Source organism: Mustela erminea, chromosome 14 (genome assembly GCF_009829155.1).
Source record: "Mustela erminea isolate mMusErm1 chromosome 14, mMusErm1.Pri, whole genome shotgun sequence".
Classification (NCBI taxonomy): Eukaryota; Metazoa; Chordata; class Mammalia; order Carnivora; family Mustelidae; genus Mustela; species Mustela erminea.
The window spans coordinates 81,217,080-81,487,701 of record NC_045627.1 but is presented as its reverse complement, the minus strand read 5'-3'; the positions used below and the strand labels follow the sequence as shown (position 1 = coordinate 81,487,701).

Sequence of the window (270,622 nt, the reverse complement as noted above, 5' to 3'; positions counted from 1 at the left end):
AGCCCCTGAGCTGGAATGGAACAGGTGGGCAACACGCAGGGACTGATACTTTGGAGTAGGGAAATTGATGTGGAGCAAAGCAACAATGGCCAGCACGCCCCCTTCCATGCCAGACACAGGCAGACTGAAGACCGCTCACATGCCCCATGAGTTCCCATCTACGTCCAGGATCTTGCACCAGTGAATGAGTTATCCTGGGTACACCTGCCTTTGTCAATACAGATTTGCAGGACTGCCTTTAATCAAAGCCCTGATGTCACCTGAGGCTTGTCCTCTGCCACCCAGTCTCTTCCTCCCCTCCTTCCGTACTCCCATCAGCAGCTCTGTCATCTGCCCCAAGGATCTCCTTTTTCATTTACCAAAGCTGGCTTCAAGGGAAAGTTCTAGCCTTCTTCAATATATAAGCCAGGATCCAACACATTGTGGGCTATGCCTCATGGAAGAATTTATAATTTAAGGAAGGCCATTCTTAAAGGGCAGGCAGGTTCTCTCTCCAGTGAAAGGCGACTGAAGATGACATTCTTGGTGTCCTACATCCCACAGAGCAGGCAGCCACTTCCATGGGTTTGGAGGTGGTTGGCTCCAGCAGCCATACAGCTGTGGCTGCATGCCAAATACTAGAGCTCTCCAGAACTGCCATGTTGCCACCCCAGCAGATAAATGAACTGACAAGGGAGAGAAGAAATGAAAGCAGGTCAGATAATATAGCAATCCAGCCAAAGCAGCCGGGTACCAGCTTAGCAGCTCCTTCTGGGTCTTCCTACGACTCCCATGGAATGTGATGGACCCTGGATAAGAGCTTCCAGCACTCTCGGAGATTCAAGCAGTCTTAGAGTCTCACTCGATCATAAGAAATAACATGAACATGTCTATCCGTTGCCTAGACATAGTGAGGACCATAACTGCCATGCCTGAGCCTGATCTTTGAAAAATCACATCAGGATGTAAACACTCAAATGACCACTGCTTCTGCCCCTACCCCCCACCCCCAATGCTTTTGTGACCACATACATTTTCAAAGTGCCACTCTGGGGAAACCTCTCATGCTTTATATTGAGCTTCTGAGCATGTCAAGAAAGTCCCCGTCATCCCTCCATAACCCTGCTTCTGCTCTTGGATATTTGCTTAATCCTCAAATGGTATCGTGCAGTACGATAATCCCATATTGGCCAGACTTTCAGCTATTTCCAAAATCCAAAGCCACCTTTGGAGAACACAACTTTGCAAAAATGTCTTATAACCTCATTTCCATAAGTTACACTTTGTATCTCAATGACAGCTACCTAACCGCTCTAAGAGTGTGACATGGCTCGGGCAGCCAGCACGGTGACCCTCAGCTTTGGAGACCCACAGATCTGGGCTTTCCACTGTGGCTGCCTGGTACAGACTTGCTGACGTGCCTAAAACACCAAGGAGCCAGGAGGAATTTCAGGAGAGGTAATCAAGTTCAACCTGGTCCATGAATGTCTTCCTTAAGAGTTACTAAGTATCTGTCTTCTTGAACACCTCCAGGGATGTAGAACTCACTCACCACTCATTCCATTTCTGGAGAGATCTGGTATTGTTTGTTGGAGGAGAAACAGCCTATATCCATAGGTCCAAATGGTAGTTTATGGACCACATGGAGTGAATTTAACGCCTATTCCTTTACATTACAACAGCCCTTTAATTATTCTACAACTGGAAAGAGAGATGGAGACCCAGAGATGGGGTGGAGTGAATGAGAGGAGAGACAGAGAAAGGTAAAGAGAGACAGAGAAGCTTCTCTTTTCCAAACTAAATATTCTCAGTTCCTTCACCTTTTCAAGTCGTAATATTTATAAGACCTTTGAGGATTTAGCTCTATAGATTTAACACTGAAGTGTATTAAGCCAAATTCTACCTAATGAAAGAAAACTTTCCTGCTTCCAGGAAAGATATAAAGCACACTGAAAATGATTTTAACCCCTCATGTCTTTAGACTAGTTGTAATTCCGTCTAAGGAGAAAAATGTGTGAACTAATGATGTTTTCAGAGGAAAAAATATTCCTTTACTTCTTAAAAGTTGTTAAGTTAAGAAGTTTCTTTCCTAGCAGGATTTTGTCCGTTATTTTCAAATTCATCGTGTGAAAAGTCAGGATATCACTGCCTTTACTTCATCCAAAGACAACCCTCTGTGTGGGATCCCCCTGCAGGATTCTCGCTGACAAAGATGCTGTGGCACAAACTGGGATCCTGAGATATTAATGCAAAAAAACAAATAGAAGATCAAGAAGCCTACACACCTAGGACAGAGTTGGTCCTGCTCCCTTGCTTCCACCCGGGGAGTCAGGGTCAGGGCCAGGGGCACGACCTGAACTCCAGTCTGTCCTTCATAGTCACGCCCCTTTGATGACATGCAGCTGCATCTTGGTTGAAATCGTCTCGTGGTTTTGATTTGTATTTCTGCGATAGCGAGTAATGTTGAACACCTTCCCATGCATGTTTGCACCATTCTGCCATCTTCTTTGGGGAAGAACCTATGCACGTCTTTTGCCAATTTTTAAAAATTGGGTTTTCACTTGTGGTTATTGATGTGAAGCAACTTTCAATATATTCTGAACATTAGTCCCCTGTTAGTTACGCCCTTACAAATATATTCTCTCCATCTGTGCCTTAACTTTGCATTTTCTTAACAGTACCTTCTGCAAAGCACATATTAGTAATCACTGATGGAGCCCAATTTATCGATTTCCTCTTTTATGGTTGTTACTTTTGTGTCCCAAGACATCTCTGCCTACTCCACATCTGTGAAGATTTTCTCCTATGTTCTCTTCTAGAAGCTTTGTGATATTAGCTTTTATATTTAGGTCTATAATCTGCCTTGAATTAATTTTTTGCACATGCCATGAAGTAGAGCTGAGGTTCCTCTTCTCCTTAGGACATTCAGTGGCTCCCTCCTCACATGGAAAGAATACTATCTTTGCACAATGGATGGCCTTGGCGGCTTTGTCGAGAAGTGGCGATTTGCGTGGGCTCCCCTTGATTCTTTTCATTTCCCCACCCATCTCTTCGGGGTCCTGCTCTGCGCTAGCCAAGCCCAAGGGATGTGCACAAATGTTCATAGCAGATTGACTCACTCTAACCAAACACTGAGAACAATGCACCTGCTCATTAGCAAGAGAATGGATAAATTACGGTGTGTTCACGCAATGGACTACTCACTATTCACTGATAAAAATGAAGGAGCTACTGATACATGCAAATACAGGAATCAATCTCAAAGGCATAATTTTGAGCAAAAGAAACCAGACATGAAAGAGAGCATACCATATGATTCCATTTATAAGAGCTTCTAGAACACGCAAAACTGGGCCCTGGCAATAGAAGCAAACTGGTGTTTATCTCTATGTAGAGGCAAGAAAGTGGCACGAGGGGAATTTGCAGGTCTTAGAAATAGTCTGTACTTCACTGAGATGCTGGGTACAAGGGAGCACACATTCGTCAGCCTTCATCCAACTGTGCACTTTCAATCTGTGCATGTATTTCATCGTGTGTACGTTACGACTCGGTTTTTATTTTCTTTTCTTTTCTTTTCTTTTCTTTTCTTTTCTTTTTTTTTTTTAAGAGGAAGAACAAAAGAAAACCAATAGGTCAGAGGATACGGAGGAAATACTCAGTGGGATCCATCAAGCAAACCGGGACAACTCCTTCATTCATCCGAGTATCCTGCCTGCTGCGGGGTCGGATACTTTCAGCAGAACCCGGGGCACCTGGGTGGCTCAGTGGGTTAAGCCTCTGCCTTTGGCTCAGGTCATGGTCTCCAGGTCCTGGGATGGAGCCCCGCATAGTGCTCTCTGCTCAGCAGGGAGCCTGCTTCCTTCTCTCTCTCTGCCTGCCTCTCTGCCTACATGTGATGTCTCTCTGTCAAATAAATAAAATCTTAAAAAAACAAAACAAAACAAAAAACGCCATGGTGGTCTCTCGAAGACCAAAACTGTAGTGTTGCTTCTAGGAAATATTGGGAAGCTGCATCGATGCACCTTGCACGGAGGCACACCGATCGTAGTAGAAGTTGTTGCCCCCACCGCTGACCTGATCGTACCGGTAAGCTTGGTATTTCCTGCCATTCCTTTGGGGAAAACTCTTCATTATTTTTCATTATGTTCAATTAGCCAGCATATAGTACAGCACTAGTTTTTGTCATAGTGTTCAATGATTCACTGGTTGCATGTCACACCCAGTGCTCACCCCAACACCTGCCCTCCTTAATACCCATCACCCGGTTACCCCATCCCCCACCCTCCTCCCTTCTGTAACCTTCATTTGTTTCTTGGGTCTTTCCAAGCTCCTAGCCCTGATATCCAGAAATCTTCCTGCTGGTATCGTCACGGGCTGGCCGCCTTTCTACCTTCAGAGGAAGGCATGGACGGCTCCACGCCACGTCACCTTCATCCTCTCGTGTCAAGGGAAAGCACCCTATTCACCCTGTTCGGTCCTTTTCCCTCCGCACCACCTCTGCCTTGAGAGTGTTGCAAAAACAGGCACCCCGGGAAAGAGAAGTGCTCCCCTTTATGAGCAGGAGCTCCAGGCCATAACCACTCTCCTAGGAATGGCGTCAGCTGTGGCGCCCAGTCAGCCAGGGCTGGGGGAGGAGGTGTCCACACAGGATGCCTGCGGAGGTAGGCAGGGTCTCTGACCCTTATCAGTCCTTGCTGAAGGTTGTCATTTCACCTTCTAGCTGGACTCATGCAGCAATGAGGGTTTTCTTCTTCAAAGACCCCCTTTTGGGGACGCCTGTGTGGCTCGGTTGGTTAAATGTCTGCCTTCAGCTCAGATCATGATCAAGGTTCTGGGATCAAGCCCCATGTTGGGCTCCCTGCTCAGCCTCTCCCTCTGGCCCTTATCCCTGCTTGTGAGTTCGCTTCTTCTCTCTCAAATGAATAAATAAAATCTTAAAAAAAAAAACCAAAACAAAGATCCACTTTTGAAGAGCAAATTCTCCCAAGTGAACTCACACCTTAGGCTGAACAAAGATGTCTTCTCCTTATCAGTCTGCTGTTTACAGCACCCTGCCCCATGCATGGACTCCTGGGACCCTCAGCACCAGCTCCTGTGGGAGATGTTTCATTGTTGTTATTGTTAGAGCCACTTTTTTTTTTTTTTTTTTTTGAAGATGAAACTCAGGCAGTTGCATGACCCACCCAGACCACTGAGACAGGGAGGCACAGAGTAGAAGCCCGGGGCAAGCTTTCCCATAAGAGGTCAGTGCCCTTCGCCGCAGGACATGCCCCTGGCCCGCACTCTCCAGTGCGGGGAGTGGACCTGGAACCCAGGACCAGTGCCCGGGGAAGGGAGGAAGGGTGCGTGGGTTGGGGGATGGGGGCGTAGGTAGCAGGGATTGATGACAGGAAGGAAGGGGTGACCAGTTCCGCGTTCACTTGCCCCACAGGTTGGCTTATCTGTTCTCTGAGAACCTTTTGTATGCCAGGTTCTCAGAATATCCTTGTAGCTAAAACTACTTCAAGTCTTCAAGGCCAGCAGATGAATCAATTATGATTTCTCTAGAAGTGATTGATAGGAAACCCCACTCAAGTGGACCCAGACGATAGTATCCAGAGGGGAACTCTGCGATCAGGCTCAGCTTGATCAGGAACTCAAACAACAGATGAAGCCTCAGTGTCTCTGGCACGATCACTCAGAGCTACTGTTCTATTCTCTATCCTCAGATTCTTCTCTCCTGCGGCTCCAGCTTACAGCCTCTCAGCTTCAAGTTCAGCAGAGATAAAAGAGAAAGTGTGTGTGTGTGTGTGTTTGTGTGTCTCAATAGCTCCCGCAAAAATCCTCACATTGGCTCTGATGGGACCAGTGTGGGTCACATGACCATTGTGGCTAAAGATCTGGGGTGTAATTGGGCTAATTAGGATAACTCTGGGTCATAGACCCATCTCTCAAGCCAAAAGGACTGAAAGTGGAAAAGGAGTAAAGCCTTAAGCTAAAGTCCATTCCTTTGGGTGAACAGATATTGGGAAGGCAAATTTCAAATGCCCACCACACAAGAAGCCCACCACATAGATCTCACTGGAAGATGGTCATCATTAGCACAGGACTGTTCTTCCACTCCCTTGAAAAATAACTGGCACAGCGTAGCTTCTCCATAAGTATCAGTATTTGTCGTGTGGAGTGACATATAAGTGAATGCAGCTTCAAGCATCAGGGGAATCTGCTAACTACGGTATTACATGATTTTGTCTTACTCGTCTCTTCCTTCAGCCAACCCAGATTTAAGGGAAGAGTTGGGTCTATGACTACACCCAGCAGCTACACCTATCTCACCTGTCTGAACATCCATTTGCCCCTTGAGCTTAAAGGAGACAACATGGTATTTTCTGTCATGGTATAGGTGACATCAATGAGTTTCATAAAGATATAGATAGATAGATAGATAGATAGATATGCCCTTCATATATATCAGAGTGCATTTGGGAACCCAGCTTCTAAAAACTTCTTCCCACTCTCTATTCTCCCTCAAAGAAATTAAGGAGAGTCTATGGTAGGGAGAAAATACGTTTACAACTGTGATGGATGGACAGACAGACATGTCAACACAGTGGTCCCAAACAGCATGGGCCTCGGGATTTCCAGAGCTATGGCCCTGTATCTGTACAGTCTTTTCAGACATAGAACCCAAAACTACTTCCTTCCTGAGAGTAAGGTCTGTCTGCCTTATTTGACGTTCTGCCAACTTCTCCACAGGTGACTCCCGAAGCTAGAAAGTTCCCTAATCATGATATATGTGTAATGTTGGGATTGAAGTGATACATGAAACTCCCATAAATTGTTTGTAAAGTTTGGAATATGTGTTTCTTTTCCTATGAGGCTACAGCATTTTTATCTCTCAGAAAGCTGGCATCTTGCCATCACAGGGATGCCGAGAACGAAGCTAACATGGAGGAAAGCAGAGGTAAGATTTGGAAGAACCAAGCACCTCCACCATCTTACGAGGTCTCAAGACAAGCTCTGCCTAACATGGCTAACACTTGGACTTCCCACTCTATGTGGGGCCATCACCTTCCTGGTTTTGTTTATGACAGCTTTATTGGGATTTTTTTTTTTCTGTCATTGAGACCTGATTGAATCTTTATACCCCATCACAGTGTGATGCCATGTGCCAAGGACCACTGGGGGATATGTGGAGACATAGACGGTAGACAGGCCACCAGGATTCCATTAGGAAAGCAAGATCAACACCCACAAAGCAAGAAGCTAATGACTGGGACCTACATTAAATGGTACACACGGGGGAAAAGCATTGAAAGTGGTTATTCTGTCCATCCACGAGTCATAGAATAAAATCCCACTCCAGAGTGACTCCATCCCCCCATGGCCTCTAGTGATCATGTGCGTGATCAGGAATGGTCCGTGCAGGAAAGCAGAAGAGACTGATGTCACCAGCCCGAAGCTGGCCCCTACCCATTTTACCTGAACGTCATCTCCTTATTCAATTCACAGGTCTGTTTTCTAACTTTCCAGGACACAAGATGTTCTGACACTTGAGTAATAAGTGATATTCACAAGATGTTTTCCCCTTCTCCATGCAAAGGATGCTAATGAAAATGGGTGCCATGTCTCCCCTCTTCCCAACCTTTGTCCAAGTGGCAAGGTGACAGCCCTCCCTGCTCGTCAAGTTCCTCATCGTTAGATCTAAACACTGACAACATCTTTAATATACACGGGGAAAAACAACAGGGAGAGGCCCACAACCCAGAAGACTTGCTCTGGTTTTGTCCTGGTAAGCAGAAACAGGCCTATGAAAGACCAAGTTCCCAGCTGTGTCACCAGGTAGGGCAGCTTGAGGGTCCTGTAATCACTAAGAGTCATCTCCAAAGCAGGGCCCTTGGGGACGGGGTGGCCACGGGGTTTTGGCCAGCACCAGTGACCGCTGCCCTGGTGTTTCTATTGCAAACACTCACAGTCCCAAAGACTTACTGGCAATAGACAAAAATTGGGGGAGGTTGGACCTCTATGGGAGAAAGATGCTATAGATTCTACATATCAAATGGCTTGTTTTAAAAAAAAAAAAAGGAAAGAGAAGAGGATTGCACATGATTCTTCCCAGTTTTTACCGAGTCCTACCTGCATGACTTCAACAAAAAAGACACGCTGTTCCCAGGGGAACAGCCTTTTTTTCATTTGTGCCATTTTCAGCCTTTCCTCATTTGTGCCATTAGGAACAATTAATAAATTCACAGAGGGAAAGAGAATAGGACACGCTTTGCAATGAGGCCCATCAGGGACGTGGTTTTGACAAAGCCTTGGAATGGGACAGACCTGGGTTTGAAGCTCAGCTCTGTCCCTCCTTCACTGTGTGACCTTGGGCAAGTGACCTGACCTCTCTGTGCTGCGGTCTTTATAAAATGATTGTGGTCATTACAGCCGCCTCTTGCAGCCTTTGGGGCACCGGGTGAGAAGAAGCACGTAGGTGCTGAGCACAGCGCGGGGCTCGTGGCCAGTGCTGGGAGAACGGAGCGGCGTTTGCTGTGGATGGAAGGAGGCAGGGCTGCCGTCTCCGCAGGCCGCCGGCCCAAGTGTGAGCGTCTCAAACCCGCCTCCGCTTCATGGGCTGCAGTCAAATGGGTGTGGGTTTAAAATAAGTTTTAACCACTTTCAAGGCTGCAATAAGAAAGTACACACACCTGCCTGAGTCACATGCTACATCTTAACACACCCTGGGCTCCTGGGGGGGCTCAGTGGGTTAAGCCGTGTGCGCCTTTGTGTCTGGTCATGATCTTGAGGGTTCTGGGACAGAGCCCCGTGACACTGGGCTCCCTGCTCAATGGAGACCCTGCTTCTCCCTCTCCCTCTGCCCCCTCCACCTTGCCCATGTTCTCTCTCATGCGTATTCTCGTTCTTTCAAATCTTAGAAAAAATAAAATAAATCTTAACACATTGGAGAAAACCAGTGTGTGAACTGCTGCAGCCACATAAGCTCATTTTCATGCAAACTTTGGTGAAAACCCCGTCTTCCATCTGACCTGCGCAGGCAGGTGTCAGGGACTAGGAGTGCTGCACCCTGTGCTGGTTGTTTTACAAATTCTGGCCTCTGCACATTCCTTTGCACCAAATGCACCAATGAGGACACCACTGTCTGCCCCGTGCGTGCCCTGGTCACTTGGCAGCAGTCAGCTGGGCAGTGACAGGTGAATGCACAGGCATTCCCACCATGCAAACTGGACAGACATCTCATCAAGGTAACCCTTGATGAGTAGGTTTCTCATTTTCCAGAAGGTTTCACCCCTTCTTGCTTGACTAAGACTTCTGGAGTGCAAGTGGTATTGGTTCCAAACCTCCGGGTCTTCCCACTGAAACCTGAAACTGGCCCCCACTCCTTGGAGGGCAGGACGAGCAGGAAGGAAGAGGCAGCACGTTTGAGAAGCAAAGGAACTTACATGCCAGCCGTGTCTCGGGAGCTGGGAGAGGAGAAGCTCTCCAGACCGGCCCGCCAGAATCTTAAAAGTTTACCCAGAGGCCCAAACTGAGCTCAGTCACATGTGCCTTTTCTCTCAAGGTTGTGTTCTTGAAAATGGGCCCCACTGGGAGGGCAGCATGCAGAACGCACCTTCCAACGACAGGAGAGGGGATGAGGAGCCTTCTCGATGTCCTGCTCTCCGGCGAACCTGAGGTCACATCCTCTCCATGACCTTCCCCAACAAGTCATTATAAGATCTTGTTAATGACTCAGTTCTGAAAACAAGTACTACACATCTCTCCTGCTTCTGGAAGTTTAACTGAAGAAAAAATACTGTGATTGCACAATGAGATCTTAAGGATTTATGTACTTATCTGAGAGAGAGAGAGCACCAGTGGGGGGAGGAGCAGAGGCAGAGGGATATGCAGACTCAGCACTGAACCCCAGAATCCGATTGCAGGGTTCGATCTCACGACCCTGAGATCAAGACCTGAGCCAAAATCCAGACTTAGATGCTTTACTGACGGAGCCACCCAGGCCCCCACAGACTGAGATCTTAAAAATCCCTTGTTAGTGTTTGTAACTATGTTTCCATGCAGAAAGAGAATTTTGTCTGTCGTGCAATCCAAAAAACACACAGCGTGAGTGGGATGCTGAGGGGAAAAACGAGGCAGCATCTAGCAGTCATAACATCGTTAGTTTGGGTTCCTCTAGAAGCCCACCCCAAAACAAGGGGCTGAGGGCTTGCAGCTTATCTAGGAAGTGATCCCAGGAAGTCCGAGAGAAAGTGAGCACATGGGCTAGAACAGGGAGGACAGCCAATGCAAGGTCGACATCAAGCAGGTGACGCTACGGGCAGTCCTGTTGGGGACTCCAACACAGCTTGGCCCAGAGTTGTCCCCACCCCCACCCGGCCCGGGAGCCAGGGTTCTGCCATCTATCAGTTGGCATCACCCCTGGGACAGCAAGAGGGCATTTCTCGGCACTTCTGGCCTTTTCTGAGCTCTAGCCAAGCAGGCGACGACAGCCAGAGACATCAGCACTGGCTTGCAGGTGTCTGTAGCTGGAAGCCGGGAGACCCGTTACACACCAGATGATGAGTAAGGAGGGTCGGGGGCTGGGACAGGACCTGCTACTTCCCCCTCCACGAGTTTTAATAATGGTTCTGGGTGCTAGACACCTTGCCCACGACATCTCGTGGGATCCTCACGCCAACCTCACCCCTGATTTACAGATGAGAAGACTGAGGCGTACAGAGATTGAATGACGAGCCCCGTGAGGCCATCCCGTATGTCGTAGACCCAGCCCTCAAACCCGGAGCTAACAGACTTGGGAAGCTCTGTCCTTGTCACTCCCCCAAATGTCAGTGATATTCATTCTCATGTACGATGTTCACTACTCAGTTACTCTGTTTTCTATCCCGTGGCAGATGAGACACAGAAAACGCCCCACGCGTCAGCGCTCAGGGAGGTCAGGCAGGGGCAGCCCCGCTGTGGCCTGCTCGGCCTCCCGACGAAGGCCCCACTAAAGTAATCACGTGAAGCTTTAAAAGCTCCTCTTTTAGAAGGAACATGAGCACGTAATGTGGTTGCTGAAAGACTGCCAACAAGCACCCTGAGCAGCGTCCAAGTTCACGATCCGGAAGAGTCGATTTCCATGATCTGGATTATCCAGGCCCCGGCAGAGCTGGGGAAAGGAGTGCTGCTCATTACGGAAGCTCTAAACCAGCTGAATGAGCTCAGAAGAGACTCAGCTGAAGGCCCAAGGGGATGGTTTTGGGGAGGAAGGCTGGTTCGCCTCTTGGATTAGCACAGCCACAGGCCGGGCAGAGGGCAGCTGCGGCGGGCCCACAGCATCTCCGCTGTAGCGGCTGAGGCCAGTTTTTTTAGGGAGAGGCTGAGACCAGATTGAATCAAGAGGGGAGATGCATGAAGAGAAGGCATTTCTTTTTTGTCTTCGAAGCCCTTTTCAAAACCTGAATTTGAAAACAGCCCAGCCTCCTGGGAAGTGCTGCCTGGGGATGGGGAGGCAGGGGCTTCTGTTGGCCAGTTTTAAGGGAGGAATGAGACCAAGGCACCCTGAAGGGGCCAAAACCAGAAGGAAATTGATCCTTTAAGGCAGGAGCTCTGGTCTGACCACCCACCACTGTTCTGGAGAGTTCTACAACTTTGAAAACCTTCGCTTCAAACGGAATAGGTTGACAACCATTCCTTTCCGTCACAGCCTCGGAAACCGGGAGGCATAGAACACTATGATTCTCATCTGATTTCTTGCTCCTACAAATCCATTAGCAGGTGGGAGGGGGAAATCCCTACAGGTTGTTCAGAAACAACCCCACCTCCATGATGCAGATCACTGCTACCTGGTGACTCTCATACCTATGATAGAATAAATCTATGGGAGAGTTAAGCAGCAGATGCCTCCCCCTTGCACACCAAATAAAATTCACCAGGAATTCCTTTCCACTCCACCATGGTTTAGCGGACCGCAAATACACACTGTGAGAAAAGCGAAAACAACACACACACAGGGAGAGACATTTAACGCAAAAGACTGAAGCCGACAATAATATTATTGTCCCCATCCCCATTATTATTATTTTCTGTGGTTTCAAATCCTGCGATGGAATTTTTTTTCATGTAATAGAATTCTTGGAATTCATTCAATTGGGGGGGAAAAAAAAAACCCACCACTGATAGGATTTGTTAAGTGCCTACTTGCAGGGGAAAAGCTGAGAACTTCTAGCCTGAAGGACTTCATAAGAAAACTTGGCCCCAAGTGAAATTATGAAGAGCTTGGCCATAAAGAGTGTCAGCCCATCTCCTGATGAGCGTCTCTCCAGCAACGGACAGTCCCTTGCCAGCTCCGGAATACCAGACCAGACTCAGCAGGGGGAGGTAGAAGAGAGTCATCATTTTTTATTATTAAAACCCCCTGCTGGATGGGAACAGCTCAGTGCTTAACTCATTGAAACTGCACTGTGTATAATCATTGTCTTAAGTAATATCTTCTTTCATTAAGATATAAGTGTTTGTAAACTTAAGTGTAGAAGCATCTGGGAATTGCCATATGCTCAACTCAGTGAAACGACAATGTGTGTGATCTACCTTTCAAGTAAAACCTTCTTTCCTTAAGATATATGTGTTTGTAAACATATGTGTTGAAAGATAGGGGAGAGCTTTGTGATTCACTCATTAAAACTACAGTAAGTATAAAACATAAAAATAAAAAAATAAAATCAGCTGCTGGACAACTGGTAGACCCACATTCAGAGCGATGGTAGCCACAATAGCCAAGAGGTGAAAGGAAGCAAGAATCCACCCAGGGAGGAACGAGTGGGCACAACGAGGGGAGATATTATTCAGCCTCAAAAGGAAGGAAACACTCTACAGCAAGGATGAAGCTAGAGGCCATGAAGTTAAATGAAATGAGCCAACACGAAAGGACTAAGTATTGGGGGACTGTACTCCGATGAGGTCCCTACACTAGTCAAATTGGTGGTGTCAGAGAGTAGAATGGTGGCTGCTGGGGACTGCAGAGGGGAGAAAGGGAAGGAAGTGTTTCATAGGTGTAGAGTCTCAGTGTGGGGAGATGAAAAGCTTCTGGAGTAGATGTTGTGATGACTGTACCGCTGTATGAATATACTTAATGCCACAGAACTGTGCGTGTAGGAAGAATCTAAGTAGTAAATGTTGTGTTATTTGTAGTTACCACAACAAAAATTAAAATGCCCTGTGGGAACAATTTAATCTCTTTACATCAACCCAAGAACCAAGCACAGCAACAATTCCCAGCATTCCCCAAAACTCATCTTGTTCACCATTCTAAATTTTATTTGCATACATTTGCATTCTCATTTGCATGCTCACCTCCTCTTTCCTGTAGCTGACTGGTGTACTTCCTTGACCACTGACTTTTTCTAAGTTGGAAGCCCCAATGGAGCAGACTTTCCACCGGATGTAAGAAGAAAGGGGGAAAATTTAAAACAAAAACAGTTATAATATTCAAACGTTCTTGGCTTCCTACTTTAAAATTTTGGCATAGAAACTCATATTGGGCTAAACTTTTTAATATAGAATAATAAAAGCTCTGATTTTTTTTTTTTTAGTTAAAGATTTTAGGCACACACAACTTCCTGTTAATAACCAATTTATATAATTCCTCATAATACAGAAGAAATTGAAAAGGTCAGTCAGAGAAAGGGACAATGTTTCAAAGTTCTCTAATGTTATAAATTCATTCTTTGTCTTAATGCCATCACCCATATCTAACTGTGGCATCTTTTTCACTTTCTTCCTTTCAAAGGGACTTTGGTGTCAGCCATGAATTACACAGAAGATCCTAAAACAATAAAAGCGAAGGAATAGCTCCCTTTAAAAAGAGACAGAAACAAGATTTTCAAAAGCGTGCCCCATGAAGTACCTTTAACAGAATCTCTAATGTGCTTATTGCAGAAACAAAGGCCCTACTGACTCAGAATTTCAGGGAATGCTGGCGCTGGGTCCACTTTTTATTAAATAAGCCCCAGAGATAATTAAGCGAAGGTCTGACGGAGGCAAGATGGCAGATAAGACAAAGCTCATTTGTGGTCCGGAGGATCTCATGTCCAGACTGTCCAGGTGTGGAGCAAACATGCCCCAACTCCCCGCTTCCAGTGTCTGAGAGTCTCCCACTGGTTGGCTTTGAGGGGGACAATAGATCACTGCTCCCTCAGGACCCAGTTAATGAGGGCCAAAAAACCCATGACCCAACCTAGCACTAGAGCTTCAGTTTGGGGAGATGGGAAGGTTCTGGAGAGGATGCTGGGGTCCACGGCCCTCCTTCAGCTTCTCTGACCTCGCCTCTGTGGGGGTTGCCCTGACCGAAGCTGCTGCCGTTCACACCCGGTTCAACCAGAGTCCCCACTCCAGGTCCACTGGAGTGTCTGGACTAGGGTGGGCCAACAGGTCTTCATCTGGAGTCTAAATATCAGGGGTTGTTTGTGGATACCTTGAAGGCTGTGGCCAGGGGAAGGCGGAGTCAGGACCGGCCTCCCTGGATTTGCAATGTCTGACATGGGTTGAGAGGGGCAGGACAGCCTCAGATTTCCAGTAACCCCTTCTCTGGGGCTGAATTGCTTTAAGACGATGCTTTTCACACCTCTGTGAATTATTTGCTGATTTATGTAATTACAAGTACTTATATAGCACTTTTGTGATCAAGACAATCTCCTAAGTGCTTTATAAATATTAATTCATTTCATCCTTATAACAACACTGAAGCTGAGACTATTTTTATCCTCATTTAGAACCAAAGCAACTGAGGCCCAGAGACGTTCAGAACTTTGCCCACAGTCACACAGCTGGTAAGTGGCAGTTCTAGTTCAAGCCACGGCAGTCTGTCACCATAACTGGCGCCAAGCTATTTAAATACAGTATAGATGGGGCACCTGGGTGGCTCAGTGGGTTAAAGCCTCTGCCTTCAGCTCAGGTCATGATCCCAGAGTCCTGGGATCGAGCCCCACATCGGGCTCTCTGCTCGGCAGGGAGCCTGCTTTCCTCTGTCTGCCTGCCTCTCTGCCTCCTTGTGATCTCTGTCTGTCAAATAAATGAATAAAATATTTAAAAAAAAAATAAAAAATAAATAAATACAGTATAGATGAGTAAATGGCAAAAGAAAGTACATCCATAAAAACAGTGTATTAAATTCTGGTTACTGTGGCCTGTCCTCGGGCTTCCTCTCTCTTGGTTGCAGGATGAGATGAAGGAGCAGTTTTTGAAAGTGTCCAAGGAAATAGTAGAAAAATGGAGCTTCCACACTGACATCACCAGAACTGAAAGAGATTTGTAAAATGAGTAACTTTCTTACTTCGTGGATCAATGCTATTTAATGCCATAAAAGGTACAATTAGGGTTCCTTTCAGGAAAAGAACCTATTGACAAATTTTTGCTTTGTGCTTAGCACACCCAGGCTAGGAGTAGCTAAGGGCAGGGTTTTTTCTTTTCCCCTCACAGTTTAAACCTCTTCTTGACAATCATGTGTGTTATTAACTCACTGAAAAGACCTAAAATTTTTTGTGCAAAATGATACCCCAGCCCTAGTCACATGATTGCAGAATCTCTGCAAGTTGGGTCCAAACTGACAAAGTCCTTATAATCGAGTATTTCCGGTCAACACACAGTCATGGGCTGATATTGCTCTAGGACGATGGTTCTCAACACATGGTCTCTGGGCTAACAGGCTCAGCATCACCTGAGGACATGTGAGAAATGCACATTTTCGGGCCCACCCCAGATCTACTGAATCTAAAACTGTGGACTAGAGCCCAGTGATCTGTGGCAAGCGCTCTAGATTTGAGAAGACCGGACTAGAAAGGAACAGGCAAACACAGTGCACACCACAGTAAAAACTGCATGTCCACTCCCTGCCATCAGTTAGCCTTCCAAGAGCCTACCTGGGACCAAATGCTGGCTCTGCAATTTACTGCCTATGGGGCCTTGGGCAAGTCAATGAACCTCTTGAAATCTCAGTTTCCACATCTGCAAAATGGGCATACTGAGATTAATCTCTTAGGTGTTACCTGGACTAAATGGGGAGAGTACACTTAGAACGCTGACCCGGGAAGAACGTTTAAGCTATGTCCACACTAGTGCTATTCCTGCCATTGTCTTTATGGGTAGGGTAGCATTTGATAAGCAATATTTTATTTTATTTTTTAAATTATAGGTGAAGTTTTAAGATTCTTAAGATTTTTTAAAAAGATTTATTAGCTTGAGAGAGACAGAGAGAGAGTGAGCACAAGAGGGAATAGCAGGCAGAGAAAGAAGCAGACTTCCCGCTGAGCAGGGAGCCAGAAGCAGATTCGGGCTCAGTCCCAGGACCCTGGGATCATGACATGAGCCAAAGGCAGACGTGTAAGTGACTGAGCCACCCAGGTGTCCTGATAAGCAATATTTTAAAAGGATTATGTCCTCAATAGGAATTCTAAGACAAAAAGAGTTATTCCAGTTCTACAGGTCAGAGGGTACCCAGGCAAAGGGTGTAGACCAAGTCCATCTTGTTCAAAATATGCCTCTGCCTGGCCAAACCCCTCTTCTCATGGCCCTACTGTTATCCTAGAGCATCACTCCTTGGCTTTGAAGATCCCTAGAATGTAGAGATGACCCTTTCAATAGATACTTGCAGCCAGATCCTTCTCGAACTCTCTTTGGAGAGAGTGAGTGGGGGAGCCCATGGGGTAGGAAGGAGAAGAGTTTGGACTGGGACAGGGATGAAGAAGGGGGATGGGGCCCTTCCCAGGCAGACCCCCTCTGCCTCCACCCACAACCTCCCCAACCTCCTCACCTTTGCCCTTCCAGAGCCACCTTGATCTGGCCTTTCAAACGTGATACTCTCCTGTTCCTGGACACACACCGTTCCCTTATGTCCTCCCAAGCAGGCTGAAATTTTCTGGCCAAAACTGTACTAAAACCAAAGGAGAGAGAAAAGGTGGGAGAAAAAGGAAAATAAACATGATCGAATCAGAGAAAAAACTACAAACCCCAGAAAACCAGCTCAACAAGCTCACCAAGTACCTGCTGATTGGTTTCTTTCCATTAAAATGAACTCTCTGGGCTGCCTAAAGACAGATATCATCGACTGAAGAGAGCCCAGTTAATGGAAAGAGTCTTTTTCTATGTCATCTGAATTTCTGACCCAAACCACCATCACTTCATTTTTCTTCCAACTTGCTCCTTTGGGCTAAGTCAACCAGTGGCAAGTAAAGTTGGGACACTTTGCACAGAGGTGACTGGAACCATATCTGAAGGATGAGAAAGATACATCAGACAAAGGACAATCATAACTAACCATAGCTGAGTACTATGTGCCAGGAACTATGCTGAGCGCGGTACACCTGTCACCTCCCTTAATCCTCACAACAAACTGACAAGGCAATGCTAATAAAATGGTTATTGTTAACGAGCACTCCCCACATGCCAAGCAGTGTCCTAGGCCCTTTACAGGTCTTCAGGAATTTAATTATTATTACAACTAGAAGGGCTACTCAGTATTGTGCCCATCTTTCAGATGAGGAAATTGAGACATAAAGAAATTCAGCATTGGGCCCAATAGCACACAGAGGTGAATGCAGAGGAGGGAGTCGAACCCTGAGACTCTGACTTGAAAATCCACCCTCCCAAGCCCTGTGTTTCCAGGAAGAGGGAGCACGTAGGCCTGAAGATAAACAATATCCAGGGAGGGCCAGGAAGCAGGTATCAGCTGGAAGTTTCATTAAGTGCTAGGAAAATGTTGTGGTTTGGAGGCCAGGAAATTGATCTGCATTAGACAAAAAAGGGCTGGAACTTGAGGTCTGCTGCTGGTGCTGAAAAAGAACTCTGTCTCAGATGAGAAAAAAGAATTGAGGAGTGAAGAAGATGAGCTGTTCTACCCAGAGCACAAGAGTCCTGGTTGCAAAGAACAGAAAGCAAAGTTGGCTAACCTAATAAGTAGTTCTTTGGATGGATTATATCACATTGACAGAAGAGATAAAGAACCAGTCTCAGAAAGAAAGAAAGAAAAAAAGAAACAAAGAAAGAAGTGCAAAAACAAATGAGAAAGAAGCAACAGAAAATACACCGTCACACCCAAAGGATGGTCTGGATTATCCTTGGACCCTCAACTGCACCTTGTCCCTCACCAAGCTACCATTGATTGAGAGTTACCTCAAAGTGTCCCTTCATCGGTGTGTCGCAACTTCAGGGGAAGGTATCCGATTGGCTGAGTCTAGGCCAGGGACAAGCCCTCTTTTGACTTCTACATCTCTGGCAGAATCTTTTCTGCCACTGAGATTCACACAATGCCCTCCCTTCCCCTCCCAAATCCATAACACCCACAACAGCTGCTGAGGCCGCCTGGAACAAGCGTGCCACTGTGCCAGGTCGGCCGAGGTCCTGACGACTCGCTAGCCTGGGTGCCAAAGCATAAAAACAGCTAGCAAGGTATCCAGGTGAGCAGGGCACCAACAAGCCTCTTTCGGGAGATAGTTTAGCATTAAAGATATCTCCTCTTGAATCATCAGGGAAATGCAAATCAAAACCACAAGGAGGTATTGCCTTACACCTGTCAGAATGGTGAGCATCAAAAAGACAAGAAATTACACACGTTGGCAAGAATGTGACAAAAGGGGAACCCTCGAGCTGGGGATGCAAATTGGCACAACCAATGGAGATGCAAATTGATGGAGGTTCCTCAAAATATTAAAATTGGAAATCCAGTAATCCACTCCTGTATTTACCAAAAGTTAAAAAAGATATATCCACCCCTATGCTTAGTGCAGCATTATTTACACTAGCCAAGGTATGGAAGTGACCCAAGTGCCTACTGATAGACGAGTGGATACGGAAGAGGTGGTATATATGCAAGGGAGTAAGACTCAGCCGTCGGAAGGAATCAGACTTGCCATTTGCACAACACGGATGGCCCTGGAGGGTATCATACTAAGTAAAGTAAGTCAGACGGAGGAAGACAAACACTACATGACTTCACTCATATGTGGAATCGAAACAACAAGCCAACAAACCAACAGAAACAGAACCATAAGTATAGAGAACGAACTGGTAGTTGCCAGAGAGGTGGGGGGTGGGAGAATGGGCCAAATGGACAAGGGCAGATGGGAATTACCGGCTTCCAGTTATGGAAAAAATTAGTCACGGAGACAAAAGGTACAACATAGGGAGTATAGTCCATGCATTGTTGCATCCAATGGTAACAGATGGGAGCTGCGCTCAGGGTGAACACTGAATAATGTAGAGTGGTCCAATCACTGTGTTGTATACCTGATACTAATGTCAATAATACTTGAAAAAAAAAAAGACATCCACTCTTGAAGTCTTTTTCCTTGGGGTCAGTGTCACCAGCCTTGTGTAAAGGCCTCCTCTACTCAGGAGGATTCTGAGAACTTGAGGTCCAAATCCCATCCAGATATGTAAGTGATGGCGGTCCTGCGGCCAGTAATGATGGTTGAATGCTCCTGGAGGCTGGAAACTTCTCCACCTGGTGACTGCCTTAGGCATACCCCTCTTAGCATGACCAATGCTCAGGAGAACCATGCAGGAAAGTATGCTCAAGAGAGGGAAATTCATAACTGTCTGCTGACCTCCTATCCACAGTAGACATCACCATGAACATCGAATGTTTTTTCCATCTAAGCAAAAGATGGACTTGCATCCAAATGTCCCAGCCTACGCTGGTGCCAACCTGGAAATCTCACTGTGGAATCTTGCGAGATGCACATTGCTAAGTTCCAGAAGTTCCCACTGTTGCAGAGTCCTGTTCCTGCATATTTCCAGCTTGACACTGGAGGATCACACAGTGAATCATGAAGCAGAACTCTATGCACATACAGGTGCCTAAGAAATTCAGCGGCTGAGAGGAAGGCACAACGTGCACATGGTTGGGAGAGAACAACGACCGCCGTGAAGGTGAACCAACAGCTGACTGGAGGGTACAACAAAAGGAAACTTTTAATGGGGAAGTTTAAAAACCTCCAGAAAATTATAAAGGCAATCATTTGATTTAATTCTTTGCATTTGAATAACTCTGCATGAGAAATACTTTTAAACATTTATAAAATTATGATGCTAAAATTAATGTTTAGCTATTACAGAAATGCTTATAATCATCTGGCAATCGTGCATAATTAAATAGCGATTTCAAACGTTACTGGATCTGGCCCCATTCAGTGAAACTGTCAAAAGAGAACGTGTAAAATTTGCTGGAGGAAACGTTTGTTGGCTGTAAGCCCTCTTGTGGCCACAAAGGACAGTACAACCAAGGACTTAACCACCCCTCCACCCCACCCCACCCCACCCCAGTCCCGGAGGAGTTGGGGTTCAGAGTCTTAAGGTGAAGCCTGACTCCTTCACCAGGCCAGGACTTCTGATTCTAAGGAAAATGCTGGGCAGTAAGCAAATGTTCCTCTCTTTCTAGTGCCTTCAAGGACATTGGGACAGAGCCCAAACCTCCCCACGCCGCCACTGTTACTGGGTAACAGCACGTTTGTGGAGCTTAAAGTTGCACTGATGGATGGTATCCTTTGATCTGAAAGAAAGCACCATCATTCACACAAAATGCTGAACCCGAGGCTCCCGGAGACACCGCGACTTGCCCAGGGTCTTTCCTTCTTCCGACCTGATTTTAAATGTCTTCCCTGACCACCTTACATAAAGTCACACCACCACCCACCCATACCAGCTACTGTCAAACACTCCAACCTCTTGACCGTCACTTCTCAAATGGGGGCAAATTATCCTGTCCATATCCTGGTCATGTGTGTACTCTACGTCTTCCATGCTGCAACAGAAAGTCTCAGGGGTCCAGATCTGTCCCTTTTACCTGTGGCCCTGTAGGCTTGGTGCTCAATAGTATCTGTGGGACCATGGGCGATGGGACTGGTGAAGCATGTGGCTGAGACACAAGTCCAGATCAGTGTACTCCAGACTCACTGGAGAAACACATTCTCCCTTGGGGCTTCTTGGCTTGGTGCAAGCTCCTGGGCCTCCCACTTGGATCAGCCTGAAGACCCCTCACACTCCGTGTTGAAAGGTTAAAGTCTACATTTTGTCCAAAAAACACATTCCTCCACCATTACTCAGCAATTGGGATGGGAGGTACCACCCTCCAGTCTGCTGTACAAGCAAAAACTAGGGATCCCAGCATGACCTGTCTGCATTGGAACAGCTCCTTCCTCTCAGCCTTATCTACCAGACCCCAAGTCCTGCAACTTCCACCTCCCAGGGCACCCACCTAAATACCACCCCCTGCTTTTCAGCCCAGGCCACACCACCTTGCTCAGGTTGTCATCATGATTCATCTGCATCAGCGCAGAAGCCTGCCATCTGTCCAGCCCAGCTCCAGACTGCAGCCAGAAGGTGCTTCCAAAATGGCAGAGCCACTCCTGTCCCAGTCACTTGGAACCCTCTGGGGATTCCCGGTTGCTTTTAGAAGGAACAAAATGGCTAGTATGACCCCTTTGGTGGTCTGTATGATCTGGCCCCTGCTACTTCTCTATCCTCCTCTCTACACCTGCTCTAGCCTTACAGACCTTCCAGAGAGCTCCTCCCTGCCAGCCACAACAGTAGACCCTTCCAGGGAGATCATCTTATTAAATTCTCTCAACACCTCTGCAAGGGAGAGGTGTTTTTTTTTTTGTTTTTTTTTTTTTTTTACAGTTGAAGCGGGCTCAGAGAAGCCCAGGTGACTTGCTTAGGGTCCCAAGACCTCCTGGTTTGAAATTCCTCGCTCCTTCTATCTCAGCCTGCTGCTCCCCACCCTCATGACTGCCATTGGCAATGTTTGTTAAGGACCTACTGTGTGCAGAACACCTTACAAGATGGATTCCAGGGCCCTCTCTCCACTGAGAAAGTCACAAAGCACCCTTGTTCACACATGGTTAGCAAAATGCTAACTGGAGCCTCCAGAAACTTGACTCCCCAGCATCCAGCACATAGTAGGTGCTCAGTAAACATTTGTTAAGTGAGTGACTGTCCATGCTCTTGTCCCTACTTCATACCCTCTGTCAGCAAGTACGGTTGGTTATGTTTCTAGAGCCATCCATCTTGTAAAAGGTAAAGCATCAGAAAATTTGAGCTTTACTCATCTTTTCTTCTGGATCTTCAGGCTCCCATGGGTCTAGAAAAGTTTTGTTTGTCTGTTTGTTTTCATCTCTCCAAGTAGAACACTGATCCCAACATCATGCAAGTCTTACCTGGCTGGCACATTCTACTGCGATGCCAATAAAAGCTGTGGGTGAAAATGCTAGATGTAAGTCACGCACAGATTTTGTCCCAACATTGCAAATGACAGGGTCTTTAGGTTTGATCTTTTTTGGGGTTGGAATATAGACCTGAGCTCTTGCAAAGCCCCAATAAGGCAATGGTTTCAGGGATGGGGGTGCAGAGGCAGCCCCCCAGTAGGAGGTACGTTCCAGGCAGCTGTTCATCCCGTTATAGGAGTTGTCCACACTGGTTGCCATGGCAACCTTGCCCTTCAAATTTGGAAAGTTTCATGAGCAAGATCACCCTTTTTATGAAAAAAAAAAAAAAAAAAAAAAACAGGCCAACTCAGCCCCTAGAGGAGTGTGCTTTCTTTGGAGGACTTCTCTCGTAAAGCCAGGAGCGAGATAAAAAGACTCTGAAGACTAGTAAATATGAGCAGGAAAATAGGAAAACCACATTCACCTTTGCCCTGGGAAGCAGCTGGTTCAAAATATATATATATTGAATATATGAAGAAAGGAATATATTTTTAAATAAAATTGATTTCTCTTATAAGTAAATATAATCTAGATATAGATGTGTTTAATTGTACCATAAAAATGCCTAGAAAAATAAAGTGTCTCTGAAGGATGGATTTTCCAGTGTACTGTAAATTGTCATTAGAACATCAACACTGACTAGTGGGGAAAGCTTGAGATTTCAGTCTGGGAGCATACACCATTAGTAAGCTATTTTTTTTTCCCCATTTGAGGATGGTCGTAATAAATCAGACAGTCTATGTTTAACATTAGTTTGAAAAAAGCTAAAGTGCTAAACCAAAACTCACAGTGTTTCTTTAACCGATCTCAACAGATCTTTATGTTTTTGCTAATCTGGGCCCTATTTCTCTTCTACATGGATGTTTAATATTCCTCTTCTGCTGCCTTAGGCAATCACATCCACACAAAGGCTCAGACCAGGGCGAAGTTTGTACAGCGGGTATGTTTATGGGCACTTGGCGACACATGTTTCTCCGGAGGTGAGCACAACATCAGGACACCAGTCACAGGGGGCACAGCCCAGGCCTTGCTGATAAAAGAAGAGATTGCCCCCCCACCCCCACCCCTACCCCCGCGCTGCCAAAAAGAAGCAATGGAGCCCTGAGCACTGAGTTTGCTTCAGAGCAAATGACTTCACTGGGAGTCCTATGGGAAATGGAAGGTTTCTTTGGAAACCCTTCTAGGCTTATCTGGTAGAAATGTCCATTGTCACTCTTTCTGTATGGGATCCGCAGAAATTCCTTCTTCCAGACAGCTTGGTTTCTTGGTAGGAATGACTGACTGTACCAGGTGCCATGTGTGATCTTCAAATCCTGTCCAGACTAAAGTGTCAACCCACCTGCCCCACTCTCCCACAGGTAAGGATGCCAAAGATGATACTGATTTGCTTCTTTTCTAGAGGCTGGAGTGAATAGAAATGGGCAGACGGTAACAAGAGCAGAACCGCCTCTAGCCCATTTATGTCATCTCGTCCTTTCTTCGCACATTCATTACTCCTTTATTTATCTATGCATTTCCCGAATACCTATAGAGTGATATGCTATATACTAGGCACTGGGATGTCATGGTGAATGGGCCCCAGACCTGACCTCTCACCTTTGTTCTCCATTATCCCATCATATAGGCTCTGTTCTTATGCACCATGCTCCTGTCCCTGGACATTTGCCCTTACTGTTTCCTCTGCCGAAAATGATCTTCTCCTCTTTGTAGAGCTCATGCCTCCCCTATCCTTCTAGCCTCAGTTCACAAGTCTCCTTTACAGAGAGGCCTCCCCTAACTGCTCTAAGAGAAATCCCGCCTCCCCTGCCCATCCTACGTATATTTCCCTTATAGCTGATGTGACTTTATTCTGATGTTTTTAAAGACAGTTCTTTGTCTTCTTGCCTGATGGATCCCCAGCCCGTGGCACGCTGCCTAGCGTATAATAAGACAGAATAGAATTTATTTAGCCCTTACTATATACCAGTTGCCCTTCGAAGTGTTTCACATGCACTCGCCCAATTAACCATCCCTATATGTTACAAAGCGGGTACTAATAGAGGCATAGAGAAGCTGCATAACCTGGTCATACTATACGGGGTAGTAAGAGACAAGGTTGATTTTTGAACCCAAGAAGTTTGATTCCAGTGTCTGTGCTCTTAAACCCTACACTAGACCGGCACTCGATTTGTCAGTCAGCCCTTTGAATGAATGAGTGAATAAAGACGTAAGAATGAATGAATGAGGGACGCCTAAGTGGCTCAGTCATTAAGCTTCTGCCTTCGGCTTGGGTCATGATCCCAGGGTCCTGGGATCGAGCCCTACATCGGGCTCCCTGCTCAGCGGGAAGCCTGCTTCTCCCTCTCCCACGCCCCCTGTTTGTGTTTCTCCCTGTGTGTGTCTCTCTCTCTCGCTGTCGAATGAATAAGTAAATAAATAAATCTTTTTAAAAAATGAATGAATGAATGAATGAGTCTAGGATGGACTCCAAACAGGAAACAAATCATTATTTAACACCCACATAAATACAAGGAGGGACAGGCTACGATGTGAGCATGGAATAAAGAGCTCGAGCCCAATTTGGAGCCTCAGAGAGACCTGCCTGAAGAAGCCACACTTATTTAAGCAACAGTGTGGAGGGGGTGCGGGAGTTAGCGGGAGAAGGGGGTCCTTCCTTCATCAGGTGATGTGCCGGCAATCCCGGAAATAAGGCGCACTGAACACCGGTGCCTCAAGGTTCAGAAGAGCATCCCTTAGGGATGTTGTGGACAAACAGGCCACATACCAAGATAGGAGCAAAAATTAGTACGTTTTCTTAAAAGCAATGTGCAGAATCCATGCTCTCTATAAGCAACTTGCAGAATTTAAAGTATACCCTCTTTTCAACCCAACAACTGCAATTTAACTGTCTTTCTTACCAATATACTTGGCCAGCTGTAGAGAGGCATGCGTATAAGAAAGGTAGCTATGCAAATTGCCCCAAACTGAATAATGCCAAACAAATATTTATCAATAGGGAAATGGGCTAAATACATTTTGGTGTGGAATATTCTGGAACCATTTTTTTAATGATTTTAATCAAGATGCGATGACATGTAAAGATCCACAAGACATTATGCCAAGTGAAAAAAAGGCCCAGTGACCCTTCACTGTGTCAAGAATTATCCTATTTACATGTTTTTCAAAAAGGGAAGAAGCTACACACGTGTACACGCAATACACATGTACACACACACATATAAATAAATGTTTTGAATTATTGGGGATGTTGTGAAAGAACACTCAGCTAATTCTGATTCGTGATATTTGGGAGGAGAAGTAAAACGACGACACTGACCCACACTGCCGGAAACACCACCAGCCCGGAGCTCCATCTGGGCCATCTTCCTGGAGTCTCCAGCCTGCCCTGGTCTGCTTCTCCTCCCACTCAGGTCAGTGGTTCTTGGATTCTGACTCTTGGCTTACTCCTGACTTGGCGTTTGAGCTTCATCCAAGGTTCAGGATGCCTGCCTGCACACCCAACATTCAACCTTGGGACTACTTTCAACCAAATAATGTACTTTGTTTTCCTTGTCCACAGGCTTCTTAACCTCACCTGAAGCAAGGTAAAATCCCATCCCTTGGTCTCACAGCTGAAAAGAATCTCAGCAGATCTGTAGACCAGATAAGGGCAGTCATAGCATCACCCTAACAGGATTATGCTCAAGCTTAAGGCTGAAATTTCCCCCTACTCTGTGGTGCCCACAACACTGCCCATGTTATTTTTGTTTGTTTTCTTTCCAGGATTCTAAAATAGATTAGCTCAGCATGTAAGAGGGCGAAGTCATTTTTGCTTGGTTGAATTTGTGGTGGCATCAATAAAATAATGTCTTAACTCACAGGATGCTTGGGCAAACCACAATTGGTTCTCAGATTCGCCCTTCCCCGGTGTCCTGACCAGTGTCCTAACCCCTGGCCTCCTCATCTGTCCCAGCAGCAACTGTGACCTGCACCTGCTACTCTGTGCCCGGCCCATGTGGACAGCAAAGAGAGAGCAAGAGAGCACAGCCTGGGAGGGAGGACAGAAGCATTTCCCATTTCAGCTCAGTAAGCTCTTCAAGCCTCATGGCAGCTATAAACCACATTAAAGCCTGGAGGACAAGCCAGTGAGACAGAGAACTTGCCATCTTAGGGCTTCTGGGCAGTGTAGGAGACTGACATGGGAACACACCATCTCAGTACTCTCTGGTGAGTGATAAAAATAGTCAGAGGCATAGGGAAAGAAATATAAAAATGAGGGGCCCTCAGTGAGCCAGAAGAGTCTGGGAAGGCTTCCTGGAGGAGACAGATGGATGAGCAAGGGTATCGAGGCAGAGCTGTGGATGCCAAGAGAAAAAGCATGAGTCAGTGCATGGAGATTTGAAACGAGCAGACGGGCCTGGCTCAAGCATGAGGGTTGATGGATGTGGCCATGAACAGAGATGACACAATAGAGGCAGGTGGGGTCCGGCATGGAGACGCAGACCCCCAACTCACACCATTTCCATAGCATTCCAGCATGTCAACTGGTGTTTTAGCACTGACCCTCTAAAGCACTGAGTAGTATTTTAGCATCCTATGTTGTATTGAAAGGTGATGGGGAAGTGGTGCCTGGGTGGCTCAGTCCATTAAGCATCGGCTTTGCTCAGGTCATGATCTCAGGGTCATGGATGGAGCCCCACATCAGGCTCTCTGTTCAGCGGGGAGCCTGCTTCTCCCTCTCCCTCTACTGCTCCCCCTGCTTGTGCCCTCTCTCTGTCAAATAAATAAATAGAATCTTTAAATGAATGAATGAACAAATGAATGAATCAATGTATGTATGTATGTGTTCAAGGAGGGAGCTATCACATTTGTTAAACATTGTTTAAAACTGTACCTGACCCCTGTCGACATTCTCTTCTAGAATAAAATGACCCACTTTGAGAAAGTTCTAGGTAATGAGCACCAGGAGGCTTGCTTGTCAGGGGTCAGCTCCTGGACACGCCCGGCCTGGCTAACAAAAGGGGGTAAATGCCAGGCTTGGAGATGTGCCCTGAAGGGTTTCTCTTCCTTCTGCATAGTCTCGTGTTTGGGATGCGGGAACGCAAAGGCGATCTGCCTCTTTCTCCAAATGAGAGAACAACCAGTCGTTCCCTGATGTTAGAACTGAGCGATAGGGCTGGGTATTGGCACGCGGCGTTCTGACAGATACTGGTAAGACAGACAGTTTTCCAGCTTGCGGTGGTCATTCTAAGTCCCACCGCGTGGGATTTGAAAGCCGGATGATGCCGTGCCCTGCTCACTTCAAACAGGCATGCGCAAAAACCTTAGTGCGGTTTTTTGATACAGAAAAATAGAATAAAAAATAATAATCCAGGGTCCCATGGCCTGTAAATTTATTCTATTATCTCAGTTTATTTATTTGGGCTTGAGTTTTTTAAATTCAGGTTTATTAAGGTATAATCTATAATCAGTAAAGTGTACACTGTTACGGTTTCACTTACTTGTGGAGCATAAGGAATAACACGGAGGACTCGGGGAGATGGAGAGGAGAATGAATTGGTGAAAATCGAAAGGGGAGATGAACCGTGAGAGACTGTGGACTCTGAGAAACAATCTGAGGGTTTTGGAGGGGAGGGGGGCGGGTGAGCCTGGTTGTGGGGATTAAGCAGGGCACTCATTGCATGGAGCACTGGGTGTGATGCATAAACAATGAATCTTGGAACTCTGAAAAAAAATAAAATTAAAAAAAAAATGTACACTGTTTGGGGTGTGTGGTTCAGTGCATTTAGTAAGGCTCTGGAACCATGGTGGAGATACAGAACGCTTTCAGCACCCCCAGAAAGTTCCCTCCTGCCTTCTGTGGGTCACCCTCCTCCATCCCCAGTCTCTGGCAATCACCCATCCGGTTCCTACCCCTGCAGGGGTATTGCCCCAATTCTTCAGAAATAATGTAAGAATCAAGTAAGAAATTTCAAAATATTACAGAAAAGTATGAAAGGAGAAATAAAGAGCAATTTAAGAAATCTTTCCCTCTTTTTTTTTGTGAAGGTACGGGACTTGGGAGGAAAAATGAAAGCCTATATTTTTTTGTCAGTTAATTTTATTTTACTGTGATTAGAAAATATAATCTTATACTTTTGACCAAATGCAATTTATGGAGATTTTCTCTATGACCGGGTATATGGTTAATTTTTATAAATGTAGAAAAACTACTTAACCATAAGGAGTCTCCATCAGTGGATATGCCCATGTATATTATTATAATTATTAATCTCATTTATAATTTAGTCATTCTACTTTATTAGTATTAACTAATTATATATTAATTACAACTGTTGGATCTTCTATTTAATTTAGTTTTTTTCATCATGATAAGTATATTCTTCAATCTCCAACACCTATTTCACCCCTTCACCTCCCTGCTGGTAACCATCACTTTGTTCTCTCTAGTTAAAAGCCTGTTTCTTGGTTTGCCTCTCTTGCTCTTTTCTCCTTTTGCTTGTTATTTTTTTTTCTTCTTAAATTCCACACATGAGTGAGATTCTACAGTATTTGTCTTTTTTCTGACTGACCTATTTCACTTCTCATGATATTCTCTAGCTGTATCCATGTTTATGCTCATGGCAAGATTTCATTCTTTTTATGGCTGAATAATATTCCATTGTGTGTGTGTGTGTGTGTGTGTGTGTGTGTGTGTGTGTGTGTGTGTATAAATATATAAATACCACCTCTTCTTTATCCATTCATCTACTGATGGACACTTGGGCTGCTTCCATAGTTTGGCTGTTGCAAATAATGCTGCAATAAACACAGGGTTGCATGTATCCCTTTGAATTAGGAAATACTCAGTAGGGAAATTACCAGATCATAGGGTGGTACTATTTTTAATTTTTCAAGGAAATTCTGTACTGTTTTCCACAGAGGCTGCACCAGTTTGCATTCCTACTGACAGCGCAAGGGGGTTCCTTTTTCTCCACATCCTCACCAACCTTGTTGTTTCTTGTGTTTGGGGGTTTAACCATTCTGACAGGTGTGAAGTTTTGATTTACCTTTCCTTGATGGTGAGTGATACATCTTTTCATGTGTCTTCTAGCCATCTGTCTATCTTCTTTGAAGAAATGTCTGTATGTCTTCTGCCCATGGTTTAATTAGATTATTTTGGGGGCTACTGAGTTGTATCAGTTCTTTATATATTTTGGATACTAACCCTTTATTGGATATGTCATTTGTAAACATCTTCTCCCATTCAGTAGGTTGCCTTTTGGTTTTGTTGATTGTTTCCTTTCTTAATTATAACTTTCAGATCTTTTAAATTCTTAAATATTTTTCTCTGTATCTCCTAATCCTTAAACTAGGCTACTGTATCAAAAAGACCCCAAAATATACAATGACTCAACTACATAGAAGCTTATTCCTCACTCTCATATAATGTACTGGTCACAAGATGATTCAAGGACCCTGCTCTTTCCACCTTAAGATTTCTCCATCTCCTAAGGCCTCATCACTGTTTTGGGGGAGGAGGGGACAGAGTGAGCTTCTTAAAAGCTGGCCCCGAAATGTTTTATATCCCACTGGCTAGAACTGTCATATAGCCATATCTAGTTACAAAGGAAGCTGGGAAATGTAGTCCAGTTTTGTACTTATGAAGTAGAGAAGACCAAAGATTCTGATGAGCAGCTAGCAATCTCAAAACCAATTTTGTATGTTAATGGGTATGAGCTAAACTCTCTTTCCTGATTCTATATATTTCTCTGTAGTCCCTACCCTTTATTCTTTACATAATTTGACACTTTGTTATTTGGTACATGTGCTGGATTCTTATGGCTGATGTAACAAATGCCTACAAGTGTAGGCACTTAAACAACATACATGTATTATCTTACAGTTCTGGGGCCTGAAGACTCACCCTATGGAACCAAGGAATTGGCAGGGCAGCATTTTTCTGGAGGCTCGAGGGCAGAACCTGCTTCCTTGCCTTCCTGGCTCCAGAGGCTGCCCACATTCCTTGGCTTGTGGCCCTCTTCCACCTTCGAAGCCAGAAACTCCACCATTCACACCATATCCCATTCTCTTTCTCCGTTGCCTCCCTCTTCCACTGAGGATGATTTGTGATTACGCTGGGCCCATGGGGATAATCCAGGATAACCTCCCTATCTCGAGATCCTCAACTTCAACCCATCTAGAAAGTCCCTTCTGTCAGGGTCACATTTTTACAGGTGCTAGGAATGATACATGACCATCTGCAGGGGACGGTGGGGGGTGGGAGGGCATTATTCTGCCTCCCACACAACCTGAAGATCTAGATGTATGATCGTTATGGTCTCATTGGGGATAATATCCTTTATAACAAAGTGCTACTTTTGCCTGATTTTAATCCTTGGCTTTGAATTCACCTTCATGTGATGTGAGTACCATTTGCTAACATTTGCTCCATATGCTTTCATCCAGCCCTTTGCGTTAAACATCATGGAATCACCTATTTTGGATGACTTTCATTCAGGATTCAAATTCTTCAAAGACTGAGAGGTTTTCATCTTTTTGTCAACTTCTTTCACAGTTGCTGATACTATGTTTGCCCCCTTTTTGCTGACGTCTGTCACAACACACTTTGTTTCTTCAGCTCTTCTCAAAAATAATTGGGGCTCAGTTATTGTCCCATTGCAATATGGGCCCCCAAAAGGCTGGGACCAAGTCTGGCATGCTGACCACCAACTCGCCCCAGGACCCAGCACAGCACCAGCCACAGTAGGTGCTCAGAGACCTATGTCTATGAACGAATGCCTGGCCCTAGGTAAAGGACCTACCTACGTAAGGACCCTACCTTCTCTCCAAAACTGCTTTTGGTGACTCTCCCATTTCCCCACCTACAGACCCATATGTATATCCAGAGCCAAGCTTATAGCTTCACACACTCAACACCCCTTTGCAATTCTGTCATTGGAAGACATTCCTCCCCCTGAAACCAGAGTGATGGCAATCTGCTCCCCCCACTCCCCGACCCTAGCATTCCCCCGGGGCCAGGGATGGCAGCCCAGTCAGCCAAGATTATTTTTTACTTCCTCTAAACAACAGGACTGAAGCCAGGACTAAAGGTTTTAGAGAATCTGAACTTTGCCACCTAAAAGCCCTTCCTCATGTAACTTTCCAGAGGAACTCTGTTGTTACAAATGTAACAACATTTTAAAGAGATTTGGCATTTCTTGCCACATGAGGATACATAAAGTGAATTAATTATTTAGTTATTTTTCTGTAAAGCAGCTCAGAAATACCTTTGAGGCGGCTGTGTTTAATTCTGCTAAAGGATTAGCACTCTGCCTAATTTCTCCCTTTCATATTTTACTAACTTTTTTCCTGCTATGTTTACTCCATTAAAGTCCATAACAGCATAAAAGATGAAAGAATTCATTCAATTGTTTTAAAATGCTAATATCACCAAGCCTGTGGTGGCTGTTCAAGGTGATTTCTCCTTTAATGAGGAAATGACTTGGTAAATTTCTGACTCCCAATGTAAACTGTTCAGTTCACAGCCTCAATAATTTATGTTAATTTGATCAACAATAGCTTTCACAGCAAACCTTAAAAACCTGCATTTCCTATATTGCTGGCAACAAGGAACCAACTTGGTGTACCTAAGTCAAGCATTTACTCTCCTCTGAAAGACAGAGTGTAGTCATCATAAGGTGGTAGAAACCATGAGATGGTAAAAGTTTCATGTACACAAAAACCTATGGGGAAGCAGAAATGATAGAGTAGAAAGAAATTCATGGTAGCAAAATAAGCAGGAGGGATTGTCACCAAGAGCGTTGAGCCTCAGACAGGGGAGAAGTGAACTGCCTCCTTTTTTTTATTTTTTCCGACTTTTCTTTCTTTCTTTTTTTTTTTTAAGATTTTATTTATTTGACAGGCAGAGATCACAGGTAGGCGGAGAGGCAGGCAGAGAGAAAGGAAGGGAAGCAGGCCCCCTACTGAGCAGAGAGCCTGATGTGGGACTCAATCCCAGGACCCTGGGAACATGACCTGAACTGAAGGCAGAGGCTTTAACACACTGAGCCACCCAGGCACCCTGCAGAACTGCCTCCTTGAATTGGGGAGTATAATAATGTGGACTTGACAATGAATGAAAATGTCTTTCTGGTCCCCATGAGGATTGATCTAATTGGGAAGTATACTTACAATCGTTCCTGTTACTGGGGGCAACCCTAATGTGTCCTGACAAGCAAAAGACCCATTCCAGTGGCAGGTATGGCTGGCTCAGGGCAAACATACCAATACTGGGAAGCAGAACAACTCACATGGCATGTGCAGCCAAGGGGAAGTCTGTGTCTGTAGGCAGAGAACAGCATATCTCAACGGTCCTGATGGGAAACAGTCTTCATCATGCGTTCAACAAGTGGCATCAGGCATGGCACGGGCAGGGATGCTTGCAGGGACACAGACATTACAAAGAGGCAACCCCACCCCCTGGGCCCTGCTGGGAGTAGAGCAGTGAGGAACACAGACTCTTGGCCCTCACACAGCTTGCAAGCCAGTGGGCGTCAGAGAGAGTACACAAGTTAACAAATCACGAATGGTACTGATTAGATTGTGCTCAGCCCTGGGAAGAAAAGCACAACGTAAAGATTACAGAGGGTCTGCTCAGTTCCGTGTTGTTGCTGTAACTGATGAGAAGAAAGGCAAGAGAAATGTATCCAAAATTAAATTTCCTTACAGCTTGCAGCCAACTGATAGATACCTGAAACATACACAGCATGATATTCCTGGAGGAACTCATAGCTGCCTTAATGCCTTCATTCTTGTGTTTTATTAAGACGAAGAGTAATCTTACCTTAACAGCAGCTAGCCCCTCAAGGTCCTAGAAGCCTTGCTTCCAAATTCCTGAGAGACTTAACACTATCCCTAACCCCCACTAATTAAAAAGTGTATAATCAGTCACTCCTCACAATCCCAGAGCAGCTCTTTCTGCCCATGGGTCCTGTCTCCGTGCTATAATAAAGTCACCTTTCTGCACCAAAAACCTCTCAAGAATTCTCTCCTGGCTGTTCGCTCTCAGACCCCAACTTCAAATCACATCATAGGAAAGGAAAACAAATTTAGTGTCTTACATAAACACAAATTTATTTTCTTACATTTCACGGGGTGGAGTGGGGAGCAGCCCGAAAAGCTCAGCGTCGGCAGGGGTGTACCCCGTCCAGAGGCTCTGGGGAAGGATCCATTTCCTGGGTTCCTGATTCTGTCCTCTGCAACACAGCGTCTCTCTCTCTCTCCTCTCTGCTGGCTCCCTCTCCCATTCCCTCATTCCATTGCCTTTCCTCACTCTGATCTTCCTGCCTCCCTCTTAGAAGGATTCCATGCTGGTTTCACTGGCCCAGCCAAACAATTCAGGATAGTATCTCCATCTCAATATCCTTAATTTCATCACAAAAGTCTTTTTGCCATGCGAGGTCAATATTCACAGGGTCTGGGGATTACGATGTTCCATGTTTAGGGGACCACTGTTCCTTCTATCACAGAGAGGACCTTTCTGAGGAGGTAATGCTTGAGCACAGGGTCTGAGACAAGAGAAAGCCTGGCATGTTCCAGAGCAAAGAGCCGTGGGAACAGAGCTTGGCTGAAGAGGGGTCAGGAAATAATACGGAGCCAGGGAAGTGGAGGGGCTGGGCTGAGCTGCTTGGATATTACTCAGCCAGGGAAGGGCAACTATGCAAGGATTGTAAGTCCCATGATCTGGTTTATGCATTTGAAAGATCAAGATCTTCCGGCTTTTCTGGGTAGAATAGCCACATGGGGCAACAGTAGAAGCGAAGAAAGAGAGAGAGGCTCCCACAATATCGCAGGTGCGAGGTGAGAGTGGCTTAGACCGGGGTGCTGCTGGTGTAGGGGATCCGGACCCAAGGGGTTTGGGATGCAATTTGAAGACGAAGAAGAGCCTGAGCAAAGATTCCAGGGTAAGTAGCTTACTAGGGAGCTGGATCCCATGAAGCACAGTGAGAGTGCGAGCAAGAGACAGGGAAGGGAAGACCGTCCACAGAGGGCGCGTGCGTTAGCGGCTGCAGACGCTGGGGTTCCAGCCGGCTGGGGTTGCTGCGAATCAGAACTGCTCCATGGAGGGAGAGCACTCCACTCCCTCCCAGCCCCTACTGCCTGACAGCTTCTCAGCTCTTCCAGATGCCCCCACACCCATGACCCAAGAACCCCCTTGGGCAGAGAACCAGGAAGATGTTGGCCTGAAAGAGAACTGTCCCCAGTGGCCTCCATAGTGGGCCAAGGAGAACGGTGGGACACCCAAGTCCCCGTTACTCTCAGATCTTTGCGTCTTCCAGAAAGGACAGGGCAGAGGACGGAGATTGGTAGACTGAGGGAGGTGGGTGGTTCCTGTCTATTTTCTCAGTGAAAGAACGGAAGTCATCAGCTAAGGAAGTGGACAGGGTCAGATGTTAGAGCGCTGAGGAAAGCACGAGTGTGGCATCGTCATGGACAATTACGGGAAGGTGGGCTTACCAAGAACACACAGCACGCGGTGGAGCAGTGCCAAGATCGCCATTAAAGTCCGGGATCTTCTCCCAGCCCCTCTCAGGGCCTCGCGTGTCCGCAGACAAGCGGTCCGCTTTGATCAGGGCTGGGAGAGTGGCAGGGGTGACTGGACAAGGGCAGAGTGGGGACCGGGAAGGTAACGTTTATGCTGCACCATTAGGAGGAAACCAGGTTTTGTGGGGTCTGAGACATAAACACTTCCGGGCACCCTCTTTATGAAAAAGCCTACAATATCACAAAAATAAAATTAAAAACAAAAGTGAATATTTTTTAAGAATGAGAAAATAAATCATAATTTTAACATCATAAAATCCAGAAAAGTAATGTGATTTGTTCTTTTTTTTTTTTAAAGATTTTATCTATTTATTTGACAGAGAGAGATCACATGTAGGCAGAGAGGCAGAGAGAGAGGAGGAAGCAGGCTCCTTGCGGGGCAGAGAGCCTGATGTGGGGCTCGATCCCAGTACCCTGAGATCATGAGCTGAGCCGAAGGCAGAGGCTTTAACCCACTGAGACACACAGACGCCCCACATGATTTGTTCTTAATTAGCTGCCTGATAAAACTTGTATTACTTCTTCCCTGCCTTTTTTTATTTTTTCCTACTCATATGACAGTAACTTTGTGTTATCTTCTATACAGAGAATAAAAAGATAATTCTGCCTTTCCTCTACAAGGCTGATTTGTACTTGTTTTTTGTTTTTTGGTTTTTTTTTTCTTACTGATATCTGAGGAAAGAAAGCGTGTAACTTCACGCAGATATCTACTACTTACAGTACTTCACGGAGCTCCAGCTGAGTTAATGTGAAAAATGGGGTGAACCTTTTGTCTTAATCCGCCAGCCCACCTACTGACTTCTCCATCTGTCCATTCCCATCCAGCCCCACCCACCTGTCTGGCTATCCACCCACTCACCCACCCATCCAGCCACGCCCCCAGGCCCCCCGCTGCCCACTCTGCACGTGTCCACCTGTAGGCCCGCCCACCTGCCTACTACTCACCCGTCTACTTCCCCTCCATTTATCTCATTTTTTTAAAGATTTACTGATTTTTTTATTTGAGGGGGGAAGAGGGTTCACAGAGGGAGAGCGAGAGGAAGAATATCTCAAGCCGACTCCCCACTGATCTCAGAGCCCAACACAGGCTCCACCTCACAATGCTGAGATCACGACCGGAGCCTGAGATCATGACCTGAGCCAAAACCAAGAGTCAGACACTCAACCTACTGAGCCACCCAGGCGCCCCCACCCCTCCATTTAAATCCTCATTAAGCATCTGATAGATATAAGACAGGAACCTTAGCGTTTCATTTAGACAACTGAAGCCTTTCAAACGTTTTCATTCCCATTTGCATTTTCCCAGTTTCTCTCTATCAGGATGTATTTTATGCATGTAAATCCCTTGTCTCGTCTATAATCTCATCTTCAAGACCACAATTCAAGCCATGGCTCTCCCCACAGAGGCCCCTTCTCCTCCATGCTATTTGCATTGCTTGCACATGACTAATTAATTTCTCTAATCAAAATAATCCTCCTCCCGACACTGTCAGTGCTGGGCAAGAACATATCATGAGCACTGTGGTGTCATTTTCTAAAATTTAATAAGGAAATGATAGCTGGGGATTTATAATTTTTTCAACAGTGGAGACATTAGCCCAGGGAGAGATGGATGAATAAAATCCAGTTCAGTAGCTAATAAAAGACCAAAAAAAACCCACAAAAAGCAAAAAACAAAACCCCAAATGCATGAAGGAAAGAACGGTTGGAAATGTGCACTGAGCCTGTGCTCACTTCAGAATAGAGTTTAGAGAAAGGATAATCATAGTTGACATTTATGGAGTTCTTACTAAGTGCCAGGTTCTTTGCATGACTTAATTTAACTGAATTACCATTGCACCAAACGATAAATTTAGCTGTTACCCCATTTTGAAGATGGGAGAACTGAGAGGTCTTGGCTCAGTGTGGGAGCCAGGCTTAGGCAGTGCAGGTGGCATCAGCAGCAGGGCAGCCCGGCTCTGGAGCCCAGGCTGTAGCCTCACGCTCCTAGTCTTTCATGTGTGGAGGAACCCAAAAAGGTGAGGCATAAGTGGAAACCAGATGGCCAGTGGACACAGCAAAGCCTGCAAGGCAAGGGCTCCAGGAGCCAGTCTCCTTCCAGCCGTTAGCTTGTTGTGTGATCTTGGATAGCTCCCTTTCTCCTTTGGTCCTCATAAAATGAGAAGACTGAGTGGATGATCTCCCCTGTCTATTCCTGACTAAAGCCTGGGCTATCTACATCCCGCACTATAGAACTCATTGATGACATTAGGCCAAAGTTCCTGCAGTTATTCAAGCAACCAGAATTAACCAGAGCAAGGACTGCAAGTAGAAACATCAATCTATCAGCCATGAAACAGGGTCTGGGCAATTCTGTGTCCAGAGAGAGTACCAGGGAAAATCCCAGCAATTGGAAACCGTGACCCACGGCCCCTTGATGCCATTGCCAGGGGGATTTGCACCGCTGCACCCTCCTTCACATGCATCAGCTTACAGAGAGGCACGTAACAAGCATCCAGCAAAGACAAGACCAGAGTCATGGACTTCTGCATTCAACAAACACATACTGTACAACTATTGTGTGCCCAGTAGGGCCCATGTTGCTGGAGGCACCAGATGATTAGAGCCGAGACAGGAGGCAGACAACCCAACTTAGAGAACCCCAAGTTATCCTACATTGGGAGCATGCACAAAAGGTTTTGAGGGCATGGACTGAGAGCCCTTAATCCATGTTCTCCCCAGTCCTGCTGGCTTCTTGCAGTTCCTAGAACTTGCCCTGCTCCTTCGTTTGGCCTTGCCAGCTTCTGAAATGCCCTTCCCCTGCTCTAGGGCCAACTGGCTCCCACTTGTCCTCCAGGGGTCAGATTACAGGGCCCCTACGGAAGGAGGTCTTCTGTCAACTTCCCTACCTGCGAGTTCCTCTGTCCTACCCCATCTTAGCATCTGGTTATCTTTTTATAACCTACCTCTGTTTAAATAATTGTGTTTGCTTACTTACTTATTATTATTATTATTTTAATCTTGGGTCCTCACTAAACTCTAAGTTCCAGGAAGACAGATGCTAGGGCTGCTAAGCCGACTGTGGTACCCCAGTGCCCTAGCAAGTGCCCAGCACATCATTTCAAATGTTTTTGAATGAATAGATGTCTGGGGCAGGGGAGACTTTACAGGAGAGACATCAGAAGGAAGAGGGTCCCCAGGTGTGTCAAGCGAGGCCAGGGTTGTTCAGGAGATCAGCAGGTGCAAAGGCACTCGGGTAGGATCAAGAAGGGCGATCCTAGGACACTGCCTGATGGGCGATGAGAGTCTGCTCCCACCTTCAGCTTATGGATCTAAACCTTGAAAGTGTCTGCTCTTCCATTTCTTCTTTGGCAAAATGTTGAATCAGTGAGCAGACAGAACTGCTCAGTCTAAAATAAAGCAAGGCTGATAGAAACAAGGACATGATGCAAATTATAGCTTATCAGATCCAGAAGGTGAGAGGGAACCTCACGGTTGGTGAAGCCACACATGAAAATGAATCATGATTTGTCTCCAGATTATTCTATTTAAAAAAAAGGATAGACTACATGTATCTTGGTATACTTCCTAAAAGAACTGAAAGACAATCATTATCACATTAGTCTAATTTATGCTTGCTAATAGGCCCATTGTGTCATTCCCATGAGATCAACTGCAGGCAGCAGGCCAGGCCTGGTTAGCAGGAGCCTCTGTGTGTCCTCCCTTCCAACCCAGTCATCAACTACCTTCCTCCCATCTCTTCCTGAATTCACTCATAAGATTGGGACAACGGAAGTATGAGCCTGCCCTTGGGATTTCCTCAGAGTCTCAGTATCACACAAATTTGGTTTTGTCATCTTCCAGGCTCCCCCCAAATGCATATCCTAGTCCGTTCCCTCTGTGTTCCACATTCCCATAGACAGTATGCTCTGGGCTTCCAGTTGTGAGAGAAAGAGAGAGGAAATTAGCCAGTGCTAGATGGCAAGGATGCCATGTTCTGACCAGATTAATTCCAGACCTGCTCATCACAGGGCTGGTGGCACATGCACACTCCAGAGGGATTAATGATGATTAGACACCTTCCTTATGGAGTGGAAATGGAGAAGTGGCAATTACTTGGTGTTTATGCCTTCTCAAATGAGACGAATGAGCACAGCCTTCCTCACAGAAAAGCCTACACCTCTGAGTGTTAGCCACAACCTAGGATTCCAGCAGCTGTCAGCTCTATTACTGACCAACCTAATGGAAGCAATGGCTCAAGGCCGGCTGGAGACTGTAGTGGGTCTACAGCTGCTGGAACTAACTGGATGGGGATATCATTCGGGGAAGCCACCACATCATATCCCAGAGATTTCTTTGTCATAAGACAGAGGCAAAATCATGCTGTGAAATGCCCTTGACTGGGTACGATGAAGAGTTTCTGTTGAAATAAAATGTTTTTCGTTGCCTTGCTACAGCCAGCTTTGGAATCCACTGCTGAGCAACAGGATTCTTCCCACTGACTACACTTTAATTTTTTTAAACTAGCAATGTTCCTCCAAAGGGAAGCTACACGTTGGAATCAACTAGAAACTTCTCAGTGATGAGGTATTTCATTAACACCCTGTCCCCATCGTTTTGAAGTGGCCTCTGTCTCAGGTCTCCTGGGCCCCCTTGACAGAGTAAAAACACTCTGTAGCTCCTGGGGACAGCTACTCTACAGCTACTTGACACAAGTGACAACCATGTTCCTTGAATTCGGGGAAGATGTGGGATTTCTTCCTGCACGCTTGTGAGGTACTGCAGTAAACAGCTCCTTGGACAAATACTTCAGGTCCAAGAAGTTCGTTTTCCACCAAGAAGGCAGTCAGGGGACATCAAGGCTCTGCTCCATTGTCACCCTTGTCACAGATTAGATGGAATAATGACTCTGCTTCACAGTGATACTAATGCAAACAGCTCCACTGAGTCTCTAGAAAGTCCAAAACCCATCTAGGAGCGTAGATGCTTCCTCCGGGAACCAACTCCGCTAACATCAGTAATTTGCAGGCAGTAAGCACACAGCAGATTATTGTTCAAAATCATACCTGTTCGCTCTCCCTTACCCTCTTGGACAAGTACTTCAGTTTCTACTATCGAAACAACTGCATAAAACAAAGGTGAAGAGTTCTATAATTTGGTCTATAAAAATGAACTGGACCAGGTCTTCCATAAACCAGAGCCCCAGACTAACCAGCTTTGCTCGTTCCTAAATGCGGTGGTCAGCCTGTCCCATGTCACACTGTCCTGGGGGTGCATTAAAGCCAGAGGTCTGCTGGCTTGTTTCCCACCCAGGGGCTCAGCTTGGGATTACTCCCCAGAGGACTGACCTACAAACTGGAGAAGGTGAGATGCTGAGAAAGGTTTCGGTAAAAAAGGACCACTCCTCTCCCTGCTACTTCCTGTCCTCTGTAAAGATAAGCATCACCAACTTTTCTTGCACATCCTTTGGTTAAAATATTAAAGCAACTGTATCTATTTGCATATGCTTTTAAAATAATCAATTAGAGTTAGGTTCTTTATATATGCTGTTCTCGGATTTTCCCTTAATAGGTTTTAATGATCATTTCAAATCACATAGATCTCTATTTCTTATTTATAGCATAGTTCTTTTTTATCATGATAAAATATACATGAAATTTACCCTTTTAAGGGTACAGTTGAGTGGCCTTAAGGACATTCAAACTGTCGGATGCATAACCATAGGCAACATCACTACTATCCATTTCCAGAACTTTTCATCATTCCAGACTGAAACTCCACACTCATTAAATACTAACTCCTTTCTCCCTCCCACCAGAGCATGGTAACCTCCATTCTAGTTCCTGTCTCAATGAATCTTTCTATTTCAGGTACCGCACACACAGGGATTTCATACAATATTGATCCTTTTGTATCTGGCTTATTTCATTACTTCATGTAATGTTTTCAAGGCTCACCCCTGTTGTGGCTGCTCCTTTTTATGACTGAATAATATTCCGCTGTGTGGACATACTCATCATTGGATGGACACTTGGGTTACTTTCATCTTCTGACTATTCCTAGACAAGTGCTGTTGAATCCCTGTTTTACATTCTTCGAGATACATGGCTAGAAGTAGAAGACCTGGATCATATGGTAATTGAGGAATTGTCAGGCCATTTTCCACAGCAGCTGCACAATTTTGCATTTCCACAAGAAATGAGCAAGTGTTCCAATTTCCCCACATCGTCACCAATACCTGTCATTTTCCCTCTTTTTTTCAAGCCATTGTTGTCCTAAAGGGGAAGGAAGTGGTATCTCACTCCAGTTTTGATCTGCATTTCCCTAACGATTAGTGATATTAAATATCTGTTTGTGTGTGTATTGGGCATCCATATATCTTTGGAGGAATGTCTACTCAATTAGCAATAATCGATCCTCAGATAAACCTCATTGGTTATGATACTGCCAATGTGCAGAGCTGGAGGAATGTCTACTCAAGTCCTTGGCCCATCTTTTTAATTGGGCTGTTTGTTCTTTTTTGTTGTTGGGTGATATCTATTTTTAAGTAAATTTTCGGTTGAGGTATTACATTTATAAAACACCAAAACCATCAATGCAGAGCTTGATGAATTTTCAAAGGGAGCACATGCAAATAATTACCACCTATGCCAAGAAACAGACTCTACCATGTCTCACCCCGCTCATTACCTGGCCCCCACCTGGATTTCTATCACTCATTTGGTTTTACGGGATTTTGCACTTCAGACACCTGGAATCATGTGGTGTGTACTACTACACTGTCTTTTATGTCTGGCTTCATTACTTCAACATCACGTCTGTAAGATTTACTTAGGTTGTGGCATAGAGAAGTAGTTTGTTTTCATCACTGCGTAGCTTTCCAATAATCTGATGATAATCACAATAATCTGTGATTCCACAATTCATTGACCCAGTCTACAATGTTTGGATATTTGCATCGGTTTCCACTAGGGCTATTATAAATGGAGCTGTTGGGAACATTCTTTTGTTTTATTTAAAGATTTTATTTATTTATTTGACACAGATAGAGAGATCACAAGTAGGCAGAGAGGCAGGCAGAGAGAGGGGGAAGCAGGCTCCCTGCCGAGCAGAGAGCCCGATGTGGGGCTCGCTCCCAAGACCCTGAGATCATGACCTGAGCTGAAGGCAGAGGCTTTAAGCCACTGAGCCACCCTGAGGCGCCCCTGTCTTTTGTTGATTATATGATGCAAGTCTGTGGCAATACACACAGAAGTAGACCTGGAGGGCTATATTGGCAAACATTTGTTCATTCTTACTAGTTCCAAGTTATAGAATTATGTTTCCAGCTCAAATTAAGTTATTTTAGTTTAAAACATTAAAAAAGCCCTTGTACCAAGTTATACTCCATAGAGCAGTCCAGTTACCCCAGAATAGTCTCCCAATTAATTTTAGTAATTCGTTGTATTGATGTACGTAATAAAATTACCCAGTTTCCTACCAAACAACCTGTAGGCTGTGTATTGGAGTTCTCCAGGGAAACAGAACCAACAGGAGATACACAGAAAGAGATTGAGTATGAGGGTTTGGCTCATGCAATCCTACGGAGACAGAGACGTCCCACCATCTGCTGTCTGCAAACCAGAGGCCCAGGGAGGAAAGCTTGTGGTCTGTTTCCAACCTGAATCTGAAGGCCCGAGAACCAGGAGAGTCAATGGCGTAAGTCCTGGTCTGAGTCCAAAGACCCAACAACCAGGAGTGCCAATGTCTGAGGGCAGGAGATGGATGAGCCAGGTGATGTGGAGAGCAAGTCCATCTTTCCTCCACCTTGTGCCTCTACTCAGGCTCTCACCAGGCTGGACGTTGCCCCTCCACTTTGATGGGATCCATCTTTACTCAGTCTGCCGATTCCAGTGCCATTCTTTTCTGGAAACCCCCTCACAGACACACCCAGAAATAATTTTTCACCAGCTATCTGGGCATCCCTTAGTCTACTCGTGTTGACCCATAAAATTAGTTACTTTTTTTCTAGTGTTTCCATTACAAACAGTGCTACAGTGAGCATCCTTACACATACAAATTAGCACAGTTTTGCAAGCACGATCATAGGTTAGACATGTACCAGCGTAGGAACTCGCCTACGCTGTACAGGACCCTGTCGCTGCACAAAACATTTTGACAGATGTGAGAGACGGTCCCCCTGAGAGGCTGCACACATTTCCACTCCCATCAACAACTCTCAGCTTGACTGCCACACACCGCCTCCCTCCCCTGTCCCCAACACCTAATTTAATTTCTTTCCAATTCAATGCATGAACAATGGCCCTCTTTGTTGCTCTGATTTGCATTCTTTAATTATGGAGTGAGGTTCTCACTTTCATTTTTAAACTGTCACTGAGTCAGTGACAGGAGGCAGCAGCCTCTTCATGCAAGGCACAGGGCAAATCTGACTCCAAGTTAGCTGTTGGAGGGACCAACCTTTGGGCTATAAAGTCTCCCCATAGTGTGTTGTCACTTCTGCCCCTGCTGCCCCTGCCATTATAACGGCTCTTCCAGGGCCAGGAGCAATTTGGGGCTTCAGGGGAGCACAGGGCGGCACAGAGGACTTAAGATTCCAGAAACCTCCCCTCTCACAGTTCTGGAAGCCAGAAGTCCAGAAGCAAGGTGTTGGCAAGAACGCCCTCTCTCTAAGACTCAAGGGAGAACCTGTCCCATGCCTTTCTCGTAGCTTCTCCGACACCAGCGCTCCTTGGCGCTCCCTCATTTGCCATTGCGTAGCCAAACTCCCTGCCTCCATGGCTGCCACACGGCGCCCTTCGTGTGTGTGACTGTGTCTAAATTTGCCTCTTCTTATGCAGACCCCAGTCACGTCGGATTAGGACTCACTCCGATGGTCTCATCTCACCTTGATGACATCGGCAAAGACCCTATTTCCAAATAAGATCGCAATGACAGGTGCGGGGTGTTAGGGTGTTTGGGGAAACACAATGCAGCCCATAATAGTGACCTAAATCTGGAAACTTGCCTCTAACATCTCCCCTTTCCAATCCATTCTTTCCCCTTGCCGCCCAAGCCATCTTTCTAAATTACAGGCCCTGTACTCCCACTCCCTTCCCTCGGGAACCTGTCACAGCTGTGGCCACCTGCAGAGTCAGTTCGAAACTCCTTAGCACAGGAAGACCTCCACTGTCTGGCCCTTTCTAACTTCTGCCTCCTCTCTCATTGCTTCCCCATCATGTGCCCTGCATCCCAGCAGCCCCTTCCACCTGCCTTTCCCCAAACCTACCCTGCACTTTGACTTTGATTTCTGTGCCCAGAATATCTTTCCCTCATCCACTCCACATCCTGAACTCTTATTCACCCCACACACCCCCAGCAAGTGCCACCTCCTCCAGGAAGCCTGCCCAATCCTCCCTGTAAGTGAATCCCTTCTCCCCTGTAATTCAGGACCTACTACTTACATCACTTCATTCTGCCTCTAGTCAGGTCTCAGTATGTGTGTCCTCCCTGCCAGATCATTTTTCAAGCCATGACACAGTAGCTCACGTAGGTCTCCCCACTTTTGCTCACCCCATGCTGAGGACAGATCCATATCTCGTATCCCAAGAGCCAAACATAGCACAGTAGGTTCTTGGCATGGAGTGTCTGTTCAATCAATTAATTCCTTGACTGCTGGAACCAGAACCAGGCTCATCGCTTGCTGGAGATCTGACTTAGTCCCGAGCTCAGATAAGGTTGCAAATATTAGGCACCAAGCACCGTGCCCTGCAAGGAATGGTGGCTCTTGATCCTGTTATTTTTTACCAAAAGGAGAGTGAACTTGGCTTTGACCTGGTCTAGATGAAATTGCATTTCTTCCAGAGGTTGAACTGAGTTCCTCGAGTATGAAAACACGGCAAAGTGGTGATGTTCAATGAGGAGAAATCTTGAAGCTTGTTGGTAGAGTTGAGAATGGCCCAGAATTCAGAAGGAAATTCCTCCGTGGGGACGTGAGCTACAGGGGGACAGGGGCAAGGCCCAGAGAGTTCTGTGAGGAAGGACTCAAGGCCTTCCACATGCTGCCTCCACCCAATCTCCTTTGCCTGCCTGACTTTGTCCCAGTGTTTCCCATCTCAGTGAATGGCTCCACTATTCACCCTGTTTTGTAAGTTGGGACCTCGAATGTCAACCCTAACTTCTCCAACCCTCCATTTCTGAATCCAGACTGCATCCTGTCAAGTTTATCTCTTGAATGCTCTCAGAGGCCCGGGCATTTCCACAATCATCTCAGGCCAACTGCCCACCATCCTTCCCTGGTTCCCTAACTGCTCCCCCATTCCCATTCCTGGTCACACTGCAGCCAAGAGGTGCTTCCAGAATGGAAATCAAGTCACATATAACACACATACTCATACACACACAAACACCCGTTCATAAAACCTTCCAACAGTGGTTTCCCATATGGTACTAGAATAAAAAAGAGAAGTTTCGGGCAGCACCCTCTAGGCGCTGCACAGCCTGTGGGAGGGTCTCCTCCTCAGACGCATCCTGATTTGTTCATCCCTCACTCACTGCCACACTGGCCTTTCCTCAATTTCTGCAGCATGCACGCTCTCTCACCTAAGGTCTTTAAGCTTGCCACTCCATCCTTCTGGAATGTTCTTCTTCCTTGAACCAGGTTAGCCCATCCTCACCCTTCAGATTTCCATTCAAGTACCACTTCCCCAGCAAAGCCTCCCCTGCCCCTTCTGAAAAATCAGTTCTCCCGGTCCAGAAAGAGCAGATCTGAACAGGTTAGAGATGACATACCATCCGTCTCTCCTCTTTAGCACTTTTCGTGGCTTGTATTTTAGTGGTTCGCTCCGTGATTATCGGATGCCTGTTTTTCACGTGCTGCTCTGTAGGCTCCGTAGGACAGGCACGATGTTTCTTCCTCATTACTGTGTTTTCATGACCTGGATGAGTGCCTGGCGTGTAACAGGTGCACAGTAAACATTTGCTGGACGGAGGAGTAGGGAATGAATGAACACACGCCTTTGCATTTGCCCATGTCCCACCGATTGAAATCCCAGCATCCTGCACCAAAGGGCAAGGGGAAGACCATTTGTATTAGGGAACATGTAAAGAGAGAGTTACTGGTCACCCAGCCTTTCACAAAATAATCTCGGTAGGGCCAGAGCTGTGGCTACGAGGACAGTGAGTGAACAAAGCACATGGACGCACCGCCCCGTAGACACTAGTTTAAAACGCTCCCCAAGCAACTTAGATAAAACTGCTCAGTGAAGTTTTCTGCACTGATTTGTCCTTTGGAACTATAAGGGATCTCTGCCAAGAATTATCATTTCCCTTTCAGCACAGGTAGTGTTTCTTCTGAGAAAATTGCCCCATAGGTTTGGCTGCCTCTCTGGGCTGAAGACAGAGAACTGATGTCTACACAACGGGAAAGGACCATGGCTTTCCTCATTCACTCTGCCAAATGGGCGTGTGGCTGGCCGGCTGGCTGCAGTTACTCGTCCGCCTCCAGGAATTCAAGCAGAAGCTGAAAGAAGGCGCTGGCAGGAATGAGGATGGGAACAACATCAAGGGGTGAGGCCCCCACTGGCGGCGCTCTCTCCACACGCCAGGCTCGGTGTAGAACCCCCAGGCATTGTCCTGCGTGGTCCTCACGTACACCCTTCAGATGCGGAGTCACATCTGGTGGCTGACCGAGGAATGAGTGGCTCAAAGAGGTTAAACAACTTGGCCAGAAGCCACATGGAGGAAACCATGGTCCAGGGGCTGAGACCCGAGCGGCAACGCACGCCCTCCTGGACCATAAATGGAGTACATCACAGACCTCCCTCCCCAGCTCTCCCGCCCTCCAGCCTAATCGGTCCTACAGCTAAACACGGCGCACCAAACCCACAGCTGAATGCCAGTGGAGTGGCTAGAAGTCTAGAAACTCTCACAACAGCCCTGTGCAGCATGGCATTATTATCCACTTCCATGGGCAAGAAAACAGAGGCCTGGGGAGGTCAGTAACGTGACAGAGTCACGTCATTACTAATGCCCTCCTGGTATTTGACCCCAAGACTCTGGCTATAGGACTCCTACGCCTTTGACCCCTTTTCCCATAGAACATTCCCCTCTTCTGCCTGTAGCCAGTATCCCTCTCCTCCCTCCTCACGCAGAGTTTCCCAGGAACACCTAAGAACAAGGGACTAGAGAACCTGATGCCTGATTTTCTTAAAGCCATCCCGGTTTCCTTGCACTCGTGGCAGGAGCAGACGGCAACAATTATTTGTCTCTATAGCCAGAGATGCTGAAAACATTGAAACATGAAGTCAGAGACCACTGAGCAAAAGAAAGACATTGTATAGACCTCACCAGTTGGACTTAAATTAATGCTGTAGAGTCTGTTCATTTGGAAACATCAGAAACCCTAACAAGATTCTTTCTCCAAAGCTGCTTTTCCTGTTCTCAGGGCAGCCTTATCCCACCACACAAGCTGAAATCTCCACTGCCGAGAGGCTGAAACAGACTTCCGGATTTCTAAAAGACTCCTTCCCTCCTCAGCAGTTCTAGCAAGAGGTCAGATTTCACAGGAGACCTCCATCAGTCTCCAGGCACTTCAGAGCCCAAGGAGGCGTGGGGATGATGGTTCTTTGCACAGTTTAAATTACATTTGCTGAGAAAGGAGAGTAGCCAAAACACAAGTGAGAAATCCCATCAGTGTTTCCCTGACAGAAGAGCTCTTCCATTATGACTTCAATTATTCCTCCAACATTTCTGATTAAAATATAATCGCTTTCAGGGGGTCCACAGGAGATAGGACTCTGGAAAAGAACTGATTCTCTCTGCACAGAAATAAAAAAGATCTAGGATTTTAAAAGATACGATCTAAAGTTAGGTACATGGTATTTGGGCAGGACCCAACCACATGTAAAATTCTTTGACACACTATACCCCAAAACCTACCCCACAATCAATCAGGAAGGGGGCACATGTGTGCCCACTGCAGCAAACCCCATGAGGGCAGGGATCTTGGTCTAGAGCAGAGGTGGAATTTTTTTTTTTTTTTAGGATTTTATTTATTTAATTGAAAGAGAGCAAGAGAGAGAACACAGAGGGAGAGGGAGAAGCAGACTCTCCACTGAGCAGGGAGCCCAGTACAGGGCTCTATCCAAGGACCTTGGGATCATGACCTGAGCTAAAGGCAGACGCTTAACCAACTGAGTTACCCAGGCACCCCAGAGACTAGCATTTAATTCATGCCTAAGAAGTATTTATTGAGTGATCAAATAAGTAGAGCTGAACCCAAATATCAACCAATAGGGAAATGTTCAATGAGTGAAGGCAGAGCAAGTCTATGGAACAGAGGCGAGAGGCCAATTGTAAGCCTACACGAGCATGTAAGGAGTCTTGGTAAAAGTGCTGGCAGCAAAGTAAATGTCTTGCATTATCACATTTTTTATCAAAATGAAAAGAACAAAAGTCCTGGAAGTGTGTGTGTGTGTGTGTGTGTGTGCGCGCGCGCGCGTGTGTGTGTGTGTGTTGTTCATGGGCATTGCAAAGGGTACGGAAGAATGCACACCAAACTGTTAGCAGTGCTGTATGTAGGGAGCTGGACTAGAAGAGGTGGTTTCTGGAATCCAAGACACCCACTCTTTACTTTATATTCTTGTCTGGGCTAGAATTTTTAGCAATCAGTATCTGTTCATCTTGTAGGTTAAAGAGTGCGTCAACAATACCAAAACCTAAAGTCTGTTGCCTGCGGAGATCTCAGTTGTACAAGCTTCTACGTTGCCGGTACTCTGAAGTTCCCGGCATTGATCTGTCTCTCCAGCACTCGTGGGGTCCCAGGTTGGAATGTCAGCCAGGTTTGGCAGGTGGCCACAGGACAAGATTGGCCTGGCCGGTCACTTTGCATGAAGCATCAGAAGCAAATTATTCCCTGGCTCTAACTTGGAGAAAGTCATGTAGGTTACGTGTCATTGGAGTTTTGAGAGGGAGCTCTGGGGTGACGGACACCAGTGACAGGTCCACAGTAAACACGTTATGCCCAGCAGAGAGGGGCTTACGGTGTCAGTGCAAAGTGCCTACTCACTGGAGGTCCAGAGAGCTGACTGTGCAGGTGGTGGGGGGCCCAAGAGAGCCCTTGAAGGCTGTTGCTGGTGGCTCTCCTGGCTACCCGAAGTCTCCTTTCTTCCTTTGTCTTTTTTTTCATCTTCTTTAAACCCTCCAAAGGGCTTCCTACCCCCTCCCCTGCCGCCTCTGCCCCCAGTCTGCAGGGCTAACGCTACTCTGTTCTGTCCTCTCCAGTGATGTCCCCCAGTTCCATCTTGAGCTCCTCTCTCCAGCCCACGCCTGGCTCAGAAATAAAATACTAGCCCCCCCGGGGCACCTGGCTGGCCCACTTTGTTGTGTTGAATGTTTGCCTTTGGCTCAGGTTGTGATCCTGGGCTCCTGGGGCTCAATCCCAGGAGTCCCAGTGGTCAGATTCCCTGCTCACTGTGGAGTCTCTTTTCTCCCTCTCCTTCTCCCCCTCCCCCTGCTCTCTCTTGCTCACTCTCTTTCAAATAAATAAATAAAATCTTAAAAAACAAAAACAAAAACAAAAACAAAAAACCAGCCCCCTGCTTCCTGCCTCTTAGAACGAAGAACTACCATCTTCTTTTTTGGTTTATTTTTCAGTTTATTACCAATTATGAGGGACAGAGCAGCGATTACAAAAACATGCGCCTAGAGGAATTGTGCAGCATTGCGCTGCAGTTCCAGCATTGGTCATCATCAGAAATACCCAAAAGCTCACAGCAGGCTCCATCCCTAAAGATTCCTGGGGTTGATAGATGACCAGATAAAATTTTCCACATACCCTTAACATTATTTCACACATAGCTTAAATGAGTGAAATCAATGGAAGATATTCTAAATTCACCAAAAAGAAAGCTAAACCAATACTGACAGTCCAATGAATCACATCCAGCGATAACATAAGGAACCGAAAAGAGCAAGAAAAAAAAAAAATGAATGCCACAAAAAAAAGAAAGAAAATTTTTTAAAAGCCTGTACCTTTTTATACCTAAAATTAAGTTAAAATTTTCTGGAAAATATTCCAGAAAATATTCTAATTAAATATTAATTGTACCATCCATTAGTGTATATTGGAGATATAAATCATTGGCTTCCCCCAGAAACCCATAATTCAGTCTTCAATATTTAGAAATTACAGCAGTAAGAAGATAGTAAGATTCTTATCCTGTTATTACATAAAACTGAAAAACACCAAAGACATGAACATATGGGCCAAATGGTAGCCAAAGGAAAAATTCTATTTTTGGCTACAGAAGAACCTAACATAACGGCAGCCTGGGCCGGCCTCTTGCAGTCATGGTTTGAGGAGGCAGCCCGAGGCCCTTCTGGTCTGAGTGCAGTATCCAGTGCAGCCCAGGTGGAGAGCAGAGCTGTCCGGGAGAGGAGACAGGGTCAGGCTGCACCCCTAAGCCATACTCAGGGCAGGGGATGGAAAAATGGCATGAGCTCACGCAGGGTCTATGGGCTTGCAGAGTTTGGGGAGCCAGGAATCTGTGGACCCCAATAAGATCTCAGCCGGGAGGAACTCTGATGGCCTCCCTCCCTGCTCAGACGTCCAGAGTTTCTTTGATCTGCAAGTGATAGACCCACCCTAGTTATATGGAGGAGGGGGGAAGGGGAGCCCATGCCTTCTCTCTCCACATCCACCATTAATATGACTTGGTTCCCGCAATATTACATACAGCACAGTTCAGACTGCCTTCTGGAGTTAGACTCCACAGCTAAAGGGCTCAGTCCCCAGCAAGACAGCTCTCCTTTGGCACACAAGCCACAAGCTCGGGGGTCCGCAGGCCACCTGCACTCTGACCCACGGGCTATGACTGAAACCTTCCTCCATCTCACCATAGCAACAGCAAGGACATATTGATTATGTGACAGTCAGAAATTGTATTAGGTCCTCAACTTTATAAAATAACTTAGGAAATTTATATTAAGGAAACACTGACTCAAATCAGAAACAGCTGAGGATGAAAGATAAAGTGATTGGGTATGATTGAACTATTGAAACAGATTTGTGTGATCTGATAACACAGAAAGCTCCAAGCACACAGCAGCACCATTCTGCCTGGGCACCCAGAGGCAGACGCATATCACACAAGGACAGAAAAATCTCCCCAAATTGCTAAGAGCTGAGGTCAGCACTTTCTTTCTGCTTTTGACTCCTGTTAAAATCATTTATCCCATGGATACTGCTCTGCATAGTGAGTTGATAGAGAAGTAGTATTTTCCTTCTAGAAACAAGTGGACAAAAACCCCTTGGATGCTCAGAATCTTGTTAGGGTTGTGACACACTTCCCCTTTCCCAAGCTCTCAAGTCTGACTGGAAAGAAAAGACCGATGCCCGTAAAGTACCCCTCAGACCCCTGGCTTGTCCAACATTGACCTCTATGATCTCCATCAGACTCAGTAAACAAACGAGCTTTGGGCAGCTTCTTTTTCAATATTCTATTTACATAAGACTATCTACAGTTCCCCTTCATTCTAATTTAGAGGAATAAATATCAGGTCTCCCTTTTTACAACCCCAGTGATTTGTTAGCTCATCGAGAGGTTGGATGGGTGGGAGAGGGAAGGAGTGCATCCTGGAGCAGATCAAAGAAAGTTCCAGTTGCAGGATGGGGGTTGGTGATGGGGGCAAGGCACTATTTCTAGTCTGGCTTTAGGCTGCATGATACTGTTGGTGAGATTTCTCTTCAAACAGATATCCCCTCACGTTTTTCTTTTTGTAGACAGGCTGGTTCTCAGCTGTGCTTATGCACAAAAAGTAAAGCACCTGGAGGAAGCTAAGAGGTTGTGGTTCTCCTCTTGGTTTCATCTGCCACAGTGCTGATCCTTAACCATGAGGTTTAATCAAAAGGACAGTTTCATGCAGTGACTGGCAATCCATGGGCCACACATCTTGCGGGGAAAGGAGCAATTTCAAAGACTCTACAAATGCACATGGCAACAAACACTGCCATTTTTATCTTCATTTAGTTGTAAAAAATAAAATGACACCAGATACATGCCTATAGGTGCCGTTAAGATTAACCCGCTTGACCACTGGGTGTTACATGCAATGAGTCATCGAACACTACACCAAAAACCAGTGATGTACTGTATGTTTATTAACTGAACAAATTTAAAAAAAAAAATACAAACAAAAAACACATAAACGATTCCTTAACTTATCCATTGCATTTTGTCATTATATAGGTGCTCAATTAACAGATTCTGAAAAGCACAACCACCATAGAGTGAAAATCTGTGCAAGTTTTTACCATTAAAATAGGCTGCTCCTCAGTTCCTTAGAAGTTGGGAACTGCTTGTCTAGTCAATTTGTTTGGGTACCTAGTGAGGATGCTTTGCCCCAAACCCTAAATATTTACAGCCAGCAGAGAATTCCATGCACTCCATGACTACTGGCTCAGGGGGATACAAAGTCTAATCAGAAAAGACCCCTAGAGGTGCCTAAGCCAAACAACATTAAGCACAAATGACTCTTTAAACAGTAAGAAGAGTCTCTTTATGAAGCCTATTTTTCCAAGCAAAATGCCCATGGTAGTTCAGCTGGAAGGACGCGGGGGTTAACCATTCATGTCCAGCAAACATGTTCCTGTGCCTTTCCTGAGTGCACTGACTTGTAGGAGGGCTAAGAGTGGGTGTCATAGGCTGAATGCCCCCACACCCCAGATTCTAATGATAAATCTGAACACCCAATATGATAGCATTAGGAAATGGGGTCTTTGGAAGGTGCTTAGGTCATGAGGGTGAAGCTCTCATGAGTAGTTGTTTGTGCCCTTAAAATAGGGACCCTAGGGAGCCCCTTTACCCCTTCTTCCTTTTGAGGACACAGCCAGAGGATGGTCATCTATGAACCAGGAAGCATGTCCTCACTAGATACCAAAGCTGTTGGCACCTTCTTGTTGGACCTCCAGCCTCCAAAGCTGTGAGAAGTAAGTGTTGGTTAAGCCACACAGTCTATGGTATTCTGTTGTAGCAATCTAGACAGACTATGACAACTGGGCTCTGTGCTCAAGGAGTTTCCATCTCCTGGGAAAATGGAAGACTATAAATGATGAGTGTCTACTGCATGTCCCACAGACGAATGTGATTAGCAGTTACCTAGGGAAGAAAGTGGTAAACTCCAACAAGAGAACCACAAAATGATGGACCCCACAAAAGAGAAGGTGAAGAGAGATTTGTAGCTGATGGAGATCAAGGAAGATACCTGAAGAAAGCAAAATTTGATCTGGTCTTCAGAGAAGATGATTTCGTATGGCTGCTGGTGGACAAGAGAGTCGGATCTTAGGCAAAGTATAGCACTGAGACTTGGGATTTATATGCATTTCATGGAACATGGACTTACTGGGTTCCAAAGACAGGTGTAAACGCTAATGGTTTCTTTCCTTCACCCCTTAGTCACTGCGGGCCATGTGCACCCAGAGATGGGATGGGAGCCAAGCCTGGATCAGCCTGTGATCCTAGCATCCCAGCCAATAGCTCTGGTACCACCAGCCTTGTCCGGGCAGAGGGGGGTGTTTTCCAGCTCTGAAGCCCTGCTGTATGCCACACACAGGTGAAGCAGATATCCTCTCTTCTCCACACCATTGTCATGGCTCCCACCCAAAGCCATGCCATGCTCACCCCTCATTGCCCCATTCTCCCCCATAGCCTTTCTCTCCATGGGGCTCAGACAGTCCAGGTCAGACGAGCAGCACCAATGTCAGAGACCAAGCCCAGCCCAATTGTTTTCTCCACACCACACCTTCCCACTCAGCTAAACACACCTGAGAAATGGCCTCCTGGGAGTAGTTTGTCAGAAGGTGGATTCTGGAGAAGTAACTCAGGGCCCTAGACTTGGGGAAAAGAAATGGGAGATACCTGGCCTCACCTTCTAGATTCAGGTTAGTTAAACTTAGTCTGAAAGGTTTTTGTTCAATAGGTTTGGAGGCAGAGTTGTGCACTGATACTTGTTTATCCAAACATCTTTAAATGATGCCACCATACATCCAGAGCCAAGAACCACTACAGGTTCTCCCAAATGCCAGGAGGAAGTCAACATAGTTCGTCATCTCAAGGCCTCTGGGAAAGAAAATAAATATCATAAATACCAAGGACTGGATTTTTTTTTAAAGATTTACTTATTTAAGAAAGAGAGAGAGTGTGTGTGTGTTTGTGTGTGTGTGCGTGTATGAACAAGGGGAGAAGCAGAGGGAGAGAGAGAGAATTGCAAGCAGACACCCTGCTGAGGGTGGAGCCTGACATAGGGCTCAACCTCATGACCCAAGCTGAAGTCAAGAATCAGATGCTTAAACCATCGAACCATGCAAGTGCCCCCAAGGATTGTTTTTAACCAATGAGATGTTGTATTAAATGTGTGCTCAAGACCCAGCAGAGCTTGGGTCCCAGTAACTCCAATCTTTAGACGGTTTTTAACCTGGCACAGGGAGTGGGGAATCTGCAATTATCCCTCTGTGTTTGCCTCTATTTCTGCATCACTTTACCCATTGTTTCAACCACAACGAAGAGTCTGGAAATGGAGACTGGCCACAAAAGACTTCAGCTGCTGGAATAGTACTAACGTGACCCACACGGTAAAAACTTAAATGAAATGTGAACCACCAGCCTATTAGAGCTTTAGTGGATGCTCGGGGTAAAATTCAACCTCTCCACTGTTCCTATTCTAGCCATGTAGTCCGTCAGTCTTCGCTCTGCACACCCTGCCATTGTTTCCCCACGACTTCCGGAGTTGCGATAGCCAACTTCCGGCTGGCACCCATCCGGATCCAGCAAGGCAAAGGAGATGCTCCTTAACACGCTCTCTGAGAGCCTTCCTCAAGGTAATGTTTCACAGACCCCTATTCACCTTCAAAATGGACGAGAAAAACAACCCCATCTGACTATTTCGAATGCTTACGTTTTTTATTATTTTACAAGAAATGGTATTTTAAAATAGTACTCAGAAATTAATATTTTAAAAATCTTACCATCTTATTATTCAGATTTTTACAAATATGCCAACAAAGCATTACCTTGTTCCAAGTGGCTCAAAGAGCCATTAGAAGAAGATCTTGTTCTTTTAACCTTCCTGTAAGTATATTTCTATTATGCTGAAATCTATGTTAATATCATAATGGCTCCACACTGCCAGCTAATGTGATGTATTATGAAGTATGAAGAGCTGAGTAATTTCCATATTATGGGACTCAAATCTATTCTTAATGGGCACCTAAATGTGTATTTATGTATTACCTCACAATAAATCACAGAAATGACCCAGAAGTTTTTAAGCACGTATTTGAAAACTCCTAATAGCTCCAGAAACCTCAATAAATCTTACTGTACAAATTAATATGTAATGTTTCATTTGACTTACACAAGAAAAATGTATTTTAAATGCCTACAAAAAAAAAAAACACATCTATGTATGTCACCTTTGAGTTTATTTGTCAAGAGGAGAAAAGGAAAAAAAATAACATGCATATTCCTGAAAAATCTATTGATTTAATTGCACTTCTCATAAATGAGATGTTTCATCCAAAAAAAGGAGGGAGGAGAATATAATTCGAGGAGAAGTTTTGAGTTAATTATTCCAGATAATTTAAATTAAATTAACACCCATTTGAAATATTCAGATTTTTGGAGCCCATCTGAGGTTTGAATTCCTTATGTAATACAATCACATCAGGTATCTTTGGAGGATCTTCGTCAATCTCTATTCTAGGATTCTTCCAGCTCTTGGCACAACCAATCGTGGCCATAAGATTTTGGTGTTTTCTTTAAGTCTCTACCCAAAAAGGTCTAGATTGCTTTTTCCTCAATGGAAAGAATGAAACTCACTCTGTTGACTGAAAACTAGAAGTCACCCTATAGAAACCGCATCGTAATGAACTGTAACTCGTTAGTTGCAGGTGGACCTTTTCGGTGGCATGGACTTCCTCCCACTCTCTGGGCTTGTTCCTCCTCAGCCAGGGATGCTGGTAAGGTGAACCGTCTTGAGCCCACATTCACACTAGCAGAGGAACCCCCGCTCCATGTCTAAATGGTTTCCATTGACCCTCCCGCTCTACCCTCGGTCTCCTCCACTCTGCACTGTGTGCTAGAGGCCCTCAGTGCCCCTCTTCTATTTGATTCTCTATGACTGCCAGGCAATAGAAGGAGAGAGGAAAGTGACACTGTGTTATCTATGTCCCCTGGCTCACTTGCAGTCTCTGCACTGTGCAGGTCCCTCTACCAAAGGCCACAGTTCTTGCTGGGAGGTCCTCCCCTCCAGCTTCAACTATTCCCACCAGATTCCAACAACTGCCCCTTAACCAAGTCCCCAGGGCCTGTGCCATTCACCTCAGCCAGGTTTTCTCAGTTATCTTGCACATTTTTCAGCAGCAAAAACAACCTGGGTCTTCAGCTCTAGCCCTGTTTTCTTGCAAGGGAAGAAGCTTTATACAGTTGGACACATTTTGGGTTTTCCTCATTTTGTTTCATTTCTACACTAATTTGTAAACATTGATTTTTGCCTGCTTTTCAGGTCAATTTTTTAATTCTGCACTTGTCGAAATAAAGATTCTTGTGTAATTTAAAAAACAGTAATTTAATTATATAATGATGCATATAATTATAATTTTATGTGTTAACTTGTTCAGGCCATAGGATACCCAGATATGTGATTAAACATTATTTTCAGGTGTGTCTGTGAGGATGTTTTCAGAAAAGATCAGCGTTTGAACTGGTGGACTGAATAGAGCGGATAGACCTCCGCAGTGTGGGTGTGCATTATTCAATCCACTGAGGGACTAGGGAAACTATATTTGGAAATAGAGTCTTGGCAGGTGTCGTTAGGTAAGATAAGGAGTAACAGTGTGGACCCTAATGACTGGTATTCTTATAAAAAGAGAAGACACAGACAGATATAGAGGGAAGAGACTATGTGAGGATGGGAGCAGAGGTTGGAGTGACGCATCCACAAGCCAATGACACCAACGACTGTGAGCAACCACCAGAAGTCAGGAGGAGGCATGGAAGGCTTCTTCCTTGGCCTTCAGAGGAAGCATGGCCAGGCCAATGCCTTGATTTTGTACTTCAAGACACCAAAACTGTGAAAGAATACATTTCTGTCACTTTAAGCCACCTAGTTTGTGGCATTTTGTCCCCAGAGCCCTAGGACATGAATGCGGGGGTGAGTGTTTTCCCACCACATGAGCTTGCTGGCATCTCTTAGGACACAAGACTCCCATTCTGTCATATTGTCAGTATGTCAGCCATTTCAGTCCTGCATCAGTAATTGCTGTGTTTCAATAATGTGACTTCTCCCCAAGAATCTCTCCATGTGTCTCTCCACACTCAGTCTTTCCTGCCTCCCTCCTCTCCACCCAAGACCCTTTCCCCACTTTCTGCAAGAGGTCAGAAGAGTCCCACAAGGGAGAAAACCCCCTCCCCAGGTGGGCCCCAGTGGCCCTTTAGGCCATGGACAGCAGATTATGGCAACTGTCACCACACAGGTCACATGTGTCTATGGCCATCATGTTCCCAATGTCTTCATCAAGCCAAGACTGTGATACTTTAAGATGATTTCTATTCTTTTGTCGCCTTTCCCCCACTGAAGCAGTCTCTGTTTCATTGCTTCAGGGGAGGAATACACTAGCAGAAAACCACCAGTCTAAAACTTCTTGGCTTTTGTTTTCCAAATCCTGAGCCCAAAGTTGGACGGAGCTGGCGGAAGAGGTAGTGGGGCTCCACGAAACAGGGTGGGGGGGGGGTCCTCCCGTGGAAGGAGAGCGGCAGGGATCTGGCCTCCCTCTTCCCCCATCCTGAAGAGAGACAGTTGGACCCAGAAAGGACCCCAAAGGATATCCTCAGAAGCATCAAGTGTCCCAGGCTCCCCACAACTCCAGCTTCTAACCCAGCACAGAACAGCCCCTCATTCTGAAGGATGAGCTGCTCAGCAGAGGGACAGACAGTGGCTGGAGAATTTTTCCTTTCCCAGCTCTGGTCATAGGAATCAAGGGATGTGGGGGGAATCCCACAACTGAGATGGGATTCCCCTAGCCTGGCAATATGAGGACTTGGAGCTAAAACTTAGGTTTAAATTTCTAAAACTTCAGTGCTATTTCTTATACACCTGAGTCTATGGTCTAAGCTCTGCTCAGGTTCCCTCTCCACTTCAGGGAATGTTGAAATGGTTGCAGGGCAGGTGAAACTTACAATTAAAGTAAAGGGAAGCTTGCATTTCTTATTCTAAATTAGGCACCATGGAAATAGAGCTTAACAGAAGACGTCTTCCAGAATGTCCCCAGGAGCACTTCCCATAAGAGCCCCATATTGGAAACTTCCCAGTGCCCATCAGAGGCAGAATGGGTAAACAAACCACGGTATTTGCAAAAAAGGAAAGAGTGCCCAGTGATGAGAATGAGTTTTCAACTACACACAATGTGAGTAAGCCTCACAGACAAAATAGCAAGTAAAGGAATCCACAGGATTCCTGTTATTTAAACCACAAAAACCGGCAAATGCATCTGTGCTATTAGGAATCAGGGGCATGGCTGGTCTTGGGAAGAGACAGTGATCAGGAAAAGGCATGAAGGGGCTCCTAGGATGCTGATTAGTGTTTTTGAGAATTCGCTCAGCTGAGCACTTATGATATGGACACTTTGCTGCATGTATATTTCCCTTCAATGTTAAAAAAAAAATTAAGGTAAGGAGAGAGTTTCAGAGAAAGTGGGCAGAGACAGAGAAAACTACGCTGAGACAGATGGAGGCAGACAGGGACAGACAGGGACAGCACTGACAGACATCCCACCCTCTCCAAAACCATGAGGTACGTGGCCATCATTGGGGTATTAAACACACCAGCTAGAGATAAGGGGCTGGGGATGAAAGATACGATGTTTGAAACTACAAGCCCTGAGTTGACATTCCACCTGTTCGTAGGAAAGGTTGGCACGCAACAGGCAACCGCAAGCATTGTCCCCCTTCCCCTCCCTTCTGACCACCTGCTGTCCGTGAGCAATGGCGCTGCGGCTTCGGCATTTCATAATAAGCAGAGCTGTGCAAACTCTCTGAATGAGGAGAGGATTTCTAGAGCCAGAGACAAACATCTGCATTCATTTGTTCCTGAGTGTGGTCAAATATATAGCTTGCAGAGTCTCGGGGGATGGGGGAATGGTGCCGCTCACCCGTAAGTCATAGCAATTTAATGACTGTTACCAATTGCTAAATAATTTTTTTTCGAAAACCGTAATATCACTGGAATCGTGTAGAGGCATATAAAACTGGGCTCAGGGTATCCCCGTTTTGGGAAGGTGGGATATCACAGGCCCTGCCTCCCACTCCTTCTGGACTAACCTGCATCCCATCCAAACCCATACACGGCACAGACTCGCTCACAAAGTCCCTCACCAGGGGTTTCTCAAAGACCTGAGAAATGTTACATGAGCTAGGGACCTACAAGCCCCTGGAGGATAGAGCCATGGGTTATTAATTGCTGGTGTTAATATCCGCCAAAAGTGTATATATTTGGACACAACCCTCAGGACTCCTCAAGCATTTTCCCTCTTGATTTATTCTTCTCCCTTCTGTGAATGCATGTTCCTAATCTGCATTAGCAGTCCTCTAACGACGCCGTGTCAGATCCAAATGTCATCTCATTATTTCTGACACTCACAGAACCCACACCAGTAAAAGCCAATTATAGGCTAAAGAAATCCCAGAAGACCTTGCCCACTGCAACAGCTAATAAGCTTCAGCATCGTTATACTCGGTGGTGGCCCCCTACAACGGAAGTCTGCGCATATCTGTCCTGGGCAGTGGGCCCTTCCATTCACCGGGGGGAGGAGACTAGCGGGGTAGAGCTGGCTGTCTGGATGCTCTGGCAGGAAGCCGCGGGATTCATCAGCAGCCAGACGACGGAAGTGCTCTGTCTTATTCTGGCAGACACGGGAATCGGCTTCAGATCATGGTTCATTGACAGAGTCCACGTGGCTGCCTGGGACCGCATTTCTAGATCCCGCGCAGAGCTCACCAGAGGAGACATGTGCTGAAGACCTGCAAGTCCGGAGTGAAGCAACAGCTATTGCTCTCGGAAGGTCGTCATGGGATGAGGGGAAACCATGGTGAAGTCGGGGTGGGGGGATGGGTTTTGATTTGTTCCTTTTCTCTCCTCAAAACACACCCAAATCTTCTTCCTAAATGTCAACCCGCTAGCCAACAGGACTGTCTCCAAGAGAGAGAAGGATGGCCACAGATGTCATCCCCAGCCTCCTTGGAGGTCCCCCTTCAGCAGAGGGACCCGTGTGGCAGCTTCCCAATTTGGGCAGCAAGCTCCGACTTTCTACCCGGGTCGTACTTCCAGAGGACTGGTTAATGACTCTCCTCTGACCCTCCAACTCTCCGTTCCGGATTCTCTTTTCAGGTTGAAGGACTGACTTGTCACTGGGGACAACAGAGGCAACCAGCAGGAATTCATTTCTTCATAAGTATTTACCCAGAATCTTCCATGGACCAAGCATTAGAGATACAGAAGGAGAAAGACAATGAGTCCCTGTCCTCCTGAGCCTGCACAGCTAGCAAGAGGCTCTGTCACACTTACAACATCCCAGACACTGGGCTAGTGCCCTACGTAAAGGATTTCATTTAATCCCCACAAAACCAATTTTATAACATAGGTACTATTATTACTTTCATTTACAAGCAAGGAAATAGAAGCTTAGTTAGGTTAAGAAATAGGGATGCCAACTCCAGAAGGCATATTCTGACCTACTTTACCATTCAATGCCCTTGAGCAAGAAGATCCCCCAAAATACCCACACAGGATTCCAGTTCAGAAGGCCCACACGGCAAGAACAAGCCAGACCCTGAGCGAGCTTCCCACCTCATGCCCAGAGCTTTTATGTGGCTTCCGTTTCTGAGAAAAACACTACCCCTGGAACAATGCTATTTTGGTACCTGTACAAGCCCTTACTGGGGAACCGTGGATGCATGGTCAAGGCCAGCTGCTGACCAGAGGCACAGCAGGAGAGCCAGGCAGGCCCAGGCCCATGGAGGTGGTGGAGGTTGTTTTAACACACAGAGATACTAAATTATAAACTGAGTTCAAAATATGTTACTTGATCTTTCTCTGTTAATAAATAAATAAGTGGTAGAAGGAGCCAAAAACAATTCCAAGAAGAATGTACAACTGTTGGCGGTGGTTTTCCTCAGAGACGAGGGAGAAGGGGAGTGATTCCACAGAACCCTCCTTGGCCAGTCAGATATTTCATGATACCTGAGTTTTTTAGCAGTGAGGATACACTTTTGTAAGCAGAAAAATAAACAAATGACGCTTCTAAGAAGGCCAGGAATTTACACTGTAGTATTGGCTCATTTAGAAGGCGTCTTCACTTTGGGGTGCCGGGTGGCTCAGGCGGTTAGGCATTGGACTCTTGATTTCAGCTCAGATCATGATCTAACGGTCGTGAGATGGAGCCCCACGTGGGGCTGAACTGAACTGAATGTGGAGCCTGCTTAAGATTCTCTCTCTCCCTCTCCTTCTGCCTCTCCTCACCACCCCCACTCGCAGGCACATGTCTGCACGTTCTCTTTAAAAAAAAAAAAAAAAAAAGGCATCCTTACTGCAAGCACTGTTTGTGCATGGGCAGCCCAATGGCCCAGACCATGCCTTCCACACTCTCTTCCCCCAGCCTTTGCCTGCGTGTATGTTCAGAGAAGAATGCTACATTGGCAATTGCAGTAATGAAGTCCAAGTTCACCCATAACTGATCTCGCCTTATACCTCTTTCCCAACTCAAATCAAGTCTAAACTATTAATCATTCCAGCAGAGCCCAGAAAAAACTGCACATACTGATCTTCTGAATGTTATCACCCACTGCTCAGGAAATATTGAACCCAAAAGAATTGGACAGCAATTTCATTACAATTTAAGAATACCATTTATAACATTTTTTGTGGTCCTATCACAAAGCAATCTGTAAATACATATTATTCAAACTGATATGCTGATGAAAAGGACAGATTTGAGTTTGCCAATATTCTTCTTGGATTGATTTTTACCTTTTTATGTCAAAGAAACTTTGCAAGGAGACAAGTTTTCTTCATTGACAGCATCTGTAAGAGCCAGGAGTGTAACTATACAGCTGGGCCCCATGAGAATTAGTCTTTCCGAAATCAATAAGAAATCCCAGTTCTCAGGTTGTCGTACATGGCAATATCCCATTCTTTTTTATGGCTAAGTAATATTCCATTTGTGTGTGTGTGTGTGTGTGTGTGTGTGTGTACACACACATACAATTCCACTGTGCCATATATACCATATATTCTTTATTTATCCATTCATCTCTTGATGACTACTTGGGTTGCTTTCATATCTTGGTTATTATACATCATGCTGCAATAAACATAGGGGTATACAAAAAAAAAAAAAAGAAATCCCAGTTCTTAGGGATTTCTAGTCCCATTGTATGGTTTGGAACAAAATAAAGACAGATTTCTGTACTAATTTCATCTTTTAGTGAATCAAAACGTTCAAAAAGCACAAAACTGTGGATTGAGCCACATCGAACGATCTGTGTCTTCCCACCCACTGGCCATGTGGACCTCCGCCCTCTGTCCTCAAACTCCCCACCCCATCCGTCCTGCTTCTCCTCAGCCCCGAGGTCGACTTTCACTCTGGGAGGCATTACAGAATATTTGCCACCTCTTAAATAGAATCAATCCACAAATCTTCCCGGATTCAACGCTTTCACAGAGTTTGTATACTCTGAAGTTTCTTTAAAAAAAAAAAAAAAAAGATTTTATTTTTATTTGTTTGACAGAGAGAGACAGCAAGAGAGTGAACGCAAGAAGGGGGAGTGGCAGAGGGAGAAGCAGCCTCCCCACTGAGCAAGGAGCCCGATGTAGGGCTCGATCCCAGGACCCTAAGATCATGACCTGAGCCGAAGGCAGACACTTAAGAACTGAGCCACCCAGGCGCCCCTGAACTTCCATTGTTGAGGGCTCCGTGGAGCTAGGGACTGTTTCTACTGCCTTTGGCCCCTGTGCCCAGGCTGGTGTCCAACCTACACCCTACACTCAGTACTCAACACTAGCAAAGGTGATGCTTTGGCTGCCTCATGCTAAACAGACGTCAGCTTCTCTGGAACGCTATTTCCTCATCTGGAACAGGTATAAAATTAAATAAACACTTTGAATTGCGGGAACATCCAAGGCTGTAGCAGATAGGAAAGCAATTTGTAAGGTATGAACTCATATATGCATTATAGGATGACTCAGGGGCTCAATTCAGAGCAAATCTGAATTTGATCTAAAGAGAAGGAAAAGCATAGTTTTCCAGTTTTAACTCTATATTCTTTCCAATTTATGCAAGCCCAAATAAAGAATCCACTTACATTTATTAACATATCTCTGCCTTATGTGAATTTTAAATCTTAACAGACTATCCATAAGATCTTAACTGCCTTAGCCTACAAATTTTTCCCAGTTGGTCTCTCAGTGTATACATATATAAATAAAATGCCATATATACATATATACATATATAGAGAGATACATATGCATGTATCTACATATGACATCTTATTGGAAAGCTGAGAATAAATAAAAATTAAGACAGAAATGATGTTTTCTTTGGCAAGAAGATTCTTTTTCAAAATTGATGTAATCTGTTCTATTTTTCTTATTCAGAAGTTGCCTTAGGAAACTGTATTTGATATCCCTGCAGAATTTGGGGGCGAGGAGTTAATACTTTAAGTAATCTCTATGCACAACATGAGGCTTGAACTCATGACCTCAACATTAAGAGTTGCATGCTCTACTGACTGAGCCAGCCAGGTGCCCCCTATCCCCACAGAATCTTTAGATCTACTATGAATTAATTTTCTAGAACATTTCTCCCTGTTTTCCCGTGTTCTCTTCTTCTTACTACTTTAACTCAAAAAGCAACAAACATGCCTTCTATATACTTAATTATCCCTGAATTTCAAATTAATGTGAGCACTTTCCAATGCAAAGGCTAAAATCCCAACAGCAACAATGAGTAAGCAGACGGGCTGCTTACGGGGGAAGCACCAGAGAAAACCATGTAACCTACTTTATACACCTTCTCCAGGCAAAATAACTCTAGGTTCTTTACCACATTATTAAAGTTGTAAATTAATCCAGCTTGAGGGGTTGGCCAAGAAGTAACAGCTACGAGAGTGGGAGAGTGGGGGAAGAGATTAGATGAGGAGGAAGAACTGCTGTCCGCTGAGGCGCTGATGCCAGGCCTAGGGAAGGATGCCCACTTCCTGCCACCCGCAACAGGGCTCCCCTCCACTGATTTATTCTAAAGTCCGCCTTCTGATGTCTGATGTTGATGGAGAGTAGACAAAGCAGCATTCCATATGATAGCTGAAAGCCCGTTGGATTGCTTTAGGAACAAGAGATCTTTCTACGGACCTCTGATTTTGCTGTTAACTCGGCCATTTTACCATTTTGGACAGGACACTGCATCTTTTTTGGTTACTGACTATAACAAAGCAGCTCCCCAGCATGAGAACTGTAAATTCAATGGGAATAATAGCAAGTGTACCCATTAGGGGATGTTGGCCTATGGCGTGGCTGATGAGGATTCAACCAAGTGATAGGTACTCTATTCTTTGTAAATGTCAGGTACTTGAGTATTTGCAAATAAAGGTATCTCATGCCCCCTTCTTTTGCAAAGTACATGAACCACTGGCTAGTCTCTAATATAGAGGTAGTGTGGAAACTACTAACCTGCTAACTATTCTTGGGAGCCAGCAGGTTGTCAGTGTTCAGACTTGCCACTTAAGAATGGCTTGTTTAGGGGTGCCTTGGTGGCTCAGTGGGTTAAAGCCTCTCCCTTCAGCTCAGATCATGATCTCAGAGTCTTGGGATCAAGCCCCACATCCGGCTCCCTGCTCATCAGGGAGCCTGCTTCCCTTCCTCTCTCTCTGCCTGCCTCTCTACTTGTGATCTCTGTCAAATACATAAATAAAATCTTAAAAAAAAAAAAAGAATGGTTTATTTACATACCCAGTCCTTCACAATTCCCATAACACTTAAGGAATCTTCATTCATATAGGCAAATTTATATTTTAGCTGTTAAAATGTATGCTCCAATTCCAACATTTCTGGAAACTATGATTAAACACTCACTGTTCACTAAAGCAAGGAAAAAACCTCTGCTTCCAGCCAGGGTACTGGTATTCCCAGACCCTGCATGGGCCTTGAGCGAGTCACCTTTCCTCCCTGAGCCTACACTTCTCCAAAAGTGAATGCTGAAGTTTGATTAGATCTAGGGTATAAATAAGCTTCACTGTAAATCAATCAAAACTCATATTATGCTGAAAAGGATAGTGAATCTGCATCCAAGCCTGGTGGGAGAAAGTGCAGAGACTGACTGGCAGCATCTGAAACAAACAAAAAAAGTCAGAGGGTGGAGAGGCACTACCCTGGAATGACTGCTAAGATCTCTCCAATGTCTAAAATCCATGCAGAATATGAGCTCTGGCATGTACTTTAATGTCACCGGTTCCAGAAATCCAATTCAAGCACAGTCTCTTAGGAAGCAGGGAATGGGGGAGTGATGCTCACCAGATTGTCTCTGGTCATAAGGAGTAGAGAGAGAGAGACAATCCAAGAGATGGGACTGAGAGAGAGCGACAGAGAGCCCTTGCCGAAGGCCATAATACGCCACCCCAAAATGTGCCACTTTGGCATAAGGATTTTTTGAGCTATAGACAACAGAGAAAAAGCAAATGCCACAAAGCTCTGCTCTTCCTCATTCCGTGATTTTGCAATTGCCGGGCTATGCACTCAGCCAAACAATTTCTTGGTCCCTCCGTGTATGAAAAAAATCTTCCACTGGCATCTTGCTACCCTGTGAAACAGCCACAGAACAGTATATGGAAACTGCAGAGAAGGGCCCTCAAACTCCACTGGGAAATCTTGATAAAAAAACATAGACTCCTGGGTTCCATCCCCAGAGAGTCTGATTCCATTTATCTGGGTAAATCTCAGGAACCTATATTTTAAACCAGTTCTTCAGGTTTCTGGAAAGTGGAGAGTAGAGGGGACCACACGTGGGGAAACTTGCAGGGTAATCCATCATGCAGAAATGCTAGGAGCAAAAGACCCCCATTGTCCCTGAAATGAGCTGAGAGTCCTTCCTGATTTGTATCTGATGACATCCATCAAACATGTTAATGCCAGCCACAAATTAACGACTTTTAAGCAATTTGTGTAGGTGGCAGCTCATGTAATCAATCTTAATTCACAAACACTGCTAACTGTCTCCACAAGGGTAATAATGTATCCAACCTCAAACATAAATCTCTCAACAGAAATTAAGTGGGTAGATGTAGGACTCTGGTGGGCATCATTCAATGTCCCAAGAGGTAGCATTAGGTTAACAGGACTGGAGCTGAAAAATCAATCAGACCATCAGTAAAGTGCCTGTCTTGTCCTGTTCAGAGCCACACCCAATTTCAAAGCCAAGGCAGGGACTTGGGGTAGAAACCTCTCCCCTCTGGGAGGCAGGTGTGCTGTGAACCTGGAGACCATCTGGACGGCTGTGATCACTTGCAAAAAAAAAAAAAGGAGCATGGAACTGGAAAAAAGTTAAGTTAATCTCCGTAACTCAGGCAAAGAGCTCGTGCCCTGCTTCAAACAGTGAAAATGATTTTGAAAGATAGAGCCCAGACGTTAAGAGGTCATGGGTTGTCTATCCAACACCCCTTCTTTGGGGAACATCCTTTCTTGCTACCTGATGATCTTGGGTGCTCCACAGCCTCACCTGCTCCATAGTGACAGGGGTAACTCAGGTCTACTTTCCCTGCCCTCCATGATTGGGCACAAAGACAGTCATGTGGTCCAAGCAGAACCAATCACAGTCCTCCCATGATATTTTATACACTTAAGACTGGCTGATAGGAGGACCATGTAAGCTCAGGGATGCCACTGGCCAGTTTAGCTGCTGGGATAGCAAGAACCACCCTGAGAATAAGCAACACAGAGGAAGTAGGGTTGAGAGATTCAAATTCCCAAGGCCATTGTTTGAAAGCCCACATCTATTCCTGAATTCTGTATTAAGTAAAGCTCATATTAATTGTTTAATTGTTTTAAAAAGCACATAAAATATGCCATCTTGACCATTCTGAAGTGTGTAGTTCACTGGCATTAAGTCCATTCACACAGTTGTGCAACTCTTACCACCAACATCTCCAGAACTGAAACGGTGCACATAACACAACTTCCCATCTCCCCCTCCACCCAGCCCTTGGCAGCCACCATTCTATTTCTGTCTGTGGCTCCGACTACTCCAAGAACTCTATGTAAGTGGCATGATCAAGTATTTGTCTTTTCGTAACTGGCTATTTCACAGACCACCATGTCTTTAAGGTTCATCCACGTTGCGGCATGTGTCCGCATTCCCTTCCTTTCCATTTGAGGTTGAATCGTGTTCTATGACTTGCATATACCTGCATTCATCTGTCCATCCATGGACATTGGCCTTGCTTCACCTTTTGGCTATTGTGAATAATGCTGCTATGAACAGGGATGTACAAATATCTTTTTTAGATCCTGCTTTCAATTCTTTTAGGTGTATACTCAGAAGTAGAATTGCTGAATCTTATGATATTTCTATTTTTAATTTTTTGAGGAGTCACCATACCATTTTCTTCCACGGTGGCTGCACCACTTTACATATCCATCAAGAGTGCACCAGGGTTCCAATTTCTCCACATCTCACCAACAGTTGTGTTCTTCTTCTGATAGTAGTCATCCTAGTCTGTGTGAGGTGGTGCCTCATTATGGTTTTGATGTTAATTTCTCTAGTGATTGGTGATATTGAACATCTTGTCATGTGCTTTTGGCCATGTATGTATCTTCTTGGGAGAAATGTCTCTTCAAGTCCTTGGCCCATTTTTTGATTGAGTTGTTTGTTCTTTTATTATTGTTGAATTGTAGGAGTTGCTTATACATCATAGATATTAACCCCTTGTAAGACACATGATTTGCAAATATTTTCTCCCACTCCATATGTTGCCTTTCACTCTGTCAATTATGTTCTTTGATGCAAAAAAATTGTTTATTTTGATATAGTATTATTTATTTTTTCTTTTGTTGCCTTTGCTGTGGTATCATATCCAAGAAATCATTACCAAATCCAACATCATGAAGTTTTCCCTTATGTTTTCTTGTAAAAGCATTACAGTTTTAGCTCTTACATTTAGGTCTTTGATCCCCTTGATTAATTTTTGTATACAGTGTAAGACAAGGATCCAACTTCATCTTTTTGCGCATGGATATCCAGTTTTCTCAACAGTATTTCTTGAAAAGACTTCATTTCCCTCACTGAATGGTCTTAGTAGCTTTGCTGAAAATCATTTGACCATACACATGGGGTTGATTTCTAGGCTCTCTATTCTACTGCACTGGTTTATATGTTTGTCTTTGTACCAGTGCCACACTATTTTGATTATTGAAACTTTGTAAGAAATCAGCTTTGCAAAATGATTTTTTAAAATCAGAATGTGTGAGACTTCCAACTTTGTTCTTCTTCACTACCTCTGACTATTTATTTAAGGTTCCTTGAGATTCCATATGAATTTTAGAATACATTTTTCTAATTTAAAAAAAAAGGTAAAACAAACAAATAAAAACTCACCCTTGGGATTTCAATAGGAATTACACTAAATGTGTAGAGTGCCTGGGGTACTACTGACCTCTGAGCAATATTAAGTCTTTGAATCCATTAACATGGGATGTCTTTCCACTCATCTCTGTCTTCTTTAATTTCCTTCAGCAAAGTTTTGTAGTTTTCAGTTGTACAACTTTCATCTCCTTGGTTCCAAGTTTATTCCTAAGAATTTTATTCTTTTTGGTGGCATTGTAAATGAAATTATTCTCTCCATTTCCTTCATGGGTTGTTCATTAATAGGATACAAAAATGCAACTGATTTTTTAATGTGTTGATTTTTTATCTTGCAGCTTGATTGAACTTGCTTATTACCTGTAACAGGTGTGTGTGGGTGTAATCTGTCTGGTTTTTCTCACATAAACTTATGTTGCCTATAAACAGACACTTTTACTTCTTCCTGTCCAATCTCAATGGCTATTATTTCTTTTTTTGACTAATATTTCTGGCTAGAACTTATAGTTGACTTATGTTAAACAGAAATGGCAAAAGCAAACATCCTTATCTTACTTCTGATCTTAGAGGAAAAGCTCTCAGTCTTTCACAATTATGGTGTAAGCTGTACCCTTTTCATATATTGTCTTTACTAAGTTTAGTTGATTTACTTCTATTCCTAGTTAAGGCTCTCATTTTTTTAAAGATTTTATTTATTTATTTGACAGAGAAACAGATCACAAGTAGGTAGAGAGGGAGACAGAGAGAGAGGAGGAAGCAGGCTCCCCGCTGAGGAGAGAGCCCGATGCGGGGCTCAATCCCAGGACCCCAAGATCAGGACCTGAGCCAAAGACAGAGGATTTATGAGCCACCCAGGCACCTAAGGCCCTCATTTTTTAACTTGAGTAAGTTTTAGTTAGTTCCCTGTTCCTCACAGTCAAAATGTTCTTCACTGAAACAAGTATATTGTAATGTTTGTAAATGCTTGGTACTGGCAACAGTGAGCACACAGGTAGGATATCTTGTCTAGCTCAAATACATTGCAAGGTTAAAGAGTCAACTCCAATCAACATGTGATAGTGTGATTGCTAGGGCTGCAGAAGTGGATTTCTATGTAGGCTGGTGTGTGTTTTGGTTTCTTTCCAGATAGACAAGATCATGGAATTTTCACATCTGTGCATTAACGCACTGTGTACCATCAAAGGAGGTAGAAATGGACCAAGAAACTTCACTACAAAAGGTAGAGCATACAAGTCCCAAAAAGTGAGAGGAAATCTGACCAGTGCTTAGCAACTAGAGGTTTAAGGTATCACTGTAAATGAAAGACCATGTGTGGAATGACCATGTGTCACTCTCACTCCCCAGGCTCCAGAAGCAGAGATGAGTCCACGCTGCTTCTGCAACCCCAGAGCACTTCCTGCCTTCCCGATCCCAAGCACACTCAGTACTTGTGCACCGTGTGAGTTTTAGATGACTAGTTTGATTTCTGGCAAATGAGAGGGTTAAGCCAGGGTGTCACTAAACTTGCCCCATTTGTCACACTTGGAATTTGTGGACAGCATGCTGGCTGCTGATGACAATGACAGAAAAGAACTGAGAACAGCTGGCCCAGGGCTCTGGTGAACACAGCTGGCTGCACACCAAATAGTATTCACTTAACAACCTGGGTTCCAGACACTAAGCTTTTCAAAGCCCATTTGTCCTACTGTCTTCAGATGTATAAGCTACAACCTGGGACAAAAAAGCAGAGTGACATCTTTTATGCACAGAGCTTTTGCCATATTGGTCATCCCCCCTGCTCCCTTGACAATCCCTTTGACTTCTGGTCAACTTCTTCCACCCTGCCCCACAGTGACAGCCCTGCCGCCGAGCAGCCCTCCCTCCTCTATGAATGAAACCCCCTCCAACTTGCTTGTATCTCCACCTAGCGCTTTCTCTATTTCTTTGTGCTGTGCTCAGTTGTGCAACAATGTCTCTCTCAGTCAGTGGGCAGCTCCCAGGCAGCAGAGGCCTCTTTTTATTACCTTTGTATCTATTCAGTCGTCCTCTTCCCCCGCCCCCTCCCCCAAGCCCTGCATGATGCTGACCCATAGTAGAGACATAACCCATGTATATTACATTGAAATAAACGGAATCTCCTATTAAACAAATAAGAGGATTACACACAAACTGCTCATCTGGGGCTTTTAGGGGCCGAGGAGGCTCAGACTGCTGCAAAAAGGTAAAGGAAGGAAGTTCCCTAGAGAAGGGACGTCACAGCCCATGCACAATGGGAGTGACAGTCATGCTGTCCACCACGAAGGTGTGGTATTTCCAGCAGAATGCTTACATCTGCCGGAGAGCCACTTGGAGGTGAAGTGAGTTTTCTACTCACAGTTTCACCCACATCCATCTCCAAGGAAAGCACGGGAGGCTGACTTCTAGATAATTACATGAACTCAGATCATTCCCTTAGCTCTGCAGAACTGGATTCAAAGGGAAAAAAAAAGTTTAAAGGGAATCCTTAAGCATTCATATCCTAGGAAAATTACCCTAAAATAATACATTTCAGCTCAGCCTGAGAGAGACCGGCTGGATGGCAAGACAAGGAGAGCTTTACTGACTCGGGAGCCGCAATCATTCTGAAACTCTCCTGGGTATCAAATCACCCCCAGGGAACTTGGCACTGAGGCAGGATTCTGATGATACTGTACTGGCCAGCCTGGGCAGGTGCATTTTAACAAATACCCCATGATTTGGATGCCAGGGGCCCGTGAAATTGGCTTCGGGAAGCACAACAGCAGGGGACACTCATGGGAACCTCCTATGGTGACACAGCCGTGAGGTGAGTTCACTGCTGGGCTCTGCTCTGAACCAAACTGAGACGTGGGCGGGGCAGTCACCCTCCAGGTCGGAAATATGAACACTCGATCAGGCAGAGATGTGTGGACATGAGGCTGTCCTCTCAGAGGTGAGCAGGGCGAAGCTTCGGGCCTCCTCAGAGCGTAAACCCTGCAGAGTGCGCCCACTCTGTGTAGGAGTACAAAGGTGTCACCTGCCTCGTACTCAATTCCAAAAACCCAGGGATGAGCAAATGGGAGGCAAAATCACCCGGTGGCCAAATGCAGAGTGGGTTTTTCTTCTTTTTTAATTAACACTATTTTATAAATCAGGGGAATTCATTTTAAACATAACTGTCTCCATCTGGTGCATTTTCAGACCTGCTCGAGAGAGTCACTTAATCCTGGGATTTTGCAGACATCCAGTAAAAGTACAGCGAGAGAAGAGGAGGAAGGGGCTTTAGGGAGCCTTCCTGCGATGACTCAGTTTTCTGGGGTGCATATGGTTAGACTTGGATTTACAGCTTCTAATCTCATCTCACCGTACTGGCAAGCCCTGAGCATTGGATAAACACCAAAGAGGTGACTCAGCAACGTACAGAACACTTCTAATCCACAAACAAAAAATACATACACATCCTCAGCTGAACGTTAAGAGATTTTCTAAACTATGGGGTGAGTAGTTGCCATTGCCAAGTTGAAAAATAGTTGGAAACCTTTAGAAGATGAGCTGTCTGAGTTTGAGATTGTTTCACAGACTAGGGGAAGTTTTAATCATATAAGGGTCTCCCTAAAAATACTGAATGAAAATTAAGATTGCAATTGTTGGAGTGGTTTGGTACTTGGGGGTTTGAATTCAAACAGATCTGGGTTCAAATTCACCTTTTTAAAATCTACTCTTCAGCTGTGTGGCCACAGACAAGGCACATAACCTTTCTGAATTTCAATGGCTTCATCTGTAAAATGCGTCTGATAATAGCAGCTATGAAGATTAAATGCAGTAATATAGCCCTAGTGGGGGCAAGTTTGGCGATTTTTCTTCGCTTTTTTCCAATGCTTTTCTTTGAGGACTGGTGCGACGCAAGGACTTCTCGCTGTAAAGTCAAGCCCCAAAGTCTATTCACTTGCTCCCACTGCCCCTGAGGCAGCAGAAGGTTGACTTAAACTCAGCTACTCAGGTGCTGTGATTCGGGAGCAGGAGCAAGAGAAACAAAATGCGGCAAGGCCCAAAATGTCCCAGGCCCAGGGACAATAGCTCACATCCAAAACCCCAGAACCAGTGGGCATCAGGGAATGCTAACCAGGCTGGAATTGTGGTTGACCATTGGTTCTGGCTGCCCAAAGCCCCCTGTTCCAGGCCACACTCCGAGTGTAAGTTTCCAGTTTTCCCATTTTGCCTCCTGATGTCCTGCCCATACATTCCTTTTCTGCTGAAATCAAACAGGGCTGGAGGAGCTGGAGATTGAGAGAATCACCAGTGCTCGATCTTATCAACCACGCCTACATAATAGAATCTCCATAAAAACCCTACCAGCACAGCTTTGGGGAGCTTCTCGGTTGATTTATGCATCCATGAGCTGAGAGAGTGCTGCATCCCAAACTCCATGGGGTCCTCACCCTCTGCTCCCCTCACTCTCTGGCTTTTCATTTGTATCCTTTGTAATAGTCTCTGTAATTGACGGGTAATCATAAATAAAGTCTTTCCCTGGCTTCTGTGAGCGGTTATAGCAAATTATGGAAACTGCAGGGCGGGGGGTGGTCATAGGAATTCCCAGTTTGTAGCCAAGTCAGACGGAAGTGTGGGTCACCTGGGTACCCAGTATTAGCAGTTGGGATCTGAAGTGAGGAGCAGTCTTTTGAGACTGAACCATTAACCTGTGCAGACTGCACTACTCTGAGCAGTGAATGTCAGAATTGAACTAAATTTGAGCACACCCAGTTGGTGTCCCCATAGAATCTGGAGAACTGCTTGGTGTGGAGACCCCACACATTTGCTGTCAGAAGTTTTGTGAGTAGAGAAACAATTTTCATGTAATGCCTCCTACCGAAGAACTCAAAACCCCTAGCAGAAGTCAAAACTCCTGGCTTCCTACCTATTTGCTTTTGACCATACCATATTTCTCTTAAAAAGTGCACAGAAAGTCTAAGAGTTGCCTGCATGGCATCACCATAAAAATGCCTGCCCTCTATTTCTATATCAGAAAGAAAGCCTCGAGGGGAAAAAGAAATCCCAAATTTGCATCTTTGAAGAGAAAGTACGGTATGGAACGGCGTTGTGTTATCTCAGCTATTTTCCTTCCTGATAAAACCGCTCTTCAGAATTTCATCCACATTTTCATATTTGGGTTTAAATGAATTTAAAATTATTTAAATATGAATCCAGTGAGGTCTTTGAAAATTCAGATTCAAATCAGGAAATGTACAAGGAAGATTAGATTATCTGGTGTATAGAAGGCTACCTGAGACTGTATCAACCAGGGTTTTCTAAGGAAACAGAAGGTAGACATAAATATATGTATGTACAGAATTTACAGAGATTTATTTTAAGAAATTGGCTCAAGCAATTGCGAGGTCTGGCAAGTCTGAAATCCATAGGGCCAGCAGGCTGGAAACTCTGGAAGGAACTGATGCTCAACTTTTGAGGCAAAATTTCATCTCTGGGGAACCTCAGATTTTGCTTGTGAGACCTTCAACTGATTGGATGAGGTCCACCCACACTATCAAGGGTAATCTTTACTTAAAGTCACTTCACTGTAGATATTAGCAATGTCCAAAAAACTCCTTCATAGCAACGCTTAGGCTAGCATTTGATTCAGTAACTGGGTGCTATGGCTTAGCCAGGTTAACACATAAAATTAACCATCATCACAGGCTTTGCAGAACACAACAATTCGTTTCAAACCTTTCCCCCATGCCATAATCCCGCAAAGTGAATTATACGGCAAGCTGCACAGATCATAAAAATTAATTTGATTAATCCCATTCTCCATTTCATTCATTTTGCCAACTTGTCATTTTACAACACATTATATCTATCTATATAGACCTATTACATATAAATATATATACATATATATATATATACACACACACACACACACATACACACACACATATATAAAATCTAATACAACATAACTTTCAAATGTGTTTGCTCCATAAGCCTTTTTCTGCTCATTTCCTCCCCAAACTGGGTATATTTTAAGTGAACATTTTAAATTACTTTTTCTCTGGATGATGCCTCTGGGTTCATTACATCTCCCTTTTTTGTTCAAATGATGATATTTAACTTGCATTTTCATTTCAGACCATTATGTAGTTATTGTTTAGAGCCTGGAAAACCAATCTGCTCTCTGCCCATCCCTCCAATGATTTTGCCATATTGAGATGCAAAAGAGAAAAGCTATTTCGTATCGAAGCTGTGACTATAATGCAGCAGGACATTTGATGGCCATTAACCTCTTGCTTAATTACTTTGGCAATTGCGATTCAAGAAAAAAAAAAAAAAAAAACCACGAGACAAGGAAATCCATCCCTGCTTCCCCACAGCAAACATGGGTCCGTCTGCCGGTGTGCAGTACTAGTAAGATTCAAAGCACAGTGAGACTTAATAATAATTTCTGATATTGGGGGAAAGCTTGTTTTTAAAATGAAAAAAACATTCAGTAAAACTACTTGCCTAACCAATCTTCATCTGTTTGTTTTCTCCAGGCTTTATGCCGATCATTCTGGTAGGTAACACCCCGGACAAACTGTAATCCAGAGTGATTTGATTAGCTTTAATAATAACACTTGGCCTTGCTTAGTACTTCTGGAGACTCATTGCAACATTAGGGCATCAATTGCCAAACACCTGCCATCGGGAAAGCCTGGTGACAGCGCTCACCTCTGGACCCTCATAAAGCCAAAGAAATCTCACAGCCTTTTCCGTCTTCACCTTCCAGTTGATTACTGTCCCTCATCCTCCCACCTGGTGACAGGGACACCCTCTTTGGGTCTAGCCAATATTCCACACGCGGACGCTGTCTCAGAAAAAAACAGGACTTCCTTAGATTTTCCAAAACCTGTTTCTCTCCTTTGAACTGGTATCTCTAGAGGTCCTTTGAATCAACATCCAACATTCACTGGTGCAGACACAACCTAAACCTGTATTTACCTGTGATTGACCTTGAAGGAGACCAACCAGTGTGTGTGCCTCAGCTCTCAAGAATGAGCTTGGAATGCTTTTTTGCTTGGTCAGGGAATGCTCCAGATGACTGGAGGCTTGTGGGTGGGTTTTTTTTTTTTGTTTGTAATAATTTGGAATTATGTTTAATTCTTTCCATGCGATCTGGAATCTTTGTAACAAGGCAATATTTAGATTCAGTGATTCATGCAGTGTTTATCCATGGTCTTAAGAAATTAAATAACTGAAAGATGAATTTAAAAACAGAGCCCCACAGAGATCTTTGTAGTAAGTATATACCACCCTAACCAGGACAAATTGCCTCCCTTATATTTTTAAATTTGTTATATTTATTATAAGTTTAGTCCCTTCACCCCGGAGAGAGACGTGACCAAATGAACAGAAGCAAAATACCAGGGAATTAAGTTTTATGACAGACTCAAAAGATAACAGAATTTCCAAATATTTTCTCACAAAATGTTGACACTGTCCTGGGCTGGTCAAAGGCTATAATTAAGATATTTCACTTTGGTAGCTAATGAGCTGCCCACTCTCCTGGAAGCCTTTGAAAGACATAAGGAGTTCTTCATTTGTAGGTATCAGTATATCCATACATAGATCACGTGATCATCAGGATATAGATCATCTGAGCAGTGACTTCAACCCTTTCTAGAATAATCTCTTTAGTACTCAGGGACAAGACACAGACATCCTATTTACAACCAATAAGCTGCTGATTTTCCCCAGTTGAACCAATAGACATGACTAAAGGCAAGTATCAGGTATCACAACAATTCTGCCCAAAGGAGCCCAGCAAATCCAAAACAGGTGAAGGGGAAACACATAGAATCCAGAGTGACTGGGATCGACTTTTCTTTAGGGTTAAATGCAGAGTTCTTAAAAATTGCATGGCCCATCTCCTCCTCAGGGAAAAAAAAAAAAACAAAACAGAAATTGAAATATCAAAGGGAAAGCAGGGCAAACATCATAAGAAATTGGGGAAGGAGGGAGGGGAGGGAACCATGCAATCATCTTTCGCATGCTCACTGGAGGAAATCCAATTTACTTTTTGCAATTTTGAAAATAAAATCCAGGATAACATTAAGGAAGGGGAAAAACATTTTTTTTTAATAAAAGGAAATAAAGAAGGAAGATCCAATGCCCGCCTCAGGACAAGCAGCTGTTTCCCCATGTCCCAGGCTTCAAGTGCCCTGGCGTCAAGCAGGAGCCTTGCTTTCCATCTCCAGACATAAGGAAAGAGAAGAGAAAATAAAAAGATGAAGATTACAAAAACACAAGTAAATGAGAGGGCTGCCCCCATGAGAATCAAATCAAATAAAAGAAAATCTGCACGTTTCCAGACACTAATTTACAGTTTCTATTTAAAATAAGCTAAGATCATGATTAAAGGCAGATTTCCAGAGAGCTTAGCTGATATATTTTGAAGTGTCAAAAATTAGTGAAACTGGCTATTTGGTTAGCAGGGAGGAAAGAAGAAAGAGTTGCAAGGCTGAATCAGGTTTCAAAACTTTAAAAGCTTCAAACCAGCACTGCCTGGGTGGCATAGTCGGTTAAGCATCTGACTCTTGGTTTCCACTCAGGTGCCGATCTCAAATTCATGGGATCCAGCAGGCAGCCTGCTGGAGATCACTCTCTTTCTGCCCACACCCCCCTGACCCACTCACACTTGCTCTAAAATAAATAAATACATCTTAAAAAAAAAAGTCAAACCAGTTTATCTGAGATTAGGGGTCTGTCCACTCCATCACAACAACCCCCACCCCTCATTAGACTTGGCTTTACTCCAAATGCTTGGTTGTTCCTCTCCCTTTGGGTTCAAGTCATGCATGGAAAGGACTTGTCCAGATTAACACCGAGTTTGTACTCATTTGTTATTTACCTACATACTGTGAGCTGCCTAGTTTCAACTGTGTATCAGAGATGTCTTCCAGAAACAAAAAATTAAAACCAGTGACATCAACCACCACAACAAACGATACAAATACTGGTACTGACCATGAACTGACCTAGGAGCTTTCTTTTGGTCAAAGCAAAACTAGAAACATGATGGAAACATAATTCTCATTTGGTCATTTGTCAAATTAAAGGAAGGAAACACACCTGTCATCTCACATTCCTCACTGTCCCTTGTTCTTAGTGACCAGTTAGGTAAAGCCTGACAATGGCATCTCCCTCTTTCTTCCCATCTGTCTTCTCAACTCCCATGTGGCCACTTCAACTCCTTCACTCTTGTGGGAACCCTCTGTCCAAGCCTCCCATCCCAGGGCCTTCTTGTTCCTCTCTCTGCTGGCCAGTCCAACCACCTGATCACATCACTGTCCAATGGACATGCTTTGGGGACTGCTCAGTGTCCCCACCAAGCTTCTGATATTGGGGTACACTTCCCCAGTGCATACAGAGTTGTGCCAAGACTACAGGAAGCCAAGGAACAAACACCAAATATCTTCCAGAAGCTACAATTTGGTCAAAGATTTGGGAGGGAAAACATTTTAATTGTGTATATAACATGGAGTTTACATGTAAGTTACATAAAACTTTAAGTGGAAACCCAAGACTTTAAAATAATGTTATACCTGGATGGCCACTTTGGACTCAGCTTTCAGAATGGATGATGAGGATATTTTAGAGAAAACACTCACTGAAGAGATACGGATAAGACTAAAAGTCCAAACTCTGTTCATGCCTTGTGACACACAAGCTTTGTTCATGGAAATTAATCCAATGGAAATTGCAATCATATGCTGAAAACCTATGCAAAAGGTGATTCCTCTCAGCATTACTTATATTAGGAAAAAGCTGTCATGATTTAAATGATCTCCACTCATGCTGAGTCATACATACAATAGAATACGTTGTCTCATTTTACAAAACGTTGCAGAAATATATAAACTGACATAAAAATATATTTTTATGGGATATATTGTTAAGTACAAATGCTAATCAGAAAGTACTATTTTATCATTCATCATTGAAGAACAAGTATCAAGGTGTAAGATTAGTCTTCCTGGGTTGGAAGACATGGTTGGAAGACATGGTTGGCCATTTTTGTGTTCTTTTTGCTTCTTACTGTTGTTTCTTGTCATGAACATGTATTGCTTTTATAGTAGATAGATATAAATAAAGGAATTTCTTTCTGTGAGAAGGGGAGCTGGGAACTCCAGCTTTTTGAACACTGTATATATCATTCAGGATCTGGTTCCTCCTTATCCCCCTCAGTTTCATCCCCTGCCATGTCGAGCCTGGTCCTTCACCTACCAACAGTGCTTGAGTGACTGTAGCTTTTTCAACAGGAGAAGCTCTCTCATGGCTTTGTTTCCCAAGTGCTTCTGTCTCTGCCCAACATATCCTTCTTTAACTTTGGAGAACAACTTTTCAGATGATAATTTGGCTTCCCAATGGGCCTTCACAGACAGAGAGATCATTCTGGCCATGTAATTCAATTGCATTCCTCCATGTAAATGAGTAAAGACTTTGCTTTTATAAAGCACCTTTTGGGGGTGCCCAAGTGGTTCAGTGGATTAAGCCTCTGCCTTCAGCTCAGATCATGATCTCAGGTTCTTGGGATCAACCCCCGCATTGGGCTCTCTGCTCAATGGGGAGCCTGCTTCTCTCTCTCTCCCTACTTGTGATCTGTTTGTCAAATAAATAAATAAATCACCTTTTGTATGCTTGGTCACCTTGAGTCACCCCAGACAGACAGTCATACCAGCAGTCTCTGCACATTAGAAATTTCTCACTCACACAGCTGATGCCCAGTTTCTCCATCACAGCAAAAGCAGTAAATGTCATCATCTTATGAGCCTTTCTGAACCAGCCCACCAATAGCCTTCATCCCTGGGCAGTAAACCACCCCACTTTCATTCTTTTAGCCAAGCTGGAGCCTCACCTTTCCACTGTCATCATGGAGAACTCAGTAATTCAATCGTTCGATGAGCCGGGGAGCTTCACACCAGCTGTGCCGGTAATGGAACTCTCACCATATGACAGGTCGGTGAGAGAATGGCCGTGTTGAACGATAAGTCCATGTACTTTTCATTCCTTCACTCTAAGTAGAGTTTTGGGCACGGGGTGTCTTCCAGGCAGAGTGTATGTATGTGTGTGTGTGTGTGTGTGCGCACGCGCGCGCGTGCACGCATGTGCATGTGGGTGTCATATTAATAAAGAAAATACAACTTCTGCCCTCATTGTGTCTTATTCAACCCAACACCTTGGCTTCTTCAATGAAGACACTTCTTAGTCTTTAGTCAGCAAGCTGCTGCCAGTTGCAAACCCATATGGGGGTTGGGGAGCAACAGGAACAGATGGTGAACAAGATTCCTGACAAAGCTTTGTTTCAGGGAACAGGCAGAAACTGTCCAACCTCCAGGCTCCCACCCATCCTGGTCAGAAACATTATTTCTCAAGCTTGATCACTCTAATGTGTGATACTAGAGAACAAGTTGGACACTAGGAGCCTGCTGTGAGTAATGATTTCCCACCATACACATGTCTGCTCTTAGTCATCTGCTGGCGTTTCTTTACAAAGCAGTAAAATGTCTGAGGATTTCCTCTTTGCTTTTAGAATGAATTTTTAAATGATCAGAAAGGAAGTCTTTGTTGGCACAGTTTATATTTTGCCACCTTCATGAAGAGAGAAATAGTATCCACAGAAGCCCATATCTCAGGCTAAAAAGACCCAAAGGGAGAAGATGAAACTCAGGGATGAGACACTTCTTTCTGCCAGTTATCCAGACAGATTTGAAGCCTCTGCCCAAACACAGTGATTGCCAAGTGCAACAGTGGACCCCAGATTGCATCAGTGTTAATAGCCTAAGCCACATTTTTTTTGGTCCCACCTGAGTAAGCAGAAGTAATGAATGGTGATTATCATGGAGATATTATGCTTATAGTCTCTTGTCTACAATGCATCCACTTCAAGAAGAATGAGTATTAAAAAAATCCTCAAGCTCAGTAGTAAACATGGAAATGCAAATTAACACTGAGATGTCATTTTTCACCCATAAAAGTATGAATTTTTTTTAAAGATTTATTTATTTATTTTAGAGAGAGAAAGCAAGAATGGGAGGGGCAGAGGGAGAGGGAATTTCAAGCAGACTCTGCTGAGGGTGGAGTCCAATGAGGGGCTCGATCGCACAACCCTGAGATCATGACCTGAGCTAAAACCAAGAGTCAGACCCAACCACTATACCACCCAGGTGCTCCAGAGAGTACAAATGTTTTTAAATGTTATTATTACCCAGGAGTTGACAAGGGTATAGGGAAGCAAGCACTCTGACCCTCCAATGCAGGCAGTGTAAATGAATACAGTTTTTTATAAGACATTGTGTCAGCACACTTTATGAACTTAAAATTTTACATATGTATGAGCTTGAGATCTTTTTTTCCAGCTGAGAAACCAGAAAACACAATCCCTAATGACCTGATCAATAAGGAAACTCATTATGTCACAACACGGGTCCAGTTGTAGAAGGTTTCTGACCATCTTTAGGGCTGGTCCCTTCAGAAACCCCATGATGTCCTCCCAGGCCCAGGTCCTCACCACCCTCCTGCTCTGCCCCCATCAGCTTGTTGGCTCACTTCTACCGTGATCGGTCACAGGATGTCTCCTGCAGCATGTTTTCACACACTAACATCCCAAAGCAAAAATCAAACAAAACCCTGCTTTTTCTTCGATTTCTTTAAAATGTAGTAAGGATACCCCTTACTACAGGATACCCCTAGAAGACTGCCCCCTCTACCCTCTCAGGGGTCTAATCTGGTGGTTCTCAAAATGTGGACCTCAGAAATGCAATCTCTCAGGCCATCCTCGACCTGCTGACTCGGAAGCTCAGGGTGAGGCGGATTCTATTGTTCCAGTTTGAGAACCACTGACCTCAGTCAAGGAACTGACAAGGGGGGTGTAATTACCACCGTTGATCCATTCCCGTGGGCTGGGAGCGGAGTCACCTCTCTGGAGCACAAAGGCCTTCCCTTGCTGACCCCTACCCTACCTGCCCACTTGCGCGATGAGCCCTAACTTGTCGCATTCTGTTTCATTAGCATGTTTTCCAGCTGTGCGGCCAGAAAAGCCAACCCAAGAGGTCTTTAACGATGGGGAGAGTTTACAGATTCATTCATGACAAGGGTAGCACCTAGGGTTAATTCAGATGCTTACCTCTCTAAACTGTAGATAACTTCCTCGTCATTTATATTCCTCTCTGCCTTGCTCGGTGGGGGATGGAGGAGGGAGGGAGAGCCTGTGCCAGTGGTAAATTATATCCATAAATTTTCTGCTATTCCTCCCTTCAAAATAGTGAAGCCCAATTCCCCTCGCCTTGACTGTGGGCTCTGCTGAGGGACACACCTCTAACAGATAGAGTGTAGGAGACATGAGGAGATGTGATTCCCAATACTGTGTCACGAAAGATACCATGGCTTCCTCCTTGCTGTTTTCTCTAGGTCACTGGCTCAGGTGGAAGCCCAGTTGCCATGTTGTCTACCGAGAACTAAGCACCCTAGGGAGAAGTCTACCTAGAACGAAGACCCCCTCCCAATAAATCCTGGGAGTAGATCGTGGGAGTAGATCCTCTTGCCCAGCCCAGTCATGTCTGCAGATAATGCAGCTGACGTGGTGACCACAGCCTTAAGACTCATAAGATATCTCGCTAGAACCATCCAGTAAGCTACTCAATAATCCCTACACACAGGGAAAATGACAATGAAGTGATATTTGAATGTTTTTAGGACAAAAAAACAACAACAACAACCATGCTGGTGTGATTTTTTTATATAGCACGGCACAACTAATAGAAACCCTGAGCACAACGGCTGGGGCTTCTGGGGCTACCCAAGTTTTAGTTTACAGCCTTTCCTTCTTCCCAAGACATGTGTGATTCTCCAACAGGAGTGGGCTCTTTTTATCCTATGCTTTGGGCCTGTTACTGATTCTGGTCCACTGTGTGGCCACCCTCTTCCTCGCCTGTGCTGATTATTTTCTACTTAGACAACCTGACATCTCTTCATGCATCTGATGCCTATAGCCTTGTCTGGCTCTTTGCCATTTTCCTGTTCGCATTTGAACAGGGGTCTACTGGAAAGAGACTGCATCTCACCCTGTAGCACTGACTTCAAGAGTAGAAACTTCCTGCCGTATATCATCATGGGTGAAGGAAAGGTTAGGAAGACCTCATTTGGGGCAAACTTCTCAAACGCCACTCAGAAGAATGGTGAGGACATCTGCTGAGACATCACTATTTTCTGGGAAGTTAGAGCAAATTGACATGATCGTTCCTGCAGGTAACCCAATCCCTCTGACTTAGCTGTGGCTATGACTTCTCTTCTGTCTGGAGTAGAGGTGGCCAATGACTCTAGGCCTTTGTCACTGGAATGTGCCTATAGACTCTTCCATGTGGATGGGTGCCCAGCAAGGTCAGGGTACAGTGGGGGGAATGAAGCCAGCCCACCGGATGCTTAGATACTGCCCTGGAGCCTATCAATTCCAAGAACCATATCGAGGGTGCCCTGAATGAAACTCAGAGCCCAAGACGGTGTTTCCCATGAACCACCAGAAGTACCCATTGAAAAGCACAACTGCTTCCACCCTATCCATGGCCCACTGGTCAATTCTGATGCACCCTAGATTTTTGTTTTCTGGTTTTTTTTTTTTTTTTTTAAGATTTTGTTTATTTATTTGACAGAGATCACAAATAGGCAGAGAAGCAGACAGAGGAAGGGAAGCAGGCTCCCTGCTGAGTAGAGAGCCCTATGTGGGGCTCCATCCCAGGACCCTGGAACCATGACCTGAGCCGAAGGCAGAGGCTTTGACCCACTGAGCCACCCAGGTGCCCTGCATCCTAGTTTTTTAGAACGATTTCTATTTTTTAATCAAGGGATGGTTTACACACAACAAAATGTGCAGATTCTAAGTGTTCCATTCAGTAATTTCTGACAGGTGTGGACACCTGTGAGAGCACCTCCTTAAACAAGAACATTTCTGTCACCCCAGAAAATCCTCTCTTGTTTCTTTTCAATCAACCCCACCCGCAAAAGCCAAGACTATTGAGTTTCTGTGATCCTACAGAATTCTTCCCAGAACTATTGCTTTTGAAACATTTAGGCTAAAAAAATTTTTATCTGTCATTCGAGAGCTCTAAATAAGCCATCTCTGCATGGCAGGGGAGGGGGGTTCAATGGTCCATCTGTGAAGACTGATCCCTTTCCCTAGGAAAGCCAGCCAAAGGGGCCTTTTAGCAATGTAAATACAGGGCCATCTGCATTGGCAATGTGGCTGGAAATGTGACTCCAAGGGGCTGGAACTGCACTGGGAGAATGCTAAAGCTTTCTGCTGGATGCAGGAGTGCAGCTCTCAGGCAGTGCAGGAAAAAAATGTGTCAAGGACAGTGGAGGGGTCCACCCCAAGCCCTTTGGAAAGGGTCCAGCCCAGGGTTAGAGGCTGAGGGGCCCAAAATAGATGGGATTATTTTCACGAGGGACCTTGTGACAGTCTGGACCCAGACAAGCAAGCTCAGGAAAGGTGGCTGTTAAGAGTGCGGCGGCAGGGGGGCGGGGGGGGGCCGGAATGGGATAACTGGGGGATGGGCATTAGGGAGGGCACTGGGGTGTTATCTGAAACTGATGAATCACAAAATTCTACCCCTGAAACTAATAATACCCTGTTAACTAAATTGAATTTAAATTTAAAAAGTCAAGGGAAAAAAATACTATTTGGTGAAAAAAAAAAAAAAGGACAGAGTGTCCTGAGTAAGACAGTGTGGCCCCGTGGGCTGGCTTTGGTCCTCATCACTTGTGTGGCCTTGGGCAAGTGACTTATCTTCATTGAGCTTTGGTTTCTCTCATCTGTAAATGGGGATAATAACCATATGATGTTGATGTTAGGATTAAGTGAGGTAATATAAGTGAAGTGCTTTCCATATATTTACATTATTTTCAGGAAACATAAACAATTTTTAATGTTATTGCTATTATTCTTAAAGCAGTCAAAAATAAAAAAATAAAATAAAAGAATGGCACTTTCCCCATCAAGCTTCCTAACTAACCTTGTGCTGGCATTTACAGATGATTTTGATATCTATACATTTATTTTGTATCTGCCTCGCCCCATTGAACAGATTGTCTTATTAGTTCTAATAGCTGTCCACTTAATTTTCCAGGGTTCTCTAAATATCTATCTCCTGAAAATAAGGACACTTTCATTTTTCCTAATTATTATAATGGGTTTTCCTTCTGCCTTATCACTTTGGTGATTATTAAATTATTTTAATGTTCTTTAGAAAGAATATATTGGTGTTGAATTTGAGGCCAGGCTGAAAATGAATCAATTAGGAACTGAGCAGCTATCCACAGAGTAAACAGCAGAAGCCACATCTAGTTTGGGTGTGATGGGACAACGGCTGGTGGTAACTGAGAAGCAGAAGAATCCCGAGACAGAGTCTAGGTGAGCAAAAGTTGGACTATGGCAAGAGAAGGCAGAGCCAACAGAAACCCCGGCTCTGAATGCTGGTGGTGTCATTGACCACAAAGCCATGAGAAGAGCTCTGTTTTGACTCAATCCTAGTATCTTAAAAAGAGGGGAGAAGGAAATTGAGCACCCATTTCAGTCTATGACAGATCTGTGACTAAGGAGTCAAGACACAGTGGCAAATAGCTTTACTTTCTACTTTTTTTTTTTTTTTCATGATGAGGATCTTTTTTTATTAACATAAAATGTATTATTAGCCCCAGGGGTACAGGTCTGTGAGTCGCCAGGTTTACACACTTCATAGCACTTACCTTCCCCAATGTCCCCACTTACCCCACCACTCTTTCCCTCCCCTCTCCCCCCAGCAACCCTCAGTTTGTTTTGTGAGATTAAGAGTCTCTTATGCTTTGTCTCCCTCCCAATCCCATCTTGTTTCATTTATTCTTTTCCTACCCCCCAAATACCCCATGTTGCCTCTCTACTTCCTCACATCAGGGAGATCATACAATAATTGTCTTTCTCTGATTGACTTATTTTGCTAAGCATAATATGCTCTAGTTCCATACACATCGTAGCAAATGGCAAGATTTCATTTCTTTTGATGGCTGCAAGTATTCCATTGTATATATATACCACATCTTCTTTATCCATTCATCTGTTGATGGACATCTAGGTTCTTTCCATAGTTTGACTATTGTGAACATTGCTGCTATAAACATGCAGGTGCACGTGCCCCTTCGGATCACTACATTTGTATCTTTAGGGTAAATATCCAGTAGTGCAATTGCTGGGCCATAGGGTAGCTCTATTTTCAACTTTTTGAGGAACCTCCATGCTGTTTTCCGGAGTGGTTGCACCAGCTTGCATTCCCACCAACAGTGTAAGGAGGGTTTTTTGTTTGTTTGTTTTTGTTTTTGTTTTTTTAAATTTATTTATTTTCAGCATAACAGTATTCATTATTTTTTCACCACACCCAGTGCTCCATGCAATCCGTGCCCTCTATAATACCCACCACCTGGTACCCCAACTTCCCACCCATCCGCCACTTCAAACCCCTCAGATTGTTTTTCAGAGTCCGTAGTCTCTCATGATTCACCTCCCCTTCCAATTTCCAACTCCCTTCTCCTCTCTAACTCCCCATGTCCTCCATGCTATTTGTTATGCTCCACAAATAAGTGAAACCATATGATAATTGACTCTCTCTGCTTGACTTATTTCACTCAGCATAATCTCTTCCAGTCTCATCCATGTTGCTACAAAAGTTACTATTCATCCTTTCTGATGGAGGCATAATACTCCATAGTGTATATGGACCACATTTTCCTTATCCATTTGTCCGTTGAAGGGCATCTTGGCAGAAATCAGTGGCTTTCTTATACACTAACAATGAAAATACAGAAAGGGAAATTAGAGAATTGATTCCATTTACTATAGCACCAAGAATCATAAGATACCTGGGAATAAACCTAACCAAAGAGGTAAAGGATCTGTAATTGAGGAACTACAGAACACTCATGAAGGAAATTGAAGAAGACACAAAAAAGATGGAAGACCATTCCATGCTCTTGGATCGGAAGAATAAACATTGTTAAAATGTCTATACTGCCTAGAGCAATCTATACTTTTAATGCCATTCTGATCAAAATTCCACCAGTATTCTTCAAAGAGCTAGAGCAAATAATCCAGAAATTTGTATGGAATCAGAAGAGACCCCGAATCACTAAGGAAATGTTGAAAAACAAAAATAAAACTGGGGGCATCACGTTACCTGATTTCAAGCTTTACTACAAAGCTGTGGTCACCAAGACAGCATGGTACTGGCATAAAAACAGACACATAGACCAGTGCAACAGAGTAGAGAGCCCAGATATGGTCCCTCAACTCTATGGTCAATTAATCTTCAACAAAACAGGAAAAAATATACAGTGGAAAAAAGAGTCTCTTCAATAAATGGTGCTGGGAAAACTGGACAGCTATATGTAGAAGAATGAAACTCGACCATTCTCTCACACCGTACACAAAGATAAACTCAAAATGGATAAAAGACCTCAACGTGAGACAGGAATCCATCAGAATCCTCGAGGAGAACATAGGCAGTAATCTCTTCGATATCAGCCACAGCAACTTCTTTCAAGATATGTCTCCAAAGGAAAAGGAAACAAAAGCAAAAATAAACTTTTGGGACTTCATCAAAATCAAAAGCTTCTGCACAGCAAAGGAAACAGTCAAAAAAACAAAGAGGCAACCCACGGAATGGGAGAAGATATTTGCAAATGACAGTACAGACAAAAGGTTGATATCCAGGATCTATAATGAACTCCTCAAACTCAACACACACAAAACAGGCAATCATATCAAAAAATGGGCAGAAGATATGAACAGAGACTTCTCCAATGAAGACATACAAATGGCTATCAGACACATGAAAAAATGTTCATCATCACTAGCCCTCAGGGAGATTCAAATTAAAACCACATTGAGATATCACCCTACACCAGTTAGAATGGCCAAAATTAACAAGACAGGAAACAACATGTGTTGGAGGGGATCTGGAGAAAGGGGAACCCTCTTCCACTGTTGATGGGAATGCAAGTTGGTGCAGCCTCTTTGGAGAACAGTGTGGAGATTCCTCAAGAAATTAAAAATAGAACTTCCCTATGACCCTGCCATTGCACTCCTGGGTATTTACCCCAAAGATACAGATGTAGTGAAAAGAAGGGCCATCTGTATCCCAATGTTTATAGCAGCAATGGCCACGGTCGCCAAACTGTGGAAAGAAACAAGATGCCCTTCAAAGGACGAATGGATAAGGAAAATGTGATCCATATACTTTCTACTTTTAATCCATGGCGTAACACTTCCGCCTAACGACAAGCACAACTTATTTTAAGAATTAAAGTTTGATTTTGGTGATTGCAGTTTGCAAAGCTGTCTTTCTATCCTTTGGAATCTCGGATGCACAAAATCACTGTGATGTGCTTCTCTGAGCCACTTTCATCGGTTTCTCGCGTATTAGCACCAACATCCCCATTTTTATCCTTAATATTTCAAAATTTATTTTGATCCCCTTTACCCAACTCCTAATTCCATTCCCATTCCACTACATGTTCACACTCTGATCGAACATATAACTTTCCTGAATGACCTTATTTACATCTAAAGGCATCCTTAACAATAATTTACTAGTGTGGGTTTTTCCCCCACAAACAAGATTATGCTGGGTATCTCATTTGACTTTTTACTTTTTTCATTCAATACTACATGTTTGAGCTTTATAAATTTTTTTTCTGTTATATATAAGGAGTATTGAAGTTGACAATAAAATGAACACAGAGCAGTCCCCCATTGGCCATTAGATGGCTAGTATCACAGAAACCCAGGGTGACTCCCCAATTCAACCAACCTTTCTTCCTCTGTAAATAACTGTATCCTAAATTCTTGCTTATCCTTTCCTTATCTTTATTAGTTTTGCCATACACATCATATATTCCTGATAATCTATGGTCTGGTTTCTCATGGTTTTCAACTTTACGTAAAGGCAATTACATGCATTTTTATACAACTTTTAAGAATTTGATAGTCTAGGGGCACCTGGGTGGCTCAGTGGGTTAAGCCTTAGCCTTTTGCTCAGGTCATGATCTCAGCGTCTTGGGTTCAAGCCCCGCAGCGGGCTCTCTGCTCTGCAGGGAGCCGGCTACCCCCCCGCCCCCGCCTGCTTCTCTGCCTACTTGTGATCTTTCTCTCTGCCAAGTAAATAAATCTTTAAAAAAAAAAAAAAAAAGAATTCAATAGTCTATGCACAATTCTTTCCTGCAGATGCTTATAACTGCCATGTATTAATTTTCGTAACCCTGCATCATTATTTATCCATTCTTCATCCTCAGACACTTGGACTGTGTCCAGTGTTTGACAAACAAAGCTATAGGGACGTTCCTAAGCAAACAGGCAGGAGCATCTCTATGCCACAAAACGGAATGGCTGGGTTAGAAGTACACACATCTCCGACTTACACTTGATGCCACACTGACGTCCAAAGGGGCTGCAGCAACTGGCAGTCCCCCCGGAACACGATGAGCGTCCCAGTGGCTCCCAGCTTCTCAAAGGCTTGATATGGTCGGACTTAAACTTGTGTCAATGTCATAATTGTAAAATATGGTTTTACTTTAAATTTCCTTGATAACCAATGAACTTGACAATCTTCGTACACATTTTTCAGCCACTGAATGAAGTGAAAGTGACTGTTCAAGTCTTAATCTTTTTTTTCCTGTGGGCTCTTTTTGGGCTTGATTAGTAAATAGACGATTCTTTTTAACTCTTGTAGAGACTCTGGAGATTTTACACATTTGCCACATGTATCAGTCCCTCTTGCTGCTAGCTATATAGCTTATTTCCAACCCTTTGTTATTTCAAGCAATGCTGTGCTAGACATCTCTGTACACGGGTCTTGGTTTGGGAAGAAATATCCCTGAGTGGAACTGCTGGGTCTTTGAGTACGTGCATATTTCATTTCCTTAAAGGCTGACAAAATGCCCTCCAAGAATAGCAGCACCAATTTCCCATCCTCCTACAAGTTATCAAAGGCCCCCATTCATTCTCCTGCATGTTTTTGCCAGCACTGGATGTCATCATCAAGGCAACCCTAGGTAGATACCATCTCCTTTAGTCTGTAAATAATCATGGAAAGTAGAAGATGAAAATGAGCCAGCATGTTTCTAGTACTTTACAATTCGGGAAGCGCTCTCCTCTGTATGACCTACCTCATTTTATGGCCAAATCCCATCACTAATTCCCTTGCAAACCACACTCCAAGCCAGCGTACTTCATTCTCTAAATTCGACATGCTGCATCACACTTCCATGTAAATACAGGTCTCTTGCCAACAGCAAGTACCCAGTCCCACAAATTCCCTAAACCCTGTTCAGTCATGAGCTGGTCTTTATCTCATACTCCCAGGAAGCAGATGAGACCAGAGATCGAGCTCTGTCATCAGGATCTTCAAGAGCAGGACATGGCCCTGTCATCCTCTCCCAAGGGACCCTGCCTCCTCCCCAGCCACCAAAAGTCGGGGATTTTTGAGACATGGAAAGGGGTTTGGATACTTGTCAGCCAAAAATTAGGACACGTTGTCCAGCACAGAGGTTAAAGACATCAGGGCACTCAAGGACACAGGACTCCTGTCTTTTCTCCCCAAACATTACCTTTCCCCTTCTTGTTCTCTCCTTCCAGTGTCTGGTGCTGAGTCTGGGGTAAAGAATGGGCCGCGGGATCACAATCAGTCAGGCATTCCCACCAATGGGAGCTCACTCACGAACTCTTTATTTTTCTGGATCTTTGTGACTGTGTTCCTTCTGTTGGCAATATGTCATCCTAATGATTTTATTTTAACAGTAATGAATGATGACTTCGCTCTGGTAGCATGGCATATGGAATCCCTTTTCAATCCCAAGTGAATCAGTGTTGTAGTAATGAACACCAACTTCATCAATAACATTAGAGAATATAAAATGCTGTTCTCCAGTCATTGGCATCTCTTTCTGTAATCTTTGCACTCCATCATTTTGACTAATATTTTCTAGATTTAGCTGCCTTTTTATTTACAAAATGCTCATGCGTGTCTGCCTGAATTATAACTTCCAGGTTGCAATTTCACGAATGGTTTTCAAGCGCCTGTGTCGGGCCTTGTCACACCCCAGGCCTACTGTTTGGATCGGAGGTAAGCCAGACTCAGAAAAGTCATTTGGTCAAAAGTCTGAAGGATGGAATCAGAATTTTTTCTTAAATTTTTTATTTTTTTATTAACATGTAATGTATTATTAGCCCCAGGGGCACAGGTCTGTGAATCATCAGGTTTACACACTTCACAGCACTCACCATAACACATCCCTTCCCCAATGTCCATAACCCCACCCCCTTCTCCCTAGCCCCCTCCCCCGCCCTAGCAACCCTCAGTTTGTTTCGTGAGATTAAGAGTCTCTTATGGTTTGTCTCCCTCCCGATCCCATCTTGTTTCATTTATTCCTTTCCTACCGCCCAAATCCCCCCATGCTGCCTCTCAATGTCAGGGAGATCATATGATAATTCTCTTTCTCTGATTGACTTATTTCGCTCAGCATAACATCCTCTAGTTGGGATGGAATCAGAATTTTAACCCCGGGTGTAGACCTCAAAATCTAGTGCCCTGTCTCCTGCACTACGTGACAAGTTTGCAAAGTTTTGTTGTTTTTGAAATAGCAGACATTGAATTCCTGACATTTTATTTAATTTTCTTGAGAATCCTAAAGGAATTTGCCATCACTGCATCCGTGATATTTGAGTTCCCGAGGAGTGAGAGGCCAAGCCAACATTTCGTACAGCACCTCATCCCATTACTCAGAGACACAGCCCAGACGCTATGTCAGCCAGCTTCCCCTCTGAGAGGTGTCAGGTTGACAGTCGCCAGAGCCCCCCCCCCAACCCCCGCCCAGCCAGCTGCCTCAACACTGACAGTTTCATTCCCTTTCCCTGTGAGAATCAATACCCAACAAATCTGGTCTCTGGTCTCCAGCTCTACAGTTTTATGTGTGGAGATTTATGCCTTTGGGTATCTGAGGAATCAGTCTAGAATGGATGAGAATACCCCACATTTTCAAGTTACAAATTTTAATCTTTTTTTTTATAAAGATTTTTATTTATTTATTTGACAGACAGAGATCACAGGTAGGCAGAGAGGCAGGCAGAGAGAGAGGAAGGGAAGCAGGCTCCCTGCTGAGCAGAGAGCCCAATGTGGGGCTCCATCCCAGGACTCTGGGATCATGACCTGAGCCAAAGGCAGAGGCTTTAACCCACTGAGCCATCCAGGTGTCCCTCAAATTTTAAACTTCTGATATAAAGTTTGGTTTACAGAGCAGTATTCGATACAGTTTAAGCTAAGCCTACAAAAAACATCAGACTTTATAAGACGATGATGAGTCATTTAAAATAAAAATTCTGGGGACACACTACATAAAGGTCCTGAAATGGTCACTGTAACAAGTATGCGCTCTTACATTTTCTCTTCCAGGCCCCTGGGCCTTTCTGGGAGCAACCCAGCTGCTCCCCGTCCTCATCTGCCATCGCCTGGAAAGCCTCCAGCTCAGAAGTCATGTCTTCACCACCAAAACCTTTCCGACATGCCCACCTGTCCCTCATGATAGCCGCTCCCTGTTCCCACATGACGTTGCCCTCCTGCAGTCATTCCAGTCACTCGTTCCTCCGGCAAATACTCGCAGAGGACCTACCGCATACCGGGCACCCCAGCAACCAATGGACAAAAATGCCTGCCGTGCAGAGGGGACACTTCTGCTGGGGACAACAGACAAAACACAAACACGTGAAGGAAACAGAGTACGCCAGACAGTGATTTGAGCAATGAGGGAAACAGAGCAGGGAAAGTTGGGCCCAGAGCAGGGGAGTGTGGAGGAGGCGCCCAATTTAAACTAGGGGGACAGGGGAGATCTCAGTGAGCAGGTAACCTGTGAGCACAAAGTTGAGGGAGGGAAGGAGCGACCATGCTCCTTCCATTCCAAGCTGAGCAACAGATGGTGACGTGGCTTAGGGCAGGAGGCACATTGAGCTGGAGCAGAGAGAGTGAGCAAGACACCAGGTCCAGAGACCCCGCGGGGGGAAGGATGCAGAGCCTGGCTGGCCATTCGCAAGACGCTGGGTTTGACAACGAGTGAAACAGGGAAACATCCGAGAAAGAAGTGAAGGATGGCTCAGGGCCCATCCCTCCTTACCGCACTGGCGCACACATGCTTATGTCTCTCCCCCGCTTACTGGACTGCGAGATGCCCAGGACAGAAGCTGCCTCTGGATTCCCAATGTGCCACCCAGGCCAGGACCCACGGACAAGAACTGTGTGTTGAGTCTCATGGCTGGCATGAGCGTGTCTCAGTCATGTGTTTTACTAACAAACACGAAGGCAGAGACAAGCTTTTTGACATCACTTGGGGAAAAAATAAGTCAGAGGCCAGGAGAGCGCCTCCACCCAGCCCTCTAGCTTCACCTCTCTGGGTAAGAACTCAGGTGACACCATGAACATTCTCGGCTTCCACGGGTAGACATCAGAAGTGCTGGCTACCAATGAACTCTTTATTCAAGGGCAGGGCGGCAGATGGAACTGACTTCTTGTATTTGTTGAAACAGAAGGGGAGAAATCTGTCTTTTCAGAGTGTTACAATAGGAATTATTTCGTGCCAAGGAATTTCCCCAACCCCTCCTTTCAGCTGAGCAGACACACTGCTTTGGGCCATAGGAGGACTCAAGATGGCTTTCATGCAGTGTGGGGACAGCTTGAGAAGCTACCGGACCAGCCGGAGATGCTCTACTCTGGCAGCCTCGGGTCTCCTGGCAGCAGAGCAGTGGGGATGAGTCCCGCTCTTTCTGGGTGTCAAGCACATCGCTGATCTTGTTCTGTCTGTGCTGCTGATGGTCCCTGCCCCACTCCCTCCCTCCCTAGCCTCCTCCCCAGCTGTCTGTGGGGGGCGGAGCAAAAAAGCCACTGGGAACAACATGGATAAGAGATTCTACAAAGCATGTTCTTCCGAGATGAGTGAGAACAGCCAAAGTGCGGAGTGATTATGGGCAAGACCAGAAGAATGAGAGAAAGCGCTGTTCTTTGTCTGTCACACCCAAACCTGTCTGAGAGGGAGGACCACAGCCAGGACTAAACAGCCAAAGAGCAAAACAAATACATCTCCGGCAGAGCAGGGAGGCAGAAAGGAAATTTTACAATTCCACAAAAAACTGCTTACATTTCAGCAGGTGGGAAAGCTTCATGTCATTTCAAAAAATTGAATTATTTTATGGTTTAATGCCAGTCTTGTTCTGAATTCCATACGCTGGACAGTATGGTAAGGTTTTCGGTGTACACAGTCCCCATAAGAATCCAGCCCCGTCAACAAACTCGGAGGGCTCCTCAAAGCTGAATCTAGATGTAAGAAACAACACCCCTCATCAGGTCTGAATTGGCAAGCTCTGCTGTGTGACAGATCCTACAAGGTGACAAAGAGCAAGCAGCGTCCAGGGCTTGCCAGCAGTGGGAAGCAGGTGTGGGAGTCGCTGCAAGGTGACCAAAGAGCCGTTCTGCCTGGACGGCGGGGGCATCTCCGTGGGCCAGCGGCCGTTATGTGTGCCCGAGCTGTGTAGGAAGCTGTGTCCTGCCTCCAGACGGGCAGGCTGTCTGTCTGGAGAGGCCAGAATGACCACGGGCCCTCGAGGGGGAAGGTCTTCCCAACCTCGATGGAATGCCCACTGAGCAGTGTTTACAGGGTTCCTGCGCTCCTGGACACCTGCCGCATCGCCCTGCCTTTTTTTATGCTCCTTGAACCCGGCATGAGAAATAGGTTGCACTCGGACATCTGCCACCCGCTTGCTCATGAAAGAGGTCACATTTGAGCACAGTGTCTTCCCCATGGAGCCCAGACCAGATCTCAACATTTGCTCAACGCTGCACCGCAGACACCCACAACCTGCCAGCCAACCAGACGTTGGCAGCCTGCGACGCAGAGCCTATCTCTCAGCCTGACTCGAATGCTCAGCTGTTGGAAGGGCAGAACCATGTCTTCGGCATCTCTGCAGCCCAGATGGTACCGAGCCCCCATCTCAGAGACAGAAAGCAATCTAGACTAAGTTTCTCTTCCAGAACTTTAAGCCATGCTCAGCAAACTTCCCCCATGCGTGGGGGACACAGAACCAAATCAGATGTGGGCTACAACCTCTGGAATCTTAGAGTCATTCAATCAACACTTAAGGAAACCAGCTCTGATGAAAGCGGAGATCATCTTTGGGAGACGATCCCAAAGAAACGCTGTGTGGGTCACTCTGAAAGCCTGGAGATGTGGCCCCCCAAATTGGGTTAGTTAAGTAGAAGATGCTATTTTAAACAAATAGCAATTAAAGCGACCTGGTTCCTTGAAGAATTGCCTTCCAGAAGTAATACTGCCAGGCTCTCAGGCATCCTGTCACTCAGTGATAAAAAGGCATCAGGATGACATACATCATGACTAAGCCATTCCTTCTGCATCTGTTTCCCTCATTACCATTGTTAAGAGACGGAACAGGAAAGGCTTCTGCGACTGGGTAATGACTTCTTCTGAATCCTTTCTACCAGTTGTAAGGAGCTAGTCTGACAGTCTGATTTGTTTTCATTTCTCCTTAAACCAACCCAAACAGAAGTTAGGTTGCAATTTTGGAAAATGCCTGAAAACTTTTGGGAGCCTCATTAATAACAGGGTCGATGCCCATGTTTAACTGGGTGCCTCCTGTTCCCGTTGTGGCTGAGGCTGTGGATTTCACAAGACTCAATTACACTGGCTAATGAGGTACATTAATCAGGCCTCAGAGCTCTGGGGACACCAGCGAAGGATCTGTTGACCTTCGGAGCAGGCTGAACCATCACTGTCCTATTTCGTGAGTCAGGTTTCTGATGAAGCTAGGTGTGGTTAGGATGTTAACTCATGCCTTACTAGCCTGAACTAGTTAGTGTTTTGGATCCTACTGGATGAGCTCAATTGTCTCTATTTCTTTAGCACTGATGCTTAGATCAAGCGAGTTAATGTACATGGAGCTTCTGCATGGCAAGCAGCATTGAGGAAATAGAGATCAATAAGCAGGTCACTCACCTGACGGATTCCATGATGTTCCAGCTGCCATCAGTCAGACCCCCGCTCACTCCATCAGCTGCTCAGACGCCTGGAGCACCCAGACTCTTCTTCTCTGAATGAGACCTTCTGGGATCTCCACCAGCTACTTTTGGGCAAGTCTGTGGTTTGGCGAGATTAGGGGAATAAATGTAAGAATTAAATAAATGTATGCATTTCTGTGACCTTAGCCAAGTTGTTTCATCTCTCCAAGTACCAGTGTCCTAATTGATAAAATGAGGACTCCGGGGGTTGGTGGGATTTTTCTAATGAGCTCAGGGTACATTGAGCAGAACAGGGTCTCAACAAATGGTAGTTCTTATTATTCATTAAATATCATTCCTAATCACACTTGAACACTTCTAAAAGACAAATCTGCTTGGTCCATGAACGGACAATGTTTCTTGTCCCCTTGGGATGAGGAAAGTCCTCCTTGAGTGGAAGGAATGGAGGGGATGGGGACAAAGTGACCAGCAAGGCTGGCTCTTCGGGCAGGGAGACAATGCACGAAGATGTAGATAGCAGCAAAGCCTCTTGGGAACATTTTGTGGGATTTAGAGATGTTTTTGTAAAAGACTATCTCCCCGAGTCACCTACTCATGCTGACTCCTGGAAGCAGCATAGACAGAACTCAAACTGCTCGAAAACAGAAAAGAAAACTGTCCCAAAGCAGAAAAGTGCAGGACAAGAGCCATGATCAGGGCTGCCCAGGCAGTAAACAGCCACATCGGACTTTCTGTCTTCTGGTCCGTGTTCTTTCCTCACCACCAGTCACTTCTCCCTTCAAATTTGGGCTAACCTTGGAGAAATCTCCAGAGAGGACAGTTTGGGGAGGCATCGACAACTACCAAGTCAGGCATTCTTCAGAACAGGTGTCACCTTCAGTACCGACAGTACCAACAGGTGTCACCTTCAGTACCAACATCCCCTGGGTGTCAGCCCCTTCACCAAAAGCCTCATTAAACCTCCTCAACTACCCCCAGAGCTGGTACCAGCATATATTCTCCTTTGACCTAAAAGGAAACAGAGCCTCAGGATGGTCAAATGACTTTGACAGCAAGTTTCCTTGCCTCACACAAACTATTCTATACGCTAAGGGGCAAAAAAGGAAGGTGCTCTGAATTGTTTTATAAGACCATGAAACCAAAACTGGTTGAGAAAATATATTACAGTCTAATCTCATTTATGAACACAGAGGCAAAAATGCTAAATAAAGGAGGATTGAATCTGACTCTACCACACACAGAGAAAGAGAGAGAGGCTATGAAAACATTAGGGCCAGATAGAATCTGTCCTATGAAAGCAAGAATGGTTCAAGGTTACAATATCTAGAAATACATTGCATTGTCTGATTAAAGAGGAAAATGAAAGGATCCTCTCAATCGTACTGGGCTATATGGTGATCCCCCAAAAGACAGGTCCTTGCCCTAACCCCAAGCCTGTGAATGTTACTTTATTTGGAAAAAGTCCTTGCATACACAATTATGAGATTTCGAGATGAGGAGATCATCCTGCATTACCAATGATGCATCCTTATTAAAAAAACACAAGGAGAAGACAGAGCAGAAGAGATGGTGATGGTAAAATTGATTCTGTGATTAGACAAATGCAGCTCCTAGCCCAGGCTGCCAAGTTCACTGACAACTACTGCAGATACAAGAGTGGCATGAAATGGATTCTCCCTTACAGCCTGCAGAAGGAACACACCTGCTGATGCTTTCAGATTTCTGGCCACCATAACTGAAGGAGGAGAATGAATTTCTGTTGCTCTGAGTCATCAGGTTTGTGTCACAGCAGCCCCAAGGAAGAAGTACATTCAATAGTATTCAATGAGTTTGTAGAAAATAACTTTCAGAAAACTAGGAATATAAGGGAAAGTCAAGTTACAGATGGGGTAAAGATACTCAAAACACATATCTGTTGTAGAATTAATACTCAAAATGTGGAAAGAATTGCAAGTCAATAAGGAAAAGACCAAAATCCTATTGAAAAAAAGGTACAAAAATGAACGATTCACAGGACAACCCACTCAGTCTCACCTGCAATCAAGAAAATGCAAATTAAAATACTAATGAGATTCTATTTCACACTCATCAAATTGGCTAAAATTTTTGAATGAAAATATCAAGTTGGCAAGTGTGCAGAAAATTAACTTAGCCAGCCTGACTGCTCAACTCTTATACATTCTTATGAGGATCTGCTTAACATGACCTGGCTTCTGAGAACAGAGCCAATGGAATCTTCTTTACATTTTTTCTTAAAGATTTTATTTATTTATTCATGAGAGACAGAGAGAGGCGGGGGCAGAGGGAGAAGCAGGCTCCCCACTGAGCAGGGAGACCCATGTGGGACTTGATCCCAGGAGGCAGGGATCATGACCTGAGCTGAAGGCAGACACTTAACCATCTGAGCCACCCAAGCGCCTCTCTTCTTTAGGCTTTAAGTGAGATGGCATTTTACATACTCTAGACGTGCTATATACCAGCTGTCTAGGTAATTTGTGCACACACTGTGAATTTTGATGCAAGTCCACTTTCCTTCTGCAGGTCAGGAGTTTCAGGAACTATAGCTAGTTATAAAGACAATATGTGCCTACATCGCCAGCCCTCATTAAAATCTCCAGACCTGGAGAGAGGAGTCAAGATGACCGAGAAGTAGCAGGCTGAGACGACATCAGGTAGCAGGAGATGAGCTAGATAGCTTATCAAACCATTGCAAACACCTACAGATCCAATGGGAGATTGAAGAGAAGAAGAACAGCAATTCTAGAAACAGAAAGTCGACCACTTTCTGAAAGATAGGACCGGCGGAGAAGTGAATCCAAAGCAATGGGAAGATAGACCATGGCGGGGGAGGGGCCGGCTCCCAGCAAGCGGCGGAGCAACGGAGCACAAAATCAGGACTTTTAAAAGTCTGTTCTGCTGGGGCGCCTGGGTGGCTCAGTGGGTTAAGCCTCTGTCTTCGGCTCAGGTCATGATCTCGGGGTCCTGGGATCGAGCCCCACATCTGGCTCTCTGCTCAGCAGGGAGCCTGAGTCCCCCTCTCTCTGCCTGCCTCTCTGCCTACTTGTGATCAATCTCTCTGTTAAACAAATAAAATCTTTAAAAAAAAAAAAAAAAAAAAGTCTGTTCTGCTGAGGGACATCGCTCCAGAGGCTAAACCGGGGCGAAGCCCACGCGGGGTCTGCGTAACCCCAGGTCCCGCAGGGTCACAGAATGATCGGGGGTGTCTGAGTCGCAGAGCTCACAGGTATTCCAGCCCGGAAGCCGGCTGCAGAGACAGAGCCAGGAGTGAGCTCCCAACTCGGGGTTACCTTGAACCAGTCACGGTGAGCTCGGAGTGAGGCCGGAGGCCAGGGAGACAGGAGTGATTGAGCGCTTTTCTCTGAGGGCGCACTGAGGAGTGGGGCCGAGCTCTCAGTTCCTCCAGGCCGGAGATTGGGAGGCCGCCATTTGTATTCCCGTCCTCCGGAACTCTATGGAAAGCGCTCAGGGAACAAAAGCTCCCAAAAGCGAACCCGAGCGGATTACTTAGCCCCGCCCCTGATAAGGGTGGTACAATTCTGCCCCGGGCAAAGACACTTGAGAATCGCTACAACAGGCCCCTCCCCCAGAAGATCAACAAGAAATCCAGCCAAGACCAAGTTCACTTATCAAGGAGAACAGCGGAATTCCAGAGGAGGAGAAAGCAACGCATGGAACTCATGGCTTTCTCCCCATGATTCTTTAGTCTTGCAGTTAATTTAATTTTTTTTTAATTTTATTTCTTTTCTTCTGCTAAATTTTTTTAACTTTTACCCTTTCCTTTTTTAACATTTTTTAACTAGTTTATCTTAACAATACCTTTCATTTTTAAAAAATGATCTTTTTTGAACCTTCATTATTATAGTCACATTTTATCCTTCATTGTATCTAACTTTATTTTTTGTATACACACGGGGTTTTTTCCTCTAAAAAATTTGGGGTACAACTTCTTCTAATAGATCAAAAGACACCCTAATTCTAACTCTGGGCTTGTTCTAGTCTCCAGCCTAAGCAAATTCTCTCCATTTTCTTTTTCTTTATTCTCCCAACCAACTTACTTTATCAACTCCTTTTTTAGAAATTTAAAGAAAATGTTTTTACATATTTAGAGGCATATTCCATCCCTTCATTGTGTTTATCCTTATGTATGTTTTTTATTCTTTAAAATTTTGGGGGGTAGTTTCTTCTAAAAGACAAAAATACTCCCAAAATTAAGTGGGTGACCTGGTTCTAGTCACCAGTCTAATATATATATATTTTTTTTCTTTATTATATTTTTTCTTTATTTGTTTGTTGGGGGTTTTTTTATTTTTATTTTTTTCTGAACTTCTTTTTATTCCCTTTCTCCCCCCCCACGATTTGGGGTCTCTTCTGATTTGGTTAAAGCATATTTTCCTGGGGTCTTTGCCACCCTTTTAATATTTTATTTGCTCCTCTATATATTCTTATCTGGAAAAATGACAAGGTGGAAAAACTTACCACAAAAAAAAGAACAAGAGGCAGTACCGAAGGCTAGGGACCTAATCAATACAGACATTGGTAATATGTCAGATCTAGAGTTCAGAATGACGATTCTCAAGGTTCTAGCCAGGCTCAAAAAAGGCATGGAAGATATTAGAGAAACCCTCTCTGGAGATATAAAAGCCCTTTCTGGAGAAATGAAAGAACTAAAATCTAACCAAGTTGAAATTAAAAAAGCTATTAATGAGATGCAATAAAAAATGAAGGCTCTTACTGCTAGGATAAATGAGGCAGAAGAAAGAATTAGTGATATAGAAGACCAAATGGCAGAGAATAAAGAAGCTGAGCAAAAGAGAGACAAACAGCTACTGGACCATGAGGGGAGAATTCAAGAGATAAGTGACACCGTAAGACGAAACAACATTAGAATAATTGGGATTCCAGAAGAAGAAGAAAGAGAGAGGGGGGCAGAAGGTTTATTGGAGAGAATTATTGTAGAGAATTTCCCTAATATGGCAAAGGGAATGAGCATCAAAATCCAGGAGGGGCTGGGACACCTGGGTGGCTCAGTCATTAGGCATCTGCCTTCGGCTCGGGTCATGATCCTGGGGTCCTGGGATCGAGCCCCACAATGGGTTTCCTGCTCAGCGGGAGGCCTGCTTCTCCCTCTCCCACTCCTCCTGCTGTGTTCCCCCTCTTAAAAAAAAAAAAATCCAGGAGGTGCAGAGAACCCCCCCTCAAAATCAACAAGAATAGGTCCACACCCCGTCACCTAATAGTAAAATTTACAAGTCTTAGTGACAAAGAGAAAAATCCTGAAAGCAGCCCAGGAAAAGAAGTCTGTAAAATACAATGGTAAAAATATTAGATTGGCAGCAGACTTATCCACAGAGACCTGGCAGGCCAGAAAGAACTGGCATGATATATTCAGAGCTCTAAACAAGAAAAACATGCAGCCAAGAATAGTATATCCAGCTAGGCTATCATCAAAAATAGAAGGAGAGATAAAAAGCTTCCAGGACAAATAAAAACTGAAAGAATTTGCAAACACGAAACCAGCTCTACAGGAAATATTGAAAGGGGTCCTCTAAGCAAAGAGAGACCCTAAAAGTAGTAGATCAGAAAGGAACAGAGACAATATACAGTAACAGTCACCTTGCAGGCAATACAATGGCACTAAATTCATATCTCTCAATAGTTACCCTGAATGTAAATGGGCTAAATGCCCCAATCAAAAGACACAGGGTATCAGAAGGGATAAAAAAACAAAACCCATCAATATGCTGCCTACAAGAAACTCATTGTAGACCTGAAGACACCTCCAGATTTAAAGTGAGGGGGTGGAAAACAATTTATCATGCTAATGGACATCAGAAGAAAGATGGGGTGGCAATCCTTATAACACATCAATTAGATTTTAAGCCAAAGACTATAATAAGAGATGAGGAAAAACACTATATCATGCTCAAAGGGTCTGTCCAACAAGAAGCTCTAACAGTTTTAAATATCTATGCCCCTAAATGGGAGCACCAACTATATAAACCAATTAATAACAAAATCAAAGAAACACATTGACAATTATATAATAATAGTAGGGGACTTTAACACTCCCCTCAATGAAATGGACAGATCATCCAAGCAAAAGATCAACAAGGAAATAAAGGCCTTAAATGACACACTCAACCAGATGGACATCACAGATATATTCAGAACATTTCATCCCAAAGCAACAGAATACACATTCTTCTCCAGTGCACATGGAACATTCTCCAGAATAGATCACATCCTGGGTCATAAATCAGGTCTCAACTGGTATCAAAAGATTGGGATCATTCCCTGCATATTTTCAGACCACAATGCTCTGAAGCTAGAATTCAATCACAAGAGGAAAGTTGGAAAGAACCCAAATACATGGAGACAAAACAGCATCCTTCTAAAGAATGAGTGGGTCAACCAGGAAATTAAAGAAGAATTGAAAAAATTCATGGAAATAAATGATAATGAAAACACAATGGTTCAAAATTTGTGGGACACAGCAAAGGCAGTCCTGAGAGGAAAATATATAGGGGTACAAGCCTTTCTCAAGAAACAAGAAATGTCTCAAATACACAACCTAACCCTACACCTAAAGGACTGGAGAGAGAACAACAAAGAAAGCCTAAACCCAGCAGGAGAAGAGAAATCATAAAGATCAGAGCAGAAATCAATGAAATAGAAACAAAAACAAACAAACAAACAAAAAAACAATAGAACAAATCAAGGAAACTAGGAGCTGGTTCTTTGAAAGAATTAATAAGATTGATAAATCCCTGGCCAGACTTATCAAAAAGAAAAGAGAAAGGACCCAAATAAATAAAATCATGAATGAAAGAAGAGAGATCACAACCGACACCAAAGAAATACAAACAATTATAAGAACATACTATGAGCAACTCTACACCAACAAATTTGACAATCTGGAAGAAATGGATGCATTCCTAGAGACACATAAACTACCACAACTGAACCAGGAAGAAATAGAAAACCTGAACAGACCCATAACCAGTAAGGAGATTGAAACAGTCATCAATAATCTCCAAACAAACAAAAGCCCAGGGCCAGACAGCTTCCCAGGGGAATTCTACCAAACATTTAAAGAAGAATTCTTATTCTCCTGAGACTGTTCCAGAAAACAGAAATGGAAGGAAAACTTCCAAACTCATTTTATGAGGCCAGCATCACCTTGATCCCAAAACCAGACGAGGATCCCATCAAAAAAGAGAGTTCCAGACCAAGATCCTTGATGAACACAGATGTGAAAATTCTCACCAAAATGCTAGCCAATAGGATCCAATAGTACACTAAAAGGATTACTCACCACGACCAAGTGGGATTTATTCCAGGGCTGCAAGGTTGGTTCAACATCCGCAAATCAACCAATGTGATACAATACATTAATAAAAGAAAGAACAAGAACCATATGATACTCTCAATAAATGCTGAAAAAGCATTTGACAAAGTACAGCATCTTTCTTGATCAAAACTCTTCAAAGTGTAGGAATAGAGGGCACATACCTCAATATTATCAAAGTCGTCTATGAAAAACCCACCACAAATGTCATTCTCAATGGAGTAAAACTGAAAGCTTTTCTGCTAAGGTCAGGAACACAGCAGGGATGTCCATTATCACCACTGCTATTCAACATAGTACTAGAAGTCCTAGCCTCAACAATCAGACAACAAAAAGAAATTAGGGCATCCAAATCGGCAAAGAAGAAGTCAAACTATCACTCTTCGCAGATGATATGATACTATATGTGGAAAACCCAAAAGACTGCTCTCCAAATCTGCTAGAACTTGTACAGGAATTCAGTAAAGTGTCAGGATATAAAATCAATGCACAGAAATCAATTGCATTTCTCTACACCAACAACAAGACAGAAGAAAGAGAAATTAAGTGGTCAATCCCATTTACAATTGCACCCAAAAGCACAAGATACCTAGGAATAAAACCTAACCAAAGAGGCAAAGAATCTATACTCAGAAAACTACAAAGTACTCATGAAAGAAAATGAGGAAGACACAAAGAAATGGAAAAATGTTCCATGCTCCTGGATTGGAAGAACAAATATTGTGAAAATGTCTATGCTACCTAAAGCAATCTGCACATCTAATGCAATACCCATCAAAATCCCACCCATTTTTTTTCCCAAAGAAATAGAACAAATAATCCTAAAATTTCTATGGAACCAGAAAAGACCTCAAATAGCCAAAGGAATATTGAAAAAGAAAGCCGAAGTTGGTGGCATCATAATTCCAGACTTCAAGCTCTATTACAAAGCTGTCATCATCAAGACAGTATGGTACTGGCACAAAAATAGACACATAGATCAATGGAACAGAATAGAGAGCCCAGAAATAGATCCTCAACTCTATGGTCAACTAATCTTTGACAATGCAGGAAAGAATGTCCAATGGAAAGAAGACAGCCTCTTCAATAAATGGTGTTGGGAAAATTGGACAGCCACATGCAGAAAAATGAAATTGGACCATTTCCTTACACGAAAATAGACTCAAAATGGATGAAGGACCTCAATGTGAGAAAGGAATCCATTAAAATCCTTGAGGAGAACACAGCAGCAACCTCTTCCACCTCAGCCCCAGCAACTTCTTCCTAGGAACAACGCCAAAGGCAAGGGAAGCAAGGGCAAAAATGAACTATTGGTATTTCATCAAGATCAAAAGCTTTTGCACAGCAAAGGAAACAGTTAACAAAACCAAAAGACAACTGATAGAATGGGAGAAGATATTTGCAAATGACATATCAGATAAAGGGCTAGTATCCAAAATCTATAAAGAGCTTATCAAACTCAACACCCAAAGAACAAATAATCCAATCAAGAAATGGGCAGAGGACATGAACAGACATTTCTGCAAAGAGGACATCCAGATGTCCAACAGACACATGAAAAAATGCTCCACATCACTCAGCATCAGGGAAATACAAATCAAAACCACAATGAGATACCACCTCATAACAGTCAGAATGGCTAAAATTAACAAGTCAGGAAATGACAGATGCTGGCGAGGATGTGGAGAAAGGGGAACCCTCCTACACTCTTGGTGGGAATGCAAGCTGGTGCAACCACTCTGGAAAACAGCATGGAGGTTCTGCAAAATGTTGAAAATAAAGCTACCCTATGACCCAGCAATTGCAGTACTGGGTATTTACCCTAAAGATACAAACGTAGTGTTCCGAAGGAGCACGTGCACCCGAATGTTTATAGCAGCAATGTCCACAATAGCCAAACTGTGGAAAGAACCTAGCTGTCCATCAACAGATGAATGGATAAAGAAGAAGTGGTATATATATATACAATGGAATACTATGCGGCCATCAAAAGAAATAAAATCTTGCCATTTGCAACAATGTGGATGGAACTAGAGGGTCTTATGCTTAGTGAAGAAAGTCAATCAGAGAAAGACAACTATCATATCATCTCCCTGATATGAGGAAGTGGAGATGCAACATGGGGGTTTTGGGGATAGGAAAAGAATAAATGAAACAAGATGGGGTCAGGAGGGAGACAAACCATAAGTGACTCTTAATCTCACAGAACAAACTGAGGGTTGCTGGGGGGAGGGGGTTGGGAGAGGGAGGTGGGGTTATGGACATTGGGGAGGGTATGTGCTATGGTGAGTGCTGTGAAGTGTGTAAACCTGGCAAATTCACAGACCTGTACCCCTGGGGATAAAAATACATTATATGTTTATTTAAAAATTTTTAAAATTAAATATAAAAAAATAAAAAATAAAATAAAATCTCCAGACCCTTAGGCTCAAGTGAGCTTTCCCAGGACAGACTATGTTTCACAGGTACTGCTGCAGTTAGTTGCCAAACGAATAAGCCTGTCCTATACAACTCACTGGCAGAGGACTTCTGAATCTCATGCCAGGTCTTCCCAGACTTGATTCCACGTGCCCTTTTCCTTTACTGATCCTGCTTTGTATTCTTTTACTATAGTAAGCAATAGCCATAGTAAGAACTATTTCTGAGTTCTGTGAGTCTTTTTAGGAAATCACTGAACCAAGGGGTGATCTTGGGTACCATTGGAGCAGTGAGAATGTGGAGAAACGGGACTTTCACACACAGCTGCTGTGTGTGAATCATTCTGGAGAGCAACGTGACGAGATCAGGGAAGTTTAAGATGTACGTGTGCCAACTCCTAACAACTGTGTATCTATGTTTCTAGTCTAGGAAAAGTCTCCCTCGGGTCATGTAGAAAAATGTTTGCTACAGCACTTTTTTCCTTAAAGTGAACAACTAGAAGCAATTTCAAAAATCCATTGAAAGGAGGATGGAAAAACAAACTGTGATATATTTGTAGATAGCATGGCATTGTAAGTAGCAAAGCATTTCAACTGAATAAATAAGAACTACATCGACATGGATAAGTCTCAAAATACTATATAAAAGAGGGAAGTTTTGAAAAATTCTATGCACAGTAGAATACCGTTTATGCAATGTTTAAAAACATGTAAGATTATCTAACGCATAAGAATGACACTAGCTTCATGACAAAAGTTATTCATTAGAAAGAAGGAAAAACTAGGGTGGGGGAGGGGAAGAGGCAGGGGTTTATAGAGATCGGTAATGTTTTATTTCTTACAAAAAAAAAATCTATAGCAAATATGGCAAAGAAGATTAGTTAAAACTGGAGAGTGAGTTTGCTATATTATCCTATATATGCCGCATCCCATAATAAAAAGATTAGAGTAATAATAACATAAAACTGAAGGGTCGAGTAATTTGGTTAAGATCACAAATTACATTGAACTGAGATATGAGCCCCAGCCCCCAAGCCTGGCTACAAATTTCACCATATGTCTTTTCATTTCAGTGATCTCTTAATTAAAACCCAGGCAAATTAACCTAATCCCATCTATAGTATGCTCATGCAGAGCTCCGAATTAAATTTAAATAAAATCCTCATTTCACATTAAGACTTTATTTGCTGTTTACAACATTTAATTATATTCTGAGTTCTCACAAGCTCTTAATGTGACGGTCCCACACGAATGACAAAGATCTTAGAGATGCGCTTCAGGAGGCAATAAAAACCCTATAGAAGGAAAGGTTAGTAAATCTTTTGAGCCAAGGGGCCTCTTGTTCTTTTAAAATGTTGAAGAAAATAAAATTAAAATCAATATGAAGGTCTTAAAGACATACAGCTTGGTCAGCTGAATGTAAATTAGGAGCTGTTCTTAATTAAGCAATTTGTATATGTGTTGACGGGTTCACGTCATCCTTTAAGAAACATAGTTTTCACTTTGTCACTGAAACATCATGAGACTGAAACCAATGTAGTTTGTATTTAAAGACAAAAAGCCAGAGAAGAAGGATAAAGGTCAAACATCTGAGTTCTCAAAAGGAAATCAACCAGAGATGTAAGGCATTTATGGTGACACCATTTTATAATATATACTTAAAAAGGGGATTGACCAGGTTTAATTAATATTTTTAAGTTTTTTTTCATTAAAACTTGCCAGAAATTATGAGGAAATGTTTTGTTTTGTTTTGTTTTTTCACTATTCCAAGAGTCATTGTATATGCACCACACCCAGAGCTCCATGCAATACGTGCCCTCCTTGGGACGCCTGGGTGGCTCAGTTGGTTAAGCAGCTGCCTTCGGCTCAGGTCATGATCCCAGCGTCCTGGGATCGAGTCCCATATCGGGCTCCTTGCTGAGCAGGGAGCCTGCTTCTCCCTCTGTCTCTGCCTGCCATTCTGTCTGCCTGTGCTTGTTCTCTCCCCCTCTCTCTCTCTGATAAATAAATAAAATCTTTAAAAAAAAAAAAAAAAAAAAAAAAAAAAATACGTGCCCTCCTTAATACCCACCACCAGCTCACCCAAACCCCCCATCCCCCTCCCCTCCAAAACCCTTGGTTTGTTTCTCAGAGTCCACAGTCTCTAATGGGCCATCTCCCCCTCGCATTTCCCCCAATTCACTTTTCCTTTCCTTCTTCTAATGTCCTCCATGTTACTCCTTATGCTCCACAAGTAAGTGAAACCATATAATAACTGACTCTCTCCGCTTGACTTATTTCACTCAGCATAATCTTGAGGAAGTGGTTCTACGTGGTTTTGTTTTGCTTTGTTTTTTTGTCAACACACTTTCAATTCAATTTCACAAAAGTTTCCAAAAGAATTCTTTGTAAGAGAAGCATTTTTCTAGGTTCTATAGAGGTAAGTCCCTTTGGTGTAATAACAGTAAAAACCACTATTACTATTGCTACTCTGTTGGAGACCTCTCCGTGTGTCAGCAGCTCTGCTAGAAGATGTGCACAAGTAGAAGGAAAATGAAATGTATGTGCGTGTGGAGGCAGAGACTAAAGAACATAAGGAGTAGTTAAGGAACTTGTTAAGACCACGCAGCAAACAAATGGAGGCAAGGGTTCAGAGGAAGGAATTTTAGAGTTAGGGATATGGAGAGTAGAGATGTTCTCAGTGATTATAAGGGGACTAGAGAGTATGGGTTTTCTAGTGTTGCATAACAAACTTAGCAGCTTGCTAGAACATGAATGTATTTATTGTCTGACTGTTCTGTGGGTGACAAGTCCAAATGGGTCTTCTAAGCTAAAATCAAGGAATGCAGGGCTGTGTTCCTTCTGGAGGCTCTTGGGGAGAACCTGTTTCCTTGCCTTTTCCAATGCCTGTGTCCTTCTGGTCCCTTTTTCCAACTTCAAAGTCAGCAGCACCCAGTAGAATCCTACTCATATCACATCACTCTGACCCCCGTTGCTGCCTCCTTCTTCCACTCTGAAGGACCCCTGCGATTACACTGGGTTCATCCATACAACACAGGATAGTCTCCCTATCTTACAATCAATTGATTAGCAACTTTGACTGCATGCCATCTGCTCCCATAGTCCCCTTTGCTATGTAACTAAGATATTCACAGAGTTCAGGGATTAGGATGTGGCTATCATGAGGCAGGCATTATTCTGTCTACCTCATCAAGGTTGCTAAAGAATTCTAACTCAAATTAGCTAAAGCAAACAGGTCTCTTTATTGGAAAGATGCCATAATATCGTAAAACTTTAAAGGCTACAAGCCTCAAAAACAGAACCCAGCCAGGGATCCCTCTTCCTCAGCCTCTTACCTATGCTTTGATCTACAACAGCAGGTTGTGTCTTCTGCTGAAGACTGGGCTCCTTTATCCTGAATGCACACTTCAGAATACGGCTGCCCGCAGTTCATGGAATGTTACCTCGTATATCCCAGGCATCAAGAAAGGGAGCTTGCTGTCTACCTCGCTTTTACTCTCTTCTAGTTCCAAGATGTCAAAGACAATGCTGCTTGGTCCATCTTGAACCAATGTCTTGGCTGGAGGTTCAAAGAGGCTGCCACATAGAGCCACAGAAATGGTACTGAGTAGGGGTGAGATAAGCAGCTCCCCCCAAAAGATGAAGGAGTGGTAATGAGTTAACAGGTTGACCAAGTTGAGTAAGAAATTTTCCTGGAGCACAAGGACCACATAGACCAGAGGAAGATACAGCAATGCCTGGATTTCAAAATAATGAGATGAGTCTGCACAAAATCCTATGGGGACTTGGAGGACCCCTTCCATCAGCAGAGCTCGGTGAGGCTGAAATGTAAGGTGGAGTCAAGGACCAGCCCAAGATGAAGCTGGACAGAAAGCAGGGCAGCTAAGATCTTCTAAAATAGGTGATGGGGGCGCCTGGGTGGCTTGGTGGGTTAAAGCCTCTGCCTTCGGCTCAGTCATGATCCCAGGGTCCTGGGATGGAGCCCCGCATCGGGCTCTCTGCTAAGCAGGGAGCCTACTTTCTCCACTCTCTCTGCCTCCCTTTCTGCCTACTTGTGATCTCTGTCAAATAAATAAATAAAATCTTAAAAAAATAAAATAAAATAGGTGACGACTGGCAGTAGATGGAAACCCCCCCACACACCTTGTTTAATTAAGCTCTAGATCGACAGCTGCTAGACAGAGCAAGACTTGGTCCACAGGCAAGAGTTGGGAAGCTGTTACTACTGTCTAGAGGGGAACCGAGAAGTGGGCTGAAGCATTGGGATGGAGATGGAAAGGATGGAGGCACCTTCAGAATGGAATTTCAGAAGGCAGAGGAGATCAGGGCTGATGAAGAAGGAGTCCGAGAGGTTAACTGTGGCTGGAATCTGGGAGTCTGCCTCCAGAGGAAGGACATCCTGCTGGTTGGGATGGAATTAAATCTAAACTGATTTGGGGGGACTTTCAGTCTTTTTCAGGGGTATGCTAGTAAACATTTAACGACTGGCTCTGGTTTGGGGGAGGGACTGATCTATACAGTTTACTAATTTCCATGGTGTAAGTACTCCTATTATGGCCAGTTTCAAACCACAGGAAGCCACTAGATGTGGAGATGGGAAACCAACCAGGAGCAGTCAGCTCAGCACACCCTGGCTTCTCATTCCTCATCATGATGCTCCTCTAACATCACCATGTCCCATTCAATGGACAGCCGGGTCCCCAGATCAAGGTTTCCCCAGCAGGACTAGGGATCTGTTGCTCATATACCTCTCCTGTTCAACCTTCTCCAGGCCTCTTCAGCAATTGAACATCCAACCACAACACAAATAAGAAAACATGGGTATGCAAATACACGGCCAAACACTGACAAGAGTGGCTAGCCAATGAGTGAAAAGAGAACACAGCCCATAAAATGGGAGGTGGTAGGGTACAAAGTCAGACCACTTGAGTTTCAATTTAGTTCCTCCACTTGCTAGCTCTGTGCCTTAAGCCCAGGTATATAACTACTCTGTGCCTCTAACTGTGATCTCCAAAATGGGGATGTAACTGGCAGTATTTTCTTCTCAGAGTTACTGAGTGGATGAGTAGAATAAGGTAAGAGAGTACTTGGTGACGAGTAAATACTCAGTGTACCTGATGATAATGAGAACTCCATCTTACTCATTGAAGCTGTGTATGCTAATGAAATTATAACCAGAGGAAAAAGGGCTTTCATTCCTATCCTGACTTTGATAAGGAACTCAATGGACATGGTCAACACTATGCTGGATGCTGAGGCCCAGGAAGTCTGAGAGCTTGAGAACGTGTCTCCCCATCCCTATTTCCAGAGTATAGCATAGGGTCTGGCCCATAGAAGTGGCTTAATACAAATTTTTGCTAACTAAATACAGCACTAAGTGCTGCAGGATTCACAGGAATGAAAGAGATAGTCCAGTGACCTTAGTGGACTTCTACTGAAGTCCTACTAAGTCCTCTCAAAATGTGCCTACTGGTACATTTTTCCACAACGTTAATGACATTTGTGTCTGCCTTAGGACAGAAGAAGGTTACCAATGAGACAATCAGTAACAAAGGCTACCATAAACACATTTATCTCCAAAATGCAAAGGTAAATTTCTCTCCAAAAGCTTAGGTGGCAACCAAAGTGCTTCCTCAACTTTCATAAAAAACAATCAAATGTCAGCCTTGTAAATATTTATGATCCTAAATGTTCATATTTGAACATCAATTGTTTAAAGATCATTTGAGTGCCTTTTGACAGAAATCTTATATTCTACACAGTTTCCTATACACAATACTTAGAAAACCTGCCTCTATAAGGTTTTCCAGTATAAGGTCACAAGAGGTACTAAATCTGATTATACAGACCCACCCAGAGCTTCATTCATTCTGGGCAGTACATTTATAAAGGTTAGAAGCAAATTTACTGATAAGGAGGCCACAGTGACTCTTATTCATAATTAATATTATTTGGCTTATAGCGTTTCTGTTTCTCAGATGAATTTCCAGATAGAACCCAGGAAGGAAATGAGAGAAAGGGCAAAGAAAAAGTCGTCATACAACAATGCTCCTTAGGTGTTCCAGCCAGGCGAGGGCGTGGCAATGGGCTTTGGTTAAGTTCATGATCTACCAGCAACCACCTGCCACTTCCAACGAGTCATCTACGCCTGTTTCCTTAACAGCAGGAAAAAATATTCAAGATTATATAAGTAGCAAACATTTTTGTGTACTTTTAATCATTCATCTAAAAAAATGCAATAATTTCTGAACTTGTGATTGGCGTTCTTGAAAACACAATGGTTCGAAAAAATAAAAAATAAAACATAATGGTTCTATAAACTTGGTAATAGGCATCTGAGAATCACAAGGCCATGTTTTACTCAACCACGGAGAATAAGCCCCAAACTCTCTGAAACCATGAGTCTCAAGTGTTCCATTCCACCGACACTCCAGCCAAAGCAAAAACGTCTGGGTATTACTCAAATTTCAGTTTTTACCCACTTATCGCTACTCTGCTAGAAAAATCAAAAGAAAGGGGAAAGTGGAGAGGCCTTACAAGCAGTCCATGGAGTCTGTTTAAGAATCGACCGGACTACGTAAATTTGTCAGAGCTCAGAAATCTGCCATCGCTTACTAGGATTTCTTTGGAATGATTGGCTGATTTGGAAGAGAAACTCACTCACTTACAGTAAGTAATACCTAACAGATATGAAATTACCAGAAGATGAGGGATTCTACATAATGAATTTTCCAGAAAACTAATAAAGATGAAAACTTTGTTTTTAAGCACGAAGGACTGAATGCTTCTCAAAATATATAGACTATTTCCCTGTCTGCTTATCTTTGGAATAATGAGCTGAATTAAAGCTTTTTGGGCAGTCAGCTTCAGCATCATTGAATATCCGCTGTCCAGGCTGATAAGGCCAAGCACTAGCTTTCCCTGCCTGGTAACTGCAGCCTGAACATGTGACCCAAACTTGGCTGATGGAACACTCTGGGGCACATTAGGAAAAGGTGGGGTAACTGGGAGTTTTACTGTTTGGGGTTCAAATGAAAAGTGACGAGAAGGAAATAAAACTCCCTTCTGTACATAGTTGCGATCCCCAGTAAGGAGAGCCCGGACAGCACCCTGACAATGGCGGATACCTGTGTGCTTGGAGGCATCACTAAGCCGCTGAGTTAAGCTTGGCTAGGACCCAGGGTTTCAAGATAGATGAAAAAATGAACATCCTTGGGGCGCCTGGGTGACTCAGTGGGTTAAGGCCTCTGCCTTCGGTTCAGGTCATGATCCCAGGGTCTTGGGATCGAGCCCCGCATCGGGCTCTCTGCTCGGCGGGGAGCCTGCTTCCTCCTTTCTCTCTCTGCCTGCCTCTCTGCCTACTTGTGATCTGTCAAATAAATAAATAAAATCTTAAAAAAAAAAAATGAACATCCTCTTGAGAAGTCAGTGCGGTCAAGAGGATCCTTTTCTTACATCTAAAAGTGCTTAGCTGATAGGCAAGGTCTCCAGGAAAGGTTAAACTGGGGTTCAGAGCCAGACTATTTGTGGAACAGGTGACCCGGCGACCATATTCCAAGTAACTGCACAAGTTGATGTACAAGGTGCTCTTTGGTTGCACTAGGAAGGATGAAAGAGCTTGTTTGCCAGCGCGCACTCCCAGGCTTCTGCCTCGCAAACATGACGGACGGGAGGAAGGGGAAGATAATGCTGTGGCTCGGTGTCCAGGTGTGGCAGAAAGTGCGACCGTGAGGAGCTTAGGCTCTGGGCCCTGGCCCGATCGCAGCTCACCACAAATGAGACGCTACATAAACTCTCTGGGCCCCTTCCCTAGACGAGGCAGGAATAGTGCCCTCCTCCCAGGGCTGGCAGAAGGACCGAAGGCTGGATGTCACTGGCTCGACCATGTCACGGACTGCAGGAAGTTAGAATGTGCGGAATGGGAAGAGAGGGTCTTTGACTTGGTGAAATGTGGAGAGTTTATAAAGTGCCTGGAGCAGAGAAGGAGTCAAGGGCATGCCTGCCGTGGTCCGTAGAGCTAAAGGAAGGGCCTTTCCCTCCAGCTGCTGTTGGGACCCAGGACAGGGGTCCCCTCAGTGACCAGCGGTTTGGACCGTGAGGAAAGGGAGCCCCCAGCACAGAGAAAGCAGCCACACAGAGCAACTCCAGTGGAAACCAGGAAGGCATGGTGCCGGCGGGCCATGGGAGGGGGTCACAGCAGGAGTGAGGTGGTGGCAGGAGCCTGTGAATCATGTCCCCGCTGCCCCTGCAACTTCACTGTGCGTGTGTTTCTGTGAGCTGTTGGGAGGTCAGTTCTGTCCCCTCCCCATGAAATGTTCCCCCATCAAACCACCCGCGTGAGCTCTGGAGGCACTTTCGGACCATTCCTGGACTCCCACCTCACCAATAGGGTCCATCTGCTCCCCCCTCACAGCTCCACATCCCCCCGCCCCAACCCCCCAGACCTGTTCCCTCACAGCCCTCTTTGATCTTCTCAGCTAGGAATCTAGGAAATCAGAAAACCCAATGTCACCAACTACTTGGAAAGCTGTTTTGTGAGTGAAACAAAGGCACACTTCATTCCTCTGTTCTGCCCTCAATAATAATTTCCAGCACCTGCTTGTGCTAGACGTTGTCCAGGTGCTGGGGACACAAAGGGCCCCAGAGACCAGGCTCCTGCCGGATGGGATTGACATTTTGGTGGAAAGCACAGATGACAACATCTAATTAGATCAAGAAGATGATGCAGTGGTTGTAAATGCTGTGAAGAAGCAAGTGATGGAGGGATGAGAGAAGCCGCTGGGAATCGGGGGCAGGACAGGTGTTCTAGATCTCTCTGAAGGTGACATGTGACAGGAGACCTGGAAGATGGAGCCTGACTTGCAGAAGTCATGCCGAGAGTCACCGGCAGAGGCCACAGCAAGTGCCAAGACCGAAGACGGGAAGCAGGTCGGGGCATTTGAGCAGAAGGCGGCCACGGCCGGCAGCAGTGAGCAATGGGAGTCCACAGAAGGACTTGGTGTCCCCCCAGTATCGGCAGGAAGCCACTGCAGGGTTATTGGTGGGGGTGGTTCTGGTTTGGTTTTCGGCCCGTGCTCTGTCTTTAGAGAGGCTGCACTGGCCACGGGGCACAGAGTGGACTGCGGGAGGCAGGAGACAGAGCAGGGAAGCCTACAGGAGGCTAGAAGTCACCTGGCAGAGGGAAGACGGTGGTGGGGACCAGGGCGGTCATACTAGAGATGATGACTACTGCTCAGAGTCCAGACACATTTCAGAGGAGGAAGGGCTGGGTGGGCTGTACTGTGACCCCCAGAAAGAGATCTTCAAGGACGAACCCACCATACCTGCAAATATGATTGTTTTTGGAAATAGAGTCCTTGAGATACAACCAAAATGAGGTCACAGAGGATAAGGATGGGCCCTAAATTCCACGACCAGGGGTCTTCACCAGGAGACAGATGGAAGACCCAGAGACACACGGGAAGGGAGGCTGGGCAGGTGCAGCCCAGCGACAAGGCAGGCCAAGGAATGCCCGCAAGCCCTGGAAGCTGCGAGAGGCAAGGAAGGCTCTCCGCGAGAGCCTCCAGGGAAGCAGGGGCCTGTGACACTTTGGTCTCAGACTCTGGTCCCAGGCTGTTAGAGACTAAGTGTCTTTCGTTTCAAGTCAGTTTTAGTCCTTTGCTCAGGCAGTCCTGGGAAACCAACACAAGCTGGTAGGAGAGAAGAGCCTGATCTCTGAGAAAGGCCCGGAGTTGTGCAGAGCTGGAGCAGAGGGAACGCATATTCTAACGATGGAATGAGCTTTCTGTGGCCATGAACTGTCACCCAACTGCGGCTCTCCTTCCCCTTCCTTGGAGCGCTGACGACGCCACCGGCCGTCCCTGCCTTCGGGGACACTGACCGTGTGACCAAATCGATTGCCCATGGCTGAGTGAGTCTCACACGTCCAGACTCCCCTTCCCCTTCGTCACCCCTCTGCTCACCGCCGCCAGCAACGTCACCCAGACACATTTATGCCGCCGGCAACAGGGCAATTAAATTCATCCCAGACAATGACCTGCAGAGCCTGATCTGAGTTTTGAAAAAAAGTCCTCCTTTTGAGTCAAAAGATCATTAGACACAATGCAGGGACAAACGACAAGCGCTCTTAATGGAATCATAAAACAAACCCAAACTCTTGGAATTTTGCAGAATTTTTGGAGAGCCACTCTAACTGAACCCCATCGACGCCTGCTTCTCCCTGCGTTAGACTCTGAGGAGCTCCTTACGGGTCAGTCTGCTCCGCCAGTGGTCCCTGAGGACAGGGATACCCAGCTGGTTTAAATTTGTTTTAAGCCTAGTACATTCACTTATTCAATAAATATTTATGGAGAACACTCCACGAAGCCCCAGGCATCTTTAATAGCTGCTGAATTGAATTAAATACCTTATGCTCCCTGGTAGAAATAAAATAATGTAAACGGAAGGAAGGAACTTACTCATTTGTTTAAAAATGAGAAAGGAAAACATGGTTACAAAAGACAGAGACAAAAACAGATAATGGAGAAACTCACCTTGTAAGATAATTGGGCAGGACCAGGGAAATCTCAAAATCCCATCCAGCTCTAGGCTAGAACGTTCCACTGAGGGAGGAAGGACAGGCAGGTGTACAAAAACAGAAATCTCAAAGGGGCGCCTGGGTGGCTCAGTCAGTTTAGCATCCAGCTCTTGATTTCAGCCCCGGTCATGATCTCAGGGTTGTGAGAGTGAGCCCCACATCCGGGTCCACAGTCAGTAGGGAATCTGCTTGATAGTCTCTCTCTCCCCCTCTCTCTGCCACCCCCCCCACGCCCGCTCTTGCTCTCTCAAATAAATAAATCTTTTTAAAAAAGAAGAAGAAGAATGCAGATCTCAGAGAGAGGCTTGAGTCTGAACAAACATGGGAGCCAGGCAGCCGCAAGCTACACGGTGTGACCTCTTGCCGCCCTTCACCTTGTCCTTTCCTACTGATCCCTCAACCTACTTTGGAATTACATGTTTGTTTCTTTAGTATCTGTCTGCCTGACTCGACCAGAACCTCAGGCTTCGTGACTATTTGCTCACTGCAGTACACCCTGTGCTGTATCAGGCACCCATAGAGGGCAAGTATATATTTGTTGAACGTTCGGATACATTAATTAAATTAAACTCCGTAAGCCTCCGTGTCACTTGTAAAATAAAAATTATAGTTATATTCACTTCCCAAGGACCAATAGGAGGGTCAAATGAGATAAAGTATTTCAAATGTTTAGCTTATGAGCAGGTGCTTGACAGATGAATACCAGCTTATAATTAGTATCATTAGCATTGATATCATAGACATAAAGAGCTCATTTATTCAAATATTAAAATAACAACAGGAACACTGTTAAAAAGGTAAACCGCACGATAAAGAGACATTTGGGAAATGCTTAATATCATGGGCAGTCTCTCAGATTAAAATGAAGGCACAGAGCTGTAAATTGGATGAGGAAGAAGTGTCCCCTTAGGTCAGAGACTAGGGGCACTAACTAGGTGCCAGAAGCAAGAGGGGACTCAGACAACATTTTCCCTTGGCTGTGCTCCTGGGGATCCCACTTTGCTCTGACAGCATCTCCAAAGAACAATGTAGAAAACCAACAGTGGCTATACTTTGTCATGGAAACCAATATAGTCTTTCCCTGCCAGCCTCAAGCAAAATTGGTTCCTTAGTATCTGAAGAAAAAATAACAAAATTCCTGTCTGAATCATCCAGTGTGCCACCCAAAAGTTGTATTCTCATTACCCGTCAAGTACATACTTTCTTTTGGCGTTCTGTCAGATTTTTTTTACCTTAGAACATGCACCAGTTCCAGCAAAGAGGAGAGGAAACGTCAATCTACAGTTTGCAATGTTATAGTAATCCACACCCGGAATCCGGCCATAAGTTACACTTCCCTGTAGCTTATTTATTTCTTGTCAAACTATTTGAACTGCAGCCTGTACCTGAAAACATCTGATCTAGCACATCACCTGGGCAACCCCTGGTTTACTAATATTCTTGAAACAAGTCATATGGCCAGATTTTACCAAAAAGTTGGGAAGTTGGGCCTATGATTTCCTCCCTGTAGACTTTTGGCACCATTTTTCTTTTGGCTCCAAAGCCATCTGAGACAGCTCTGATATACTGAAGTAAAAACTGCTCTTGTTTTATCTCTTCAGTTCAGAGATCAATGAACTTCCTGTAAAGGGCCAGGTAGTAAATATCTTGGACTTTGTGAGCCAGACAGTCTTTGTCACAACTATTCAACTCTGCCATTGTCACCCAAAAGTAGACATAGACAATATGTAAATGAATGGCCAATGGCCATGGCTGTCTTCTGATAAAACTTTATTGACAGCCTTTGGATTTAATACAAGGACCAGAGTTGCTGGCCCCCACTTTAGCCATGTTTGCACCACATTTAGAGCCAGTAAACTAATGGACTCTTGTCCTAAGAAACTAAAAGGAAACACATTCTAAAGGTTAAAAAGACAGCTAGCTCATTTGCCACCAAATAAAGCATCATTACCCAAAAATTTGCCCCATAAATTATAGTTTTGATTTTTTGTTGTTTGTTTCAACAGTTCTTCCCAGTACTGATTCAGTGGAAGCATGAATTAGATAACAGAACCCCTTTTTCCAGTGCCTCTCTTACAGAGAACCCAGACATACGAAGCTAAGGAATTGATGAAGGAGCTCTCCAGGTGGTCCATGTCTTCACTGGTCTGGATATTCTGGAGTTATTTGGAGAGGCCTGTGGCACTCCTGAAGAGCCCAGTGTGGGGAACACTGGTAAAGAGCATAGAAGATGCGGCTGAGAGTTAGAGACCTGAGCTCTAGACCAGGCTGCCTCCAGTTTCTTTGTAAACCACAGAGAGATGAGGAGACAAGAGCTCGAGCCCCAGAAAGATGCAGAATGTGATCCTGGCCCCAACATGCCCCGTTCTAGCTAGGGCCCTATGGACACCTAGCTGGTCTGCTGTGGTCTGCACCATTTTCTTCCAATAAACTTCATCTTGATCTTTGCTTTTTTAAGCAAAGCTTTAAAACAAAGCTTGGCTTTGAGAAAGACAACTATCATATGATCTCCCTAATATGAGGAAGTGATGATGCAACATGGGGGCTTAAGTGGGTAGGAGAAGAATCAATGAAACAAGATGGGATTGGGAGGGAGACAAACCATAAGTGACTCTTAATCTCACAAAACAAACTGAGGGTTGCTGGGGGGAATGGGGTTGGGAGAAGGGGGGTGGGGTTATGGACATTGGGAAGGGTATGTGCTTTGGTGAGTGCTGTGAAGGGTGTAAACCTGGCGATTCACAGACCTGTACCCCTGGGGATAAAAATATATTATATGTTTATAAAAAATAAAAAAATTAAAAATTTTAAAAAAAAAGTTTGCTTGGCTTTGTATCTGTTCCTTATGACCAAACGATCCCTAAACAAATCAGCAGAATTAGGTTTAATGGCATTTCATTCTCTTTCAATTCATGCTGAAAGAGACATCAAATGGGCCAAATGAATCCTGACATTCATTTTATCTGCAAATTCTTAAATTAATAAAATATGTTTCAGTCTTTCCTAAGATAAAATTCCAGGTTGAGGAAAGAAGATATGGGCTTTCCATTCATAGCTCAGATTCCACTTCTGGAATAAAAATGAACACAGAGAATATTTGGGGCAAAGTTAGGCTAGTGATTCCTAATCAGGGGAGTGTGATTCATGAGACAAGATTAAAATAATAAATGCTACAGCCAAGCTAAATAAAGAGTAAAGGTGTAGAGATAAGCAAGTCTGACTACCTAAAAGGATAAACAATGGAGTGATGTGGTTTTGGGGGTAGTGTTGAGGCATATTAAGTAAGAAGAGAGGAGGGAGACTCTAAAACATGTCCTGAATATTCCATTAGAAGGCAGAATTATCCCTCTGCAGGAATTTGCAGGATTATCTTCAGAATTAACTGTGCAGTTTCCGGGGTTGGCCTGTATAAGCAGGTACGAGATGTGTACTAGAGCCTAGTTTAGTTCTCACTCAGCAGAAAGGGGCAATGTTAGCATTGCCCTCTGGCTCTTGGGTCACCCCTGAAAGCTGGGACCTGACATAGCCCAACCTTCAGCACATGGCACACACGTGGGAACAGTCCTAAATACTCAGGTGGCAGCACATTCATCTCTTGCACCTGTATTTAGCTCTCCAGAGAGGGGAGGACCTAGACAACTCACCTGCTTGGACTTATGAACAAAAGTTGCTATGAAGACAGTGGGAATTGGGCCTCAGGGGTCTGAAATATGGACTTCTACTAGTAGTGCAGCAGGGTAGATCATGTTGACTTTCAGGTTCCTTATTTAGGGAAGAGGACCAGCCAGGGCTAAGAAAATGAAGGCCCATGGGCCAAATCCAGCTGCCATCTGTTTTTATAAATAAAGTTTTATTGGAACACGGCCGCATAATTTCTTTACTTTCTGGCTTTTTACAGAAAAAGTTAGCCAAAGTACTAACTCCTTTCTATGACGTTTACCAAATTCTCTGACTATTCTGCCATGTGGCCACATAGTAAGAATGTGCTTCCAAAGGGTATGTGTGTGTGCCTGAGAAAGAAAAAGATTCACCTTTCTCATTCATGACCGTGAGAGATAATGGGTTGGGGGGGGGGCGCCACGGGACTTCTCAGCCAACCAAGAAAAGGAAGATTCCTGGGGACAGAGCAAATTTCACAGACTTTGAAGGGCCCTCAAAGAGAATGAATCTGTGTCTTTCACCCTGCATCAGCCTGACAGATGATAGAGAACAAGGTTCTCTTTTCCTCAAGTATCCGAAACCCAGCCCACCGTCACTGCATCCTCGCACAAACTCAAAACCGAAACCAACAGCAATCTCACTGCTTCATTCAGTAATAGATTTGGCCAATCCCATGTTTACAGGATGATTTAAATTCCAGCTTCTCAGAAACTGTAGATTTCCGTTTTCTTCTTAGCTAACACAATCCACGTAGAACGGCCAACCCCTGGAAGGGCAGCCAATTTCTAGTAAACCTCACCAATTATGTAAGAGGATTGCTCTTGTTCCAACTACCCATGTACACTGGATGTTCGGGGATAATTTTCCACAGAGAAATCCAATTCCTGGAGGGACCAAGGCCCGCCAGCAGCAGCCGCTGCCACCGCCCTTTCTGTAGTGGCGAAATGATGAGCTGACAGCCCCTGCCAGCTGGTACTTTTCTGATATGGGTCATTTGTCATCTTGACAGGAGGACGGGAAAGCTACTGAGTGATAGTTTTAACCCATGCGATAGAAAGCATATTCGTATCAGAAATAAGTGTCTGCAATTACAAAGCCTTTTAAAAAAAGCATTAATCCTTAAAACCCTCCATCTGTTATGAGATAGGCTTCATTTGGGTATTTAACAAAATGACAGAACAGGTTCTGATTCCCCTATTTCCATTTCCCTGGTGGCCTCCTCCTTCTCCTCCCCCGTATTCAGCCAGCAACTGGAGTCCTAGATCCTGCCAGCTCTGTAACCTTTGGTGGAGGGGTGGGGGCGGGGGGGGGGGGACCCGTAGCTGCCATAATCATTCCAGCCTTCACACAAGATGCCCCGAGGGCATCCGCAAGGATGGGAAACAAAGTCAAGAGCATTCCCATTAAGGGGGGGGGGGGGGCGGGGATATTTCCATCATACCAGCATCAAAAAGTACCACCCAGGGGATAACGGTGTCGTAGCAATCTTGTCAAAAAACTAACAATGTCTTCGTTGTCTTGTGGTCATCAAACGTATATTATCAGTAACCACACTAAAGGCAGTTTTGGGATTTTCTTTTCTACCGATGTATCCAGGTTCTCTGTTATCCTTCCTTCTTTCTCCTGCCACCTTGTCCACCCATTTCCCTCTTCATAATAAAAACAGGCAGACAGAGGCGATACCATATTTAAATGTTTGAGATGAGCACAAGCTGCTATACACAACAAACGAATTGTTGAACACTACAACAAATATGATGGCTAACTGAAAATAAAATATAAACAAATAAATAAGTAAGTAAATAAACTTTAGCTGAGGGGCACCTGAGTAGCTCAGTCAGTTAGGCATCTGACTTCAGCTCAGGTCATGATCCCAGGTCCTGGGATGGAGCCATATGTCGGGCTCCCTGCTGGGTGGGGAATCTGCTTCTTTTTTTTTTTTTTTTTTTTTATTTATTTGACAGAGAGAGATCACAGTAGGAGAGAGGAAGGGAAGAGATCACAGAGAGAGAGGAAGGGAAGCAGGCCCCCTGCTGAGCAGAGAGCCCAATGTGGGACTCGATCCCAGGACCCTGAGATCATCCGAAGGCAGCGGCTTAACCCACTGAGCCACCCAAGCGCCCGGGAATCTGCTTCTTGCCCTCCTCTGCCTCTCTCCTTGCTTGTGCTCTCCCTCTCAAATAAATAAATAAAATCTTTTTTAAAAAAATGTTTAAAAAATAAAAAAATAAATGTTTGAGAAACATCAGGTCCTCTTTCCTGAATTTAAGCTTCTGGAAAGGTAACTATTTTTGCCGGTGTTTGACATTCCCTTTGTTAAGGGTTTGTGGATAAGGATGTTTCTATTTCCTGGAGGTCCCCTTATGGGACCTTAAGAATCTTGGGGGATGGACTGTAAGTCATTCTGAAAGCTATGGGAATTCAAGGTGAACGTGTGGCTTTGGCCCCAGGCTTCTACAGTGAGAGGAAGCCAGCACAGAGCCACAGGCTGCTGGCACCCACTGTTCTTTGCTGTCCTCATTCCTGAGGACACAGAGAGAGCATCTTTCAGACTAGAACTGCTTCCGGAGAGCAATGTATGCTGAGATATTGTTAATGGTCTTTCTCCAACACTAATTTCTTAATGTTCTCTATCCTTGTTTCTTGGACGAGCATTCTCCACTCCAAGTTTAAAGACAAACCATGTAAGCCCAGCTTTCTCAAAGTGGGACAGGCACATTTTCTCAAAACCGATTATATTGGACTATGGCTTTTGCTTTTTTATTCCCCATTTTATTATCTTAAATATATTATTTCAGCATTAAACACTCCAGTCACTTGGAGAAACACAATGTTCAAATGGAAAGATCCCATCTGGATTTAGACTGTGCTTTGGAAGAAAAATATTATCATTCCAATGTGACTTGAACACTCAAAGGCTTTGTGATAAGCACATGTGGAGATTTGCCTTCTAAAATATGAAAACATTCTCTGCTATTCACAAAGTTTACAAATGCCCATGAATAAAACATCATGATTTCTCATGGGAAATAGCCCCAAATGTTGTCCAAACAAGAAGGCCCATGTGGAAGTCCTTTGAGGTTACATAAGCCCATAGATTCTCCTGCCATCAGAATCGGCAGAGGCCTTTGGGGCTGCTTCCAATGAGTCCCCTCACTCTCCAATTCTAAGGGTTTTAAGTACCTAGCGTTTGGGAGGCACTGTGGAAAAAACAATTTCTGCCTTAATCCAGCCTTCAATATGTGTTGGCAGGGCACACAAAATGCTATAAATTCTTAACAAAATACTTCATGTGCTGTTTCTGTTATGAAAGCTTAGACATTTGCACTTTATTTTAGGATAGATATTTCCCATATAGAATTTTAGGGGCTCCTGAATTCATACCTTCTCTGGGTATTCACTGCCCGTCATTAGGGTTTGCAAAGCCTCCCCACCTCTGACTTTTTTCTCCAGTCCCTCCTCCAAACATTACTACAATTACTTTCTGGACATCCAGGTCTGATCATCATTCTCCAACTTTGATGCTTCCATATCATCTATAGAATGACATGGAAGCTCTTCAGCAAGGGGCTTACTGCACTCCTGGCCTAGCTAAAGTAACAGGGGGATTCACCCTCCCAACCAAACTAACAAAAAATACACAGAATGTAGGAAATAATGGTTTCCAAAAACTGGACATCAGCCAATGAAGAACAGTGAGGGACAGGAAACAAATAGGGTGAGCCCTACAATTGTTCTTTTATACTGTAGAGAGTTTCCAGTCTATGGCACAGGCCAGGGATACCAGACAGAGCCCGGCAAAGCCCCTGAACTGAGGAGCCAGAGCTCAGTGTCCAGAGAAACCAAGGCAACTATAGTTCACAGGACAGAGTGTCAGGGAGGAAAACGCTGCACAGAGAGAGAACTCTGGATTTGCATAGTGTTCCTTCTCCTTGTGTACCAGCTGAGTCCTGGTCAGCACATGTGCTTACAGAAACTTCCTGAGGCCAGGGAACCACCTGAAAGGATCAGAGGTAACAGTGCCTAGTACTCACTGAGACTGAGAATAGGTCTCTTCTAGTCAGCCTGTAAAACCCCATGATTCATGAAACCTTTAGTAGAGTACACAGAAAGGGCTACCTTACTGATGAGAAATAATTAAAACTCGACTGAGCATAGCTCTGGTCCCACCTAAAAACATCAAAAGCAAGACCCAAAGGGCCCAACTGCTTTCAAGGAACCTAAATTTGTCAAAAACAAAGCTCAATAAAATGTACAGAAATTAAAAAAAAAAAATATTACACTTAACAAAATAAAATTTACAATGCCTAGCATACATTCAAACATTACCAGGCATGCAAAGAAGCAGAAACATATAAACCCTAAGGAGGAGAAAAAGGAATCAAAATTGACACACAACTGACATGAATGTTAGAGTTGGCAAAGACATTAAAAGAGTTATTACAATGATAATTCATATGTTTAAACGCTATGTAGAGATCTGGAATATATTAAAAAAAAGGACCAAAATTAAACTTCTAGAGGTTATGATGTCTTAGGTGAAAAATACACAGGATGAGATTAATAGCAGATTAGACATGGCAGAAATACATATTAGTGAACTCAAAGATATCACAGTAGAAACTCTCCAAAATGAAACAGAACTAAACAATTAAAAGAGCATAGTAAACTGGACAAAAGTTCAAGTGGCCCAATATATGTGGTATTTGAAGACTCCTAAAGAGAGGAAAGAAGGGAAGACTGAAAAACTATTTGAAAAATAATGGTTAAAAATTTCTAAATTTGATGAAAACTAGAACCCACAGATCCAAGAATCTCGACAAACCCCAAACACTTGTGCACACAAACACACAACATGAAGAAAACCACATCATAATCAAATTGCTCAAAGCCAACGATAAAGATAAACTTAAAAGCATTCCGAGGAAAACAAGACATGTTAAATGTAAAGGATCAAAGATCCTTTTGACTACAAATTTTTTGTAGGAAACAGTGCAAGCAAGTAAACCATACAAAAACATCCTTGAAATACTGAAAGAAAATAATGTCAACTAGCAAAAAATAGCTTTTAAAAACAAAAGTGAAATACTTTTTAAGACATACAAAGATAGGAAGAATATATAACCAGCAAAATCACACTACAAGAAATGTTACAGAAAGTCCTTCAAGCAGAAGAAAAAAACATACCCGTTGTTAATACAGATCTACATATAAGAATGAAGAGCACTGGAAATGTTAACTTCCTGGGCAAACATATGATTTTTTTTTCTTATTGCTGAATTTCTTTAACAGATAACTGATTATTAAAACAAAAGCAATAATGCACTATGGGGTTTATAACATACATTAAACAAAAGCATATGACAAAACAGCAAAAGCATCAGAACAAAAGAAATAGAAATATACTATTGTCAAGTTCTTATATGACATAATACCACTTTAATATGGATAGATTATGTTAAGTTACAATGCATACCATAAACCTTAAAGTAACCACCAAGAAAACAAAATATAGTTAATAAGCCAACAGAGAAGACTATATAGTAAAAAAAAAAAAATTCAACTAATCTGAAGGAAGACAGGAAAAGAGGAAAAAGAACAGTGAACAGTTCAAACAAATAGAAAAAAAGAGAGCAAGATGATTTAAACTTATTCATATGAATAATCACATTACATGCAAATGGTCTAAATACTAAAATCAAATATCACACTGGATTTTTTTAAAAATAAGACCAAACTATATGTTATATACAAGAAACATGCTTTAAATATTAAAATTTAATCTTAAAAAGGACTAAAAGCATGAAAAAAATATATATGATGCTAACACTAAGAAATGCTGGAGTGGCACATTTAACATAAATTTTAGAGCAAAGAATAGTGCCAGTGATAAAGTCATTTAACAATGATAAAGGAATCAATTCATCAAGAGAATATAACAATTACAGATATTCATGCCCATATTAGTGGAGATTTAAAATACATAAAGCAAAAACTGATAGAAACATAAGGAGAAATAGACATGTCCATAATTATAGTTGGAGGTTTCAATTCCCCTCTCAACCACTGGCTGAACACGGAGACAGAAGATTAGTATGGATAAAGACGGTCTGAACAACATTATCAACCAACTTGACCTGATCAAGATTTATGGAACACTCTACCCAACAATCATAGAAAACACATCATTCTCAAATGAAATTGGAATATTTTCTATTATCCTCAGTCATAAAAGCCTCAATAATTTTAAACAGATTCAAGTCATTCAAAGTATATTCTCTTATCAGACGGGAATTAAATTAGAAATAACAGAGTATCTGGGATATCCTTACTATTTGCAAACTGTCCAGTCTGGTTTTTGACCCCTTCATGATACAGACTCGACCATTGTTTATTATATTGTCGCCCACTCCTATACTAACAGCTAAAACTTACACAGCACTTTCTGTGAATATTTGGTACTCATAATGATTCTATAAAGTGAATGGTTTTATTCCTATTTTATAAGTGAAGAAATTAAGCCACAGGGCAGTAATGGAATCTCTTCGAGGTCCCAAGGTCTAGGAGTGTTCTAGCTGAGACTAGCACTGAGGCCGTCTGGGTCCATAGTCAGTGTCCTTAGGTACTACTATCTGGTCTTTCAATCCCATATCTGACCACTGGCCATTTCAAAGACAGCTCCTCCTCCTTTTTGTCTTTGCTCTGCCTGTTCCCTTTTCAAGACATGCTCTCTCCATGTTTTCTTGGCGGTCAGACATGGTCTCTACTCACCCTCTTCCTTTAAGCATCTCTCAATTTCCAACTCAAAAGCCATCTCAAATTTTATTCAATAAGAGTTCTCTGCTCCCTACAGGAATAACATAATTCCTTTTCTAAACTGAAGCACTCGGTAACAGGCAGAGTTTTTTTTCCTATGATTTCTATGGTAAACCAAGAAGAGTTAGATCTGCAATAGAAATCCAAAGCCCATCAGAAGAAAAGCAGAGGAGAGGCAGGCCGTGGTTTCTGAGTCAGAAATCAGAACAGGGAGGTTGACAAAACCAGCACTCCTTTTTAAATCTCCTTTCCCACTAGGTAAAGTTACTTTCCTAGTCTCACCTGTGGTCACTTCCTGGGCAGATATACTTAAGGAGTCCATGGCCAGACAGCCTAACCACTGCCTCAGAAGTAGGTCACTTACAGCTTCCTCTTTCCTAGTGCTCGCCTGCCCAACCAGGCTGGGCCTGCCTGCTTGTTCCGGGCATTTCTCTTGTCCACCTATAGACCTAAGGTTCTGCAGAGCATAACCTAGTTCCTGCATCCCCCTCCTGCTGTGGCACTCACCATGTCACAAAGTGACCTTTTCAAAATGCAAATCTCATGTAATTTCTAGCTTAACACCCTTCAATAAGATAAAGACCAAAATTCCATACTTGGCCTACAGGGCTCTACATAGCCTAACAGTACCAACCTCTAAGCCCAATCTCTCAACATATGCATGACTCTCTGAAACCCAGCCCTACTGGCCTTTCTCTCCACCCCCAACTCCAAATCTCTACTCCTAGTGAATTCCAACACTTCCTTTGGATTTCAGTTAAATTCTCTCTTTCTCAGGGAGGTCACCCCTGCTGACCTGTCAATGAGCCATTATAATTTCCAAGAGCAAAACGTGTCTGTCCTTCCATAGCCCCATCACAATGACAGTATTGCATTCACTGTACGATTTGGGAGGTTAGCATCGATCTCCACTAGACTATAAGCTCCTTGAGGACAGGTACTCTGACCATTTTGCATCCTCGGCATCTAGCTTATAGTTGGCCCTCAATAGGCATTTACTTGATGGGTGACAAAATTAGCCTGGTAACACAGGGATGATACAACAATATGGACAGATTGTAAAATGGACAATATTAGCTTTCTCATCTCTCATCGGACATGTTACTCTCCCTTCCTCAAGAAGCTTCCCACCTGGGGCACCTGGGTGGCTCAGTGGGTTAAGCCTCTGCCTTTGGCTCACATCATGATCTCAGGGTCCTGGGATCGAGCCTGGTCCTGGGATTGAGCCCTGCGTCGGGCTCTCTGCTCAGCAGGGAACCTACTTCCCCCTCTCTCTCTGCCTGCCTCTCTGACTACTTGTGATCTCTCTGTCAAATAAATAAACAAAATCTTTTAAAAGAAGAAGAAGAAGAAGAAGAAGAAGAAGAAGCTTCCCACCTGAAGCATCAAAGTGCTGGGAAATTGTCTTAAGTCCTAGTGCTCAGAAGGGCCCAGTGCCTGATGTATTTTAGCCATGATGTCTTTTAACGATTACTCTTTGGCTCCCCAACAAATTGATCAAATGCCCGTACTGTGGTATTTGCCACCATTCCACGCATTTAGTTTTACTATCGTGGTCTCCTGTCTGCTTCTGTGGCTTAAATGGATTTTTACAAAGCAATCCTCCCTGGAGCTTGAGGTTTCTGTACATGAAATTAGGCTGATGGGATTACAAATGAGTGACAGAGCAAAATTTAATCAAAGTGGTCATTCCAAATGAATGTAAATACATTTAGGATTTGGGAAAAGCTGATGCTAGTTTTATTTGCGCCTCTCCTACCTTGGAGACAACAATAGGGACCTTTCATTTATTTAATTTTATCATTGTCAAGAAATAACAGAACTCCCTGTTAAGTCCTGAGCCAAACAGATTTCAGGTGAACATGCTCTGCTCTGCACTGACCCACAATCAGCCTGCAGAGGTCACAGCTTTCCAATCCTCAACCTCCCCAGCCCTTTCTCCTGGTTCTCATGAATTCATTGGATTTCAATAGCATTCTGGATTTGGAGTTGGATATAAATTAACTTTCTCCTATTGGCTTTGTGTTTGTTTTTACCTTTTTTTTTTTTTTAACCCCCAAGGGATTAGACTGTATATCTCTAGAAATCTCTGGTTTTTCTCTAACACCATGTGTATACTTTGTCCACAGAAAGGACAGATGGAGAACAGGGAAGGATAGTGTTTTTTTCCAAACAGAAGAGAGAACAGAATTGCTTTGTGCGGTATGTCCTCCACACAGCCTGGTTTCCTGGTCTGATGTTGGAGCCCGAAGAAGGCAAAGAACAGATGCAAGTGTTGCCTGCTCCTCCCTTCTCCCAGAGATGTCCTAGGAAGCCCCCAATCTCACACAACTTCACCGGAAACCAAAGCTTCTGACTATACCCAAACATTGGAAGGAGAAGATTCTAGTATGTCCCAGAGCCCTGCCTTATCATGGCACGGCAGCCTCCTGCTAACACAGATCTCTGGGTCGTGTTCATTTCTGACACGCCAAGTTTTCTCTCTGATATTGACCGCTTCACATTCATCTCATTGGATCCTTAAGATGTTGCGAAGCAAGAAGCACAGGTTTTACCACCTGCATCTTAGAGAGAGAGAAACTAAGGCTCTTGGGACACCCCAGGGGGCTCAGTCAGTTAAGCATCTGACTTTGGCTCAGGTCATGAACTTGGGGTCCTAGGATCCGGCCTGGAGTTGGGGCTCCTCGCTCAGGAGGGAGTCCCTATATTCCTCTGCCCCTCCCCTCATTCAAGTGCTCTTGCTCTTAAATAAATAAAATCTTAAAAAAGAAAGGAAGGAAGGAAACAGACTAGGGCTCTAAGTAGACACCTTTTTCTGCTCGTCCAGCCTCCCCTCCCTTCCCAGATTCTGGCGTCTCCCACTCACTTAGGAAAAACCTCCACGCACCTCACGTTTGGTTTCCGCGAGGCTGGGAATCACTGGACATTGCTGCTGCCGTCTGTGCTGCCACCACCCGCCTAAGTTAAGAGAGGGTCATCGCTAAAAAACAAAAGCCAATCAGACCTTCTGTCCCCCACAACTTTGAACCAAGCAGAGAACTCAAGGCAGAAGGCTGTTGGAACGGAGGGACAGCCCACACGCCTACTGCTGAGATCTTTCCAGAGGCCTCACCGCCTCAATCCCCCTTCCTTCTGTAACCCTTCCAGTCTGTTCCCAACAGATCTGTTTTTCCTGCGTTCAGTTAATCATCGTTATCGTTGCTTACAAAGACGAACTTAACAATATGTTTGCGATCTGCCCGAGCTCTCAGTTTTGAATAAGATCACTGGTGTTCTCGGTGCTGTGCCCTGCAGTCGGATATAATGGTCCTGGTCTCCTGCCCAGCAGAGAGGAGACGGTAGGGCTAATACAAGAAATATAAAGGTAGTTCATTATCCAGGGCAGTGGTTCTTAACTCAGGGCGATTTTGCCCTCCACGGGACATGCAGTGATGTCTGGCGACATTTCTGGTTGTCACAAAGGTAGCGGGAGGATGGGTACTACTGGCCTGTTGGACATCCTACAGTGCACAAGACAGCCCCCCAATAACAAGGAAATATCTGGCCCAGAATAACAGCAGCATCTTTTAGAAACCTTGATTTGGAGAAAATTGAATTTTCTACCATATTAGGGTAACACCAGGCAGTAACACAAAAAAAGGAGGAGGGGAAGGAAAGAAAAAAGGCGGGGGGGGGGGGGTGGGAATGAACTGAAGTTTTCAGTGGCTTGACACTTTTTCAAGGTTCGCAGCGTGCTGTCGGGCTGGTGACTGTCCTTTCTGTAATGACCTGACAACCCGGACCTTCCCGTTATGTGACGCCACCAAGTTGCTACGGTACGGGAAGCCAGAGCGGGAGAGTTACGTGCCATCTCTTAAATACCCCAGCCGAGGGGTGACACCTGTCACTTCAACTCATGACCCACGCCGCCCAGAGCAAGAAGCCTAACTGCCAGGGGTTGGGGGTGGGGGAATGCATCGATATTGGAGAGTAAACAGTTCTGCCGCGTCACCCACGTGGCCCAGTGACCCTAGATGCGGAAATCTACCTGCTCCGTAACCAAGTTACACAGCTAGTTATCCGACCATCTCCTGTGCTGTGCGTTAGTCAGCCATCTCCCAGCACCTAGATGTTTTTTGTTTTCTTGTGCTTTAACCTCAAAGAATTACCTTACAATAGTAGCCCCTACTGCAGGCAATAATGCTTATCTCCAAGTAAGTGTCCTTGAGGCCTGTTTGGCTGGGTGGTCATTGAGCTATGACTGCAGTAGGCAGAACACAACCAGCAAAATTCCACTGATTCAAAGAGCATTTCCTCCCAAAAAGGACAAAGTCACATAAGTGAAATTATACCCGTACCTGATGCAGAGCACTCACAAGCAAGACCAATCTATTTTCACAGGAAATAGTTAGCTGGAGTCCCTCTGTGTAGAGAAGCCATCATGCAGTTAGAAATCTTTAAATATGCATGAAGTAGTTTCTCAATCATTTTGGGCAGTGTTTCTTTACCATGGGCAGGGTCACTCCCATGGCCTTTTCTAAAAATAAATGTCCAGGCTGACATTTTTAATTCAAGGGAAGTGTATTAAGATTATTGAAGATACAAATAAAGAATTTGATTACAGGGGTGCCTGGGTAGCTCAGTTGGTTAAGCCTCTCACTCTTGATCTCAGCTCAGGTCTTGACCTCGGGATGGTGAGTTCAAGCCCAGCATTGGGCTCCACACTGCGGGGTGGAGAACAAACTTAAAAAAAAAAAAAAAAAAAAAAAAAAAAAAAACTACAAATCTGATTACAGCTAACTGAAAAACAAAAGGGGAGCTCTTTCTAGAAGGATAGTAGAGAGCTTACAGAAACAAAGGGAGAAATGAACAGCCAGGGCTTGGGAAAGGCAGAAGAGGCAGGAACTGTAGGAAGTGCAGGAGCCCAGCCACTGTTCCAGGTCATTCTGAGTGCTTCCGGGCGGCTCACCTCTGTCTCCCCCATTTCCCCAGCGTAGCAGAGAAATGAGCTGCTGGACTGAGCTGATGGAGAAAGGTATCTCCACTCCTGGATCAGTCAGCTATGCGGGTATGTCTTCCACTAAACTGTACAAACTGGGCAGGTTACATAACCTCTGTGTGCCTCAGTCTCCTCAACTATGCACTGGAGATGACCACAGCACCCGCTCCCAAAGGAGCTGCTGTGATCTGTCCTGCAGTTCCAACTATTGTCTGAGTGGACCTAAAATATATATAATTTGGAATGAGGATTGGCTCTTTTTTTTTTTTTAAAGATTTTATTTATTTATTTGACAGAGAGAGATGACAAGCAGGCAGAGAGGCAGGCAGAGAGAGAGAGAGAGGAGGAAGCAGGCTCCCTGCTGAGCAGAGAGCCCGATGCGGGGCTCGACCCCAGGACCCTGAGATCATGACCCGAGCCGAAGGCAGCGGCTTAACCCACTGAGCCACCCAAGCGCCCCGAGGATTGGCTCTTTTAATCAGTAGATTTACTGAGTACTTTCAAGGAGTCAGACACCTCATGAAGCCTTTAACTTGTATTATCCCATTTAATCTTCCAAAGAGACTCAGGAAACAGGTACCTCCTGAGTGTGGTACCTTGCCTGGAGCATGGCAAGTGCTCCAAAAATGTCAAATGAAAGAATGAATGCATGAATGAATGAATTATGGTCCCACTGCCAACCATTTCAGCCAAGATGGCGGGGGGGTGGCAGCCACCTCTCAAAGCTGTGTTCCACTGACGACTGCAGGCCCTGTACGTGCCCAGCCCTGTCCACAGCCTGTTCCTCTCATGGGGCCACCACTCTAGTTGATGTTCCCTGCAGGGACCGGTGGCCCCTCTCTCACACTTACCCCGTTTTTCAAGAATGCATTCATTCTGTATAAAAGTACAGGACTTCTCATTTCTCTTTGATGTTTTAGAGTTTGTGTAAGTGGTGTGGGGTCCGAGAGCAGGCAGGTCAGGCTCCGTGATTATCCACAGTCCCCCATGTGACTCTGGGCTAGTGACTCTCTTTCTCTAAGCCTCAGTTTTACAGCCTGTGAAAGGAGCATGCAAGCAAGTGGTTCAACCGCTGTAATGTAGGATGGGGACAAATGCATGGAAAAAACAGCACAATGCTTGGTCCATAGCAGGGCTCCAAGCAGTAGGAGCTAAAATAAGATTTAGTCATCATTATTATGGATGCCATAGCTCACAAAGGAAACAGATGAAAATAAATGAATCCCAAAGCAGAAATGTACTTTTAAATTACATCTGTTTCCTTGATACTTGCTTTCCTTGAGATCTTCTGTTTTTCTTCTTCTATAAGACCTGATTCTAGAATTAGACTGCCTGGGTTTGAGTTCAGATTCACCACTGAGTAGGTGAGCGACCCTTGGGCAAGTTTCTTAACCTCTCTGTACTACAATTTCCTCATCAGTAAAATGTGATCATATTTGTAGCGAACTCTTGGGCTGTTGTAAAGAGTAAATGAATTTGTATTTGCAAAGCAGAGTGGTACCTATACACTGTAATACTACTTAAATCTGTTACATACATGACACAGAATGCAGGGGGAACTCCGGGTAACTTAGTATATCCCGTTAATTGGTTTCCAGACATTCTGTCTTGGTAAGGAGACCAGTTAGATGAGGCTTACTCCATTTTATTTCTGGGGTCACCATTTGATTGCTTTTCAAATTTAGATTACAGAAGACTTAGACCCGTGTTCATCCAGATCTACTCAACCAGATGGGAGGTGAGCTCACAGGCTCTTGTATGGACCCCAAATCACGAAACGCTTTGATCATTGGGAACTGCTGGGTCCAGCTGTTTTCCTGGCCTCAGTACAAAGAAGCGACAGCTACTTCAAGTTGACTTTGAGGCGATGAAAGTCTTATTAGGGCACCGATGACAAAAGGGTTCTGGGAGCTGGCAGATGGCACCTGGTACCGGGACCCTTCAAGTAGAGCAACAGCTGGAGGAGGAAGGTGAGATGCCCTGAGGCAAGGTGTTTTGCATACGAATTGCTGCATTTCTAATCAGTTTCCCCAGAGGCTTAGCAGAAGGAAGACTTCTGTAAAGCTTTCTCTTTAGGAGATACTGCAGGGAAGACAAAACTCCAAGCAACACCATCTTTCCCTTTTTAAAAAATTGTTGTAAACACATAGCAAAATTTATCCTCTATATATCTCGTTTCCCCAGCCCACCAGCAGCCACCATTCCACTTTCCTTTTTTGTTTTCTTTTGTTTTTTTTGAGAGAGAGAGAGAGAGAGAACTCGAAAGTCCCCGGGAGGGGCAAAGGGAGAGGTGAGGGAGCATCTCCGACAGACAGACTCCCCGCTGAGGGCTGAGGGCAGAGCCTGGCAGGGCCCCACCCCAGAACCCTGACGTCACAACCTGAGTGGCAAGAATTGGATGCTTAACCAACTGAGCCACCCAGGGTCCTGTCTACTTTCTGTTTCTATAAATTTCATTCCTTTAGATGCCTCATATAAACAGAATCATACAGTATTTGTTTTTTGTGATTGCTTCATTTCATGCGGCAGAATGTCCTCAAGATTCTTCCATTTTATAACACATGACAGTACTTCCTTCCTTTCTGAGGCTGAGTAATGTTAGGTCCCCTAATAATGGGTCCGTGATTAAAGGAGCGAGACTGATATAAAGCGAAGGTCAAGCAAAGCTTTATTCCGCGCCAAGCATCAAGGATCAGACCAAACGTTTGGGGCCGCATCTCTTACAAGAGAGGGCGACCTCTCTCTGCTTCACAGACTAGCTTTCTTTTTTTTTTTTCTTAAAGATTTTATGTGTTTATTTGACAGACAGAGATCACAAGTAGGCAGAGAGGCAGGCAGAGAGAGAGAGGAGGAAGCAGGCTCCCTGCTGAGCAGAGAGCCCGATGTGGGACTCGATCCCAGGACCCTGAGATCATGACCTGAGCCGAAGGCAGCGGCTTAACCCACTGAGCCATCCAGGCGCCCCACAGACTAGCTTTTAAGGGCAAAGGCCATGTGGTTGGGCCTGGCCACGCACAGGTGGCCAATGAGATTGTAACACAGAGAAAGCTGCACAGTCGTGTTAGGTCATACATAGGTGACCAATTGAATTACAATTTACCCTAGCAGATATTTGAAATAGCCTATCACCTTGGTCAGAATTGGCGCCCAAAAGGTGCCCAAAGGGCAGGGCCCATACTCCTTGGTAACTAGGGAGACAGTATGCACCCCACCACTGATCAGATGTCTCCACCTAACCTGACCCACCCTTGTATTTGGGCTTTGTTACCTGGGACTGGTTTCTGGGACTTGTTTTTGAGAAAGTCCCCTGGGGGAAGAGGGGCAGGGACAGTTTAAGGGTTAAACAACAAGGTTATTGTTTAACCTGGATGGAAGTGCTCTGGCTAAAATAGGTCCTTACAAGTAATATGTCATTGTATGTGTATACTACATTTTGCTTAGCCATCCATCTATCACTGGATATTTTGGTTGTTTCCACCTCTCTCGTGTGTGCCCACTATTTTTGTCTTTAAGTCGGCTTCATGCCCAACATGGGTCTTGAACTCATGACCCCAAAATTAAGAGTCTTGCTTTACCAACTGAGCTAGGTTGTGCCCCAGGTTGCTTCCACCTCTTCACTGTTGTGAATAGCACTACTGTGAACATGGGTGGGCAAATGTCTCTTCAAACCCTACTTCCAATTCCTTAGGAGATATATATATGTATCTACATACATATATATAATTTATTTTTATTAATTATATATATGTTTTTTGAAGTTTTTTTTAAGATTTTTATTTATCTGAGATAGAGAAAGAGAGAGCGTGTGAGCATGTGTGCCTGTGCACAAGCAGTGGGCTGGGCCTAGGGAGAGGAAGATGCAGATGCCGAGCAGGGAGCCTGATGCGGGGCCGCATCCCCCCACCATAAGATCATGACTGAGCCGAAGGCAGATGCTTAACCGACTGAGTCACCCTGGCATCCCTGGATCATATTTTAACTTTGCACGGAAGCTTCATACTGCAGCATTTTACATTCCCGCCAACTGACCGCACAAGGGTTCTGATGTCTCCACATCCTTGCCAACCCTGTTATTTTCTGCGGGAGGGGTGGGGGTTGGGGGGTTGTAGTCAGCATCCTAATGAGTGTGAAGTAATATCCCATTGTGGTTTTGATTTGCATTTTTCTGATGATTTGTGATGTTGAACATCTTTCCATATGCTTATTAGCCATTTGTATATAATCTTTGGAGAAATGTCTATTCGGTTTTAAAACCATTTTGTTAATTGGGTTATTTGATTTTTTATTGTCAGCTTACGGGAGTGCTTTATACATTCTGGCGATTAACCCCTTATCAGATAAGAGCTTTGCAAATATTTTCTCATACTTCATAGGTTGCCTTTTCACTCTATAGATTATGTCTTTTGATACACAAAGATTTTGAGCTGGATGTAGTCCCATTCATCTATTTGGTTTTATTGGCTTGTGCTTTTGATGTTGTATCTAAGAAACATTGCCAGGTCCAATGTTGTGAAGATTTTCTCTATATTTTCTTGCATTTTTGATGTCTTACATTTAGGTCTCTGATGCATTTTGAGTTAATTTTTGTCAGTGGTATAGACAAAGGTCCAACTTCATTCTTTAGCCTTAGGAAATTCTGTTTTCCCAGCACAATTTGTCGAAGAGATTCTTTTGCCTTCTTTCAACGTTCACGTTACAACAGAGGATCCGTAGGGCTGCTGATGCCCTCCTTACAGACTCAAGATGCCCCCACCCAGCCAAGGAAGAGAGGAGTTGAATTCACACCTCCCTCCCGTGAGCTGACTTCACGGTCCTTGTTCACCTTGCACTTGTAGACCCAGCCCTGACTTTGCTTCCACTCACTGGATATTCAACATTTTCAGCTCGGCTTCTGACCGTGGGGAGTCTGCTTTGCTTCATCTGTTTCTCTAGACTTCTGAAACAATCCTATATTCAATACCCAACCCCGTGAAGCTAATTTCTTTTGCCAAAACTTAACTCACCAGGTTTTGTTTCATCTCCTGAGTGCTTATTGATGTGGGAAACAGAGGCAAAAGGAAAAATTGAATCTCCTTCCTACTTACAGTCCATTGATAAGTCTTTGAACCATGCAGAGTGACCTTCCTCTGGGAGCTCAGCTGCCTCAATATTGACACTTTGCTAAGGGCAAATCTCAGCCCGACCCCCAGGATCCTGTTTGTTTACTTTAAACAGAAATTCCTTTGGAAAATTCCTTTGTCTTGACCCCCCAAGATATATGTCAGCAGTCATCCTGCAAGCATATGGCCCGCTGAGATACATCTGAAGGGTCTCAAGACTGAGTTTTTACTAAACAGTAATAAATGACATTTTCCTAATAATAGATAGCCCCACTGAGGGTCCTGGAAGCATTGTTTCCAGAATACTATGGAGGTTTGCTTTATCCCTCACCCATACATAGTATTCTGGAAACAATCCAGAATACATAGTATTCTGGAAATAAAGTTTTATCCCAACTTGAAAAGATAAAATCAGCCACTCATCACAAGCCTGGTGAAGCTCTTTCCACCCATGGGTCCTACACCTGTGCTTTGGTAAAACCACCTTTTTGTACCCAAAGACATCTCAAGGTTTCTTTCCTGACCATTTGCTCCAAACCTCAATATTTCCACATCACTTATTAATCAGAATTATGATTTTCCCCATTTCTGAACATTTGGGAGACTCTGGCAAAATAAATTCTGATGTTCTTTTTAATGGGTTATTTTAGTTATTTAAATTCTATCTCCTTGCAAAAACTATCTATAGCAGCTTATTGTGTAGTAACTTCATCTCATTTTCTGAAAGCTCACTGATGGCTTTAACTTAGGCCAACTGACAGAGGATAAAGCCACAATGGTCCACCCCTTGTCCCCTGAGCATTATATGTACTGCCTCTAACCATCCTTAACTTCCAAATAAAGACAGTAGCAAAACCATGTTTCCACCTGCCTTCATGCTACTCTTCCTGGAACAATCGAAAACACACTCCCCAAAAGAGGCCACAGGTCTTTCTATACAACTTTGGGTCATTCTCTTTCTTCTTTTGAGTCACACTTTCCTTTTGATCTCCTGTAACTTAAATACTGAGATATAAAGTTAACTGCTATTTAACACATCTTATGTAGAATGGTGGGGGGAGAGGAAGAGGAGAATAAAACCGTACGTTCACAAGTACGGACACGTCAACACAGAGGAGAAATGTGCATAACTATTATAGCTTCTGTAACTTATTTCTGCCATAGCTGGTAGAACTTCCTTCTTTCACTATTTACTCCATATGCATTTTGCCGCCAGCAAGCATGTCAGCCAGTCATGATTCCTTGGCTGGTGAGATGACCCCAACCTTTGATTCTAAAGGGTCTAGGCTATTAGAAGCCCTGGCTGAATTTTATCATTGTGGTTTTCCATTGACTTTAATCACAGGCCATGGGCAGTCTAAGAGGTACCAAGAGGTACTTACCTGTGCTGCAGAGAAGCAACCCTTGATAGTCAGGAACACTCAGCCCAGCCAGTACAGAAACTCTTCTTTGCCTGTTGAGTTGCTGTGATGAAGAGCGCGAAGTGGCCAGTTGGCGGCCTCGACTTCCCATTTAATAGAACCCCTGCTGTGTCTCCTGGTGGAAGCAATCATCCCTTGGGAACTAAGACCTCTAGACAAGCAAAACAAAAGTCTCAGACATGGAAAGTAAGATTCACTTTTGGGTCACCAGGGAGAAGAAGAAGAAGAGCCACCCTGATATTCTTTCCTTGACTCCCAGTCCCAAGAAGGTTATGGTGAAAACAGCACCATATATTGGCTCCGAATTTAGAGCAAATGATTCCAGGCCTACAAGGTGTTTTTGCCCAACCAGCACTGTAAACAGATATTCTAAAAGGCAATTCAGGGCTTACCAGGTTAGCTGCTTCAGGACAAAGCAGATATGGTTAACCAGTAAATTCCATGAGGAGGTATCTACTGACGCCTTATCCACTCCAGCCCAGTCTCACATATACTGCTTACATGGGATGATGGAATGCTACACGGCACAACCAACCTTATGGCTGAGCAAAGCATGGACAACTTTGGATGACATCTATAACTTGGATGACACCTAATTTATGATAGGTGGCTCAGGTCACTTGGTCACTTAATGGCCTGTGGTTATGTATCTGGTGTTGCCCAGTTGCACCTGCAGATTTCTGTGATTTAAGACGAAAACAAAACAAAACACACACACACACACACACACACACACACACACACACACAAGAAACACTTGCCTCAAGTTATCCAGTACACTTAGAAACAACCAGCCAAACCACTATACTCCTTACTTTCACTAACATATTTGATGGCAGCAATTACTTGGTTATCCCCAGATCTATGGGAGCAGATAAAGAAATCTATGGAAGGTGGCTGACTCCCCATCTGCGATGGGTCTGAAGTCACTGTAGGGTGACAGGGATGGAAGTCAGGAAGAAAAATGAAGAGAGAGAGAAAAGGATACATTGGGAAATGCAAAGATCACCTAGAACACACAACGACAAACTGGAACCCACACAAAAATTGGAACATGTGTCTGTCTCACCACACTGACACTGATGACATGGTAACTGGCAGAAGCTGACTTTCTTTTTGCCACAGAGTTTACATACACCTGCCCCAGGACCTGGAGAAGCTGGTGGAAGAGGTCCAGCAAAAGCTACAGGAGCTCTGAGCTCACCAGCACCATACAGTGACTCAGCAACAAGACGAGGGACCACCAGGGGCACTCAACACTGACCTTCAGAGGACTGTGGCTGCCACTTCACTTCTGCTGCTAAATTTTGCACAATATCCTTTGATGGCCAACCCCAATCTAGAATCAGACATGGCAAGGAATTCTGGGAAACACAGTTCCACCGCCAGTGACATGATATAAACCCAATACAAAGATGGAAATCATTTCTCAGATTGCTGGGAATCTCCAGGAACAGTTTTCCAGGAATAAATTTCCTACTCAGTGTCACTTTTTTTCCTTTGACATTCATATACATTTGACGGCAATTATCATGTTTGATTATGATCATCATCACAGCTCATCCTTATCACACATTTATGATATGGCAGATATTAGCCAAATACTTTGCATCTTTAGTTCACTTAATTCTCACAATCATCTTATGGGGTAGGTCTTATTATGTCTCCATTTTACAAATGAGGAGATGGAAGCCTGGGGAGAGGTTACATAGGTTTCCACACCTGTATAGAGAATAAGAAGCCGGGCAGGCATCCAAACAGGGTCAGTCTGACTCCCTTGTCCTTTCCCTTAGCCACTAAGCTGTAATATCCATAACGTCAAGCAAGATTCAAATATCTTAAATCATTCACAAATGGAAAGCATAGACTCTATGAATTCAGTTTTTAAGGGAATAATTTAAAGAATATGTATAATTATAAAAATCTAAATTTACACACTTACACTAATTGAGGGGTACCATAAGTTGCTTCAAATCCCCAGACGAGCATAAGATTCTATTACTCGTTTCAAAAGCACTATGATATCAAAGTATTTATATTCAGCTCGTATAGGATACGAGAGCAATTTAAAGTAATCAGATGAGGTGTTATAAAAACGAGGTAAGAGAAATGCACGTTCACACGTTCGTCCATGCCTTTAGCTAATATTTCTCAGAGCACTGTCTGAGTAAGAGGTTATGGGGCATAAACTAAGACCTACTGAGAGGGTTGAGTCCATAAGGAGAGGTGAAGCATCCAGAGAGGGGATGTGGCAGTTTCCCTCTTAGAAACCAGCACCCAAGGCAGACGGAGCATCTGAGAGATGGAAAGATTCAGTGAACAAGAGTTTAGTGGCGGAAGAGAAATGTCATCTAAGCCTGATTTCTCTCCTCTTCATTTTTGGCATTCGTAGAAATCCAGATCTATTGGGGGATCTCAACACATGTTTAACCTTGGAGGCCAAAGAGCCTTAAATTCCATGGAAAAGATGACATCCAAGGGAGTCATGAGAACTGGGTCCTCTTTTCCTGTTTTTTCCACTAACTTGCGGGGTGGCCCACTTCCTTTTTTCTCTAGGCCTCAGTCTTACTGTCTGTAAAGTGGAAGAAGTGGGGGGGGGTCTTCAGGACAACAGATTTTCTTTCTAGTTTTAAATTTGGCATTCTAGGACACTAGACAGTTTCACGAAGAGGAATGTCTTAAGCCTCCTCAGGAAGTTACACGCTTGGCGCAAAGCGAGGCTGTTGCCACTGCCGTGGCTCCAGCTGATTTTTATTCTGTCATTTTCTTCAGTCTCAGTGGTAGATTCATCTGGATCCACCATTATTCTGTCATTTTCCCGCAAGGCCACCAGATGGCTAAACTCAGAAGTCCATCTGTGCTGCAGGACAGAACCAAGAGGGCACGATCCCCAGTGGAAACCTGTTGCCCCAAACCCTTCCTGCATCAGGGAGACAGATTCATTTCACAGAAAGATAGTACTGGAAAAGCATTCTTAAGACCAGAGCAAACTCTGCAGACTGAATAAGATGAAAGGACATGTCCTTGACAACCATATTTAGGATGAGTGAAAAGCAAAATGGTTTTAAGTGATCAGGGTACAAAAGCAAGTAGATCGAGCTACACATTACCAAAAAAAACCAAAAACAAAGAAACAAAAAAAACCCTGTGTGTATCTGTGTGTATCTGTGTGTGTCTGTGAGTTCTGTGGAGAGTTTTTAAGATGGGGAAGCATTCACACACCATGGCTCCCATTTAAGAATAGCTACTGCCAACTGCTAAGAAATGCCAGTCACTAGACCAAGCACATGACACGCATTATCTCACGTAATCCTCACATTAAGCTCATGATGGATGCTATTTCTGCCCCATTCCACAGATGAAGACAGCCACAGACAGGGGGAAATGCTTGCCCAAATTCCCATGGCTAAGAGAAGAGTCTGGACTTGAATCTGAGCCTAACCCCAGACACCGCCTTTCTTCTATTTACACTGGCCTTTATAAAGAACAAGAATTGGACTCCTCCTAGAGAGGACCAAACACAGCTGGATGAAGTTTCAGTGTGAGTACTCGTGCCCTTGGACATCGGCCTTGGTCAGGTTGAAGGGTGTGTTGAGATCCATGTTACACAAGTTGAACATGGATGAGGGAGCACATTTGTTCACATGTCCTAAATAAATGCTACATGCCTGGCATGATGTTAGGAGCTGTAACACAGAAGAGCAAACAGCCTAAAACAATGAGGCCACTGCTGCCCTAGAAACATGGGTGAAAATTCGAGGGTGACCCAGACTGACAGGGCTAAACTGTGCTTGCGTGGATTGCTGAGTCTTCTCAGAGAATGCCTCTGAAATGAGCTTCAAAGCCCAGTAGGAGGTCATCACTGAAGGAAGGAAGAAGGGGTAAAGCTGAGAAAATGAAGAGGAGTCTGAGAGCCCCAGACTCAGCCCCCCTTGCTTTCTAAGAGTGTCTGAAGCCACTGCCCCTGGGCTCCTGTCACGAATGCTCCAGTTCTCTCTAATAAGCAAGGCTGACCCCGGATCTCCCCCTCCGCGGTGTGGTTTGAATTAGCAATCTGGAGGTGAGGCACCAGAGGCTCTGCCCGCTCGGGAAATGGATGGAGCGTGGATGCCAGCTTTTCTGTCATCAGCTGCGAGCCAAAACCCACGTGGTCCCCCGAACATGTGGGCAATAACGTGTTTTATTCTTCCAGACTCCAGAAGAAAGGGGTCAGTGAGCATTTAACATTCTAACAGGAACTGGCTCGATCATTCTGTGTTTAGAGCCCAGAAGCAGCTTCCTGCTCCTGATAGAGAAGCTTAAAATTTTTTTAAAAAGAGAACGAAAGAAACCTAGAAGTGAGCCAGTGGGGGTTGAGGACGTCACTCTGAGAACTGAAGAATCCTCCTGGGTTCCCCTCCGCCCAGCTCTCCTAACGTTTATACAAAGCCTTGTAGAGGCAGCTTTAAGAATCTGGAATTATACTTATAAATAACCAACCATGCCTATTAAGAGGACATATGGAAAGAAAGCCACAACTGGGCTGCAAATGCAGGAGAACAGCAGCTTCGTTCACCGTGTGGATCTCTAATTTGCCGCCATGCATCCGGCCACACCCTCTTCCACACCAGGCTCCCTTCTGACTGTTCCTGGAGTTCCTTCCTCATCACGGCCCCAGATCATCTACAGATTTTCCCAGCTCTTTCCACCGGAGCCGCCCAGAGCCTTTCTTTAAATTTTACCTCTTCCTTCAAATTTGTTTCTAGGACAAAGACTAGTGTTTAGTTGCAGTCAGTGTAACTGAAGAACAGAAATCCTTGACATTCGACAAATTCCTAATGATGACTATCTGTTTTACTCCCTCTCCGGGATTGCCTGGCACACTTTTACCTTGTATTTCACAATGGCTTTGTTCCAAAAATATTGTTATCCAACTTTTGAAAAGTAAATCAAGACCCTATGTTATAGATGGCCATCCTTCTGCTTAAGGAAAACCCTTAACTACAATAGTTTACAGACTAAACAGAATGTCCTATAAATATTTGTGTTGGGTCCCCCCAAAATTGGGTCCCCCAATAATGGGTCCGTGAATAAAGGAGAGAGACTGATACAAAGCGAAAGTCAAGCAAAGCTTTATTTCGCGCCAAGCATCAGGAATCAAACCGACCGTCAAACAGACAGGTCAGGGCCGCCCCTACAGAGAGGATGACCCCTCCCTGCTTTCCAGACTAACTTTTATAGAGCAAAGGCCATGCGGTCGGGCCTGGCCACACACAGGTGGCCAATGAGACTGTAACACACACAGGAAACTCCACAGTGATGCTAGGTGACCAATTGAATTACAATTTACCCTAGCAGATATTTGAACCAGCCTATTACCTAGTTCAGAATTGGTGCCCAAAAGGTGCCCAAAGGGTGGGGGCCCATACTCCTTGGTAGCTCGGAGACAGTATGCGCCCCCACTGATTGAATACCTCCACCTGGCCTGACCCACCCTTGTACTTGGGCTTTGTTACCTGGGACTGGTTTCCGGGACTTGCTTTTAAGTAAGTTCCCCTGGGCGGGGGGCAGGGGGAGTCAATTTAAGTTTTACAACAAAATGGCAGTTCAGCCAGGGTGGGGCCACTCTGGCTGAATAGGCCCTTACATTTGCATACTCACAAATCCATTTTATAAGTCATATTTTAAGTGTATGAAAAAATCATGATACTACCCTCTCTAACTTCTATATATTTTGCATGTGCCTATTATACATAGTCATTGATAATCATCATTAATATTAAGCCTTACAAAGAGCTTCATTCCACCAAATTATTGCTCCTTCACAAACATGACAAAACTTCAGCTTCCACACTTTTAAAATAAGTGGCAAGTGTAGGCAGGAAATCTCAAACTCAAAAAGGTTTAGTGATCACTGACATCAACTGGTGATAGAGTGATTTTTTTTCAGGCACGTCTGAAAATTAAGGCAATTAAATTTTTACCTAGCTCGGAGGCGATTTTGTAAGATATTTATATTCGCAAATGAAGTTCTATTTCTTCCCCCAAAGTCTGCTTACTGAAAAAGTCTAGGGAAAAAAAAAAAAAGGCAATACACACAGATGAACTTCAACGAATCTGAATTACCAGGAAAGTTCTGAGCAAGGGCAACTGTTAGGTAAAAAGAAACTTTAAGAAGTAACCAGGGATAAGACACAGAAACTCTTCATGCATACTGATTAAGTTCCAGAACGTAGGTGAGGTTCGGTGGGCTGAGGTCCGGAGCCGATGACCAAGAAAGAATTCTTGAGACATGTTTGGTGCAAAATGGTGGTTTATTAAAGCACGGGGACAGGACCCGTGGGCAGGAAGAGCTGCTGTCCTGTTATCCTGAGGAGTGGCTGATTATATACACAGGAGTTGGGTAGGTGAGAACAAAGGGGTGATGTTAGTCTCTAAGGAATTTTGGAAGCAAGGTCTCCAGGACCTTGAGGGGCTAGCTATTGTTGAGAGAAAGGTTATTTATTACTAGTAGTAAAAATCTTCTTGTGAGACCCTTTAGATGTATATCAATGGGCAATATGCTTGGGAATGATTCTCTGACACTATCTTGGAGATCTAGAGATAAAGTTTCACATTTCTCCTATCAAGTGTCCTTGTTAGTGAGATCTGGGTTTAGAAGAATTTTAACTTTATTCAGGGCTTGAGGAACTGAGTTATTTGCCTCTGGAAATTGTGCTATTGATAAGGTAACTTCTTTGTTGTATATCTCTAGGATATTGGTAAACCAAAGGAGACTCCTGTCTTGCAGGATTGTGATCTCTGTAAGTTAACTATTTGTTTTTCTTTTAGGGCAGTCAGGGGTGCCTGAGGAATGTCACACACATTACGGAGGGGAGCGGGTTGAGAGGGGGTACAAGGTGCCAGCTTCTTCTTTGTCCTCAGGCAGCCTCCTGCTCCCTCATCACATACTATCACAAAGAAAGAAAACTAGACTACCAAAGGAATTTGTTTTTTTAGCTCGCCTCCATTACTCTGTTTCTACCCTTTTGGGGACCTGAAGTCTTACGTTTCTGCCTAGAGTCCCCCACAAGTAGCCCTCTAGGCAAACCATCTGAGGCATTAAAATGTCTGATGACCCAGAATCCCCTCACCCTCCTTCCCCATAGCTATCCAAGTCCGTCTTCATGCAGCTCTCCAGAAACATTCTGTGACACAGAGCAGCATCGCTGGAAGTGCGGTCGGTGGACCAGCAGCATGGCATCACCAGATGCTGGTTGGAAATGCAAATTCTCAAGGTACTGAAATCAGTTGCTCAAAGAGATACCGGCGCTCCGCGTCCATCGCAGCTTTATGCACGACACCCGACAGACACATGGAGACAACCTACGTAAATGGATGCATGTACAAAGAAATTGTGGTGTGTACATAATGGGTGCTTCAGCCTTAAAGAAAAGGAGGTCCTGCCATTTGCAATAGTGTGGATGAACCTGGCGGACACCATGTTAAATGGAAGAAGCCAGACAGGAACGAACAAAATAAAATGGCGAGGTGGGGTGGGGGGCGCGGCACCTGGGTGGCTCAGCTGTTTGAGCACACGGCTCTTGGTTTCAGCTCAGGTCATGATCTCAGGGTCCTGAGACTAAGCCCAGCATGGAGTTGCCTGTCCCTCTCTCTCTGCTCCTCCCCACCCTGTTGGCTCATGCTCTCTCTCTCTCTCTCTTATAAATAAAATCATTAAAAATAAAATTTTTAATGCATGATCTCATTTATACGTGAAATCTAAAAAAGTTGATTTGACAGAACCAGAGATCCAAACAGCAGATACCAGGGGTGGAGAGGCGGCACTGAAAATTTTCTGCATGGATTTCAGATTCCTTCCGTGGCAAAAACAGAAAGCGTGCTTAACTATGGATGGACCCGTTAGCGGGCTTTGTTGCAGTAATCATCCCACTATTTGTATCAAATCACATTGTATGTCTTAAATATACACAATTTTTATTTTAAAAAATAATGACAAAGAAATGCAAATTCTCAGGCTTCCACCCACTCGAGAAGAATCAGGGGCCTGTAACGCCGTGTTTTAACAAGATTCCCATGTGGCTCTCGTGTACATTCAAGTCTGAGGCTCCCTGACAGAGAAACCACCAGAGAGAACTCCAGCATGGACAGATGGGCCAGAGGCAGGACCCCTTTCAACGAAGGGATTCTAGTTCGCAGCACTTTACCCACTCACTGAAAGCCAATCCCTGACATATGAAATGCAAAACGAAAAAACTGGAAAGTGGTCTAAAGTCTTACTGAATAATTTCCCTGAACTCTGGATGTGAGGATTCAAAATTAATGACTCAAGGTTATTGGTAATGAATGGTATGTCTCACTTAGTTCTCCGGGTCTCCAGAGAGAGGCTAATTGGGGCCCATAAATTAGAAGAAATTATTTAACAAGTTGATTAATGTTCTGAGAAAAGGGGCGGGGCCCCAAATGGACACATTCTGCTGATTTCTGAAAAGAGGATTTAATTAAAATCAATTGCTGAGCCCCACTGTACACAAGCCGGATCAATCTCTCCTGCCGGAGTCTCGTCAATGCTCAAGAAGAAGAAAACAAGGCCGCGGCCAGCAGGATTCCAGAGAGATTCAGGGTTTGAGGAAAGGCTATTTGTCGCCTTCAGGAATGTAAATGTATAGAAGGAAAAATCAAACATCGATTCCAGGCAAGAATAGATTTTCCCGTAAGTGCGAAAGGGGAGACCCAGCCCCTGGCCCTCCAGACTTAAGTAAATTATTCTCCCAGGTTAAGCCACTGTCAGGCTGCACTGAGGAACCCCAGCGTTTGCTGTGTTGTTGCGATGATTTGCCTAAGCTGGGGCTGGGGTCTGGGGAACAGATGGGGAGTCTGGCGGTGGGGACGGGGGGCCAGCACAGCAGAAGCCTCACTCCTTGGCAAGTGGCCTCTTGGCACTGCAGATGACCCAAGGTAGTTTGCACGGGCCCAGACTTCTACTCACTCCCCCGACCATGGCCTCCGTCAGTTCCCAGAGCAGACAGGCCTACAGGTTCTCCCTCCTTCCCTATAAAGGCCCTGAGCCACCACCCCATCCCCAGAATCTCAGGGTCCTGTTCCAGTTGGCCCTGCTCCCCCAGGCTGCAGCCATGGGGTCTCCTGGTAGAGAAGCTGACCCACATTTGAAAAGCACTGAATCTGGGAAGGCCACACAGTTAGATGGAGCAGCAGGGAGGACACAGAAACACAGGCCTGTGGGCAGTGCGGCCGGCGACCCAGTACCTCCCCAAGACACCCACTTCCTGCTCTTGGAACCTGCGAACATGACAGGGCAAAGGGACAGAGGGCTCAGATGCCATCACGAAGGCTGTCGGCCAGCTGACCTGTGGAGAGGAGCTTATCCTGGCTGGCCCAGTGGGATCCACCTCATCACCCGAGTCCTTCAAGGTAGAAAGAGGAGAAGCAGAAGACAGAGTCCGGGAGTTTTCCTGTGGCCAGGCCTCGACCTACTGCTGCCGGCTTGGAAGTCAGCAGAAGGGAAATGCAGGCCATATCCAGAAGTGGAAAGGCAAGGAACTAGATTCCCCCGGGGGCCTCAGAGAGGAAGGCAGCCCCACTGACCTCTTGACTTTAGCCCAGGGAGCCCCACATGGGGACCAATGACCTACAGTGAGCTCCTGTACGTGCCGCGTTTGCTGTTTTAAGTGGCTCAGCGGCAGTCCCTGGTCACCGCAGATGGGAAGTTCACACCAGCAAGTGCTGAGGGGGCGGGGCCTCTGCGCAGGGGCCCCTGCGGGCTTGGCGGGACTCTGGGTCTCAGGGTTGGATGGGAACCGCCACTGCCCGGCCGGCTGGGAGAAGTGGCAAGGAAGCAGAGAGGAAAACAAATACCTTGTTTCTAACCATTAGTCCATGTCCTGAGGTCTCACCAACACTACACTGGTGCAAATTCAAAGAAATAAGGTCAGCGCCCTCAATATTGATTGCATAAACCAGATCTGATTCTGAAATGAAGCTGTGTGCTTTTCCCTCTTCAGAACAATCTTCACAAGGCAACCTCATCTTCAGATAATGTCTCAACATGACATTATGGGGCTGGTAAAGTTGTTTTTAATGTACGAAAGGAAAAATGGAAGCTGGCGTTTAATATTTTAAAAATTCCCTATTTTGTTGGGAATATTTTGACTTCAATAGCTAATTAGATGTTGTAACAGTGTCTAAAATACACATTCAAGGTTTTTTGTTGTTGTTGTTTTCCAGATTTGTGTAAACCCTGACTTTGGCACCACTCTGGAAGTGACAGCCTCAAAAAACGGGCAGTTATTGTATTAAAGGAATAGAAACGGGACGGGTGATTTTCAGTGGCCTCTAGAGAAAGAAGCCCAAGGGTTGTCCATCACACTCCATCCATCCCCGTCTGCCCGTGGTGGAGAGGAGGCTCTGTTAGGGCCAACTGGTCAGCCTCCAGGGCAAGGCTGAGCCACGCTTACTGGTGAGGTGAGCACTGCAGGAGTAAAAGGACTCCTGTGTCTTCTAAGCTGAAGGGCCAGTGTGCTCTGCCCACACAGCAGCCGGACCATGACTGTCCTGGGCATGGGGACCACACTGGGTGCTCTCTTGCCATTGGATTCTGTGTATGAGGCCCAGGGGGCAATGCTGTGTATCTTTCCTCTGAAGCCGTTCAGGTTTAGGTAAGGTGAAACCTACCTTGCCAGGGAGATCTGAGCTGGGTCTCAGGTCCGAAGACCAATGAACAATCAAGTGTCAGAGGGGTAGACTAGGCAGAGCTTGACAGACAGAACCAGTAGAGTATGTACAGGGATATATAAGAGGAGATGTATTGTAGGAATGAGCTCACACGACTGTAGAGATGGCGACGACCCCCCATCCGCCAGAGCCTGGAAAGCTCGTGGTGTCGTTCAGCTGGAGTCGCACGGCCGTGAACCAGGAATGCCAGTGTCCACGGCCAGAGGAGATGGGACCATCGGTTCAAGCAGAGAGTGAATCCACTCCCTCCAGACTTTTGTTCTCTTTGCCCACCCCCCAGATGTGATGGGCTGCCCCATTTACTCAGCTCACCAATCCAAATGCTAATCTTTCCTGGAAACACCCTTACACACACACCCGGAAGTATTTTGGGGGCTCTCTGGGCCCCGCACCACTCAGCCCAGTCCAGGGAACACAGAAAATCAGCCGCCACGCAGGGTTCTTTCCACCATTGTGCTGTGTGTTTCCCTCTGGAAAGCAACACTGGGGCCAAGGCCAATTTAGAGGAGTCCCAAAGCCACAACCACTGCCCAAAGCCATCCAACCTGCCCTGCAGATTGTGATGTTTGAACAAGAGGGAAACAGGGGAAAGATTTGAGAAACGAGAAAGAGAGAGGAGGAAGGACGGGCATTCGCTTCTGACCCGCAGCCAGTTGGCCTCCCAGCAATAGTCATCTGGTGCCTTGTCTGAATGGCCTTCAGGACTGTTGGGGTGTCGGGGGAAGACCCAGCACTACCCCTCCTAATGTCTGAGCCAGGAGCACGCGCACTGAAGGGAGCATACAGCACAGGTACAGCTTGCCGGCATATTTTCTTTCCACGCAGAACTTTGGAAACATAGGATTCCAGTTCCAAAGGACTCATTTGGAAGCACGAAGCTCAGCATGGTAGTATGCGGGTGACGCGTAAAACCCTGCGCACGGAAAACAGAACGTGCATCTTCCCTAGGCTAATGAGCCCTAAGCGAAGCTTTTCTTGTTCTCCTCCTTCGCACGTACTGGAGCGCTCCGCTGGAGGAGGGTCGTGAGCCGTCAGTCCAGCCTGTGCTTTACAATATGCATTTGTTGGAAAATTGCAGCTTTCAAAACAGAAACCTGGACCTCAGGGGATAAAGGGAAGCGCAACTAATATATCCTGAGGTTCTGTAACATTATTTAGAGATGTGTCCTATCTATCAGATGATGCATGATCAAGTGCTATTTTTCAGAACTTCGAGAAGGGAAATGGTGTGGAAGGAAGGAGGGGCAGTGGGGCATTCTGTAATTTATCAGACTTCGCAAAGCAGCTCAGTTCTGTGTGTGTGTTCCCTGCAAGGGTGTGCATGTTAAGCACTCTCCTTCCCAGGTCTCAAATTCTTACCTCAGGCCAGGACATTCACCACAATATTTCCACATGTGGCAGCTTTTGTCCCTGAGAAGATAGAACCAAGGTAATTTGATCAGTAGAACAGAAATGATCCATGTCTCACTGAGCCCATGGCAGACTTCTGCTGCATTTTAAAGACACTGGCATTTATTATCATTGATTACTTGGCTTTTAATTTGACATTTAAGACAGCTCCTTGTCTCTGAGGCATTCAAGACATACAGACGTTTCCTTTTTCCTCTAAGTTAACATTTTGCCTTTCTTCGAAGCTCATCATTCTTAATCTCCTTTAAACACTTCCTCAAAGCCAACAGCTGTCTTTAGCCTTGCTGCCCAAAGTATTTCTGGTAACGATCTCACAAGCCTGACAGTGTATTTGAACTTCCATCCTCAACGACATCTGTCTTAGTGAGGCCTGCGGTCCTTGTGGCCAGGAGCCCCAGCTCTTCACACATTTCTGTAAATCGTCTCGTGAGCTCACAGCCTTCAGGAAATTCCCCCACCGCGACCGCGGGGATCCCTCTCCATCTCCACCCCTGGGACCTGGGTCATCCCTGTTTTATGGAGATCTCTTAACTAGGCCCATTAATTCTGCAGTAAGCATTCTAACTGCAGATCAGCTCCTGTGCTCCTGTGCGGCTTGATTTGCCAACTGGTCTATTTCCCAAAGGCGCCAAAGGGATCTAATTTACAACATCCTTAAGGAGGGCTGTGATTTGTTGTTTTCGCGCAGAAGCTGGAAAGCTCTCTGAGGAGCTCCCTCCACGCAGGAGGAACATTCGCCCGCGTTGGGCCCAGCACAGCGCCCCTGTGGCTCCAGAGGCTGGAGGTGGCATCAAGGCAGACGAGTGCATTGGGATTCCTGGATAGCAGGCAGGAAGCCCACCCAAGGAAACCTTGGTCTTGACCACGGTCTCCCCTAGGCAGACAGGCCATCGGTCAGTGGTGGAGACAGAAGGCGGGGATCGCAGGGGTCCCGGCAGAGGGCCCTGGGGCTGGAATTCAGTTCTCACACGTGGGTGATTTGGCCCCAGGTTTGGGGCCAGAAGCCTCCTTGTCTGGGTTCACTTCTCCAAACACTAAGCATTTAATCACAGTCAACCGACCCGACCCGAACCTGATGTCCAAGGGAGACGGCCCCTGCTCAGCAGCCAGGCAGCCTTCGCCTCCCCTGAGCCTCCATCGGCCCCCTGTGTCGGGGGCTCGCAGCACCAGCCCTGCAGAAAAGTTATGAGAACCCACAGCACAGTGCCTGGCACAGAAGCACTCAATGCCAACGTTCTCTGTATTTTATTACCCCTTCTTACAGCTTCTGAACGAGATTCTGACCCCCCTTTGACTTACAACCTTCAAAGGCTGAAAGACTGAGTCAGTCCTGAGGGTCTCTATTCCAGTGAAAAACACACGGGTGGGCATGGCCAGAAAACTCATAAATATTCTGGGAACCAAAATGTTGCTTCTTCTGTACTGCCTCCTAAGGCAGAGCTGGTGACTCCTTCCTCTTGTCACCTGGGAATCCGTCCTCTGTGACAACATGTGAGAACATGTGAGAACAGAGTTTAAAGCCCTCCAGAGACCACTTCTCCTTTAATAACCAAGTCATAATAACCTCAACTCCCTCCCATACCACTACAAAAGTCCTCCTTATCAGCGTTCCCAAGAACATTCCAGAAGGTCACGCCAGGCCCTTCATTCCACTCGCCCCCAGCTTCTCACCCGGCACACCTGGCTGCCTCCCACCCATTTTGCCACCTGCCCCAGCTCTCTGCGATCTGCTCCATCTCTAATCGTGAACACAGCCTCAGAAACCACACGGACCTGTTACCAAAGTTTAAGCAGCACATGACATAATTCAATGTAGGGGTGGGGCTGGGGAAGGGACTTCTGTCACAACCCCATGGACCAAATATTTCATGAGGCCTGCTCAGTGACCCCTTTCCCCCAGCCCCAGCTGTCAGGTTGCAGGGGGTTCACTCATCACCCTCACAAATAACCTCCAAGTTCAGGTCCCTTTGCCATGTAATCACTGCAGTCACTTGTCCCCTCTGCAGTCACCGTCCTTAAGCAAAGGATGCCTCATTGCCAATTCCAGGATCAGCTTCTGTTTCATCTTCTCTACAGCTGGATGCATCAAATAGTAATTCCCCCCAAAGCAGGGAGCCCTGAGCCCTAAGAGAAGTCATGCCTCCATCTCTGGCTACACAAGGAATATGAAAACTTTGAATATCTTCCTCCCAAGGTTACAAGAATCCCAAGTACAGTCCCAGGAAGAAAGGTGCCCCCAGTAACACCAAGGAGGTCCTTGACCTCCATCGCATGGAAGAGTCTCGCCAAATGGGTCTCCCAAAACAAAGGGCTCTCTTCCCCCAAACACTGCTTTGTTACCATCATGGAATAAAGAAACATCTGAGGTTTTCAAAATAGCATTTCCCCTTGTCCCCACCACACGTGGATCCCACCGCCTTGTAATCCGTTCCAAGGTTCGGCTTCCTACTACGCCAGGATTTTGATACGCTTTAGAACCCGTGACTCCTGCACGCTTCTCTACGGATCTCAACCCAGTTTTGTAAAACTTCCCTTTCTGTAGTTTATATTTAAAATCAGCATTTGTGGGGTGCCTGGGTGGCTCAGTGGGTTAAGCTTCTGCTTTTGGCTCAGGTTATGATCTCAGGTCCTGGGATCGAGCCCCGCATCAGGCTCTCTGCTCAGCGGGGAGCCTGCTTCCTCCTACCTCTCTGTCTACTTGTGACCACTCTCTGGGTGTCCAATAAATAAATAAAATATTTTTTAAAAATAAAAAAAATAAAATCAGCATTTGCAAGCATTTTTTAAAACCACACACCCCTCCGCAGAGGTTCTTACCGGCTTGCCTAGCACCGGCATTCCATCCCAGAGCCTGGGAGTCACTTGTGTTAGGCCACAAGCTCCTCCGAGGCAGGCACCCTCCTCCACTCCCATGGGCCCCACATTTGATTGGCCCCCAGGGGTGCTGGGCTCCGCTCCTGAATATCTGTTCATGTCATGAATCTTTGCATTCCTTTCTATTCCCACTGCCCCGCCATACGTGAGCCCAGCCCTTGGCTCAGGGGCCCGCAGCTCTTCTGAGGTATCCTGGGCTCAACTCCTACCCTTCCACCATCTGCGGCCCACACTCCAGGCAAAGCAATCTTTCTAAAACGCACATCTGGCCATGTCTCTTCTCAGCCCAAATGTCACCATGGTTTCCCCACTGCTCTTAAGCCAGTGTCCAAAATGGCCCTCAGGACCCTGCACGTCCTAGCGGCGGCCTCCCCCTCCTGCATCACTCCCCAGACTGCCCCCCCCTTCCTACTCTGTGCTTAGTCAGGCTGGACCTGTTCCAGTTCCTCAGTTCTGCCATCGTCTCTCATCTCCTATCATCTGGACAGGCCAGTCCCAATGTCAAGGCAACTTGACATGGGCAACTCTTCGATACCCATATTTGATAAGACGTGAATCCGTCAGTTCCTTACCAGACCACTCTGCCTGGCCAATCGCCTGCCTGACACAGGAGTAAATGTCTGAGGGAGAGGAAGAACAGTGAGATGAGAAAAGACAGGGATGCGGGGAAGGGACAAAAAGACAAGTAGTGCGCTGGTGGATGAGGGCCACAGACAGTTCAAGAACCCAACCGGTAGATCTGGAGAGGGTGAGGCACGTAGAATAAAGAAAGGACAAAGCCAGAGAGACAACAGCTGTCGCAGATTGGGAGTCTTAAACCTTAACCAGTCCCAACTGAGTGGGGCTCTAGTGACAGGTCTAAGTTCCAAATGGTCCAAGTGGCCAAGAAGGCTCCTGTGCCCCCTCATGTGAGTCGTTGGACCCCACCTTCCTACACACTGTCCATTCCAGCAGAAGGGCCATCCCAGGGGAGGGCAGGGCTGGAGCCAAGACTGGGTAGACCCCTGACTGAATTTATAAGCTTGACTTCCACCGCCAGAGCGACATCAATGTCTCATCACCTAGCCTTTGACCAGGGGCTCAAGGTCACTCTGGCCGTTCTCACCTCAGAAAAGGATCTGAAAATACCTCGGCCAAGAAACCAGACTGGAGATCTTAAGATGGAGATCTCGCGAGCCCAACCCTTCACACCAGCCACGAGGCAACTATGTAGTCAAGCCATTAGGCAGCAAAACAGCACGCCAACGTGGAACAGCTAGAAAACCTGCCTTTCTCCCAGAAAATGTGTCTCCTCCTGCATGGTAGTCAACTGGGCATCTGCGTATCAGCACTGCTTTGAGAGATTCCGTCTGTGTAAACATACACACCACGTGGAACTCAGCCTACAAAGGGGAGACAGAAGTGTCAGCTACCTACGTTCTGCAGGGAGACAGCCGGGCCCCCGCTCACAGCAGGCGCTCGGGTATCTGCCGCACACGGAGCAATGAGTGGGTGGGACAGCAGAGTGGGACGCGAGAGACGGCGAGGCCCGGAGAAGCACAGCCCCTACCGGAGAGTCAAGTCCCAGAAGACAGGGAGGACGCCCCTGCGGGTTACTATTCGGGGAGTCTGTTAAAGGAGTTTCTAATTATTAAAGCACTTATTGGAGGGCGCCTGAGTGGCTCAGTCGTTAAAGCGTCTGCCTTCGACTCCGGTCCTGATCCCAGGGTCCTTGGATCGAGTCCCATATTGGGCTCCCTGCTCCACGGGAAGCCTGCTTCTCCCTCTCCCGCTCCCCCTGCTTGTGTTCCCTCTCTCACTCTCTCTCTCTCTCTCTCACTCTCTGTCAAATGAATGAATATAACTTTTTTTTTAAAAAGCACTTATTGGAAAAAACCTGGACATTACACAGAGCATAGAGGAACACACAAACCCCACCAATGATTTAGGTCAAATTTAAGTAGATGTGGAAGAAGTGGCTGAGCAGGGACAGAAATGAAGCCAGTAAGGAAACTGACAGCTGGGCTGGGCCAGGCGATGAAGGGAAGGCATGAGGGTAATTCTAGGAAGAAAGAGTAATTCATTTGGCCTTATCATCGAAACTCGGGTCAAAGATATGTTGTTGAGATTTGAAAAATATCAGGGACCTCATACTGATGGTTCAGAGAGAAAGACAGGGTAAATGGGTATTAATGATGGATACCACTCAGCACTAGTCCTAGCAGGCTGGAAAGTCTGTTTGGCCTGGAATAGCCTACTCGATCATGCAGTGATCAAATACCCCTGCCAGATCTTCGGGCCTACCCAAGCAGAAGAAAACAAGACTCCTGCCATCTCCAGAAAGAAAAGACCTCCACCCAACTCCTGGTCAGTCAAGTCCCACCTGACTTTCAGCACTGGGGCAGGGCACAGGTGGTAGGCAGAATAAGGCCCTCTGCCAAAGAGGTCTCTGTTCTAATTCTGGGGACTTCTGAATACGTTAGCTATATCCTGAGAGGGACTTAGATGGGATTACGTTGAAAATGGAGAGATTATGCTGGTCTATCAGGGCAAGCCCAGTATCATCACAAGGTCCTTGTGAATGGAAAGAGGGAGACAGGAGCATGAAAATGGTGTATGACAATGGAAGAAAGAATTCAAAGAGATTTGAAGACACTACTATGTCAGCTTAGAAGATGGTGGAAGGGGACAGAAGCCAGGAATAAATGCCAGCAGCTTCTAGAAGCTTGAAGAGACAGTGGACCAGATTCTTCCCTAGAGCTTCCAGGAAGGAGCCAACTCTCCTGATATCTTGACCTTAGCCCAAGGAGACCCAGGCTGAACCGAGAATTACAGTAAATTCATATTATTTTAAGCCAGTAAGTGTATGGCGATTTGTTACTGCAGTCATAAGAAACTAACACAGCATGTCTTTGTTTTAGACAGTTGTCTCCACATTATAGGACCTATCATGTCCACGGCTCCTGCCCAGAAGTTTCTGGCAATGCCCCACAGTCAGGTGACAACTGGAAACACCTGCACATTCTTAAATGCTCACTGCAGAGAAGGGCGTATCCAGCCCATGGAACACAGACTGCTCAGGGGACTGGCAAGCCTTTCCTTGCTGCTCCCAACCCCTCAAGCTGCCATCACACCTGCCTTTTCCTCTCAGTCCATGCCAATTCTTCAGACTAAAAGGCTCCTAAGATATCCAGAAGAAAGAAACTGGGGCTTGGTAGCCAACCAAGGTAGAAATGGTGGGTACAGGGAGAGAAAGACATTCATCCATTTGATTCTCTTAAACACAGTTGCCTCCGCATAGACGTCTGCTTCTATGTATGAGCCCGACAAAGCACGAGACCACAGGAAGGGCAGCTGAGGTGGGAGCAGCTTCGTGCCCCCTAATGACTGGAGGAAGCAGTGAGGCTCCCTGAGTGACGGCAGGCGATCCCATCGGCTCCCACGCAGGGCGCACGGCTGCCTGACAGTCTCAGCATCCAGCAAGCAAAGAATTTTCATTCTGGGCATGGAGAAACCTGAAAGCAGCAGAGCAAGCTGGAATTTGCACTTTCACGATCTGCTGGGTGAAATGATGCCTTGTCCGTTTTCACTTTGGGCTTCCTCCCAGACCTGCATGTCAGACACCCACGCTGCTTCCGGTGGATTGCTGGCTTCCCCTGGAAAAAGGCTGCCCTGTGGACATCCCTCTTTGGCTGATAGGCCAAATGCTAGAGCAGGGATGTGGAGACAGTCCGGTGGTTTATCTCTATCTTCAGCGATTCCAAGAAAAGCGCTTCAGAGATCACACCATTATTTCCCATTAGCCTAAGAATGGTGCCCGTTTCTCCCTTAGAGAGAGGCTCTGTATAGATAGACAGCGGTTTCTGAAGACCCATAAAGGAAAGAGAATTTCAAAGATATTTTTTCCTGTCTACAGCTAACATTTGCTGTGTGCTTCTTTGAATTATTCATTATTAAAATTATGCCATCAGCAAAAACCAAACCATCTCCGTTAAGGGAAGTTTACCCACAGAAGTTTAGAAAGTGGAATATGGGTTAGGATCACTACTCCTGCTTTTAGCCTATTTTTTTTTCCAAAATCCAAACACCATAGTGTTCAATGCTACAGAAAAGCCAAAACTAATTGATTATATGTAGTCACTGATACATACTTTAATGCTCAAGAGTCAAAAGTTGTTATTAATTGTTACTTTTCTTAGCTGCAAGGAGTTTTCAGCTAGGTTATGTTGTTAATCTTTCTCCAACAGGAAGTCCATCGCCCAAGACATGCGAACAAACATTTTTAATGTCAGAAAAGCGTTATTCTTATGTTTCTAAAAAGAGTCATTGGTTACTCTAACAGGGTGTCTATAGCTCTCTCCGCCCTGCCCCCCCACCCGCAAACAGGGCAGACATCGTGGACTCATGCACTCGTGTGTGTACACATACACACAGCTGAGTTTCTCTGGGCTTTTTCACCTTTCCTACCTTCAGCTCAGATTAGAATCATAGGTTAGGGTAAGATTAAAACAGAGAAAATCTCGGGGACTCTGGGTGGCTCAGTGAGTTAAGAACCTGACTTTTGATTTTGGCTCAGGTCATGGTCTCAAGGTCCTGGGATGGAGCTCCACGTCTGGCTCCAAGCTCAGCAAAGAGTCTGCTTGTGATTCTCTCTCTCTCTCTCCCTCTGCCCGCCCCCGACCAACCCTGCTGGCATGCACACTAAAATCCATAAATAAATCTTTTACAAAAGAGAGAGAAAGAGAAAATCTATCCTCCTCCAGTTCTTCCTACATCCCAAGGACCTGGCCTTGGAGAAATACAGTCTTTGTAAAACTGAATGAATGAATGAGTGAACAAATGAACAAGGTCCAGGTGTGGAAAACACAAGGTTATTTATGCAAGTTCCACGAGTCACAAGCTGTGTGACCTCAGGCAAACTGCTTAACCTCTCTGTGCCTGTTTTCTTATCTGTAAAATGTGTCTGTACTTACAATACTCACCTCACAGGGCTGTTGTGAGAAGTGTATGTATGAATATATGAAAAGCACCTTTTAACAGAAGAAGCAACACAGTAGATGAATGGATAGAAGATGCATAAGTCGGTTTTTAAAAATAAGTCATTGAGACAGTAGCAGGCTTCAGAGATCAATCAGCCACTCAACCAGGATTGATTTAGGACCTAGGAAAAGGCAGGCTCTGGGTCTGTTGCTATGGTTATGATCATAACCAGTCAAGCTGGGCTCTTACTCTCACACAGCCCGCAGTGCCGTCTCCTCAGAAAGCAAGCAGTCCCCATGGGATGGACACGCTCAAATCATTGCTCTCTCGATGTGGATCAGGCACGATACATGCTGTCGGCTGTTATCTGCGGGAAAAAACACAAGAGTAATGAGATGATGGAGGCATTATGGTCTTCAAGGCTGACTGGCCTTAAAACACTCCAGCTGGGGCACCCGGGTAGCTCAGCTATTAAGCGTCTGCCTTCGGCTCAAGTCCTGATCCCAGGGTCCTGGGATCGAGGCCCCCCTTGGGCTCCCTGCTCGAAGGGAAGCCTGCTTCTCCCTCTGCCTCTCCCCCATTTGTGTTCCCTCTCTCACTGTGTCTCTTTCTGTCAAATAAATAAAATATTTAAAAAAAACCACTCCAACTGAAGGCATTATGGAGTAATTATAAACAACTTTAAATAGCCTATCAGTCTTTTTTTTTTTTTTAAGTTTACCTTTTCCCTTAGAGCCGTCACTGTCCCTTGGTACCAGGATGAAAATTTGATCACAGTGCACCTGAAGTTAAGTGTTCATAGATAATATATCAACATCATTCCCACAAATCAGCACAAACGGTGCCTGATCCCAGGCCTAGTCTCAAGTCCTACCATTTCTAAAATGTGAAAGCACAGACAGACTTCAGGAGGTCCCTGGGGGTCAGGCTTAAACTGACTGGCCAATCCCTTTCTGTCATCTGTATTAAAAGCTGCTTCCGTCAACCCTCAGATCCATTCCTATAGGGCATACCTTTTGGAACAAGGCAGGATGTGTGCAGCAAAGGCCCCATGACCTCCAAAGCCAGACTCTAGGAGCTGGTCTCATTTTAGCTGATTAGCATTCACCATGCAAAGAGCTTGTTTCTAACTTTTTTCACAGAACTCTCAGGATCAATCCAGCAATGCAGATTCCAAAGGGAATGGTTCCTGGTAACAAGAGTACCTTGTATTTTCTGCAAAGCTTCGAGTCGTGTCTGCAACAGTGAGGCGGCTGAATTTCAGGATGTGGCAAAAAAAAAAAAAGAAAAAAGAAAAAAAAAGAAACCAACTTCGGGCACACTTTCGTTTGTGTTTGCTGCATGGCCCCAGTCTCCCACTGACCCTGAAGCATATTTCCAAGAATTATCCCTCAGCTTCCCAATGTCTAATAATAAAAGGGCTAATTACTGTATAATTACTACTGTGCAGATAATTTCTTATTGAAATGCAATGGACCAGAGCACCTGGGTGGCTGGGTCATTTAAGCGTCTGACTCTTGGCTTTAGCTCGGGTCATGATCTCATGGGTCGTGAGATGGAGCTCCACATCTGGCTCTGCACCTCAGCGGGGAGTCTGCCTAAAGATTCTCTCCCTCTGCCCCTTCTCTTTTTCTCTCAAATAGATATGTCTTGAAAAAAAAGAAAGAAAGAAATGTAATGGACCCGTCATTCACAACATGTGGATTCAATACATTTAAATATGGCAAGATGATCCCCTGTAGGATTAGCTCACTTATCATCTAATTCTCACTTTTTTAATGAAAGGAGTAATTAAGATCATCTCTTAACAAGTTTATTGTTGTCTACAATCACTATTCTGGGCATTAAATCTCCAGGACGTATTTTTCTGCCAGGTGCAAGTTTATACCCTTAAACATTTCTCTTATTCCCCTTTTATTATGAGCTCCCGGTAACCACCACTTTGCCTTATACAAGTTTGGGTTTTTCAGATTCCACCTATATGAAATCATATCTCATACAGTCTTCATATGCAGTGATTTCATACATATTTGTCTTTTTCTGTCCGAATTATCTCACTTCACATAATGTCCTCGAGATCCCTCCCTGTTGTAGCAAATCGCAGGATTTTCTTTTTTCTCATGACTGAATATTCTGCTTTATATACATATACCACATCATCTTTTTTTTTTAAGATTTTATTTATTTATTTGAGAGAAAGAATGAGAGAGAGAGAGCATGAGAAGAGGGAGGGTCAGAGGGAGAAGCAGGCTCCCTGCCAAGCTGGGAGTCTGATGTAGGACTCGATCCCAGGACTCCAGGATCATGACCTGAGCCGAAGGCAGTCGCTTAACCAGCTGAGCCACCCAGGCGCCCACCACATCATCTTTACCCATTTATCTGTTGAGGAACACTTGGGTTGTTTCCGTATCTTGGCTATTGTGAATAATGCTGCAATAAACATGAGGACACAGGTGTCTTTGATACCCTGTTTTCATTTCCTTTGGATATACACTCAATAGAATCGCTAGAGCATACAGCAGTTCTATTTTTAATTTTCTGAGTTATCTCCACACGGTTTTCCACAGGGAAAACAATTTATATTCCCACCAACACTGTACAAGGGTTCCCTCTTCTATAATTACATACAATTTATATTTCCTAGTACAAGTGATCCTTGTCACAAGTCTGTTGAAACATGATCCCCATTCTGCGTGCAGAATACATTTTTAATTCACCATTATCCTCCATAATGAATAAATGGAGATTTATAGAAAGAAATTTGTCCAAAGTGTACAGTTGTGTCTGTCACCCCTGTGTATCAGCCTGTAAGACCACGTTCTAGATCAATCCACCTATGGTTAACAGGTTTCTACAGTGCCAGCTTTAAAACAAAAAACTGTTGGGGCACCTGGGTGGTTCAGTGAGTTAAGTGTCTACCTTCGGTTCAGGTCACAATCTCAGAGTCCTGGGACTGAGCCCCCCACTGGTTCCTTGCACAACCAGGTTTATGCTTCTCTTTCTGCCCTGCCCACCCTCATCATTACTCTCTCTCAAATAAATAAAACTTCAGGGCGCCTGGGTGGCTCAGTGGGTTAAGCCGCTGCCTTCGGCTCGGGTCATGATCTCAGGGTCCTGGGATCGAGTCCCGCATCGGGCTCTCTGCTCAGCAGGGAGCCTGCTTCCTCCTCTCTCTCTCTCTGCCTGCCTCTCTGCCTACTTGTGATCTCTCTCTGTCAAATAAATAAATAAATAAATAATTCTTTAATAAAGAAATAAATAAATAAATAAAACTTCAAAAAACTCTTTATTGAGGTATTTAATATATAATAGACATATAATAAACTCCACACTCATAAGGAATACATTATTAGTTTTGACGTATATACCCTCATAAAACCAGTAAGACAATCAAAATAATGAATGTCTCCATTATACATCACTAAAGTTTCCTTCAACCCCTTTATAATCCTCCCTCATATTCTCTCTATCTCCCACTCTCCACAACTTGTTGCTGCTGTCACTTTAGTTTGCATTTTCTAGAATTCTATATAAACAGAATCCTGCTATTTCTGTGGTTTGGTTTCCATCACAAGGCCTAAGTACTTGGGGATTCATCCATGTTGTTGCAAGGATCAATAATTCATCACATGTATTGCTGAATCCTACTTCATTACATAGACATACCAAACTTTGTTTCTCCATTTATTTACCCATTGATGGGCATTGGGTTGTGTCCAGACTTGGTTGTAACAAATAAAGTTGCTATACGTATTTGTGTACAAGTATTTATGGGGACATCTCTTTTCATTTCTCTTGGGTAAATGCCTAGAAGCGAAGTGGTTGGATCATAAATATGTGCTTCACTTTTGAAAAATCTACCAAACTATTTTCTGGAGTCCTGGCATGATTTCATAGCCTTTCCAGCAGCAAATCAGAGAATTCCAGTTACTCCACATCTTTTCCAACAGTTGCTATGACGGTCATTTTTAATTTCGGACATTCTAAAAGATGTGATGGACTCTGTTGGTTTTAAATTGCATCGACTTTAGGGCACCTGGGTGGCTCCATTGGTTAAGCATCTGCCTTTGGCTCAGGTCATGACCCCAGGGTCCCAGACTTGAGCCCTGCATCAGGCTCCTTGCTCAGCAGGGAATAAATAAAACCTTTTAAATAAGTAAAGAAATTGCATTTACCTCAATGATGATAATGTTGAGTATCTTTTCATACATTTATTTGCCATCCGTATATTTTCTTTAGTGAACTGTCTAAATCTTCACACAGTTTTTATTCAGTTGTTTTTTGTTACTGAGTTTTAGGAGTTTTAAAATTATACCCTGGACATAAATACTATGTCAGAATGATTTGCAAATGCTTTCTCTCCATAGCTCGTATTTTCGCTCTTACAAATATCCATCAAAGAGGAGCAGTTCTTAATTCTGACAAGGTCTAATTTTTCTTTTATGGGTTGTGCTTTTGATGCCATTTTAAAGAAATCTTTGCCTGATCCAAAGTCACAAGTATTTTCTCCCAGAAGGTTTGCAGGTTTACATTCACATGTAGGTCTAGGATCCGTTCAACTCATTTTGTATTGTGTGTGAGACAGGAATCCATATTAATTTTTTTTTAAATACAGAGGTCTAATGGTTCTAACATCATCCATTAAAAAAATTATCCTTTGCTAAATTGCCTTTATAGCTTTATCAAAAAAGAACGGACCATCAACACGTGAGTTATTACTGGACCCTGTTCTCTTCTATTTACTTTACTTCTTGTCTATCCCAATGCATTCTCCACTGCCCTGATTGCTGTGGCCTTAAATAAGCCTGCAATTCAGGTCCTGTAAGTCCTCCAACTTTGTTCTTCACAAAGTCCTTTTAATTATTCCACACTTCACATTTCCATATGAATTTGAGATCCACTTCTCAGTTTCTTTATTAAAAAAAAAAAAGCCTTATTGACATTTTTATTGGAATTGCATTGAATCAGTCTACTGATTTATACAACAACAACCAAAAAATCCCAGTAAACTTTCAATGGATATAGAATTCAAGGTTGTTGGTTTTTCTATCAGTACTTTTAAGATCTTGTTCTATGGTCCCCTGATTTATATCAATTTCAACAAGAAATCTGCTATTTTTGTCTTTGTCCTGTTATAGGTAATGAGTATGTTAAGAGGTATTCTTCCACAGAATTTTAAAATACAAGTAAACACCATACAACATTTGTCTCCTATTCTATTTGCAAAGAATTGGGCTACTATCTAGTTGGGAGGACATCGGTACTATCTGCTCTATTGATGGGAATATAAATTGGTGTCATTTTCTTCTGTGTAATTTGATAGAATCTATCTCAAAGTGTCTGAACCTTTTTACTTCTCTACCAACTTTTCCTCTAGAGATCTATTCAACAACTGTGTGAGTCTATAAAACACCATTTATTACTTCATTGTCTAAAGACAAAACTTCATAATACAACTCATATATTTTTAAAATATGAGTTTAAATATTAAGAAAATCTACTCAGGAAAACAAATGGACATAGCATGGGAATTTTATTAGCAGAGAAATATGTATCAGTAAAGATACTTTTGAGTATAAATGGCAACATACGTAAAAGGCTAGGAGAGAAAAGAAAGTTATTGGCTCCTATAATCCAAGAAAAAGGAAGGTAACTGAACAACCCAACTGTAAGAAAAGAATAACGAACAAGAAAATACACAAAAAGCTGAAGGGCCCTAGCCAAATTATAAGAAAGATGATCTCAGCAGAGTGGGACTATAAAGAATTCCCACTTTCTCCTTTACACATTTCTCTAGGGTCTCAATGTTTACCATATGAGTAAGAAAAAATTCCTATATTCCAAAATAAAACTTCAAAGAAGCCCAAAATCTTATCATCAGACTCTGGGTATGAATTTTTCATATTTGCAATGAAACATTATTGAAAATGTTTAATTTTTAATCAACTAAAGGAAAACATGGAAATGTTTTCTTTGAACACTTTTGGAGTCATATACTTCAACGTACTAGCCTGATGAGTCGAAGCACTGCCCTCCTTTATACAAAATACTTAAAAGCATAGCTATTTGCCAAACAGCCTCTGGAGAATTTAAACGCCAAATACCACCACCACCACCACCACCCCCTCCCCCACACCAGTGTCCTAAATGCTTCAGCAACACTTTATAAGCAAGAAGGAATACAAGCAACCCCCCCACCCCCAGGGCCCCTCCCAGCCCAGGAAATTTTCTGTAGAACCCATGTGGATATGATGAGTCCTCCCTGAGATCATGGTAGCACAAGACATGTAAGCAAAGAGCACAAGCTCCAGCATGGCGGTGTCCACAAAGACGTCCCATCCCCACCCGACAGGCGCCATCATGGCAGAAATGTGCCAGAATTTTACATTTTATTTATTTATGTATTTTTAAAGATTTTATTTACTTATTTGACAGACAGAGATCACAAGTAGGCAGAGGAGCAGGCAGAGGGGTGGGGGTGGGGGAAGCAGGTTCCCCACCGAGCAGAGAGCCTGATGCGGGGCTCGATCCCAGGACCCTGAGATCATGACCTGAGCCGAAGACAGAGGCTTAACCCACTGAGCCACTCCAGTGCCCCCTGAATTTTACATTTTAAATTATGCCACATGGGTATAATTTAATTTATGGTCCAATCTATAGTCTTCCAGAAGCACAGAGCTTCTTTAAGCCATTCAATGGAGTATGTGAATAGCAGTCTCTATGCTTCCTAGGTTTTACTTGTTTCTGCTTTTTCATTTTTAATCTATACTTCAGATGTTCCCAGCATTCACCCTCTCTACCAGAGTCCACCAAAGGATTCAATGCTATAGGGTTTGGGGAAAGAGGGAAGACTCTCCTCTCTCTCTATGTCCCACAAGAAGGACTCAGTCAGAGTAACACTCCATCTCTCTGACCTTCACTTTCCCTCCTTATGGGAGGACGAGGGGCTTCACTGATGGGTGGGGTTGGGATAAAGACGTGGATCTTGTGGCTCTCTGCTTTCCCTTGGCATCTGCCTTCCTGCAGCGTGTAAGTGCTTTGGTCTCCCCTGGGCAAAGGTGTAAGCTTAGCGATAGAAACTCTGCCCACATGTCCAATCTATAGTCTTCCAGAATGGGCTGGACAAGGTGGTTAAGTCTGCCAACTTGGGGATTTGCAAGAGGAAGCACCAAAGCCACAGTTTTTCAACTGCTCTGAGAGTCACAGAGCTGACATTTTCCTATAAATCTGTCTGATTTCTCTATTTCAAATTGACGCAGAATTCAAGTGAGTAACTTTTTACCCAGAAATCTCACTTCTAGAATTTACCTGGAGAAGTCACCTCTACAAGTAAGAAACAGCATATGCACAAGCTGTTCACTACTGTGTTATCTGAAATAGCAAAACAGTAGAAACAGTTCAAATGCCTATTCACCAAACACTGGTTGCATAAACTTAGGGTACCTTCACATAATATGAACCATTTAATAAAAGAGAAATATCTCTATAAAGTGACATAGAATAACTTCCAGGATGCATTATTAAATGAAAAAAGTGAGGTTCAAAGGAATTATTTAGCATAATATTTGAGTAAAATTTTTTGCATAAGAATACACACATGCATACACATTACAGATAAACACATGTACGTATGTATGTATTTTACTACATTTTTCAAACATAAGGGTTGCCCAAAATCTAATAAAAAGTTATCTAGGGGGAGAGCAGGAATAGAGCTCTAGAAAGGATAAAGATAGCAAGGAAGCTTCTGCCTGTACCTTTCATGCAATCTTTTTCTTTTTAATTTTATTTTATTTTTTCAGTGTTCCAAGATTCATTGTTTATGCATCACACCTAGTGCGCGTGTAGTCTTCACTTTTGAATCATGTACCTGTTTTTCTTTTTCAAAATCAATATTAAACCAACAGAATGAAAAACTATAAAACTGAACATAAACAGACATACATTAATATAGCTGTGTATCAAGTTGACAACACCACATAGAAAAGATAAGGAATTAATTCAATTTTTTACAGCACAGTCCTTTGACTGCACACACTTAGGATATAGTCTATGAACAAAAAGAACTGCCCAAAGGTCTTGAACTTTACTTGGTGGTTTGTCATAGGCAGTGATATTAGCACAATAGTCTTGAAACTACAGGGCACCTGGGTGGCTCAGTTGGTTGGGCGGCTGCCTTCGGCTCAGGTCACGATCCCAGGTCCTGGGATGGAGCCCCACATCTGGCTCCCTGCTCAGTGAGGAGTCTGCTTTTCCCTCTGCCTCTGCTGCTCTCCCTACTTGCGCTTCCTCTCTCTCTCTGTCAAATGGGTAAGTAAAATCTTTTTTTAAAAAAATGTCAACTAAGAAATGTAAAAGAATAGATTTAGAAAATCACTGTTTTTCTACCACTGATGAAATAACTGATTCAGTCAGGCAAGGATCAAGTATGCATGTTGAAATCCTTGAGTGAAGTTCATTGGGTAAAGCTTATTGAGGTCAGAATATTCACACAGTCACAAAGCAACACCCTACAGATTATGAACTCAACAGTGAATTTTTACGATGCAGTAATCTGGAGAGGAATACTAGAACTAAGTGATCGAATTTACTATTACTACCAATGGGACAAACTTCTGACTTGTGCCTCTTGATGTGATACAATAAGGAGGACACAACATCACTGCATGGAGTTCTTAGGAAAAATGTTTAATTCTGTTTGATCATAAGGAAACTCATAGACCAATCCAGATTACAGAACATTCTACCAGACGACCTGGTCAGGACTTCCTAAGTATCCAACTCATGGACACTAGGAGAGTGTTCTAGATTAAATGAAACTGTGGAGACATAATAAATAAATACAATACACGGGGGAGATCAGCTGTAAAGGACATTATTGGGCAACTAGAAATACGGATGTTGTATTAGGCAATATTTTTGTATGTATCTTGAATTTTTGGCTATCATTGTATTGTGGTCATACAAAAAAGTGGTCTTATTCACATTAGAATATTTTTACAAATGGGGGGAAACGGATGCCACTTATTATCTCCCTAAAACTCTCATGTACAGTGCCTAAAGAGATAAAACCAATTTATTTTAAACTAGCCCAAAACTCCTATCACCTTTGAACCTGTTGAAGAATTGTCGACATTCCCAATTAGCATCATTTCATTTCTCTAATTTTTATTTCTGTCTTACTTTCCCTTTGGGACAGGGAAGAAGTCCTCTTTCATACCCTCCATGGCCTCTAAAACCACATCTTACTAGCTCACACACACTCAAAATTCTTACTGTGATTAGTTAAATTTGTGTATTTTCTGAAGTTATTTGCCAGCACTAATTATGCCACATAACCATGGTACCCCCTAAGAGGTTAGGGCATCATAAACACCTCCCATTCATGAGGTCCTAAGATTAAGTCTTAATTCATTCATTCAAAAATATCTATGTAATATCAATTAGGTACCAAGTACTGTGCTAGGGTCCTGGGAAAATACAGACAAACAAGACACAAACTCTGTTCTCAACATAGTGGGAAAGGCAGATAGGTCATCACAACACAAAATGATATATGCCACAACAAATACAGATAAGACGCACAGTGATAGGTCTATCATTGAAGGGGGGGTGGTTCCATTTTGGAAAGAATTATACTTAAAATGACTATCATCTGTTGGGTACTAGGAGAACCACAGGACATATCCTGTGAAATCAAAGCTGTCTTGAAATATCTAAGATAGGGTTATACTACTTCCTGGGGCTATGCCACACCTGGCTAGAGCCAAGACTTCAAAAAATAAGGCAACCTGTAGCTCTGCTTATCCTATAAAACATCCAGATCCTTCTCACTCCTGATTTGCAGAAAGTTTGTCAAGGGTCTGCAATGCAGATGTGGAAATCCATTGGTTCTCCAAAGATGCTGTGTACAACAGCCATGATGAAAGCACCCTCACTGCACAAAAGGGGCACTGTTTTATCATCTTTCATCACAATAATTGCACAGTGCACAGGCTTGTTATTTAGAACCGGGCACCACCATGAAAAACATGTTGTTGGAAAACACCTGCATTGGCAAAGCAAAAATGAGCTGACCCAATTATTTTCTCCATTTCTAATTCTGGATGGGATATTAAGAGTCACTGAAAAGAACACATTGGCAAGAAATGGAGATAATTCTGCTTGGAGGTGGGGGTGGGGGGAATTTCCCACAGAGCTCTATTGGACAACACTTGGAAGTGTCATCTAATTATACTTTTCCACACCCCCCCTCCTTCCCCCATGAAAAATGCCAGGCATGAAAACATGTCATCTAGAGCCTTTCACCCACCGATTTCTCCCTCGCATCCAATTTGAAATTTTTAAAAATTCCAATCTCGAGTTCTTTGAAGGATAATGACGGGAAAGACACCCTGCCAAACATGTAGGTTGGGATACAACGCACTATGACTGGAACAGATGGCTCAAGCAGAAGCCACCAATTCAATGTGACAGCCCACGATTAAACTGCTCCCTTTAAGTCTTTGGCAGTTTCATGGTCCAATCCTTATTAGCTTCTCCAGAAACACAGAGCCTTGGGTCTAAAGAAACACAACAAGGCACTTTTCAAAATAAACTGTGGACTTGAACGGTATTGAACTTAGAAGGGACAGGGTCATCGACCCTACTTGTTCCCAAACTAGTAGCACGCTGGAGCTTTGAAATATCTCTGGACCTTTCAAATATACCGAAATGCAGGATATTAAGTCAGTTAACTGCCCAGCACAGATCACTTACTCATTTTGTCATTTTTTCCAGGTTTTCTCTGGAGTTTTTTTTTTTTTTTTAACATGGAAAAATCAGTACAGATACATTTCAAGTATGCTTTTTATCCCTCCACAGTTTCTCTCTCAAGACAATTATCTTGAAGATGGTATGTTCCCTTCCCATATGTATTTTTTCCATTTTTAGTATAAATGTGTGTGTCCCTAAACAACATATTGTATAGTAAGGTTTTAAAAAATATATACATAAATATAGTACTGTATATATTCTGTAACTGGGATTTTTCACTGAACATTTTCTTCTAAATTTAACCAGGGTACATAAAGATATATTTCATTTATTTTCATTGAAGGAGTCATTGTATTTTTGATGTAGCTTTTTTGAGCTGTATTTTTATCTTCATGTCTTTTGAGGCTGTCTTTGAATCAAGAATTTTAATTTACATTTGTTGTGAATGCTGGTATAACTTATTTATATAATCTTATTTTGTGTTTTTTACCTTGGTTTTTCTTTGCTACTTTTTTTGGTCTTCTATGGAGTTCTATCTCTACATACTGGTTTAGAAATCATGCTTCCCATTTTTATTCTCTTTATAGTTACTCTTACAATTTTCCATAAACATTTAGACAGATCTAAAGTTAATAAGTATCTGAGGCATGGCTGGGTGGTTCAGTCAGTCAAGCTTCTGCCTTTAGCTCAGATCATGATCCTAGAGTCCTGGGATCAAGTCCTGCATTGGGCTCCTTGCTCAGTGGGGAGCCTCTGCCTGCTTCTCCCTCTGCCTGCTTGTGTACCTCTCTCTCTCTCTCTCAGACAAATGAATAATTTTTTTAAAAATTTAAATAAGTATCTGAATCCTGCTCACATTAATACAAGGCTGGAGTATTTTGATTCCTAACTTCCAAGCCTCTTTTTTTTTTTTTAATGTTTGTTACCACAGCCTGCTCTTGGATTCACTTGATTTTAAAACTCCCATTAACTGGTCCTTTCTACGCCAACTTATATTTAGAATTGCCAACATTATTACCCATTTCCCCATCAAGTGTTTCTTGTTTCTTTCTCTTTCCTTCTCTGTTGTGCCTTAGCAAGAAACATCCATCAGGAATCCCTTTTTACAGGGTCAGCAAGAGACAAACTCTCTCAGGCTTTGTATGTTTATGTCTTGTCTTTTTTTCATCATATCTCCTGAATGGTTTGGGTATAAAATTCTAGGTTGAGCTTCATTTCCTGCATTAGGAAGCCCTCATTCTGTGGTCTCCTGGCATCTTATTTCTGATAAGAACCCTACCAGCACAGTTTATGGTCACTCCTTGTAGATAATCTATACATTATCTCTGGTAGCATCTAGGATTTCTATTAGATATTAACATTTTGCCAGTTCTCTGTGTATGACTTCTGCATGTGTGTTTTCTTTTCCTACTGGAGACTCCATGTGCTCCTTCAGTCTTGGCTTTATTTCTTCTAATTTCTCTTTCATATTTTCCTTTTTCTCTCTGTGCTACATCTTAGATAATTTTCTCAGATCTTTCTCCCAGGTAAGTCAATCTCTTCTGGTGTGTCCAATCTATATTTAGATTTTTTATTTGGGGGATTTTTTTTCCACCTGTAATGGCTATACTTTATTTTCTATCATTTCTATTCAGTTTCTTTTCAATTTTGCCTATTCATTTATCATACTATCCTGTGCTGGCCTTATGTTTTCTAGCTCTTCTTTTATCTTTTTGGAAATCTTATTGTGTTACTATCCTTAGTTGGTTTTTTTTAATTTATTTTCAGTGTTCCAGCATTCGTTGTTTATGTACAACACCCAGTGCTCCATGCAATATGTGCCCTCCATAATACCCACCACCAGGCTCACCCAACCTCCCACCCCTCTCACCTCCAAAACCCTCAGTTTGTTTCTCAGAGTCACAGTCTCTCAGTTTGTCTCTCCCTCCAGTTTCCCCCAACTCCCTTCTCCTCTCCATCTCTCAATGTCCTCCATGTTATTCCTTATGCTCCACAAGTAAGTGAAACCATATGATAATTGACTCTCTCTGCTTGATTTATTTCACTTAGCATCATCTCTTCCAGTCCTGTCCATATTGTTGCAAAAGCTGGGTATTCATCCTTTCTGATGGAGGCACAATACTCCATAGTATATATGGACCACATCTTCTTTTTCCATTCATCTGTAGAAGGGCACCTTCGTTCTTTCCACAGTTTGGCGACTGTGGTCATTGCTGCTATGAACATTGGGGTACAGATGACCCTTCTTTTCACTACATCTGTATCTTTGGGGTAAATACCCAGTAGTGCAATTGCAGGGTCATAGGGCATCTCTATTTTCAGTTTCTTAAGGTATCTCCACACTGTTTTCCAAAGTGGCTGCACCAACTTGTATTCGTACCAACAGTGTAAGAGGGTTCCCCTTTCTCCACATCCTCTCCAACTCATATTATTTACTGTCTTGTTAGTTCTTATGATGTCAGTTCTCCAGGGTGATAATTCTCCTTCATGGTGTTTTCTCATGTGAGCTTTCAATTTTTTACATGGGGAGCTTATCTTTAAGTGACATCATTTTCCATGGGAGTCCTAATGTCTGAGCAGTGTCCATGTTCTCACTGAAGATTCTTTTCTCTTCTATCACCCGAAGTTCTGCTTTCTTGGTCCTTCCCCCAGGCAGGTGAATGGAATTTCTCATACCCCATTTCATGGCTCCCAGCATTGCACAGACTGCTCTCCTGCATGACACTGAGATTTTGTCTTCTATCCTCTAGTTTGTATTAAGACATCAAGCCCCCAGTTAGGAGTTTTTAAAAAATTGATTCCTGGGAGCACCTGGGTGGCTCTTTCAGTTGAGCATCCAACTCTTGATTTCAGCTCAGGTCATGGTCTCAGAGTCATGGGATCAAGCTCCGCATCGGGCTCCACATTCAGTGGGGTGTCTCCTGGGGATTCTCTCCCTCTGCCCCTCCCTGCTCCACACTGTGCACACTCTCTCCTTTTCTCTCTCTCAAATAAATTAATTTTAAAAAATGAATCCTGAGCTCCATTCTAGACCTTGTGAACCCAAAGTCTGAATGTGAGTCCCAGGAATCTATCATGTTCCCTGGTTTTGCTACCCTAGTTATTGGCAAAGACTAGATGAGAATCTGTATTTCCTAAAAGAATGTTTATGTCAGAAGCATTAACTGGAGGAGCAATTCAGTACTTTCAAGAAACTTTCTCTCTCCATGAACAGAAGAGTGAAGTACAGCTTAACAGTCTACCTGTTAGAAGTAATCGGCAGCAAGCACACACTACGTGTCATCACTTCCCTAGATGACATCCTTCCATACAAAGGGTTTCCAGGGCGCCCGGGTGGCTCAGTTGGTTAAGCAGTTGCCTTCGGCTTGGGTCATGATTCCAGGGTCCTGGGATCGAGCCCCACATCAGGCTCCCTGCTCAGCAGATAGCCTGCTTCTCTCTCTCCCCCTCTCCCTGCCGCTCTGCTTACTTGTGCTCTCTCTCTAGCTCTCTGTTAAATAAACAAATAAAATATTAAAAAAAAAAGGAGTCTCTAATCCAACCACTCCATTTTTTTCAAGAATACTAGAATCCTCTAAATTATCATCAGCCAGAGTCCATTTGACAAAAAAAGGAAACTTGTTTCCTAAAAGACCTACATGAAAAAATTAGAGATCTTTACTCTCTCCTTTCGTCTTTGTCTAGGCATCCAGAGTAGCTTTCTGGTGAGTTCCCTACTTTTAATTTTTATATCCTATCCACAGGTTTAATTATAGTTTTGTCTTCTATAACAAGCTTTATTTCCATGGTTTCATATAAATACCAGACTAAAACCGACATAAGAAATAATTTAATTTTTAGTGAGACAAATGAAGTGACCTCTTGTAACCTGTAAATTAAAAAATTTAAAAATGAAAATTTTTAAAATAAATAAATAAATACCGCCCCCCGCCCCGAATGCAAAGATTCTCTTCCATTTCGAAAACATTTTTATGATGCAGCCTAAGTTTCCAGGAGCATTTAAAGTCAATCAGATTTTGCCCCATGGTCCTCTTCCTCTTCATCTCTTTCCACTCCTCAACTTTGGCTGCGGCCACACTCAATGACCTGCACATCCCTGAGCATATCCCTCTTTAATGCTTTGAGCATTTTCCTAAAGTGGCTCTTGGGCAGAGTGCTTTGACTCTCCACCATCTCATCCCATGTCTCCCACCACCACCACTTCCAACCCCACATAAACATTTCATTCTCTTCCTTATCCTTCAAATACCCAAATATCTACAAATGCCCATCTCTTCTACTTACAATTATCTACAAATATATGTCTGTTCTAGCACTTCTCATATGTTACCATAATTAACTCATTTATCCTCAATAGAGTATAATAAGCTCCTTGAGGGTAAGGGCCATGCTTTATTTAACTTTCATGTGCTACTCGGGAAATGAAATGTTTAAGTAGCCACTACATGGCCAAGCCTTGCTGGGCAATGGGGATACAATGTGAGGACCCTGGCATCCTGCCCGTGGGGCAGGTAGTTGGGGAGAAAGACAATGGGATGACCACATAAACAAGTGTACAAATACTCATTGTGAAAAGCTTAAACACAGAACGTACAAAGTATACCACAAAGGGATCTGGTTTGGTCTAGAAGGCTTCCCACAGGGGAAAACGAAACATTTGAGTTAAAGGAGGAATTGAGAGAAGCTGGGTATATTTGGGTGCTCCAGAGAAACAGAACCAACTGGCAAATACATTTTAATCTATAAAGTTATACATAAATTTATGTATCTTTCTTTAGATCTATAGACATAGACAGAAAAATTTATTATAAGGAATTAGCTCAGGCAGTTATGGAGACAGAGAAGTCCCCAGATCTGCAGCTGACGAGCTGGGGGACTGGGAGAACCGATGGCCTAAGTTCAAATCCAGTACAAAGGCAGAAAAAGATCAATGTCCCAGCAAGAAGACAGTCAGAGAGAGTAAATTCTACCTTATTCAGACTTCTTTTCTATTTAGCCCTTCAATGCATTGGAGGACATTCGCCCACATTGGGGAAGACACTCCTACTTTACTCTGTCTACTGATTGAAGTGCTAATCTCATCCAGGAACACCCTCCCAGACACACTTAGAATAATGTCTAACCAGATAGTTAGACACCCAGTCACATTGATACAAATAGTCAACCATCACACCAGGCAAGAAGAGAGGGAATAGTGTTCCAAGGAAAGAGTAATCCACTTGAAAGCCTCAAGGAAAAAGCATTCAAGAAGACTGGAAGCCAGTGAGACTGGAGACCCAGAGTGAGGGGCTGAGGAACCACAGATGAGGCTCCAGAGGGGCAAAGGCAGGTCTAGCAGGGGTTTGGGGATCTAGAGAAAGTCACAGGGGGATGTGCATTAACATGCATTCCAGAACTTAGCATGGTGCCTAAGAAATAACATCTCAATAAATGTTTACAAAAGAATTAATAATCCATGAACAAACACAAAATCGACCTTGAGTTCAAAGCTATGCAAGGCTGAATTATTATCTGTTTGAGAAAAATCAATTCTCAAAAACAAATACAGAAACATATTCATACACTCATTCAACAAACATCTGTAAGGTCGCTGCCTTAGACAAGGGATGCAGGGTACTATGGAGAGCGATCAGAATCTCAACAGTGCCACAGAGACATTTTTCTGAAATGCAGCAATCTTTTTCATTTTATTTCACTCATTTTTTTCAGTTAAATTCAAGCAACTGTAACTTAATAGTTTTGTTAATAAAAAGCAAATATACTATAATCCAATTTTTCCTAAGCCATTTTTGTCCATCTGCCACTCTGTGTATACATATGTTCAAATATTAATATAAGTTAGTTATCTCTAGGTGGCAAGATTTTTGATGATTTGTCATCTTGCATCTTATAGTTTTTTCTGTATAGTCTGGTGCAGCGGGCTGTGTGCATGCTGAGCAACACCACAGCCATCGCCGAGGCCTGGGCCCGCCTCGACCACAAGTTTGACCTGATGTACGCCAAACGGGCCTTTGTGTACTGGTACGTGGGCGAGGGCACGGAGGAAGGAGAGTTCTCAGAGGCCCGGGAGGACCTGGCCGCTCGGGAGAAGGATTATGAAGAAGTGGGAACAGTCTATGGTCGGCGAAGATGAAAGTGAGGAGTTCTAGGGGGTCCTGGCCCCTGCAATGCCCGGCCTCTCTACCTGGCTTTGTATTTCTCGTTCCACTGTTTCCCTAATCCCTACCAATACAGTCAGTGTTGCAAGTGGAAAAAAAAAAAAGAGTCTGGTATTTAAAATGTAATGAGTTCATATCATTTTTATAATAATAAATTCATATTTCTAAGCTACTTAAGAAAAGCACTAATTTTGACCATATCTAATGTAGCTATATAAACTGATGTCTCTTATAGAAATTAAGAAGTTTAAATTCAGATAGGCTAGACAACTAGTACAAAGTTCCAGAGTTAAAAGAGCTAAGGGCTCCTGGGTGGCTCATTCATTAAGCATCTGCCTTCAGCTCAGGTCATGATCCCAGACCTGGGATCCAGCCCTGCATCGGGCTCCCTGCTCAGTGGGGAGTCTGCTTCTCCCTCTCCCACACCCCTTGCTTCTGTTCCCTCTCACACTGTGTCTTTCTCTGTCAAATAAATAAAATCTTAAAAAAAAAAAAAGAACTAAGATAGTCCTTGTAAGAAATTTTTTGCATGTTCTAAAAAGTAGAACTCTAAAAATTTGCCATTGAACAGAAAGTAACCTCCTTTCTCCTCCCACAATCCCGTTACAGAGGAGAGTATCTCACACAGGAACAGACATACCTCTGGGCAACTGCCACATTCTTGGGCTCTGTCTAGGGAACACAATCTGACCGGTGTCACATCTGAACACCTAGTCATATCCCCATATTTTACAGGAAGGCCCCTACCCCGTATGGGGACGAATAGGTCAACTTCTAACTAATGGTCACAATCCGCTTCTTTACCAAAGAATATAAAGGGCATGGCTTTGAAAGAACAGCATGGGAAGAAGGGGCAAGGAGTGATATAGAACATGCTTCCAATGTTCTACCCCAGATTCTGTCATGCTGTAGATCAAAGAAAATCCCCATACATAAAACGTCTCTAGTCCACTTCTATTTTTTATTTTTAAAAAGTTATTTTTTTCCTGCAACAACAGCCATGCAAAAAGATTTGTTCATCTAACAAACACCTGCTAGGTACCTAAAGGACCCCAGAAACCCTGTGGAACATGGAGGAATGAAAGATAACGAGGGCATTATCCCTACTCAAAAAACTGACAGATGCCAAGTTTTCTATTGAAAATACTGCTATTTCTACCCTATTGATTAAAGATTGAAAAATTCTGGAAGCCATTGCAACTATCCTCTTAAGGTCATTCATGTGGAAAAAGGGCCTTGATTAGAAGTTTGCCCTTCAAAAAAAAAATAGGAGGTAAATGCCTGGTGTGAGAAAGGTTACAAGAGAACTATGGCAATTTATGATAGAAATACAAGAGACCCATTCAAGACAATCTTCTCTGGCAAGCACATTAGTCACTGGGCAGAAAGGAGCATACGGTCTTTGGACTGAGATAGACTTTTTGGATCACCGTTTATGGCATGTGGGGAGTATATTTGCCAAACTGTTCTTCCTCGAGTCTCTTAATATCTTTCAGTGGATTCAGATAACCACTCTGCTTTAGCCATTAAGCTGGAATAAAATGCACCCCAGTCTGCTGGTGGTAAGACACTAACTCACTGAAACTCGAGAGACATGGTATGTTTGACAGTGACAGCTACCCACCTAGGAATAATTGTCAACTCCGCTAAAAAAGATAAAAGAAAAATCACAACAAAATGAGTCGTAGAGAACCTTTTAGACCAAGTGTGTCCACCCAGACCTAAATCTCATAGCTGGAAATGCGGATGGCCCCCCAAATCCAGTTGTTTCTACACCCGGTAGACACTTTTAATGCCTTCACCTGTACAGACCCATCAATGTGAGTTTGTCCCCCTGCTCTATGAACCTCTCCAATACACCTTATGAAATCAAAGTGTCTTAAAGAGGGGGAAGAAATCCATAGAGGCACTGAGGCACGATTAAAATTTGAACCCCACAAAACTATTATTTAAAACCTTCACAGGGGTGCCTGGGTGGCTCAGTGGGCTAAGCCTCTGCCTTCAGCTCAGGTCATGGTCTCGGGGTCCTGGGATCGAGCCCCACATCGGGCTCTCTGCTCAGCGGGGAGACTGCTTTCCCCTCTCTCTCTGCCTGCCTCTCTGACTACTTGTGATCTCTCTCTGTCAAATTAATAAATAAAATCTTTAAAACCTTCACAGAAAGTTGATTCATTTATTTAAAACTTGTCACAAGCTGCTCTTTCTCAACACCCTTGTTTTATTAGAAGAATTAGAATTTATTAAGGTGGTTAGAATAATCAGCTTTCCACAAACACACCCTGAGGATTTGAGAGAATAACCATTCTAACATCCCTGTGAATGTTTATTCATAGTTTATGGTAATTTTATAATGTGAATAGTCAACACAGTAAGAAAATATTCTTTACCATGTCAAAACTATAATCCCTGATGGTTTCACATACAAAAAGAGAATCAGCTTCTCTTGATGAAAACTTGAAAACAGTGTAATTTCTCTTTCAGATACAGTAAAGAAATAATCATTGTTGCATGTCCCTGTTTCAACTCTTTTTATAAAATAATAAACCTTACAGTTGAAAGAAAAGCACTTGGTTGACTTGGGGGAATCTTATTTTGGACATAGAGGGTATTTTCACTGCGTTTTCCAAGCAGAATTGGCAACTTAACTTTGCAAGGACACCCCCCGTCTCCAATCACAAGGCTCTTCTGTCAGTAACTGCCTCCCCACCAAGGCTTAGAACCACGGGACACCTTTGGCTCCCCTGCAGCTGGAGATAAAGCAGAGGGTCCACACAGGCTTCTGTTCTCAAGGGAGAAGTCCAGTCTCTCTTCCTCCCAAAGTGTGGCTTTTCACAGGTTCAACTGTTTTCTTGGAAACTCTGGAATTCTCAGGAAAGAAAGGTGGCCAGACTTTTTCCTGAATGACGTGGTAAGAAACCGCACTTTTGTTACCTAGCCTCCCTCCAAAGGCCCAGAGGAAAAGTGAAGACTCAGACTCATTTCCTAAATATCATTTACAAAATATCATTTGTAAATATCATTTACAAAATATCAAGCAGAGGAGAACTCAGGGGATGTTTAGAACAGGACTTCAGAACTCCTCTTCCCGGAAGTCCAACAGAGGGAAAAAAGAACGAGGCCCGTTACCTAAAGAAAAAGGGGGCAGAGGGGAATTAATCACCTAAAGGAAAAACTTAGGGACACTGAACTGATACCCAGTTCTTCTAAGGGAAGAACCTGGCTTAAAACCGCTCAGTCATCCAGCCGTTCATTTATTCCTTCACAGTCCTGCCTGCAAAGTGTTTAGTCCAGGAGGAGAGCCAGGCCTGTGCACGCATGTGTTCCATACAAGGCACGCCCCACAGCAGACCGAGGCAGCCCAAAGTTAGGGGAGACTGACTATGGCAACCCACCGAGGAGGCCACTCATGAACTAGGGTTTGAAAGAGGGGAAAGGTTCACTCGGAGGATAAGTGAGGGAGTGGGATTTCGTGGAGTGGAAGGAGTGGTCCAGCCAAGACACAGGGCCGGAAACAGGAACAGCGGCCGATCGACTGGTGGCCCCGCAGGGCAAGGAGGCCGCTCAGAGCCCGCTGGCTGGTGAGGTCAGAGAACTCTGAGCAAATCGCCCAACTCGGACCTCTGCCTCTCTGCCTGTAGATTAACATCAACCAGAGGCTTAGAGAATAAAAAACCAACGCCTGGGTCCCTCTCCAAGCCGATTACATCAGAATCTCCACGTGTGGGATCCGGCATCAGGATTTCTAAACGCATCCGAATGGATTCCAATACAGGGCGCGCCTCAGAGCGCGTTATAAAAAGAGCGGATTTTTTTAAAACCCAGCTCCGTGGGTTGTGGTGAGGTTTCTGTAATAAATATGCAGTGCCTGGAGAGTGTTAAGAGAGACGGAGGAGACGGAGGGGTTGAGGATGGAAAGGAGACGGAAGGGATGGCAGAGCTCGGCCATCCGCACGGCGAGGTCCGCCTCGTGCGCGGCGCTGGTCGTGGCTCTTCGTGTGTCTAACCCAGACCGTCCGGCTCTGGGGACCAGGCCCTTTCATACCGCTCTACTGTCAGACAGTGAAAGGCCTGGATTCAGAGAGTAAGGCTTTAGGCCCTAATGTGTGTATCGACGAGTCTCATTATTAGGGAGTTATGTGATCAGAATCGTATTATTTAAAGTCATTCTGAATACAGCCGAGACAATAGGTTGAAAGAGGAAGGCAAGGAGATAATGCTACTCCATATACATAAGGCAGACTGAAAGGGCCTACAGAGGGAGAAAAACCGCTCTTAGAAACCCAGAGTGAGAAAGAAAAAAAAAAAAAGTACAATAGGCTGCTAGATTTTCTCATTCTACCTGCAAGACTTCATTAAGACTTCAATGTGTGCTGATCCACAAGTCAGTCCATTTCCACATCAACCACCTCCCACTTCTTGTGCAATTTCAGGCCTCCACATTATCATCATCTGAAACATGGTTAATCGCGTCTCCAGAAAAGTCTGAATAATACTACACTTAGCATACTTCCATCATTTTCAGGAATTTTGTCTATTCAAAGGTTTTTTTTTTTTAATGCTCTTATATTACCATAATCTGTTGAGGGAGTTTGATTTAAATGGTTTTGTCTATGGCACTTTCTCTCTTTTTTTGATCTTATTGCAATTCCAGTATAGTTAAGATGCAGTGTTTTATTACCTTTAGGTATACAATATAGTGATTGATTCTATGGTAGTTTCTTTAATGGGCAATACATTTTTTTTTTTCTAAGTAGGCTCTATGTCCAGGACAGAGCCCAGTGCAGGGCTTGAACTCACAACCCTGAGATCAAGACCTGAGCTGAGATCAAGAGTTGGAAGCTTAGGGGTGCCTGAGTGGCTCCGTTGGTTAAACATCTGCCTTTGACTCAGGTCATGCTCCTGGGGTTCTGGGATGGAGTCCCACATCGGGCTCCCTGCTTAGTGGGGAGCCTACTTCTGCCTCTGCCTGCTGCTCCCCTTGCTTGTGCTCTCTGACAAAAATCTTTAAAAAAAAAAAAAAAGGTTAAAAATTTTTTTAAATTTTTTAAATTAAAAAAAAAAAGACTAAAGACATTCCACTGTAGGTATATAACAAGTTTTTCATTTTTGTGGATCAAAAATGGACATAGTGGCAACCTCATCTGGTTCAGTCTATTACATTACTATATTAGCAGGATACCATTCAGAGTTTTCAATAGTTTAGACTGACTTTTCTTATTCTTCTTCGCACATGGCATGTACTGTCAGGACCTTGGTAGCAGTACCTGAGACCCTGGGTCATGGGGACAGGGGTGTAGTCCTACGGTAAGAGTAGAATAGAGGCAGGGTCAGCCTCAGTTTCCCAGTTTGGACTTCTGAATTGATTAGGCTTCCTGTGTCTTTATAATCCCCAAGAGCAAACTATCTCCTTCCCTGACTCTTACCAAACATGACCAGCTTCTGCCTCTGCCCCCTTGATTCTGGCTCATACTCCTCACTGCCTGATCCAATCACTGCCCTCCATGCCCTTGATGGATGAGACAGCTTTCTCATAAGAGGTCCCCACCAACAGAACTAATGGTAATATTGCCATTGGAAGCCGGGTAGACAAAATTTTAAAAATAGATTGAAGTAATAAAAATTCCAAAATAGAATTTTCATTCCTATACCAGGACTCCTTTCCAATGAGTAAGAGAAATATTTTTAATTAAGTTACAAAGTTCTACAAGAAAAGGGGTATGAAAATACTTAGTAAAGAAACCGAGCACTCTACAAATACTACTGGTTATTATTTCTATCACTTTCACGAAAACAGAACAGAAAGATTGTGAGCCTGCCTTTCCCACTATGCTCCAGAGTCAGAGTAAGAGATTTAAAAAAAAAATTTTTTAATAGAATCTAAATGTGTCTCACTGGGATACACTGTATCCAATCCCCATGGAATTAGCTTCTAGAAACTAGAAGGATTACATGGATCTATTTCCTCCAACACACTGAGATCAATGATGCAGACACATACACACATAAAATACACATATTTTGTATATGTGTGTATGTCTGTAAGGCATAAAAAAAGCCTTAGAGACTAAATAATATTTGAAAGTGGTTCCCTGTCAGAAGAAAAAAAAAAAGGCGGGGGGGTCGGGGAGGAGACAAGTGAACTTCTATGGGTTTCCTCAAGAAACAATTTATAAAAGAAAGAGAAAACCATGGGTTAAAATAGACAAGAGACATATCAACTTTTTGCAATTTGTGACTGTATTAGAGCCTGATTTCAACAAAAGTTTAAAGTATGAAACAAAGGGGACTCTACATACTAGACATTTGTTGATAAGGAACTAATATGGGGAGATAAGATTGGAGGGGTTTTTGAAGCCGTTATCTTTTAGAGACACATTGAAATATGTACATGTGAAGTGGTATTTGCTACCAAAATAATCCAGTATAACCTGATAATTGTCGAAGCTGCATGCCACGGCACAGGAGGGCTCAACGGGTTATTTTTCTCTGTTTGTGTATGTTTGGAACTTTCCATAATAAAACATTACAAAAAGCCTTTTTAAAAAACTACCTGGCTTTGCTATTTTCCTCATTGTATGATTTGGGGCAAACTATTTGGTCTCTGTAAGTTTCTGCTTCTTTTTCAAGAAACAGGAATAATGTGATTTAGCCTAGAATAAACTGTCAAGAAGCTCAAACCTCACCGCGCCATTGGCCATGCTCTCACCGAAGGGTAGTCGCTGTTTTATACCTACTTGTCATCTCTCTCCGAATGTGCTAGGGAAAAGGTAAACCTAGCATGTCTGAAACAGAAATCGTCAAATTGGATGAATGAATGAATGAATGAATGAATGAATGAATGAATGAATGAATAAATGAAAGAAAAAGATCCACCCCACTACTCTGGTCGATGCTCCAATGGCTCCTTCCTCATAGCTGGGTTTTTCATGACGGCTGTCAAGAAGGTGCTGTCTTGACTTCAGTTGCTCAAGGAGGCTTCAAGTACAGAGCCATCATGAACTGAATTTTCACTAGCTTTTAGCATCTCCATTTCAACTAACAGCCGCAAAGATCTCTAGAACTACTGCTAATGGGGGCTTTGCAGAATGCATGCCTCTGATCTCAACCAGCTATACTGTCTGCAAAGTGTCCTCTATTCTATATTTTTGTCTTTGGCAAGAGTGAACATCCAAATTACACACAGCCTCGAAAGAACTCATGAACTTAATGTCTTTAGTGTTATTTGATTAATCACATCCAAGGGTGTAGCAACCTATGGTTTTTCCATTAACTCTCTCATGCCCATCGTCATAAGATTCAAGGTGGGTATGTAATAAGAGACTTTCCCCAAGGAAGGTAAACCTTTCAGGAGCCGTACTATAATCAAAAAAACAGGGAGCAATGAACAAGCCAAGAAACTGTTTTCTATACAGCCCCAGAAATCTGAGTGATTTAACAAGAACCTTGTAAGCACACTGCATCAAAATGTGGTCTCCTGATGGATTTCATGCTAGTTATAATTTCCTCCAACACTTCAGTAATGAGCATCTTTCCATGTCCTCTGGAGTAAATAACGTCCTTCTCATGTATGCAGATTTGAAAATTTGTTTCAGATTCATTAGCATCTTGGCCAATGAATATCTTTATTTCTAGATAGATGCAGACATGGTAATTCTGCTGCACTATTAACTCACCAAGAACATAAGGGCTAGGTCTTTCCATATTGCCCTTTTGTTCTTTTTTGGTGATATACGTGTCAAACAGCCCATATCTTGCATTTATTTATCACTCAGCTTCTCCTGGATGAGGTTCCTGTGGCTAAGAAAAGGATTAGAGGAGCACCTGAGTGGCTCAGTCAGTTAAATCATCTAACCCTTGTTTGGGCTCAAGGTCCTGAGATTGAGACCCACGTTAGGCTCCACACCTGCTTGCCCCTCTCCCTCTGATTCTCCCCCACCTCTCTCTCCCTCTCTTTTTCTCAATCTATCTCTCACCTGAATAAATAAGTAAAATCTTAAAAAGAAAATTTAAAAAAGAAGAAAAGCATTAGAATCATAGACCATCACCCAGTGGGGCACAGAGAGCTCACTTTTCTTGCCCAAACCAGTAAGGCTGGTCAGTGGTAAAACCAGAGCTACAGTCAGAACTTCAGATTCCTAGTTCAGGGCTCTTTGGCCCATATAATTTGATTCCAATGTCCTTGGACTTAAACCTACTGAAAAAAAAAAAAATTCTCTGGTCCTTAGAAAGCAGAGTCTCTTTTTCAGACCATTCAGGTGCCACATAATGATTTATGAGAACACATTAAGCACTCAGACTGTTTTCAAAAGCCCATACCAAAGCTCCGTTTGCATAGAGGGTATGCTCGCTGTGGGGACAGATCCCCCCAGAGGACCTATTCTTTCTCTGCTATCTCTGTAAAGCCTGGGCCTTTCAGAGAATGTGTGCATACTCCTGACAGGAGCGAGCCAGAAAGCCCCCGAGGAACATTGAGCCAAGGTGCCAGTGGACACTTGTCCTCAAACTGCAGGCACGTGAGACTGAAAGCACACAAAGCCCTCGTCTCGTCACATGGTTAGGATTTCTACTTCAAAGCTGATTTGAATCCCTTCTTTAGGGTGTTTTGTATGTCCATTCCATTGATTAAAATTAATCTGATATTTGGTAACTGGTAAGAGTGATTAGTAACCAGAAATCAACACACTTACAATTAAACAAAGTAGTCTGTTCCCCACCTGCTCTCCACAAAACCTATCCTGTTTCTATTGTCGGTCAATAACCTATCTGCTTACCATGGATGCCCATGCTGGAAACTTCCATTTTGTCTTCCACCTTGCTCACCCCTCCCTCCCACCCAATCTCTCTCCATACCACACTCATGATCCTTAGGAAATATGTCTTGATTCCTGCAGAGATTGTAACCCCACCATCCTCCCTCGCAGGACCCTGAATTTCCCAATCATCCTGTCCAGTTGGGTAGATCTAGCCACCACCAGCCCTGGGGGTGGGTAGAAACAGTGAGCACAGCTTATCCTTTCTGGCTACAGCAATCCTTTAGGAAATGCCACACGATCCAGTTCAGACCAATGAAATGTGAAGAGATGCTTGAAAAGCACCACAGGAAGGAATATCCTCAGTCTTCCATGGGAACTCCTGAAACGAATGTTTTCTCTCCACTAGATGGGTAAGAGAGTACTGGTTACTGCCAGTGATCATCCTGTAGCCACGTGGGCAGCCCATCTAGAGAAAACCTACTGCCAGGTTTCTGGTGACACTGTTGCTGGATCAAGCTTTGCCTGAAGGCTGTTTTACTGCTGGCCTCTACTTAGATATACCTATACTTCTTTTTTTTTTTTTTAATATTCTAACTCTTTCTTTCTTTCTTTCTTTCTTTCTTTCTTTATTTATTTATTTATTTTTCACTATAACAGTATTCATTATTTTTGCACCACACCCAGTGCTCCATGCAATCCGTGCCCTCTATAATACCCACCACCTGGTACCCCGACCTTCCAACCCCCACCCCTTCAAAACCCTCAGATTGTTTTTCAGAGTCCATAGTCTCTCATGGTTCACCTCCCCTTCCAATTTCCCCCAACTCCCTTCTCCTCTCTATCTCCCCATGTCCTCCATGCTATTTGTTCTGCTCCACAAATAAGTGAAACCATATGATAATTCACCCTCTCTGCTTGACTTATTTCACTCAGCATAATCTCTTCCAGTCCCATCCATGTTGCTACAAAAGTTGGGTATTCGTCCTTTCTGATGGAGGCATAATACTCCATAGTATATATGGACCATACTCCATACTCCATAGTGTATATGGACCACATCTTTCTTATCCATTCGTCCGTTGAAGGGCATCTTGATTCTTTCCACAGTTTGGTGACCATGGCCATTGCTGCTATAAACATTGGGGTACTTCTTTTTATTTTATGTTAGTTTGAATTGGCTCTTCCGTTGCTCCCAATCCAGTAATCCTAAAACAAATTCATTCCCTTCTTCTCAGCCACACTAACCATTCAGGCTCTCATTTGAATAACAGCAGTATTCTATTCACTCTACTTGCTTCTGGAGTAGCTAGCTACTCTTTATAATTCTTGGAGAATGATATCGAATTATGGCAACACTTATTGAATACTCATAAGGCATCAGACACTGGTTTGAGTATTTTATGCACATAATCACATATGATCCTCTTAAGAATCCTACAAAGTAGGCATTTTATAGACAAGGAAACCCCATTTTATAGAAGAGGAAACAGAGTTTTTGAGAGATGGAGAAATGATCCAAGGTCACATTATTAAGCAATGGAGAGCCTAGACAAACTCAGATCTGCCTAATTGCCAGGCCCTTGACCTTAATCACTCTGGTAGTCTCCTCCACCAAAATTACCAGTGTCTCCCAGCAGTACCTATGAAATAGTGTAAGCTCCTAACATGGCCCTCAAGGCTCTTCCCATTGGAGTTCCATCCCCCCATTCTTCCAGATCCTGAGGTAGGTCTAAAGCAGAGATCTCCCTGCTCCAATAGAATACAATGTCTCATGCCTCTCACTGTTAGCCCCTCTGCAAGAAAGCCATCCCCACTCCTTCCCTCTCTACAAAAACCCCTTCACGCAGAGACCAGATCAAACGTCAATTCCAGGCCCCTCTTGTGCTGGTCGCCTTGGCACTTTGGTCCTATGAAAGATGGACCACCAACAAGGAACAGAAACCCTCCCCAGGTAGCTTAGGTAAAGGAGATGTGCACCAGGGAACACCGTGCAGTTTCACTGCTTCTAAGGATAGGAAATAAAATCAGCCAAGACACTCGAAGACCCAAACCACCATCTGGGGATCCAAGGCTGCTGGCTCCCCAAGATCTCTTGGAGTCTCAGGCTCTCTCCACTTCCCTTCTAGTTCTCTCTCCCCATCCACCTGCTTCCCTCCACAGACTGACATTCTCAGCAAAGCTCTTCTGTCTGCCCATATTCCCCCTCCTTCTAGCCTTACTTCATATTATCTTTAGGTGTTTGCACACCTATCTTTCCAAAGACAGTATGCGCTCCTGAAGGAAGAGGTTGTTTCTTCCTCACGTTCTAGACTCCAGGATTCCCAATATAGGTCTTTGTATACAGCAGGCCCCCAACTGTTTCTTGGCCAGGGAATTAGACTGCATCTACCAAAAAAGACTGGATTATAACCACACCCAGGCAGTCCATTAACTGGACTCTATCGTCATAAGATCCTCCTATGAACCAGTTGCCTTTTTAAATTACATATATCCCATTCGTAAGGAATATCTAGATGTTACTGTGCAGTACGCTATATTACAGAATACTACAACCTGTTAAATTTCGCAAACTTTTAATAGAAAACAAGCTTAAAGCATAATTCCACTTTAATTGCTTCAAGGAAACGGTGACTTTTGCCTGACTCCTGAAATCTCAGTGGCCTGTTTAATAAACAGTCCACTGAAATATTTGCACTCATTCTTATAAACTCTATTAGATAGGTAATTATCTTTTCACTTCCCAGCTCAAAATACCATAAGGCAAATTTGCTAAAAGGTGCAGAGGGCAGGTGAAGGGTCCCTTTCACCCATGCGCCGTTGAGCAATAAAATTGGTGTGATAATTAAATGTCCATCATCCTAAAGTGTGTGCAGAAAACTGGTGGTGGCTGGAAAGAAAACAGACTGATAGAAAAGTCCCATGGGTTCATGTCACGGTTTTAATTCTCTTTATAAATTGACATATGCTGAATTACTGAATTAAACCTGCCCTGCGTTCCATTTCATTTTTACATAAACACATACAAGGATGGAGGGAGGAAAATATATAGATGACAGCCCACTGGCTTATTCCTTCTGGACTCTTAAGAAATTAGACTCATGGGTATTTTTTTTTTAAGTAGCATAAGCAGGATGAGAGACAATAGTGTAGACTTGAGTTAGTAGTCAAGTTTGAGTCCGGCTCTGTCATTAGCAACCTCAGCTTTCTCATCTGTGAAATAGAGATTTGAAATAGTAGCAGTAGCACCAGAGTCACAGGGTTATCATGAAGGCCGAACAGGATAACAGTACGTCCAGCCCCTGACACAGCGTAAGTGCAGAATTAGCAGAAAGGATGAAATGTTCTGTGCAAGAGCAAGTGAAAGAATTCAGTTCGTTCATCGAGCTTGTTTTCTGTCTTCACACCCTTTACAGTCAGTGTTACTGAGGGGTCTCATTAACGCCCCCATGGATGTCAGGCCCACGTGTCTACTAAAGTTGGCCATGGTCCTACACGATGGCAGCGAGTTCACTCCTAGCTACACACCGAAAAAAAAGGTACATAGACATTCACCATGCACAAGAATGTTTGTAGTATTTTTTGTAAGATCCCCCACCCCAACTGGAAACTACCCAAAAAGTAGACTGGATCACACTTGGCCATCAACAGAAAAATTGGCTACTCCATCAACAGAAGAAAGGATAAACTGTGGTGCCTTCATCACTGGTTTCCTCTCATGCAGTGAGAATGTGCAAACAGCGACAGCCACACAGATGAATGTCACAGACATCACACTGACAGAGAACCCAGTCAACCAAGAGTGCCTGCGGCATGGTGCCGTGTCTGTAACATACAAAGACAGGTAAGACTGTTCTAATACACTCTGTCAAAAGTCAGGAAACGGGTCACTCTTGGGTATACAGTAACTGGAGAAAAACAAAAGAATCTCTGGGGTGATGGTAATGTTCTCCTACTTGAGGGGGGCTCAGTAGAGGGTGAGTACACTTAGGGGAAGATCAAACTGTACATCTAGACTTACCTCCAGGTAAGGTGGACAATCCTTCACTAAGGAGTTCACCAAATAAATGAGTAGGGCTCCTTGGGCTTGGAAATTACGCCTTCTCCAGGGGAGGCTGACTCTTGTGCAGAAGCAGTAATGCTGTTGGAACACTGCTGGAGACCCAGGTGATCCTGGTAGACAGTCTACCCACGGCTGACAGTTGCTGTTGACTGTTCATCTCCCAACAACTGAAATTCTAATCTCACCAGATACAACTGTGCAAATATGCGGTCAGCTGGGGAGAGAAAACTGCCTCTAGACCAAGACCAGGGGCACTCAGAAACAGTCTCTTAGCCAAGATCCAAGACCTCTCACTTCCCTATTGTCCTCCAATGTGTGGCCAGGAAGATAACACAGTGATGGTTCCAAAATATCGCTACAGGGGACGTCATGACCTATCAAACACCAGGCATACGGCAGATGGGTCATTCTATTTGGAGAAGATAGATGCACTGAAACAGCTGTCAGCTTTCAGTGCAAAAGATCTAAATTGGGGATCTTCTAAAACAAAAAGCATTTATTAGACATATACAGTTATTCATAGTTTTTATATATGTAGTTACATATAGTTTTATAGTTCTAGTTTTTTTTATAGGTTTTCAGTAAATTATTCTATAGTTTTTCTATTTGAAATTGTTTATGCTCTCAGGAAAGCAGTCTTATAAAAGTCCTCCAGTGATGCTAGAAAAATCATTTTTGGCCATAGGCGATTCTCAGTACAGAAACACTCCCTCGTGGACTTAATACTTTCACTTTGGAGTCCTCTCTTCAGTGATTACATTTATTTAAACAGTCACAGAGCCTTGCAAAAAATATGTTGAATACGGTCGTTTTTCTGCCCTCAGTTTGTGATGGCTCCATCACTCTCCCAGAACAGGGGACCATCCCTTGGCGTCAGAAACTTGCCAGCGTGCGGTCCCTGTCCTGAGACTGAGGTGATGAGTCAAGCTCCTTGATGGATGAAGGTCCTTTGGAATCCCAGGAACCAGAGGCTGAACGGGACCCTAGAGTCTATTCCTCCAACCTCCCCTCCCCTGGCCAGAGGCTGAACGGGACCCTAGAGTCTATTCCTCCAACCTCCCCTCCCCTGGATTTTACCTCACAAGGCCACTTTGGCAACGACACAAATGCCACTGGCCACCCTCCAACCTCACTCACAGATGTCATCCCTCAATGTGCATCCAGTATTTCCACTCACTCAACCCATCCTGCTGCCTGAGCCCACTCTCCTCCGTACTCAATGCCCCATAGTCCTTTCCTGCAAAGGCCCTCTGCCATCCTATCTACTCTTCTGAATGAGCTCTAGGTTCTCTCTACTCCTCCGTGTTGTGGACCTCAGAACTGAATGGATAAATCATGCTGAAGCCTAAGCATGAGGAAAGAGAGTAGAGGTAGCACCCCCATTGTTCTCACACTACCTCCCCCACCACACACACACTAAGGCATCCTCTGGGAGATGGGGAGTGGCTCACAAAGGTATATCCGTGTCCTAAACCCCAGAACCTGGGAGTGTTAATGTAGTTGGAATAGGGGTCCTTGGAGCGGTGATGAAATTAAGGAATTAGAATTTTGAGTTAATGAGTTTATCCTAGATGGGACTAAGTGCCATCACAAGCGTTTACAAGAGAGAAGCAGAGGGTGTCACACACAGAAGAGAAGGCAAGGGGAAGATGGTAGCAGTGACTGGAGTGATACAGCCAAGTGAAGCCTAGAATCACAGGAAAGCTAGAAAAAGCAATAACATAGAGTTTAGGAGGGAGCATGGCCCTGCAGATATCTTATTTCCAGCCCAGTGGTATCAGACTTTTCACCTCCTGAACCATAGGAGACTAGATTTCTGTTATTTCAAGTTTATGGTAATTTGTTACAACAACAATAGAAAACTAATATATGATCCAAGACTACATTTGTTTTCTGTCCATAATGGTGACTTACTGAATTTAGTTGATTATTTCCTTCTACAAATAAGATAGTTGGTAATAAAATAGAGCCATTGAGAGGAATAGTTGACATTTTATTGGATTCCTAAGCACAGAATTTAGAGAGAAAAGTCTCAGTGGAGACCTTAGAGGGAGTGGCTGTGTGACCTTGGATAAGTCACTGTGAGTTACTTTCCTCATTTGTAAACTAAAGAAATAACCTCTAACGTCTTTCCAGGTGACTCTACAAATCTTTATGTATTTTAATTTTCAGCTAATTTCATCAAACTTCCCAGGCCATTGCTGACTTAATATCATCTCAAGTGTCATCTCCTCTGGGAAGCCCTCTCTGATTCACCTCCCTTCTCTGTACTCCATGGCTCTTGGCACAGGTCTGCACCATAGTGTTTATTTCACTGCACTCTAGTGACTGGTCTCCGTACCCATCTTTTTCCTGGAAGATCTGCTTTTACTCCTCTATCTCCAATGCCCAGCTCTGTTACAAATGGACAGGTAAAGAAAATAAGGAGTTGTCATAAGGTAATAACTTCACCTTACATAGATGGTGGATGAAAAGGTCACAGGACAGGGCTGAGCACCAGAGTCCTAGAACCAAACCTCTCCTACAGGGGAGCCATTCATTGAATAGCCCTAGCAACCAACCTGTATTACATGAGTGCTTTATGTGTTGTCAGTATATATTGGGCACATTTTATCTACTTAATGAGCATAAGCCCTATTCTAAAAGCCACCTTTGACAACATGTATGCTTGAATTTCACAATTATGATCAACTCCATCTAAACTTGAAAAGTTCAAATGCCTGCTAAGGAGGGATGCCTTCTCCTTGGTCATCAAGGTTTTAGCAAGACTTTTCTAAGTCTTGCCATTTCTGTTGATAATTCCACTACCCACAGGTGTAAAGTTCGATGATAATGTGCAAAAAGCTACACGTGAAAGAATCTGCGTTTCCTCCTCTGGTGAACATGAAGGGGCTCATCACTCTGGTAGATGTTCCAGCTGCCCCCCAGCCCTAGTCCAGTAAACAAAGCCTACCTACTGGGATTTTTAACTGGAGTGCCCACTTTTTTTTAGTTTATTTATTTTTTTTAAGTAGGCTCCATGCCCAGCATGAAGCCCAATGCAGGGCTTGAACTCACGACCCTGAGATCAAGACCTGAGCTGAGATGAAGAGTCAGAGGCTTAACTGACTGCCCCACTTTTTACCAAATCTCAATGTAATTTTAAAACTTTTCTAAAGTCACTTGTCAGCATCATAGTTGGTACTGAGCACAGAAGCCATTTATAACAAAAATTAAGGGATCTAATTTAGTTTTAAAAAATAATCACCCAAGTCTAGATTTCCCTATGAAAATTTTAAGCCTCTAGTGAAACTTAATTTGGAAATTATCTGGTATTATTTTATTAATCAAATTCCTCGCCCCTTCGGAAGTTGAAGATCAACATGGTCTGCCAGACTAAGAGTAAATCCAAGGGCCTGTTAGAGATGGGATTTACCCCAGGCCTTATCTGTTCTGAAATAATGACCAAGAACACTTTTAACTGCAATGTTTTCATAGCCAGCAGGAACCCAGGGACCCTTCCTCCTGTCTACAGCAATATTGCTCAAGATGATTGCCGGTAGAATTGCTTCTCATTTACCAGTGATAATTTTCATGTTTACGAATAGGAACTTTCTGGATGTAAAACTCCCTTAAGTAAATGGTTTATTGGATGCAAATGTAAAGCCCTCTAGATATAATTTCCCTACTAGCTCTTTAGGACTGTAAAGGATTCTACTGCCACAAGTCCAAAATTCCTGGGCACCATTTCATTTTACCTCATAACTTTAAATAGGTTTTCTGCAATTATGGATCCTTCCCTTTTATTACTTTTTAAAAATCTGTACGCATACCAGGGACTTTCAAATTCTGCCTTTTAGGGCCCAGGTGTTCTGTGATTCAGACTAAAACACTTCCAACGTTGGCTACCTTTTCCTAATTCGCAAAGGGAAAACAAAGACAGGTACAACCTTCCCAGTTTCACACTTTATTTTCTTCCAGAACTTACAGGGATGGCTATTGCTTGCAGGATAGAAAATAAAATTACCGAATGAATACACAAATGCTGAGGGAAACAGACTTTCAATCACTGGTTAAAAATTGATATGACAGGGTGCCTGGGTGGCTTAGTTGGTTAGGTGACTGCCTTCGGCTCAGGTCATGATCCTGAAGTCCTGGGATCGAGTCCCACATTGGACTCTCTGTTCAGCGGGGAGTCTGCTTCTCCCTCTGACCCTCCCCTTCTCGTGCTCTCTCTCTCTCATTCTCTCTCTTTCAAATAAATAAATAAAATCGTTTAAAAAAATCGATATGATAGAGGACATTTTAAATTCAGCCTAATTTGTATAGCATCCCTAAAATAGGGAAGGCCTTACCGAACAGCAAAAAAGAAAGAAAGAAAGAAAGAAAGAAGGAAAGAAAGAAAGAAAGAAAGAAAGAAGGAAGGAAGGAAGGAAGGAAGGAAGGAAGGAAGGAAGGAAAAGCTGTCTCTGCTGCCAGAGGTAAAATCTTTGCTTGGGAAAAAAGGGCAGCTGTGGAAAAAGATACCCATGGAGAGCAGCATACTGGATGCTAGAGGTCCGGAGGGGGATGGGAGAGGCTGCATATGGCAGAATGGGCAGGAATAGGAAAGGGCAGGAACTGGAGAGAGGATCTTCGAGCTAGGTTGGAGAGAAAGGGAATAGCTTCAGGAGAACGAGAAGTATGATGGCGTGGAGAGCAGAACAAGAGCTTTACCTGGGTGAGACTTCAGTAGAGAAGGGACTAGAGGTACAAGTGAACACAAGAGTGAAGGACCATGCGCACTAGGCTAGAGGCTGGGTGGTTTCCTGGAGACAACGGGGGAAACAGACGGCTGGGGAAAGGAATGGCAGGATTTAGAAGGAGGAATGTCCCCACCCTGTAAAAAACGCAGGGATGAAGACATGAGTTACAGGATGGGGGAGGGAGGGGAACTTAGTGCAACTCCACTGAAGTCACCCATTCTTAAGCCAAGGTGGTGGCAGAGGGAACAGAAGGAAGGAGGTGTGTAAAAAGATGCTGAAAAGGAATGTTCTGGTTTGGAGACAGACCGAATAGGGAGGACAGAGACAGAAACCAGACACTGTATTTTTAGACCCAGATGACTGGGGTCATTAATCAACATGATTCCGATTCAAGCAGAGTAAATATGATGATTGCAGATTTTAGATGAAAAATGTCCAGTAATAAAACAGTCATTTATTCAAAGTGGCCATGGCCAACTCCATTCTCAGCCCTTCATGCATATTAGCCCCCGCAGTCATCAAGAGAGCTCCAGGAAAGAAGCAAGGTGCCCCCCTTCCACGGGTGGGAGGACAGAGGCCAAGGTCACCTTAGGGAGTGGCAGGTGGAGACTGGAACAGAGACCACAGCTTTTTTATTCTACTTTCCAACTGTCAACAGGAGGCTGGCGATGTGGGGCCGAGGGACCTAGGAGAGGAATCAGAGCCAGAGACGTCAATCTTGGACGCACTAATGGCCGCTCAGGAAGAGTAAAGCCGAGAGCAGAGGGAGGAACCCAGGGACAGATCTTTGGCTGGGCCCTTGTTTGGTTTTCACTGCAGATCTGAATTCAATAAAAGTGACTAACGATATCCTGTGATAAATGACCTGAATTCAGAAACAGTGACTTTGAGAGACAAAGAGGCTGATTCTTTGTTTTCCTCCCATTCCATACTCTTGTCATTGGTTTTCTTCCCTTGTCAAATTCCCAGCAATTTGTTTCACAGTGATCAGAGATTAATTGTTGACTGGGAAGATTTCCAAAGCAATCAGAGTATAATCAGCAGAGAGAAACCATTCAGTAATTTGAACAGTAAAAGGTTAACATTAAAAAAAAAAAAAGTAATGCTAAAAGCAATTAGATTTACAAGGGAGTGGCTATTAAGAATTGAAAGTAAGTTTTAAGACTAGAAAGAGCAGATGTGAGCAGGTGCGACCACCTCTGCAGAAGAGACACAGCATCCTCCCCAGCTCACCTGGAGGGCAGAGAGCTGACCTTGTCAGAAAGGGCAGAGCTGTGGCTGAATGAAGGGCAGGAGACACTGGTGGGTGTCTTCCTAGACTGCTGGGAAAACCTGTTCTTGGGAAGGGGTCTCCCCAGAGGCACTCCTGTGAGGACAAGGCATTGGAGGAGCTGCTTGCTGTGAAGAGTGCAGAGTCCAAGCCCCCAGCCAGGAGGAGTGCAGGGGAAGCCCCCAGCCATGGTGGGCTACAGAGCTGAGCCGGAGAAGATACCGACAATTGCAGGAGCTGGGTAGACGCTGGAGAAAGTCGTGCATGCTACCAGAGCCTGCCAAGCAAGCACTCCAGATCTAGGGACCAAAACCCTTTCCTCCTTCAGGGTCTCTCCAGCAGCCTCTGTGGACAAAACATCAGTGGCAGCTGGCTCAGGGAAAATACGTAAAGGATTCAGATCCATCTTTACAGAGCAGCCAAAAATGTCTTGATTTGAAGCTAAGTCCATAAGTCAATAACACAATTTCCTACTAAAGTAGGTCCATTGCCTCTGATGACCTTTAGAAAGCCATTTCAACTTCATTTGTTGGTGACATAATAGTTGTTTGGGGAGGTGGGGTGTGTTGCTGTTGATATTAAGAGAAAGTCAGATTTTTTTAGAAGAACTGGAACTTCTCATCCCTTTCTAGATCTAAAAGCCAAGCATAACCTGGCTGCCGTGTTCTAAGCCCAGACTTAAGAACTCTGCTACAGCAGGGGCAGAATCCTCCCAACCTGACCAGGTTACAGGAAAGGAGACTCGGGTGCCACCAGCATTCGCTTTGCCCATCCATTCCCAGCAAGATCCACACTAGCGCTCACATAGAATTTTGTTTTGTTTAGAAAGAAGAACAGACAGCAGTCACTCTTCCTAGCAGAGGGAGCTGAGAGCAGGTTTTAGCAAATACCGCCTGAGTAAAACTAAGGCAGGCAGAAACTCATACTCTGGGTCCCATGTGATTTATTCTAATTTAAAAGAATATTAACTTCACACCACACTTACAGTTGACATTTGTAAACCCACATATAGTTTTGAAATGTAGATGAGGTGGGTGGGGTCCGGAGCAGATGGCCAAGAAAGAATTCTTGAAAGTTCTTTGGTACAAAATGGTGGTTTGATTGAAGCATGAGAACAGGACCCGTGGGCACAAAGACCTGTTGCTCCAGGATGGTGAGGAACAACTGATTACTTCCCTCAACCCCAAAGTATAAAGAGATAAGGGAAGTTCCAAAAGGATTTTCTTTTTAAGATTTTATTTATTTGACAGAGAGAGAGATCACAAGTAGGCAGAGAGGCAGGCGGGTGGCGGGGGGAGGGGGGAGTAGGCTCCCCGCCGACCAAAGAGCCTGATGGGGGCTTGATCCCAGGACCCTGAGACCATGACCTGAGCCGAAGTCAGAGGCTTTAACCCACTGAGCCACCCAGGCCCCCCTCCAAAAGGATTTTCATCTGCTAAAGAAGATGGGATACTGGAGGCCTTGCTGCAGTCAACCCGAGGTTGTTTTTCCCTCTAGCGAGGCAGTAACATAAGAGAGTTGGGAGCTTCCTAGAAGAGCGTTAGACTCTGCCCACCTCACTATTTGTCAGTGGGCTGCAGGTTATAAGGACATTTAATTTTACCTACATTTCCTTCTGTCTTTGTTTCCCACATCACCCCTAAGAGGTATATTGGAACAAAAAAAATCTGCAGAAACTGGATTTCTCAAAGAGACCATTATAAGAAGATACCTGAAAAACTCTAATACCAAAATAATGTAAACTGGATGCAAGTTTTATAAAATGTAGTAACTCCTATATAAAACTATTAAATATATATCGTATAAACTTCTTTCACTACAGCAAGAAAAAAATTGTGAAAACCACACAATGATTTCGACATGATTGATGAGGTCAGATCAATACAGCAGAAGTAAAACATCCAAGCAAAAAATGGACTTCTGAACTTCCTTAGATATCGGGAGTTCTAGTTTTTAAAGATGGGTCTGTGAAAGCATAGGGTGAAATAGCCTAGGAGGAAAAGAAATGACTTACTGTACACATGGCTCCTAAAATTCATTTCCTGACCTCCATGTGACTACCGCGGGCATGTTCTAGACAAAGACGTTTAAGTGGAAGTCATCAGGTGAGGTCAATATGTTGGGTTTTTTGGTTTGGTTTGTTTTCTTCTATCCCTTACTTTTCCCTTCTGTATTTAGAAGTGGATTTAATAGACGGAGCTCTGGCAACCATCTCATGTTCAAGAGGTGGTAGGTCATGTCCTGAGCTGATGGCATAGAAAGCTAGATGGATCCTAGGTTCCTGCTGACTTTACAGAGCCCCCCATACCAGGCCTGGACAGCCAGACCTCTTTGGGAAAGAAAGACCCTTACCCTGGAACCTGGAATCAAATGTAGTTTCTAACTCAGCTAAACAGTAACATAGAAAATAACAAGATGGAAAAATATAGATCATTCAAACACTAGGCGTAAGCATCAATCAAAGTAGACAAGGAATATTCCATGAAAATCCTTTCATATGATAAGGTGGTCAATTCATTAAGACGTGATTCTAAATGTGACACATGTAATAGAGCTTCAAAACACATGCTGCAGAAGTGGACAGAACTAAAGGGAGAAATAAACTGAAAATGCTGTTCTAGTGGGGTATTTGCCATTCCTAACTCAGTAGTTGTTGGGGGAGCGGGGTGGTTACAGAGAGTCAATAAGGATGTAAAACTCCTGAATAACACTAGCTAACAACTCACCTCACTAACATTCCTGGAACATTCTACCCAACAACTGTGGATAGAGGCACATCTTTGCAAAGGCACATCAAGATAGACACTCATCCCAGACCAAAAAAAAAAAAAAAAAAAAAAAAATCAAGTGATACAGTAAGCCAAATGAGCAATAATTTTGAGAACTTAAGCTGAAGCCAATACATAGGACACATCCCAACAAACACCAAAAAAAAAAAAAAAAAAAAAAGGTATTTTCAAACCTTAGGAGTATCAAAAATTGAATGTGTACCTGGCAGTAGTAAGCAACCTCCAAGATGAGCCCGGTGACCTTCATCTCCCTAGAATCCTGCCTTTGTGTGGTTCCCTCCCACTTGATATGGGTTGGACTTAGGGATTCCCTTCTAATATGAACAATATAAGTAAGATTTCCTTTTAATGAATAATATAAGGAGGATATGATGGCACTGGACTCACATTGTATCAGAAAAGGCTATGCGGCATGGTGGGTACCCCAACGTGGCCTCCCGGAAGCTGCTGCTCCAGCCCCAGCCAAATCTTCAAATGTCTGGAGTTCTACCAACAGCTGGTTGGAACCTCATGAGACCCTTAGATAGAACTACTCATCTGAGCTTGAGCTCTTTCTAGATTCCTGAACCTCAGTCAGAATCTGAAATAACAAACATTGTTTTAAGCTACTAAGGTTTGGGGGTAATTTGTTAGGTGACATTAGGTAACAAATAGAAGCCATTAAAAAATTTTTTCTCCAAATTAACATTTATACAATCTACTTTGCCTGACCACAAATAATATTAATGGCAAAAAAATGGATTATTCTTAGAATTTTTAAACCTTTTAAATGATTCTTGGAAGAGACCGAACTGAAATTACGAACTATTTCGAAATGAATAAATGTATAAGCAATACATAGCAAAGCCCATAGCATGCAGCCAAATGAAGAAATGTTTCTAGCTTTAATTAGAAACCAGGAAAGAATGAAAGAAAACAAAGTAAGCACTTGATTCAAGAAACTAGATGAAAAGAACCAAATGTGCAAAAAATACTCTAAAAATTAAAATGTTCCATTAAAAATTAAAATATGAATTAAATGTTTTAAGTAGGCAAGAAAACCAAACATTCTTTGAGAAAGTTAATAAAGAAACTTGGCATTTCTAACTGGCAGAGAGAAAGAGAGAGATGTAAATAAACATTAGGCATGCAAAAAGGAACAACTCCGCCTAAAGAGATATATGCCAAAAACGGGAAAACCCAATTAAAATGATAATTTTCTAATACCGTCCAATAGAACTTTCTGCACAGATGGAAATATTCTGTACATGCACCCAGTGTTCGCCGCTTGCCACACACAACTATTGAACAACTGATAGATGGTTAGTGTGACTGAGGAAATGAATTTTGATTTAACTTTAATTAATTTAAATTTAAGTTATTAAAAATGGCTGATAGCGACTAATAGAAAGAGTAGCCAAAGATATACTCTAATATATTCTAGCCTCGCATGTTTAAGAGGTAAGTTCTAGAAAGCCTCATAGGCAATAACTGAAGTTTACAGAGTACAAAAAAAGAGGCCAAAAGTTCCCAGTGATCTCTTCAAAGCCAGCTCTGACACCCAATTCCAACAAGCACATACACACCCAGATTTATAGATCTCATAATAGAAACATGCAACAGTAAAACCATAATGCCAACATCTCAGTGACTAGGAGTCAGCAAACAACAGACTAGGCACCAAATCTGGCCCTCTACTGTTTTCAGATGGTCTACAGCTAAAAAATGGCTTTTACCTTTTTAAAAATGGTTAGAAATTAGTTTTCCAACATACTTGATAATGTTTCTTAATTCAACATAAAACTGTTAGAAAGAACAACACAGGGGGCGCCTGGGTGGCTCACTGGGTTAAGCCTCTGCGTTCCACTCAGGTCATGATCCCAGGCTCTCTGCTCAGCGGGGAGCCTGCTTCCTCCTCTCTCTCTGCCTGCCTCTCTGCCTACTTGTGATCTCTGTCTGTCAAATAAATAAATAAAATCTTAAAAAAAAGAAAGAAAGAAAGAAAGAAAGAAAGACCAGCACGTGTATGTGAAAGGCACACAAAAATTACTTCACTTCTCCTAACAGCCAAACAGCCTGTAAATACATGGAAACTGAAGCACAGAGAGGTAAAGTAACATGACTGAAGTCACACAGCAAAGTTACTGTCAGGGTCAGGCCAGAAGGGGAACACTCTCCACTTAAACACCATGCTCTGAGTTATGCCAATAATCATTAAAAAGTGATCTCCTTAAGTAATAATAAACCCAGGAGCGAGGAGCTAGAATGCACATGGGGCGGGGGGGCGGGGTGGGGAGGCGGGAGTTGCTTGCAAACAGGAAACAGCTTCTTAGAGGAAAGGATGTCTAATTGTCTAATTCATCTAAATGATCTGCCTTCCAGCAATGAATGTGCTCAGTTAAAAGCCCGGGTTCATGGATGGATACCAGTCTTAGGCAACACCCATCATGTGAACGGACATTTTTATAAGTGAAATACTGGAAGCCTTATTACAGATCAGCAAGAACAAATACATACACAATGACTAATGCAAGGTAATTATTAACCAGTGGGAGACTTTCTGGCATCAGCAGAGGGAATGCTTGACAGGGGGGCCTTACCAGCCTCTGCCCCCTCAAACCAATGGGATTGTCGCTGAGCCCACAGATCCTGGTGGCAAACAGCTCAATTAGGAACAGCTGTCCCTTCCCCGCATGAAAAGGTAACCTGATTTCCCTGCAAGTATAATATACTTGATCATTAAAAACTCTGCACGCTCCATGGAAAAATGAAAGAGTCTGAGAATAGAAACCTGAACATACCCCGCTGGGTGGCAGACGACCAGTGCCATGAAACACAGCTGCAAGAAGGTGCGGCTGTCACTGATGAGAACTTCACACACATGTCACTGATGAGAACTTCAGACACGACCCCTTTCCGGTGGCACAGGGCACAGGCAGGCGCTATCTTTGGACCTCTCCAGGGGCCATTTAAAGCTCTTTAAGAGGCAACGGAAAGCTCTGTGTTCGAGGACTCCTGCCGATTTAGGACTCGGCCAGTGTGACGCTGCGAAACCTCCCAGAAACTCAGGTATAGATCCTGGAGATGAACCGCCGAAGGGCACGGGGCTTATTTACTACGGCCACAAAGCAGCTTTCATTTAGGAAGTCAAAATGATACTTGATGGCAAAGCCCAAGAGCCCCTTGCAAGAGAGCGTCAGGGAGGCCCTAAAGAGGGGGCGCGAAGAAAGGTTTGAGAAGAGTGCTTGGTTCTGAAGGGTGGGGGTGCTTTGCAGGGCTCTGCAGCAGCCTGGATCCCACATTCCTTCATGCCTGGGAGAGAATACGGGCTTCACCCGCACGGTCGCAGTCATCACCTCCACCGGGGGCACTGAGCACCTACTGGGAGCTGGGTAGTGTGGAAGGACGGAGTACCCAGGGATGAACAAAGACACGTGGCCCGCACCCTCCCGCCTTCTCCTGTCAAGGTCAGGGAATAACTTGGACTTCCTGGGCCATAGGGTCACAACTACGCAGGTCAGCCTTCGCAGCTGCAAGTGCGAGGTGCAAACAGAGCTAGTGTGTGACTGAATAGGCATGGCTATGTTCCAATAACACTTTACACACAAAAGTGGTGGCTGGCTTGGACCTGCAGGCCGTGGCTGGTCAACCCCAGGTCTAGACGACCATCAACCACGTAGTCAATAACTACAGTGACTGGAGCCTGTTAGGTACTAAGTATCGTTGGACACACTTTATAGGCTGTTTTCTCCTGTAATCCTCACAACAACCCTCTGAGCTCTGGGTAGTGTGCCCATTTTACAGATGAGAAAAGCTAAGGCACAGACATGTGAAGAACTCAACCAAGGTCAGACAAGTAACAAATAGGATAAGCTGGGGTTTGAGCCCTGCGGCTCCAGACCCTCCTACCTATGGGAGCACGGCCTGGTGCCACGCCGGCTCTCCTGCACCAAACTGCTTCCCCAAAGCCCAAGTGTGGTCAAATGTTGGGAAGAAAAGGAACAAGGGGGGCCTAAAACAGGTGGGCCTACACCAGATAAGCTCATTGGAGAATGGTTGCCCCCTAAACATGAGAAGGGGTCACTCAGGAAAATAGGGAGGAGAGAACACTCGGCTTTGGGCGTCTTCTCTCGCTGTTGTTGAAATGACCACACACTTAGCAGCTCAAAACAACAAAGTTACCATCTAACAGTTCTGTAGGTCAGAATCTAGAGTGTCCACTGGTTTCTCCAGTTGGGGTTTCAGAAGGCCAAAACCCAGAGGTCAGTGGACTGAGTTTTATCTAAAGCCTTGGGGCAGCGGGGGAGAGCGGGCTTCTGCGCTCACTCCGGTTGTGGGCAGAACTTACCTGCTCCGCTCATGTTTAGAGGGTCGAGTTGCCGTCTCCTCCCTAGTGCTCGGCCGGGAGCCCCTCTCAGCTCATCCCATCGGCCCCTCCATCTTTAAACCAGTCCCAGAGCACGGAGCCCGTACACGTGGGTCGTCGGTCCTCGCCAGCCCATGCTGCCTCCCTTCTGCCTCCAGCTCGAGGCCGTCCTCTGCTACTAAGGGCTCACACGATTGACCTGCACCCACCGGGATGACCTGCACCCACCGGGATGAGCGAGGCCACTCCCTGTTTTACGTTCTGTAGCATTAGCAACACCTGTCACCATCCAACAAAACACATCACAGACCTGGGGGTTCGGGAGTGGCTATGCCGGGAGGCCCCCCCGCCTACCCCACACGCAGCGGGAACAATGCAAGCAGAGGCCTTGGCACAGCCCCTGGAAGAAGGCCAGTGTGGCCAGAGGAGAGCAAGATGCGAAAGAGCTGGGCTGGCCCAGGCCGGAGGGAGCCAGGGCCTAGAGGTCACAAGCTTGGCAAGCTATTAAGAAGTCGAGATTTTGGGGGTGCCTGGGTGGCTCAGTGGGTTAAGCCTCTGCGTTCGGCTCAGGACATGATCCCAGGATCCTGGGATCGAGCCCCACGTCGGGCTCTCTGCTCAGCAGGGAGCCTGCTTCCTCCTCTCTCTCTCTCTCTCTGCCTCTCTGCCTACTTGTGATCTCTCTCTGTCAAATAAACAAATAAAATCTTAAAAAAAAAAAAAAAGAAGTAGAGATTTTGTGGACTGTGAGAAACTGTGAAAGGCATGTAGATGGGGGGGTTGGGAAATACGTTTGAAACACTTTTCTTCATGATTAGTGGCTGGGTAGAGAAGGGATGGGGGAGGGGCATGAGTGGGTTAAGTGAGGACGCGGGTTCGGCGGCTACTGCGGTTTCCTGGATGCATGATGGTGGGGCCTGGAACGGTGTCAGCAGTGGGGGGAGGGGAGCAAGGGAGGAGATTGTCGCCAGATCCGTTACATGGTAGAGGGAGGCGTAAGGGTAAGAAGGAAAGACGGTAAAGCAGGTTTGGCGTGAACGATCGGGAGCTCAGCCTCGAATGTCCATCGCTGACATGGCTGTTAGGCGTCGAAACAGCCCTGTAAAGTAGGCAATTTAGGATGTGAAAGGCAGACAGATGCCACAGAGCTCCACCCGCCCCGAAAGACTTTTCCAGCAATCACGGTGGTTTGAAATTCTCATTACTGGACCCTTAGGGAAAGGTTTTGGGTCTCCAGGCAGGTACTAACGGAGGGTCTACGGCGCACTGTGGAGCCACGCAGCGCTGTAGCTCAGGAGACGGGATCCGAAAGCTGCCTGCCCAGGAGGCTGTGAGCCTGCGGGGAGGGAAGGAAGAGAACCAGGCGGCTGGGACGTGTTTGGTGATGAGACAGTGTGCAGCGGGTCGGGGAGGCGGCCAGAGCAGGAGGCGTCTCAGGAGCTGTCATCGAGGGCCTGCATGAACCTGAACCAAACCAGCTTTTGCTCCACCCGAATCCCTGACTAGAGCGACAAAGATGTCCGTTGGAGAGAAGCCCCTGAGAGTTCTGGAAGGCACTGCTGATCCCGCAGACGGACAGCAAGACCGGCCTCAGCAGGAGCCACCTGCACCGCCCACCGGAAAGCTGTGCTCACGGCCTCCCCAAGGGTGCCTCGCGCCCGCCAAAGAAAGTCAGCGTTGGGACCTGGGCCCCACCACGCAGATGTGTCGGGGAGGCAAAGGTTTTAATGCAGTTCCCGAAGGTTACTCGCTCTCCAGCCTCTCCTCCACCTGAAGATACGGCAGTGCCTTCTGCAGAAATTTCATTCTTTTCAGCCCAGTGCAAACTTGGGAGCCGGACAGCACGGTTTTGCAGCCCAGCTCTGCATTTACTGTGTAACTTCAGGCCAGTCACTTAAACTCTCTGTGCCTCCTATTTCTCATCTATAAAAGGCTCATGGAGAGAACAGTCCTGGGGAGTCCCCGCTTCTGGGACAGCAAAGTGAGGAGCCTGGCAGACCTCCTTCCTGGTGAAACAAGTCTGACTGGTGAAAACTAGTTAAAAACAAACAGATAACCATTAAAAAGTCTCTGAAAATGGTTTTAAGGGCACACCGCAAATGAAGAAGCATTTCTTCAAGAAAATCTACTGGGACTTGCTGAGAACTATAGAAGTCTGAGGCACTCGAGGCATGACCTCCTCTCTTGCCCACCTAGCTCAGCTGCTAAAACCCTCTGGTCAGCTGTGGCCAAAAAAGAGGGCTTCCTCTCCCCCTCAGCTCCTAAACAATGGTACAGCTCACGGCGGGGAGCAGATTGCAAGTGTAGGGGCCTACTTAGCCAGAGCAACTCCATCTCAGTTAAACAGCCATTTGTTGTTTGTGCAATAACACTTAAACTGATCCTGCCTCCCTCCCAGAGGAACTTACTTAAAAGCAAGTCTGGGAAACCAGTAAAATATGGTCGACCAGTCCCTGATCACAGAGACCCAATACAAGGATGGCTCAGGTCAGGTGGAGATAACAGAGCCCAGAATGCAAGGATGAGTCAGGCCAGGTGGAGACAATCTCATTGGCCAGGCTCAAGCACACGGCCTTTGTTCTATAAAAGCTAGTCTGTGAAGCTGGGGCTGGTCGCTCTCTCCATAAGAGACGGCACCGGCCGGTCGGTTTGATTCTCAATGCTGGCATGAAATAAAGCTTTGCTTGACCTTTGCTTTGTATCAGTCTTGCTCCTTTGATCACGGACCCCATCCATGTCAGCATTTCTCATTCCTCCAACTCCAGTTGAAGAGGTTAAATTTCCGATGAGTTCAGTCAAAACGTCAGGGACATTCTTTCCTCCACACATCCCCCATTCATAGGAAGGACACTATTCTGGGCCAGAGACTACTGCCCACCCAGTGCCTGGAGTAAGGGCTCAGAGAACTTTCCTGGGGGTGGAGGGAGCCCCCCAAAGGAACCAACCTTATCTGAAACAGTGTGGGAAAGTTTGAGTCTAAGGGTGATCTTGGAAACAAAAGAAATTTTGGTCCTACAAAAATAAGAGAAGCGTGGTAGCCCCTCTTAATTAAGAAAAACAAGCTAAAGGATGGTCCAGCCAGTTCCCCAGAGAGAACCAAGGAAAGAGGCAGCCAGGAAGAGTCCTACTGAGGACAGAACAAACCACAAAGTCTGGCCTCCACGACTAGCCTTGCCTTAATTAAATTGGAACAGACTTGGGAAAACCAATGCCCCAGGGCAGTGTTCAAAACCCTAGAGCAGTCAGCCAGCAATTCGGGGAGCCTACAAGCTGGGTGTGCTATCAAATGAGATAGCCCTACAGAGAGATGGGGAGAGACACACAGAAAGCCCCCACCGAAATCCCATCATCCCAGGGTGTGCATGCACATGCTCCTTCGTCCAGAGATGAAGGAAGTCAACAATTAAAATGATTAGTATGGAGATTAATTCTAAATCACCACATTTGTAGAATTATGCTCAAATTAGAGCATGTTTGGCAAAGCATTTTGCAAACTATAAAGCATGCCATCTATGTTAGGTATTGTTATTACTTACCAGGGCAACCAATATAAGATAGTAACTAAGAGGACAAATTCTAGGGTGAGGCGTCTGAGTTCAAAGCCCAAAGCCATCACGTCTTGACTTTGGGGATTATCTGACTTCTCTGAGACCCAGTTACCTCATATGTGAGTTATGTCCTATATCTCCCAAAGAAAATGCTTCTAAAGCCAGGGACCCAGCCAGTGGCCACCAGTGACAGTTGTGGCATAAACAAAAAAGGAGCTCTAATATCCTGTCAGGTCGCTGCAGAAGCAGAATTTCCTAGAACCCCAAAGCCAAATCTGAACATTAAAAATATGACACTAATTCATTCACTTGTTGGAAACAAGTAAGATCTAAGGAAAGATGTACTTGTCATTTTTTTTTAAATTCAGCCCTTGATCTGTTAGATATTGCTGGTACATTTCCATGTTCCCAAAAAGGTTTTACTTTACAAAGATTGTTCTAGGGTGCACTGGAACGGTATTTGCTGTTGATGTGTAGTGATGTACATTGTAGGACTCTTGATGAACATTAGAAAGACTTTCAACAGTTTCTCAGGGGCACTAAAGGATTATTCTTTCGTCCTTTTATTTCTTTTTAATAAGATCATGCAACCATTATTTAGCTGGAGCCATGTTGTTTCTGGCGGAAACACTAGGTGCCCTTTGTGAGTTTATCCCTGAGTTGGGTCCTTGTCTGACAACTTTGTTCTCTAGATGAAGAGGTGATTCAATTTCCATAGAAGAAGTGGTTTGATGCTTTCAGCCAATTCAAGAGGAAAGCAACACAGCTTTGTAACATTAATACCCTTTTTTTAAACAAGCTGCCCTAGGAGTTTTCTTTGATCGTTCCCTCTAAAATGGATTAAATGTCTACTGTTGACCTTTACTAGGTATCTCGTAGATAATAAATCATCTCCAAGTGGTCCCATATTTACTGAGATATACCACATACTGTGTATGCATTAATTCTTTAACTCTGTTAATTCTACTTACTGAAAATATCCCCAGTAAAATAGTGCTTCATTCTTTTTTTGCATCTCTAAATCCTATGCAGCACACAATGTACAAGTGAAATTATTATGCTGCATGGTGGGCAGGGGATGGGGCTGGAGTGGATCTGACTTTTGTCATGAAATAATTTCTTCAGTTCTTCTCGGTTAAGTAGGTTTTTTCAAGAAATGTGCTAAATTTATTGGAAGACAGAGTACACTCATACTCACGTGATCTACTTTTTTTAAAAGTATGCAAATCTGTGCCCTGTGCTCTCTTCTAGCTAGAAGGTAGGTCACTGAGTCATTGCTCTGGCCCAGCCTGCCATCCAGCACCTCTTTCCGCCCCCCTCTGGCAAGCTCAGGCTCAGGCTTTATCGTCTCTTGCCTGGACTAATGCAGTAGTTTCCCACTGGTTTCCCTGCCTCCAGCCTCGGCACCTCTAAGTGGGAGAAAGCTTCAGGGGTGGGGCAAGCAACAGATAATGGTGTTACGTGTTCCCAGTAAACTCAAGAAAAGCAAGACTGCAAACAATAAAGCAAAGATTAGTAGGTACAAGTTCAATACCCCTTGTCCGCATATGAATTTTTATAAGTGAAAACACTTGGCAACAAGCAACTTTTCATCATTCTGATGAGCTGAGTACTAGCAAGAGATTAGGTTTTTGCTTAGTTTGAACTTTCTGGAATGCATTTAAGACTGAAGGAAACTAGGGGCGCCTGGGTGGCTCAGTGAGTTAAGCCTCTTCAGCTCAGGTCATGGTCTCAGGATCCTGGGATCAAGCCCTGCATTGGGCTCTCTGCTCAGCAGGGAGCCTGCTTCCCCCCCACCCCGCCTACCTCTCTGCCTACTTGTGCTACTTGTGATCTTTCTTTCTGCCAAATAAATAAATAAAATCTTAAAAAAAAAAAAAAAAAAAATATATATATATATATATATATATAGGAAAGGAAACTAATGCTCTCTCTCTTTGCTGAGAAATTTATGCTGAAACGAACCAGATGCCCACAGAGTACTGATCTTCTATTCTCACATCTGAGTCTTACTTGGCTACAGGCCAAGTGGTCCATAAGGACCCGGCTGCTAAACTATTAATACCCATCGACCTTGATGAGTCACCTGCCAGGAAGAAATCTGATAGTGTCCCCACTTGGAAGTGGGAGAAAAAATGGCAGGTAGAGTGGTCACACCATTCATTATCTGCCCTCTTGGGTTCTGACCAGTGGTGTGCGGGGCCTGGCTTGTACCAGCTTGAGAGAGATGACCTTTGAATTTTCAGGAGTTTGGTGAGCTCATCATTAAACACTGTTATTATTGAAAAACTAACTACTGTAGATTCATAATTAAGTTATGGAAAAACAAAGGCAATGATTACTCAAAACTCACCTCTTCCTAATTATTTGACTACAGTTGACAATTAGTTATCTATGCTTTTGGGGTGATTTACATCTATTTTATCTACACAGCGAAAATGCTCTATGACAACAGTGGGCCACTGTGCATTTCTTCCCAGCTCCGCCTTTGGTGATACCGTGTTGGTAGCTTGGAATCAGCCACGGTGAGAACAAGGACACCCTGGAAATCAACAAATGACACAAATTAGGGTTTTCCATCTCTGTTCAGCAGAGAGGGCTGGCAAATATTTAGGACACTACTGCTTCTAACCTGCTTCCACTGGGCATGATTCTGTGGTTGCCAAATAGAAGCCTCCATATCCGCCACATAGGGAGTATAGCTTCTAGAGGTAGTGATGGGCCCAGGAAAGGTCCCATGACCCCAACACACCCAATCAGAGATGCCTGGAGAGAAAATCGATATGGCTACCAGCAGCATAAGGATCTCTTTCTCCTTGAGGTTGTAAGCTGGAGGAACCCATAAGCCTGGGCTTGCTGAACGGAGATCTTCATGTGGAGGGAGTTGTCAGAAAGAGAAAATTGCACAAAAGGAAATTAGAGGTAGAGACACTTGGGACATCATTTGAGCTCCTTGCTCTAGCTGTACCCGACATGAGAACCAATTCCTGGAGTTTTCAGATACATAAGTGGAAAAAATTCCCTTGGAAAAATTCCTCTTGACAAATTTTAAGCCCTCTATTTCTGCCCTCTGTAACTGGCAAATTTCTGACCTACATACCATTCCAAGTGGGATTTAAGTAGACCATTGGGCTCTGGTTTAGGTTTTGCTCTTATCAAGTTCTTACCAAGGCCCCTGCCAGGAAGGAATGGGAAAGAACAGAGCAGACAGCAGAGCTGGCCTCCTGCCAACCAAGCACACCCTAACAGCATGTCTGTTAATGCAAAGGCTCTGAGCGTGTCTTGAAGGAGACTCTATTTTCAATAACCAGGGTCACAAAATGAAAAAGTCAAAGACATGCTAAGCACTACGGCCTCCGCATCTGGATGCCATCCCCAGAGTTTGAGAGCTAGCAGGCCTGGGATGGGACAGGTAAAATTGCATTCCTATCAAGTTCCCAGATGCTACTGATGCAGCCGGTCCAGGAATTGTGTTTTGGAAACTATTATTTGTACATTAGAAATAGAAACATTGAGGTGGAAGACACCAGCTGGGGGTTGCTATTCCCCAGACCCTCCCCTCCTCTGGCCCCAGTGTCCAGGGTGGATCCCCAGGGGCCAAGTTTGTGCTTCTTGACTCAGCCATTTGTTCAGAACTTATCAAAGTCAAGCCAGTTTGATGGTTTTTCTGAAGAACTGGAAACTTAGAAAGAAAAGAGACAGACTAGAAGTTGTCTCAAAGCTTTAGCTGAATCATAGTAGCCTAGAAAGTTGATCCAGACTGAAACCAAGAGTCAAGACGATCAACCGACTAAGCCACCCAGGCACCCCAATAATGTATCGGTATTTATTGATTCGTTGGGACAAATGTATCACACTAACATAAGACGTTAGCAAGGGAGAAACTGGATCCGGGGTACAGAGGATCTCTCAGCATTATCTTGGTGATTTTTCTGGAAATCTACAACTGCTCTAAAAGTTTATCTTAAACATGGACACACACCTCCTCCTTCACAGGGCTGTTGGAGGGCTCGAGGAGATGTGTGGAGAGGAGGTGGCCTGTAAAAGACTCAATAAAAGTCAGTTCCTAACACAGGCAATAACCTCTTGGACCTCAGCCATAACAAATTCTTGCTAGACACATCACTGGAGGCAAGAGAAATAAAACCAAAAATGCCTCCCCCCCCAAAAAGTCAGTTCCTTTCAGAAACAGAGCAATGAAAGTTCCAGAAACAAATGTGGGTGTTACGCATGCTTCCTCAGCTTCCTCCTTTTGCCTTCCTCAATGCGTGCTTGCTTGTCCCCATGTTGTCCCCTTGCTTCCACCACATTCATCATGGAACCAGTCTTAGATACCCCCACTCGCTCGTATGTTTGTTTCCATCCGGCTGTCCATTATATTAATTAATCATAATTTTTTAAAAGAATAAATAAGGCAATGTTAAGGTCCTCTTCCCTGTCAAAAACCAAAATCAAATTACAGGGTGTGACTGCAGAGATCATCCCTTACCCCTGTGCTCAAATGGTCTCCGATGGGGTCACAATGCCGGGCAGCTTTCCCACGCAGAACAGAGCGTCCCACCAATTCCCAAGGCCCCACGTTATTTACAAGCTCGGAGGAGCCACTTGTCCTCTTAAGTGCAGCGGGCGCTGGACTAAGGCAAGGCTGCCCGCTGCGATGTCCCCATCCCAGGCCTGTGCAGGGCCTGTTGGGACCCGCCGCTGATAAATGGAATCTGTGCCTTGGCACGGAGCCACCCCTCAACACCCCGCCCCCCGGGGGGAGCAGAGAAAGCCCCGCCCTGCAGGATTAAGGCTCTCTGAACAAGGTCTGAAGACAGAAACTGGCCTCAGGCCCCTGCTGGAAGCAGGAATTGGAGAATGTGCGATTCCCCTATTCAGGGTGCATACTGAATCCAGCCCCCAGCCCCTCAGGACAAGAGGAGAAATCATCCTCTGATGCGCAAATGGATCTCTTAAGGATTGCCTTGCAAAGTCCTATCGTTGGTATAGATTCTTTGGCTGCATTTTATAAAGGATTTTTCCCAAGGACATTCTAATCCAGCTTTCTTACTGCTTCTAAAAAGTGCAGTCCGCCTGTTAGTTTATTGGTTGTGGACCACCGGGACCCCCAAAGGGCAAGCTTCGCCCCCCAAGCCACTCCTGCGCCCACGTGCCCAGCGGACTGGGGCGCTGGGGACCCGGAGGGGGCGGCTCTGGCCGCTGAAGGGGACGCGGCGCTGTGAACAGAGCAGGGATCCTGGCACCTGGCTGGTCCCCGGTCCAGGGACAGTACCGGGCTCTGCCCTGCGCTCCAGGGACAGTACCGGGCTCTGCCCTGCGCTCCTGCCGCGGGTGTGCCCATCGACCCGAACCCCGAAAGGCCCAGCCGCAGGCTCGGCCTCGGCACCTCTGCCGTCTTTCCCTCACTAGCCTGTAAGTAAAGGAACACGCCAAGAAGCTGTAAAAGGGAAGGTTGGTATAATTAAGTACTCTCCAACTGTCCCGGTCTTGGTAAGAAAGGACGGTATCACGTTAGGAGGCACACCGCGGCTGAAGATACTTGCAACTTGTTTCACCTACAAAGGATCAGTGTCTATCACCTATCATGTGTCAGGATAAAAGATTCTTTATCCAGGGGCGCCTGGGTGGCTCAGCGGGTTAAGGCTCTGCCTTTGGCTCAGGTCATGATCTCAGGGTCCTGGGATCCCCACATCCTGCTCTCTGCTCAGCGGGGAGCCTGCCCCTTCCCACCACCCTGCCTGCCTCTCTGCCTACTTGTGATCTCTCTCTGTCAAATAAATAAATAAAATCTTTTTAAAAAGATTCTTTATCCTTACAAAACAATAAGGAGGAAAGATAACTGGGGAGAACCCTGAATTCCCAAAAATATAGGAAGGATGCTCAGCCCCACATTGACTAGGGGTTGGCAGGCAACATCCAGGTCTAGGGTGGTGAGGAACGTGGGCTGGCTGAGCCCTGCGGTAATAATAACGACAAACCAGGCAGGAAAAAGCCCCTTACAGGGTCAAGAATAACCCTGGGGTCACGGGGTGGGGCTGGGAAGTCCCCCGCTGCTCCCTCCAGTGACCCCTCCAGACGGGCAATGAGGCTTTTTCTCTGCATAAAAGAAAAACGTCGCGAAGCGACCATGGTAAATCACAGTAGTTGAGGAAGTTGTGCAATAAGCACGTGTGAGTGTTTTCTGAAATTTTCTGCATGCCTGAAATATTTCACAATTTTTTAAAAACGTATAAATGACAGAAAAGAATGAAACTGTGACGTTAAAAACAAGGAGAGAGTCAGAAGAGGACTCCAAGGGGGCCAAAGAGAGACCCCACTCCCCATACCAGTGTCCACACAGCTTGCTGCCTTCCCTGAGGGGTTACTCACCACCTAGAGGGGGCCTTTCTCCTCCCCAGCCTGGGGCAGGTTCTGAGACCTACCCAACACCTGTTCCAACCACCATACTGACTCTGCTAACAAAGACTGACGTTTAAATTGGGAATATTAAGAAAGTGTATAGCTTTTAAATTCACCAAGTCCTGATGTTCATAAGAATATTCATTACTTACTATAAATGTGAGTACTGTAAAAGGGTATGACCTAAGTTCTTATCACCTCTTACAGACTGTCTTTCAGTAACAGGACTTTCATTTAAATTTCCTGAGGTTTGGGTTTGTCTTCATTTCTAATATTAAAAAAAAAAAAATCACTATGAAAGAAAATCAGTTCAGGTTAGGGCAAAGATGATGCTATTACTCTCCAAAATGTCAAGGATTCATGTTTTTGTATTCCGTGAGAGATCTGATCACAGCAACTTGTGCTTCTTTGTCATAGCAATTAAGTCCAAGTAGAAAGAACCTATAATTTTAGGCTTGAAGTTGACTCAAATGGGTGAAAATATTTATTTTTCCTTCGCTCTTTCTATGGGTTCCCATAATGAATTAAATGCAGGGCTCTTTTTCTTGATTATTGCTTTAGAAAGAAATTGTCATGCCTCATTACTCATTTTCAAAGAGATGAGAGCATATTTTGTTATAGGATTTTTATGTATTGCTAATGTCTAGAAAACTCAGAAGACTAATTCTCTCTACACAAGGTGAAATGGATTGAGTAAATTGGATATCTGTAGAAGTCCATCAGTTGTGACCTGAAAAGTTGATAGAAGAGGGCATGCGAGGACCCAGTGGGAAACATATAAATCTAACACCAGAGATATAAAAGTACACCCAGAGGTTTATCTAAGATTGACCTAAGAACAATTGTATTTAATAGGTAATTTTTAAATACTATGTGGTATAAATTACTTGTAGAAAGTCGAAGATAGGATAATAACTAAAAATGTTCTCAGATTTATGAGGAGTGTCCAAATGGAAGAAATTAAATTACTTATAGACAATTTAAAAGCCAGGCATATATAAAGTTTCAGATGTAAGTTTTTAAGGGTTTTAATAAAATATGATATCAGTGATCACAGAACAACAACTTCTAAAACTCAGGAAACAGTAGAAGAAGATCATAGAGCTCAATGTCTACAGACATTGGTTCCAGCTTCTTCTCAATGTAAAGAATAAAGATTCCCTTTGTGTCTGTTTGCCCAGCATGCTTTTCTGACTAATCCTCCTTGAGAGGAGTTTATCCCATGGGGTTCAAGTAAGGCAAAGCCTCACTTACTTACATAAGATGTTGGGTATCTCATATTTGGCTCTTTCCCCTTATCTTCCCAACCCCACCCAGTTTTGGGCTGTGTTCACAACTGTATGGCACTCTGGCTTCCCATCAGTCTGATCCCACGGGAGTCACCAGGAAGAAAAAAAAGGCAGGAGGAAAGTGAGGTCAGGGATATTATCCCCCAGCTCCTTCCCCGGTCAGGTTCTGTAGCCAAGGCCATGGCTCCCATCAAGAGGTGCACCCAGATTCCAGTAACTGCCCCCTCCTGGCTTATTCAGCCATCTGGATGGTGACAGGAGTCTAGGGTATTGTATTATCCCTTGCCAGTTTCCCTAAGTCCTTTCCTATACCTTTATGTGTAATCCATTGACTAAGTTCTTCTCAAATTTCCCCTGTTGGATCTGCCATCCATTTCCTACTGGGACCATGGCTAATGTCCTTGATCCTTTGCTTCTGGCTCCATCAGTGGGCAGGCCCTGGCAGGTCTAGACTGAGATTCTCCAATAGCTGATGCTCCCAGTAAAAAGAGAGAGGCTCTCTTGATTTCTGTACACAAGAGGTTTAGATCTACTTCTGGAAAGAAAACTCTGGGAAGAGAGTCAAGGAAAACTAGGAAGAAGGCAAAACTGAAAGCAAAGAGACACATGTTTTCCATGGCTACCATATGCCAAGCAGAGTGCTGGGTCTTGGCAATGAGTACATGAGCAAAAATAGTCAAGTCTAGAGTCTAAAAACTCACTGAGTCTGAAGTGTTATATGATCACCTTCAACTGCACTGGACATCATTTGGAACATGAAAGCCACTTGTAAAGTCACCCCTGTAAGGGCCTATTTAGGCAGAGCAGTTCCATCCTGACCCTGCCAGCCCCCCTCAGGGAACTTCCTTAATTAAAAACAGTCCCAGAAACCAGTCCCAGGTAACAAAGCCCAAATACAAGGCTGGGTCAGGCCAGGTGGAAGTATCCAATCGGTGGGGGCGCATACTGTCTCCCTAACTACCAAAGACTATGGGCCCCACCCTTTGGGTGCCCTTTGGGTGCCAATTCTGACCAAGGTGATAGGCTAGTTCAAATATCTACTATAGGGTAAATTGTAATTCAATTTGTCACTTATGTGCGACCTAGCAGGACTGTGCAGCTTTCACTGTGTTACAATCTCATTGGTCACCTATGTGTGGCCAGGCCCAACCACATGGTGTTTGCCCTTAAAAGCTAGTCTGTAAGGAAGAGAGAGGTCACCTCTTTGCAAGAAACGGCCTGGCCAGTCAGTTTGATTCTCGATGCTTGGCGCAAAATAAAGCTTTGCTTGACCTTCGCTTTGTATCAATCTCGCTCCTTTGACCATGGACCCAGATTTAAACGACCAATGCCTCTGGTTCAGTCCCCTCATATTTAGATAGACCAGATTATTCTAAATCCAATTCTGGAGGTGCAATTCATCTGGCTCTTTCAATCATTGTAGGAATGGGTCTTTATCTAGTTTCATGTTCATGACGGCTGGAGGATGAAGGTTCTGCTATGATCCCAATTTCACAGAAGAAGAGTCTAAGGCTTAATATCACATAACCGAAGAGTGGTAGGGCTGCAGGTCAAACCCAAATAAGTCTGATTCCCAGCCTCCTTATCGTAACCTCTGCACTATGGTATAATCTTTTTTGATGATTATCTAATCCAATCTAATCTCCTAAACTTCTAATCTAATCCCTAATATCTCCAACAAAAATTAATTATACCAAGGAATGGTTCGTAGGAAAATGGTAAACCCCCAGAGCATTCATGCCTCAGAAAACATTATCAAAATTAACATACGGGGCACCAAGGTGACTCAGTTGGGTGAGCATCGACTCTTGATTTTGGCTCAGGTTGTGATCTCAAGGTCACAGGATTGAGCTCTGCACTGGGTTCTGCATGGAGTCTCCTTGTCCCTCTTCTCTGCCCCTCCCTCTGCTTGTACACACACTCATCCTCTATCTCTAAAATAAAATCTTTTGAAAAAAAATTAACATCCATGCACATTTCCACATTAACACATCATCAAACCAAGATGTTCTCCATACCATTCCAGGGATATTGTCATATACCTCAACAAAGAGCTCTTAATATAGAGTCCTAGTGTGGTCTGGGGAGAATCTAATCTATTTTCAGTTGTGTCCAGAATATCATGGAGACCGCTGGAGACCTCCTGTTCAATGATGTATTAGCATCTAGTGTTCAGCTGGCACTCCATTATCATTAGTTATGACTGAGCTACAACACACTTTTTAATGAAGTTCACAGAATGGTCTCTTTATCATTTGCATTTGCCATCAAACTAAGGTGTTATAAAGCACAGCAAACCCAGGTTTTAGTAAGATGTGTGCATTTAGCTTTGATTAGGGTAGCTTTTTCTGCACCTGTTCCTCATCAGACAGGACAGGGACTCAGGGCTTATCTCCAGCAATGGGGGGAAGAAGTTTGCTTTGTTAAAATTCACACTTTGCTTGGAATGCCTTACTTCGGTCAGATGTCCAGCGACCATGAGTCAAGACATTAAGTCCTGGGGATAAAGAAAGGACCAGGACCAATTAGAAAATAGAAAGATGTTTCAGACACTTGCCTTGCCGAGAGTGGAAGTACTTTAAAGGACACTGGCATGACAGGGCTCTCATAACCTCACACAGCTGCTCCCCGTTCCCATGATCTACGCTGGAATCTTAGGATGCCCGGAAGGCATAGTAACAGGGAAACAGGAATTAAGAAAAATTGGTTGTTTGGGCTAAATGGGTAGGGCAGCAAATAGACAAGTGGCCCTAAAGGGGGGCATGTGAGAACACCACACACACACACACACACACACACACACACACACACACACCCCAGAGATCTTCCTGGAGGAGTGAGTCAGATCCAAGCAGGCAAAATGAAGTTGAGCACCTGCCCCGGGCTGGGGGTCTCAAACAGAAAAAGGACGTGAGACCAGCATGGGCAGGAAGAGGAAGGAGACAGTTCATTCCTCCCAGGCTACAAAACCAAGATAAAGTGTTCAGAGAACAAAACCAAGGATTCCTGGCTCCTTTAAGGGAATCCATCCTAGTCCAAAAACCTTCCCTCATTTCCCAGGACCTGGCTGACCTAGATCTGCAGGCAAATAAACCTGCTGGATGTGGCATTTGGGAGGACTTGAAATGTGCCCTTACACTGAGTGGACTGCGGTGGCTGCCTCCTTTTTGATCTCGGGGACCCTTAAACTCCTTTCCTCCTCTGCCTCAGCACCATATTAAATTATTCGCATTGGCTGTCTACAATGTCCTAATTAACTGGATAAGTATTCGGTGCTTTCTTTCTTTCTGTGCTGGGTGCACCCAGCCCAGAACCAATTTTTAACCTGAGGCCAAGTTTTCATTACCATCCACCTGAAATAGCTAGGAAGGCTTTGCCAGCTACCATGCAATGCAAATTCAACCCTAACAGAGGCTGATGGTGGGTTATCAAAGAAAAAAGAACTTCCTTTAAAAAATAAATAATCAAAACACTACTTTAGACAATCAAAAAGAAGTTGTGATTGTTAATTTTATGACTTGATTGGCCATGGGGTGCTCTCTCCCCTGCCAAGACGTGATTTCTGGATGGGTCTGAGGGTATTTCCAGATGACATTAGCATTTAAAGGGCTGGACTCAGTAAAGTAGATTGACCACACTCCCCATGGTGTGGGTGGGCATCCAATCCTTTGAGGGCCTGAATAGAACAAAAGGAAGAATTTCCCCTTTGTTCTTCTGCCTCTCTGTTGAGCTGGGACATCTTATCTCATCTTCTCCCACCTCCAGACTAAGATTGATACACCAGGTTTCCTAGCCCCCCCAGTTTACAGATGGCAGATTGTGAGATTTCCCATCCTCTATAACCTCCTGTACCAAACCTTCATGATAGACAGATAGATAGATATCCTATTGGTTCTATTTCTCTGGAAAACCCTAATACAGAAGCCAGATTTTTGCCTGAGTCTTCACATTTTCCACTTAATTTATTTGCCAAGGCTATGTCTATATATTATTATATTCTAGGATTTTTTTTTTAAATGGGAATGTCTTCATTTTTAAGAAAGATAAGTAACTGCAGTCACTGGAATGGAAACAGGAATAAAAACGAAATTGATCCTGCCCACTGCAGTATCCAGAATTTTCCATAAACCCACTCTGTTGTGGCTGCCGAGGTCAAGGTTCCTTGTTCACCCCGAATCAGACGTCAGGCCTGAAAGCCTTCAAGCACCACACACAGAGATGGATGGTCAGCAGCCAGATAAGCTACAGAAATGATGAAAATCACTGCTTTAATAGACGCAAATATTAGAAAACTTTTTTTAAAAAATTTAAACTTAATGTGGAGGGAGAGAACTTTTAACTAAACAATTGCATTTACCTTTATTATGGAAAGTGGGGGAAAGCCCCGCGTGGTGAAATCAATAGATGATTCCAATACACATTAAGCTCCAGATTGCCTCGAGATGATTTTTCAAATCAGATCTCTACTGCTAGAGTACCTGCTAAGAAATTCATTAGGGGAATCTGTAAAAAAAACACTATTCCATTGCAAGATGACAGTAATTCTCTGAGCTAATGTAAAGCCACAGATGCCAATGCAAGCTTAACATAGTAATGGAATCTTACACACGATGAAGCAAAATGACGCTGGATCCCCTACACTTGTTTAGGATGTTTTTGTCTCCAAGCCCCCTCCCAGTCCCAGCATCTGACTCCTTGGCCGTCTACCCTCAGTATCCTTGATAATCGCTAGGAAAACATGGGACCAGAGCCAGCAGAACTCATAACCACGGCTGATTTCCTGGTGTAGCAGCTCCTACCTAGAGAATCAAGTTCCCAGGGTCCTTCCTGAAAACAGAGAGAAAAAGGATGGAGAGTGTCCTTCTCAAATTTAGCTCTGAGATCCGAAACTCAAACCCATCCAGGCATCGTATAAACCTCTTTTCCTGTACCTAGGAAAACTGCACTATCTTCAGGCATCTCAGAGACCTGGAGACCTCATAAAATGAGACCTCTTCAGAAGTCAAGTGCCACGTAAGTCTCCTTAAGCTTGCAGCACTCGTTTTGAAATTTAAGTTATTACAAAGAATCCAAGGACACTTGCCCTGCATGCCCAAATGACATTTGTTCGTGATTTGAATGCCCTTACCATTTTAATGCAAAAAGGTTTTCAATGTAGTCATACAAAACGTGCAAATCAGGAACAAGAAAATCAAGTCTAGCCGCTCAAGGAGGCCAAAAGGAAAGCCCTGAGCATGCATTCAGAGGAGGCTGGTTATTATGTCCCTCGAGGGATTTAAAATCCGGTTGGAAAGGACTCCTCCGAATCCGGATGAAGTCCTGCTGTATGTAGCTTGGAGAGGACTCTTTGTGACTTGCTACACTTTAAGAAAACATCACAGACCCTCTTACTATATGTAACTGCTGCTTCTCCAGAACCGTCAGCACACTGGATATGTGAGCATGCAAAAGTTCTCCTTTCCATACTGCGACTTATGCTCAAATCACTCTGTGGCCCTATTCTGTTTTTCAAAGTACTCATTAGCTGTCTGATGAGATTGTACTGAGTCTGTTCTCTGTGATGAGAGAGAGATTACATGTTCAGATATTTTAGGACTGACAACGTTCTTTCAAAAGTGGTTGGTTATAAATATTATATTTTTGAGTGATGCAGCTCTAAATTTCTGTGTGTCATTGACCTGGCCTGACAGTTTAATTGTCGGCTCTTCTTCCAAATGCAACTGACCAGACCTGCTCACTTTCGGTTTCTGTAATTGGTTAGACTCTACCTCAGCCGTGTTAAGCACTCGCCTCACCTCTTGGTGTAGAATGACTCATAACCCTTTCGGGGCTCTAGACAGTGGAGCATTCACCATGCCACCTGCTTCACTGGGAGGATAAACAGCATCTCTCCTCTACATTTAACTCAAATCAGTGACACATCTCAAGACATAAGAGCTCCAGGTGCTCTTATCTCCCACTTCACCTGGACCGTCTGCTTGCTGGCAAGCTGAGCTATCCATCGAAAGGTTTTTAGTGACTTGTTTACCTTCACCCTTTTGGGGAAATGAATCAATATTTTGCCCAGGAGCCAACTGCATCCCCGGAAACTGATTTTTTTCCCCTTTGAATGTGGAGTAAATGTTTCACTTGGGTTCTGATTTAGTTCAGATTATTATCAGGGGGTATCAACGAAGTTTGGGGCAAAAGGCTTAAGGCACATACAGAAAGCATCCAGAAGAAATTAATGAAAACAAATGAAAGGATGCAAAAATAAGACTGACAAAAGGATAAATGAGCTGAGACAAAATGGCTGAGAAGGAGTCCCTGAGCTACTCATCTCACCATGCAAAACTGTCAAGAGCTTATAAACACTTATTTACATAAGTCATTTAGTGTCTATTCAGAAGTCTTTCTGTCCCCTTGTCATCAATCTCAAAGATGTATTAGATTTCCCTGAGTCTCTAGGATTATACCATTTGTGTTATTTTAAGGCAGTGTCAGGAAGTTCAAAATTCAGGAATTATCTCAAAATATGACCAAGTGAAAATAAGGGCTTAGCATCAAACTATAAATGGGGAGCGAGAACCCCAAGGACAATGGGAGATGCCAACCTCCATGCCCCAGAGTCCGTCACTAAAAATATACACATTAATCACTCGTGCATGTGCTGAGTGTCAACTCTACACAAGGTACTAAGACCATCACCTTGAGTCACTACTTTCATTTCTGAAGATCATCCAGACATTCCTCATCTTGGTACTGCCCTTTCGAAGTAGCACACAATACAGTGCTTGGCATATGGTTAGCACTGCATAAAATCTTCTGAATAAATAAGATGGAACACAAGTCACGCACATTTTATTGAGAACTGATTATGGTGAGAATTGCCACAATGCAATGTCACGGAGTGACAGACAGATAATTAAATACTTCTTTTCAGAAGCTTCTACAAATTTACCCTTTTTCCTGGCATTTTATTTATCAAAGTTATCTGCATCAATTAATTAGACCAAAGCCATTTGAAACACAACATGTGGACTCTCAGTTGGCTATGACAAAGGAAAGGCTTTTTGTACTTTTAACTTATCTAGAAACCCACAAAATATATATTTATATATATATACACATTATATGCATATACATTACATATGTATATTATATACACATACATATTTTTTTAAAAACTCATTGTCAATGAAACAAGGTAATTGCTATAACCCCAAAACACTAAATTTGATGAAAAGCTACCAAATACTATAAAATATAGGCCAAAATGAAACAGGACTCTGAGAGTTAAGACATAACACCTCAGATCGAGAGCAAGACACAGACCTCCTGAAAAATGCTACTGTAAGAGTCACCTATTGGACACCAAGATGGAAAAAGCCTGGTGAGCCTGGTGTGAAGCAAGGCATGATACTCCTGTAGATGCTCGATAGCCCAGTGCAGGACAGCAGAGAAAGCTGAAAAAGGATATGATGTCTGTGACCCAGGCTCATGGCCAAAGATGTTTCCTCCGGAGGGCTAAGGAAGGAGAGGGAAGGAAGGAATGTCTACCGACATCATGATCCAGGAGACTTATGACTGAAGGACTCACCACAAGTACACTTTTCCCTAAGTGCCAAAAATCTAAGAGAAACATGCTCCCAGGACAGAACACCTAGCAGAATGTGGTGTCTTTGTAAGAGAACTGTCCTAATGTCACTTCTGAAGTTGACTCCTGGGTCACTGACACCACCATGCCCAACCATTTATTCCTCAGCATAGACTTGGCAAAGGAAAAGATGTTCAGAGATAGATGAGTAGTAAAAAGAAAGAAATCAACACAGAACAACTGAAAATCGGGAGGGTAAAGAGTTGCACAGTGAACAGGGAGCGTGCAGGGAAAGCAGATGAAGACCATGCCCAAGCAGGAGAACTGGCCTGAAAAACAGAAGAGTGTGGACAGATAGCCCTGCATCGACTCAAACACATGACAGACTGTAAAGTTAGAAAGAAGAAAGTGTCAATTGAGAATTTTATATGCGCTGAAAATAGCCTTCAAAAATTAGAGTGAATGAACCTATATTCATTTTTTTTTCTAGTTGAAGGAATTGGTCACCAGCAGCCTACATTACAAGGAACACAACAGAGCCTTCTTCAGGCTGAAGAGGAAATGTTGGTGAGGTACAGGAAGGAAGCGAGCACACCAGCAAAGGTGAACTTCTGAAGAAATATAAAAGACTGTGTTTGTCCTCTCCTAATTTCCTTAAGAGTCCTAAAAGGATGCCCTAAAGTAAATTAATAACATTGTAAGTTGTGGATCGTAATTATGAAAAAGAGAAAATATGCTACAACTGTAGCACAAAGGAAAGGGTGTGAGTAAATGGAATTAAAGGGTTTTAAAGTTCTTATATTTGTGAGGTGGAAAAGGTGAAGGACGAAGTGGATTGATATTAACACCAAGGGTTATCAGTTAAGGATGCGTATTGTTGGCCCCAGAGCAAGCATGAAAGAGACAACAAGGAAAAATGGAGCCAAGAAGTCACTATAGGAAATAAAATAGAACACTAAACAATATTTTGATTACTCCCCAAGAAAGGCAGGAAAAGAATAACTGAGAAGCAAAAACCAGAAATGACAAAGAGTATACAAAAAGCAGTGTTACCAATTATTATGAACGTTAAGAATAAAGACACACAATGACAGGAGAAGGATAGAAAATAATATACCATGTGAACAGTAACAATAACAATGCTGGGGTGCCTGTATCATTATCAAACAATCCAAAATCCAAGGAATGAAATATCCCCAGGCATAGAGAGAGGTTTCATAACAATAAGAGAATCAGTGCATGAGGAAAATCTGCAATCCTAAATATGAATGCACCAAATACCAGAGCTTTAAAACACATGAAGCAAAAGATGACAGAACCAAAAGACAAAAGACAAACCCACAATCATAGCTGGAGGTTTTGGTATCTGTTTCTCCATAATTCATAGAACAAGTAAATATAAATTCAATTCAGGAGGAACAAGATCTGCACCATACTATAAACCAACTTGATTTATTAATATATTAATATTAATTAATTGATTAATTAAGTTAATTAATCAATTAATAGATTAATATTAATATAGAGAGAGTGCTATTTCAACATTGAAACACACATTCTTTACACTTTACAAGTGTTCAGAGAATGTACACCAGAGTAAAATAGTTTTGATAAATTGTAACAGGTTGATATCTTAGTTCTCTACCCATAATGAACTTAAATTAGAAACTAACCAAAATAAGTTAAATAATATAATTATTATTTAACTTATTAATATAAATTAAAAACTCCAGGTATTTGGAAAGTAGATAATATACTGCTTTGTGAGCCATGGCTCAAAGAAGGCACAAGGGAATGGGAAGTATTTCAACTTAATAAAAAGATAAAATATCAAAATTGGGGGGACACAGCTAGGCTGGCTTAGAGGGAAAGCTATTGCTTTATGTGCCTATCCTAGAAAAAAGAAAAAAGATTTAAAATCAGTGATTGAATTTTGTACCTTAAGAAGCTAGAAAAAGGGATGCCTAGGTGGCTCAGTTCATTGGGCAGCTGCCTTCGGCTCAGGTCATGATCCTGGCATCCTGGAATCGAGTCCCACATCAGGCTCTTTGCTCGGAAGGGAGCCTGCTTCTCCCTCTGCCTCTGCCTACCACTCTGTCTGCCTGTGCTCTCTCTCTCTCTAACAAATAAATAAATTAAAAAAAAAAAAAGAAGAAGCAGCTAGAAAAAGAACTATTAAACACCAGCTAAGAATAGAGGTAAAAGCAGAAATCAGTGAAATAAAATATACTCTAAAAATAGAGAAATTTAGTAAAGTAAATGATCTTGGGGGAAAAAATCAACAAACTTCATAAACCTTCAGCAGCACTAATAAATTAAAAAAAATAAATTATCAATCTCAGAAATGACAGTAGACCGTATAGATAACAAAAGAATAATAAAGGAATGTTATGAATCCTTTGCCAATAAAATCTGGCACTCGCATGAAATAGATAAATGCCTTAAATAATACAAATTACCAAAGATGGTTCAAGAAAAAATTCAAAAATCAGCATAACTCAATACCTATTAGAAAAAAACTGAACCTGGGCACCTGGGTGGCTCAGTGGGTTAAGCCGCTGCCTTCGGCTCAGGTCATGATCTCAGGGTCCTGGGATCGAGGCCTGCATCGGGCTCTCTGCTCAGCAGGGAGCCTGCTTTCCAATCTCTCTCTCTGTCTGCCTCTCTGTCTACTTGTGATCTCTCTCTGTCAAATAAATAAATAAAATCTTAAAAAAAAAAAAAAAAGAAAAGAAAAGAAAAAAACTGAACCTATAACCCAAAGCTTCCTCCTAAAGAAAATCTCACACCCAGACGACTGTGCTGGAGAGGCCGTCTGCCCTGGGGCCTGAGCATCCCCGCCCATCCTTGGAGAGGATACCAAACTGCAAGACGTGGCCATCCTGAACACTGAGCAGTGGCTGTCACCACTCACAGGGACAGTTAAGTAGGTTAAAGCATCCACAGAGTGAAGACCATGAGACCACACACTTCCCAGGAAAGCGGGACTGGCTAGTTTGGTTGCTAAAAGAAGGTGCCGAGCCCTTGGCCCCGGGTTTCCCAGCCACAGAGCAACCCAGGTGTCCATATTCACCATCTGATGGCACCACGTGACCTTGGGGGACCAGAGCAGAGCATCCATGTGCCGTAAGTAAGAAGCTGCCTCCGAGCCAACCAGCCTCACTCTCTGCTTTCCAGTGGAGTTTTGGCAAGTTTATTCCTTGTCACGAGCTAGAGCTGTTCATGTTCTTCCCAGACGTGAGCAAACCTGGAGAAAAAACTAATGTCCTCTTACATGAGTTCTCTCAGAGAACAGAAGTGTGGAAGGTGCTTCCCAACTCATTTTATGAAGCCAGCGTAAACCCGATTCCAGAGCCCAGCACACGTGTTATGGGAAAAAGCAACAACAGACCAATATCTCTCATGAACAAAATGCAAAATCCCTCAACAGAATGTTGGAGGGGAAACAAGAAATCAGCAATTAATGAAAGGGACGATACAGACAAGGTAGAGTTTATCCCAGGAATGCAGTATTACTTCAGTATTTGAAAATCAACCATTGTACTTCCCTGGATTGACACAATAAAGGAGAAAAATCATACGATCCTTTTGATACCTTCAGAAAAGAAACTGGATAAAATCTGAACAACCATTCATGATAAAAATTCTCAGCAGACTACAAATAGAAGTCTTCAATGGAATAAAGAGTATTACAAAAACCTACAGCTGACATCAGACGTAATGACAAAATGTTTAAGTGTTTTCCACCCTAAGATATGGTAAAGGTGTGTACTCTTACCACTTTTTTTTTTTTAAGATTTATTATTTATTTTAGAGACAGCAAGAGCAAGTGAGTAAGCGGGGGGAGGGGCAGAGGGAAAGGGAAAAGGGAGAATTTCCAGCAGACTCTCTACTAAGCTTGGAGCCCGAAACAAGGGCCCAATCCCAGGCGCCTGAGATCATGACCCAAGCCAAGGTCAAGCTGGTGCTTAACCCTGCCTGACCCACCCAGGCATCCCTACTCTTACCACAACTGTTCAGTATTGTGCTGAAAGTTCTAGCCATGCAATAAGACCAAAACTAAAAAATTAAAAATAAATAATTAATTAATTAAAAATTAAAAAATAAAAAATAAAAGGCCAAGAGTTGGCAAGGGAAATATAAAACTGTCCTTATTTGTAGACAACATAATTATCTAGACAGAAAACTCCTAAGAAATTTATTTAAAAATCATTAGAATTAATTAAAATAACAAGGTCCCAGAATATAAGATTGATGTACACAAATCATTTCTATTTTTACATTGAAGCAGGAAACAACTGAAAATGAAATTTTTAAAAATACCATTTGCATGCCAGATCAAATACATAAGAAACTTAGGAATAAATCTGATCAAAGATATATAAGACCTATACACTGAAATTTCAAAAATATTGCTGAGAAAAATTAAATAAGTCTTAAAGAAATGGAGGAATACACTGTGTGTTCATAGACTTAAATTCTCCATGCTGATAAGATGTCAATTCTCTCTAACTGGTCTACAGATCAACAAAATAAAACAGAACTACCAGACTGTATTTTTACACAAATTAATAAGCTGCTTCTAAAAATTATATGTAGATGTCAAAAACAGCCAAAACAATTTTTGAAAGGAGGATAAAGTCAGAGGTCTTGCACTATCTGATTTCAAAATATATTATGAAGCTACAGTAATTAAGATGTTGTACCAACAATAACATATACACACGGAACAGAAGACACACCTATGAGACAACATACAGCGTCTAGAAATGGATCTACACATACCTAGAACTGATTTTTGGTAAAGGCACAAAGGTAGTTTAATGGGGAAACAGAATCTTTGAACAAATAGTACTAGAACAATTTGATACACTTATGGGGAAAAAATGAACTTTAACATATCCCTCTCACAAGACACAGTAATTAATTTGAAATGGATTAGAGACCTAAAGGTAAAAGCTAAGCCATAAAACTTTTAGAAGAAATTACTGAAGAAAATCTTCACAACTTGGTAAAGCCAACCAATTCTTGGAACACAAAAAGCATTTACAAAGAAAACAAAAGACAAACTACTGAACTTCTTCAGAATTGAGGTCTATGCTCTTAAAATGACACTCTGAAGGGACTCCTGGGTGCCTCAGTCAGTTAGAGTGAATAACCCTTGATTTCAGCTCAGGTCATGATCTCAGGGTCCTGGGATCGAGCGCCATGTTGAGCTCCCCGCTCAGAGGGGAGTCTGCTTATCTCCCTTTCCCTCTGGCTCTCACCCTGCTTACTCTCTCTGTCTCTCTCTCTCTCTCTCAAATAAATAAATAAACCCTAAAAAATCCCAAAAAATACAAAAAGACACTGAAGAAAATGCACAAGCAAGCCAGCAGCAGGAGAAAATATGTATAAAAAATGACATACTTTAATTCTAAAATGTAAATATCACTGATAACATATTTTATATCATTTATAATAAGCACATGACATATGGAATATGGAATATAGATATTATGTAGCATTTATTTTATATTATCTATTACATATTTTTAAATTTATTTTTGTATCATTTGTTATCTATTTATAATTATGAAAACAGAATATATCACCTATTATATATTACCTTTTAAAATACAAAATCATTATTATTTTGTCCAAGTTTTTAACTGTATCCTTGTAATTAAAATAAATGAACATAAAAATGCAGATGCATGTACCAATATGCAGAAAGACAAGCTTCTAAAAATGTATAATTGTTTTACATTGCCCTCGGTGTTACTGTGTTGCCTTGTCAGTGATTACCACTGTTGCAGGATTTAAGTTCTTAGCATCCTGAAAAGTATACTCAAATGATTATTCACATTTAGCTCACGATTTGGAAACAGCATTCTGGTAAAATACTGCTATTGCCTCAAAACGATACACAAAGCCCAGCTACTGAACAAAACATCCCTCTTTAATAACTTTATCACTTTAAGTGCCGGGCCTCAGCTCCACAGAGCAAATTGTATTTTAACAATAAAATAATAATGCTTGCCATCCAAAAATCGCCAAACATTTATGACTTTGAATGCATTTTGCACATCTTAAATAGCAATCATTATCCTATTCCCCACGCAGTAACCTTCCTTCCATGCAAGTGCTTAAAATGCACACTCTCAGCTTTTACCTGCTGTCCCTCTGTTTGCCAACCTCAAGTCCTGAAGCTGAGAAAAGCACATTCAGATATTAGGAATAGAGGGAGAGGCTATAAATACATCTTTGCTTTCTCTCACCAAAATACTACTTTTCTCTATACTTCTTACCGCAAGAATTTCATTTTGTAATGGCTTAGCACGATCTGCTATTAGCAACTTAAATGCCAGCAGCTCAGCTACTGGGCAGAATGCCCTTGGGCTCTGAGATACACAGAGGCCGGACAGATGGGGTGCAGAATGCCATGAGAAGAACAAGGGGCTGGGGTTCGCCGGGGGCCTGAGATCACTGACTCTGGTCAAACTTCTTGCTTCTCTAAGCCTCCCCCTGCTAGTCTGCAAACTGGAGGTAACATCCACCTTGCAGGGTTCTGTCAGGAGCATTAGCAGAGCAAGTAGCCCATGTCTGGGACGTAGCAGCCCGCAGTAAGTGTTAGTTCCCCCCCTCCAGTTCCCTGTCTGCAAAGGTCTTACAACCATGGCAGGAAAGGAGACATTATTGTGACAAGCGGTAAATCATTTGGGAGAAAAAAAATTCAAGGTAAATCCTTACCTTTCATCAAAACACATTCAGATAAATTAATTACTTAAAGGTTAAAATGAAACGATTAAAAGTAACTAAGAAAAAAAAGTAAAGGCTGCACCTCTACCATTCTAGAACGAGAAAGCCCTTTCTCAAGCTGAATAGGAAAGGTAAAGCTAAAGATGATGTTATTACAATGACCCTGCTGGGGAAAAAAAAAAAAATACCATATGTAAAAATAAAAATTCTCAAAGTTAAAACATAAAGATGAAGCTGGGAAAGATATTCGCACTTATAGACAAAGAGCTAATATCTATATAAAAAGCTCTTTGAAAGCAATAATAAAAAGACAAGACCTTTTAGGGGAAAAACATGAGTCAAGGACAAGAAAGAAAATTCATTCAACGATTAACAAATATTGGAGCTTTTTCTACGCGTCAAAGCACTCTCCTAGAAACAGGAGATGGGAAATGGGCTAATAGATGACAATCTCAACTTGCATGAGTTGATCTTCTAGTAAATAAAGAATAAATATAAGTGGAGAAAATAAAACAAAAATCTTAACAAGTAAGAAATACAAATTAAAACAACCCACCCCGCCCCAAAGATTTACAAGATGTGTGGCAGGCAGTAGAGCACTACTTTTAGAAGCTTGAAAGACTGCCTACTGTTTCCCCAAAATTCCTCTTTTAGGAATTTGTCGTGAGGACATCTCTAAGGATACAGGTGTGAAGATAAACATTGCAGACTTGTTTTTCATAATGACAAACTGAAAATCATCCAAATACCCACCAATAACATGCTGATCCATTAATTTACAGGAGATCAATGCAATGAAATACAACACAGGCATTTAAAAAAATCATAGCATTGATAAAGTATGTCCATGACAGGTTGTTAAATAGAAACAGCCGGTTTTAAAAGTGCCTGCCTGGCATGGCCCCATGTTTATGTTTAAATACATATGTGTAGGTTTAGATATCTTTAAGCATAAAAAAAAGACTTCTGGATGACTCTCATCAAAATATTATATGAACAGCAGGGTGGAGAGTTTATGGCTGTTTCTTTATTTTTTTTAAAAGATTTTATTTATTTGAGAGTGAACAAGTGAGCATGAGCAGAGGGAAGGGCCGAGGGAGAGGGAGAAGCAGGCTCCCCACTGAGCAGGGAGCCTGACAAGGCGGGGGGGGGGGGGGGGTGCTCCATTCCAGGATCCTGAGACCATGACCTGAGCCCTGAGCCCAAGGCAGACGCTTAACCGACTGAGCCACCCAGGTGCCCCTATGGCGGTTTGTTTAAATATACATTTTATAGATTGGAACACATAATGTTTGCAAAAAGCATTATTATTTTTATGATTAGAAAATGCTAAAACTATTTGCATGAGAGTTTTTTTTTTTTAAAGCTTGCCCAAATAATGGAACAGGGGCCAGTAGCATACACATTCCTGGAAAAAGATACTATTTAATGGGAAACATCCAGAAAGAGGAGGTGGTCTCCCTCCTCTTCTCAGGTAGGCAAGAGGTATCTTTGCCATAACCAATTCACAGAAAATACCAGCCTCCGTAACCGAAAACACCAGGCTTTGGGGACGGCAGGAGAGCTGTCAAAACCAGGTTTTGAACCAGAAGAAAAAGGTACCCAAGGAGCCCAGCCAAGTTAAGCAAACCCATAAGCCTCTGTGCAAATAACACTCCTCTCCCAGCCACTAAGTAGTCACCACACGGACCACAAAGGCCCAGGTAATTGAAATTAGAACTGCTCTTTATCCGTGGCACTCAATTTTTAATATAGAAAATCCAGCTCTAAATCCCATTTATGGAAATCGGTTACAACTAAATGACAAATCTCGCTGTGGCCCATGGAGCTTTCCTGCTCTCTGGTCTCTGTCCAGGAAGCAAGGAAATTATTTTTATTTCAAACTCATTAAATTTTCTGTCACTGGCAGTAACATTTATTCCCCATCAGGAGTCCTGGGGGTTATCAGTGTTTCTGCCTCGTCTCTTCCCATTTCAATTTTTTATCGAAATAAAACCTTTTTATCTCTAAAAATATGCATATCATATTCATAACTAATCCCTTTTTTAAAAAATAGCTCTTCTGACTCACCTCATTAACAGTGTAAAATTCACTCATCAAATGCATATCATTAGCCAGTGAACTGCTATTCTTTTTAAAAATATATATATATTCCAAGGGTTTAATTCAAAGGTGGTTTTTTACTTCCCCAAAGGTACTGCTTTGCTTGGTAACATGCCCGAGAAGTTGCTAGAAAGGAGAATTCTCAAAGAGCAATGCCGTCAATCGTAAAGGCCGAGAGGCATGCAACAGGGTTGGTTTCAGAACTCTTGCCTTTCATTTGATGGACTTTTGTTGCATTCGTGGTGTGTGTGGCTACAGAGACAGGCGGCCCCATCTGCACATGGCACCTGCCCTAGAAATGGGAGGAGTCAGCTCTCCCTCTTCCCGTGCACAGCACTGAGAGCAGTTTCTGTCAGATGGACCAAGGGGAACTAAGCTGAGCTCTGAAGGGCCTTGATCCCCCTCTCACCAGCTCTTGCCTCGAGGGTCATTAATTCTGAGACACCTCTAGGAAGGCAGATCAGAGTTGGAAGTCCCAGCTCCCAGTCCAGGCTGGGACATGAGCCCATGCATGTGATCTTGTTCTTTGACTGTCCATCTCCCCATCTGTAAAATGAGGAGATTGGATCCAGACGCAAGCTGGGGTTTTTCTACTTGCAAATCATGGGAAATCCAAAGCTATGCCTAAGATTTCTGCACATTTCCAGAGCGGTAGGAACTGGGGGGGGTGGGAATTTCACGTTCTTTGGGTCACCTCTGCCTTGGAACTTCTGCACAGGTCAACCCGGATGGGAGTTTCTAAAAGCAGTTCTGCCAATCGGGCAAGACTGAGAACCACCACAGGAGAGAATCCTTGGGACGCCTCCCAGTTCTGGCAGCAGGAAGTGGACTTATTCTTGATTTTGGGGAGAAGAAAGTGTCACCGTGACCCAGAATAAAGACAATCCTCTTAAGAGAAGATGAGAGAACAAAAAAAGCCCTTCCAGCCGGCATCAAATACAGAAACAAAGGCAGTCAGTATCCCTGTCACAGTATCCCTGTCACAGAGCAGAGGCTATGGGAATTGGTTTTCCCCAAGGGACTGCAGGGGCGGTCGGTCCCCTGGGGGGACCATGACCAACCCTGGGGGGCGGCCATGACCAACCCCTAATTCAGATCCTGCCGCTCGTATTCAGAGCTTCTCCCAGGCTCAGCTCTTCTGCCCACTGCCTGTATCCCCTTGTATCCCACACAAGTCCTGCCCTCCAGAGACAGACCCCCCAGTAGGAAAACCTTAAAAAACAACCCTGGGATCTGACTTGTCACAAGGTCTGGAAAAGAGGAGCAACACATGGGGATCCTGGGTTCCTCTGAAGATAACATCTTCTCTTCTCTTGCAAAACTCTGCAGAGGTTGGAAGGAAATTGGCCCCAAAATCACCCCACTAGGAAAATGCCCCACAAGAAAATAGCATTCTTTTAAAGATTCTTTCTTCTTTATTTATTTGACAGACAGAGATCACAAGTAGGCAGAGAGGCAGGCAGAGAGAGAGGGGGAAGCAGGCTCCCTGCTGAGCAGAGAGCCCGATGCGGGGCTCCATCCCAGGACCCTGGGATCATGACCTGAGCCGAAGGCAGAGGCTTTAACCCACTGAGCCACCAAGGTGCCCCAAAAATAGCATTCTTAAAATAGGATACTTTGAGGAGGGTTTATTTACAAAGGTGCTACTTGCAGAGGTGTGGCTAACACAACAAAAAGAAGAGTGTCATAGTAGCTGAACTATTCCAACCCCTAACCTGAAGGGGTTATATATTATATAATATATGATATATATAGTAGTGATTATATATAATTAAACATAATGTTTATATAATTTATCATGACTTATAACCCTATAATTACATCATAATATATAATACTATATTATATATATTCTTATATTTTCCATTATAACAGGGATAGGGATACATATACCTATAGATACAGATATAGTCTTGCTCAAATCACACTCCTCTATTGAGCAGTAATGTTAAAACCATGGTGTTGCCTGGTATTACCTTCATTACCAATATGTAAGGCAATAAATATCATAATTTAGTTACTTCAGGTTCAATAATGTGTGAACCAACCCCACCTGGAAACTCAAACCTCAAATATGAATATTTTGGACATAAGAACCAATAGCACATATTCTATGTTAATTCTTACTGACTGATCAGTTTACTGGCTTCCCATTTATTAGCCAAACATCAATATAAGATAGCACAAAAACATGGAGACTTATTTGAAAACTGTAAGCCACATGACTTATCAATATTCACATCCTTTGATCAAGGTGAGCCAAGAGCCACGGTCACTAGCTGCCCATATATTGTTAGAGTACATTTGAGAGTTGGCCTGGATCACCTGCATGAAAAGCCATCTGTGTATCTCCCTTTCTCCTAAAGATGAATTTTCATGATAATACTATTGAATCCATGACTTTGACAGACACAAACTGAAATAGCTCATTCTTCCATGCCTTTCTCTATTTACATTTAAATTACCTAGAAAAGTGCTAGAAATCCCATTTCCAGACCTAACCCTCTGCTGGCCTTCAGAGCTGAATATTTAACTCCCTTCTAGAACTTTCCACCTGGCGATCTCAGGTATATCCAATTCACAATGTCTGAAACCAAATTCTCTGTCCCCATCTCTCTCCCTTCTGCTCACTCCCAGTCAGCTCCTGTATTCCCTGTCTCAAAAAAGATGACAGCATGGCAACCAAACTACCCCACATGCACACACCTGAATGGCAGCTACATCACTCAATTCCACAGATTCGGCATGTCTCAAGCCCTGCCCTCCTCTCCTCTCCCACTCCAACTCTGGGTCCCACAAACTCACCTGGAAATTGTCTGTAACAATAACCATAGCCCCCACTGTATTCAGCTCTTTGTAAATATTTTATCTGTTCTTTCTCATTTCACAGCTCCAACAATCTTAAAGGAAATACATGATTTTTCCACTTTACAGATGAGAAACCTGAGACATGGTAAGTTGAGGTCCCATCCCTGGCAAATGGCAGAGGCAGAATTTGAACTTGGCTGGCCTGACTCTGGAGTCCACGCACTTGACCACTGGCACTGTGTCCCACCTTTAAACCCAGAGAAAAGGATCAGCAGTCCTCATACCAATCCCCTCAGGAGGGCTCTGAGATTAGAGACAGACAGCGATGGTGAAGTCAAGATTTTCAGTTTGCACTCTCAATACTATTGCATAAATTTTTGCAGTAAACATGTATTTGTTTGTGACTTGAGTAATTTTAAAATATTAAAATTTTGGAACATGTATTTTATTCCATTGCACTAAAAAAAAAAGTTGAGGAGCACCTGGGTGGCTCAGTGGGTTAAGCCGCTGCCTTCGGCTCAGGTCATGATCTCAGGGTCCTGGGATCGAGCCCCGCATTAGGCTCTCTGCTCAGCAGGGAGCCTGCTTCCTCCTCTCTCTCTGCTGCCTCTCTGCCTGCTTGTGATCTCTGTCTGTCAAATAAATTAAAAAAAAAAATCTGAAAAAAAAAAAAGTTGATTATTCCCCCTCTGTGCACAGCTTCACTCTGTCATTGTACTATCCCAAGACGTGTCCCCCTGCATGTCCCTGGACATACACACACTTGTCTCCTCACGAGCAGGAACACGTCTTGCTCACCTAGACACAGCCAGATTTACCTCCAGCACCAAGCATCGAGGCATCATCCTTAAATACCTGTGCAGTGTAGGTGAGGTCCTGTCAAAAAGTGGTAGGTTTATCCTGACAATAGCTCATGAAGCCAAAAGTATCTTCCAGAGGCATGCATGATTAAGCCTGTTTTGTAGGCATCGCTGATAATCATACCTCCTCTTTTATGTTCAAAAGTAACCCCATGTGAACCCCATATGCCCACCTGTCCTGGGCACAGATTCTGGTCCCCTGGTCCACAACCCACGTGATATTCCTTGGGAAGCTGCCTAGGCCCAGACTCCAGGCTCAACAGTACACCCTGGTCTTTGAACAAGCCAAAATTCCAAGTCCCTAATCGGTTTGCAAGTGTCAGCCTCTGCAGGAGTCCCAGAGCTCCGGGCTGGTGGAGGCAGCCTTCGGAAACTGGCATCGGCAGAAAGGGTTCCCGTTAGAAATGCTTGCAAAGACCAGCCTGAGCTTTTGCCCCCGATCATAGGCATTTATTTCACTGTCTCTCTCCCCGGATGGTGGGCATGGAGATTCAACTAGAAGAGATTTCTCATTAGTCCTCTTCTCCAGCACCTGTGGGTTTTGATCATTCTAGGTCAAAGGTGGGGCCAAGTCTTCTTTAACCCACGTGCAAAGAGGGCGTGATGACAGGTGGCCGGGCTTCCAGCTGTCTCATACCTTCTTAACTTTGGAAACTCTGCAAAAATTTTTCATATCGATTCAATCATAAACATTCATTAAGTCATTACCAGGAGGCTGGCATGATGCTGTCAAACTTGATTTACTTACTCGTCTCCGATCTCATGCCATAAATGATTTGAAACAGACTTACAACACAATATAATACCAAATCTAGTTTTGGGTAAATTTTTTTAAGATAAAGTAAAACAAAAACACAGGCTAGAACCAGAGCAAATGTAAACGAGAACAGAAGACCCGGACCAGAGTAGGCAAGCCTTAAAGCACAGGTGTGTGCAGCCATGAGCCCGCAGAGAACCGAATTCCAAGTGCAGATTCGGCAACAAGCTCTAGCAGAGAAAACAAGGAAGAGTGGCACACTCTCATCAGGGGGATAGATTCCCATGTAGCCTGCAAAATCACCCTGTTTAGCACAATTGGTTTGCATATCCAGAAACACATGTCTACGTGCATCTGTGTATATACATACAGATACAGATCCTGCCTGAATTTAAAAGCACAAGTTTATCTCAAAAATAGAAGCAATGTGTCCCCTCCCTTCAGGACAATGATTTCCAACCCTGACTATGCATCAGACTCTCCTGGGAGCTTTGAACAAATGCCAGGGCCCAGGCTTTACCCCCTGACACTGATTCACGCAGGCCTGCATGGGGCCCGGCATGGGTAATTTTTAAGAGTTTGCCAGGGAAATGTAGGCTGGTCAAGAGAACCACTGATTAAGGATGATCCCTAAAGCACCCTAAATTAGAATTTTTAAAGAAACTTAAGGGAAATTTAAGGCCAATCCCATCACCTTCTCTAGTTTCCAAAAACCTAGTGACCTCTCTAGCCTGAAACATCGAAAACATTCTAGAAGCAGCTGCTATTCCGTTGGCTTGGCAGGTTCCTCATGAACACCCTTCCCCCGCCCCTTGCCCTGACCAAACTCTGGCTTGTCCCATGGATCTCAGTCAACGCTTCACCTCTTGTGCAAAGTCTTTTTTCTGAACCTCTGGGTTTGGTCAAGGGTCCATGCTCTGTGCACCCCTAGAACCCCTTCTCCTTTCATTCTGCTCTCCACAACAGGCTGGGATGGATTTACCGTGTGACTCTAAGTTCCCGAAGACAAGGACTCAGCCTGCCTTGCTCACCACCGTCGCCCAGCGCCCTCTTGGGAGCAGCACACGCTGCAGAAGTTCACTCAGCAAATGTTGGATCCATTCACTGGGACTCCTAAACTCCCCTTCTGCATACAAGAAACTGATCACAATATTGCTTATGAAATACAACACCTACTAGAAATCTCAAAACAGACACAGCTCTGCCAAGGAGAATGTAGAGAAAGATAATGTTAAAGTCAGTGCTTTCTTGAGAGAGGGAAGCCAACCCTAGGGGACCCTTAATGATAGAGAAAAAGCTGAGGTGGATGGAGAGGAGGCAGGTGGGGGAGGGCTAGATGGGGGATGGGTCTTAAGGAGGGCACTTGTTAGGATGAGCACTGGGTGTTCTATGTAAGTGATGGATCACTAAATTCTACTCCTGAAACCAATATTGCACTGCATGTTAACTAACTAGAATTTAAATAAAAATTTAGGGCGCCTGGGTGGCTCAGTGGGTTAAGCCGCTGCCTTAGGCTCAGGTCATGATCTCAGGGTCCTGGGATCGAGTCCCGCATCGGGCTCTCTGCTCAGCAGGGAGCCTGCTTCCCTCTCTCTCTCTCTCTCTCTGCCTGCCTCTCCATCTACTTGTGATTTCTCTCTGCCAAATAAATAAATAAAATCTTTTAAATAAATAAATAAAAATTTGGAAGAAAAAAATAAAAAATAAAATAAAATGACACACAGCTATAGAGAAAAAAAAAATAAAGTCAGTGCTTTTTTGAAAGCAATTACTAGATATTTCACCCAGACAGACAAATCTAAGTATCTTTAAAAAGTAGGACTATTGCAGGGCACCCGGGTGGCTCAGTCGGTCAAGCATCTTCCTTTGGCTCAGGTCATGATCCCAGGGTCCTGGGACCCAGTCCCAGCTGAGCAGGGAGCAGGGAGCCTACTTCTCCCTCTCCTTCTGTCCTTCCCCCCCACCCTACCCCAGCCACTTGCACTTGCTCTCTTTCTCAAATAAATAAATAAAATCTTTAAAAAAAATTTTTTTAAAAAAGTGGGACCTTTGAAAGAATGAAAAGACAAACCAGAGACTGGGGAAAGAGCCATGCCAAAGCAACACCTGATAAAGGACTGGCATCCAAAATATACAGAGAACCCTTAAAATTCAAAAATAAGAAAAAGAAAATAAACAGTTAAAAAAATGAGCAAAAGATCTGGACATCTCTCCAAAAAAGATATACAGATGGCAAATAAAGATGAAAAAATGCTCCACATCCTGTGTCATCAGGGAGTTGCAAATTAAAACCATAATAAGATACAGCGACATGCTAATTAGAATGACCGAAATCCAACACACTGGCCACACCAGATGCCGGCAAGAATGCGGAGTAACAGGAGCTCTCGTTCATTGTGGCTGGGATTGCAAAATGATACAAACAGTCTGGAAAACAGGTTGGCAGCTTTTACAAAGCTATACTCACTCTCACCGTATAATCCAGCTGTCTTGCTCGTTGGTATTTACCCAAACAAGCTGAAACTTAGGTGCACACAAAAACCCGCACTCAAATGTTTATAGCAGCCTGATTCAAACTGCCAGTCAACAAAGATGTCCTTCAATAGGTAAATGGACAAACTGTGATAAACCCATACAGTAGAATATTATTGGGTGATAAAAAAGAAAGAAGATGTCAAGCCACAAAAACACATGAAGGAACCTTAAAAGGTATATTGTTAAGTCAAAGAAACCAGGTTGAAAAGGCTGCATACCACATGATTCCAACTATGTGACATCCTGGAAAACACAAAACTACAGACAGTAAGAAGATCAGTGGTGACCAGGGGTTTGAGAGGAGGAAGGAGCAATGAACAGAGGAGCACGAGGCATTTTTAAGGCAGTGAGACTGTTCTGTATGATCCTGGAATATCCATTTTGATAGATATCATTTGACATTTGTCAAAACCCCTAGAACTACAAGACAGAGTGAGCCCTAACATCAACTATATACTTAAGTTAATAATATAGCGATATTGGTAATATATTGATCTATGTATCAGACTAACACAAGTTGTTACTCGTGAGGAAGACTGGGGCAGAGTTGGGGAAGGCAAGATGGAAACTCTGTCCTTTCAGCTTCATTTTTCTATAAATCTAAAACTTCTCCAAAAAATTAATTAATGTTTTAAAAGAAGCAGGATATAGCAGTTTTGCTTTTGAAGGTCTTCACCCATAGAGCTAGACCCTTCCTAGCACACCACGAACACACCTGGGACTGGATCACGTTGTGGGATCCACTGGAAGACCAGGTAGAAGGGCCTCCTATCAGTGTATCTGTCTCTTACTTCAATAACTAAGACTTTCTGGTGGGGGTCTCTCTGAGCAGGTGGGATTGAACACCACGGGTTACCCAGATGGAGAATGGGATGGAGAATGCTCATTGACGGGGGGAGGGGAGCGGGTAGAAGCACCAGGAAGACTGAGGTCAGATACTTGGAAGACCCGTAGTCACAGGAGCAACAAATTCAGGCCCTTTATTCCTTAACATTTGTTGGTTTTTCTAAACCACAAAAGCCTTCTTATGATTACTTGCAATATAACTATTCCTTTTCCTGTTACCCAGAGAAAGAACTTTCTGGGTCCCTCAAAATAGCAGCACCATGTTCAGGAATGTGGGTTCTAGAGACAAACTGGAGTCTGAAATTTGAGTCTAGGAACTCTGCCATTTCCTAGCCACGTGACCATGTAGAATTTAGTTAAGTACCTCATCTATAGGATGGAATCAGGATGATACCTTCACAGAGGGGGGAATGAGATAATGCATGCAAAGAACTGAGCACAGCAATAGCTCAGAAGCAATAGCATAGTTAGTGGTAGCTATTATATTTATTATCTCAAACCCTATACTTATTCCACAATGCTATGAGGTCTCTCTGCAGCTGACAGATGGTAATCATTAATGCTGGGAAACGAAGATATTATGCTCTCTGCTGCTGTCACTTCTATCCCATAGCAAACGAACCCGATACCATGTTAACCCTTCAGCCAACAATTCGAAGGCACTCTAAACTGTCCTTCTCAAATTCTACACTTCCAAACCTCCACCTGGCAGAGCTACATCACTTCTTCCACTTAATACCTCGCAGTAGCCTCCTCAATCTTTTTGAACAAAATCAATGAATCTATATAATGTGGAAAGTGCATTAATTTAAAAAATTACAGTAACCCCATCAAATGTTATGAGAAGGGTTTATACCCTGGGCAAAATTACAGAGCCAGATAAGTTTATTCTCAACTGTTTCCCCTTCAGGGACCACGCCAACTTTATCCAATCTTGAAGCCCCAATGAGGTGGGAGTTGATAAATGTTTAAGATGCTGGGCTTCCTGGTGATATCTTTTCAACAATAGGGCATTTCAAATACCAAAAGAGCCCTTGGCTTTTGAAGAATGAATCTACACTCTCTAACTGTTGCTTGGGAGAAATATGGGACAGGAAAACCTTTCTGGTACCTGTTACATCCTACCAACATGATTGTCTGTTTAAGGTCAATCCAGAAAACTTCACTAAAATGCCTTAAAAGTCAGGCCAATATGGCTATGTTCACAGATACTTCATCCCAGAAACGTAACATTGAAATTCTTCCCAGGATGTCATCTAATTAGTTCTCAGCTTTTAACCAAGATTTCTCCTAAGCACTCTGGCCACGTGGCTGGTGGGCTGATTCTGGAAGGTCTGTGGATAGTTGATTAAGCCAACAGGTGTTCCAGATTTATCTGGGGACCACAAAAGCAATTAGAATAGCAGGGGAAGTGTACTTAACTTCATTATTGCTGGTGCTCAGCCAAAAAAAGACTCTCCACAAGAAATATTAATGAAAAGTAGTTCCAGATTGGGGAAATGCAAATAACATTTTAGCTGTTGATTTTTTGTCACCAACCCAGCAAAGCTGAGCTGGATGGCAAATTCTTCTCTGCCAATCACTTTGAAGTAACTCAGTTGCCAAGCTAACCAATTGGGACTTGGAACCATGTTTTATTGTCCTCCACTCTACCCATTAATAATAGCAGGAGGACAATAATTCAAAATAATTACAGAAGTGAAAGGTAGTAATTAGCAGAACAAATTAGCTATTAAATGATTCAGAAATTTCAAAGTGAGAAGATGACCTTTTCACTTCTTATCTGGCAGTGACAAATGGGGTTCTGATTTGAGAAGAAAAATAAAGGACTCCAACACATTATGGATTGTCTTCACCTTTCAGTGGGAACTGGGCCAAGTTAATTAAAAACATGGTAGAAAGCATGAGTTTCAGGATATTCCTTGGTGGCTTTCTCACTTACCTACCTGGAAGGATCACCTTCCCTCTAACCCATCCTTGGCACTTTCCTCATAGCTATGAGAAGGAAGAGTAGAAATTTCTACTGCATAATATTTTATTTAATCAAATGATGATCTAATAAACCTGTGTTGTGACAACATGTCCCACCCTAATTAAAAATTATTGGCTGAATACCCACATGCTGGGTGTTCATTAATTCTTCTAACAAGTCATTTCACTTCACAATAAACATGGAATTGTACTTCTACTCTCGGATATCTTCCTTCTGAAAACATTGTCAGGTTACTCTTACATTTCACCTGCTGAGCAAAATTACACAGATTCCACTTCGAAGAGTTAACCAGACTACACATCTCTACTAATACGTTAACCTGAAGTCATACTAAAAATGCCTTCAATTGCTCCTTCTCTTGGAAAAGGCATCCTGGGCTCTAGAACTGCATGTTCTTTCTATGTGATAAAGTCTTGTTTGTCACCTTGCTCTTGATGCAATTTCAATCTGTGATATTTCTTTACAAGTCAAGGTATGAAAAGCTTTTTCTGCACTTTATTTTGAAGCCCAAGATCTTGATGTGAGAAAACACAATGCCACAAGATTGGCATGGATAGAAAGGTGATTATTTCTTTAACTCAAAGCAGCAGGTGAACACAGTGATTCACATGATACCCATTTGTCTTCTACCTGAGAGTAGAACTCAGAAGTTCCAAACTTTAGAGGCAAAAAGGACCTTAGACGTAACTGAAGTCCAACCCCTTTCTTACAAAGGAGGAGACAAAGGTTCATAGCAGATGTGGGCTTTGCCCATCATCACACAGCTAACTGGGGCAGAGCCAGCCTGATTCCCAGGTCACCCCGCCTCTGAGGCCAGGGCTCTTTGTGCCCACATGCTACTATTCAAAGGTCTCCCCATTGCCAGGCTGGAGATACACTGCAAGACTCATTTGCAGATTCTTATTTGGGAATTCACCTACTTGCTAAAATTTATTTGTAACCCCCAAATCATTGCAGCACTCTTACAATTATTCCAGGCATGGACAAAGCAGCAAAAAATTTGAGTCACCTGATATGCACGATCCTAGCTGAGGTCATACCAGCCTCCCTTCTGCCCCCTTGTTGCTCTTCTCCCTGAAGCCTATTTAATGCCATTTTTTTTTTTTACATTTTTTGCTTTTTGTTGGTGATTTCATTATTGAAAACATCCCAGTGCTGAAGCACCATCAAGCATTCCTAAGGACAAGAAGGTGGTGAGGTGCCTTAGAGAGAAAATACACGTGGCAGGTAAAAGCTCCCTTCAGGCATGAGGTAAAGTGAGTAGAGTGTTACTTACTCAACAGGATATATTACACAGGTGTCTTTAAACAGAAACACATGCATTAAATAAAGTTCTGTATTAACTTGTTGACAATATTCTCGCGACCAGAGGCTCACAGGAACCTAACCTTATATTTCTCTTAGGAACAATAGTTCCATATTTGCTAATTTACAGCAACTTTATAAGCCATAAATAACAAGAACCACCTATGTACCTGAATAGGCCATCAACATGGACAGGCAAACCACAGAACAAAAGTATTCGAACAAGGCAGAGCAGGTAGGAAGATCACATCCAGGTCATGGGCAGGTCCATCTGCGAGATGAGGCAGCATCCTTATGGGAACTCTCCCTTGTCAGTGGGTCTTGGCTTATAAGTGCTTTTGGGGAAGAACCAGGTACCTTAAGTGTGTGTTGTGAGTCTATCGTATGCCGGCTCCTGAGCAGGAGACAGGCCAGCATCAGAAACCGTATCAGATCAACGATGATTTCTGAAAGCAAACAGAGGAGCAAGCCTAGAAATTTCAAGAGAGCAGAATCTCAGCTGCAGTGTGAAGTCTCTCTGCCTCAGACTCTCTTTCCCATAAACGTGGCCAAGTTTATACTCACTCAGGGCTTTCTTCTGCCTGAGTCTCCTGTGACCCCTGCGGTGGCACTAGTCTTTGATTCTTGAGGGGAAAGCAGACTGCAGACATCCCTCTCCCTGGAAGTCACAGTAGGAAGCATAAGTTGTTAAAAAACCACATTGATGTTCAGCATTTAAATTCATGTTTCCAAAAACTGTTGGTACACACACAAAAATAATATTTGGAAGGACATACACCAACTATCAGCAGTGGTTTTATAGGTAGGATAGAACTACAAGGGGTTTTCACTTTCTACATGATTTATTTCTGTAAATAAATAGGTTCTTTATGAAAGAGGTTCTTTATGAAAAGTCTTTATTACCTTTTGCTATGAACTGAATTATGTCCCCCTTAAAAATATTCATATGATGAAGCCCTAACCTCTAGTGTGACTATGTTTGGAGATAGGGCCTGTGAGGAGGGAACAAAGGTCAACTGAGGTCATACGGGTGGGGCCCTGATCCAATGGGGATGGTGTCCTTATAAGAGAAAGAGATACCAGAGCTCACGCTTTCTGCCCTGCCCTCAGCAAGCCAGGGAAGAGTGCTCTCACCAGGAACCAAATGAGCTGGCACCTTGATCTTGGAATTTCCAGATTCCAAAATTGTGAGAAAAATGAATTTCTTTTGTTTAGACCACCCAGTCTATGGTATTTTTTTATGACAGCCTGAGCTAATACATTTTTGTAAATGGGAAAAAAATACATTCGCTAAATAAATACACCTCACCCCCATTTTCAGGGCTCAGACAGATACACTCAACACCAACGAATCTGCAGGTCTTGTTTTATATTTTGCAAAAATGTGATCCCAATAAATATTTGAAAAATATCATTAAACCTTGAAACATAGCATCAGTACAGAAATTAACAGCCTCTTGGCTGGGTCATTTTTGTTTCTGTCTGACACTGCTCCCCTGGGGCAGATTTTACGAAACTTGAGTTCAAACATGTAATCTAGTCAATTCCAAACCACTCACATAGTCCACTCACATAGTTTTCTGTGCATTCTGTCCCTTTTTAAAACCACTACAGGCTGAAAGGCACCTCTGCCATTGCCCATTCCAGTGGCCACTCTGGACATCTCTGCATTGGTCATCAGCTGTCCTCCTCTTCCATCCAACACAGGAAGCATCTAAGTGAAGCCTAGGGGCTTTGGAGCCAGGCAGCAAATGCATGCTGTTCAAAAGAAATCAAAACATCCCACCCATTGGGATGACTACTATCAACAACCAGAAAATAGCAAGTGTTGGCGAGGATGTGGAGAAATTGGAAGGCCCTGTGTATTGTTGGTGAGAATGCAAAATGGTGCAGCCCCTGTGGAAAACGGTATGGAGATTCCTCAAAAATTTAAAAATAAAACTACCCAATGATTCAGCAATCTCACTTCTGGGTATATATCCAAAGAACCAAAATCTACATCTTAAAAAAAAAAAAAAAAAGATACTTGCATGCCCATATGCATGGAAGCTTTATTCACAATAGCCAAGAAGTTGTATCTCTCAACAGATAAATGGACAAACCATGAATGTGGCAGGTACATCCAACGGAATATTATTCAGCCTTAGAGGAAGGAGAATTCTGACACTCACTACAACATGGGGGAACCTTGGTGACAGGGTGGGATGGAGGTAGTCACGTCGAATGTTCTCAGCTGCAGCTGGTATCACCAGGGCAGCTCCCACAGTGCCCGGTGCCTGGGTCCTGCCTATAAACATTTTGGGATCATTGGCCCGGCAGCAGCCTTGGCATCGCGATGTTGAAAGCCTTCTTGGGTGTTCTAAGGAGCGTCCAAAGGCGAGAGCCACACCTCTAGGGACCAGATTAAGAACCTACATCATTACCACTAATCTCCTGACTCCCTACCATTACAAAACAAGGCTCTGAGAGATTGTCATGCTTTCCAAGCCCACACAGAGAATAAGTAGCCAACATGGACCAAACTCAGTCTGCAGTCCCCAAAGACTGTCACCTCCATAATATTCCCTAGAGCTATCCAAATGCATGAGTTTTTCTTATAACTGATTTGCCAACTTGCCAAGTGTTTTTCATCTGGCTCCGTCTTCCCACTGCCAGCTTCAAATCCTCTCCCTGCTTTAGCACTGGCTGCCACACAGAGGGTGTCCTTCCACTCAGTCCTGCTTCCCACACACTCCCACCCCTCCAGTCATGTCCGCCACAGCCCAAAATGACCCAGTCATTTCTTCCTTGGTTTGTTTTGTTTTTTTCCCCTATTCAAAGGGTAACCTCCAGGAGGGCAGGAATGCCTCTATTTTGCTCCTTAATGAATCCCAACACTTGGTACTTCCCTGCTGAATAAATGACCCACTCAATTAACATAAAATAGTTGTCCTTACGAAGGTGTGAAGCCCTGTGTGTGACTCAAAGCCTGTGGACATAGGGCATCCCCCCTTTTGTGGGTCCTGTCCATCAACCCGAGACGTCAGTCACCATCAGTACCTGAGGGACTGCGGTCCCCAACCCTGGACACTTCTGCTCCAGAAATGGCTGCCTCAGTGTGACATCGGACGTCCAAAATTTGCCTCGTTCCCCAGCCAGAGCACAGGGCTGACTTTTCCAGACTGCAGACTAAAATCAGTTCTATGGGCCTTTCTGAACAACCAGTCTCAGCTTTCAACGTCCCATTGACTTCGGCCCACTACTGAAGCAAGAGACTCATTCTCTGAGAGCTGGAAAACAAGAATCTACTGGAAAAGGATCACAAATACAAGCCAAAAGTTTTGCTGTTTCTATTTTTCTATTTTCTGTTTCTGCTTATTTATGTTTTATATTTATAAACATAAGTAATATTTTCTATTTATAAGTTTAAACATATCTGTATATAAATAAATAATAAAATTATAAATAAAACATTTTTATCTACACTTTCTACTTCTCTGCTTCTGCTGTCTTAATACCTGCCATTCTTTCGTATCTCCCTTATGTTCATTTCTACAAAACCCCATTTCTGCCCTTTTGCTGAGAAGCATCTGTTGTCAAAGCCAGGGCACGGCTGAAATACAGTCAAGTAAACTCTGAATTTACAGAAGGCTTAACCCCAGAGCCTACAGATACTAGCTTACAAAAATAAAGCCCTTCCTATTTCTGAGTGCAGAGAAGCAGACTGGGCAAATAGAAATTTGTAAACAAAAGAATTTATAAACAAAAGAAATTGCATATGGAACGGTCTGATTTCAAATCATAGACTTTAGGGCTTAGACAAGTTTCCAGACTTTCATTTTCTTGTGAAATATTTTCATTTTCAAATCACGTTAACCACTGTCCGGGGCGTTCGGCTCTGTGATTATAACTAAGAATTACATCCGCAGACCAGAAACGTGACACAGACATTGCTTTGTCTCGCTCAGATGCCGGCGGCAGGTGCTCCAAAGCCAACTCTTCATAGTTTCCGAATCCATGCAACACAGCTCTCCGTGCAACTACCACCAGCTGGTCAGAAACCACATTCTAAGATTCAATGCACTTGTCTTAAGGAACAAACTCTGACAGTCCCAGGAGACATATCCTGAACTCCTGAAATGCCCACACTCCCTTGTTTTTGCTACCACTCAGACATACTGTGTTTGTTGGTACAAAGGAGGGAACACCTGCCCACAGAGTTGTTGCCAAGAATAAATGGAATCACGTGTTAAACACCTAATGATGCGACTGGCCAGGATGTCTCAGCTTCTAAACTGTGCTTCTGCAAGCAGCCCTTTCAACCCAACTAATTCAACCTCAATTGCTTCAGTAGAATTAGGAACGGCTCCATATCAGGGAAGCTTCAGGAAACACTCGAATGGCTAAATGGTGGGTGTTCTAGCTACACGTACCACGTGCAAAGAATACTTCAGATCCACCACTGGTCTTGGCCAGAGAATCAAGGTAGTTCTTGTGTCCCCGGAAGCTCATTGAAAGGATTGCAGACCTCCACAAGAACACTCTGGAGGACCCCAGGTCATCCACAAGAATACAGAGGACACAAGAGAGAAACAAAAGGCAGAGATGAAAACCTAGAGGTCGAGACAGAATCTCATCACAAAAAGCAAAGCCCATGTCCAGCCCCACTTTGGCCCAGACGAACACGTTTGATCTAGTCCTCACATCGGTCAGGTTCTCCTGGAGCCTGTTCTCCAGACAGAGGTGTGGCTCATGCCCCACCTCATCGCTCTTTGGCCCACCTGAGCTCACCTGCAGCTGCGAGAGACAGTTTCCAGCATGAGGATGGCTCACTGCCAGAAGCACCTCGCCCCCACGAGAGGGGCCTCCACTGTAAGCCGGTACAACCCCGAAAAGTGAGGGACCATCAACCAAAGGGAAGGACAGTCTGAAAACAAATGACCAAGCCTCCGTGTCCTCTCCATGTCCTCTGCCAGCATAGTCTTCAGAGGTGCTGCAGAAGGTCCCCAAAGGATTGAGCCGCTGATGCCCACAAAGTGACCGGTTCACTAACATGCGCTATAGGTTCCTCTCTGTTCCCTGTCCCTTTGCTGCCCACTTCCTCACGTGCGCTTCCTGATATTAACTCCCCAGTAAGCCACCTGCACTCAGATACGTGTCTCAGGATCTGCTTCGGGAGGGACCCAAGTTAAGGCAGGCTGTTATTTCCACTGTACAGGTAAATAAGGGAAGACAGGAAACAACGGTGAGTTGTTTTCTTTGCACTTCCCACAAAGACACAAGGAGAACCTGGCTGCTTGGGGAGCATCTCTCATGCAACTCAGAGCTCTGAAGGAAACCGCAGGGCAGCACAGCGGGATAGGGAACCCCTGGTCCTTTATCCAGGTGCAGGCAGGACACAGGTGCTATGGAGATGCCAGGGTGGGCACGCCCCAACACCCAAGGAGCCTTTATTCCCATGGACTTCATCTCTGCGCACTATTGACATGTCCCACTGGATAACAGACACTGCTGACTGCAAAGAAGCAGCCAGACTATGAAGAGTCCCTCTTCTGAGCAGACGGCCATGGCCTCACCATCAACAGTCTCACCACAATGCACCCCTTCGCTCTGAGTAGCGGGTTCTGAGTGCCAACACTCGAGACCTCCTCACACAGAAGTTAATCATTCTCTGAAGCCCATCCAAGTTAACTGGGTAAGAAAACCATGTTCTGAAATTCTTAGGAATCCTAGCTAGTCCGAAGTAGAAATTTCCTCCTCAGCTCAGGACAGAAACTAGTGTCCCTGGGCAGTGTCTATGCCATAAATATGTTCATTTTGTGCAGGGTAGAGGCTTAGAAGTGGATTTTTCCCATGAATGTAGGAATTTCCAGTTTCTCTTGAAAAACCTAAAGATCTGGTCACGCTGGGCCCACACTCCCAGCTGGAAAGCCTTAGCCAGAACCAGACCATGGTCTCGTCCCCTAAACACATCACGTGCTTCTGGTTTGCCTCAGTCCCTACCCCTCCCTACTGCCTCGCACAGACCACATCTCTGATTGTGGTTACTTGCCTGGTTTCAGGAGATGTTTCAGTTTAAGTTAAGTTTTGGTGCCTATCTCCTATAAATACACACATCACTTCATTCATGCCATTCAGAAATGGATAAAATGATATTTTAAAAATTATATCTACATCAAACATTCACTTGACCCACCTTGGAACTTTGAAAACTCCATTATCTTTAAGTTATGCTTAGTCCCATGATCTCTACAATTCTAAGGGCCCCCGACCTCACACACTGTTGCTGCTACACACTATTTTGTGGCTCTCTTCTACTTTTTTTTTTTAAATATTTTATTTATTTATTTGACAGACAGAAATCACAAGTAGGTAGAGAGGGAGGCAGAGAGAGAGAGAGGAGGAAGCAGGCTCCCCAATGAACAGAGAGCCTGATGCAGGACTAGATCTCAGGACCCTGGGATCATGACCTGAGTTGAAGGCAGCGGCTTAACCCACTGAGCCACCCAGGCGCCCCCTCTCTTCTACTTTTCAGTAAACACTGGGCTTCTCTGTCTGGAAGAGACCAGGGTCTTGTTCTAGATCGTGTCAATAAAGGATGCGCAGCTCAGCAACACCTACGACCTGGAGAGATGGATAAGAGAACCATAGAAGGACACCGCATGGAATGCTATCCCGAAGACAGGAGCCTCGAACTAGATGCCCATTCGGCACCAAAAGAGATTACAAATGAGCAGCATCGAAGAAAAAAGTTAAGAAACCGCCTCAGGATTCAACATTTAGGGAAATCAAAACACATACAAAATAATATTAAATATTTCCAAGGATACATATAAATTTAAGGACATATATAAATCTGTGAGAGCCAGCGCCTATGTGGGAGGGAACAGGGGAGGGGGAATGAAGCAAGGGGAGGAGCGTGCAGGGGGAGGAGCATGCAGGCCCTGCCCCTACAGAGGGTGACCATGTCCATGACAGCGACAGCCAAGAATCCAAACTCAGAGCTGTACCTGAGGTCCAAGAAGGAGGAGGGGAAACGGGCAAGTCGGGGAGTTTCACCTCTGCAGCTTTGCTGGGGAGAAACAAAAAGAAGGTATTTGATCTCTTTTACTAATATTTTCTTGGTAAGTGAGAATCACTGCAAAGGGGCTACATATCAAGAGAAAACGCAATGAATACTGAACCCCTGGAAGTGTCCAAATGTGTTAACTAACCTGAGGCCCCAGAGCTGAAGAAACCAACTGGTATGAGGCACCCAAACTGCAGACACAGGCTCCCCCAGAGCTCCTGCCCCTCAGGTACCGTCCGAGCAAGACTCGGCCCATATAATACCACTATTACCTTTTCTTTCCCCACAATCCCTATTTGAACTTAAATGCCTACTTTAGCCATGCCCTTAAATAATAACATGCCTGAGGGGCGCCTGGGTGGCTCAGTGGGCTAAAGCCTCTGCCTTCGGCTCAGGTCATGATCCCAGGGTCCTGGGATCGAGCCCCACATCAGGCTCTCTGCTCATCGGGGAGCCTGTTTCCTCCTCTCTCTCTGCCTGCCTCTCTGCCTACTTGTGATCTGTCTGTCAAATAAATAAATAAAATCTTAAAAATAATAATAATAATAATAATAGCATGCCTGAAAAGCGTTTTTTTGGTGTGCCAGTTTAATTTTCTTGTTAAACATGGAAACGAACATAAAACCACTAAAAATTTCCCATGTCACTTATACAATCTCAAAATGTCCTGCCTAATATACTCATTAGGGTAATGCCAAGTACTGTACTAAGGCAAAGCAGGGGATGTTTACTGCTTGTTCGTGTGACGGTCCTGGGCAGGGGAAGTGGACAGCGGGACCATCTTCCTCCACAAAGCCCAGCTGTGCCTTCTGCAGGACCTCGCTGCTGAGGTCACCCAGGGGAAGGGGGTCACATCCAGCCCGGCCAGCCTGCCAGGGAGAAGAATGAGGGACAGCATGCTAGGGTTGTCATGCCCAGGCCTGAAGGGGACCCCCATCATGGCCACTCAAATTCCTTGGGTAGAATTCAGCTGTGTGGTCACACTTACCTCCCAGGCGAGGCTGGACGATGTGGTTTAGCTACAGTCTGGGAAAAGAAGAGGAGAAACCTGTTTTCACAGAGAAGTCGATCCTTCACTAGTGTCTGGACATTTTGCAGAGTGGGAATGCAGCTTTTTTGTTGTTATTTTTTACAGAGAGAGAGAGAGAAAGAGCGAGCGAGCACGCGCACACCACGGGGAGCAGCAGGCAGAGGGAGAGGGAGAAGTAGACTCCCTGCTGAGCAGGGAGCCAGATGCAGATGCCGGGCTCAATCCCAGGACCCTGGGATCATGGCCTGAGCGGAGGGCAGACGCTTCACCGGATGAGCCACCCCGAGAGCAGTTTTTTGTCTTGGTAACCACTTGCAGGTGCCTCACTGCAGCTAAATACAGATACAACAGTCCAGGAGGTAAGTGCTCCCTCAGGACACCTGCATCCCGGTCCACAGCAGAGAAGAGGTGTGCTGACCTGTCTTTTGCTGTTACAAGAGCCAATTTAGTGAGAAACAGGAAGGAACGGTTAATATCCAGACGGCTCCAAGTAAGACCAGATTCTGTCTCCTGGGGAAGCCTAGTCTTTCTTAAGCCAAAGCAAAATTAAGAAACATCGTTTCAGCTGCTCTCCAAAAACACCCAGGGGATGGTACTAGTGATTCTCTTCTGGGCATCAGGGAAAAGAGATCAGGAAAAACTTCCGGAAGGATAGAAAAACACTCCCATTTGGCAACGGAGAAGAGCAGAGACACGCGAATAGAAATAGAAACAGGAACGGATAGAATAGAAAAGGCAACTTCAAACATCAACGAATTCCATTTTGAACAATTAAAACGCAGAGTAGAAGAGGGGAGAGGGAAAAGCAATTTTCTGGTAAATCACTAAGTCTGGGGAGAGATGAAGTATTACACAATAACATTTCAAATGGTGTCCTGGGAAGAGGCTAGTAAAAATAATTTATGAAATGGAAATGGAGCCGAGAAAAAAAAGGAAAATGAACGTCCCAGAGCAGACTCTGTCTGCCGTGTTTTGAAGAGTCAATAATTATTTACTGTTCAGCAACAACACAATGACAGATAGCCGATGGTAAGTGCCTTAGAAGCATATCGGTGTTTATGATAGGAATACATGTCAAATCATTTCCTCACACAGACGTGGACAGGAATAAGTGTATCCCTTCCAAATGGTTGGTGTATGTCCTCTGCACCAGGGGCACTGGAGATTATATCAATTTTCTACTCCTGCTGTCACAAATTACCACCATTGCAGGGACTCAGAACAACACAGCTTTATTATCTTAAGGCCCTGCGTATCAGAAGTCCCGCACAGGTCTCCCATGGCTAAGGTCAGATTGTTGGCAGGGAGCGCTCCGGTGTGGAGGCTCTCGGCAGAACCCATTGCCTTGCTTCTCCAGTTTGTAGAAGCTTCCCACGTGCTGAGGCTCATGGCCCCACCCACCATCTACAAAGCCAACAACAGGAAACAAACCCCGCCTCTCTGATTCTGTCTTCTGCCTCTCTCGGCTCCTTCTGAGGATCCATGTGATTACAGATAATCCAGGACAACCCTCCAATTTTAAGGTCAGCGGAGTAGCAAACTAATTCCACCTGCAGCATGAATTCCCTTTGTCATGTATTATGGACTGAATGTCCTCTCCCATACCCACCCCTGTAAAATTCATATGTTGACGTCCTAACCCCCCATGTGATGGTATTTGCAGGTGGGAACTTTGGGGGCTGATTGGGTCCTAAGAGTGGATTCCTGGTAAATGGGACGAGTACCCTTATACAACGAGGCCAGAGAACTCTCTTGCCCCTTTGACTATATGAGGATCAGTAGTCTGTAACCAGAAGCACATCCTTAGTGCGACCTGACAACCTCAGCACCCTGAGCTCGGGCTTCTGGCCTCCAGAACTGTGAGGGTCCGTGTCATTGTCCAGGTCACCCAGCCTATGATGTTTTTGCAATTCAAACTCACTAAGACACCATGTAACCTAACATAATCACGTATACTAAGGCCTAGGACATGGGCATCTCTGGGGGGAGCTGTTCTCGTGCCGACCACAGGGACTGTGTTGAAGAAGCTATAAAACTTGTTCTTATGACTTTCGATCAAATCAAGCAAACAGAACCCACTCCACAATAATACTAGGCCACTAACTGTCACTGAGGACCAGGCTCTGCTCTGAGCAGTATCTGTCTTAACTAAGGGCTTGGCAGACTATAGCCGGCCACCTGTTTTGTAAATAAAGTTTTATTGGATACAGACATGCCCACTCATTTATGTGCTGTCTCTGGCTGCTTTCTCAATGCAACAGCCGCGCTGAGGATTGAGTATTTGTGACAGAAACCACATGATCCACAAAACTAAAATATTCATTATCTTTACCAAAAAAAAAAAGTCTGCCAAAGCTAGGTATTAGCTCATGACATTACCTTGTGACCTCAGCACTCTTATTATGATCCCCAATTTGCAGATCTGAAACCTGAAGCACAGAGAGGGAAATGAACTCATCTCACACCACACAGCTCATAGGCAACAGAGGTGGAATTTGAGTGCATCTTAATGATGCCTCTCCAAAACACCCAGGAACTCAAGTCCCATGGGTGTGTGTTGGTGCAGAGGCCACGAAGGAAGCAGGATACCCAGAACGCGGAGGCCATGAAGAGTTCTTTCATCAGGCTACATCGATGCGCTAGGCACTCTTCCAGACACTCTGGGAACACCGTCTCCCAAGAATCCTACATTGATGTTATTATCCCCATTTTAGAGAGGTGGACACTGAGGCTTCTGGGCCCACAGCTGGTCATAGCAGAGACAGAGTTCAGGCCCAGGTCTGCCTGCGTCCAGAGTGTCTGCTCCCCTGCACCAGGCAAGAGAGACCATGCTTCCGGTGCAGGACATCAAGGCAGAGTGGCAGAACTCTGCTTGAGCAGAACTTTGGTTGTGCTTGAGCAGAACTTTGAAGACTGGATGGGATTTTGAGCTGCAGGGCTAGGGCTGGAGAAGGGGGTATTCCAGGGGAAAGGACAGCAGGCAAGAAACGTTGGAGGTGGAAAAATCACTCAGTGTGTTCAGTGACTGGTGAGGAGGCCAGTTGGGCTGGTTAGAGCTGAGGACTTAAATAAGGGAGCGGTGGGAGGTCAGAGTGAATCAATGAGAGAGCCCAATTAGGCAGGATCTTGAATGCCAAGCTGGGGAGTGTGATTTTTACCCTGAGAAGAGAAAAGATATTCGCGTGATAGTTTATTTGTCAAAGTCTGAGAAAAGACACTTAAGGTGACATACGAGGGCACTCTGTTACATCCAAGGATGCCCAAATGAAAAGAAAAAAGCAAAGAAAACAATGGTCAGGCAGAGGGCTTTGAGTCAGAGTCTGGCTGAACCGGGTGATGCCACGGAGGGAAATGAGGAGACGGAGAAAAAGCTGGTTGTGGACAGTAGATGACAGACAGTTATTCTGGGTCTGTTTGTACTGTGTGCAGGGTCCTAGCATGACCTCCGGATGGGAGCACCCAGGGGAGGGCTGGAAACACAGAAATAGAGCTCGAGGCACATCCCTGCTTTAGAAAGAGGTCAGCCAGTGGAGTGATGCTTGAAACCACGGAACCCGATGCCATTTATGGCTCAGCACTCATTCTCTATGATCTCCACAAAGTCACTTAGCTTCTGTGGCTTCTCACCAGCATCGTCTTTGGTTTCAGGAGTGCAGACCACTGACTAGCATGTTTATAACATTCAGAGAAAGACCAAGCCCTCTACCCCAAGTCCCCAGTAATCCACACAGACTTGCGAGGGTCCCGTCAAGAGTTCTGCCTCCCGGGCTTCTTTCTCTAGATCCTACCCTCACCCTTGCCTAGTCCTTCCCCAGAAGCAGAGCTCAGTCCTTGCAGTTGGTTGATGCCATTCCAGCCAGAACCAGACATGCCCCACATCGTGCTGGCCAGCCTTCCTCTTACTTTGTATCTATTATAAAGTGATCACACTATTCAGATAAGATGATTAGCTAATGATCCTATGGATGGATTGTGAATTTTCTTTTAAGCTACTGACAGGGGTGTCTGGGTGGCTCAGTCAGTTAAGTAGCTGACCCTTGATTTTGGCTCGGATCATGATCTCAGAGTCCTGGGATCGAGCCCCCATCAAGGGCCTCGCTCAGCCGGGAGTCTGCTTGAGATTCCCTCTCCCTCTGCCCCTCCCCCACTCCCTCCCTCCCTTCCTCTATCTCTCCCTCCCTTTAAAATAAACAAATAAATCTTTTCTGTAAAAAAAATGCCCGTATCTTTCCATCTTGAAAAAAAAGTTATTAAAAATGTGTTAACATATTTCACTTGTATCGATGTGCGTTTAAATACGTCATCTCGGGGCGCCTGGGTGGCTCAGTGGGTTAAGCCGCTGCCTTCGGCTCAGGTCATGATCTCAGAGTCCTGGGATCGAGTCCCGCATCGGGCTCTCTGCTCAGCAGAGAGCCTGCTTCCCTCTCTCTCTCTCTCTCTCTGGCTGCCTCTCCGTCTACTTGTGATTTCTCTCTGTCAAATTAATAAATAAAATCTTTAAAAAAATAAAAAAAAAAAAAATAAAAAAAAAATAAAAAAAAAAAAATAAATAAATACGTCATCTCATCCTCCCTCGTCTTGCAAGGGTACATATGGGGCCATTCCCATTCCACAGATGAAAATAAACTGAGGCCAAGAGTCTCTATATGGCTCTCCAGTGTCACCTCGTGTTCTGTTCTTTCCCCTGTGCCAGAATTTCCAAATCAGCTCCAGAAGGCAGTGAGGTACACTGAGCTTCGGAGCACCAGTGAGTACTCAGGTGCTAGGTGTGAGGGCTGATGATAACAGGTGCTTCTGACCATGAACTGGTCTTCTAATAAAATTTTTTAAAGACCAAGACCATAAAATTCTAAAGAGAAGATTTCAGTCTGACATTGATCAACTTGCAAGCTGTTCCCTGCTGCCACGAATTTAACAAGAATAAAAGTTTTATATCAAATGTAAGATTTTGTATTTGTATTCCCTTGAGTTCTTTTTAAAAACGTCCTTCATTTATGCCAGTAATAAGAACATATGTTCTAAGTAATTCCCATGTGGACAACTGATCAGAAACAGCTAAGCAGCATAATAGCACGACAGTGGTTTCAAAACACATTGGCTGGGAAAAAGACTTCAAGTGGGGGAAAGAATTTTCAAAGGAAATCCTGTTCTAGTCAAGCAATCAGAAAGATTTATGAATCTAAGACTTCTGCATTGAACAGATGACGATGCCTTCAAAGTGAACTAGCTTGTGTCTATCTCACTTTAGGCAAAATGAAGTAAAAGGAGATACAGAGTGAAACTCAAGTGAAATATTTCAATGACCAAAGTGTGGATGAGAAAACACAAATTTACCCATTCATGGTCCCAGTGATCAGCTGGCACCCTCCCTTGAACCAGGACAACAAATGGGTTGTTGAGTTCAGCTTTCTGACAGTCAGGTTGCCTAAAAATTAAGGAAGCCCCATGGGATCTGGAAGATTCCCTCTCACTTGCTCTCAGGATACTTCAAACCTTAGAGGCCCAGCCAGTAACCTGGGAGATGCTGGCATCCCAAAACCTCTCTGACTTGAAGGAAAAAGAGGTCTCAAAATGATTTTGACCTATGACCCATTTGTTAGGGAATCTCTGGCCCTCTAGGAGTCTAGGACAATGATTTCAGAAAGAGATGAAGTCATTTATCCAATAACATATACCGAAAACCTACTGCTTTCCAGGAACCTCTCTTATTATTGCTTCAAGAAAATGTTTATGGGAGGTTCACTCCATGCCAGGCATCGTGCTTGACCCTGACCACAGTGTGCTGCTCATGGGTATAAAAGGTGGATATGTGAATAGGATAAGTTTTGATATTGGTAAGTATTATAAATAAATAAACCAGGGTGATCTGATAGGGCAGCAGGTGATTGAGGGGCTCCTTTGGATTAAAAGCAGGCCTCCCCAAGGTGGTTCTTGTGGGGCTAAGAAGGGAACATCCGGAAGCCAAAAGAAGAAAGAGCAAGTCCAAGGCTCTAAGATGGGACCAAGATGGGAGGGTTTGTAAGAAACGCAGAATGGCCAGAATGCAAGCAAAATAAGACGAGGTCTGAGCAGGCGAACAGCTGGGTCAGGAGGGGTACAGGCTATGATAAGGAGCTGAGACTATTCTAAGTTGGGTGGGCAGCCAGGAGAAGTTTCCAAATAGAGGATCCCACCAACTCCTTCACCTGAGACTTCATGCAAGACTGTGCAGAGGTGCCTTGAACTTAAAAATAAGTAAGAGGAGCAGATCAAGTCACAGGGAGGAGTTGAGGTCATCTCAAGCCTGAGCAGAAGGGAGAAGGGAGGTCCCAGGGAAGGGCTCGGAGAGACAGGAGAGTCACTGTATCCTTAGGTAGAAAGAGTGAGTCCCCAGCCCTGTGTTCGGTCAGCAATCAGACAAGGCTCTGATCAGAGGCAGAAACATGGAACAAAGATGGAAAAACTGACCCAGCTTCTAACCCTGGGTCCAAAGGTGGGGAGAGCTTTGAAAGGAGGAGCCACCTCTCTCTAGCCACCCGCTCCAGATGCCATTTTGCCCCCCTCCAATCACAAGCTGATGGGGACAGACTATGACCCAAATGCCTTGAATCCTGACTCCTTAGCTCTGAAACTCCAGAGTCCCCTCAGCATGTTTGAGGTCCTGTTAATGGGGGTCATAACAGGGGAAGAAATCACTGCAGAAGGAAGTTCAACACACCACTGTTCCTTGGCCACCAAAAACATTTGCCCCAAAATGGTGGCTAGAGTAACTGGGCTGACAAGCCATTTGCCCTTTATTTGCTGCTGTAAAGGAACGTGCATCTTCACGCTGGACAAGGACAGTCCTGAGAGCGATACTGTGACTAGTCACAGACGCAGAGCTGCTTGCCCCTTGAACCCCTTGGAGACCCGCAGCAGCGGAAGGAAGGCAGGCTATACAGCTGGGCAGGCTTGGGCTTTTACGTGGGGCTGGACGGCTCTTTGACCTTGGGCGAGTTTCTCCAGCTGGCTGAGCTTTGCTTTCCTCTTCTGTAAAATGGGGTTAGTAACCTCTGCTCTCAGAGTTGCCATGTGGCTTGGAGGACCCGTGGAGAGAGCACAGTGCCCAGGACAGCATAGCTGCTTGAAGTTGCTTCCTATCTAGCAGGCGGCATCACTGGCAGTTCTTTCCCTCTTTCTGCAGACACTGTGAGCCAGATGAACGTGGAGAGACATGCTGGCAAGGCTACACAAAACAGGGTTGAAGAATAATGAACTCTGCACGCCCAGCAGGATGCCCAGTGCAGAGGGAGCTCCGCAAACGGTGTTGGTGTGTTTGTCGTTGCTGCCGGTGCTGGGGGGCTAACATGGAAGCAAGATTTCAGAGCACAGTGAGCTCTTTCTTACCCTGAAAACACCCTAAGTTTGATCAGGAAGCCTACACATAAGATCTAAGCAGAACTTTCTTCATGGGAACACGCCATTCCCAATTATGCTGCATCCACTTCCCATTTCCCTCACTTCCAAGAATTCTTCCCATCCCCTGATTAGGGAGCTGGAGGCAGGATTATGCAATTAGATCTTGACATCCCCAGATAAGAAGGTAGAAACACCAGAGCAGACACAGGAAGACACAGAGACTTTCCCATCACAAAACCCTTCTGCATTTGTTCCTTTATTACAACTCAGTGCAAGATCCCACTGGTACCAGACGGAAGATTTAACTTACTTTGCACTCCCAGGCACTGAGGTGAATTGAACTAGAGAAACACCTTCTGCCGGCACCTGTGCTTTCCGATGTGGGTCTTGTCCAGGTAAGAGCCATCAGGCCCTCTCAGGGATGTCTGTATTCCTTGTCAGTGTGGAATCAAATCACAGAGGAGCAGTTTCTGCAGCACAAAAGCGCCAAGTTAATAACAAACAATGGAGGGAAGAAATTGCTGGCAGATTACAACTGTGAGCCGCATACTCATCCCGCTACAAAATAAACGCTGGAAAACATAAATTTTAAAATCTGAGTGAAATGTGTGTCTTGCACTATGAAATACAAAGGAATTCCTCACAATTAGATCAAATGAATGACAGGATCTGATTTCTTTGCAAAATAAGGGAAGTGCTCATTTTATCATATTCAGGTTATGTCTTTAAAAATATATTCATTTACTTCATATTCTGTGAAGTCATTCTAGAATGGGCTGCAGTAGCGACATAGTAGAGATAAGATTACAAATGCAGTCTGGAGTCAGGGCTAGGATTTTACATGCTTATCCATCCAGGGGATTTTTAAGGTACCCCAGCCTATTCTAGGACCCAATACGTATACATGTCTCTGAGATCTAGTTGTTGGAAAAGAGTATCAGGTAAGGAAATAGGTGAACTATAATCTGGGATTTCTGTTGAGTCTTTTGGAAAACTGAGTTCAGGCTCTACTAAGGGGAATGATGATTCTACCCCATAGCAGCCCTCAGATCATTTGGGGGTTTGAGAATTCCCCTGTGGAAGCCAGCTACAGGGATAAGCCTGTATCTTTGTCTGTTTAGCACCCCTGCCTCCTCTTTTTGGTACTAAAGCTCCCCACCCCTGCTTCTGTGTGGAACCCACCGTGATACAGCCCCTCCCAACCCACCTTACCACAAGGATGTCATGAACTCAAGTTGCAGCAGTCAGCCTTCCCCAGGACTTTGCTGCTGGTGCCTATGGGAATACTGTATCTTTTGGGATGCCTAAGCCAACAGGATTTGAGTCTCAGGCTGTGGATAGCCATCTCACCCACCATGTGGATGAACTAATCTAAGAGGTGGGAGAATGATTCTTCCTGTTTAAGCCTCTGGATCCAACCAGACCTGAAGCTGAATTCAATCCTAGACTTGCAAGTTACAAGAGCTAATGTATGTCTTGTATGCTTAAACAATTTGAGTTTGGTTTTCTTCACTTAAAACCTAAAATTGACCATACTACCATGGATTAGACCCTGTTTCAAGAGCTGTTTCAGATGAAACACTAAGTGGTATTTCCAGGTGCAACTCAGAAAGCCCTTGAAGATGCGTCCTTTGCCAAGTTTGTGCTCAATGCCAAGCTGATGATGAAGGTTCCCAATGGGGAGCTACTTGCAGCTGTACCCTGGACCTGGTGTTGAAGGAGGAACCATCATGTGGCCTGCATCTGAGTTCTAGAATAAGAAAGGGAAGGTCACTATGGGAGCAGCAACTGGGATCCCCAGCTGCTATAGGAAACCTACCAACAGGCTCTGTAGTTTCAGGAAGATAAAAAACCTGCCAATTCCTTGACAGGTGCCTTCAGCATCTAGGTGTGTCTTGCTAGTAAGGCAGAGCCCAGTGGCAAAAGACTCTGGCAGTAAATGGAAGCCCCCCCCACCATAGCATCAGTTGGGAAGCAGACCACCAGGCACACCCAGTTAAAAGTTGCTGTCCATGACACAGAAGATCAGGAAACGTGAGGACTCCACTGTTAGAGCAAACGATACTAAAGCCAGAGGCCCTGGTTCCAGCCCCAACTCTGACCTGTACAAGCTCCATGATCTTGGAAAAGCAGCCATTCTCAGCCTCCGTTATCTCACCCACAAACTAGGGATGTTGGTAATAATACTTATAATCAAGACATATACCTGAACAGGTTTTTATATCTACTATTAGAGTTCTGTGCTTTTTGAATTGGGGCATCATTTATATGTGTATTTCTCCTCTTGAAGAGCAAAGACTGTTCTACTCATCTCTTTATCCCTCCTTCTTAATGCCCTTACTGAAACTCAAAATTCTACACATAACAAGTTAACAAAATTAGGCCACGCATACAAAAGTATGCGTGTACCATTCTGCACACAATAAGATCATATAGAACTATCAAAAAGAAAACAACCACCAGAGACTTAGACTTATGGGACAAGACAGGAACCAAGTTCCTAGACCTGAATATGCCAGCAGGGATCACGCAGAGGAAGACAAGAGTCCTGGACCCTGGCCAGGGTGACCTAATGCTGTATTCCAAGATACGGGAATCAGAGCCTTCCTGAATGGGAAGCAGACTGATCACACACTTTAGAGAGAACCTGACATAAGTAATTGGAAATATATCAGGAGTATAGAGGGTGGGGCAGGGCCAGAAGTCTAATAAATACCCATAAATGACTGAGACACTACAAGAACACAACTATTAGGAACACCGGAGAATAGATTGTGGCCCAGATGTCTCTACTGTCCTGGCATAAAACAATATAGAAGGAGGTAAGGGTCCATTTCCACTGGAGAACATGGAATTATTTTTACTTTTTATATATTTTTTACTCAGGAGAATGAACTGGTATCTTCCTCCAAGAAGCTGGAAGGTGCTGAACTAAGAAGCTATAGAAGGACGCTTGAATGAACCAAAAACACAAGCAATAACGTGATCTTCAGGCTCTCAGCCAGGAAAAGAGGATCATTACAAATGGAAACCACTGAATCGTCTTGCCTCAGCCCTATACTTTCTCGTTGTTGTAGTAAGAGTTCAAGATCACATGCTTCCAGGGGTCAAAATTTACTATACTTCATGAAATGTCCAGACATTTTATAATGTCCTCCATCCTGTTTCCAAAATCAATTGCAAAAGAATTCTATCTATGCAAAATATGGAGCCAAATAGCTTTTAATATTACAATAGGTTTTTTCATAATTTTTCATCTAGTTCTATCATACAGTAAATGTTCATGATCTTTGATCTCTTGGATTGTAACAGATGCTCCTAACTGTATCAGATCTCAAACCCAGGCTGCTACCCTTGGTATTTTTCTACTACCTACTCATATAATAATATACTTGTAAAGCAGTCTGGAGACAATGAATTATGGCTTTTCTTTTCAGTACAAAGAATCTGTTCCTTGCTTCTTTAATAGAGTTTGATTGACTTTGTAAAGAACACCCTGAGATTATAACCTATTGATCATATGCATTTTAGTAATTAATTGTCTTATTTGCTCTGGTAAACATGCTATTGCTTTTGGCCAAAGGTGATGACCAGAGTTATAGAGCAAAGTTGATACATGAAATCCAAAATACTAGAAAAGCAAAAATAAAATAATGTTGAGTTTCTGTGTATAAAGAGGCTGCATTCTGGATTTATTTGTAGGAAATATTCATGTGAGAAATGAAAGATGTTCAAGGGAAAAAAAAGATGATGAAACCAAAAATTTATGGGAAATAATAGAATGAACCAGAAATTTCTAAGTGAAAAAGTCAAACGCAACTCAAAAAAAAAAAAAAAAAAATTTTGTATTTCAGGTTTTTTGTTATTGTTGTTGCTGTTTTTCTCATTAAACTTTTGTTTGAAAAGGTCCTAAATTCTGTGACAGATTTTTGGTCAAATTGTGTCCATGAAAAAGTACTGATTTTAAAAACAAATAATAAAACTGCCATACACACAAAAAACTCAAATGGTCCACAAAACTTTCTCCTTTCCTTCCGAAGCTTTTACGATGAAATCTGCTGTCGTCAGTGTGGTTCCCGGCACGTCTGTGTGTGTTAAGAGCATCTCTCAAGAACTATCCTCCTCCGGGCCATTTTCCTGTTCGTGACATGAGACAGATAGTTGTTGTGGGTATCATCAGACAAGAAGGCAGCTGGCAAGGTGATCAAGTCTGCCCAGAAAGCTCAGAAGGTTAAATGAACATTATCCCCAATCCCTGCTGCCCCAGTTTCAACGGGTGGTAGGAGAACAGTCTTGGAACTATTTGTGTCAATTGGCCATTGAAGTTGAGTTGTATTTTGTTTTTTAAGTTGATATACTCCAAACGTTGGAAGAGTCCATATAAGTAATTTTATTCTTTTTTTTAAATTTCATTTTATTTTCAGTGTTCCAAAATTCATGGTTTATGCACCACACCCAGTGCTCCATGCAATCCGTGCCCTCCATAATACCCACCACCAGGCTCACCCAACCCCCCAACCCCCTCCCCTCCAAATCCCACAGTTTGTTTCTCAGAGTCCACAGTTTCTCATGGTTTGTCTCCCCCTCTGATTTCCCCCCAACTCCCTTCTCCTCTCCATCTCCCAATGTCCTCCATGTTATTCCTTATGCTCCACAAGTAAGTGAAACCATATGATAATTGACTTTCTCTGCTTGACTTATTTCACTCAAAATCATCTCTTCCAGTCCCGTCCATATTGATAGAAATGTTGGGTATTCATCCTTTTTGATGGAGGCATAATACTCTATAGTATATATGGACCATATCTACTATGTAATGACTTCATTACTGCTAGTTTAAATCAACAATGGACCATATCCATTCATCTGTTGAAGGGCATCTTGGTTCTTTCCACAGTTTGGTGACCGTGGCCATTGCTGCTATGAACACTGGGGTACAGATGGCCCTTCTTTTCACTATATCTGTATCTTTGGGATAAATACCCAGTAATGCAATTGCAGGGTCATAGGGTGCTCTATTTTTAATTTCTTAAGGAATTTCCACACTGTTTTCCAAAGTGGCTGCACCAACTTGCATTCCCACCAACAGTGTAAGAGGGTTCCCCTTTCTCTTCATCCTCTCCAACACTTGTTCCTTACTGTCTTATTGATTTTGGCCATTCTAACTAGCGTTAGGTTGTATCTCAATGTGGTTTTGATTTGAACAGTAGTTCTATTTGTTAGCTTCAATTTTTCTTGTCTTCTCTGCAAAATGGGGACATCAATCCCTTCCCAACCTACTTTGAAAACCCATGAGATGACACCATCCTTGGTCTGCAGTGGCATGTTTGGTATTGGTTACCAACACAGAAGTGGGTCACGGTCAGCCGCAGAAATGTGCTTAATGTTGGTTAGGGCCATAGAGGAAGATCAAGGTCAACCTTGAAGTCATGTCTACTGAGGTGAACTTACCATCACTTGGCATTTAAACCACAAGGCTGCCACTGATTGGTCTTTGAGGTGTAGACACCAGAACAAGGTCATCGACCAGACTGGTTTAGTTTCAGTATGGTATTTAGTTGATCATAGCTTTATGACTGAAACCAACCAATTTAAAACAAGATGTGGTATCGTCTGGTTGACACTAATATAAAACTGTAAGTCTTTTCCTGGAAGTATAGAAAGTTCACATATCCTCCTTTTGGGTCCTTCTTGAGCTAAAGCCACAGGAGAGACCACCGTGGGTTGTCCAGACCCTAATCACTGTTGCTGAGGCTCCTAAGGCTAAGTTTGTCCATGAGGTCTGATTTTTAGTCCTTAATCAATACCACTTCATTCTGGTTTTGTCTTTGGGCTTGTCTCACACTTTGGGGTCTCAAAACTCCTAAATTCTTAAAAAATATTGAGGACCCAAAAGACCTTTTGCTTAAATGAATTATATCCATTGATATTTATTGTATTACAAATTAAAGTGAGCCATTTTATAAATATTGACTTGTTGATTTAAACTAGCAGTAATGAAGTCATTACATAGTAATAGAAATAATTTACTTTCAAGAAAAAAAAATAACTATACTTTAGAAGACAAAAAAAACTTTAAGAAGAGTGGCATAAGGGTGCATCTGGGTGGCTAGATCAATTAAGTGTCTGACTCTTGATTTTGGCTCAGGTCATGATCTCAGGGTCATGAGATTGAGCCCCATGTCGGGCTCCAAGCTGGATGTGGAGCCTGCTTAGGATTCTCTCTCTCTCTCTCCTTTTCCCTCTGCCCCTCCTTCCTGCTCTCTAAATAAATTGCTTGATACATAAATAAAGTCTTAATTTTATTTTATTAAGATTTTATTTATTTATTTGACAGAGAGATAGCATCAGCAGGGGGAGTGGGAAAGGGAGAAGCAGGCTCCCCACTGAGCAGGGCGCCCAGTGTGAGACTTGATCCCAGGACTCTGGGACCCTGACCTGAGCTGAAGGCAGACACTTAACCGACTGAGCCGCCCAGGCTCAGGGACAATGACCACCCATCCTCAAGGGAAAATGACCATTTTTCTAGCTGCATGGGTGACAGTTTGGTCCCACTGTCATGGCTCCAGCTGAGACCCTGCCATGTTACCCACCATCTCCTCTACACCAAGAGTGCTTCTCAGACAACTTTAACATTCCACTCAGGGGCACTGGATTTTCTAAGCCAGTGGAATCAATGGTAGATAGAGTTAGTGGTAACTGTATTCACAGGAAAGCTGGTTTTGATCTTGAAGGCCTTAGATAACTCTCCATGAAGGTTTAGAGGAAGGAGAAGAAATGTGGGTGCTAATATATCCCTTAGGCGGCTCCATGTTTGAGCTTTTGTTTCTCGGCTAATACGGAACATTGGTTCTTCTAATGACCCTTCTGCCGGCAAATCGCTACAGGTATCTTTAGTCATCAACTTTCAGTCCTCTTTTGTTCTTATTTCAGCTATTATACCTGGAGATCCAGAAGTCTGTTTTCATTTCTAGCTTATTTACTCTCCAAGATACCCAGCCATAGGTGGGAGATCTTTTAAACTGTCAGTTTTCCATTCCAATTTATTTATGACTAAACCCTTTATTTGGGGCCTAAAGCCATTTTCAAAGAGGGAGGACAAAGACCCTTTTACTTGGGCAGCTGGATCCAGCCAGAACTCTGCCTGAAGGTGTCCTAGACTCTATATTAAGGTCTTTATTGATTCACCTTCATTTTTTTTTGCAATTTTGAATCCTTGTCTAATCTCCCTTCTGGCAAAGGCCTTTGTCATGGCCTAAAGGAACACACTGTCTACCCTTCTTGCCCTATCAAGGCCACTATTAAATTATCCACCCGTAGGGGTGTCTGGCTGGCTCAGTTGGTAGAGCAGGGTCGTGAATTTGAGCCCCAGTTTGGATGTAGAGATTACATACATACATACATACATACATATGCACCCCTAGGTTATTTAAACTCTCTGTGTTTCCTTGCCTGTGTTTTCATCATTTTCCCCATCTGAGGGGGCTAATAAATGAACTAGTTGGTACAGATCTGATAGTCCAGAATAGTAAGTACCTAATAAAATTTCAAATTCTGTAATAAATTTCTATCTATTGCACCAAAGTTTTTAAAAGTGTTTAATTATAGCCCTTAACTCAGCTCTAGACAAGGGTTTGAATTCAGCTTCTATACATTAATCTTTTGGTTTAACAATTTTACAATGTGATAAAATGTGAATGTTCTTTTCTTAAGAAAACCCAAAGGAAAGGATAACTCATTTAGGAGGTCAGAGGAAAGAACAGAAGGAGGAGAAAGACTGCAAGGTCAGTGTTGAAGATAACACAGAGATCAGGAGGTGTAAGGAGGGTGGGTTCCACCTGCTTTTAACAGGAGTGAATTAGAGCTTCTTTGAGAAAGAATAATCTTAGCAATCTGTTTCATGGTCTCCACGGCTTATCAATTTTAAAGACTTTGACCAATAAAACTTTGAATGTTATTATTATTTCTTCATTTTTCTAGACTTCTTATGTATTAATACTGACCTGTCAAAAGTTTCCCCAAAGGGGCATCGTTACCCTAAATCAGAAATATATTTGCCATTTACCAAGGTAAGTGCAAAAATTAAGATTACAGAGCAATTTCATGCAGGAAACCAGTTCTTGAAACGAATAAAACTTTGACATAAACTAACAAGGAAGAGGCCTAGGAAGAGCTCGTATAGTAACTGCCTTATCACTACTGATGCCAGAATATGCACTAAACAATCTCCAATTGACTTGACAGCATCCTTATGAAGATGTGTAAGGTAATTCAAGGCAAAGTTTAATCATGACTGCAAGAATTGGCGGCAGATCAAACAGACCTCCAAACATTTGTCTTCAAGTTTGGTTTGTGCTAGATAAGAAACTTATCAGGCGTGTGCCCACACCCATTCCCTACAGAGCACTTCTTTATGTATTCAACGAATATGAAACAATCCAGGAATAACAAAAATACATTAGACATTACGGTAAAAATAGTCAAACAACTGCAACAGTAAAGCAGTCAACAGAAGAAGCATGTTAATGGCAAAAATATTTATCAAATAATGAAACTACAAACCAAAACCTCCAATGATTTCATACATATGCTTAAATCTGAATTGTTTTTTATTCAAGTATAATGAACATAAAGTGTTGTATTAGTTTTGGTTGTACAATGATTCAACAATTCTATACAGTACTCATTGCTCCTCATAATAAGCGTGCTCTTAATCCCCTTGCCTATTCCCCCCCACCACGTCCTTCCCCTCTGGTAACCACCAGCTTATTCTCTACAGTTAAGAGTCTGGTTTTTGGTTTGTCTCTCTTTTTTTTTCTTTGTTTGTTTCTTAAATTCTACATATGAGTGAAATCATATGGTATTTGTCTTATTCTGAGTGACTTATTTCACTTAGCGTTATACCCTCTAAATCCATCTATGTTGTTGCAAGTGACAAGATTTCATTATTTTTTATGGCTGAGTAATATTCCATTATATATGTGTGTGAGATAAAATGTATATTAGATATCATATATAATATACAACATATATATTATATAATATATAGTATATAAAATATATATTTATATATATTATATATATATGGCATATCTTTTTTATCCATTCATCTATCAGTGAACACTTGGGTTGCTTCCATATCTTGGCTATTATAAACAATGTTACAATAAACATAGGGTTGTATATATATCTTTCCAAATTAGTGTTTTAATTTTCTTTGTGTAATCCATAGCAGAATTACTGTTTCATATGTTAATTATCCTTAAGTTTTTGAGGAACCTCCAAACTGTCTTCCACAATGGCTATACCAGCTTGCATTCCCACCAACAGTGCATGAGGGTTCCTTTTTCTCCATACCTTCACTAACACTTGTTATTCCTTGTGTTTTCAATTTCCACCACTCTGACAGATATGAGGTGATATCTCATTGAGATTCTGATTTGCACTCCCCTGATGATTAGTGATGTTGAGCATCTTTTCATATATCTATTGGCCATCTTTATGTCTTCTTTGAAGAATTGTCTTCTCATGTCTTCTTCTATTTTTCTATTGGATTATTTGTCTTTTTGGTGTTGAGTTGATTGTATAAGTTCCTTATATATTTTGGATATTGATCCCTTATTGGATATATCATTTGCAAATATCTTTTCCCATTCAGTGAGTTATCTTTCATTTTGTTGATTGTTTCCTTCATTGTGCAAATTTTTTTTTATTTTGTGTAGTTCCAATAGTTTAATTTTGCTAATGTTTCCCTTGCAAAAGGAGACATATTTAGAAAAATGTTGTTACATGATGTCAAAAGATTACTGCCTATGTTTTCTTCTAGGAATTTATGGTTTCAGGTCTCACATTTAGGTCTTTAATCCATTCAGAGTTTATTTTTCTATATAGTATAAGAAAGTGATCCAATTTTATTCTTTTGCATATAGCTATCTACTTTTCCCAAAACCATTGTTGAACAAACTGTCTTTTTCCTGTGCTATATTCTTGACTACTTTGTCATAGATTAATTGACCATATAATCATGGGTTTATTTCTGAACTCTCTATTCTCTCTATTCTGTTTCATTGACCTATGTGTCTATTTTTATGCCAGTACCCTTAAGTCTGACTTTTTTAAACAAATTATGTGACTACAAACCAAAGGTCTAGTTTTCCTAAATTAAGTTTTAAAATAAATCCTCAGCTACAAATCATAGAATATCAAAATAAATTCAGAACCAAAGTTCACTGAAATAAGTCAAAGACTGGTAACAAATCATAGGATAAAATTAATTCAGCAACAAGAACACTGAAACCTGTTAGAAACCAAATCATTGTGGAGACAGACTTACCTGGCCACAAATGCAAAGGACAATCAAAATTTGAGCACACATGGCCCAATAAGAACCTGTCAGATGATGTCAAAGGATGAGACCCATCATTTAAAATCTGAACCTAGAATGCTGACTTTATTACCTACTTAAGTAAGGGAGACTTATGCTGATCACATGAGATTTCATTGAGCAAAACTAACTGCTGTTCTTCTGTAGAGTGTGGGGAAGATTCTGTAGCATCTCCCCCACATGCTACAGAAATGTGAGCTGCTTGCAGATGCTGGAGTGAATTGACATCAGTCCAAGAAGTATGCTCACTGGAGTGAGTCCACCGCCAAATGACTGACTTCCACTGCATAAGGTTGCCACTGATTGGTTGGCTATCAGAGATCTGTTCGCTGAAGCGAGTTGTCACTGATTGATTTAAAGTCCGTTCTGGTGTTTACTGGTTACCATGGCTATAAAACTGTCAGTCTTTCTTTGAGAGTATGGGGACTTTTCATTCTTAATCTCTGTCACAACCTCTTGATTAGATTCATAACAAATTAAAGAGAAATAATATTACTAACTCCAAATAGATTATACCCATCTTTTCTCTTTGTCTCTGCGAGTGGCCAATATTTCCAAAGGAAATGAAATAGAACAGGCCGGCTTGCTTTCCATAGAACTATGTCACGCACTCTATTGCTTCCTGTGATCTCCAGGTGATTGCATATTATATTTAACTTCGTTCTGATTTTTATCATCGTCCCAGGCACAACCGATGATAAAAAATCAGTAGTTTTTGTTCTCCAGATTCACCCTTTGCTTTCCTTTTTCAAAAGAAAAATTTCACCTTTTTCAGTCCTCTTGGACTTCACTGCTCTTCTTGGCTTCTTCTACGTAGTGGCTAGTGCATTTGTATGGGGCCCAAATCAAAGAATCTGTAAGTCAAACATTTCTACTGCTGTGAATATGTCCAACTTTTCAAAATGGGGACCTGCTGGGTGAGAAACGGGACATATTCTGGCAAGTTCACTAGCAATGCACAGTTATGTGTTTTCAATCCCAAGGGAATTATACAGATGTTAAATACTAAAGGCATTCAGAGTTGAGCAACACTGCCCTAAGTAATTAGGTAAGTATCACAGAGGAGATGGTACTTAATCTGATTCCACAAAATCCCCTAGTATGTTAATAGGCAAAGAGCAAGAAGCATTAAACACAGACAACACAACATTCTAAGAAGTCAAGGTGGGAATTTACTTGATATATTTAGAGATAATGTGGAGCTGTTCTGCTTCTAGTTGCTATGTAGAAAGTTGCAAGAGACTGTTACTCTTTCTCTCCCGACCAAACAGAATAGATAAGCTATCAACACATAGTGAGTTGTATTTTAACTCTAGATAATGATAGAAACCCATGGCTGGTCTCCTCCATGGCTGAGCAACAAGAGAAAGATAAATCCCACAAGGATAAGAAAAAGAGGAACCAGTCAAACTTTGAATGAACTTCTAACAGACATGTATGGACTAGAATGACAGATTAGAATTCCAGAAGTCCTAACCCAGAGCTGGTCTGCATCTACCTGCGCATTCTTTTATACAGGTCTTCAGTGAGTGCTCAGGGTAGTATACTAAAAACTTGGGGCAGAAGAGAAATGAGAGGTATTTCCTTAAGGCACACAGGGCCCCCTTTTGCAAGAAGGCCAACCCTTGAAAGGTGGGAAGAAGAACAGGGTAGCAGGGAAAAAGCAGTCTAAGACCCAAAGTGCTTTCAGTTGGAAAGAGCTGGGACAGGGAGAAGAAACTGGGAGAAAACTTCCTAAAGCAGAAAGAAATTTCCCTAGGTGCAAAATGCCTAGGGTAGTATTAGAGAACAAAGTAAGCTGTCTAGAAACACTGGAGTGAACTAAAAAACAGAGAGGGTACTCCTACTATCAGGAAAGTGAGCAGCTCAGCTATAGAACACATAGAGATCTCTGGGTCTCAGCAGTGGTCCCATTCCAAGTCCAAGAAAAGAGAATGCCCTAGCCCTGCTCTCAAAATATTTGAAACAAGTGGTGAACTAAACCAAAGTTGCAAGAAAGCCCAGGCCTGGCTCAAGTACAGGTGAAATTAACTCAAGCATTCCACTCTAGAAACCTCGAATAAGAACTTTCAGGCCCTTTTCTGGGGGTAAATTGCATTGACTTTGGTGTCTACTGTTCTTTTACACAAAATATCTAGCATACATAAAAAATTACAATACAGGGGCGCCTGGGTGGCTCAGTTGGTTGGACGACTGCCTTCGGCTCAGGTCAAGATCCTGGAGTCCCGGGATCGAGTTCTGCATTGGGCTCCCAGCTCCATGGGGAGTCTGCTTCTCCCTCTGACCTTCTCCTCGCTCATGCTCTCTCTCACTGTCTCTCTCTCTCCAATAAATAAATAAAATCTTTTAAAAAAAATTATAATACACACAAAGAAGCAAGTAAATGTGGCCTGAAAACAAGAGAAGAAATAGTCAATAGACAGACAGAGAGATAACCTAGCATATGAAATTGTCAGACATAAACTTTAAAATAACTCTTACAACTGCTAAAGGACCCATGTAGATAACATACAAATATTCTTTTTTTTTTTAAACATACAAATATTCTTAAAATTTTCATCATCTTTCACTAATAGTTTTTCTTCCCCTTAATTTAGGTCAGCTTCTTTACTTTATGCATTTAAAGATTAATTTTAAAAAGCAAACATTTCTAAGAAGTCAAAGAAAATTATAGACACTATATGTAAATCATGTTGGGATACAAATTAGAAATTTTAACAAGTTTCAAAGTAAAAACATTTGGACCATAATGCATCTGTACCTGAGTTACTGTAATGAAACAGAAATATGCCCAGCCCATAATCTCTGTTTCCTACATTTACAAGGAATTGGTAGCTCATGTTTTATCACATAAAGTAGCTCATAACTCTTATTAATAACTCTTGTTAATTCTTTCAGTGATACATTAGCAGCCACATAATTAGTAGTTATCACTTGAAAACACTTAAACAAATAAGTTTACTTTGATATGCAAATGCTTTCTGTGCTTCATTAATAACTAATATGCAAAAAATGCTCTCCATTTGATTTTACATTTTAATCAAGAATAAATTGGGGGGGCACCTGGGTGGTTCAGTTTGTTAAGTGGTTGTCTTTTGATTTCAGCTCAGATCATGATCTTAGGGTTGTGAGATCAAGCCCTGCATCAGAGGAGCCTGCTGGAGAGTCTGCCCCCTCCCCCAACTTGTGAGCACTCACTCTTTCTCCTCAAAAAAACAAATATATCTTTAAGAAAAAGAGTAAATTAGGAAGCAAGATCATCATCCTTTATCCTTTTAGAAGGAAAATCACAACTTTGCAATAGTTAAATTCACTGAGTATAACAAAGATTAATTAGCTGGCACTATCAAGTGAAGACCATGTTTCACTTCATTAAACTCCAAACTAACTGATGATAATATTCCAGGCCAATGATTCTTATGTCTTCCTCACCTAAAGCCTTTGGAAACTTTGTAATATGTCAACCTCATGCTGATCAGTCATATTTTTCTTCCAGAATTCACAAAGATAAGTTATATTTCACTGTATTTCACTGTGCATCTACTGTCCCTAAAAGGAATTCTTTACTTTTTCTTCATCCTACAAAATATTCTGATGTAAAGAGTGAAATAAACACACCTCAAAAATTTGAAAGCTGTTTTAAAAGCCCAAACTAACCTCAGAATTTCATTAACTACTATATAAAAGAATTTCTCCAAGAAATTGATATTTATAACTTAAAGGAAGTAGAAAGAAAAGCTTCAAATATCTAAAAAAAAAAAAAAAGTTAGCGTTCAAAATGATTTACAAAATCAAACTATGTTTTGTTGAACATTCTCAGACTTCTTAGTGTCATGAAATGTCTTTCATTGTTCCTTTCTGTTTCATGTCCTAAATCAGACCTCTCTTCTGATACTGCTTCATGAATGTACCCCCCAGCCGACGGGGGCAGCCACTCTGAGAAAGCACTTTCCCTCTGGCTATCGACATCCTTATCCCGACAGCTTCCGTTGGGTGACCATTGGTGTCCTCTCTACAGGAGAGAATGGGGAAGACAACAGTCTCCAAATCATTTTTTCCCGACTACTATCTGTCTCCCTGGGCTGCCACTGGGTAAGAACAGTCCACACATTCAATGTAATAACATGAATTTCCCTTGGGCTAAATGAAAACTGAAGCTTCTGGAAACCCCAGAGGTACTGCAGAAATGACCTGGGGGAGAGTGGGGGAGAGAACAGGAAGGCCCTGCAGAGAGAATGGAGATCCAGACTGAGACAGAGCCAGACAAAAGAAAGAAAGTGTGCTTCTCATTAAAATCAGACCTCAAAGTTGAGGCAGAGTGGGGGGTCTGTGGGGTAGAGAAGGAAAAAAATGAAACAAGATGGGATCAGGAGGGAGACGAACCATAAGAGACTCTTAATCTCACAAAACAAACTGAGGGCTGCCAGGCGGAGTAGGGGTAGGGAGAGGGTGGCTGGGTTATGGACACTGGCGAGGGTATGTGCTACGGTGAGTGCTGTGAAGTGTGTAAGCCTGACGATTCACAGACCTGTACCCCTGGGGCTAATAATACATTATGTGTTAATAAAAAACTAAAAATTTAATAAATAAATAAATAAAATCAAACCTCAAAAATACTTTGAAATCTGAGCATATTCTTAGAAAAGGGAGGTTGACATACATTTTTCCCATTTTACGTTGTCTACCTAGTGTCCATACTATTCATGAAAACCATAAGCACAACATGCTTTTAAGAGAGGGATAAGCTGAGTTATCTGCTGCTAAATGTCAAATACTTCCTCCTCCTCCTCCTCCTCCTCCCAACAGGTAACCTTCTTCAACATTTCATGCTTTATTCTGAGATAAGGAAGGGAAGAATGCCATTTAGGGTGGGACCGCACATTAACTGTCTGAGACTGTACTGAGTTCCATAAACCCTGAGAGACTGATCCAAAATGTCCCTTTCGGTCCAGACATTTGTCACCAGTTAAATATTCTGCCTCATATCCTCCCATGCCCACCCAACTCATCAAAACACCCATCAAGCTGCCCAGAGCATGCTAATTGGCCTTCCTCACACCTCAGTGCACTTCTCTCACTGTAGTAGTAATGCCACTGCCATGACTGAAGACTCTTGGCTCCAATTTTCAAAGGAAGGGTGTGGGATAGGGCAGGTCAGAGAAAAGCAGAGAATGCATGAATGTAGCTGGCAACAGACTGGGCCTGAGACTAGAGCCTGGTACAGAATCTTCTACTTTCATACTGCTTTGGTAGTAAAGAATCTGAGTAAGGTGCTTCAAACTCAGAGTGCTGAGGATGGGCCTTAGAGCATATAAAATGAGGGCACTGGATCAGAGCCCCCTCTAGTGCTAACAT

At 43.8% G+C, this 270,622-nt stretch overlaps 3 long non-coding RNA genes across 3 annotated transcripts; all 3 read right to left on the bottom strand.

Annotated features, from left to right (window-relative positions):
- Positions 1-53,293: 53,293 nt before the first annotated feature.
- LOC116573424 lies at positions 53,294-138,216 on the bottom strand. Its single transcript, XR_004278787.1, has 4 exons — positions 137,799-138,216; positions 115,820-115,888; positions 95,479-95,618; positions 53,294-53,834 (listed from the first exon to the last, which is right to left on the bottom strand). It is a non-coding gene; the product is annotated as an uncharacterized LOC116573424 (long non-coding RNA).
- Positions 138,217-143,813: 5,597 nt separating this feature from the next.
- On the bottom strand, positions 143,814-255,349 carry LOC116573423. The gene is made up of 5 exons (XR_004278786.1): positions 255,194-255,349; positions 239,993-240,086; positions 158,061-158,178; positions 149,928-149,978; positions 143,814-143,884 (listed from the first exon to the last, which is right to left on the bottom strand). It is a non-coding gene; the product is annotated as an uncharacterized LOC116573423 (long non-coding RNA).
- LOC116573425 lies at positions 206,573-208,877 on the bottom strand. Its single transcript, XR_004278788.1, has 3 exons — positions 208,703-208,877; positions 206,846-207,081; positions 206,573-206,755 (listed from the first exon to the last, which is right to left on the bottom strand). It is a non-coding gene; the product is annotated as an uncharacterized LOC116573425 (long non-coding RNA).
- Positions 255,350-270,622: the final 15,273 nt, after the last annotated feature.